At 41.3% G+C, this 288358-nt stretch overlaps 2 protein-coding genes across 3 annotated transcripts; both read right to left on the minus strand.

Annotated features, from left to right (window-relative positions):
* Positions 1-49269: 49269 nt before the first annotated feature.
* On the minus strand, positions 49270-49638 carry PRR15 (proline rich 15; the record flags this gene model as incomplete). Its single annotated transcript, XM_082329450.1, has 1 exon — positions 49270-49638. One exon carries the CDS (start codon positions 49636-49638, stop codon positions 49270-49272), a length of 369 nt encoding a protein of 122 aa, XP_082185576.1.
* An 8130-nt stretch (positions 49639-57768) lies between these two features.
* CHN2 (chimerin 2) lies at positions 57769-224691 on the minus strand. 2 transcript variants are annotated; one of them, XR_014229081.1, is made up of 14 exons: positions 224538-224691; positions 156661-156699; positions 149275-149330; positions 133564-133595; positions 130337-130450; positions 128029-128314; positions 84148-84225; positions 77667-77751; positions 75065-75238; positions 73179-73256; positions 66093-66230; positions 64296-64401; positions 60660-60884; positions 57769-58616 (listed from the first exon to the last, which is right to left on the minus strand). XR_014229081.1 is itself a non-coding variant. In XM_082320653.1 (13 exons), exons 1-13 carry the CDS (start codon positions 224584-224586, stop codon positions 60713-60715), a joined length of 1407 nt encoding a protein of 468 aa, XP_082176779.1. In that variant the 5' UTR covers positions 224587-224691; the 3' UTR covers positions 59066-60712. The 2 variants fall into 2 exon arrangements, 1 of the variants encoding a protein (XP_082176779.1); XM_082320653.1 differs by lacking the exon at positions 57769-58616 and having other exon boundaries at positions 59066-60884.
* Between the last annotated feature and the right edge of the window lie 63667 nt (positions 224692-288358).

Raw genomic sequence — 288358 nt, forward strand, 5'->3', positions numbered from 1 at the left:
TTAATATCCAGTGAAACACTCTTAAGCAGCATTTGCCTACACAGGGTCTGTGGGATTGTCTCACAGCACGTAACAGTATCCTGCATTTAAGCCAAGGAACATAAGTTCTCCCCAGTTTGGACTATTTCCACCAGGCCTGATCCAGCTAAGGGTTGCTTCCCCTTTCTGCCTGAAAAAACAGCATGACTTTGTTCTGTCAGGAGCCTGATAACGCTGGAACAAACGGGCCAGGGCTGACCTAGTGCAGATTACAGGAATTTGAAGACGCCTTGCTTCCATGTGTGCCGTGGGCAGACCTCTCTGCTGGGTTCCCTATGGTGCTGAGGCTAGAAATTAAAGTGCTATGTCTTGACAAACCTCCCTTCAGAGGCAAAGCTGCACAGATGACTTCATGTCCCTATACATGACTATTTCAGGGTGTAGCTTCCTCTGCTCTGTGGAGATCTGCCAGACAAGACTAATTGCTGTAAGGGAGCAGAACAAGAAAACTTGTCATCCTCTTTTAAATATGGAGTAAGAGAAAAGAACAACACCTAAGAAGAAGAAATATATTATGCCAACAACAACGCTAACCTGAAGCTAAACAGTCCAAGGACAAAGGTAAGTTAGAAGGAATTAGGACCTGCACAAAGACATAACTTTGCAAAGGAAACAATTTATACAAAGAATTTCCTTTAAATATATCGTATCATCCACACACAGACAGAAATGGCCTATTTCACTGCCAGATATATAAACAATGGTAAATTCGATATACAGTCATTAGCAAAGTTAATCATTGGCCTATGCTAAATAAAGTGCAGCTCAGTGGAAGTTCAAGGTCACTGCCACATTCTGAAGATGACTGTTTTATACTCCTCAAGAGTTTCACTGTGAACAGCACTTGAGCTCTCTTCCTAGAGGCAATCTGATGTTTGAAGTTAACACTTGCAAGTTTTGTAGTTTCTGCAGAGAAATAAATTGTATGTTTTCACATAATTATTAATACTATATTTCTTTATGGTTATTAATATATTTATTTACTATCATTCATATAATATAGATATATTTGAGAAGTATAACTGTACAGAGAATGGTTTCCACCAAAGAAATTCCTGAAGTTGTTTAATAAATTCCCCTAACAGAAGAAAGTTTTGCTTTCCAATTAAGTAGCTAGCATCAAAATAGAAAACCCAAACAAGGTAGTATTCAGCATCTTGCTTTTTACACTTGCTATACACAGCTCAACAAATGTCTGTTTTCAAATGCCAATCAAGTGAAAAGAATTTGCAAACGTGGGTATAAGAAGACTACAGGACTTTCAAAATCCATGTCTCAAATAATTCTAAAATTTTCACTTTCAACCACATGATGTTTCATCAGAGATCCTATTTTAAACATTTGCAGCTTTCCATCTTGGAAATATAAATTTATAGAAACCTATATGCATGCCACGTCAGGCTGCTATCTACTAGCTTAAGAAACACAGTCTAATACTGGCAACGCAGGGAAAATAAATCTGGCAACCTAACATGAGCCATTCTTCCCTAAAATACAGTACCGGTATCATGCCCCAGCACGGGCTGTGGTCACTGTATGCTGTAAGGAGAATTGTCTTTCATAAGGGATATAAAATGTGATGGTCTGGTCACCTGCAGGAATCAGGTGCCAGGGAAATCCTCACCTCAAATAAAGAAAGGGAAGCTTTGATCCTGGTTTTCAGAGAAGTTGCGATTACTTAATATTCCTTCCAAATCTACTTCCAATGGTAAAAATGCTAGCCCTGATGTCCTGACAAATTAAACTACAACTTCTGAACATGCTTATACATTCTTACTTTCATGCTTTTATCTGTCAACCCTGTTGAAACTGCTTCTCCATTTTAATGACATAGTTGGTAACCTCATCTTAGATGGTCTTCACAGCAGAGTAAGGCTTCCATACTTTCAAGTAAAAGGTATATAAAAACCTATGTTATTAAGGAAGCCTCACTACACTACCATAATGTTGCATTTTTAGTATTTAACTAATTCAGTGCTCTGAAATAAATGAAGTGCGAAGTGCTCTTATTGCCCCTTAAGTGTCATAGCTGATATAAAACTTCCTATGTGCATAGAAGTGTATATATGTTTTCTTGTACAGAAAATTGTTAGCTGTTTTTAAAGGCAATGGACAAAATATCTAGCTCCAAACTTATATCCATTTACTCGGGACAATGATTTCATTTTGTACAAAGAGCAACAAATCATGAAATCATTTGAAACTCTTAATTCCCTAAAAAAATCCCTGACAAAAGATGTTTTGATTTGTAGGCCTGGGTCTGAATTGCTAGTAAAACAAAATTCTCAGAAGAAACAATATGAGTTTGGTTAAACTGAAGATTCAGCCCTTTGATTTATTAAAGTATTTCAGTTGCAATTCTTTGTGAAAGTCATTATATTCAGAGAGGACAATGTGATTGATACCTACCTGTACACACAGAATAAGCAACAAACACTAGGAATCCAAAAATAGTCACCTAACTTTGCTGCCTGATGAAGGAGGAAAGTAATTCTAGGGATTAGAGTATGGCAATTAGAAAAATTGCAATAGAAAATTTTTTTGAAGTTGTGTCTATCACAGACACAAAGGAGCAAAGTGGTTTTCTACAATTCTCCTTCTTTGAACAAGTAGATCAGAATCAGCTGCCAGAATCAGCTCCCAAGAATACTTCCAGTGCAGCCAGTATCTGCTACCATCAGACAAAGCAGGGGAAAGATGAGGACTCACTCGTTTTCACCAACTCTGCTGTCAAGTTTTATGCTGGTTTTGGACTCCACTTTTCACTTTTACCAGTCTGGACTTGACCCTTCTCTTTCTTTACTTCTCTCTGTGAAAATTTCTCTCCTTTTGTGGTGGTTTAGCAGTCTCTCCATTCCCCCTCTCCACAATCTTCTTTGTCTTTGCTCTTTTCACCATTCACTTCACCTGTTGCCTGCTGCTGACGCAAGGCAAGACAAACGGGGACAATTCATTGAAAAGGTAGAGTCGACAGCCCTGGGGAAAGAAACACTGCACGTGGTGCAAAAGTAAATAACTCTGCATGATGATACCAGAGGTTCAGCACAGGTTGCTAGTACTGAGAAAAACAAAGAAAACGCAGAACTAGGCTGATTTAGATCTGAAAAAAAGGAAATATGATTCTAGGAAGTACCAGGAGATATATCCTGACTAGACCTGGTAAGTATTAGTGCCAATGTACAAAGCCTTACATGACGGACTGGCTACAAGACTGAAATTTTGAAGAAAAACAACCAGGTAGAACAGTCAGGGCAGAGGAAAGCAGCAAAGCAACCACAGTATATGCATTCTGCAGCTATACCAGCCTTTGCAGCTCTTGGTACAGCTCATTCAGAGCAAGCCCAGGTATCCCCACACGGCACTGCAGCATTTATCCTACTACTAAGTCAATGTAAACTCATGATCACTTGATCCAAGAATATTTTGTACAATCCGCTTTTGCATAATTTCCTTGCTACTTAGTCATTTCAAGGCTAAAAAAGGCTTTCATTCGGCATTAAATGCCCTGTTAGGCCCCACATCTGTCACTCACACAGTACACTACGACGATAGTCTCCACTCCCTCTGCCAATTTACTAATTTAGGGACTAATCCATCTCTTATTATTTTTTATGCGAAATTTTCCTTTGTTTTCAGAAGTAAGGTGAGTTCTTCAGGGTTTAATTCTGAAAATACTCAAGCAAATACAAGCTGCAGCAGCACAAGTAACATCACTAACGTGTGTTAAGCTGGTTGCACTCACACAACTGATCAACTGAAGCAACTTTCTGTCCAAATCCTAGGCAGAATTTGACAGATATTTTTGCAGTGATTCACGCATTCCCAAGAGGAGCAAACATTCCCTCTGAAAATAAGTTACTAAAAAATTGTGCTGTATTCCCGATATCTAAGCCTGGCTTCCCTGTTCTGCTATTTTCTTTATGTGTCTGCTGAACTAACACAGCAGATGATAGATTCTGTACAGATACAGCATTATTTCTTTTCTTCTGAATATACAACAAAAGTGTATATTCATTGACTTGGATAAAAGCCCAAAACTTGCCAGGACTATTTTATATGCAGCCAGCAGTGTTGGTGCGTGTACATTTTTCACTGCATAAAATTATGCCTGTTAGGAAAGCAATAACATAATACCTTTCAAACAAGAGGAAACAAAGGAGGAACAAAAGATCCCAAGACCTCCCTTGTGATCCGGTACCATATTCTGCTCTCCTCTTTTTTCCTTTTTTGTTACTTATAATGAAGAGAGTAAAACACGATATAGTAACTAGACAAAGTTAAATGGTACAGCAGTCATTTACGGATTTGTGTATAATTCGTGAAAGGGGCCAACACAAAGGGGTTACTATCTCTAAACTCATTAATTCACTTCGTTCATCTAGAAGGAAGCATTTTACCCCTATCTTATGAATCAGGGAGAAGCACTGTAATTTTTAGCCATTGCTAAAGGCTATCAAGGCAGACATTGCAACTGCCAAAAGTGTAAATGAAGGATACAGCATATCCATTACATAGAAGCTGCAGAGCAGACACAGGAGGTAGTTTTCTTAGACATTTCTAAGAGTGGTGTCAAGATTGAGCAAGTGCTTTCATGCTGAATTTTCTGTTCTTATGTTTAGTGAACTTTATCTTGTAGGGACCTTCAGTCCAGTTTTCCTCTGCTATTCACTTGGTGTTATCACTTACACTGCAGCTATAGCATAGCTGGTTTGTTGCTCTCCTCTGCCTGAGCTGGCTACAAAATGATACCATTCTCATCACAGAGGGTTATGTATCTATTCATAATGTGGTAAAAGACAACACAGGGTCAATGCAAAGAATAATCAGGCTCCCCATGCATGATCTTATTTGACAGAGAGAGGTATTTCTGATAGTCTAAAGAAAATCTATTTCAGCTGTTGTCTGAATTACCAAGGCATGAAAACACGCTTTCACAAAAATTCTTTAGTTGTTTGACATACTTTCAAAGCAATCCAAAAGCAGCTTTACAGCTGTCATGTATGTAATACTAAATGAGTCCACTCGACGATACTTAGAAGTCAAATTAAGGTGGGCATATTCAAAAGAATACAATTTTGTCTAAAAATACACTCTTTTTCTCTCCAATTTGGAAGCCTAAGGACATTTTTTCTTTTTGCAAGTATAGCACTGTTTACATCACTGTTTGTGCTGGCTATGAAGCCACTGGACAACCCTGATGCAAGACGACCACAGATGAAAAAGCACCTGTGAAGTCCCACTGAGGTTTTGCTACTATAGGCCAATTTTCAGAAAGCTTCAGTCTTTCAAAGAGAGTAACTACTTTGTGTAAGAGAACAGACTAATTGAGAAAGACCTATAAGAACAGTGGTAAAGGCATTCCAGAAAGCTACACCTCAAAACTGCACAGCAGACACTAGTAACTCAGTGTAAGGTCAGTACTGAAAACTTTTATCTAAAAGAATTTACTGGATATTACAGTTGATTATTATGTTTATTTAGATACTAATTTTACATATACTCCCAAGAAGCTAGGAATCTTTATTCTGGCACAACAGAGCCTAGTATCATTTTCCCAAAGCAATCACCTGCTTCAACTTTTCATGTGTGATCTCATTTATTAGACCTTAAAATGAACGGCACAAAATACCCACATAATAGTGCGGCAGATGCTCACACACATCCAGGATCAGTAACTTCAGGAAGTCAAGGGTAAGAGAGTTGAAACTGAGCTAGTCCAGTCTCACCTGCTTTTGATAACTGAAGTTGTCCCAGTCACTGAGCACAGAAAAGAAAAGCTTCCACAGAAGCAGATGCTTCTGAAAAATCATGTAATTCTTATAGGTGAGGTATGACTAACAAACATACAAAGAAATTTGACGCCAATCTTTTCACTGCCCTGCCTCTCTTTGGAGCTAGAATATTTTAAATATTAATATTAAACTATTTAATATTTAATATGAGTTAATATTTATTTTAGATATACTATAAAATAGTAAATCATGTTATTCAACTTTGAAGCTTTTAACATCTATCTCTTAAAATGTGCAAATATTTTTCTATTTGTTATGACTAAGATATTGTTTTCACTTCAAGGTCTTCTTTTCAGAGGACAATGAATTTCCCAAACTACTGACCTCCTCAACCAAAAAAAAAATTCTTTTTAAGTATAAAGGGCATCTATTAGCATCTATGCTACATTCTGTTAAGACATTCAACAAGCACTGCTGATTTTTATGGTATGATTACTGAGATGCAACACTGCTATGTTTTGATTTACTGTTTAAAAACAAATACCTAAATACTTTCTGCAAATTCATATTTAGTAGTCATTATGTACACAATCCTAGCATGGCCCTTCCTGATGTACTGCAGTAACAGAAATTGAGGTGCTACAGGATCTTTATTTATATTTCCTTTTGGGGGAGCCGATGGAGAGAGACAGACAGACAGACAAAAATGAAGGAGTTGCTTTGTATTATACAATATGATTTGATAAATACAGTCATATGTTGCTCTTGCCAGTACAGTACAATGACAGAATCAGAATCCCAAGTGCATCTCTATCATTTTCAGGAACAGATCCAAACTAGCAATGACTTGAACATTGCAACTAATGAATTAAGCTTTGCATCTGCCCCTAAGCAATCAAATTCTGTATACAAAGCTGATCAAACTCTTTATACACTCCTGCCTTCATAGAATGTATATCCTTGCTTTTTTTAAAAAAAAACAAGTTTCTTACTTATATTGCAAGGTGGTACAGGCACCTGCACTTTTGTGCAATTCTGTATGCCACTTAGCCTACTGGAGCCTCAATCTTAATAAGATGTTGTAGATAATACTTAAAAATGTTTAAAAGCAAGGTCACTGTAACATCAAGAGGGGCTGCATGTTGGTTGCTAAGCCCCGCTCCTTTCCAGGATCTTCTACAGGAGAAGAACCAACTCCCAAATAATTTCTTTCTGGTTATGAGTCTAACCCACATTTTGTCGTCATCATCATCTACAGCAAAACATCCAAAGCATTCTATCAGTGAAACAAAACACTTCCTTACACAATCCTTTTTAAGGGTCCCACACTGAGATTCTTGTACGTTACCTTGTACATGGAAGCTGGTAACTGAGGGCAAAGCAGACTCAATCTTTCCACCTCATGTTGGGCAATGTCCCTTACCCGCCGCGGGTGGCAGCCGTGCCTGCGCCGCCTGCGCATCCCAGCCGGGACACTGTTTTGGGTCACAGGTCCACGCACTGAACGGGAACCGTCCTCAGGCACACACACCTAACAAGTGTCCCAGCTCGGAATGAAGTTGTATTCGTTTCATTCATCATCTTCCCTGTGGCTTGTCTTTCAGTACAAAGCATGTGAACTGAAGGCTTTTTAACAATGATTATACAAACACATGTTGTTAAATGAACAGGAGTTTGTGCTGGATATACGGACAGAGAAACTGAAAATACTGATTGTATCACGAAGCAGTTCAACAATGCTATTTGTGCAGCATGCACGATAACAGGTATCACTGTTATCACAATTTCAGCAATATTTCACTGTCTGAATCAGCAGAAGCACTTGCAAATTTTAGCCCATAAATCCAGACCGGCCCAAGACCATTCTGTGTTGAAATCATCAACTTTTATCTCATCTCTCAGTGTCTTCTCTCTCCTGTATCAGAGTTATTTTGCTACCTTTCAGAAATCTCGCTTAGCAATATTCCGCTTTCAGTAACAAACGAAAAGTTGGCCTAATGCGTCCTTCCTGTTCCTAGAGCTCCTGAACTTCTTGGGACGCCGCAAACACACCCTGCCTGCCCTCCTCCCCGCAGGGGCAGAGGCGCGGGCTGTGACACAACCTACCGCCGCTACGCCTTCGCCAACGCCAAGCCTATCCTAAGAATAATAACAAAAAACCCTCTTGCTACCCTCTACCAACACGTTCCCTGTCGCTCTGTATTAGCACAAACAGGCTGAAGCGACAAGATTTTAGTCGTGTTTTACCCACGTTAATTATTATTAAGTAATAAACCTTTAAAGCTTCTAGCACCTCTCCAGCACTCCCTCTGCAATAGGTACATAAGCATTCAATAGACGGTAGCTTTGACTGCTACTCAGCCTCCCTTTTCTCATCTGCACCTATTCCAGCGCATCTGTTTCAAGGGCAAAAACTAGGAAAAAACTTCTTCCCATCCACCGCCGCCTGGAAAGAGCCCGTTTTCCTTTACTTGGAAAAAACAGGAGAGCAGCACCACGCAAACCCTGTGCCTAACAGGCAGCCACGCTTCCCCCACCGCTGTGAGTAGCCGCATCCCAGAGGCTGGGGTACCCCCGTCACCCCCTGTCCCCCCTGCCCGCCGGCCGGGCCCTGCCGAGGGGTGCCCGACCCCCCGCGGGGAGCGGCGCGGGGGAGCGCCGGTTACCGGTTACCGGCCGCCTCAGCAAGTTTGTCCGCGGAGTTGTCTCGGCCCCCGCGGGGCGGGGGGGAAGCTCCGGCCTTCGGGCCGCCTCGCCCACCGCGGCCCCCGGCCCCAGCGGCCAGGGGAGGCGGCCACGGAGGGGCAAGCACCTCCCGCCGCGCCTCCGGCTGACGGGGGCTGCGAGGCGGGTCGGAGGCCCCGGGCACCCCCCAACCCCAGCAGCCGCAGCGCCGCGCCCGCTCCGCGCCCACCTGCTCGGCGGCCGGTGCCGGTGTCGGTGCCGTTGGGGCCGGGGCGGCGCGGCGCGCTCCTCCCCGGGCAGAGGGCGCCAGGTACGGCGGCCGCCCGCCTCCCCTCAGGGGAGGTGGGAGTTGGCTGGGAGGCGGGGGAAGGAGCGGGATGGGGATCTTAAGACCATGAGAGGAAAAAAGCCGGTTCCGGTCCTCAGAGGGGAATAAAAATTGCTGTTTTGTTTTTTTTTTTTTTAAAGTAGCAATTTGATATACTCCGCCCCCAGCGGGAGACGAACTGGAGGGGGAGCGCGGGGAGCAGGTGAGCGCCAGCCGCCTCCGGCCCGCTCTGGCGCCAGCGGCCCCGCCGCGCTGGGTGCCGGTGCCGCCGCCGCCGCCCCACGCCGGCCCCGGGCGGCAGCGCGGCCCCCGGCCCCGGGCCTGGCGCCTGCCCACGCAGGGCCGTTCCTCAGGGAGGAGGCACGGCGCGGGCGTCCACCCGCGGGCCCCGTTTTCCATCCCCACCCTTGAAGCACCTGAGGGTGAAGTCCGGCTGCAGCCCGGCGCACCAGCCCAGGAGCGGATGCCCTGGCGGAGCTGGTTGTTTTTTAAAGCCCATGTGGAAGCCGAAATGCTGCCCCGTGGCACGGAGAAGGGACTCCGCTACCCCGTCCCCCTGCCAAAAGCCGTCCACCTGCCGAACCGCTTCTGCCCAGCAGCCTCGTCAGGGCCTGCACTTGGAGCTGGCTGGGTGCCCTCGTTTTTTGTGCCCCAGATTGTGCGCTGGAAGCATCTGCAAAAAAAAAAAAACAAAAAACCACCTTGTTTTCTTCTGGATTTTTTTTCAAGACAGTTTGCAGATGGAAACATTACGGCCTCGCCCTAGCGAGCCTTCCTTGTTTCTGTCAGGGCGAGGGAGTTGCTGCCGAGCGGCCTCCCAGGCAGCTGGGGGAATGGGGTGCCCCCATTTTGTCACGCAGCGGACGCTGCCGGAATGAGGATGCTTCTGAATAACTTACATCATAGTGCGGGTGCTTGCGTGCCCGGTGGCCTTCGGGTGGTGCTTTCAGGTGGCTGAGAGGCAGGCCCATCTTCTCTGGATTTCTCTGGAAAACCTGTTTTGTTGTAGAAATGTCAAATCAGGTTTTTCATTGCTCTGCTTGATTATAAAGCGGTCTGGGGGAATCAGTGTCGCTTGGATCCAGATGATGGCAATATCAGCCTCTGAGACTGGTGGAAAGTCACCGACGGGCTGTGGCACCTCTGCTCCTCAGGGCAGGGGCACAAAAATCCATGCTGTAGATCTCTCTGTCCTGTCTGGCTAGGGGTGTGAGTCTGATTTATTATTCTGAAAATACCCTCCTGATTGCTTGTCAGACTAAATAATTCTCAGTCCTAAGTATCTGCCCCAGTTGCTTCCACAGCGGTCAGGGAGCTCTAAACCCACTGCCAGCTGGTCACTAGTTTGAACTTCAAAGCACAAAACAAAGCCAAGAGTGCCATAGGTAGTGCCCCAGAAAAATAAAAATGTAAGCATTTACATTATATATAATGCCACACTTGAAAATAGCTGTCATTATTCATGCAAATTAATCTCAGCTGAGATTTGATTTCAGATTGCTAATGCTGAAATGGACTTTGCCCACCTTTTGGTTTAGATCAAAAAGGAACTTAAGAGGAACAAGCTGCAAGAGTACAGGAGAAAATTGGTTTTGTCCTTTTCCTATGACTTCTCCTTCACTTTCTTTCTTTCACTTCCCAACGAGGTCCACATAATGACAGCAGAATTTGTCCAGTGCAGCAGAAAGCATTTCCACCTATGCAGCGGGACTGACCTGGTATGAAGTTTATGTGCTGGTCTAGTCTGAAACAATCAACTTCACTTGCAGTACGTAGTTTGCATACATTTAATACACTGAAGTACGTAATACTTGCCTCTTGGCTAGTGGCAGCTGGTTACAGAAACCTGTTGCTCATTAGATTTTATTAAGAGTCCTACGGGGCTACATGCCTAGGAATTATAAAAATCTCCTCTTTCTGTTTTGTATCTGAGAGGCATAGGTGAAAAGGAAAGGAGTGCTCTCTTTCCAATGGTGAATTGGAATGACGGCACTTCTGGAGCGCACGGTGGTAGTGGAAGAGGCCAAAGACTTCTGTACAAACTGCAAGGAGCTTTGTGAAGGCTGGTGCACTGAACCCCCCCATTTTTTCTGGTTCCTCACATGAAATCCTCCTCCTCCTGCTCACAGCTGAATCCAAGATCACAGAAAGGGCAATGCAGCAGGGACAAAACTGACCCCAAATTATTATATAGGATGTGCCTTTCCTGAGTTTTATTATCTACCAATTTAAAATTATTTGAAGTGTTTCAAATATAGAAAACTTGCCTCAAACAAGTTTGTAGCTAACGCTGATATATTTTACAAAACATAGCCATAAATACAAGTTTATTTTCCATACATTCCATCTGCATAACTATTAAAAATTGTGTTGTATACTGAAATTATATTTTTACTCTTGACAAATACATTTTAACATGTATCAAATAATATATCCGTTCCTTCAGAAAAGGAGAACCTCTGCATGTGTCCTAGACTCAGGCTACTGGTGCGAGATTCTCTGTGGTTCCTTGGTACCATGCTGCAAGCAACTGCAAGGCTTATTTTGGGTTTCGTCACAGGTTGGGAACGTGTCTCTCGGGTCGGCCTGGGGAGTATTTTCTGAGCGGCTGTGCTGAGCAACGTAACAGCCCCAGTCTGTCAACTTTTTATTCCAGCACAGACAGCTGCTATACCTGGTATTTTTCTCCTACATTTCCTTCCCTTGCTGTATCTTGCACAGCTGAACCCCAGCTCATACCTTCAGCCTTGACAGCCTAAATGAGAAATTTTGCACCCTTCCATTTCTGGTCCTAGCCCTTCGGTGGAAAGCCAAATTCGTTATGAGCCTATAATTTCTAAGAGATAACAAATGTGTAGTCTAACAAGACTACGAATGAATGGCAGGATAAACTTAACCTAAAACAGGAGGCAGCAGAATCTCTGTCCTCTATACCGAGAAGCCATGACCATTAAAGATAGGAGAGATGCAAATGGCCTGTGCTGACCTGCCATAGTATGCGGTGGGTGAGTGATGCTTTGTAGCAAGAGAAATTTCATTTTGATTCATCTGTTTTTGCTACAAACAAATGAAAAGAAAATTAAAGCAAATTTAAAAATGCATATTGCTTAATTGAAGATTCCTCTCATTCATAACTTGTTCAATACTGGATGATAATTATTCTTAGCAAATGTATCATTGACCATTTCTTTAAAAATATCTTTCTACACTAAGAGCATATTTATGACACTGTCATCTTCAAGACTCCCCAAAATCCCCCACAAGAAAATGAAAAATACCTGAAATAAATGAAACCATTTAAGAGGAGATAAAGAGTGTCCCAAACAGAGAAAGAAGAACCAGATCTCTTATTTGGTGTATTTTTACTGATTTTGAGTAGAACAATCTGGGATGCTTCACTGGTATGCGTCAACATAAATACTTGTCCAAAAAAGTACTTCTCATAAGTACGTATACTTTTTTCCCCTCCAGACAATATAAGAAAAAACTGAGAATCTTCATTCCCTTACAACATCTGTACCTTTGTATTTTGAATAAGAAGCACATGTAAAGCTTTCTAGTCACCACCGAACATAAATAAAAAAAATTATTTAAAGTAAAAAAAAAGTCTTTAAACTTTGGGCAAGGCTAAATACCTCTGTCAGAAAATATGGATTGGTTTGTATTTGTCATTATTTATACATACATTTTTCAGACATAACAAAAATACCTATAGGTCAAAGCATTTGTGCATAATGTAGAAAGTAGTTTTTGCATAAAAATGCATGAAACTTAAAAGCTTAAGAGCAGAAATAAAAAAAGTTTCTTGCTTTTAACATGCCATTTGATTACACTTCTGAATAGCTTTCAACACTTGAAAATTCTGTTACAATAGTCTCAGCCATTGCGTTTGATGACTCTGTTAGCTCTAATTCCACAGTTAACAGACATGCCCATGTATGAACAGAGATATTCCCATATATTTGTCTCCAAATACTGATCTTTTCCGTGTTATCTGTACAAATTCTGTCCTTTCCATGGAGTGTTAATAATAACTCGAAACTTTAATTTTGCTCTAATACATTTTAGTAAGAAATTCCTAAAAGTGATCGAGTTGCTTGTTACAGAACAACGCAGTGATGTTTACAAATGCAGTTTAGACTGCAATATAGAGGGAAGCTGTAGGCAAATAATTAGTAGAGATGATTTCCCTAGAGGGGGATATTAGTGTTTACTTTTTTTCCGTGTTTTTAATCCAAATCCTAAACCCTTACTCCTGATCGTGTTGAGCAAGCTGTTTGCTGAGTTCCTTGGAAACGATGTCTAAGTATGTTCAGGCTCATAGTAAATAATTAGTACCTAATGTCAATCCTTCCACTAATTGTATTTCTTCTGCTTATTTCTGTTTGTGCTGTGGGATGTCTTAAAAAGTGTCTCTTGGTAAAAAAGCTTTGGATTTTCTTCAGTGCTTGGTTCTGCCATTCATTTTCTGCATGACCTCTGTGAAAGCACTTAATCGCTCTTAATAGCATGAGTGGAACAAGAATGCATTCATTAATATTTGTGAGGCTGCCAGATACTATGCTGTTGCAGGCATTTACAGTACCTTAAAAAAATTATAATTGCACTATCCAGCTGGTTAATGTTTATCCAGTTACTGAACAGCTAAACAAAAAGCAAAGAGGCAGACTTACTGTTTGCTCTCCATCGGTATTGAATTTGAAAGGAATTTTTCCATGTTAAAGCTGTAGAATTAGGCAGTAGATGAAATACCATTAGCAGGCCTCTGTAGAGAATAATGAGCTGAAAGCATGCCCAGTGCTAGTCTGCAATTAGGGTGAAAAGTGAAATACAGCAAGAATCAGAATACCATTTTCCAATCTCACTTTTCAGAGTGTAACCTTTTCATCCCCACCAGGGGGAGTGTACTTGAAGATAATAATTAGTAGGCACAAATAGTGTGTTTGAACAGGATGGTTTCCTTTGCCACTTTCTTGAAATAGAAAGGTACTTTGTGATCTTTGCGAGCAATTTTTTCTCCCCTGGAAATTCCCTTTGCTTCAGCTATTGCATTATGGCAAAGAAGCCGCATGAGTGTTTTTCTACATCCTGGGCTTTGAACATATTTTGAACACTGCTTTTTTTAAGCATTGATGTCAAGTACAAGATTTGGCTCAAAGTTTACCTAGAACAGGATGCTAAACAGCAAATGAAAGTCTCCTACATAATGGCATACACAGTTATTAACACTGCACGTGCAGGTTAGGTATTAGTGTAATTATTACTCAAAGAGAGGTGCAAGTCTATATCTGTTCATCTTGGGTACAAGTGCCCAGGTAGTCCCTACTGCTCCTGATGGTAACTGAGACATAACTGACTATTCTCAGCAAATTATCGTACTTCCCTTATACTCTGCCTCTGGACTGCTCCTCTTCTCAGTCTAGTTCACCACCAGTCAAACCTGAAATGCCGTTCAACTCTGCAGTCCTTAAAATCAGGCTGGCATAGAGGGACTAGGCTATGTTATTTGATAGCAGGAGATGGGCAGGCAGCAGGTCTCATGATTTGTTTGCATAAGCAAATTTGCAGCTTTATCATGTGGATATATTATTGTAAATCCTTCAGATTTTCTTTGAAATAATAATTTGGTCCTTTGTGTCTAAAGAAAGATACCACCTCATTTGAAACCAAGATTTAAACATACTGTTAGTAAATGCCTATTCGGCTTTTCAGCACTTGACAATAAAATCTGACATATTTTACAGTCTGCTGCATATGAAAAATATTCATGTAAGTCCTGTTGGAAGAACTGGAGTCACACATATTCTTTCCAAGTGGTGGTATCAACATTTTAATAGATGTTTAAAGGTACTTTTCTCTTTGAAAGATAGTTGATATGTGTCCTAGCCCATGAGAGCACTTAAAGTACTTTAGACTCATTGTAGGGATCTGAAGAAGGGAGTGCCCTGTGCTGCGCTATATGCAGATAGGAGTTGCAATCAAATTGTTAAAGGGGAGAGATTACACTTGAAGGACTATCATCAAATTCGCTGTCAATATTCTCAGCAGCAGTTACTGATACTGCCACTGTCTGGTTTTGCCCAAAGTAACATTGTTATTTTCAGTCATTCAATGAGAGAAAATTCAATAATAATTTATTATCATGGACTACTTCTAAGCAGAGAATTTCTTCTCAGTACATATGAAGCAAATGATGCAGGTTATGGTGTGACATTCAGGTGCTATTACTAGCCACAATAAGGCAGGGCTGAAAAAGATTATAATGGATAATTTCAGGAGGAGTGGCTGGAAACGAGTATCACTGAGAGTAGAACACACATCTTGTAAGTGGAAAAACAGTAGTCACAAACTGCGAGCAAGAGGGAATTTTACAGCTGGGAATACAGCGCTGGGAAGCTGTTGCCACTGGCCTGGGCAGCTCATCGGAAAGGCACTGCCTCCGCAGAAGGGAGTGTGTCGCAGTGGCGAGGAGAGCAGGAGAAACAAGCCTGGTGAGCACCAGGGAGCAGAAATGCTGCTGGATTGGAGTCTCAAACAGATAGGACATCTCTAGATATTCTGGGGGGGAACTCGAGTGGTTTCCCTTGTGTTTATGTGGTTGCTGAAGGCACCCGGCTGGCGGCAGCTATTGGGAAGAAGATTGTTGGGAAAGGGAGGCAATCAGATAGGCAGATGGAGGGGAAAGACTAGCTTCTGTTTGTGATATTCATTGCTTAGTCTCCTTGCTCTGTAGTTGTATCCCTTTCAGACTGGACTTAAAAAGCACAGAGCTAGCAGAAAAATAGAAATGAGGAAATACAGCAAATATCTATGACCAAAAGTATTTCTCTCTCCCACACCAATCTTGAGCTCACTCGTGCTGTAGAAAGGGCAGGCAGCACAGAGAGCAGTATAGAACAGTGCACTGCATGTTTTTTTCCATAAAACCATTTAGAAAGTCTTCAGAAAAGGTGTTCAAGGCCTCAAATGTGTGGCAGGAGCAGTGTAAATTTTACTGAAATTTTTAATTCACTACATTTTTTTGCAAAATAAAGCTTGACGACATATTGGCAATAAGCATCAAAAGGAGAGGACTGGGTTCTCCTCTTCATTCTCTTTCTCTTGTAATCTTTTTTTTCTTCCCTTTCTCTTTTTTCTCTTTTTTTTTAATCTTTTTTTTTTTTTTTTCTATTTATGGCAAACTGACACGATAATTTCTGGGAGTTGGTGGTGTTCCCATAGAAACAGCCTTGATTTGATGATATCACTGCAGGTTGCTGCTGTTATTCTGCTATGTTCTAATTAAAATAAAATCTTCCTAGATAAATTGCATTTAAATCTTCAGATATTTTTCTAGGTAATTGGACTGGTATAATCTCCATTTTTCTTTTGACCATGTCTGTGTGGGGGCCAAAAGACGTATGATGATCAAGACACCATTCTTTTCAAAGCAATCGTTTTGTCTCATTTCTCCAGTGTTCATAAAACCCAAATGGGCTTTTATAGCTAATAATAGGAGTTATAAGTGGCTTTAAGTGATTTGTGGAATAGGAGCTGTAACTATTACATGCCACTGAGGAGCTGCTTCTTTTACGCAACGTTTAATACTTTGCAATAACAACTGTTTTTGTTTCAGGATCTCAATGCACTTTCTGTTATTATGATTTAAAGTGCTAATGAATTCTGCATTAAAAGCCAGATGTTGAAGTATCTGGGATAAAACTCTCCAGAGAAGGAGTTCAGTTGCCTTGCAGTAACTGTCCTGGAAGTGTTGTAAAAGGCATGGTATGTCAAAAACACTCCTTTTCATCTTCTTATTTGCATCCACTTCCCCTGTAGGGCATAGAAATGGTTTAATTGCCAACTCATCTTTTCTAGATACTGAGATGAAAATAAAATTGTGGGTTTTTTCTAGTCGTGAAGTGAATGATGTTAGAGGATGGAAGGGCAAGCAGAATGTGGTTACTGAAGCGGCAGGATTGCTGTGAGTTTGTGCGAGTTTGAGAGAGACCCAGTGCAATTATTGATGCAGACAAAGATGCCTCACCTTCTTTGGCAAGCGAAAACTGCTGCTGTGAGATTTGCTACCATCCTGTTTGAGGAGACAAAACACAAAGAAAATAACCCAGCTCTCATTCTCTGATTTCTCCACCTGTGGCAACCAAACCCACATAATCACAAGCATTAGTACTTTTTAGTAAAAGGCAACATGATTAACACTGCAACTTTCATCTCTTCCTAGGAAAAACAGGATTAATAAGTCTTTTGCAGAGGAGATGGTAATTTATAAAAATGTGGAAGTCCTACAGGTGGAAAATCTAAGAACATAATTTGGGGTAAGATCTTTTTTTTCCACTTTCTCTATTATAAACTTGCCATCAAATTCCCTTTCATTTAGTGCTATTATTGTACTTTGCCGTTTGTTTTTGATCATATATTTATCAAGTCACTATGTTCATCCTCAGATAAACTCTCATAAATAAAGAGAATTTACCTGAACATGAGGTAAAATGGGCCAAAGCTGAACACAGTCTTAGAAACTAGTGGGAGATGAAATGTATCAAGGCAGAGATCACCTTTTTATTCTGAGGCTGGAGTGTGCTGTTTATCGTAGGTTCAGAGAAGGCTGTCTGAGGCTCCTAGATTCTGCAACAGTGAAAAAATATAAGAATATTTGTCCCCTTAGACAGTATTGCAGTATCCAGAACTGCCCAGTCAGCTCATCTCATAAGCATGGCGTGCACTCCAGCTCAAAATCTAAATGAATAAATAAACAGAACAAGCCCAGATGAAGTAATTTCTAATAGAGTTTCCAAGGTTAGCGAAGACCCACTGTGCAGAGGAGCAGCTCAGCACTAATCAGGCTGATGACTGTGGCGTTCAGCACGAGAGGGCTGCAGAACGGGAAAGTCTTGCCCTGAAGCCGCCCAGGTAGCCCGCAGTTCCCTTTCCCTCTAGAAAACTCTGCAGCAGGGCGGGTGCCAAACTCCGCAGGTGCTCTGCAGCGACAAACCTCGTGCCGCACATTTCATCAGCTGAATTAGTCTCGATACAAAGGGCAGAATGACCCCGCCGAAAACGAGCCGCCGGCGCCTTGCTAGCAATCAGCCAACACCTCTGGGTTGTACTGGGCTGCCAAGTCTGTCCCAGCCAACTAGAAAGTCACTAACAAAACACACTTTAAATGTTTCCAGGCAACAAGGTCACCATGTCTTCACTGGTTATGCCATTCACTTTTTACCCAGCAGGCAGCTACTTTGTCTTAACAGCTAATTTCTGCCTTTTCTTTGCCTTCTAATACTCTCCAGCATATTGAATACCACCCTCTTCTCCTGTTGGGGGCCAGTTTCGAAGTCCCAGCTAAAAAAGGAGGGATTTTGATGCAGAATTTGCTGAAATCAGAGGTTTTACACTAAGTGGCTTCTACCACAGCTATTGTTTTTAATGATGTAGTTAGTGATCTGTTTTTCACAGATCTTTTTCTCTACTCATCTTTGAGGCCATCTATGTCCCTTTCATCCTGATTTATGACAGATTGCCCCTTTATTTCACTTCTGTCTAAGATTTCCAAGTTTTTAATTTGTTAGTTGAAGCAAAGACAGAAAAAAAATCCTTTTGGTTTGACTAGAAAACTTTACTTTTTTAGTTTACAGTTCATAAATATCCTGTGAATTAAACAAAAGTCTTTTCCTTTTTGGAGGATGGTACATTTCGTTGTGAGTTCTGATAAAAGTATGTACAGTTTGGAATATAAATCAGATTTATTAGGCAAAAGTGTTGTGCTTACACCAGATTCAGCTTAAGGCATCTTAGCAGCATCAGCAAAAATGAATTTTGCTGCCTGGAGCAGAGGTCTGGGTTCTTCCTACCGCAGGAAAGGAGGAAGGGAGGGAGGGGAAGGACAGAGCTATGATGAAGAACTGAGAGGACAATTCAGGAGAGCCAGACTTGCTGCAGCCAGAGGAAGGGGTGAGGACGACAACTGCTTATTCTGAAGTGGCTCATCCCCTGTCCTAAGCAAAGCCCTGACGGGGTTTTCAGGCTCCGGCTTTGACAATGCTGCCCATGTAGCTCTCATTGCCTCTGCTGCTTATAGTTGACCTATGTACATATCCAGCTTTCACTTAGGGTACAGGAAGATGATGTTCAGATCCTTTCCTTGCCTGATTTGGAGAAACAGATTATAATTTAGGTCTGATATTTTTAGGAGAGTACCTTGGTCATTGACTCAGAGAGCGTTTGAACATCTGCTCTTGAAACTGTCCACTTATGTTTAACTCCGCTCATCAGAGCTGGCCCTGGAAGTCAGAGACGAACGCCCTGCAGAGCGCCGTTGCTCGTTCTCTGGCCCAAAGAACATCTGAAGTGTATGAACAAATCCTGCAGGAAAGACTGAGAAAACAGTCCTGTTGCCATGTCTCTGGCACTAAACCTGGATGTGGTTCTTGGTTCCCAAAGCATGGAATGGTTCTTGATTCTCACCAAAATTCCCATTTTTCCGTTCTGTTTTTCACCCCATTCAGCACACAACTGAAATTCATATTTAGTTTTACATTATTTTAACTACAATATACTTTCACATCATCGGCTCCCACCCTTATTGTAGCAGTTCTCTTCTTATACGTCACAGTACTGCAAGGTTCAGGTGTTGTACAAATTTGAACTGAACTACAAAAGACAGAAGAAAGTTATTTTCTCTCTGTTTCTGAATCAAATTCTGTTTTCTTTTCCTAGTTTTTAAAGTTCTGCATGTTTTTATGGAACTCTGCCACTCTGATCCAGTGTGTTTCTGCAACCTTAGGGCTCACACACATGATTAAGGTAGGAGAGCTTAAGAAGTTACTGCACATCAGCTAAGCCATGGCAACTGTCCTGTGTTCAGGCTTAGCCCACAGAGAATGCGATGTAACAATGTGACTTATCTTGAGCCTCTTTCATGATGGACTTATCTCTCCTCTGTACTTTCCCCCTATCCTGTAAGTAATTAAATCACCTCCTGCTATACATTTAACCTTCAAAATCTTTGCTTTTTTACTTCACTTTAATTGGCTGCTGCTGCAGATATTCCTTATCACACTTTGCTCTTACGTGGAAGTCTGTACTAAACATTACAGGCTGGTTAGAGGAAGGTTTTCAGTACAGAAGAAAGAACGAACAAGGGTAAATGCAAGCAAGTCTGTACACAAAGGCAGCCAATCCCTTTATAAATGAATGCCTGCTGTGTAACAGACTTCTCATCTTACCTGACTGCTGATGCACGAGACTCCAAAGGTCTGACCAAAAATGATGGATGAAGAGGAAACTATAATGGATGCACCCAAGAGCATGAGGCCACCCAACAGATGCGAGACAGGGTATGTGGCTACTGCTTGGGGGTGACCTTGATGCCGTCCTTCTTTGGTTATGGGGCAACTCTCAGAGACTCTGTCAGGGCTGCAGGTCACGCATCAGGTGCATTTGTATTGCAAATGCTAGAGATGCAGACTGCAGCGAGGCATAGGTTAATGCAATGCAAAAAGGGCCTGGAAAACAGCAAGTCTAATTATTACAGTTGTGCAATTGAAGTAAAGGAAGAGGAGAGTGTGAGTGCTAAGGGCTCAGATACAAGACAAATGAGCAGAATGTCTGTAGTCCATCCAGGGATTAAGAATGGTCTACCAAAGATACCTGTGGTAGTGCATCTGCAGACCAGGACAAGTCCAGCTACAATATTAAAAGAAACATAGCCTGACCTGAGTACCCATCATTGCTGAGGCCTGGAGCTTTGTGTGCTTCCTACAGATCCCATCTGTGCTCATTCACAGAGGGGCTGGGTTAAGTATGTAACCATTTAGAAAGGGCATGATAAAAGATAATACCCAACAATATGCTACAAGATATAAGGAACTGAATAAATGTATACAAAAGAGACTTGCAGCTTGAGGGTTATGGGATTCAGGTAGCTGGACAACTGACCACTGCTTGATTGGCAGTAAACCATTGCTGTTTGTTGTCCTGTCTTAATAAAGTAAGGCTAGTGATAAATCTGGTGTCAAGTTGAGCTCTGTGGCTGAGCAAGGCTGTGAGTGAATTTGGTTCCTGGAAGAAACAGGATTTGAAATCAATTTAGGAGCAGCCAGTTGTGGCTTAGCACCTGCGCCCTGGAGAGCCAGGAGCAGGAGTGAGGCGTACCTTGGGAGAGCAGCCAGTGCAGGGGGGGCCTGTGGGAGCAATTCAGGAATTGAGAGCACTTTGTTCTCATGGCATGAAACACAACAAGTCTGAAACAAATGAACAGAACTGTTTTTGAACAAATGTCTTCTTATCCACGTTTTCAGCCTTTGAGGCCTTGGCTTACTCTGCTAACATACAGAGGTGGAACTAAAGCAATCCCGATATCCAAGTCTCACTAGAGTCCAAGCTCAACCTTCTTTCCAAAAATGAGCAAAATATGGACCAAATGTGGATCGGATTTTTGCATCTCAAGGTCTTCCCTGTAGTTAATAACTCTAGGAATATTCTTCCCTCATCGTTTGTGTAATGAAATGCAGCAGTTATTTAGTAGCCTACTGTGAAATGAAGAACGAGACCACCTGTCAAAGGCTGGTGGAGCTGGGTGCGGCAAAATTGTCCTGCCAAGTCACCAGGAGGCTGCCACATGTTCAGAAGAGATTAGTGCAATCATGGGACACCTAGAAAATCTGCCCTGAACGTCTGCAGTCAGGTGATTACATTCTATAAGAGTTTTTATCTCTTTGACAGATTGTTCATTGCAGCATTGGGTCTGTGAAAGGAAGACAGTTGGCCAACTTCACCATTTCATTACTTTAATGAAATTGTATAAACAGTTTATAATCAAGGGAGTTGCACAGATTAAATGGAAACAACCAAACATTGCCTTAGACCCATGAACAGATCTTTATATTCTGAGACAGTTGCCAAAATTGTGACTATCATCTTCATCATACTCTCCTACACAGAGAAATAAAATCTGTGCTAAACATGTTAAATTTCCATTAATGTATATGAATATGTAAAAAGAAAAAGAGTTTGGTTTGACATAAACGTGATTGTCCTTACTGCAGCAAAGTATACACACACCCAAACACGGGAGGATGCTGGTAAAGAAAGCTGATCCTCATTTTCTGCTTCAGTCTCTCAACATGGCTTAAGCTGACAAAAGGATTAATAACCTTGTCACATCACAGAGGTTAGAAGTCACAAACTGACACTGCTCCTATTGCAATAACTGTAGAAATGAGAATAAAGGCAGAGAGACTGAGAGACCATTTTGATAGTGTTGTTCATAGCTATTTATTTATTAAACCAGTAGAAGTTTAAACACACCAGTTCATTGTTCACCCCCACGGCCAAATTTCATCTGCTTGAGGTAGCCAGAGTTGGCTGAACCGAAGTGCAAACCCCCTCTGGTATGTGATACAGATCCCATCTGTGCTGATTCACAGAGGCGTTTTACAGCTGACAGCTACGATGCTGTAACTCTTCAGCTCAAACTGCAGCAGCACATAGATCCTTGAGGTTTGTTTCCCCCAAGGTCCCTGGTTCATTCCTCAATGTATCAGCCAAGGCAGCAGTGTGCACACGAGCTTCCATTGCAAAAAAGAAATTGGATGTGAGACCTTGATATGATTGAGAAGATAGCCTAGTAAATATAATTAGACAACACCACGTCCTAGGCAGCCAGCATCAGCAGCTTTTGATGTATAAGTTGTCCATGTAGTGGACTGGGGCATTAACTTTGAACGGTAGCTTCGCCAAGTAAAGCTTTACGCTAATCAAGGAGTTGCAATTGTGTGATCAATTTGGAGGCATAATTATTGCAAGGTGCACAAATCAGGCAGTTTAGTCCACCAACGGCTACATGAGTAGAGGACAGATAATACACTGATATTGAGGTGCTTTGCATCTTTATTCTCTACTGCTGCCCAGTTGACCTCTAGTTTTTGTATTGTTTAAGCTATATCAACTTAAAACCACATACAATTAACATGCTAACCATCATCCTGCTAAAATAAGGCTGATCTGGTCCCTTGAATTTAGAATTTATTTCCAAACGGTGTTCATTTGCACCAAGGCCACTGTCATAATCCAATATAATCCTCACCAGTTTGTATACACACAAGAGTGCTGGGGCCTTACATCTCCCACACTCTTTAGGACTGCATCCTGCCCACAACACAACAAATTTCAACTACACCCTGTTCCTTTAAGCAACAGGAAGCAGGAAAATCTAGGTCTGGCATTCCTCCCAGGTCTTAAACAAACACATACCCAGCTACACGGTTTTATGAACATATTCCAACTATGAGTAACGTTTGTATAACTACAAGCATGATAAAGCATTGGGTATTTCAGTTTTGTCACAGTATCTTCAGGACATGAGCTGTACATGCCGTAACAGGGCGACTGTAACACCTGTAGTGGCCACATCCTGAGCACAGTCTTCTCTGATACCTGTGGAGTGACTGGGGCTGGAGCTTGCTTTCAGGTTTGACTTCCAATGTAATTGCCAGAAGTTGGACTTAAGCATGCAATCTGTCTTGTAAGATAAAGTTATTTTACAAAGCAACAATCTTTATCTAAAATTTCCTTTGGGTCTAGCTCTTGAGAGGCTCTTGGTCCTTGCTGCTGAACAGGAAGCCTGTTGGTATCAGTGGTTTGGAGAATGGTCTTTGCTGAAACACAAGCCAAGGTTCCCAAGCCAAAGTTGTCTGTGTTGGATCACTGGCTCAAAACAGGGTACAGTATGCTTACAGGAGGCTCTTTATTCCAGAGAATAAGGGAAAAGTCGTCTTGTGTATGTGTGTGCTTTTCCGTCTTTGGAGCTGATTGCACTAGGTGATGCACGTGGTTGGTCACATCACAATGAATTACCAACACGAACATTTCATGATGGTAAGGTTCATGGATCACTGGAGACATAAAAGACTTTCTTTGTTTAAGTGCCCAGAAAGAAGTTGCTCTTTGGCATTTTTATTTTTCGTTGAATAAATAATCTGAAACTAGAGACTTGTCCCCCACCTGGTGAGTGACATTTTAAAAAACTGGGATAAACAGGAGAGGATTAATGATTGTGTAAGCATCGCATTTCACAAAGGGCAGGATCCCAAATGTCCTTACTTTTGTTAGGTGGCAGATCACAGCCTGCAGAGGTTCTGGATGAAATTACTTCTCATGAAGTCCAGGAACATGGGAGGGACACGCCACAGGCCCGGAGCTGGCCGCCTCTGAGGGTGGATTCTGTAGCTGCACCTAAACACAAATTTCCTGAACACCATGTTTTTCTTCTGCATAGTTGGCTTTTATGAGCAGTAAATAATATGAGACCAGAGAAGACCACCTGATTGCAGAGCCTTCCAATGATACTGTGGAACATAGAGTCAAAATGGTCTGAAAATACTATTTAAAGATGACTTTGCTTTAAAGAAATTGCCAGTTGTAATCCCAAGCATTAAGATAATCTAAAAATTATGTGAAGGTACGTCAGTTTTGCAGAATAATCAATGATGCTTTGACTTCTGTCATAGAATATTGAAAATATTTTTAAAATGGCAAGCAAGTAAGAATGGATAAAGTAATTGCAGGGTCATATTGAGTGGATTAAACACACTGATCACTCTGTAGATGTAGCTAGCATGTGAAGTTCCTGTTCTTCAAGCACTTTCAAGTTGACAGTTTCCTTTTTTCTGAATCAAGAACTTTTAAGTGATGGCTTTTGGTAAGCTTGGTGTGGTAAATGGAAACAAACCAGATGACTACCCTACCACAGAATTACAGAATGGTTGAGGTTGGAAGGTACTTCTGGAAGTCATCTGGTCCAACTCTCCCTGCTCAAGCAGGGTCACCTACAGCGAGTTGCCCAGGACGATGTTCAGATGGCTTTTGAAGTCTCCAAGGAGGGAGATTCCACAACCTCGCTAGGCAACCTGTGCCAGTGCTCAGTCACCTTCACAGTGAAGGTCGGACTATCTGATTTTAAAGGTCCCTTCCAACACAAACCATTCTTTGATTCTATGGAAGTGTTCAAAGTCAGGTTCGACAGGGCTTTGAGCAACCTGATCTAGTGAAAGTTGTCCCTGCCCACGGCAGGCGGGTTGAACTACATGATCTTTAAAGGTCCCTTCCAACCCAATCCATTCTACGATACTATGAAAAGTGTTTCCTGATGTTCAGATGGAGCCTCCTGTGTTTTAGTTTGTGCCCATTGACCCTGGTCCTGTCACTGGGCACCACTGAAAAGAGCTCCATCTTCTTTATACCCTCCATTCAGATATTTGTACACACTGGTGAGAAACCCCCCCTGAGGCTTCTCTTCTCCAGGCTGAACAGTCCCAGCCTTTCCTCATCTGTGAGATGCTCCAGCCCCAGATGCTGTTGGACTCTTGCTGCAGGGGCACACTGCTGGCTCATGTCCAACCGGTTGTCCAGGACCCCCCATGAGTAATCCTGTTTCCACTGCAATCATACGGCTTACAAGTAACATATTTATGAGTCCAGAAAAATTGTGACTAAATAATAGCACACTAATTTTTAAGAGACTTAGGTACTTGAAACCCAGCCAGCTAAAGAAGTAGATGTGTTAATGCAATCATTTCTATTGAGTTTTCTAAATGGTGATAAGTCAGAGTTGTACAGTCCAGGTGGTTCTTGTCTTCATAATAACCAATGTCAATAGTTCAAATAATAATCTACCTACTTAGGGCTGTTTCTTTTACAGCAGAGCATGGTAGCGAAAGCTATGTCATCTACATTTCAAATGGTTTACCTCCTTGATTAATGCCCCGTAAAATAAAAAAAATAGTTTGATTGCATGATCCTTAATATTTGCTTTGCGTGTGTTATTACGGCGATATTTTGATCTGTGCCATCATTTCTAAGCATTACTATACACACTGCTTTTACCTGCAAGAGCTGAAAAATGGCATTAATTCTCTTTTACCACTGGGTGGCGATCTCTTAAAAATTATGAACACTAAAAGTATCTTGCCCGATCTTTTAATTTCGGTATAACTAAAGGAAAACTCAGAGGTGAGACTTTAATACTTCTGAATAGCAGTGGTAAAGTCAGTCTAAAGGAAAACAATATCCAAAAGTCTGCTTTCTAAGCATAAGACATCCCAGCAGATCCAGCTACGCTGAAAACAATACCATCATTTTATAATGTCACCTGTGCCAAAGTATTCAAATGCTGCAGGGTTTATTATGACTTCTCAGAAGACGCAAAGGACTTTCTACACAGCCAGATGTACCGTACAGCTTTGGAGAAATGTTTTAGGTGTAAATCCTCTCTGACTGACGTGCGTTTTGAAGTTAATTGTAGTTGGTTTTCAGTCACTGGCTGGGCTTTTGTTGATCCGGATACATTTACACATAAGCAAAACTTTTCTGCTTGCACCCTGAAGGGACTTTGTCATGTCAGCAAGTCCCAAATGTGTATCTATTTAGTATAAGAATTAATAAGGATTTAGACACACCTAAATGAAGTTAAGCTCTCTGGGAGTGCAATGTCACATTAGCTAATCTATCTTTGAATTTGTCTTTCCTTTGATAGAGTTTTGCAAATTTTATAAAACTGAGAGTGACCGTTCCCTCACAAAACAGTGCTGCTTCCTAACGTCAAAGCCCTTCTGATTTTTACCATACTTTCAGCACGTGTAATGCTGCTGTGCTTATTATTTACCATCCTTCTCTACATTCAACAGTCAGAGTGGAGTAGCTGCTTAAAATACATCTCTTCTCATTCTTTGATTATTGCCCAGGTTAGGAAGCCACCAGGAAGGCTTTACCTTCACCGATGGCATACCCCGTGCAGTTCTGCAGATACACTCATTCCTTTATCATGCCCTCAGATATGAAAGTGGAGGAGGCAATGTGAGCAACAAGACAGACAAAAATAGAGAAACTTTTTTGAGAAACCTAGCAATTAAGGTTTTCAATACACTGAGTGTATGTATTGTCCACAAACAGAATTTCTAAATGGGTTTATCACGTAGCCTTAAAATGCCACTGTGTGCATAGAAGCATTGCTGAATACTCCAAGTTCTCTTAACTAGTTGAACTAGCAAGTTTTTCAAATGAGAGTTAGGTATAGGTTAGATACAAAACTAGCAGCCAATCTTGCGTCCCTAGACAAGAAATCTCCCAGGTTTGAGAAGGTTTATAAAAGTGATTTCTCATAGATGTGTGCGTTTTATTGTACTGGCTCTATTTGAAAAGGTATGTGTAGTTTAAGGATAATTCTGATTAATGTTGAAATATGATTGAAGTCTTTTATATATAGCTATACTTCTGTTAAAGTTTTTAACGACTGTTTAAAAACTCCAGCGATAACAAGCTCCGCATTTGGCCTGGATGGCACCGCAGTCCTGCAGCAAAAAATTTAGATTTAATATAAGGTGACCACTACCTTTTCCCAGCCCAATCAGGAGCCACAAGACATGCCCATTTACTTTTGACTACAATTAAATACAGAGATATGGTTTTCAGTGAATAAGATAAATAAGTCGAGCCTGAACTCTGCCAACCGCAAACAAAAGCACATGAGCAAAGGTTGGCACCACACCCGGCTACCCTTAGCTCTTTTATTTTCATTTAGTCAGCTTAGTTCCAGCTGAACAGCTTGTGATACGCCTCCTTGCAGTCACAGAACATGCCGGAGAGGTCAACAGGACCAAATGGACAAGGGTCTTCGGATCTCCACAATCTTTCATCTGTTGCTTATCCTAATGAGATAAGAAAATAAGTGCCATAATTTTTGGAGTTCATAAGACAGTGTTCAAAGTATGAAACAATAAAAAAGCAATATCATAGAAGGAAAGAAAAAAGCCCTTAGCTTAGCTACAAGACTGGAGGAGTGCGGCTCCTCTACCGGAGAACCGTTTCCAGAATATTTGTCCATGTGTAACATGTTATTACGACAGTAGCTCCTCCTGCCATGCATCTCACAGACTTGCCTCTTCCTTGCTGGCTTTTGGATTTCATCAGGAAATTTAACCCTCTGGATGCCGCAGAAATGCATAATCATCCTTCTGAGCAATCACTTGGCTTGCGGCCAAGACATTCTTGCCTTCACTAAGCAAAATGGAAAGGAATTATGACCACAATAATTCAGCTTACTAATTGCTATTTAATTGCCGTTCAGCATTTCCAACGCATTAACTAGCAGTGACGGTGTTGTTACATAAACACTTGAAAGCACCAGCCGACTCTTTAGGACGCAGGGGAGGGCATAGCATGTCTGAGTGTGCACGTGTGGGGGGGTGTTCACGTGCATGTTTGGAGGCACTAGACATGAAAAGGCTTCTCCTCCCCGCTCTGCACGATACACGGCCATGAAGCATATGGATGTCTCCACCAAAGGAATAGCCACCAAGCCTGAGTGATTCTTTCCTACAGACTGAACGTCCCCAGAGGATGTATATGCATTCCGATACCAGCTGTACAAGAGCTCTCTGACAATGGGCCTCCATTTTTCAAGTGAAACTCCTGGTCTTTCGCTTCCTCCCCCATCCAGAAAAACACCCCTCTCAAAATGTTGTGCTTCATTAGAAATCCAGTCTGAAAATGCAGGATGAAAAAAAAAAATGGAAACAAAGGCAGAGAAGAATCATTTCCTCTTCTTCTGTAGATGGGGAGAAGAAGGAAGACGGGTAATAAATTCAAACCTAAAGAGATTCAATATTTTTAGGAATAGCTGTCAACAAAACCCAGTTCCTTTCAAATCTGGGAGAATGCTCAATTTTCCGTGAAAAAATCCTTCCCATCACTGTACCACTGCCTGCCTTGTTCAGGGCTGCTGTGTGCCAGGCTGTCCACATGCACAGGACAGACCTGGAGCAGGTATAATCTCAGGATGGGTTAAAGACACTTGCAAAGGCCATGCCATGGGAAAGCATTGGATGTGCTAGGTTGGGGGCAAGCTGGTGTGAGCCCTCACTGTGTACAAAGCCCCTCTGCCCCCATCCCCTTGCATCCCTGTCAATGCACAGGGAACAGCGCACACAGAGAGAGCTGGGGGGCAGCAATGGGACTAGGACTATAGGGCACCCTGCAGCGTACATCCAAAGCCTAGATACGGTCAGTCTGATGCAATGGCTTCCCATGAGCAAAGTGCGGTTGTGGTTATGGTGAGCTGAGACGTAGCTGCTGGGCTGCATTTCAAATGTTTGCAGAGCAGTACAAATCCTGAAAGTGTTCTCAGCTTTGTGCACATCAGGAGCATGGACCTGCATTTCCCGTGCACCCCACTCTTTATCGCTGTATCTGCCATTGTCAGGTTAACAGCTAATTATGTGAATTTTATTTTATTGTCCTCTGGGGGTCTAATAAAAAGAGGGAACACAGATCCAGAAATCCCATCAGTATTGTCCCATCAGCAACAGTCGAGGTGCCTTCCCTATGAACTGTGAGCACATTCCTCATCCCTTTCCTTCTGCACTCCTCCATCACCATTGGTGGCACAAGGCGTGAGCCACCAGCACGTGGGCACCACAGAGAACTTAAGAAGGGCACTCGCTCTGTAAGCACACCACCAACAGATGTCTCAATGGGGTGTAAATGACATTTTGGTTAAGATAGTGCTAAGGACTATGTAGATTCAAATCCATTTTCTTCCACAAGCTTCCTGTCTGATTCTGGTCAAATTAATCTGCAAAATAGGGCATAAAATAATTTCTTTTAGAACCCCGTTGGGGCAGAGACTTTGTCTCTGAGACATAGCTGTGTAGTATTAACTACAAAGAAATGTGGATTTTATTGAGAGTCTCTTGACATGCTTGTAGCATATAATGAAATAATAATGTAGTAGTCGTGGGAAATTCTTTTAGTAACCCATAGATTATCTGGCTTGAGGGATTATTTTGGTTATTGAATCTGACTTACTTCATATATACCATGAATTAGGAGGTTTTCATGAACAATTTCTTGCTTGAACTAGAGCCTCTTTTCTATAAATAATTCTATTACTAGCTTAAAATTGCAACGATTTCATAAAAAACTACATCTTATTTATAGTCTGGGTTTGCTGCCGTCCTGTCCCAGATCTTGTTATATCTTTGTCTGCTAGATCAAGGAGCCTGAGATCAAAGTTTTGTCATGCTGTGGCTCCTTTGTTAAGCTAAATAGATTGAACTCCTCTTGTCTTACACTATGAGGTATATTTTCCAGTGCTTTAATCATTCTTGTATGATCAGTCTTCTCTCTAATCATTCCCAGATAAAGGAACTAGATGTTCTTTTAGAAGTGGCTACACCAGTGGAATGATGGAGGCAATATGCCTTCCCCACTCATTCTCACCATTCTCCTGCTCACACATCAAGGTTTATAGTAGATATTTTGGCCACTGGAAACTCGCAAAGAGGGCTTGCCCTTCATGGTCTGGTTGCACTACGAGCTCTGTAAGAATTAATTTTTGTTTGTACACATTGTTTGATGTGACCAGAAGATCCAGATTGGTCTCTATCCATGATACGTCTTCTTCGTTTTTTACCCACTACCTCCAGTCTTTGTGTCAGCTAAAGCTTTCAGTAATCATTAAGACTAGGAATTATTTTTTCTTCCATGTCACTGATGAAAAATGTTAAATGACATGAAAATAAGAGCCAATTCATGTGAGATTTTACTGGCAACACAACCATGCTAATTTCCCACTAACAGTGAGATTTTGGACATGTCAAGTTGTAACTATTAAAAATACGTACCTTTTTTTTTGTATTCTTTTGTCTCTTAATAAAAAACTAATGTCTTTCCATGAATATTTCTGTGCGTAATAGTTTCTGTACCTTATAGGCTGTACTTTATAGTGAAGGTATTTAAGGATCAAATATTCTTTTTCCTGCAATTTCTCCATCCAGTGTTTAAAACCAAAATCTAAACGCCTTTGGAAGGAAGAGGCTACTCCCAGTCTCCCATCTCCATCATCCTGTATAGAGACAGAGGGGAGTGAGGCAGGGGTATAGCTCAGCAAGCACCAGGACAGTGCCCAAATCTTTCTGTCTAGAAGGGAGCTAGACCAACTCCACATCAGCAATAGCAAGAGCAGCTGGGAGCAGGCTCTTCTGGCAGAGGTTGTGCTCCCAAAGGAGCGCCCATCCGCACCTAGATCTCCCTGCTTCAGGGACGTGCTCTTCTGCAGTCTCCCTCCCCCTTGGCAGTTTTGGTTTGCTCTTGGACTGTCACTAGTACTGCAACCAACTCCTCTCCCTCATTTTTTGAAGTCTTATTTGAAGACACTGGTATTTTGGTATTCGGACAGGACACAGGTTTACCCAGACAATTTTTAACCCGCTCTCCTTTTCCTACAAAAAAGTGAGAAGTCTGTGAAACCTCTTTACAAGTAAGTAGTGAGAGCCTCTCATCATCTCGCTGTCAGGAGACCCAGTCACATTAGGTGAACAAATGAACCTCCTGCTGAACTGAATGGGTGGCCAGCAAATGCCAGTTCTTGCTCCATGATCTAAAACTTCTCAGCCAAAGCCTTTCGCTGCTATTTAATCATTGAATTTTTATTGCTAATCCCTAATCTGAGTTGGCAGATTTACTGCTCCAAGGCTGTGCTTGCTGCTGACAGCTGTGAATGTGGATATTTGCTGTCTCCTCGGATTTGTGCAGCTCTGGGGTGGGCACTGTGTTGCCCGCTGTGTAAAGGAAATGTCCAGGGACTGCTGCAAGGGGCTGAGCTGAGGCATTCCCTCATGTTGATTCACGCCTGTTTTAGGGCTCTCTAGCTGCAGACCAAACTATCTGAACAGTATTTTTGCTTGGTTAGGAAATGATTGGCTTCAGCTCAGGCTGGAAAAGGTAAACGTTTGTGGGCACACTGTGAGAAGTGCTGGGAGAGTAAAGCACACACGCTAGCATGAAATTTAGAATCCTCCCACACTGGTTTGCTCTGGACCCTGGAAACACCTGCACTCACCAGTTCTTACAGAGCTTTTATCTGCTGCTTCTTTATCAGAGCTAGTCATTCCTTTTAACATGCACTTTGCAAAAGTCATTTATGGCTTCAGCTTCCCCAGGGCCAGATGGCTGCACTCCTCAGAGGCATTCTGGAAAGGGCCAAGCTTTGGCATCTACAACCCCTTACAAATCTTATTGCTGAGAAAGATCCTAGATCATCCCCAGTAAGAGGCTTTTCTTTATATTTCTCAACCTTCCCGTAGTGCATGCCAGGAATTGTGAAGGTGGTTACGGTCTTTGCTGGTGTCAAAATTATCCTAGGTCCATACAGGGATTGCAATCATTCACCATGTTTCCCAGCACCAAACAAATGTTTTCAGCAAAATCAGCTTAGTATAAATTTCTTTCCCCGGTGGGACTGCTCCTCCTGTGTCCATAAAGCAGCCAACAGAGACAGACAGCCATTATTTCTCCCTTTACAACCAAGTGCTTGGAAGGCTGGAAGGAATCCGAAGAGGTCCCTGGCTCCAGCCTCCTGCCCCACGGCAGTGTCAGCTATATTTCAGAGAGGCCCTTATCTTGAAGCCATGTATGGCAAAGGCAAGCCTTCCAAGCTTTGCTTTTTCAAATGTCAAATCTAAAGCTCCCTTTTTGTAGTCGAGACCTATCACTCCATGCATTAGCTACCAAGGACACAGGAAGCAGATTATTCTTTTTTGCAGCAATTTTATAGGTGTTTCGAGACCATTATGTTTCCTGCTCTTTCTTTTCCTTTCTAGATTAAAAAACTCTAATTTCTTTGGTCTGTCCTCATATATCATGCTTTCTAGGCTTCTGCTCATGCATATTAAGCACCTCCTGTAGACTCTCTTTACTTAATCTCCCTCCTTCTTAATGCCTGAAGGATTCAAACCTGGATGCATGCTGCAATTGCAGTCTCATCAGTGCAGAACAGACTTGAAGTATTGCTTCCCAGGCCACGTTACTCGATTCAACGCCTTTTCTGCAACAGTTTCATGGCATTGTTGGTGGGTAAAAAATGAGACACAGGGTTTAAGGGATTCCACGTATTAACATGGCATTCCTGGTCACAGGGGTCAGAACGCAACTTCAGGAAGAAAAGGACTCGGAGGCCCGGACACATAAGACATAATCATTAATTTTCTATGGGTTTTTTTGTTGTTGTTTTGCTTACAAAGAGACTTCCTGCTGTTTCTGCAATAAACTGGAGAACAGTACATCAAATGCATTGTCAGTAAAATTATAGGGATCTTATGCTCATTAAGGATATAGACTCTTTGGTAAATTACTGTCATTCTTCACTTTCATTGAGTTACTTCTGCGAAGCAGTTCATCCAGACTGCAGCAATTCTTGCTGTCCTAGTCGTTCTGCTACCACAGCCTGTCATTTGTATGCAGTCCTTGCACTACTTTCCTGGTAAGTTCCATACTAAAGCAAAGTTCTTCCTAACAGCAATATTTCCATGCTTCTGAATGGTGATTTCTCTCTAAACCAAGGACTATCGTCCTGCCTGTCTTCCTTCAGTTCCTTAAAATCAGCAGGCTGCTTTGTCTGAGGTCAGCTGGAGGGGCTAGGAACCTAGGAAGGAAATTTCAGGAATGGCTAGGGGAATTAAACACTCATTTTCCCACTAGAAGGCAGCAGAAGTTGCGTGTCTAAAACCTATTAAAATTTTCAAAAAATTATATAAGAATTCTGTAAAGCTCAATTTGAAGGACCCCTTGGCCTCTGGATTATGTGAAACATTTTAAGCTAAGTGGTCAGTTGTTATTTATGAAAGATTTGTAATCCTAAAGGGTGCTGTTTGTTCCCTGAAAATACCGTGATATTCATTTCTGAACGTTTTGCCTACTCGCCTGAGTAATTCCACGTTTCATTTTACGGAGAGCATAAAGCAGTCACACCATGAAAGGAAAAGGATTTTAAAGAAGGACAGGCTCACACTTTGTTGTGTCTCGCTCTGAGTGTGCCTTTTTTCTGTTGCTTTCCTTCATTGAAAATGTTCTTCGTTTAAAGAATAAATAATAGAAGACATTGAAACATATCTTGATACTTTGTGGAAAATATTCCACAGAAAACACCAAGGCATTTAAACAGATATATGAACATGAGTTAATCACTAGCTAATGCAAGAAGCAGTGATTCATGATTTGGGTACTCAACTTGAAAAGTAATTTAAAGGGACTGAATTTTCAAGGAGGAGCTCAGCTTTTCCTGAAAACCAGAACTGCCAAAAGAGAGGCAGAATTTAGCATTTTAGCTAGCCCTGCCAGCTCTGTGCCTGGCAATGTTAAGTTCCAGGATTGTTTTCAGCTGCCTTTTAATTTCCCTTGGAAATATCCCATCCATTTACTAGGAAGCCACGTTTCCCACCCACTTTGCAAAACTTGGCAGATCACAAGTGATGTTATGTGACTGACCGGGACTAGCCTTACCTCCGTGCTCTTCTCCAGCTTTCTCTCCTTGCCCTTCCTTTACATTCACTGTTTACATTCACAAGCCATTTCACAGGGACACAGACGGCTTCCACTGAAAGTTGGGTCATGGGATATTTTGTTTGCTTTTGTGGGCTTTTTGTTTAAAGTGGAGTGATTCATTGTCTCCAACCCCAAAGCCTGTTTGCTAAAACGTCTCCAGTTACTGATCCTCTAGGTGAACCAAAACATCCATTTTCCAGTAGCTCATAGCAAAGGGCAGCAGCAGACGCCAGCTTTGCTCCACCTCAATTGCCAGCCTCCAGCTTCCCCAAAACGCCATACTCTCTCTCCCCTTTCAAAAAGGGAATGTAAGTTGATCAGTGAATAATGGCTTTGCTATTGCAAGTATGTAAACTTAACTTACAGGGAGTATTCTGGAGAAAGATGTGATTTCTGCACTGCCGTGAGTCACGAGTTCATTGGAAATTCCATGGTAGAAGTGGAGTTTGCCAACAGGAACAGGACTGTAAAGAGTGAAGTTCAGGTGAACTCAACCACAGCTACAAAAAAGTGTCCTTTCCAACAACATACAATATTCTACTGGACCATCAGATATCCCTTTAGTAAATATTTGGTCTTTTCTTAATTCAAAGTGCAACGTATTAAAATAACGTGAAAATTTAACACAGCGGAGACATGCATATAAGAGAAAGCTGTCTTCACAAAATTCACTTTTTTGGTGCCTTTTGCCAGGGGAAATTTCTTAAACCATGTGAATTTTCTGCAGTGAAGTCTTCTCATTCTAAAAAAGAGGTTACTCTAGCATCTGCCTACTTCATAGCCCTTAGCTAATTCACGTTTGTAAAGCACTTTGAGTTCCTCAGGTAATGAATGGTACTACATGAATGGGAAAATGTGGTTGATGTCTATTAAAGATAAACCACTGTTTAGTCTGAATCTCTCTATAATCATGGGAAAAAAAAATCATTTTCTCAGCCCTAACACATGGGTTCAGAATATTAATTCATTCAGGTTTGCAATATTTTGTAAACTCTTAGTTCTTTGAAGTCATGTTTTCTTTTCAGAGATTCATCTAAAACTGTAAACTCTAAGGCATCTCAGACCCGCAGTTTAGGCGTATCCTAATTTTTAAGATGGCGTATATTAATTTATTATTAAACCAGACCGATTGGCAGCAAGACCTTGATCTCAAAGCAACCGTTTGACTTTAACAGAGAAATAACCTTTTAAACTATCGTAAGTTCTGGCGCCAAGATTCTGCTGTGACCTGTGTTATGAAAATAATATAATCTGCAGCAATATAACAGTACTGAGTTACTACCGATAGTCTCACAGAGCATAGATAATGAGCACATCATGCCATTTTATAATAGCTCCCTGCAATATCTTTGCAAGAGAATGATAGATTGCTTGTATACTTTTTATGGGACTCTCATAAGAGAGCGCATATCTTCCAGCACTATCTGATGCATAAACTTCATTTCAGTGTATTTGCCTGTCAAACAATCCGATTTATGGTGCCCAAGTGCAGTCATACTGGATCCGAGCAAAGGTCCATCCAGGTCAGTAGCCGGGCTCCGCTGGCAGTCAGTAGCAGATGTTTAGGGAGAGAGTGTCAGAATAAAGCCAGTGCACAGTTACACTTCCTGCAGTACATCCTCACAGACCCTAACAGTCTACTTGGGAACTACCTGAGACAGGGCTTTAATCCATATCTTTGTATTTAATAGGTTTTGATGGATTTTTTTCATCTGCAAATTTATTTATTTCGCTTTTTTCAACCTACTTGTACTTTTTGTCTCCCCATGGCAAGGAGTTCCAGAGCTTAATTCATTGGCTGTGAAGAATACTTCATGACTGCTTTAAATGAGCTTTCTCAAGCTTTTGCATAGAGGGAGAAAATTGTGGTGTCCTGCTCACCTTTCTTTGCTGTTCGTGATTTTGTATAGCTGTGTTATGTCTTTTCTCTACTGCACTTTTTTCCAAGCAAATCTGTCTCAACTCATCTTGAACAAAAACCTTTGTGAACCTATGATCATCTTTTTACCTTTCTCTATACCTTTCCTAGCCCAACCGTATTCTCCCTGAAATAAGGACCAGAACTGCCTTCAACAGTCAAACTGTGGTCACATCATGAGCTTGCAGTTTTCAGTTTTGCTCTCTGTTCCTTTACTGATAAATCTTAAGGGTTTATTTACCTTTCTGGGCTACCACAGAGCACTGAGCTGGCATTTTTGCTGGAATAGCCAACACAAGTTTCAAGCTCTCTTTACCAAATAGTAACAACTTCTGGAGAGTTTACCATTGTAGGTGTATAGTAAGGATTGTTTGACTCTTCTGAATAATCAATAGCCTTGTCACCTCGCCTCAGCTGCCTTTTCACCGTGAGCCACTTCCTGCATTTGGAAAATTGACCATTTATTACCCTTTGGGTGGTTTTTTTTTTTTCTTTTAAACTATTATTGATTCATTCCGTTCGGATCTGGTTGCTGTGGAAGACAAAACTTTTTAATCCCATGCCCTTTATACATTCACAGCCTCAGTCTTCACACTCAGAATTAAAATGAAATGTCTTTCTTTAAACATAACAGCTCTGGATCCTACAATCAAATACGTATCATTTTCAAATATACACGGTAGTTGCTGCACACTCAGTTTAAAGCATTGGTTTGGCCGTATAGTCCTATGGTCCAGTGATGCCATAGTCTGAAAAACACAATAAAGCTCTCAGTGTATATACCAGTAATTATTTGTTTTCCAGAAGTAGCAGGAAATCTAGATTTTTCTGCATATAAAACTTGGGAGAACAAAAGCAGAAAAACCTCAGAGTTGTTCTACTGTGGCTGAGGCCAGCAGGAACTGTTGGTATACTTCACTGAATATCAGATATCAACAGTACAATAAGAAAGCTTTTCTGTCCTTAGCAGCTTTTCTCAATTGGGAAATTAAATGTCCTTTCATCTCCCAGCCACAGATCAGGATCAACTTTAGTACATTACTACTTAAAATGCCAATACAGGATTTGTTCACAGGCATTGAGTCATGCTCATAATGCAAATAACAATAAAAGACAGAATGAGTGTCAACCCTGCCCCCAGTTCATTATTGGGCTGTTTTCTCTGACCGTACCAAATCAGACTGCTTGCCCATCAAAGAGCATAAAACATGCATAAAGATTTACATCCAAACCTGTTCTATAATGGATGCCACTTCTGAAGACATACCGTCATGCCTTGTTCCTTTCTGGCGGGTTACCCTGCTGCATCTGTAACCTACACAGAGCACACCATGCCTACTCCTCAGCTGCTGCTCTTCCTAATCCTTCAACCTTTCAGCCCTGGCACAATTTACATTTCAAACCCAACAGCATTTGCAGCACTCATGGCAAATGCACGAAGAATGAACTGTATTCCTCATGCTCTGGATGGGGGAGAGAAGGACTTTTCCCTGCAGATTTCTGGCTCCCCCTTGCAGGTGCCTTCTGGGACATTTTCAGAAGCAGACGGTCCATCGGGTATTGGTCGTGTGCAGGATGCCATCGCTTGCTGTGGAGCTGGCAGGGTGGGACACATTCATTTATCAGGTTTTCTAAGCCAGCAAAAAGCAGAGCTACTTAGCACATGGAAGAGTCAACTCCTCTCACATATGAAGATGGGAAATTAAAAAGCCTTATGTAGAAAATTCAGAATTTGGAGAGCGAGAGAGTGAAGGACCTTTCCCCTACGCCTCAGCAGCCACATACAGCTGAGCAGAAGACAGCAGCAACCACACGATGCGAATGAAGTTACTCGGCAAGGCGACAGAGCAGAGATTAAAAACTATTTTGGTGCCCACTGAGATCGCTCCGGGCCCAAGACAAAACAAGGCTGATATATTGAGCTGGATCCTACGTGCTATTTCTTAAAGCTCTCCCTTTGCTACTTTTGGCAGAGTGAACCGTTTGTCCCTTGTAATGCCTCGAGCACCCAGACATCCTTTTGCACACGTGTTAAGAATCTCAGGTTAACTCTCCCTCCCCAAGGAATCCAATAAAATCATAGGCCCAGCTTACTCCTGATTTACTTATACACAGTACTCTTAAATTTAAGCTAAATTAAGCTATTCCTACAGTGTATTATTAGTTGTGGATAGGAGACAGCTTTAGAAAACCTGTGAAAGCTGTGTCCTTAGCCAGGTCATCAATGTCAAGAGGAAGGCCTGCAAACACAAAAATTAACATTTATACCTCTGTTCCTAATGAATAAAGCTTTAGGATATTTATGTTTAAGGTAATTAAAAGCCTGATTAAAACCTCTTGGAATCCCATGGTTGTATTTTCCCTTGAAGTAGCAATCTGCAGTTTCAGCATGCCTCTCAGTACCTCAGAGGGCAAAGTGAGCGTTAAGACTGAGGCATCAAAGAGCAAAAGCTTTAAGTGTTATGGAAAGCTTAAATCCTCCAAACAGGTTCAGCGCCCAGCAAATAAAGCTTGTAAACGGCATGTTTTCAAACTGGTAAGAGGGTGAGAAAAAACTTGTGTGAGCAGTAGACTGAGCCTGGGATTCACAATTCATACAGGTTAAAATCTCAGTAGTTACTGAAAGTTGGTTGGCTGACCTCCTTGCCTGAAGTTGGTCATGCACCTTGCAACAGCCCCTGCTCCAGAGGAATTTGTAGTTCTCTTTAACAAAAAACTTGGAATTTTTTTTCTTTTTTTAAACAGATCCTGAAGTACCTATGACAAAATAAGTATTTTTAGTAATTTCTTCCTGGGGCTTATTACAGTGGTGTAAAAAGACAGCCAGTCGCTATGAGACTGAGGCTGTTGCTGGAGAACATAAATTATAAGGAGCTACTATGTGCCAGCTCAAGAAATAATCAATGATGTTAAGCAACTTTATGTATACACGAAAGGGACTATGCAATGGTCAGCCTTACACAGCTGGAGTTGTACAGGTAAAACTCTCACTCTTCTCGCAGATTAAACTTTTACCAGGACCCTCTAGATCATCTTAATGTTACACCATAACTGATATAAAAAAAACTTCCCCTGGTAGGCAAGTTTAAAATCTGGAGAGTTACTAGAAAGAGTATGGGAGTGTAAAAGCTGTCATCTACTGCAAAAGGAAAACCCCTGGAGCTGACAGACGTGGGAGTCTCCGTTGGGAAGGAGGCTGAGGATGCGAGTTCCTCCCAAAGGATGTGGGTGAAAAGCTTTTCACATCAGCCTCTCCCTACAGCAGGAAGGACATTGTCTATTGCTGTGTAATTGTGAATATTTTATTGTTTGAACATTGGACAGTTTAACTGCTATAAACACCACAGTGTCATGTCACCCTGCATGTGCCTGGAGCTGGTTTGTTTGGGTTTTTTTTTCAAATGTTGACTATGACAAGACATTTTAAAGATAATTCATGTTCTAGTGCAGGCACAGGAATTCCTGCCAAGTACTTGTTCACCCCTAGGAGCAGAAAGCTATCCCTTCTGCTCATGCAGCTCTCATGCAGAGGAATTCAAAAGCATTCAGCAAATATTATCTGCCTAGAAATTAGTACATGATGTGCAAAAGTACAGCCACATTTAGATAAAATACAGCAAAGATATAGCTTGTCGTAGCAATTGCAAAAGGCGCCTGCTAGGTTTGAACCACAGAGAAATCAGCACTGACAAATGCAGACCTTACCGTACTTTTGTGTAAAGAGTCCTTGCTCTGGTGTAAATAAAATGCATGACTTTTGGCCTGCTAGCACAGTCCAGATTCACTAAGGAGCTTTGGTTTTTGGACTCGGTTCCAGGCTGGAACTCCTCAAAGCTCAGGTGCTGGGCTCAGGTGGAAATCCTGGGGACAGGCACCATTTTTTCATGTTCTCTCTTTCTGCTGGGACATGCTTTCATAAAGGCACACTCCAGAGGCCAGAATCCCCTCCTGAGCACAGGTGTCAGCACCATTGCTTCCACAGAAATGCACAGGGCTTGCTTTTATTTTTTCATAACAAGAGACAGATTTTTACCAGGTGAGACCAAACGTCCACCTAGTACAGTACCCTCTGACAGTAACTGATAGCAAATATTTCCTTTCCTCATCTCCTGAACAAGACTAACATGGGATATTTCCTCTGCTATGCTCTCCCACTTCTGACAAGAGATCAAGGCTTTCTGGTCGAGAAATTCCCATCGGGGGGGTATAACCCCATCTTTGTGTTAATAGCTCTCCATGGACTTTTCTCACTGGAATCTGCCTAATAGTTTTTGAGCCCCATCAACAGCACTGAGATACCTAGCCTGACATTTAAAGCACTTATTTACCAAGGAAGGTGGCTACCTCAATTGTGTTTCCCTCATGCCTGAGGGGACTCAAACCTACCTCTGTCAGGAGAGCTACCTGAGGCTGCAAATCTTCCCAGTCTGTTGGATGGGCAGGTTTCTTTAACTATCTGATAGAGCAAAGCATCGTCATCCTCAGGCATATTTTTAATAGCCTCTGGGCAGATTCAGAGTGAAGATTAACAGCACAGAGTAACAGAGCAGCTGTCCAAAGCAGAGAGCAATTAGTTGGCCTAATGAGCAAACACCACAAGCAAGACTGATCAAAATGGCACAGTGATGATACATTGCCATCAGCACAGAAGCGAACTGTCAATGTGCCTTTCTTAAACCAATTATATGAGTGAAAAGTCTGCATGTTTCCTACGCGTTGGGATCTGATCCATTAGCAAGGACAACGAGTCTCAGGCTTGAGGTCCCTCAGAGCATGCACCACTTCCTACTGGAGGCACTGGGAGGGCACCTAGATCAGTCCCCTGTAGTCAGCTGCATCTTCAGATAAGATCCTGCAACTCTGCTTCACAAGAATTTCATGGGTGTGTTTGTGAACAGATACGGACCTTAGACAGAGGGATCCCCCCCAAAAAACTTAGCTTTATTTTATCATGTAAAAATGGCTCTTCTCCAAGCTCTTTCTTTAGTCAAGCCTTCAGTGAACCACAGCCCTTCTCAAATCTGTCAAACATATCCAAATGATATTACCACGCTACTTAAAGGCAGATGAAAGCAGGTGGAAGAGCTGTCACAGCAATAGGCAACAGCAACACAGCTCCCGCAAGCCAAAGCACAAGCAGCTTTGATTTGGCAAAGAAGAGTAAGTAAGACGGGCTCCTGCAGGATCCCTGGGGCATTAACTCCTCCAGTAGTAGCTTTTACTTTCTGTTTTGCTGGTTGAGCAAGCCCTGTTTCCTCTCAAGGGACTACCAAGGTGCTCTAGGAGAGGCGTGGTGGACTCAGAGCCTTCTCAGGTACAGTGCCGCTGAGGAGTCACGCGGGGCGTGCAGGGACACTCCAGCCGATGCTACAATCCCCAAGCAAGACAGGAAGGACAACATTTTCAAAATGCTCCCTGCGAGTAGTAGCCTAGGTTGATTTGCACAGGTCCACGCCTAAATGCAAATCCTTCACACATACTGGCAGGTGGCATCTTAGGCGCAGATAGCAAAGGCTGGGTGTCAAGCACATCCTGAAGATATCCCGTTTGCTAGTGCACACTGCGCGTTCGCATGCATAAGTGCCTGATCTCAAGAAGCCAAATTTGTACTGCCATTTTTGCCTCTCCCCAAATAGCAGACGCTTCTTGGTATCGCTTCTAGAAACAGCTATAGAGCATGCAAATGCCCGAAGGGACCAGCAAAGCCTTGGCAAGTGACCTTTCCTCAGCCTTGGGAACAAGCTGTGGATCTTTACGGTGACCGTTCAGATCCGAAAGGGAGTTAAAATTCTATTGCTGGTTACTGCTCCGGATTGCAGGGTTTGGAAAGGTGTCGTATGACTGCTGCTTGACATGGGCATTTGTTGAAGCAAACATTTAAAAAACGAGCTTGAATAGCTCTTAATTAAATGGGTTTGTATTGTGCTGGGTGAGGGTGTGCCCCATCCTGGCTGGCACAGGTAAAGGCCAAAGCAGTAACTAACACCGAAACGCGGGGAGGGACGGGGGGCTCCACACACCTCAGGATTTAAAACTATCTTCAACCTTTGGTCTTGTTCTCAACACAGACAAAAAGCATGAGAGAAGATTTCATTGGGGTTTATAAAGAAGCTGTTTAGGAGTAAAAGCTGATCTACAGGCAGAGGACAAAAGAACAATGGCTCTGCCGAAACGCTACACTGAGAGGTTCTGTAAGGAATAATTTCGAGTCAAGACTGGAAAAGATCAAATAGCAGCTGAAAAGCAGGAATATACCAGGAAGGAGGGGAGAAAGGAGCTATACTGCTTCAGCACAAACAACTGAAAATACAGAATAAAAAATACATGTGTTATTAGGCAGCTCTTTTGCATTGTGAACTCTATTTGCCTTGGTAAATAAACCAGAAATTTACCTTTTTAACTTCCTCATCCTAGTACAATTTTGATAGTTTTGTGTAACTAACTACACTCCCTCTTCTAAGAGGTTTTACTGAAGCTTAGATCCACAAAGGTACTGAGACGCCATTGAAGCAAGTGGAATCAGACACCTCAATGCTTTTGTCAGTAAGACCCTTTGGCCACATGGGAAATCTGCAGCTGCACGAGGGGAGATGATACATACTCACACAACTACACTAGTTTGAATACACATCTTCGGTTGTAACTAAGTTGTTTTTCCTGTGTGTACCAGTGGGATGCCACTGCCATGAATACAACTGCAATTCCACTTCTGCCTGTCTCTGTGGTTCTCGTTAAAGTTGCAGCCGTAGCTTACAATGCACAGCATCAGTAACTGTCCTGGAGGTAGCTGTGCAATGACATCTAAGTTTAATGGTGTTGAAACTCCCACATTTCCAAAGGTTCCTCTCAGGGATCTAAAACTTTAGAAAGCCTATTTGAACCTCTTGCCACCACTTATTACAGCGTGGTTTTCTAAGGCAGTTTTGGCATAGCCTGATTTCTGGTCTCAAGACTAGATGAGTCATTCCATTCAGGTACTTACTTACGAGCTTTAATTTAGCCCTATATCTTGAATTTCCTTTCTTTAAAGTAGGGATGATGCATGCTTTTTTTCAGGAAGATGAAAGGATCAGTCTTCAGTGGTAAGCTCACTTCTCCAGAGTGCTCCACAACTGCAGGGTATTGTTATTAATTTGAGTTTAAGTGTAGGCATAGGAATATCTTCAAATTTTGTGGAAACATTTTGCAAGCCCAGCCAAATTTCTGTTCCAGCACAAAAAAGAGAAAACCAATAAATAAAACTGGAGAGGTAATATACAGTGAATAAGATTACTCATTAAAAAGATAACTGTATGGTAAAAAAAAATAAAAACATATGAATGAAGGAAGAACAGCTGTCTGTAACAACAACAGATAATATTTTAAGTGCTTCAACTGATCATTTAAAATGGGACCTCAGCTTTCCAAAGCTGCTTTCAATCATGGTCAGCAACGTTTGCTGTTCTAATGTGATTCCTCACTTTCTCACCATTTTCCAATTCAGAAGCAATTCAGCAGATGTTAATTAACACCTGTGATAGCTAATGTATTACCTAGAGCTGTTTTCGTATCTACTGTTAGCCAGTTGAGAACTGAGCCAGGAACAAACTGTAGTTTCCTGGGCTTGCAGGAAGAATTAAACCACCTTTACATGCCCAGTTTAACATCTAGTCGGTTTATCTCTTCCTCAAGAGAAAGCCATTGCAACATGCTGTCCTTGTATATGCTGTATGTCTGCCTATTTCATAGATTCTACTTCTCCAGCTGCTTTAGGGTCCAGCAAGGAGGCTGCTACAGCACTGGTATGCCAAGAAAATAACTCAAAAAATACAGAAGCCAGAAAACATGATTTTTCTCCTCCTCCTTGCAAAGGTCTGAGCTACAGCATTTCTAGGAATTCCTGTTGGCAGGATTTCTCTTTTAAGTTTACGCCATGTTCCTAGTCCTGAACCCAATGATGTTAAACAGCACAGGTAAACCAACTCTGATTTTTGGAAACTTCTGTCACTGAGAGTGCATGCCAAGATAAACACAACCAAGGATGTGCAGACTATGAGGCTCCTTCTTTTTCTCAGGTAGTCGTATTTCCAGAATAAAGACTAAGGCTCAGTTCTGCTGCTGTTCATAAACTGAGAGGGAATGTGCCCAGAAGCACATGCAGAAATGGATCTATTTTAACTTTTCCTTTTCCCTTGGCCACTGAAGTGCTGCCCACCCGCCTGTCACTGAGCAGTTCTTGTGGGATCAGTGGACAGTTTATCTGCTCAAACATTTACAACCTGAGGATGAAACGAAGACCTGGAAAGCAAAATGGACTGCAGTCAGCAGTGGCGGGGGAAAAAAGAAAGCGAGCCACCAAGGTTCAAGGATGCACAGTACCTCTAATTTTTCATTTCAACAGACATACATAGGTATTGTTCTTATTTTCAGTAACGCAGAGGATCGTGCTTTTTACCTCCTCGGTGTAAAAGGAACTACCATGATAAACGGTAACTTTGGATCAGGGGAAGGACCTGAGGCGTTGAAACAGGCAGCAGAAGATTCATGGCACATAAAGGCTCGCGTCTCAGAATCAAGCCTACTTCACACATCCCAAAACATCCGATACCCTGGTAACTAGTAATACCCTGAAAAAAACATTCTAACTCATTTTTACTCACATGAAACATGACGTCTAGATCAGATGAGGATTACTCACCAGAGCAAATTTTTCATTTAAAATCATGCCTTACAGCTATCATGGAAAGCTGTTTGCTATCCCCCAAACACATATTATCTGATGTTATATTGCTTTATGTAGATAAAATGGGCACTAAATCAAATTCGTAAGCTGCAGCTGCTAATCAATATGCTTTAGTTGAAGACTACATCCAAATATTGTTTCTTAGAGCTATTTGTGAATTTCAGATGTGTCATTAAGGATAAAACAGATAAAGAGAAACTACTTCACTACTTCTGGTGTCTATAAAATTGAGCAACTTCATCCCTTTTGTTTTATTCTGAAATGAAAAATCACAGCCAGCAGGTCTCTCATCTTATTTACAATAAATTAGTGATGAAGGGGAAAGGGTTGTTTTTCAAAATGGTGTAATTATACGGTCTCAAATATCATTCTATAACCAACCGTCTCTCACCCCAGCTTTTAAAAGACACCTTAGAAAATACCAGGTTTGGGTTTCTTTCTCTTGCCCTACCAGATAGGATCCCAAAAGGCAGCAAAATGAGCTTCCAGTTTGTACCTGCACTTGAAACAGCTTTTCTTCCAATTGGATATCAGATATTTGAATGAGCTAAATTAAACATGGGCTTTAATGTGAAGCATCCAGCTGGGAGTTCTGTCCTTCCGATTTTAGCCCTCGTATGAGGTTATCTTGTTAATGGACAAGAAATTTTATATTTCAAATAGAAAATTATCATTGGGTGCACTACAGTGAAGACAGAACTTAAAAACAAAACAAAACCAAAAAACAGTGAAGACCCCTTTCCTCCCCAATACAGTAAAGTCCCCTCTCCATTCTTTCAGTTCAGTTTAAGTCATACCCTGACATAACATCTGAGGTTAAAAGTCTTGAGGCTTTCAAGGCATTTATTCCAGTGTTTCCAATTTAGGATCATTTTCTGCAGGTGCTCCCTATAATCTTTGTTGAGGTCCAGACTGACCAGCCTACAATAGCAGGGAATGATTCACCAGGCAGCTACTCAGAGATTTATTTTTAGTTTTGGCAAGAGTGGGAATAAGCAGGCATATACTTTGCAAGTTTATTCGAAAAGTTCACTCTATTTACTAAATATTTATTTTTTGTCCCAAACCTGCAATCCTTAGTAGTATCTGGAATAATATTAAGAAAATTGCCCTGCAACTGATGTAGCTGAGGTTGAACCTCATCTGCTTATTTCCATTTATTTTGTCAATATGTCACTGTTTGCTTCTAAAAACAAACAGCAACTACTTTCTCAGCTGCCCTATTTCCTAAACTTACTTTCTGATGCATGACCTTTATAAAGGAGATGAGGAAAATACCTATATTAAGAATGCCGACAGCCTTTTAATAATTCAATGCACAGAAATACACTATTGTTATAACTGAGCAAGTATCCTCCAATACAAAAGAAAGCTTGAACTTTCTCCAATTCAACAGTTAAAAAAAAAAAAAAATTCAGATGCTCCATAAAACACTGTCTTTTTCTGTATCAGCTTAATTCATTTACATGTGTATAGATTGCTTAAAGCTTTATCTTACGCTCAGACTGAGAAACAAGAGGACTATTTATGTGCAACAAGTTGGCTATGGCCAACGGGGCTTCTCACTCCTGGCTGTGGTACGCAGGTGAGCAATAACCCGAAGATATTGCTGCGTGGCCCTTGCACAGAGGGCGGGGAAAGCGAGACGAGGCAGTCGGCCCGTTTTCTCATGGATCTAGTTTTTCAGTGGCTGCTATCAAATTCATTGAAGCAAGGATTTGACTGAGCAGGAAGATAGAATTACGTCTCCTTCCCACAGCTCAAGGTCAGGATGACGATGGAGGATGGCTGTGAGCGAGTCATTTTATGTGCATTTATTGACTTTGTATTCTGACCAAATTTCCAAGCTGAAAGTACCGTACACAAGGATTAAGACATGGCTAATATTTAGTCACATATTAACCAGTATTGATATCGAATCTTAACAGCAGCCATCTGAACAGCATACCGGACTTCTTCTTAAATAAAACCTGAATTGGTAGATATCTTGTGCCTAGGTAAAGACTTGCAACTAATAAACCTGAGACATTTCCAAGGATCAAATAGAGGTTCACTGTAGAAAGAGGTAGCTCAGAGGTACAGAAGAGAGGAAACTGTATTTTCACAGCAGTGTAAGGATTAAAAATGCAGAAAAGCATCTGCATGAAATGTAGAAAAGACTAGTCTGCATACTCAGGCCTCTGGATAGTTCTGAGGATCTGACCCTCACAGCTCACGCTAAACCAGACGTACGAGTGAGAAATGCACCAGAGCAGTATCTGCTTACTTGTTCTTCCATTTTGGGGACACACATACAAAAAAAGGTTCTTTGGGCCCTAGAATATACAAATACAGGCAGAACTTTTTTTGCCTGTAATAAATACAGACATGTTGCCTTCCAAAGGTAGTATGACAACCCTGGCAGCAAAGCCACCCCTTTCTGCCTCCTTTCCCCTGCCCTGGGCTAACTGTAGCTGAACTACGGTTCTTCTTCATCCCTCTTTCTGTTCCCAGCTTTTAAACTTCCTTCCTTCTCTCTCACACCACTTCGTCTGAGGCTGGGTTTGCTCCAATTTCTTCTCAACAGAAGGATTTCAGATGTCCCTCGACTGAAGAGGCTCCACATAAGAAAAGCATCTCCAAGGAGAAACTTTTAAGAGCTCCCCCCACAACCCCCCAGCTCTTTGCCTGGTCAGCAGGTAGTCCAGAACATAAAAAGGCAGTCCAAAACCAGTACCTTGTCATTTTACTAAATGAAATAAAAAAAGCATATGTCTGCACATTGGGTGGAAAAAAAACTTTTATGGAAACAGGTTTGATGCTACAGTCCCTTTGTCCTCGGGTTTCAGAGTCTGAAGGAGTAGCTGAATGAAGCACCAGTAAGTACCTAAGCCAGCCAGGTTGTCTGAGTTTATCGCACAGGAGCTTTCAAAGTTCATTATCTATTTTTACACACATTGAACCATGGGGCCCTTGCCCAGCATCTACTGCATCATTTCAGTGATCGTCAGTGACTGGTTTAATCCATATTTTCACCTCAGCTCTCAGCTCGTTTCTTTTCGGGTCACGTTTTATTTTTAATTGACCTTAAATCATTAGTTACAACCAAACAAAATCATAACTGGATAATACTTGACTGCTAGGAAGTAATTTTCAGTCCCTGCCACTATTTAATATCTCACACTCAGAAAAAGTCTAAAACCATTTTAACAATATAAAGTATGTTGCGAATGCATTTAAAATAAATAGATCGGTTGTTGCTACATCACCTACTATCAAGAAATGTGTAATCGCCCAGTGTTTTCAGCTGAGTTTGCTCTGTAAGGCACACCACCAGTACAAATCTGGCTTATAGTTTACTTGTCCAAAAATCCAGGAGCTGTTAGAAGGAGCAGACAGTTGCCTGAGTTAAAGCACATTATCTTGCTATCAAAAGAAATCCTGGGAATCTTGCTTCACAAGCCTCGGACATGGTAAACAGTAAAGAACATTTCCAGTGGTGCCCAAGCCAATTTCCCCATTAGGAGTACAACCCTGCCTGTGCTCTCCAGGGCTGGTCTCGTCTCCCAAGAAGAGTATTTACATTTTATCACGCAATTTCTTCATCAAAGCTTCATTATGCCAGTTATCACCAATTATGCAAAAAATCATGTGTTCCCTGGGTAAACAGCGTGAATTGCTAGATAACAACCAGCCTCCCTCTATAACAAAACTATGGGGACCAGCCTCTGAAACACCTGCTTATCATTACACAGTACGAAGAGGGAGAAAACCAGCCTGGTCCTGCCTTTTGCATATTTAAATGCAACGCAATGTGGGGTATGGGCGAATGCAAGTGCCTGCCCCTCACGATACCTCTCTTTTGACCCCCACAGGGAAGGGAAGGATGGGTTCACGGCATGCCTGCTAACGGCAGGGCAGGAGCACATACGGCACCGCCGGAGGTCCTCGGCCCTGAAATTAGACAAGAGCATTTCGTTCCCCCCTTCCTTTGGTAAGGCAGCACGTGAGACGAGAGCAGCAAAGCGCCTCCTCGGCCAGGGAGCCGGGAGGAGCTGGGTCACAGGCCTGAGAAGTCAGCACGTTGGCTCCTGGCAAGGGCTGAGGGAAGGTACAGAGAGCCCAGCGTCAGCCCCGGGATAGCACCTTTGAGTCCGCTCACCACAGTACAGGGAGTGGGGTGTTTATTGGTGTTATTTTGTTAAGACAATCACATCGTCCCGTCATCCGGGGGTTTGGTCTTGGCGGTGTTCATGTAACCCAGCACGGGACTCACTCGTCTGGCGGAGGCGCCAGGCTCCCCGCGGTGTCCAGTCAGGTCTGGGGAGGCCGCTGTCACGCACCTCCATGTTGCCCACTGGGCCAAGCAAGGCCAACCCTGGCTGTGGGACACCCACACGCTCCGGCCACCTGTCCTTGCCGGTGCTCTGGCCACCCGTCCAAGTGGCAGCTCCTCACAGGGCCACGGCTCCGGGGGCGAGGCCCTCCTGGGCTACTGGCCCCCTTGGGCGGCACAGCCGGGGGCACCGCCGCCGTCGAAGACCTCGGGGCCGTCGGCCAGCAGCGAGGTGCGCACCTTCCTCCTCTCCTTGAAGCGGCCCGAGTGGGAGACGCGGAGGCTCCGGCGGTTGCCGCCGCCCGCCCCCGCGGCCTCGCCGCTGCCGAAGGGGGACGGCTGCTCCTCCGGGCCGCCGGGGCTGGGGGGGGCGGCGGGGGCCTCGCTGGCGGCGGCGGGGGGCGGCGGGGCGGCCGCTGCTTCCTTGGGCTTCTTCTTGCTGGTCAGCGACTTCCACCAGGGCCCCGCCGAGCTGCCCTTCACGCCGGCGCGGGGGGCGGCGGTGGCCGCGGCGCTGTCCGCCATCTCGGGCTCCTGCGGGGGCGAAGAGAGCGAGGGCGGGCTGGCAGCCGGGCACGCCGCCACCCCGCCCGCCGGGGCGCCTCCGCCGCTCGGGGACCCCTTTCCCCCAGCACCGCGGAGGCGGGCAGCCCCCCGAGGCGGGCAGCGCTTCTGGGGGAGGTCTGCGCTTCCCGCCGGGCGCTGCCGAGCCGGGAGGGACGGCTCTCGCACGGGCGGGCGGGGGGGCGCGGGGGCAGGATTTCGCGCTTTGCCCCTGGCCGAGCCCCGGTGACAGGCTCTGGAGCGGCACCCCGCCTTCCCCCGGGCGGCCGGCTGAGTTAAAGGGAAACACAGCCCCGGAGCTGAGCCGCCGGGCCCGCTCCCGGCACTCGCCACCCCCCCGGCCCCAGAAGTGGTCCCTGAGGCCCGGCACCGTGGGGCTGCTGCCGCCCCGCGGCCCGGGGCCGGGATCCGGCGCACTGGGGGCTGCTGCCGCGGGGCGCCGCGCCCTCCCCGCCGGCTCCCGGCGCAACAGGTACGGGGGCGACACTGACCTGCGGGTCCCGCCCGCGGCGGGAGCGCGCTCCTTCTCCCCCGGGGAAGCGCGGCCGCTCCTCCCTCCGCACGCCCCTACGGCTCCATCGCGGCGGCAGGGAAGGAGGGACGAGGCCGCCGGGCGGCGGGGAGCGGCGGCTGTGCGGCGCGGCGGGGCGGCAGGTGGCGGCCAGCCCCGCGGCTCGCCCCCGTGGGCGGGGCGGCGGCCCGGCCGGCCCCGGGGCCGGGGCGGCTCCGCTCACCTGCCCGGCTCCCGCCGCCCGGGGCGGGGCAGCGGCCGCGGCCGGCGGCCCGGTGGGGGGGGCCGGCCCCGGGGTGCGGGGGAAGGTCGGTGTCCCCCTGAAGGGGCACCCGGCGGGGAAGGGACAGGGAGGAGGAGGAAGAGGAGGAGGAGGAGGAGGAGGAGGAGGAGGAGGGAGCCTCACTGCAGGTGAGGCGGCACGGTAAGGGCATAATGAAATCCAGGGCTACCAGCGGTGGATGCGGTGTTGGCGTGCATGGCTGAAACCGCAACGCGTTTCGTTTGTGCACACGATAGGTGTGCGCAGGCGACTATTTTGTAGCCTTGAAGAAAATAGAATTGTCTTTAATTGCCCATCTTTAAAAAATGAATGTAGCTGACATGCTGAGAGAGACAGTGCCGTCTATATAAATATATATACATAATATATATATAAAGTATAAATATTAGTTTATACTTGAACTGGCTTAGAATTGGGACTTTGAATTTCTGTGTGATGATATACAGCCATACAAATGCCTTTACTTTTTTTTATTCATCCAGAAAGGGGAAAAAAAAAAAAAAAGATTTGCTTGTGCTACACCATGTGTTAAAAATGGTGATTTGTTGTTTGGAGAACTACGCCATGTAATATTGATTTGATTCTTAACGCCCCTTCGATCAGCTACACATTCAGTTACTCAAGGATGCCTGTGATCATACGGAGGAGTCCGTGAAAGCAGTGGTATTTCAGCTTCATCTTCTTTTGCAGATCAACCTCTGCTGCTCGCAGCTTCCCTGAATAGCCCATGAAGACACGTGGAAATTGGTGAATGCAGGTTACTGAGGGAGAGGAGCCTGGGGTGTGCGCTTACATTGCTCTGTAGATTGCTCTCTCCAAACCCAAAGGGTTTTGGACAGGGAAGCCTGCATGCACACACACTTGAAAGCACTCTAAGCTGTCTATCATACTAACTGATGTCAGCAGCAAAAAACCTCTCCTATGGAATAAACCAGTAACTTCCAGGGAGAAAAGATGGCCTTTACATTCCCTCCTGACAAGGAAGCAGCAGCTACCATTTTCTAAGATGCATAGCACCAGGGCGTTGGGCTCTGCTGGGCCAAGGGTAGCAACAGATACAAGGTCAAGTTTCTCCCAGTGACTATAACTTAATGCTATGCTACTCATTTGTATCTATGGTGAAGGAGAACACCAGCATCTCTCCTCATCTTGTGTCCCAGGAAAGCACCTGGGAAAAAGGGAGTTTATGGAAAAATCAGGGTAAATATTATTATTAAAAGTCCTTTTCACAAAACATTGCTGGTTGACATTTATAGCTTCCATTCTGGTTATAGGCTTATATAAAACATTTACCACCGTATTACTTGTTTATATTATTTTGATTACCATAGGCCTGACCTCTTAGCTCACATAATGCCAAACGTATATCAAATCAGAGTGTTTTTTTCCGTTTAGCCTGTTTCAAAGAATCTTACAATGCAAGAGATTTGTTCTTTTTGACACTGCACTGAAAGCAAGGTCTACTGAAAAGAGACAGGCAGGTTGGAAAGCTTTGTAAGAAACAGTGCACGTGGGAGGGTGCTGCCTGCATCTGTGTGTGGCTGCACAGGAGAACAGCAAAACCTGCTCTGCATTCGGAAGTCACTGCTACGAATCAGTCACAACATGCTGTTCCCCAAGATTGTCACTAAGGTTAATGTTTCTGTAAAAACAACTCTGACAGTGAAAATGTTATGTTCTGCCCCTTTCTTACTGCAACAGTACTTGTTGCATGCCTTCTGTATGCATGTATTTACAGCATATTGATATAAAAGGGAAAGTAAAATAACCCATTGATTCTTTCAATGCATGGAAGTTAACTACTATATTCATTTAATACAGCTGCTGCAGTTATATTATGTCCTTTCTTTGCAGGAGGAGAGGATAAAAATTAATGGGGTTTTGTAGTCCCAACTAGGGTGGATGCGCAGGATTCTAGCAGGCACCCCAGTACACTGCAAAATAAAACTGTATGTCCTTTTCTCCTACATGGTAACATGCTCCTTTTGTGTAGGATTGGACCATATTGACATAGGTTCTCTTCATAATTCTGTGGGCTCTCCAAAATTCAGAAATACCGTGGTATTTTCAAGTTTTAGATTCCCAAAGACTAACTTTAATGCCAGCTCTCAAACTAACTTTAATGACAACACCTAAACTGTTACTGCAGTGAAAAGAAAAGAAAAAAAAAAAAAAAGGTGTTTGTTGCACTTCCCACCATCCTTTTTCCAAACTTTGCAGATGCTGCTGTGTTCAGGTTGAAACTGGGCTCTGCAAACCTTAGATTACCAAACGACACTCTTACCTAATTGTGTTGAGGGGACCCATTCTACTCACAGTAGAAGAAAGGCACCGTCCACTGCAGACATCAGCCTTCCTGACACTGTGGACTACCCAGTGTCCAGCTGCGCTCTGGAACCTTTCGGTTTCCAAAAAATAACAGCAGCTTTAACCCTGATATTCAATGCAGTTATAATTATACCAAGGGAATTCAGCGACGCCTTCAGAAACATAAAGGGCACTAGTGAATACTGATATCAGATCTCTTATTTGCCCTGAAGCCCCACACCATCTGGCAAATACACTGGACTTTTGAAACCTGGGGTTCTCAAATGCTAACCTTAGGGCCAAGGACATGTTTGAGCCTACTGCAGAAAAAAACATACGGCACTGGCACCTATAAACAGCGGACCTCTTCTTGGGTCCATGTTTCCAGCAATATTCAACAGCGTGCTTGATTCTTCAAGTTTTGATTCTTGAACTCTAACCCTGACCTGACATACAACTGAGCAATTGGCCCTTAGAAAGAAAATTTGCGACAGTGATACCTGCTGGCACAAGCAGGCCATTTAGCATTAAAATCAGTTCTTGAAACTCCTAGATCTCAAAGCCTAAATGTCACTTTAATTTTAACCAGGGGACCCCTGTGTAGAGGAAAAGACCACACAAAGAATGGGCTCCCATCCACATCGGGCTGTCTACTCTGACAAAGGCAGCAGTAACCTCAGCCCTTTAAGCTTTAGATTTCCAAGTGCTAGCAGCATCTCAAACCTTAGCCTTTGCCGTATCTACAGGAAGGACTCCAACCCTTTTGTAAAGGGGAAGAACATTTTCCCTGTTGATGCCAGTCTGCTGCTTAAGGCTGTGGGACTGCAGCATCCATACCCAGGCTATGCCTGTCCTGCCAAAAAAAATAGAGCCAGGCAGTGGGTTTGAACCCCGCACCTGGTGAATTGGCCCTCTTCTTAGTGGTGCCTCCCTGGTGTGGTTTTGGCCTATGTCATTTATAACCCACTCTTCAGGCATGGTTTGGAGGCAGTAAGAATGAGGAATTATTCCCCCTAGGCAGAATGGACAAAACTACACCAGTTTGTCTCCCTCCATAGTCCTCCAGCTTTATTGCAACAGGTTTTGCACCCTCAAACACTTCAGTACACAACCACTCCTCATGTTACAGTCTAGGACATGCATTGCACCATCTCAGCCTCAGGGTATGAAAATACCAGTTTGATGGGCTGCAGCACAGCCCTTCCATTATTACAGGCGCTAAATCACAATTTTTGATTCAGTGCCTCTAGAAAACAATGTACTCTGAAAGGCCACAGGTGGCACCATGGACCCCTGGGGGGACCTCAGTTAAGTACAATGTAATGTGGACAGGGCAAGTCGGCGCTGTTCAGCATGGGAGAGGTCCTTGACCCCATTTTATTGAGTGACACAGATGTAGTCTTTCCTAATCTGACTTCCAGCACTAGTGCAGACAATATCCTCGCTTACCTGGGCCCTAACAGTAGCTCTACGAAGGGAACTAGGCCTGTAGTGGAACGTAAGGCGGTAGCATGTGTTAGTGCTAGTGCTCATCCTCACTGAATGGGAAGTTCAGCTTTGTTAATAAATCTGTCTCAGAACAGCAGAACACAACAGATTCTGAAAGTTTCCCTTAACAATACCTACACCTATAATGAAGCCCAAAACTTCATCAAAACAGACCATAAACACAGCTCCTCAAACCTTCAGTTCCTGACCAGCCACCAGCCCTTTCTTGTATCCTATGAATTCATCCCCACACCAGGAGCAGACAGAGGAGTGTAGGCCCCTAACAACACCAGCCCTTTTCTTATGTCGGTATATCCAGCAGCAAACTCAGTCTGCTTCTTTGAATCCCAAATTCTAAGCCTCATCTTCTCTTTCACCCTTATAGTGTCTGGAGATAAAACTAAGGTCATGTTCCTATAGCAGAACATACAAATAAAGATATTTGTGACTGTTGACATCAGTACCCTTCCTAGCTCTGCAGGCTTTGCAAAAAAGCAGTTCATCCAATATCCACATTCCTAAGCAGAGAACCCACACACCGAATAGAAAGACAGAATTGATCATTATTGATACCAGCATGCTGCAGTTCTTGCAACTTCAGTAACAACTCAGTTCTTTAGGCTTTAGTTTTCCAAAGTCTATCCCTATTCCTACCTTAATTATAACTGTAAGACTCATGTCTACAACAACAAAAAAAGCCACCGTAAATAACTGTCCCTTATTGACATCAGCCCTATTCCTAATACTGAGGGCTGTGCAGCATCCAGTAACAATACAGGTTCCTCAATATTTGGATTCCTAATCTAACCCTGACTGTTACCTTGTTATGAACACCTATGGACCTGAGTCTCCTAATGTTCTTGGGCAGCAGCATGTGGTAAATAACTGGATCTTCATGCACATTGGTCATACCCATACCTGCCCTAGAGTAGAACAGAAAACAAGGTAGCTTTCAGTATTGCCAGCAGCAATTTGTGTTCTTCAAGGTCTGCAGTTCCAAACCCTACAGCTGACCCTACTCCTCATTCTAACCTTCATCTTAGTAGTAACAAATGGCTCATACTTTAGAGAAAAGAGAGAATACTTTGACCCCCACCTTGTCAGGCCCTGCAGAACCCTGCAACGAAGGCAGCTTCCAGTGGTAAGCTTGGTTCCTCACATCCCTAAGTCTACCGTAAACTGAACCCTGACAGTTCCTCTACCTAAAACCCGCTGCTCATTTCTATTGTAGCTTATAAGGCACTGACTCCAACTGACACCAGCTTTCTTCCTAACTGCAGTCCTTACAACATCCTGCAATAATCCAGGTCCTTCAGGCTTTGAACTCCCAGTCCTGGCTCTAGCTGTAGCATCAGCATAATTATATCCCGAATACCATGCCTTCAGAGAAGGATAATGTAAAGTATGGCCCCCATGTAAGAACCATTGATGTCCTCAGCCTGCAAGCCCTAGAGCATTCAGCAATAATCACAGTTCCCTAAGGTTCAGATTTCTGAATCTTAACCATGATCTTTAATCAAGGAATTAATCTCTACAGCTAAAGAACATAAAACGTATTGATGCTCTCACTCTTATCTTCATGAGCCCTATAGTCTCTTCATTCCCTTTAGATAGCTGTAGGGGATATAGCAATGTAGTTCTGCTTTGAAGATCCAGTTAGATGGCATTCTTCTCCTTGTAAAAGTGTTTTGAATTACCTGCCTACTCCGAGTTTTCATCAGTTCCTGGTTATTGGCAAGGGGGTTTGTTGGCACTCGAATCTTCTTCCTCCCTTTTCTGTAGACCTTCAGCCTGTACTTGTCAATGAAGAAATAAGAAGGTGGCCAGACAGGCTCCTGCGGCTTGTGCCCTTTGAGCAAGGTTTGGGGAGAGTGCAGCATCGAGGGAAGATGTTGTAGCCTCTCCAGCTGCTGCCACTTTGGGGAGCTTCAACAGCTGGAGAAGTGCCCGCTTGTGGACCCTTCTGTGAGCCTTCCTCCCATCCCCATCTCCTTTTCTGTCCTCTCCAGCCCCTTCTCAGGCAGCAGGGCAGTACCTACCCAGCCGCTAGCAGGATCAGGGGAGCAGGCTGCCATTGCCATGTCTGTACTGTGTTGGGGGGAAAGTGACACTGGCAGCAGCTGAAGGTACAGCAGAAGAGGCTGTCGGCTGTCTTCATCTCCAGGTGGGAGGGACGGGGAGAGAACAGCAGATTGCCCAGCTGCGTTAGGGAAACGCTCTCCCTCTGGACATGTGAGTCCAGGGGGGCCCTAAGCAAACACAGTTCATCATCTCGCAGTGTTTCATTTATACAGGTCTGCACTGTGCAGTGTTTGAGCTTACCGTAAAAGAGAAGACACAGTTGCTCCACGTGCTCTACAAACTGCTCTCAGTACCTACCTTCACTTTCACCTCCTTGCAACCTGACCTTAAGCCTTCCTTCAGCCCAGCTATTTAATACCTCCCGGCACATCTCCGAGACCTTATTAACACCAGTTTTGCCCAATACTACACCCGCAATCCCTAAATTTGACAGCAACGCACAGCTCAGGCCTTTCAAGAACCTTGTTTCAGGGGAGATCCCAAACCCGCTATATTCCTTCCCAAAGTCTCAGGCCAAGTACCCATGCTGCTCTGGCTCCTTCATTAAGCTCAAATGTTGTGTGAGCTTTGAGACTGTTAAGCGTATAGGCAAGTGTAGTCTTACCTCTTGCTTAGAAATAAAATGAATGTGGTACCAATTGACCCAGCTTTGTGCTCTGTTAGACCCATTCTGTAGCTTAAACTGACATCAGCTCGCAGAGCGGTGAGTGGAGAGCAAAGCTGTGTTTCCTTTGTAACTTAATTTTAAAAAGTTTTCCCGAGGAAACAATATCTGCGCTTATGCTCTTTGTTTCTCTTCTTTTTTTTTTTCCAAATATTTCTCCTTCCTCAGTAACTTCTACATCCTTTGTCCAATTCCAATGGTATTTGACAGTGGGAGAGAGATAACTAAGTTTCACAACCACTGGTCTCTGGGTAGAGGAGCCTCAAATCGGTGTCTCAGTTGAGGAAACCCTTCAAGGGTTCCCTGTTCGATCTTGCCTGCCAGCTGCCTTTTCAGTACACATGTGCTTTGGGGTCGGACACAGCACATGCTGCCTCCTCTCCAGCGCGGTGTTCTCAGGAAACGATTCCTTCGCTCGGTTGCCCCGGCAGGCTCGAAATATTTAAACCTGACAGCAATGAGTCAAATACTTCGCAAAGACAGAGGTATAAAGACGAAATTTCAGCTGTGCCACAGCACTTTGGAAAGTTCCTACCTTACAAACCATTAATTTCATGTAATGCTTTACTAGTCGTGGCTAAGACACTTCTGCCTTATGGGAGGCAAGTCGTCTCACGCCGGTAGCGCCAAGGACCAGCTGTACGGGGGTACAGAGTTGCAGCCATCATACCAGAAGATGGGGCTAGCTGAATGGCAGATGGGAAGCACGGGTGGATGCTGGCAGCAGGGGACTCCTGCTGCGCCCGCAGCACTCCACCAAAGGCCTTCTCCAGTAGCTGGAGGGGAACAAGGTTCCTGCCCAACATCCAGCTGCACACAGGCTCCAGTGCAGTCAGACACAGGTAGCTCACCTGCCTCCAGAGGAGCAGAGATGCATTCCACTCGAGATGAAACGACCCAGCAGGGAAGTTAAAACAGCTCAAACACAGGCCCCTGGAGCATCTTTCGAATGACTCTTACTACCCCCTAGTAGCACCTCACGTGAGATACGTCATCACACTCTGCTGAATGCTTTGAAGCAAAGGGAAGATCCAGTCAGACACATTTTTTCTGTGTACTGGAGTATAGGCTTGCCTTGCAGAGCCACATGCTTTGTCTTCTGCTTTAGCAGTCAGTTTTGCAGAGAAAAGTCTGCTGGCTGTTTATGTCCTTGAATGGCGAATTTGGAACCGAGACGATCAGATCTCTGAGGTGCTGCTCAGCCCCAGGTGCAGCGGTGATGGCCACAGTAAGTCTGACGTAAGAGATGAAGTGTGTGCAGCACTAGGGAAGCGTGGAGGGGACAGGGTCCTTTTACCTCCACGCTCAGTATGCCCCTGAGGATGCTGGCCATCGGTCAGCCGAGACAAACATGGACAATTCATTAAATATTTGTGTTTTAAGATGCAGAATCATACTCTTCCCTCCGTCCAACAGATTAGAAACTTCTGCCCTCCAAAGACACCATGCATGGGTATTTCTAAACACGCCGCTTTGTACTGTCATTGAATCCTTAGGATGGGGCATGTGTTGAAGACCCCAGACTGTGAGACATGTCAAAGCTACCAGTTTGCTCATGGTAGAGGGAAAGGGAGAAGCAGAAGTAGAATGGCTTGTTTGTCTTCCTGCAAAAATAAAAAATGGTACTAAAATACTGTTCTTGCCTTAAAAAAAATAACTCATTACTGAACTGACCAGAAAAAATAAAGGAAATCATTGTTAGTCAAATGTCTGCATTCAAGGGAGCGGAAAGTGCTCTGATGGCATTGATTCTTGGAAATTGATTGGATTGATATTGCGATTCATTACTTGCTTGAAGTTTTACACAGAGGTGGTTCAGGGTGGTCGCAGAAAATAAATGTGTGCATAGGCTTGGCTGTGGTAGTATGGGCATCCAAGTGCCAATCTGAAACTGCTGACGTTCAGTAAAACTGTTCTAAGTTTTCCAAGTAGGAAAGTTTCCAGCAATGTCAGGATGGTAATTAGCAATTGATTTTCATTTGGCAGCTTGCCATGTGATCAGAGTGGCAGACACCAGAACTCTTTAACACATTTAATGGGATTTTTCCTTCCATTTACACTATCATAAATTACAAAGCATATTTCACTTCACAAAATAAAACCATTTCCAGATCATTTTTATGACAGTATTAAGTAGTACATAACCTACAACAAATAGTCCTGTACAAGGCAGGAGGATCTATGGAAGTATTGGGAACTCAGACTATTTAGCATTTGCTCTGCAATCTGGGTTAATCTATCTAGCCCTTAGTTATTTCTCTAGAAGATGACAAATTTACAGTCATACCCTCCACCTCCCTTCATTATCATAGTTACACATATTTTTCAATTTGAATAGAAACATGTGCTCCCTGAAATAATTCAGGAAACTGCATCACTGAGTTACCAAGTATATGATACAAACGATTGAGATGAGGGATTACTATAATTTTCTTGTATTGAAAATTGAGTTTGGTAGTAAAGTATGTTGATTTTCTATGCTTGCAGAAACATCTCATGCTGAGAAACAGTTTTAACATTAGGAATAAGTTGCAGTTAGACTATGAACTCTGTAGGTCAATGTTTGTGAGGGGAGAAAAATATTAAAATTTGGTAATAATTAAATTTACCAACTCCCACATTTCCTACACATTCTTTCTCTTTTTTTTTAAACAAACCATCAGGAAACACATTCAAGATAAATACCTACATTTTTAGCAGATTTACTGTACGTTTATAAATACAGAAACATGACAAAACATAACTCGATTTTTACAGAAAAACCAAATCCTTCATAATTAACCCAAAAAAGTGCTAACTTTTCAACAAGGCCAGAAAATATCCAGTGTCCCAGCATCACTTACTTAACTTACGTAATACTGTAGTCCAAGAAAAACCTGGCATATGAAACCGATACTACCACCAGGACTTTTGAAAAATTCTCAATACCATATTTTACATGGGAGTAAAAACAAAAAGCAGGGAAAATACTATATGTTTTGGGAAATATCAAATGGCTAAAAGTGTAGAATCTTAGGATGCTAGTGCCTAAATGCAAAGAAACCTAAGGAAAGCTGGAATACACACAAGAAAAGAATTCTCCTTTAAAACACTTGCAATGAAAGAGGTATGTCAGATAATACTGCATTAGTGGTAATTGTTTTCAATATATCATAGCAAAAATGCAGGAAAGAATTACATGGAAAATAATCAATGCACCGCATTGATTTATAGCTTGCTAAAATAAAATGCCATTCTTTCAGCTAGGTAAAGTAAAAATATCTTTATAATATAGGTTCTGTTTCACAATTGACATATATAATTATGTCTCATGGAGAGGGAAATGTATAGGCGTATACAAGAAACACTGATTAAGTACCTTTTTGCTTCTCTAGCCATATTAAAATATGTTTTGTGTTTCTTAATAAGTTAACAATAAAATTGTTTGCAACTTCTCAAAACAAATATACATCTCAGGCAAGGCAAAAGATACAAGGTAAGAGGATTTTTTCTGACCTTTTTTTTCCCTTCTACAAAGAAGCATATGTCTATGAGACATAGGCTTTCCCTAAACATTTTGGCATCCATCTGCAACTTTGCAGAAATTGAAGTGCAGTCAAGGAACTTTTCCTTTATGTTTAAAAAAATTTAAAGAAATGTTGTTTTACCTTCAAACTAATTATTTTAAAACAAATGGCTTTGAAGATATGCCTCTCTCTGTCTAAAAGAGAACATCTTCATTTTCTATTAAAATCTGCACAATTAACTTCTGGTACCGCATGTCATTCAGCGTAGCAAGGGTACTGTCCTCTGGAGGTCTCATTAAAGTAGGCCCAAACACTATTCCCAGGTTTTCAGCATTCATAAAATTCTCCTTTTCATGCAAGGTAACCCTAAAATAGAAAAAAAAAGGCAAGAAAAAAAAAGTAAGTAGTTGTTTACTTCCCAGAAGAAAAGAATATATGCATCTTAAACTGTAGTCCCACTTCACATGAAGCATTGGTAGATAATGACATTTTTCAGTAACAATTTTTACTTTCACTCAATATAGTAACTGTTTCCACAGCAAGTACAATGCAACTACGGTGGGGCTGTGGTTTCCAGTGCCTTTACACACCCCTCATGCGACTCTTAAGTGATTTTTCCATGTGGCTATTCATTAGGGTATAAGAATTAGTGACAACTGCTTTTCTGAAAGGCATAATAATGATTTAAATGACGATGTATGGAGCAGTCCTCTACTCTACAGTAACTACAGCTCTCTGGCATGTTATACTTGGTGTGCATCACACCGGAGGTGTGGATGTGCTTCCCGAATATGAACCCAGATTTTCTTTTGATTATCAGTGACCCCCATGCTTCCAGCCTGCAGGAACCCACATGTTCACACCTTTCTGCCTTGCTGGCTGCCTCAGGCCAACCAACAGCTGAGTGACTCTGGTTACTCATTATACTTTAGGAGCGTGCTGAATCCTGGTGCAGTCCAGAGAGGTGGCTTGCTAAAGTCAGACTGCTACAAATGCCATCTATCCTCGACAGAGAACAGGGGCATGTCTAGGAAGGAACCTGGGCTGTTTTGTTCCCTGAGGCAGCTCATATCATGTAAATACAAAAAAAGGTAGGCTACATTTGGCTGGAACAAACACAGGCTGCCAAGGATGCAGAGAAGTCATCCCTTAGGCTTGCTGGAAAAGGCAAGGTGGGCTCAGGGTTTCCCTCCAGGTAACACAGCTGGATCACATCAGTGTTGTGCCAGCAAGCCTTTGGCATTTGAGTTCGGTCCTGAGAGTGCTCTTGCACTGCAGCGTAGAGACAGCCGTGGTCCCTTAATCAGCCACGGTCCCTCATGGAGCAGACACTTGCTGTTACTAAGCAGGGTACAGGTGAAGTTTCACATCTCCTCCACACACAAGTCCTCTGCCAGGGTGGAGCACATCTGGTTTTGGAACCAGCTCTGCTGGCAACAGCTGAGACTGCCCCTGGCCATGGCGATTCCCAGCTGGGCAGCAGTGGATTCACTCATGCCATCAGCAGAGCACAAAGAACCTGAAAGCAGACGTAATCTGGTCTTCCGTTGTTTGCAAGGTCCTTATATGACTAGGTTTTTCTTCTACTATTGGCTCTCTGCAAAGAGTGTCTCTGACACAGAAAAACACTGTTCCTCTTTGCTTTCAGGACAGAAGTCCGTTAGTGCCCCTACTCACAGATACATCCTCATCTTCTAGCACAGGTAAGTTAGCTGTGCTTTGCAAGGAGAAAAGACGAACCAAGGCTGCCTAGCCCAAGCCACCTCTGTGCGAGTGTACGCGTAACACTGCTTTCCATCTGCGGCCGTATGCAGCAGAGATGTTGAACAGCTATGCAATACCACGTACATCTTACTAGCACCTCTGCGCAGGACTGTGGGGCTTCTTGCATGACCTGGGGTGAACACAGAAGATTCAGCTGCACAGCTTCACTGCAACGTCAGCATGGATGGAGTTGTATATATTTCGCCACAGGGGGGACTGCTCATGCTATTGTATTTCCTCCAATTTTGAGCAAAAAGTTATCAGAAAGAATGTTCCATTTCAGTGAAGGAAACAATTAATTAATTGACTGACAAGCTTATTTTTCATTGTTGATATTGTCCTCTGCTGGATTTTCCTGACTACACTAGGTTATTCTTTCAATGAAGGAGGAAGAAAGACAATAAAGACAATAAACGGATTCAGGGAAGGTAGCTCTGATTTTTCAAAAGCAATACAAAACTTACTCAACTTTGAGCTCAATTTAGTGTCCCTTCCATTTGGTAAAGAAATACGAAGTGCTTTACACAGCAACTCAGTGCAGTTTCTTTTCTGTTGAGAAAGAGCGCTGGTGTAGAGGCTGTGATCCTGTAGTGATCCTGCAGTCTATACATAAACAGACTCCCTGACACCAGCGCGTGTTTGCTCTGTGCAGGAAGAGCCCTATAGGGCTGGAGCTGGGACTCTATGTTTAATCTACAGAACGGCATAGTCTGACCCTAAAGAATCCTTCCCTCTTTCGCATTCAGATCTCTCTGACAGATTCTCCATAGGAACTCACATGCACTTGATTTCCATGCAGACGCTGAAAGCTACAATTTAGGAAAGGAGAGGAAATTCATTGCGTGACTTGCAGGTATTTGAGAGAGAAAGCTTAATCAGCTGTTTGGACTACATCAGTAGTTCAGCTCAACAGCTGAACCAAAGCCTGTACTGCAGTTCATGAAAAAGAAGGAAGGCAAGTCAGTACTTGGCTATTAAAAATTTGCTGCCGGGACATGAAAGTACTGATTCTGTATACAGGTTGCTTGTCTACAGCCTCCACAGGCCTTCTTAAAAGCCAACATGGTTCATCCTGAGTTGTCTGTGCATATGTGCTGACAAGAGTGGGTATTTGCACATCTCATTTCTGCAGAGTCCAAAGAAGCTCCTGCATGCCCAGGTAATGTCTCATCAAAAGCTAAAATACTCAGTTGTAATGACCTGAGCCGATTTAAAATGAGGAGAAGTCTCTGCATAATGAGAACCTGATTGAGCATGAAATGCACTTCACACAAGCTCTCTGATGCAATTTTATGTGAGTTGAGATCTTTTTCTTTTCATGTTGGCATTAATATTGCAGAATAGTGCAGATCAAACCCAGAAAATACTCCAAATTTGCAACCGTGCTGCAAGTAGTGGGACAACTAAGAAGAGATCAAAAATGAAATTTAGGGACTTTTGAAAATTTTGTATGTTTTATGACTAAAGAAGCTTAGGAAAGCAAATGAGGCAGAGTGTGTTTAAAACCAAAAGAGATAGGAAATAACTGGTGAGGGCCTGTATTGCTTTTACTAGTCGTATAAAAATAGGCCCTGCTTGATTCTTGGCTTAACTGTGATGTGAGCAAACAACTCGTAAGAGACAGTTCTTTCCTTTTAGGGTTATCGTTCAGGAAGACAAATCAGGAGGTAAAGGGAGGCAGAAGCAAAGCATGATCAAGTGACTTGCTGCAGCACATCTAGCACATCTCTGAAGTACCTACCATTCTGGTATTTTTCAGATATCTGCCTCAGAGAAACATGGCAAATCTCAATTAACTCTTCATAGGCTTGCAATGATCTGCCAGCAAAAGGATCTGTGCTATATATGTGCATAGCTTATATGCATTTATACAAACATAACTTGCCTGTAACATTATTGTTTAAATGGCAGTGCCCTAATGGAAGCTTTATTGGTACTTTCAGTAATATCTGTCTTTCAAAGCAGAAAATTATTAAGCTCTTCAAGAATTATCCTACATGCCAATTAACTCACTTTTTGAGATGAATCATTAGGTATCTAAGTGTCTCATAGTGAGCAGCAGGGAGTAACATCAACACTTCATGTATTGCTTCTAGTCGTTCATCAGGATTGGAGATTTCTGTAAAAACACCAAACAGGATTAATGTTAATAGGGCTTTCCATTTGTAAACACGAATAATTCAGGAAGCTAAGTTATTATTATGGAGTCATTTACAAGCCATTGACTGTGCTTGGAGGGGTAAATATTAAACTCATAAACATGGAGCTTATCAGCAACTTCTGCATTCTCAACAAAAAAAGGCTTTACAAAGAAATCAGCAACAAAGACCACCCAATAGCCGTCTCTATGGTCTGTAGCTCTATCTACAGGCCTGTATAAGTACAGTATCTGAGCTTCACTAAGTGCTTCCTAATATTCTGCCTGGAACTGACTCTTTAAAATCTTACATAAGATTACTTCCATTAGCCTTCAACACCAGATGGGAGTGTGGATATATGCTTTAGAGACTGTGCTTGAATATATGTTCAGCTAGAGATTGAAATGACATGCAATTACATAAACAAAGAATTCTGAACATCTTTAAATATGTAGGTATCAGTGATCAGAGAGCATCAGTGCTCATTTGGCAATCTCTCTAAAAATCTGAGCAGGATTTACATGTATTTTACATGAAAAGTATGGATTCCTAAGCTGTGAACTGAGTCAGAGTTATATTTGCTGCATGGCTTTCCATACAAATGGCACCAGGAGCTTGAAATTTTAGATGATTAAGAATCTTTATGTCCTGCTTTTAAGAGATTGGTGTATTGACGCGATAGGAACTGCTTCCTCTGGGCATGTTCTTCATAGGACTAGTGACGAGCAATAATAATTTCTCTGCCAAGGAGGAAGAGGAGAGTGCAGGAGAGAGGTATCTGGGATTGCAGGGGGAGTGTGAGGTGGGGTAAGCCAGAGGGGAAGGGAAGGCAGCACAGTGATGCAGATAGACCACTCTTCCTGCTGCTTATCCATGTACTGGGTGCCATTTCAAAATTACTAAGGATACTTTTAAAAGAAGAAAGCATGCTACTTCTTAGACACCTCAGGTCTTTGACATTTTTTGCTAACAATACGATTTTGATGCAATCCACCTGGTAAGTTTTCATGAGTGACTATCATTATGTGGAAGGCTGTGCCCCGGAGAGCAGAATTTGAGGGAAATCTCAGTGCTCTCTGCCAACAGTATGGCAATGAACACTGTTCTCCTCCTCCCTCTCTGGTAGCGTGCACCCACAACCTGCTGGCTCTGGGCAGAGGGTAACTGCACATGCCTCCCATCTGGACATGGTTAGATACGGTAGGATCTAATGAACAGTGGATGCACCTGAACTGTGGGGCAGGTGTGGTTTGTGGCGTGCCTCGTTGCTCTGATCCCTGACTGACTGAAGGAGGGGATGTGCTTGTCAGCGGTACAGATTTGTTGCCAAAGGAGGCCATGACACAGAAGATGGGGAAAATGGTGGGGAAATGGGAAGCACCCTCGAGGCTCACACTGTTCACTCATCCCTGACCCGTCACAGATCACCCGGTCTTGCATGCGTCTGCGGCCGTGACACCAGCCCTGGGATGGTGTACCTGCATGATGTCCCACCTGCAATAACATTCAGGCAAAAATTTCATGTGAAAGAAGGACGTGGCAGAGAAGTAATGAACAGAACAATGCCCTTGCTTCCAATTTGTTGTCTGTCTTTTCTTTTTCTTTAATGTGGACAGCTTTATGGATGGGAAATGTAATTAAAGATTGGTACAAATTACTATGCAGTACTTACTTGCTGCCTCTATGAACTTGGAATAGGTGTCGTAGGTGATCACAGGAATTGGTAAGTCTCTGAAGTATAGCTTCAGTGCTCCGGCAATGATGTTTATGTCTGGATAAATACTGGCAGAAATATCAGCCTTGTCACCATCTAGAAGGGGAGAAAGAAATCTTTTTGAAACCAGGCTAATTTTGACTAAAGCAAGGCTAGGCTTCTAATTCAGATTTATTGTGTCCAACTTGACAAGAAAAAACAACCTGAAAGCATTTGGAAGGCTTAAATGAGAATATATTGCTTTCAACTTTACAGTATATGAATGAGGAATTGTAGTTTCTTTATCTTTTAGTACACAATTTATTTGCTTACATCGTTTGGAGAGGCTGGTGATTACATCAACAACATCTGCTGTGTACCATCTCACATGTAATGTTTTAATGTTGGATAAAAAATCATGTTAATATATTTATTGAATTTGTCCCATTTATTCACTGAAAATAAGCTATTAATAACTTGTTCTGATGTTGTATTTTGTATCCGCAGATCAATGCACAGGAGTATGAACCATTCTCTCCATTTTCACTTGGGGAAATAGAGGCACAGAGAAATAACATGAATTTCCAACGTCCCTCAGGAGACCAGTAAGAAAAATCAGAGTAAACATCCAAATCTTGTAAGGCCTGCACCAATCTATCTATACTGATTAGCTAGTAAGAAAGCTGCCTTGTTTTCTGGATGTCCTCTAATGTCTTCGTATTTGATTTATTTATTTATAGCAAAGATTTGAATTTAAATAGACATGCTATGGCATTTAGCTATACAATTTATTCTGAAACGTGGATCGCAATTTGTTAAATGAATATGGATACTTGTAATGGATGAACAGCTAAATAGATGAATTATGCAACTGAAATGACATACATTTTGTCTGCCACACATTACAACACAGTTTTAGTCAGAACTCCATTATGGAGCACACTTAATCACATGAGCTTAACATTTACAAGTGTTGGTGGTAAGCCTTTGACCAATGCATGGCTTGCAACAAGTGAAATTACAAGAACTAGCAGCGAGGCTGGATCACCATTATTTTTCAAGTTCAAATGACTACATCTGTTCTGTACTACTCAGTACCTGCATACCCACATTTTCTTCCAGACTGAGAAATTCTGCTGTCCTCCCCTCCTGGGGCCTGTCCTTGGCGGTCTTCCAGTAGAAAGACGAGGTAGGACACTGGTCAAGCAGGGGCTGAGGCTGTCTGGATTTTATCCCCAGCTTCACCTCAGGCTTCTTTGAGATCAATTATACCCCGTAGTCCTTATTCACCACCTTTCAAGTGAGGATAATAGTGCTTCCCTCGCAGGAGGTGGTGAAGTTTAGGACCATACGGTGAGTGGGGCGATGTGAGGTTATGTGAGGCTTGCTTCAACAATGGAGAGGAGTTTGCTTGTATCTGCCAGGAGGTGCAAGCACAAGCTTAGGCTGTTACCATCGAGGCGCTGACATGCTGTAAAGCCATCGCCTTGCTTGTCTCAATAACTAGTGCTTGTAGACATGCCCTGATACAGACAGATGAGTGGGTGTGCTTGATACACGGCGTCTAAGATGGTGATAAAGGCTTTCACAGCAGAGTAAAAGAGTTTATATTGATTGTAGACATTTTATACAAACCTATGGTATTAATCTTGAAGGGATACGTCCTGTCCAACGTATGCACATAATTCTCATTAAGACTAATAGCGCTACATGTTCTCATCAAGAGGAGATTATATGCTTAAGTGTTTAAAACAAGCAGCCTTTCTTGATGCAGCTGAGCAGTCTGAATACATCCATCAGCATTTAATTTAATACAGCATCAATAAGCCCTAGGAGGATGTTTACACTGCCCCAATCTTTTGTTTAATCCACACGTTCCAGGCACGGTAGCATTAGTCTTGTAAAGCTTTGTGTGGAGAGCTCTATTTAATTGACGGACACTGAGCACTCAAAATGCTCCACTGAAAACAGATACCTCCAAGGAGCCAGCAGCTGCATCCGAACAGATAGAGCAAAGCAGAAGGTTGCATCTATTATCCAGGTCACCAATACACTAAATGGAAGTGTTATTTATTTAGTACTTTTACAAAGCAGCCCAGCAAGCTTTCCTTAAAGGGGCACTTCAGCTAGAAGTACTTCAAACTACAACGCACTTCAAACATACCTCTTATTTACATATTCGCTTACTGTAGGAAAAATGCATTAATTCCCGAGTCAAAGATTTTTCTCTTCAGAGACAAATGTACATCCGTTGGAAATGCACTGAAGATTACTTTAAAGTGAGCGTAACAATACATCTGTTTTACCTACACATTTCTGCAGTGGGTATGTAGGAGAAAGTGGATTTTTTTTTTCCTTTGGTAGATTTTGGATTGTCCTTTTTTTTTTTTTTCCTTTCAGTTTCAGCAATTGAAGGCCCTTGACAGGCTGCACTTATTTCTTATCCCCACCAAATTCCTAGATTTGTGTTTTTATTTAAACACACTTAAAATTCAAAGCACTAAGAAAGAAAAGTTAATTATTTGCTGGTAAAGTCATGACACATATTTCACAGAGGATCCTCTGCAGTGGCATACTGTATGAACTACATCTATTTTATATGGTACCTTCTGCATTACCACAATCATTTTTTTCACTCTTCAATACAGTAACTCTCCTCAGACTGTAATTAGTATTTACAGTATCATTGCAGTGGCCATATGTTAATACAATCTTTTTTTTTAAATTTTGGATTACAAACATATAGTTCATTTCAGCTTTACAAACCTAATCCTACCCAAACCCGTCCCTTCTCTTTCCTTGTTACTTTGACTCTCAACATATTTTGTTGCATTATGTTGAAGTTTGGACATCTCAAGACACAGAAAGTCTTTATTCTGTTCCTTAAAGGTTTCAGCTGACTTTGGATGCCATAGAAATATATCAATAGTTTATTAGAGAATGAAATGGAGTAAGTATTACATTCTTAAAGCCTCAGCTATGCCCTCTGAATACTGAATTACATTTCTACTTAAGTTCCTTTTTCCTTAACGCTTTGTTTTCATTGCACAACCTTTGCCATGCTAACGTGCTTCTTTTTGTGGTTTTTCTTGCATTTGGCACTTGACAGGTTTTCAGCTACACTGGCAAAAGAGTGAGTATGAGTTAGGATGCCTCTAAGTACTCATGTAATATTTAACAGCATAATATTTTTAGCAAGTGTATTGTACCAGTCAGTCATACAAACAAGTGGGGGGACAGAATGCACTGGTGACAATGGCAGCTCTGTGGATAAAGCGCACAATGAGGGTTTTCTGGATGCCACAACGCCACAGCTCAACAACGCTGACAGAGAGCAACTGTCATTCTACAGCACCAACATTCACCAGATTAAATAAATCCACATTATTCCCCTCCTTCTCATTACAAAAATCACTAAAATGGAACATTGTCAGTGCCTCCGAGAGCCTAACGCTAATTTACAGTAGGGGTATTTACACTGCTTTGGCTTTGGAAGGGAGTCTTAGTTTAAATCAGATGAGGACCAACTTCTCCTTGGTTTAAAACCAACTATCACAGCTTCATTGGGCCCAAATAATATTATGTGGGATGCCATTCTCTTCCCGAGATGTTAACTTTCAAACCAGCCTTTGCTTTTCTGTTCTCGCTATAGTTCAGCGGAAGCAACAAGCGAGCGTCCCTTTGGCAAAGCAGAATTGGTCAGAGGGAAGGCTGCCTTCTCGTCATTGTGCCCCTTCAGCTGCACATGAGATCAGCAGGAGAGGTACCCGACGGCCGAGTCAGCCCCTGCGCCTCATCCCTGTATCATGCTGTCTTCTGGCTCCTGGGGCTTGACGAAGAGCTTGGGAAACCAGAAAGCTTGATGGCATTATTTGAAGGATGCGTCCTGGGCATTAAACGGGAGGACTCCTTGCGTGTTTGTTTTCAACCCCATTTATTAAAAGCTGTATTTCCAGACATGCAAAAGCGTACTGGCATTCTAGCCAGGTGCCTCGGGACTGACTCAGAAACGACAGGCAGGGAGGGACCTCTGTAATGCCGGAGCGCAGTGCTCTGCCACTGCAGGCACCACGCCATATAACCCTTCCCGTAAACCCCTCAACTTCCATTTTAAAACTAGTTAAGGTTTTTATCCCTGCTCTTATTAGAAGGTTGTTTCAGAGCCTTGCTTTCAGGTGGTTAAAAATGGTCTTTAAATTGTCAAACTAAATTTATTCCTGGCCAGTGTATATCCTCTAGTATTGTGCCAGGACTATCCATTAGATTCAACAGTTCTCTTCTCTGGTTCATGCCCCTGCTCTCACCTTCTCCTTTGACAACTAACTATCCTAAGCTCTTTTAAAACACATTTACCTTCTGCTATGCAGTGTGCTCCAGAGATGTCTGAGATAGTGACATGGCTACAGATATGGCTGCTTCCGCTGCAACACCTGTCTATTAACCAGAACTGATCAGGAATTTTCCATTTTGTATTTCAGACACGAATTTTCCTTTTTTTTTTTTTTTTTTAACTTTTGCAAAAAATATGTTAATTTCCTGTAGTGAATGTGAAAACAACAGTTCTGTAAAACTCCCACAAACTTCACTTTCTGGGCAGAAAATGAAATTTGAACAAAAACCTTCCAGGCGTCGCTGGAGGTGAGACCTGCCACCTGGCTCTCAGCTCCCTTCTCTCCCAGCTCTGTCACCTGGGACAGGGATCTGGGATATTCCACATCCTTGGGAAAGTCCAATCCCTGCTGCTCTGGCTTCTAGGGCTAAGGAGGGGTAACAGAGCAGCAGAAAAGCAATGCTCGTACCTGTGGGGCTGGGATGCAGAAGAGAGGGTGGGGTCCCTGTCTCTGTAAACTTGGATCTGACAGGGAAGCAAGCCCTGAGCTGTCAGGTTGGAAGCGTCTTGCCAATTCAACCTTCTGCCAGCTGACAACCACCTTCTATCTGCACAGCCCACAAGTCAGAACAAAAAAATCTATTTTGGTTTTCTTTAAATGCCTTCCTGCAAAAAAACCACACCCCGCACCTGCTTTTCCATCTCAGTTCAGGGAGAAAACATTTTCAGAACTGTAAAGTGAAGTTCTCAGCTTCTGGTCTCAGCAATACTCTAGTCATGCAATTCTCATGACAAGGTTTTGTTCACCATTCCACTGCTTTTAGCATTATTCATGGCAATGCTCTCTCTTTCCTTTCTTATCCCTTTTCCCTCATGAGATTGTTAAAAGAAGTCAAAGACATAGCTTTTTATCAATTTATGTCCAGTGGTTTTCCCCACAGCCTGTGTATACAAACTCGGTTCTTGCTTTCTCAGCTTCCATGTTTATCCATGGTTTTTACCTTTGGAAATCCTATACTGCTAGTGACATTACTCTTCCTGTTTCTAGGTGCTGCCTTCTTTGCCAGTAAATCACACTTTCTTCCTTGCTGTGAGTCTAATTCCAGTGTGTATTGCCACCAGATTATGCCATGAGTATAGGCAATAATAAAAGATACACTGCCTGTAAAACTGAACTGGCTCCAATGGTTCGAAGCATTTGCAAAGAAACTACAGCTGCAGCAGTATTCAAGTCATGCTCAGACATAAATTTCCATCTGCTTTCTTCAAACGCTTCCCTCTTCAACCTGTGATTCCCCTTCTGGGTTTCATTCAGGTTGGTACAGGAAAATTAACACACAGAACAAAAGGATTTGCCAGGCCAGATGTACGTGCAGGAAGCAGAGTGGGACCTACGGGGACTGTGACTCTCTCAGTGCACTGCTTCATGTGGCACTCCTGCAACATGTGTTATGTTATGTGCAACGATAGCAGTCATACCACTGTGCATCTCTTTCACCCAAATCATGGCTGACCTATGTGTGTATATGCATACGTTCACAACTGCAGTATCCAACACATTTTAAATGATGTATTATTTTTAAAAGGATATTTTGGTATAGCAAGAAACCAGTCACTTTGGAAATTCCTAGTTGGACTTTCTTGCCAGTGAGGTCTGTGTGACAAACTATCTCCAAACAAAAAAGTATTCAGGCACAGTAAGTGTAAGATGTGCCACCCATAGACCTTGCTGGCCCTGCCCAGCCTCCCCTGGCGCTCCCAGACCTCCTGCCCATGGGCCCCCAGGGTCTCCAGCTGGGTCATGGCCATGCCTGTGCCTGGCCATGCACCCTTCTGGTCAGTACCCCGACCCACAGGCTTACTTCCCAGTTTGACCTGAACCTGCCTCGTCCCCATGTGCTTGCGATCACTGGGCTGTGTCTGACCCTATTCCCTAACATGGCAGAGGTAGTACCTGAAAAAATCAAGTAGGAAAGAAAACACTATTTATGGGAAAGGAGAAGAATATTTATGTAACTTCTTAAATGTACTTGAAAATGTGTTTTCTGTTGATGAAGGCCCTACTCTGCACCCACTAACATATATACTTAAAATTAGTCCTGTGAGCAAAGACTGTGTGCACAACCAGAACCAAGGTAATCAGCTAAATCAATTCAGAAGGGCTACAAGGATGGTAATCATGATTAACTGGCAGTGTTTTAATTATCAGTTTTTCAATATGCTGTACAACCAATCTCCACAATGCTCCTCTCATCTGTTGTGCAGATGCAATCACGTGCACAGTGGTGCGGTGCTTTCTACAAGGCTACGTGCAGAGTGACTTCCCAGTTGGAGTTCCTGGTTCTTAAACTTATAAATAGATTATTGTATTGTAAAGCACTGAGTCCACTAAAGAGAGGACTAAGAGCTTTCCCCTGGTACTATCTAGGCTCGTACTTGAACTAGGAGCCTAGGCTGTGCTGCTTGATTGAGTAATCATCCAGTTCCCTGAGCACTTAGCCTTCTGCCTGCCATTACTTACTGCTTAACTATTCCTTCCAACTATGAAATATGATTTCTTCTTATGAAAAGCACTACAGATTAATTTAAGAACTCAGAAAAGACAAGTTGCTTTCTGTACTTCTGCTTATATGCCAGTTTCATTACCACAGTACCTATATAAACACAAGAAGAACTGAAAAGTCCTAGAACTGAAACCTTAGATTAAAATTGTACAAGATTAAAAAATGGAATACCTCGATCAAAGGCCATTTTCACATCTTCAATGTGCTCAGTGAAGCCTGAGACTCTATAGAGGCCCTCGGACTTTAAACCTGAAACAAGAAGTTCTTAGTTAACTTTGCTTCAGTAACCAACAAATACTCAGGCTTAAAAACAATAAAGCAAGAACAACAGATCTAGTAAGCGTAGCAAAATATTAATTGTAATGTGAAACTCCAGAGCATTTAAGGAAGGATCAACGTAATTTTAAGTTGTTTTTTAAAGGATTAAAGAATTCTAGAATTTATACTTTCTGATTTTGTTAGGTACACGGTTGATTATGTTAGAGGAAGATATTGCAATTTGCTAATGGTGGGACATGCGATGTTATCATGATTTATTCATTTTATGTGGGAGATTTTCCTGGATTTGGCTATAATTAATAAAACTTTAGAGGTCTCCTTTCCTTTTACCCGTTGCTTAATCATAAAAAGCAATGCAAGTAAGAGGCTGCCTTTCCCTACGAGCACATTTGTTCCCAGTTTTGCTCTCAGCTTTTACCTATACACAGCTGATAGATGTGATGGATACTGTTCTTCTCCACATCAGTACATCCCTTCTACAGTTCTTTCACCACAAGAGACCTGCTCACTTGCACAATTCTCCCCTCAGTGCTCCACACCAACACGAAATGCAGGACAGCCCAGCAGAGCAGGCAGAGCTAGCCAAGCAGAGTTACGCACACATTGTTACTTATTTTTATCCCAGAGCTCCTTATTGTGACTATGCACAGTGCTAACCTACTTATAAGATCCAATACACTGTTTTCTTAAGAACGAAATCAGTATCTTACACAATTCTACAGCAATTAAAGAAAGAAATTTAAAGCTGTTGAAAAAACAGAGAGCAGGCAGCAGATTTTTTTCTTAATCAATAAATGTACAAGTAAGTGATTAGATCTCAAATGCAACGTAGCTTCCTGCTATATCATTGGAGTAAAGCTCTTCTGTCTTAGTCCAAGCTATTCTTTCTATTTGTCCCTGCAATGATGATATAATCCTGGTAGAGCTTTACGGAGCAGTGCAGGGAATTTACTGGTAAATCTTTGATTCATTTCAGTAGATGATACGTGGCTTTGAAATCCCTATGGCTAGTGTCTGTGTGTTGCCATGCAGATTACTGTGATGCCGTGAATTCAACATTATAAGATTCCTGTGCTGAAGCTATGACTAACAGGGAAATTTGGCTTATTAGGCAACATGACATACACTTTTGCTATCCAAAGCAAAAACACGTGATCATTACTGTGTTGTGTTGGAGGGGATATGGTACTTCTGCAATCTGGCATGCTTCTGCGTAGCAAAAACCTGTCACAAGCTGGAGCTTTGGCTGTGACATGCCACCTGAGCCACGGCATCCATCAGTCAGCAGCTGAGCAGCATGCGAAACCCCGCGCAGTTTGTGACACACCACAACGCCACAGCCTGTGACCTCACTTGTCTGAGTCACTTCCAGTCACTTCTGTTCTCTTGCCCATAGTGTCTGGGAAGGTTATTAATAATGGATTTGATTTAAACTGATTACTCTGAAATTGGAAGTGTCCCTAGGTATGTTAAAAGAAAATAATGAAAAAAGACACATAAACATGAACTTAAAGTTCACTTTAAAGTTCACCCCTTTCAGAAGTGTAACGTAATACATGTTTTGACATGTTTTCAGAAAGCATTTCAGGAAATTGCATTATGAAATGTCATGATTTAATTTTTCTAGCTAATGAAAAGCAATGTATCACCTACACTGAAAAAACCCTTCTCTCATCCTGTCTTCAGTGTGCATGAGCATACTACTCTGTCCTAGCTTAGCACGTAATTCAAGTTGTCTTTATTTAATTGTGTCTGCCGCTTTCCCGAAGCACACAAACCTCTTGCTTCGATCTCTCGAATGCATGAATCCACAACCATCGGCCTCTGGGTATTGTGGGCTTTCACTAGTGTGGTGAGATCGCAGCAGTAGACTCGCTTTATCCTCTTGAGGTCTGGTTGGCAGTCGTTGGGCACGTATTTGGAGCACTGTTTATGTACGTTCAACCCACAGTCTGTAAACAAAGTTAGCCAGGTTAATTAATTAATACTAACGCTGACAGGTCTTGTCTAACAATTTATTTCCTTGGGCCATATCAAGCAAGGGGCATAACTTCCCCATCAGTCAGCAAAGCTAGAATGAATAAGATGGACATGAGAAAGATGAGCATGGAAATCTCCCATAAAAAACTTATGGTGGGCAAAGTGAACTCCAATATAGTTGTTAAAAAAGCTATATAAGCCCTGAATGTCCTTCACACACCTCTGAGCTGGAGGTGACCGCTGGTGCGGTCTGGGTCAGTTCACTGCCAGACACGTAGCTCTAGGTGTTGCGTTTGAAAGGACGTGGGACTTAACTTCTGAGTATTTTAGTTTAGCCTTTTATAAAATTGCACAGTAATGACTGTCTGCTGCTGTCCAGCTTGTGGCTTAGTGCTGCTAATGGGCCAAGGACCCAAGATTCACCTGAGCACCCAAACTGGGACAGTGCTTTGAGCTAGTGTGCTTCCCTTCCCCTTCCACATTCCTGCAGTGTCGCATTTTGGCTCGCTCTGCCGCATCAGCAGCTTCCCCATCTTGTCTCATCACTTCACTAGTGACTGAAGTGTCCCCTGTGTTTAGTCTGTAGGTCAGTTTAGGCATATAAAAAAAGACATGATGTAAAGAAGTGATTCATTTTACAAATGGTTCTTGGTGTCTTACTCCAGAGTCAAATCCTACTCTTGGTTTCTATTAACTTAAACATCACTGCTTGATCTCCACAAATTGAATTTTTCTAATAGAATCAAATATTCAGCCAAATGAATTTATAAGCCTCAGTAAAGCAAACACCACGATCATGTGTTACACTATCTCACATAACCCTGAGTCCTGTTTTAATGCCCTCCCAGTCATGCCCATCACTGACAGTACCTTTTGGGCTAACTTAACATGTCTAGTATCATCACTAATAAGTTACTTACTGTTTTTTCATGTTGATTTACTGCCCGAGCTATTAAAAATGTAAACATGTCTCTATTACTTGCAGCACATTTCAGTATTATTCTCTATAAAATATTAATCAAGCAAAATCATATCATCACTACAAACACACCTATACACTTAAAAGAATTGGTGGTTTTTGTGTGTTTCTCCATACAGTTATTACTGCATAATACATTATTGTTCTGTGAAATCTAAACAAATGTGAGCAGCTGCAGTTAGGATCCTCCCTGTATTGTTTTCAGTGCTGTTCTCCAAGCATGTGAAGTTAAATCCAAACGCATCTGTCTGCTTAGAGTTAAATGTTGGTAATTTAATGAGGGAGAGTATTATGTTTCATACTAAGTAAATAAGCCTTTTCGTAAGTTTAATATTTTATGTATGTGAAAAAATACAGCTCTATGCATTAGCGAGGTCAGGTTTTGCACACTTGTGTTTAAGATCAAATAGCTTGAAAAGCAAACTACTATTCATTTTCCTCTTTTTTTAATGTCCTTCTCATATTCTTTGTGTTACCATTATTCATCTACAGGCAGACAAGATGTAGCAGTAACTAAGACTGCACTTATTAAAACTTTGCATTTGTGAAAGGTATTTTGACCCTTCAAACTGCTGTCTAAATTTTAGGTAACAACCACCTCCTCTACCCATGCAAGGCAGATGTTGGGGGCAGATGTGTTCAGTGTCAGTCTGAGACCAGGAACGCTCGGAGATCAGGGCAGGGAGAGGTAAGACAGAAGCATATTCAGCTGAGACATGGAAGGGATTGAAGGTCTGTAGACAGAAGGTATGAAACCCCATTTGCAATGCACCAAATACCATTTCACTTGCTGAATCCAAAAGCTCACGATGATTATTGCATTTTTGCAAGATGGATTATTTTTCACAAAAGAACAGACAAATTTAAAGTAATTAAAATGCTATTAAAATGCTGATACAATTATAGAGGCACCAGAAAACTAATCCTTCTGCAAACATGAAGGTTGTATTTTTTGCTTTCTCTTGAGGTGGGCCACTTGAGGCTTGCAGCAATGCATGGTATTCTTATAGGAAACAGGTAACAGTCTTTTTGCAGACAAGGGCACTTCTCAGCCATTGCTGGCAAAAAGATGTTATGAAGCCTAGTTGCTGGCTGGCTCTGCCGTTTCCAAAGTTTGTGTCTTAAGACGTAAAAACATTCAGGGATAACTTAATGACATCATAAAGAAGAGTTCTTAATATATACACCAAGGCACATGCATAACCAAGGTACTACTGAAAGGATGTCACCCTCAGCAACCAAGGGCTGGTGGCTTCATTTTTAAACCAGCTAATGGGGAAAATGACAGCACTTGCGCAGGAGGATTTCTTGCCTTGTTCTGTAAAGTAATCCTTACTGCCTCTCCTGCAGGGAGTGCAGGCTGGGGGTGGGAGGGACACCTGAGCATTTCAAAAGAAAGACAGAAAATGTTGAAGGGCTACCTGAACACCTCACTCCCTGAGCGATGAGACCCCACATGAAGTTGGCGCAGTATTCACACCAGTGCGGACCTCGAAATGTATGGACCTGTAATACAAATGGGGGAAAAAAAAAAAAGAAATGGGGTCATTGGGAGGCAGATGGTCTGACAGATGGAACAACTGAAATGGATAAACAACAGAAGACTCAGTAGGAGTAAATCTTTAGCACACAGTGCCCACATCTTTCCAAAGTCTAGATGAAATAAACCATGGGAACAAAAATTTGCTTTGATCTTGAGGTTTATCTTTCAATAGGCTTAACATAACAGAGAACTGGGCTGTATACGGCACTGAAAACAAATCGGTTTTGCTAGATGATGTTTTAGCTATAGCGGAGGGCAGGAAACCAGGCTCACTAGTCAAAGGAGAAAAAAGTAAAACTTATAATCCAAGGAATTGTAGTCAGTGCTTTTATTTGACTAGTTCAAACAAAACAGGAATGATTCAAATGCTCTTCAACAGCTCACTTGAAAGTAGGGGAAATGCAGTGACAGAAAGTCCCTTAGAATGCACCACGTTTTGGTTCCCCATAAACCTGTGTGACTACAGATCTGGTGCAAGACCCACGTTACAAGAGCAAACTTCATTTTGCTACAGTCCACACATGAGGAAGGAGGAATAAAACGACCTGCGCACTGACAGAGCCCATGGCTCCCCTACCAGGTTTTGCACAGCACTGCTGCTTCCTCCACTGCTTTTCCAAAGCCTACAGCAGAAGACCTTTTTATTTAAGATGTATGTTCTGGTAAAGTAAGCATTTCATTTTCATTGAAAAGAAGAGTAAATAGTGAGGTCTGCGCCTGTGTGAATGGACATGGTATGAGCTAGTTCTGGCCAGAGACTTAATTGAGCTTAACAAAACATAAATCATGCACACTCCGGCTGCTAATGCTTCCTTTTCCTTCACTCTGCTCTTGTTTACCCATCGGGTGGATGGCTGAAAGGCCACTTCCACCCCCTGGGATGGGGAAAGCTGCTCTTTACTTTTCATAGAGTTAAAAAATGGTCATTGCCCTTTTCAAATAAACTTGGTGAAGTTTTAAGCCGAGCATTTGGATTGCTAATGTTTTCGCCCCATTTGTCTGCAGGATCACACCTAAACAAGCCTGTACTCTTGAGTCCATTCCCCAGGAAGATGAAGTATTGTGATTTTAATACAGACCTCTCTTTCTGATTTAGTGATAAAAATGTGAGCCTGACCACAAATGGCTCCTGACCAACTACTCACAGTCAATAATTGCATGAATAAGCTTAAAGCAATAGTAATTCTTCCTCCCTTTTGATCGTAAAAGGTCAAAACTGGAATGTCTGACTGGTCATACTTATTTTTTGAAATGGTATTTTACCTCAGAAAAATGTGTATCTATCTCTGGGAAACAACACTTTGCAATAAAGTTTGAGATAGATAGATAGATAGATAGCTTGATAGATATAGACACATACTTTTTCATTTCATCTTATTTTGCAGGGTGGGTAGCATGAATTTCAGACATGGCTTTTAGTGGGGGTAAATGGCCGTACCTAACATCAGCTGAGTTTCAGGCATACACTCTATGTGACCTTCAGTGGATACAAAACTACAGATACAACTAATTATGCCTGCATCTTTACCATTTTTAGACTGATAACCACATAATTAGTAGGTCTGCACCTGCATTTAATTGTGGGTGAAAATTATCTGCTGTGGGAAGATAGCTAACTATGTCTTCTGCTTTGCAGTGGCTTACAAAAGCAAATCTCATGAGAAGTGGCTGTAAAAGCTCATTCAGGATTTTTAAAACCGCACCATTTCACATTTAAAGTCCATCACAGTTGCTAGGATATTTGAGGCCTACTTGCTCACTTTACATAAAGCTTATTTCAGCTGACCTCGCTGTGGCATATTTAGAAAATAGCTGATTATTCCTCAATCTCTCTGTCATTAATGGGAAAGTCATCAATGCTGACTGAGGGCTCCATCTGAGAAGTGCTGACTGCGCACCCTTCCCTTGTTCCCTTCAGCTTGGTGGCCCTCAAAGGTTTAGCTCTCTGTATTCATTCACTTCAGTTTTTCACGGATCTGTATTTTAGCTCAAATGGCAAGTTCCCAGCTGAAATGCCCCGTGAAAAGCTTGGTGGTTTCTGGTCAAGTTGAAACAGGGAAATATTCACTATGTCTAACCAAAAAAGGGAGATCTTCAAAAGTTTCTAGATGAAGGTGCAAAAAAAAATCTCTTAAGATACAGTTTTGAACAAAGTCTCTTATGGCTTGCCATTAATTTTAAAGAAATAATGAAGGAAGTCTGTTCTTATGAACACAACACTTAAATGCAGCCTGAAGCTTGCATGCAACACTTTTGAATGGTAAATGGGAATTTCGCCTGCGAGATTGGTCTCATCTCTATTTTCAACAAGGAGAGGTAACAGCAGGTCTTAGGTTTTTGAGATGGGATTTTAGGTTTTGCCCCATCCTTTGTAACCACATCATTACAAATGGACTGGACTTAGATTTTTTGGAAACATGATCAAGATCCGTTCATTACTGGTCCCTATCCTATCCTGCAGTCTCAGGAGACCTCTCTGTGTACACACAGCATAGGCTCAGGCTGCTTGGGCTACAGTTGACACATAATTCCAAATGTTAAAAAGAATTTACAGGGAAGTATTTCTTCATATAAGACAAAAACATGACCTTTCAGACTATACACTGTATTTCTCTTGTTTAGTCTTTCATCTTCTTTCCACAATGTCTAACTCCTAACTTCTTCACTCTGTTTCCTTTCCAGTTCTTTCAATGAAAAGTTGTTTCTTACATTCATCCTCTCTTCTCTGCTGGACAGTCTTCTCATCCAATACTACACTGCATGTCTCTTATTGCCTATCTGTGCTCTCACCTTCACCCTTCGGCCCTCTGGTGCCCTTGCTTCCAAACGGCAGAATTCCCGCCGCAGATGCTATCTCATTCAGTTTTAGTCTGTGTCTGAGCCGTCTTCATAGAGGGAGAAACTAAGACCAAAGTTAAGGAGTGCCAATACAGTGGCAAAACAAAATAATCCCTTATATATTGCAGAAACAAACTAAAAAATTGCCTTGAGTTGAAATGCATGCTTTTTATTGGCATTATATAGTGCGGTTTCTGAGACAATTTTGTTGTTGATGCGACTGGGTTTGAAGACTTTTCTATTTGCCTCCAAAGAAATTAAGTTTTTTCAGACTTTTCCCTGAATACATGCACATTTGTACTCTCCTGTGGACTCCTGCTGAACCTGAGCTGTTTGCAGGGAAGAAAAGCTGACTCTGCTGTTATTTTTGTTTAAATACATACACATAATCTTCATGATGTCTGCAAAAAATGCCTCCCCCAAACCCCTTGTCTCCCAGAAGCAGTGTTTATCTGCAGTGATTAACACAAGGGGAAATTTATCCCAGACCCTCCTTTCTCCCAGCAGATCTTCTGACTTGTCCGAAATCAGCTGCCTTTACTCCACCAGCCCACCTGCAAACGGGATATGCCCACGCTATAGTGACAAACAGGTACAATATTGTGGTAAATGCACATTATTCAGCTGTATTTGCTCACTTAAAGCAGCACAGAGGCCCTCTCATTAATTCCCAGCCTAGAACAAAACGCGTGGAGCATCCCCAAACTCCACGCTGCCGCTCTCGGCCGTGAGGTTGACCTCACCACAAGCTGGGACCCCACTGAAGTTGGCAGGTAAAGCACATCCCAAAGAGCCTCCTGGATCCTAACTGTAATGAGATGCAAGAGGACTTTGCGATCCAGTTAGGCTGACGCCCACATAGTTACAGAAATACCTCTGTGTTTTTCCAAACAGGGCTTCAGAGATTTATTCTCTTTCCTGAATTACGGTATGTCTACACTGGCTTATGCAAAGTTGTCCCGCCAGACAGACGCCAGCTCCAAACCTAAATCCGTGTGACTGCGTTGTGTGCTCAGGATGAACCCAGCTTAACAAATGAGGCTGGATACTAAATCTTTTTTTGTTCATTTGCCTTGAGTGCCTCAAAATTTGGAAGAGAGGCTGAATAAGAAAGCACGGATGCTCAGAAGGGCATAACCTGGTGCCCTCACACTCCAAACTCCAACACTCCTTTTTAATTTTTGTATTAGCTTGGAAAGGATGGAGGGAGAGCCGTCCTTGCTCTGAATTTGTGCCTTGAGTCTATTTCTTCCTTTTGTTCCTTCTCTCTTCCAGTAGGTAAGATCTTCGGTGTGAGATCTATAAAAATCTCATCAGCTTCACTAAAAATGTGCCCTTCATTTTTAAGATGCTTCATGGCTAAAGGACAAGAGCTAAAGAGCGTCCCTTTGTTCATGAAGAAACGCCTATGACAAGATTATGAGGGACACTGTGACACATAACCTTTGTCCCTATGAACTGAGATGAATGATACAATACACGTCAGTACTAACCTAAAAATGGGCAAGACAACTCTTTGAATGTCTGCAAAATACCGTTCTCCTTCAGATACATCCCATATCATCGTAGCCTGAGTGCTGTCAAAAGCCATTAAGAATTTTGCCCCGAGACCCATAAAGCCATTCTTTCTCTTTTAAATAATTTTTTAACCCTTTTATGTAATGAATATAGAATATATTAAAGATATTGGACTTAAATTTAGCCATCTTCTAAGTACTCTAAGCATTCTATCCACATTTTTTGTTCAACAACTAGACATGTTCTAATATATTCCTTTGGAAAACTAACTGTATTTGCATAGTGAACATATTTGTTCATTAAGTAAATGTAACACTTTTGACTGGACTTTCTGGACAATTTTTTTTAAAACGTTTCTTCCCTAACTTTTTTATTGCCTTTACTAGGATAAAACAATAATTTTCTGCTGTCAAGCCTTTGAGTACATATATATTTTAATCATGTGATTTTCCAGTTAAACTATGACTCTTTTGAAACAGAAAGGAACAGAGACTGTACAACAGCTAGATTGTGCAAACGCAAAGTTAACTGGGCACATATCCAATTATAAATCAAAGCCAAAACAAGGGGAATTTTGAAGAGGAAAGAATGCATGGGTCAAAGTGGAAAAAAGTCTCAGTCATGAGAAAATATTTTCTAGTTAAACTAAAATAGTTTTGATATTAAAATGATAATGAGGGCAAAACCCAGAAAGAATGAAAGCTGGTTTAATCAAGCAAGAAAACACAGAGTATTTCCCTTATTTCCTTCAGTGCTGATCAGTGAGATAAATATTGACTTTTCTGTAGACTGGGTCAGGGAGGGGGAATGAGAAAAGGGATGCTATTATTTGCTTTGCTCACTAATATTAAATTATTGATTTACCAACTACAGCAGAAGCACTGCAGAGGAGAGCAATGTCTGCACGGCACAATATGTAGAAAAATAAGAAGTGAAGCTTTTTTGCTAAATCAGGAAATTGGTGAAATCATATTAATCAGTGCTTCTCCTTTTTTTGACAGGCCCGAGATGAATATCAGAAAATTCTCTTTCTGCAAATGAGTTGAACTATTCTGACAGTGACCCAGATCAGCATCCTCAAGGAGCATTAAGTAAAACGAGGTTTCAAAGCTGAGATGCATTCCTTTCTTGTCTTGTTACTGCCTCTTATTCTCTCTGTATCCATTCTGATAAGCATCAAACCGCAATTTGACAGCATTAGATACGGTAACTGGCTGGCGTACTCCGAAACCAGCACAGTCCTTTTGGCAAACCATTTTAGTACAAGCTGCCTGGAAGGTCCATTTCCAAAGCTGAGTCACTTCCCTGCTGCAGCATGCCAGACAGAGCACTTGGGGAAAAAAGCCCCAAGAATTTGATTTTGTATGTGTAAGACAGCAAAAAGATGATCCATTTAGACATCCCTGTGTTTGTCTAGCTATTTGGTTTAGTTTGACAAGCAAACACAAGCTCAGACCCTTATAGCTCAGTGGGACTCTGAGAGCATTTCCTTCGCATATGGTGGTGGAACAAAAGCTAGGAGACAATACCACCGCTGTGCTCTGCTTTATTGCTAGGGAGCACCTGAGCTCCCTCAACTTCTTCTGAAAACAGAAATCGTCCAAAATATTTGCTGGTAAAATGATACTGGCTTCTGATAATAGCTAGATTTTGAAAAGGGGCCTTTTTCTCATTTAAATATGGATACACTTTAAGATAAAGACAGTCAATATGAAGTACTTTCTTTCTGAACAAAAAAGAAAACTGAATCTGGGCAAAAAGAGCTAAAATGCCAGTCAAGTAGTGTAGTGAGTAGCAAAACCGTTATTTGGATTAAGTGCCTATGTAAAAGCACATTAAGAATGCAGTCAAGGGAACTTGAAGTAGAAAGAAAAATACTTTTTTCAACACTTTGCTCAGAGCTAGTATAGATGGGTGCGTGAAAACCCCATCACAGCAATAAATAAAATGTGAGGCATCTAGACAGAAGTTTTTAGCTGAAAATAATAGGAAGTTGTGCTTACCTTAAAATTGTGTGCTTTTTCATAGTTGAAGTGGTTGTCGTTTTGAGTTAAGGCTGCTCTTCTGACCAAGGAGGTGATCTGTGAATAGGCAAAGAGTTTCAGAGGTTGCCACAAAAGTGCCCCCTTGACTCCCACCTTCACCCCCAGGGCCACGGCCAGGAGCTCTTGGCGCTTCCTTCCTCGCTTCGACTTGTGAACGACGGCACAGTTTTTCTCATTTTCCAGCCACAGATCCTCTGAGAACATAGCGCTGGGATCCCAAATCTTTTCCCTGTCTTCCTCGGCGCCCGGGAGCCTGACTGTAGTCAGTACGGTACAGTTTGTCCAACTGCTTCTGATGTTAGACAGCAGATTTGAAGCAGCTGCAGCCCATTCTGCCGAGACCTCTGGCATGTGACTTGAATGGGCCGTCTTGTGGGACGGAAGGAGCTTCTGCATCTGAATAAGTAACGGCCTGTGCCGTGCGATTTCTTAAAGCAGATGTGTGCCTCGAACAATAGCCCGAATTCATACACTGAGCAACCTCCCCCCCCCGCTGCCTCCCCGAGCGGTGGTATCCAGCTAGGTGCTGCCGAAATACCGACCACGGGGGACGGTGTTACAGCTTCACGCCCAAACGCATTTCCAGGGACAGATCACTTCAACTCCGCAGCATGTTAAAAATGAACAAACAAACAAAAAGCCCCGGGAAAGCCCACACAACTGAATCCGATGCTGCATCCAATTACACTCAGACTCAGAGACTTATCAGCCAGCAGTCTGCATGCCAGCAGATTAAGCCCTTAAAACCATGATGATTGTTTAATCTTACAGGGCTAAAAAATATTTTTTTCCCCCCATATCCTGTGCAAGGGGAAAAATCCAGCAGCACTCTGAGCATTAATAGCACTTTTATGCCATGTTTTAAACCAGAGCATTTTGCCAGTGTGCGCTTGGTAGCATGGAGCTAGCTCGCTGTCAGGGAAAGTTGAAAGCCCAGCTGGGAGGATGCAGGTAGGAAACCCCTGAGCCCTGTGCAGTGCTCGAGTGAAGGCAGGGGAGCTTCACGTGGATGTAGGAAGCCCATGCGCACAGCCCTGTTTGCAGAATAGGGTCTGTAAGGCAGCAAGAGCAATCGTCCTTCACTCTGCTTACACACATCTATAGATTTGGGGGAGGGAAGTGACTTCTAGTTAAAGCCCAGGGACAGGAGGGGTCTGGACCCTGACCAGTCTGCGCTACAGCTTGCGGTGTTACTTTCGGCACCTGATTCACTTCTTTACAGGCAGGTATTTCCCCGTCCCAGGACACAGGAGATGTGTGACACTAAGCATCCCCTGGGAAGCACGTTCAGTACCCCTTCCCCACCAGCTTCCCTCCCTCCAGCTCCCCTCTCCTGCTCCCTTATCGAGTATGCCCATTCTCCACCCATAAGAGGAGGATAGGAGTTACCTGCTCAGCAAAGCACTGTGAGATTTAATTCTCCAAGGTGTGTCTAATGCTCGAGATGCTGCGACAGAGCAAACTGGGAGGTTACCAGCACTACTGGGAAAACTGCCTCTTTGAACTGGAGACGCTAAAGACCACATCAGCCTTTTACAGTCTGCCCCACTTCAACTTACCCAGAAAACACATGAAATTAAAGTATTTAATTCACTTATGTTAACTTGTAAAGTTGAACTTGCCTCTATTTTTTCAGACTGCTTTTACCTCAGGCTGAAAAGTCAGAAGGTTCATCTAATTCACTTGCTAAAGCCCTTACCATATAGACTGCCTGCTCTTAGTAAAAGCGATGCTATCCTGATTTGAAAGCCCATGGGGACAGATGGTCAGCCGTCAGTAACATCAGGCCATGCAATTTCAGATAGTGCCCTGTGCCCTACTTAAGGTTTTCAAGAAGTTGTGCAACCTGAAAATCAGCTTCTCAGTTATAAAACGATGTACTTACTTCTACGTATAGCATACTTAATTCCTTTCTCTTCCAGGTAACTCACAGCACCTCTTTTTACATGCTGCCATAATTCAAAGCTTCTGCTCTCTGGTAGGGAGGACTTCCACACAAACCCATTGCCTAAAGGAAGTCCCTGCTGCTCTTCCATATGTCCTCCCGCTAGTGAGTCCCAATTTCTGCTAGCTCAGGACCTTTATCTGCTTTCCAGCAGATAAAGACAGACTATAGCTCCCCAGCTCTCTCTCAATGTATTTCAAGAGATGAGAAACACTGGCTTTAGGGACATCTCTGACTGCATCATCGGCAATGGCTTCAGCCTGGGCCATCACGAAGGAAACTTTGGAGCAGCCTGAAGTTCTCATCAAACTCCAGGTTCTTTCCTCAATACCATTTTAAATGTATTTACATTTATCCAGAACAAAACCCCGAAACTAGCTCTGAGCTGTTAGACACCTCTGAAGCTACAGCATCTAAATCCCCACATATACATAAGCTACCTTCTCTCTGACTTCCAGCATAACAGATCGAAAGTCAGAGAGGTGGGTTTCCTAATAATGCTCTAATATTTGTATTTATGTCACTAGACTGATAAAAATCCCATTATATAACCAATATTTTTTACATAACATGGTAGATTTGATACTCAAGCTACAGGCTTATGATGATGCATCTTGGAATTTCTATTTATTAAACTATTTTTGGAATATCAGAGTGTCATCGTAGGATCAGACATACAGTACTATATTTAATGGAAACTCTGAGTGTTTGCACAGAAGCATTAAACGTAATAGACTTGGAGGAGGACAACTGAGCCAAACCAGTTCAGATGACTAAGGCAGATCAGTATTTACTGTTTATCATATATGAAATTTTATTTATCCCCTAGGTTGCTTTTTCTGCCTTGCTTGGGCCCTGTTTAGACAGTTGTTTAATGGGATCCTTGCAAACACAGGATGTGTACAGAAGGCCAACAGCAAGTGCGTCCTCTTAAGAAGCTTAACCATACAAAGCCCTACCAGGTTTGGTGGCTAAAATGGTGCTGTAAAACTTGAGATGAGCTGGACCACATATGTAACCTCTTCCCACTCTAAATATAATGCAAACAGCAGCAATGACAAATTCTCAGCAGCAACCAGTTCCAATGTACTGATACCCTAGGCCAACCCCAGTGGTGTCTTTTATCCATTTTCTTTTTCTTAATACAAAATTTACTGCACGTGGTGTCAACTCATTTAAAGAGCATCTCTTGATCAAGTTAGCAAGTCAGCCTGCAGCTAAGGAGGAGAACGCCAGTGGCTAAAAATATCATTGCTGGTTGTCACCAAACATCTAAGCTAGTGAAGGCTGAAAGGCAAATACGGGTTGCCTGTGTTTTCAGACCAACGGATTTCTGCATAACATATGATTTTAGTTTACTAGTCTCTCTGTAAAGCACATGTACTGTATAGCAAATTGGGCATTTACAGCAAAATAAATGTCACCGAACCAGAATAATAAAATTAAAAAAGGGGGGGGAGAGGGCGGACTCAGCTGTTGCGCCATTTCCAGCATGCCTTCGAGCTGAACCACACCATTGTCTCTCCCCTCAAACACTGGCATCTTGTTTGCTAACAAAGGCCTTGGGGGTAGGAAAGAACAAATTGCAGTATGAAAAGCTTTCAGTTTTGTACATGTGGCACGATTTCTGTTGTAGTCGTGTGGCCGCGCTGAGGACTCGCTGGTAGCAAGCGGTGCGGAAACTTCGCGCCAGCTCCAGTGTGGCGGGAAGAGACGCTGCGGGAGCGATGGCTCCTCTCCCCCTGCTGCTGCCATGCCCATGCAGGCTGGCAGGGACAGGGTATTGAGTGGCAGGTCCTTGGCTCACCACTCTACCTGCCAAAGGGCACAACTATGGCGGGCAGAGGAGCGGCACGGGCATGTCTCCTTGGACGACACCACAAGCGAAAGCGAGATTGCTCCGTGATGAGGAATTGTGACAAACCCATGACTGATCTCTAACTAAACACACTTAACACCGCACACAGATACAGTCATAGGTCAAAGAGAGGCCTGTTCCCTCGCAGGCACGGCACACTCGGTAATCTCCCAGACAGATTACGTTTGCTCAATTGCAAACACGCCGTGGAGATGACACACAGCGCAGGAATCTCGCAGCTATTGGGTTTTTCTCCCGTGGAGCCCTTCCCACGATGCGCTCAAGAGACAGCACCAAAGAAGCTGGCTCTTAGCAAAACACAGGGCGTGGAGGGGAAACGGTGGCAGAGGCTAGTCAGCCAAAGGCCTTCGCCATACCACAACGCCGCCAGCCTGTGCCATGGCACCGGGAGCTGCCCTTAAAAGGCTTCTGTGCTGCTGAAACAGCGGGAGGAAACAAGCTCCAAGCAGAAAACGTACTGAACACGAAGCAGAGCACAATGCCTGCAGAGTGGGGCTTGCCAACCCGATCTTGCAAGACCCGCTTTCCTAAGAAACCCTCCCTCTGGCGGGAAGGCTCTCGACATCCATGAGGTGAATAGAGACCGCAGAGGTGAGCCAGGCCGGGAGGCTCCACAAGACAAAGCTCGGGGTTAGGAAAGGAGTCTGACGGCACAGAAACCGGGCTGCTGCTGTTCTCTGGTTTATATTTGAGGGGAACACAACCTACTTGCTCCCAGGGCAATCAAAAATACACTAAAATAATTAGCATTAATTGGCTGCCACCCTCCTCTGTTCAGCAGAGCTCCCACTGCAATCGCTGAGAGCTTCCCCCGAACGCAGGTCCGTCTGGACTCCTCAAGGGTGCCGTCCTGCCCACTGAAAACCCAACAGTCTCTCATTTCCAGCACAAGACTGCCTTTCAGGTGAGCTGGAGCTAAACTGAACATCATCATTAAAAAAAAAAAAAAAAAAGAAAAGCACCGGAGGTTTTTTTAAAGGATTAAGATATATCTATAGTTTTGCTTTTTACTCCTCAGTTTCAGCTTGCTTTTTTTTTTTAATAACAACCAGTCTCTCTGCAAATCACGAGTCTGAGGAGCTGTCAACAATATGCTGGAAGTGTTTATGGCAGCAGATTTATCTACACTGGGCTCCTATTCTGGAGAGCCTGGGTGCACTTCCATCACCACTAATCCCACCTATCTTTTGTGGATAACCCACTTTAGAGCAAAAGGAACTGCTCATTTAGGAGGACACCTGCAGCAAATGCTCTGAAGTTAAAACTATTACAATTTTAATCTTTACACCTCTCCTAAACTAATGTGGTTGATTGTTTATCAGCATCGCAGTGACCAGTTGCCATTTATATGCACTTCTTTCTGACAGGGTATTTGATCCCTTCCCCCGCAGATAAAAGATATAATTTACCTACAGCAAATGGAAATATAATCTCCCTTAAACTTCAGATCCCCTTTCTAAATCCTTCTCAAACAGATTTTTCTGTACACACCGTGATTATTTTTCTCAAAACAATGTAGTGAACCAAACAATACAACAGCCAAAGGTGAAATGCTGCAGAATCAGGAAGGCACTAGCAAGACTATTATTAAAAATAATAGTTGCTGTAAGCCTCTTACAGAGTATTAATATAATAAACTATTGTCTATTTTGAACAACAACTGGAGGTTACATCAAGCGGTATGCAATTACATAGTCATCTCCAATTAAAAAAATAATGGGCAGACTAAAACCTTTTATGTTGTCAGGCAATTGTATCACTTAATGCATTAAGCTGCGTATTTCATGTCCGCTGTTGTATTTAATATGTCTGAAACAGTATTTTGACTTTGCGTTTTTGTAAACTGTAGTAAACATGCATTGTATTACAAATACATTGTCAGTATCAAGGAAGAAATAGTCCAGAAATAAGGAAAGGATCTAGGTACAGGATGAGCTAATTCAGCGATTCCCTGGAATAACCTTGTAGAGATTAACAGCAGGTCTATCCTATTTATTGCCTTGACTTCCTTTCCTCCCACTCTCTCCTTTATCCTTCCCAATCTATCTCCATACTTGTCAAGGTTATTAATGACGTTTTCCTGGCCAAGTTCATCAGCCTCTCCTCTGTGCTTAATATTCATGACCCAAACGGCAGCAGAGGGATGGAAGAGCAGGGGTGTGAGGGCTAAGCAGGGCAGATGAGAGCAGAACCGGACACCGCTGCCATTGCTGCCACCGTGGAGGAAGAGGAGCACCAGGTCCGCCATGGTGGGGCTGGCAGAAGCCACTTCATCTGCAAGCAGGGCTTTCTCAGGGAAACTGCACTGAATTTATTTCTGAATTACTTCTTGTTCTCTGTGTGGCTACAACACGTGTTTGACTGAATTTGACTGACTGCAATGTACGTGAATGAGTACTGTTATCTCACCTATAAATTAAAGTGTATCTAGGATAACATCTGGTCTGTAGTCAAACCAAAATTCAAACATAGTATTTATCCCAATATTTGTAAAAAATCTGCAGTGATCCCATTATTCTGTCAATGATGTTGTTTCTGTTGACAACAAAACTAACAAAGGATTTTTCTAACAAATAGACATTTAAGGATAGAATGGATGGATGGATGGATGGATGGATGGATGTCTAATCTAAAACTAAAACTAATCAGGTGTCTAATCTAAAACCGTAATCTGGTCTCTCTTTATAACCAAAGGAGAAAAACAGAAACCTCCAGACAGTGATTCATCCTATTCTACGACAGACCAACTTTAAAACGGGTCTTTGCAGCTCATTTATGGATCATATAAGGAAATTAGATGACTCAGGTAGAAACAGACAGCTTGCTTTAAGATACTCAAAAATAGGTAAGATGATTCTCTCTCTGAACTCTTTTCTATTTTTCTATTATCTATTCAATTTAGAATAAATTAAATAAGGAATCATTTATTTTATCAGCCTCAACCATATCTATAAGTAATCACAGAACAGTAACTGTACTTTGTTTTGGTTATCAGTACTGCCCATACTTTAGACCTGTCTAAGACTCATGCTCTGGCAACACCGATTACCCAAGTTTACTGTATCATCTGTTACACAGCTGCATGTACCTTTATAGGTTTATCTGGGCTCATTGGCTGAACTTGGTCAAGAAGTATAACTACAGAAGAATCAGTTTGTAATTAATACAAATTTTGGATGCTGACTATATAGGTAGCCAGTATTTTGACATTTCACCCACAGAGGAAATAGCCTAGCAACATAATGAACTTAATATGATACACAATGGCCTCTCTGAATTAAGAGGGAAGTGACTCATGCTCTCTGCAAGATACGGGACTATTAGTCAAGAGACAGATTTAAAAAAACATCCTAAATATTATCGTTTTTATCCAGACCCCCAGTGGATGCTGGCTCAGCACCACGTAAGCTCTATAAGTATATGACCCGTTCATCTTTTTACGTTTTTGCTATGAAGCTCTTGTTTTCTGAAGAAACAGCACTTTGTTTAGGAAAGCCAGCTTGCCATTGATTAAAACCGTCACTGCCCTGCAAGGAGACTGCAGAGCTTGAACTAGAGCCAAACCTGCTGAGCTACCACAATGAAGTGGAGAAGTTAACACGCTTACTTCCCGGTCTGGGGAGAGAGAGAGGAAGGCAGGAACGTCCCCTCTGAGAACAGTGATGCATGTAAGCACGGCGCAGTGCCCTTGAAGGGATGGGAAAGGAGCTAGAGGCACCATAAGCACAGCAGTCCTGCCCTCGGGGCCCGTTCGGCTTGCTCGTGTGGGGTTGTCATTAACCATAACTGCTTGTGCATTGAAGGAGCTGGTTGGGTGCCACACTCAATCACAGGGTTAAATTGAGTACCATGCTTTGTGAGACTGCATTAAGTCTGTTTAATGTCAGGACATCAAATGAATGAGCTTGATAATAAATCCCAGTGCTATACAGCCACTGTGTTGTATAGCTGGTGGGCGTAAGGCCTGGATGTTTGACCGTGCGCCTCATCACACCCCCAAACACATACATAGGACAGTACACAAACACCCACCTCCACACTTTTGGGATAATTCTCATTTCTGTGTCTCAAACACCATTATGCCCTACAGGCAGGTGTTATCTCAAAGCAACACACTAACCAGCTATCTATCTGCTCCGTACACAGTAAAACTTAACACAACAAAAGTAAATACAATACAAAAAACACAATACAGAAAGTTCTTCTGTTTCTCACTTTGAGTTCTGATACTATATGCTGGTGGGAGTAAACTTCTCTCGGAGTGAGACCAACTCAGCCTTGCAGCATACGCTCTAGGCAGTCAGAGCTTCTGTTCAAATAGAGAACGAAAAATCCGCCCCTCCCGGGATTATGACAAAACGTGGAGGAAAACAGGCTTCAGGAAAGTTTCCCAGAAACCACAGAGTCAGACAGCAATGGCATTTATGTTCGGAGCCGCTAACCGCTCAGCAGAGCCAGCTGATCTCTGGAGGGGCTGTAAAGCCATGCCGAGAAAGCTGCCAGAATCTAAACTATGCTGTGGCAGTCTTGGGAACCAACAGCAGCGCTGTAAGTTTTGCCCAGGCTCAAGACAGCTTAAAACAAGAGACTTTAATGTGGGTTAAAGAAGAGATTTATGCAAGTGAAAGAGAACAAATAATTTGTGAACCCGTGATTCATGAACCAGTGATCATCTTGTCTAAAAAACTGGCAATCTATAAAATTGTTCCTGGACAGCAACAATTCAGGAGTGGATTCTCAATGGTGTGATGCTCTGTTCGTTTAGCGCCCACAGGGAGATGGGGGTGGTAAGCAGTTTGCAAGGAGGACAGCGCTAATATCAGCATCAAGCAGCAAACAGGATTTTTCTCTGGTTTTGGCAGTTTCTGGGTTCTGTGAAGGAACTCCAAAGCTTCAGTCTCAAATTTATAAACGGCATGACCGAGTTACACTGCTGCTCAGCAGTCACACCACCTTCAGGTAAACTACACAATACAAGGACCTAGAAATGTAGTCATGTGTTTTCCATCATTAGTAATATTTCTGTCCCCTTTTACTGCAGCATCTTGTGACTTCTTCCTGTAAAAATGGATAAACTAGGTAGACAATCTAAGGTGAAAGGAATTATTCGTGCCATTTCAGACAAAAAGTAGGCAATTAGCAAATAAGTACATAACATGTTTTCAAGTTGAAAGAATACTTTTTAACAGGCCTGAGCCATTGCACTTTACAAAAAAAAAAAAGACAAATGCTACTTTTATAAAAATGCTGTGCTTTATGACTGTGAACTTCTATTTCAGTATCCTTTATGAATCACAAGGCAAAAAAAAAGAGGGCAATATGGAACCATTTTCCACATGCATAAGTGGAACTGTGGCATGGAGGGGATCACTGGGTTTGGTGCTGGGCCAGCCATGGCTGTCTTACGACTCGTCTGAGCTCAGCTGTATATCCATGAATGCCTCCATGTCCCACGAGGTGTTCCCCTGAGGTGAGAGCATACGGTGTTTACAGCTTGCCTGTTTGTGAAATACGTGCTTCTGTCCCATCAAGCTTCAAGGAATGTCACCCTGTTCATGACAGACAGGGTCAAATCCTGGACTGTCACGCCAAAAGAAGTGGTAAAGCTGTATGACCCCTGCTGTATCTCTGACTAATGGCTCCAAAATGTGTGTTTGCTTAGAAACAGAGTAGGAACCCATGCAGACAAAAGTGATGTGGGGTTAAAGAAAAGATAGGAGGCTCTGCACTCAGCAGAGCTTATTTATTTCATTATATGCATGAACTTCACCCCATATATTACGTTCCCTCTTGGTATATGATAAAGGTTCCTATAGCTTAAACCTGCATCAGCTTCTGTTCTCCTTATGGACACAGCACAGAAGGAGAATAGTTGGGACAGGACTAGCACCACTTATTGAAAAGTAGAAAGCTGCCTGCAGGAATGGGCAATTTCATCCTGTAGAGTGTGTACCTTCCTTGAGTTCCTTCCAGCTCACCCTGCAGAAAAAGCAGCTCAACGCATAACCAACTACTTCTTCTCCTGAATGCAGCTTCTGAGCAGCACTCGGCCCTCGCTCAGCTTCCCTTTTCCCACAAAGAAGCAAGGGAACTACTGTGTGCTGCAGATATTACACATGAAAAGCATGGTTCATTGCACTTTTATAAGGGCGTGTTATGGGATACGCAAACCATTTGAGATCGCACACTTTGAACTTGTATAAAGTAGCAGAATGTATCCAAGTTGTGCTATTTTCCCTTCGAAAGAATTGTTTTGTGTCACGTTCGCTTTGCCCGCTGCTTGAAGCTGGTTTTGTTACTCCTTTACTCCATGGGTAAGTAGCAGTGTGGCCTCCCTTGAGAACACATACGCATTCCCATGGCCATTAGAGAAAAACTCAGACAAAGACTGACCCCACTTCTCTGCTAGCGAATGGACACATAAAGGCTGTATAATCCTAGTTTTATTTTTCCGTACAGCATGGCATCAGGTGTCACTTGACCCTGATATCCTTATAACTCCCTGCGACCTGCAGCCCACCGCCCTCTGGTATGAAGCAGTGGCTTTTGTTCCTGATGGCACGCCACGCACAGCTGCCTCCGCCATTGTGCAGAGGGGGACAGATGGCTGTGCTCAGCACAAAAAAAGAGATTAAAAAAAGAACTGGGGGAATGACATCACTACCCAGCCTGGGATTTAATTCAGGGGACCCGCAGGGCTACCACCAGCATGAACTCAAACTGCAGTTGACTCTGCCCACGGAAAGGAAAAAGCCTGTATTTTGCAGAATGAAAGATGTTTCTTTTAAAATATGTAGTTGCCATCACTCTAATATTTATATTCTTTTACAGCTGTTCAGCTAATCTGGATAGATACCATCCTATCAGCAGCAGTACTTTTAAAGTACTCAAAAAGCAAGACTGATACTGTACCCTACCTTTATCCCTGCCCATAGTTCAACTGCAGTAACTTGGTTTACAGCTTATTTATTTTGTTTCGCTTGTGATGAGGCGTTCATAAGAAATGGTTGGGGAAACACAAAACAGAATAAATGAGTCTCACTATTAGGACCAATCCTGCTAAGACATTTTGTAGGTAAAGGATTTCATCCATATCTCATAGTCCCACTTAAGTCAATGGAACTACATAGCACAAAACTTCAGTTCTGGAAGTAGTTAGCTTTGTAGCCACCTTTCTGCGTTGAATTAAGCTCCAGATCTATGAAATCATGCTGAACTCCCCCCTTTCTGATAACTGGACACCAAAGGATGGCAGGCATTGCGGTACTCCAGGACTAAATCTCTGGGGAACTATAAATACCTTCAATGGAATGTGTATACAGTGATCTTGTCCAGCTGAAGTATTTTCTGCAGTTTACCTAGCTAGTATTTATCTGAATTTATATATTATCTTAAGTATGTCACCTGATTACTGTTTGGGACAGGGCAATTTGGCCTCTGTATACATGTGGTACTTGGTGCCATCATGTTTTTCTGCAGAGCAGAGATTTTTGCTTTGTGACAGATGGTGTTCCTAGCAAAACCATACAAAAATCATGAAATGAAAGTTCCAAAAAGGAAGTACTAGTATTCAAAGTGTTAACCTCCTCGAAAAAGGTTAGCGGTATACACAAGGCGCAGTATACATAGTAAGTGTCACGGATATATATTATGTCATCAGCAATCAGAGCAGGATTTCTGAATTCTGCTTGTTGTAACACTGTTGACCACACAGACTAGGCTAAACTAACCGATCTTTCTGTGCCTCTGTTTTTCCAGCTGTAAAAGTGACATAATACAAGCCTGCCTATGATCCTGGGGCTTCTGTAAGATGTCATTCATACTCATGAGCCTCTGTTAGGGTATACAGGGCATAGCATAACAGAAGTACAATTTTATAACGAATACTAATATTTTGGTAAAATTTGTAAAATTCAGCAAACTTTTTTTTTTATTTTTTTTTTTTTTTAAATAAAACTCAAACAGGCACATGCTGATGTTCCTTTTAATCCACTGTGTTTAGTGGATTGTTACATTTAAGTGACGCTACTGCTTTTAGGAATGTCTCATTGAAGACACTCATCAACATGGCCGCATAGCTACTACCATCCTCTTTATGTTACTAGCCATTGCCGAAAGGACCAGAAATGATTCTTCTAAACTGTTTTACTTCACCCTTCCTGTTAAACAACCGACAGGCACTAGACGTGCAGGAATGCTGCCATGTGAAGACAAAACCATTCCACAAAGAATAAAAAGCTCCTTCAAGGTGGGTTTTTTTCCCTGAAAGGAAAAAAGGAAGGTATTGAGCACCTTCAGCCTTCTCAGAGACAACTGGGAGTACAACATGCAGGCATTACTGAGATCAAGAAAGCCCCCAGCATCTTCTGTCACTGAAGCAATTTCTTCTTTCCTTGAGTGACTGGGAACAGCAGAGACTGTGGAGCTCCTCCACACAGCCCGAGCAGGGGCTGGGACCCATCACCCAACAGTGTCCCACCGCAGCTCCTGCCCCAACCTCAGCAGCTGAACCAGGCTCAGACCCGAGGATGGTTTTACTCCTAAACGCAGATCAGTGTCCGTGGGAGATGTCACTGTCTATTTGCAGTTTTGCCTGAAGAACCAAGCTGAGCCTTTTTCTTCTTGCATCTAACCACACAGAGTAAGGTTCAAATTATCCCCTCAGGCACAGCTGTATGAACCAGCTCTATCTGGGAGACTTCTGGAGCAAACCCATGGCTTTCAGTGGATTTGCACAGCTGTGGCCAGCAGACAGAAGCACAGAAAACCATGATGCTGATGAGACAAGAGATGTAACAGCTCCCATCAAATGTTCTCTTGAGTTTTACTGTCTCAGCAATGCTGACAGCAGCATCAGCATATACTAGAAGGGCTTGAAGCAACAATGTACTGCACATCTTCCACTGCCACTAATTCAGACCTGAAGGCATTCAGCACACGATAGAGTTAGACCAGAGGTTATGATAAAAAAGAGGGAGGACTCATTTGCTTCATAAACTACCATCATTTTTTACTTTGCTAATCCAAAGAGTAGAACAGCCTATCAGTCGGTATGTTTGAACTTGGGGGGCGGATTTTTCAGGGAAACATTTTTTGTTGCAGAATATGTAACTCATCAGACCAGGAACTTTGCACAGAGAAGTTCTGACCAAGACCCAAATTCCATTTTTTTTTTAAACTGTGGAAACATTTAAGTTTGAAATATTTTAAAAAGTAATTTTCTGTTTCCAGTTTGAAACACTTTGTTAAAAGCAGTTAATAAAACATTAAAAATAGCTGGAACAGTTTCAATCAATTGAACTCAGATCTTTTTCTGCCTTTTATCCTGCTTCCTCAGTGCTCGGTCGTGAAAAGCTGAGTGTTTTATCGCAATTCAGAACACAGTAAAAACAAAAGTGCAAAAATTGCCCATTACTGTTATAACCCTCCACTATGGTGCTTTGATAAAACGTTACTTTCAAAGGTGATCCTCTACCGACAACTGCCAAGCAAAGTTGTATTCCCCTGTACAAACCCAATACAGAGACACAGGGGCTTTGCATTCGCTTTCTTTCTGTTAATCAGTTGTTTCCCAGGGCTCTTTTAATCTGCAGTGACAGCCTCAGTCCCACCGAGAATGCCTTTTCTGCTACTAAAACAAAAGGCACATCTCTAAATGCTTTATAATTTCAAGCAGAAAAGAATCTTATTCTCCTGGTTGAAGAAAGCAATAACAAAAGACTCATGTCTTAACAGGCTGATGTGAATCACGGCCATCTTCTGCTTTCATTTTTGCTCTCTCGGGACTTCAACTGAAAGACAGACTTAATCTAGCCAGCACGGGAAGAAGGAGCCACAACCACAGCCATGCCCTTGCAAAGGCCGATCAACGAGAAGCGCCCCTGAAGGAATGCCTTAGAAAGACTCTCAGCTGTTTGTAAAGTATCGCACTTCAGCCCCGGTGGAGGGGACAGACATACTTAATATAGTAGGCATTAATGAAGGATTTACTCAGCCAGGAGCAGACAATGCAGCATTTTAAACCTCATGTTTACACAAACTAGTCAAAGACTTGCCAGAGCACAAGACAACTAAAATCAGACTTCACCGCACTGAAAGAAAACCATAGCTCCACGCATGTCTTTTTGGGTGGTATGTTTTCACACCACACTAATTGCCTCCATTTATATTAAGTTAATTTTCAAATTAGACAAAACTTTGATTTTTTTTTTTTTAATTGCAACATTAAGAATAACAGCTCTTCGGCTCTACGTTTTGAAAAACAGGCCAAGCACTGCATTGCCTATTCAGACAAAGTAAGTTAATTTATCACTTAAATGCATTTTCACTTCATTCTAAAACCATCTAATTTGCTTTAAGAAGTTTAACAAGTTGGTTTACTATTGCTGGAATACAGGGAGATTTCATTAAATGACCTGCCATCTTCTATCAGAATCATCATGATTACATCCTGCCCTTGTTTTATTTTTAATTTGTAGCATTTTTTTTGCAACTTGCCAACATGGGTTCTTAGTAATTTAACAGAAGTACAAGACTAGCATGGAAAGCAAGCCAGTCGCTTCCATTTGCCTCGTGCTCCGCATTTCATTCGCACCCCAGTTTCACAGCCTTCAGTGCTGCATGGCACTTGCAGGGCACCAGACCTGGAGACTTTCCTGATATGTAGGATGAGATCTTCCCAGCTGAAGACTTTTTGCTTTCTTACTAATCTTCTTCATTAACTTCAGCAGTGGCAAAATGTTGCAAAGACAAAGGCTGTCTCCACAGGCAGCAGTTCACAAATCGCCTCAAGCTTTATAGGTCAAACCTCAACATCCTAAATTTTTTTTGCAAACTAACAGGCAAAATGTGCCTTACAACACATGTACCACTTGCTCTGTAACACACGAGCCACTGAAGAGGCTGCTGCTCTAACACCACTTTCTAGCTTGGTTTTTAGGAACCAGCAGCTGGTAGCAGCAATGGGACAGATTGTGGTGGCAACAAATGTGTCTAAAAGAAACCCCAGCAATCCCCAGGTAGATACAGGTTGGAAAAAAGCACCCTTACTAGATACTACTGCCTATACATGCCAAAGAGCAGCAGAGGGTGTAGCAATACCCCCAGCTGCACGCTCTAGTAACACACGCCAGGCAAACACCCAGACTTGAAGGAGCAGCTGTAATCCCCAACAGACTTTTAGGTTGCTTCATCACATCATCCAGATTCAGCTCCAGGTTATGTAGAACTTGACTGTGCCGCTGACTTCCACATGGCTGCCTCTATCCACGCAATGCAAACCAACTGGGTGTTGGCGAGATAAAGCCCTACGCCTCTGTACCGCCACAGCTGCATGGACTCTGCAGGGCAGGGGCACCAGGGAACATCTGTCCCAGGGAACCCCGGGACAAAGAACCAACACCTGGAAACGAACAAGTGGTGGTTCTCAGCTAACAACAAAGCCACTAAAAAAGTAATTATAGCTGTTCCCCCAGCTGTTTACACTGACAGTCTGACCAACGATGGTCTCAGCGGTGAGAAAAACATACATGTTTACTGAGAAGGGGAAGAGTTAGGAACCATCCACGTACCAGCTCTCTACACCCACCCCATAAGGGCCAGGTACCAGGTTTTGGCACATTGTGTGCAAAGGAAAGGCAGAGGGGAGGCATCACCTCTTAAAAACCATAGCAGGTGCTTAGCGCCAAATGAGATCAGGAGGGCCTTGGAGATCAATCAGGGATAAGGAGATTAGCTCCTTGGTTTCACACAGACCAGTCTCATGGGAAGTTCATGCTACAGGTGAAAAAGAATGGTGGAAATTGTGGCAGATTTTTCCCTACCAGAAAAACATCAGCTGGGCAATCAGAAAGCTCTCCTGAGCAGCCAGAGTAATATGTCTAAAGCACTCCTCCTCCAAAAGCAGAATGTCAAAGACAACTTACAACTGCAGTACTTTTATTTCTTATTTTTGAATGATAAAAAAGTTCCACCTGAAAGGAAGAAGAATTCAGTGAATCACCAGCTGAGACTCTTCCATAGATCGGCACCAGCTCTAAGCAGGGATCTCTGACATCTCATAACGACAGACTTTTACCCTGTATATTTTTCACCTTCTGCTTCCTGCCCTTGTGTAATTGGCCTGTCTCACATTAGAAGTGGGCGATCCATTCTAGTGAACGCATCTGGGCCACTATTTTCAATGCAGTTTTACGTACGCTATCCATACTATCAATATTCCTGTCATTTCCTGCTCATATTCAGCTGAGATGACTCTGGTCCCATAACCACATGAAGCACCAAATGAGAAAAATACTTACTGAGCTAATTCATTTTTATTCTCTAAGATGTCTGGAATCACTAATACACATTAACTTATTGCCTAGAGAAACTTTTTTTTTTTTTTTTTTTTTTTTTAAAATGAAATGTCCTCTACGGTTAACTGTATAGTAATTCACGTAGTGTTAGGATTCAAGGGCTTTTTAAATGGCAGGGTCACAGAGTAAGAAGAATTTTCCTTTGTTTGGTAAATCTGTACAGTCTCACTATTTATTGTTAACAGGAAATGTCATCATATTTATCATCAGCAAATCTTCTAAAGTCTGCAAAGTATCAACTAGTTGCACGGCTAATTTATAAAACTCATTACTGTTCTAAATTGTTACTATGTGCTACAGAATCCCTAATGAAGAGTATTGACTTTGACAGCTAATTTCCCTGTGTTCATACTTGGGTGCAACTCCAATTGACCGAACGGACTCTTTATTTTTCAGTAGTGTTTATTATTTGCATTGCAGTAGTGCACAGGAGCTTGAACCTTCTACCAGGTCAAGCCAACAGCGATGCTGTACAAACACGGAGTAGGAGACCGTTCCCTGCCCTGAAGAGCTTACAGTCTAGAAAGCTGCCCCACCTTCATAATAAGGACTTTTTTTTTCGCACAAGGAAAAGTATGAAATGGAACATAACCACAACAGACAAAGACATTCATTTTTAAGCTTATGAAGAAGAATTTGCAAATATTGGAGCAAGTACCCAACAGTAGATTACCAGAGTTTTTTAAAAGTGCGCTATATATAATACCACAGTTAGTAAAGCTCCAGTCTCTCCTTTGGTTAAGTGCTGAATCAGTGATTAACACGCAAATGAAGAGGAGGACCGAAGTTGAAATCCCCTTCCAGTTCACAGGTTTTTCTCCTTGCTGTCCCTGTTTTGCCCAGAATAACCAGATCCCTTATTCCTTCAGAGAATAAATTGGCACAAGTTCAAGAAAGAAATGTGCACAACAAAGGCCAGACAATTTATTCAACATTTATAAAAATCTAGAGCTCTCCTTGAATATTATCATGGCACGCAGATTATTTTACAACCTGATACTCCATTTTGTAATTCCTAACAAACTAATCTGCCTGAGAACCAACCCTTGCTATTGCAAAAGTCTGCAGTCCACAACACATACACAACTAAAATAGTTAGAACATCTACTGAAAAATTACAAGTATTCTAGTTCAAAATGAGCCTCTCTTAGACTTTCCATTAAAATACATCTTTAAAATAACTTCCTAAGTTTATAAATAGACTGCAAACTAAATCCAAGAAATACCAAAGTTAAGAAGTATCTGAAGAATTCCAGCACTGCCCTTCTGGGCACAACACGAATCTACCTACTTACAGACAACATATTTTGTCTAATTTCACATATATATGTATATATTCATAGAGTCTGTCAGTCCCTGGACATAATAGGAAAGAGGCAAATATTAAGATAAAGGTGTTGTGGATTAACATGATGATTTATCAAAGAATGTGAGTGGACTAGACTTGGCTGAAAAGCAAGGGGTTTGTTCTGTGTGAAATTTCTTGGCTTTTTTCCAAAATTTTAAACCCCGGGGCAGTGGTGGGCATTTGGTGAAAGGAGTGTTCTGGCAAAAATTACACTGTTTCAGGTCTGCCATGTCTGGGGAAGATCTGCCAGACAGATAAGGGACTGTGTTTTGGGTTCTCAGCTTAATGGCAGACTGCCTAAGGCCCAGGAATCATTAACTTCCAACATAATTAGCCAATCTATCAGGCAGATTACACCAAGGCTGAGGACACTCAAAGAAATCCAAGGAAGTGCTGAAGTGTGAGTGCTGAGGACGGAGGTGTGATGCGTGAATACATATGGTCACTTGGACTCAGTAAAATATTATTTTCCTTTTAATGAAACATTTCAGGCTCAAACGTACATATTCTGACAAATAAAAAACTAGGGTGTTGCTGGAAAACTTCCAAATATCTCTAACCTGGACTCCTGCCGAAGGAGATAGGCTGTGCTTACTGGAAGAACCAGGACTAATTTAATGAGCAATGGGTCTACTTTTTCAGCAATGAAGATAAAAATAAATATTGAGCAGCTGCCTACTTCACTGTGCAGCAGCCACAGGCTTTAATCCTTTGGATAGACCATAAATCTGCACGGAAACTAAAGAACAGTGGGAGTATTTCATATTTATGAATCTATTATACTCACGTGATATAACATTACACTATTTGTCTTTAGTACATCTGCATATGTATATATCTTTTGATATGCTATGCACATACTATATATATGCATATAATATGCATATCAATATAAAAGCATCTCTATATCTAAATTTAATTAGCTGGCCATATTTGAAAAATGTATTACAGGCAAAAGAAAGAGTTGGCATGTCAAGTGGAGCCATGTGCATTAAACACCACTCTCACGTACCCAAAGTCTGTCTCTAGACCAGACATAATTGTGGTAAATTGTGTACAGGTACAATATAACTATGAGGACGTTTCATCAGAAATATGCAAATATTTAGACCTTTGGAATCACTTTTTTCGGATATACAGTCCCACATGACTGCATTTTATAGTAGTGGATATATAGGGAAAAAGTACAGCAGTTAGAAAGATTGAACACATTTTTTTCATATGGATCTAAGTCCATAGCCAAGTCAAAGTAGGAAAGCTTTTATTCTAAGCAAAAAGTGCCACTTGTCCTTCTTCCTGCATGCCTTTCAAACGTTATTGTTGAAAAAAAGATTGTGCTAGGAAGTGTACTATTAAAATAGCTTTCTATCTTGAGCAGCTGTGTACATTTACTGTCAGCAAGTGTGTTCAGTAAATAAGAACCCGAGCTGTCTACCGAAGGAAGATAAATCATCTTTCTCTAAAATGATACCAGCAATTAGCAGAATTTATTAGAGCTAGCATCCTTTCTCAGCCGTCAGGGAAGAGTAGTGCCTTACATCATCTAAAATGCCAATGAGAATGTGATTTTTTTTCTCTCATGTAGACTTTGCAATAGACTTCCTTGCTTTACCACCTTTACCAGCTTCCTTGGTGGAGACGGGATGCTCAGAGCACGCAGCATCTGTGCTGAGCTCCCTGCGATTCACTTCTCCCCAGTGGTTCTCCATCAGCACCAGGAACTTTGCTTCTCCCGTTTCCTTCTACAATACAAATTTGGCAGGCTATGCAAACATCCACTTAGCCGAGTTTCTGAGACGGCTAGATTTTGGAGGGTGAACTGGAAGAAGAAGAACCAGGCAAGATTGAACTGTGAACCTCTTGGTTTTGTTTTTTTTTTCTCTTAAAGTATCATTCCAGCTGCAGGTCATGCTTAGATTCTGCTGTGGATCACCTACCACGTTACTAGTTTTTGTAAAACAAGAGCTGTCACAGCCAGGCATGCAAGATAAATTGTTACAAGTACCAGATAAATAAGTACAGCCCAGAGAGATTCATTTTAGGCTACTTCAGGCAAACCCCTATTGATTGAGCTTCTAGGAAAAGTAACTTGCTTCCTTATTTGTCTGTAAAGTGCTTAGTACACATCGGTGCTTTTGTAGAAAATAGATCTTAATAAGAAGAGAAAATATTAATAGCAACCCTCAGGATATCTGTGAGACGAGCAGATACTTGCTTCTGGGTGACGGAAAGCAAGTGACAACTGAGGGAGTGAGCGCGGTCTAGGGAGAAAGCCTCCAACGCATTTTCTGAAAAAGCTGTCTGATTCATTTGCCTTTCTTTTTATTACAATATTGTGACTAAAAATTTTGCTTATAACAACCACAAAGCTGGCAGACTGCTGCCTTATCCTTAGTGGTGAGAAATCCTCGATTCAGCCACATTATGCTCTTAAAAAAATCAAACACGCCCTGTGTCATTTGTTTTATTTGTTTCTTCCCATGACTTTATGGAACAAACCGGTGGCTATTTTTCCATCACGCTGACTTGCACTCAGCAAACAGCTGATTACTCCCTGTCTTGCATGTAAATCTTTGAAGTGCAAAGAAAAGAAAAGAACATGCTTATTTACTTCTAAAGTGAAATCCCAGCATCCAGCAGAATTTTAAAACTGATTTTTCTAGGGCAATACTTCTTTCATCCTCCCAACACTAAATATTAAAGAAGAGAGATCTATCTTAATTCAAGCTGAGCTCTGACCCTTGAAGTCTTATGACGCCGGCTGTGTTTACATGAGCACAGACTATTTTTCTCCAAGCCAGTTCATATCATGCACATTCCTCTCAAACTCTCTTCTCAATCCTGAATGTTAATGTCCCTCCCTCGCCCCCTGGCTCGCCAGGGAATCGGGAAGCTGTGCAGTCTGGATGCTGCACAACAATTTTCATCAAAAGGCTTATATTATTCCCATTTCATTGACAAGAGGCTGACTCGTTATATTAATCTTTTCTCCTTTTTGGCACCTAATTGGAGTCACAGCTTGCATTATTTTAATAACATTTAATAGGGTGTATTATTTTCTATATTCAGATAACAGATCCCATTAATTTCACCTGCATTTATTCAATACTTCTGCAGAATCTAATTTGTGCACTCAGTAGCAGAAGTAGCCTCATTAGCCTCTGAACATGTTTGAGCTACTTGCCAACATGAAATGAGGGCTCTGGGCAGGGATGTAATCCAGCCCATTGTGCAACTTTCAACCAGTTTCATCACTGCAGTAGACTTTTTTTTTTTTTTTCTTCCTTTTCATCACATGCCTTTCACTTCCATAAATAGCAAGGCAAAGCTGCTCGCCCACAGCCACCCACTCACCCCCAGCCACGACTTAACAGTCATCAAGAAGTGGTAACAGTAGAAACTGTAGTCAGCTATAGCTGTGGCATTCAGGGGAAGGCAAGATTTGGAAATTCTTCTTGTTTTTAAACCACTTGAATCCAACCCATGGATAACAGCATGTTTAAGTATGCAACCATGCTTCTTTAGCTGAGCAGAGTTTCTCCAGTGCACTGAGCGAGGTAGGAGCCCCACAGGAAAGAAATGGGATCCTGTAACTAAAAACAGTACCATCATGTAAACGTACAGCTGGGGTTGTACTGGTGACCCTCCGTTTGCCATTCCCTAACTTCCAAATGCTTAAGTTTGTGCCTTCAAAGCTCTTTTAATGTTGACTCTTTTCCCTCATTTCTTTGGACTCCTGCAGCAATGTGAACCCCTTTCCCAAACTAAAAATATGAACTGGGGAACCTCAGTGACCCCAGCATGGTTAATCACCTAGACTGGACCAAAGCTTAAAAACCCCAGGACAGACATCTATAGCACAAGCCAGCACGACTGTCAGCAAGGAGCAGGTGGTGACTTTGAGGATGGGGCAGTCATGGGAAGAGCTTGAGACATTAATGGATCTTCACAATTGTTTGCTGACAGCAGGGCAACGATGAGATCTGACACAGAATTTTTAAGCCCTATAAGGGAGAGGGTCATGGGGTACAACATCACCCCATCAGGCATCAGCCTGAGCCTTGCCTCTTCTACCTCCAGCTCCTTCAGGCTGCCTCCATTAAAGTGAGTCATTTGTTTGGAGCTGACCCTCCTCCACAAGGAGCTGGCATTTTTCAACAGAAAAAAAGCTGCGTAGAAAAATTCCCAATGAACTCAATTAGCTGGAATCTTCTATGTGCTGTCAAAACCTTGTACTTCCCCTCAGCCTCATCCAAGCAGTTTTCTGCAGTCAGAGAAGAAAAACCAGCTCGACACATCATGTGGAAACCTCCCAGCCAAATGGCTGACGCTGAGAAGAAGCATTTTTTTGGGGCCTTTTTCAAATGGAGAAAATCAGGCGTTTATCCCTCTGCACAACCAAGACAGTAACTTGCTGGGAACAGTCTCATTAAAGCAACGAAGGAAACTCAATCTCTCTTAGAATCGGAGCAGTCAGAAAAAACAGAGAACATGTTTTAGTTGCCAACTTGGAGATTTAAACCAAACCAAACTAGAGGAGACTGCCTGATGCATGTTTTTGTGAGATAATTTTTTAGTATTGCTGAGCACACATAACTCCGAGCACAGTCAGGGGAACTGCATGTTGCAAACCAGTTCAAAACAGATTGTCCTAAATGATAAGAGTGTCTACTCAGGTACAAAGACAAGACCCACTTTGGAGGCTGTTCTTGCCATCGCAGCGAGGACACAATATGTGCTCCTCAGCCAGGGACCTAACTGCATCGCAGAAGGGCGATGCCCCTTGCCCACTGTGCAGCACCCCAAGTTTTGAGGGGTGGAGGTAAAAACGGGCAGTTTCTCAGGGATGTCTGCTAGAGGAGGACAAGATAATAGATTCCCTCCATTTTATCCTCCGCAGGTAGAGAGAAGGGCACTTTGCCACTTCCAAAGCTGCTATTCCCAGGTGCTAAAGATAGCAACAATTGCTCTCCTCCCTTCAGTCCACCTGAGAAGGGAGGAGAAGGCTGGGAGCCACATGCTACTCAATGAAGAACAGCTACAGTGAGACCTCTTTTTTCTCCATCCCATACAAAAACCACCAGCTACTTTCTGGAGAGGCAGGAGTCACCCACCTCACAGTTTCAAATGATCAAGTCTCAGACACTGTCATTGAGGTGCTCAACCCACCCACAGCCACATCTTCTCCCAGCAGCCATTAAGAAGTGGAAATTGCAGTCAGCTACAGCTGTGGCATTCAGGGAAAGGCAAAATTTGTTGTTGCTTTTTTTTTTTTAAAGTCACCTGAAGCCAATATGTGGGATATAATAAGTTGGCAAGTTGCAAGGTACCTGGCTAGCTCTCTGTAAAACACCCAGGAGCAGTCTGCATGGCACTGGTAGAAACCAGTGGAGCCCCTGCAGCCAGGTGTTTTGCAGAAGAGGAAATAAAAAAGAAGACGTGGATCTTGTCATTGTTTTTACAGGGAGATAAGAAAAGTCTGAAAACTGTACCTACGGAGCTTAAAAAAAATATTATTAAAAATAAAAGGTAATATTGGTCTCAAATTAGCCTGGTTGCCTACAGAAACATGATTGCAGTGTGTATTAATCTGTCTCGCCACTTGCCCTGACTATCTTTTGAACCAGCTGGCTAATTCTAGCTGAAGTTGATGGAGTAACAGACATGTGAGTTTCCTGAAATTTGGTAGCTGGACTGAGGTGAGAGATGCAGCCTGCAGTCTGAGCTCCCGCACTATCCCCTGGCTGGGCTGGCAGCCCGATGCGGAGCTTCACTGCCTGCCGCCTCCTTTGCAGGTACTGAGAAGGAAAAGTCGAGGGGAGAAGAGCGTAAGAGGAATGGGGGCGAGGGAGGGATGTGTGAAAGGTCTGGAGGGATGGCTGGGCCTACTGAAGTGGGATTAAAGTGTGCAGAAAGATAGAGCACAAATCCATAGGGAACCAGGCATCACAGATTCCAGTGTTCACAGCAAACCCCCCTATATAACTGGCTCCAAGTGTTTTCTGTCAACCAGAAATATCTGGAATTGCAAAGATTTATTCTTTCATGTATTTATAGATTTTAGCGCTTAAAATTTCAAGGCATTGCATATCTTTGCTATGGGACTCCCTTTAACCCCTTTGCTGCTGGTCCTTCTTGCATCTTCTGTGCTGCGGCAGAACGTGACTGTTTTCCTTTGCTGTGCCGATGCTCCATAGGTAGAAACCAGGGTATCTGTGTTGGAGTTTCTGAAGCATAAAGTGGGAAAAAGCCAAAAGAAAGACTTTTTCTTGTCCTGGGAAGGCAAGAGGGAAAATAATGAGGAAAAATACAGGTGGCGTAGGGTGGTTTTCAGGATGATAGCTTAAATAAAAGAAAAAAAAAAAAATGATAGAAAACCACAGGGCGAGGTGGAGATGTTCCAGCGCATCAGATTGGAGATGAGTCTGTTGGTTTCTCAAGTGATATTTTTACTGACAAGATCCCTCTTTTAAATTCTTAGAGTGTTAAGGCAAAATCCCTACTGGGACATGCTTTTGAGAGACAATAATTTTATTTAGCAATTGAATTTGCAACCTTTGCTGCACTTTCTCACAGAAGACTGGGGCAAAAGTTGTCTTCAATGTAATTTTCTCCAAGATTTCTCAGAGCAACATTTGAGAACTTTGCAAGCAGAATCCCAGTGTAGGACCCTGCCTGTGAGACCTGAAATGTTGGGACTCAACATGTTTGGTTGCTGCCAGTGAATGAGGAGGGCTAAGGAGAAACACAAAGCACCCTGTGTTCCCAGCCATGCCAATCTTTTTGGCTCCCAGACAACAGGTGCATTCATTTTTTTTCACGGAGCAGCTTGGAATTTCCTTTTTCCCTCTGGATCCCTGCTGTCACCAGTCCCCCTCCTCTCCCTTCCACGCTCCCCTTCCAAAAAAGCTACAAATAGAAGAGCGTGGAGGCAGCTGGGCATGCCACCTCATGAGCCTCAGCTTCAGGGAAGGAGAACCAGTAACGTACGGGGGAAAACAGCCTTTCTTATACCCTCCTTGGGCATCCTTCTCTCCAGATTCTCAGGAAAGCCCCCATTTCCACTTTGACATCTGAAAGAAGGTAGCAAAGGCTGACCCACGAGGATTGAGCAACCTTGTAGAGACTGTCTGTCCTGATGTTGCTCTGATTAATCCTGCTATGGCCAACACAGTGTGATGTCCATAGTTCCCTTTGCTAATAAGGGAAAAGCTAAGACTGCAACACACCTAATGTAAAATATTAAAATACTCCCCAAGGAGGGCTTTGCACAACCAGTCTGGATGACCTTGCTGGGGAAGTTAAAAAAGGGCAATGATGACAGTGCCAATGATTTTTTTTCCTGAGTATCTGCATACATGAATACACATTAAAAAAAAAAAAAAAGGTGTTTTTTCTAGGAAAAGGAGAAATGTTATGGACATAGAATTCCTTAAAAATTATTGTAAGAAGATTTTATATATATATTTACCATGACCATAAAAACAATGCTTCCAATTCTGCAATGCCTATTTTGGCAGGCAGAAGATCTTACACCAGCTTCAAGCTGATGCAAGCTGTTGGGAGTACCAGATCCAATAGTTTCTTAATCCGGAGCTTCTTTTGTTTCATGTAATTTTCACATTCACATAGTAGCAATATTCAATATTCATATAACAGTTATGTTATACATTTGAAGCCAAAAAGAATTAGTTTTATTTCTTCATAACCTTGTTCCTTCAAATGATGGTAAGCACAGCATTTATTACCATTCTCAGATATGTTAAAAGGGCTCTTCCTGAAAATGAATACTGTAGCTTAGTATTACGTATTAGATGGATCCAACCTTTTATTATATATATTATGTATATATCTGTAAGATATGGCCATTTTGTTCTGAATTTGGAAGACTTCTTTCCACTTGTTGCTGTGCCTTCAATGTCGCCTACGACTAAAGACAGATAAGAAGGCAATTTCTGTAAATCCCTCAATAATTCACAACTTTGATCATTGACAGTTTGTTTAGAAATGTGTCTATGTTGTTTAAATGAAAAGAGAAGTCAACAGAACTAAGATCTGCTAATGGACAGATCTTTATTTCATATTTTTGATGTTTACTTCTTCCCTCATTGCTTCTCTGGAAGTGATGTCACTTGTCAGAAGAAATTATTAATGCTCTGTTCCTTAGTAGCAGCAATAGAAAGTCACATGTCTTATCATGTGCTTCTCTTTGCAATAGAATCTGGATAAACCTCAAGCCCCATTCTTGCCAAAATTATTTGTCATTTCATCCTCTGTGAGAGACTCCTGTTGCAGCATAGGAACTGAGGCCAACCTCCTGCCCTTCAGGGTGGTATCCAAACAGTGGGAAAGATTTGCAAATACCCAATAGGAAGAGATATAAATAATAGCTGGTGCCACACCTCCTTCCCTCTCTAGGATTAGGATAGACACCACAACACAGCTATGGTTTTTATCACGTTTGGTCATCCCATGGACAAGCAAAGGATGGGACAGTAGGACAGAGCTCGGTGTTGCCTCTTTCCAAGGTCCAGGCACTTGAATTTCTTCTTCTATCAGCAATGGCCTGTTGCTGCAGTTTTCCCTCCGCTGAAGGGTGGCAATGGCAGTAACTCAACGTCTCTTACACTGGGGCAAATTGGTGATGACTCTTTGTAGCAGTTAATATATGGGGCTTTCTAAACACCTGTTGGTTGCATATTCCTGTTGCTCACCAGCTCAGAAGTGCAGACAGCCTAGTTACAAGTCACTGCCTCTCCTGTCCCTCTTGCCCGGTGGAAGAGGCTGAAGCATAGCCAGAGGTGACTGCAGTATTGGAAGACTTTTAAATTTTATTGCTGCTCCCTTTGAACAGAGCAGCAGAACCTCTCCTGAAGTGACAGCACAGCACCTGCATTTTTAGAAAGTCAGTGACACAGATTTAAAATAGAGACAAAATTGATTACTGAGGTGGGACATATACTTTCTTATATAGACCACATGGTCAAATTCAGCAATACTTCCTTGTTTTGAAGTGTCTGCTTCAGAAGACGTGGACTCTAACCACATTAATGTTTTAATTTTTTTTAGAGGCTGTATTTTAAAACCTCTCTCCTCAGTTTCTGGCTTGGACAGTCTCCTTTGCCAGAAAAAGTTCCCTGGACTCCTTTATTACACCACCAAAAGTTCTCAAGCTTGATTTTGAGAGAAAAAGTAAAGCCCTGTAAAAGCAAAAAAATTAGACTGAATGGAAGGGCCCAAAGCTAAGGAAGGTAAAGCTTGAAGCACCATTACCAGAGATATACCCATGAGGGGTTAGCAAAGTCATAGATGAGAAAGCTGTAAAGCGTTTAACTAGGAAAAGGACACACTACTTAGTAACTCCCTCCTAAGCACACACTGTGAAATCTTACTCAGAGTCGCAAAGCTGAGGTAGTGGGACCTATTGAACCGAGGGATGAACTAAGAGCCAAAAGCTGCTGTGTTCAAACTTGGGCTTTGCCCCTGTCTCACTGTCCACAGTCAATTCACCTAATGGCTCCCCAGGTGCCTGTGTTGCTATGTTTAGATGCAAATCATATGCTTATCTACTCATCTGAGTGAAAATTCATTAAAGGTAGGGGAATTTGAAAATTCAACCTTTGGAGACTAAATCTGATGAAATTTCTAGCACTATCTTCTCTGCATTTGTTTAATATTAGCTATATAGATGTATTAAAAATTCTGCAATTTTTAGATCCTATACTCTCAACTATCAAGACATCTATAGAAGTGTGGTTAAGGCAACATGTTTTGTTTCTGATATTGTGCTACAGAAGAATGTTCAAGGAAAAAGGCTGATGATTGAGAAGAATAAACAGATTTTTTATGGTTTTTATGCCGTTTCTGCTATTGTTTCTGTCTCTTCTGGCTCTGTAGTTTCTTCACAATAGCTGTCTTTTCTGCATTTGCCACTGAGATCAACGGAGATGTTAATTAAAAGAAAAGCTGCTGGAGGTTGTACTTTTCTGTTTGGGATGTATCCCAGGCCCTGGCTGCAACACCTCACTGGCCTTCCCTACAATGCCAAACTAGGTCTACTCTTGTCTTGTCATGGACACACGCCCAGGTACAACCCTGACCTTCAGTGACAGTTCCACCAGCACAAATGTGCCTCCTTAACATCCCCCCACCAGACCCCCTCCTTTAAAAAAGTGACTTCTGAGGGTAGTTAGGTATACAAAATACATTATCCATTAATATTACTATTCCAAATAAACCATCGTGAGAACATATTTACAAAACAGCCCTAATTACCACAGCCACCCCACTGACACATCATTCTCAAACGAGACAGATCTGCATTTCTGTCCTAAATTCACTGTTTGTGCATCTTTGCCTTCCCATTTGTGAATCGAAGGAAGAAAGCATCTGCATGTAAAGCCATGTGTGCAACACACTGTGTGTGCAACGGAAGCCGAGGTAAGGACCCAGCAGAAGCCAGGAGAAAGGACTTCACCATCTGCTGAGACACAAACGTTGACTCAACTGGGTACAGCATTTAACCCTACAGTGGTGAACAGCAGAAGAATATCCAGTGTTTTTCGTTGATAAATGCTGAACGCACCAACACAGCAGGTTTTCACTAAACCAGGCAACATGACCACTAATGGACCAACTGCTCTGTGTAAAAATGGTGAAGCAGACAACCAGCTCGACATGGATTCACGTTCAACAGAGTATGTGCCACTAATGGAAGGAAAACTGAGAAGGACAAAGAGCAATGACATACTTTCCGGGAGCAAAAAAGGCATCCTCTGATGCTCTGCATGACAACTATTTTCATTAGCTTCAGTGAAAGCAAGCCAAAAAAAAAAAGGCATCCCACTGAAAATAAAACAGACAGTTTGAGGCTCATTATTGTGCATTTTGCCCACACCTATGTGTGGGCTGAGAATCCTTTCTGCTAGGTTTCTTGCTTTTTAAATATATCACAAACACACGCACAGACGAATCATGAGGCATAGACTTGTCAGGCGGCAGACTAATGTCAGCACTTCAGCCTCCTGGCTGTCAGGTCTGATTCCAAATAACCTTTTGTCTTCTTGTTCCAGCTACTAAATTACAGATCAAGTGAAAAATGTAATTATATCCCAAAAGGCCATAGATAGCATCTTAAAATACACTGAACTGTGAACAGAACAACAATAATAAAAAGATAAACTAGGATTACCTGTGATGCATAGCTAATCCAAAATGCTCCATGGTCCCACATGGGTTGTTATAGAACTGTTTCCTATTTGCTGGTTTCTGTTTTGCAGGGACAAGTACCACCCCCCCCACTCCCCCATTTTTAGTATAATTTTGATATTTGAAGTCTTGTGAAAAATACACCTCCCCTGTTGCAATAAATACTCTCTTATACTGTCACTGAATTCTATTGTATCCGTTTGTTTTTCTAAAGATAATGCAGAACTTGAGCACTTCTGGTTTTTAAAGTACTATGAAGATAGGAATATCAAGACTTATTTTCTATGCACAAATTTAGCTGCTAAATTTTTACAGAAAGAAAAATATCAAAAGCCTATAGGAATATATTCTTTTCTCAATTACTTCTGAGTATGTTATGTTGGATGGGAAGTGCTATCAAATACTGAATTAACTTGTTTATTCATCTGATTATTGGAATATTAAATATTCAAATACTTTTCCTGGATTCTTGCACACGTCTATAAAAATATAACTATTCAAAATACTAAATTATTATTAGCAACACCTGGCAAGATAAAAATAGGTGGTGGTGTTAGAGTGCAAACCTCCACAACTGTTAACCCAATCTACATACAATCAGAAAGGCTGCTGATGGCTGAAATTTTTAATCTCCGCTTTCTTGTTAATGTCATGATTCTTGCCTTTATTCAAGAATTTGAACTCATGTTTTAAAAGGAAAATAGACAGGCAATAAAATGGGAAAGCATTAATATTTTAGTCACTGTCCCTTTATTTGCCATCTCCTACTTCAAACATGATTTGCAAAAGAATCAAATTCACCATTCCCATCTGTTTACACCAAAGAGGGTTCTTCTGAGTTAGAGAAGAGACAAATATTTATTACTCCATAGATAGCTCAGGCACTAGCTGATACAGTACTCCATTCCCAAGTCCAATTTTGAGTTTTGCTGCAAGTGAGATGTTCTGCTTGTGTAGTAGAAAGTCTAGATACTAAATTGAACTAAATGGACTGATTTATTCCCATTACAAAATTCTACTTAAAAGACACTGAGCAGATAGATGTCTGAACTCCATCCATGTTCTAATGCGCAGTGCTTTAATCTCCCCATTACTGTCATCCAGTAAGATGTATGTACCAAGATCTCCAGGTAACCTGGTCAGAGCACTAGCCCACGCGCTCTGTGAGCTGCGCTTGAGCGGATGTATTGAACAAGCCGCCTGAAACGGCTGTACGAGCTGCCTACGTGTTACCTGTTCAGTAGGCTGGCTCACCACAGCCCCAAGGCACTGGACTCTGTGGTGTATATCACAACATACTTGTCCATATTTCTAGTTCTGGGTAGCTCTAATGGGACACCTACGTGCCTCGACCCATGGCTACATAGGCTCGCTCTCATTTCAACTGGGGCAGTACCGTGCCTACGTTGTAGAGCATATACTGTGATCTGCAAAGGATGAAAATGCTACATGTACCCTAACTACCTACTTTTTTTTTTTTTATTTGCAACATAAAATTTGATGAGGAATAGGACAAGGGAAATTACAGAAGGTTTTGTATTTTCTCGCGAAATTCAATGTCTACAGCTGGACAACGCAGAGCTTGTACACTGCTCACATGTGGAGAATGAAACTTCAGCCACTGAATTGAGGGTTTATTGAAAAACCACACATGGAAAAATTCCCTACAAAGCATCATGTGGAAGTTATACAAATCTTGCATTGCACGCAACATCTCATAAGAAGCAAGTTATATCAAACGATGACTTGACTTTTCTGAACTGGGATTCTGCCAGCCCACAAAGAAACCACAATCCAGCCTTTTCCCTTAATTCCTGGTACTTTGAGGTCTACAAGAAACCAAATGATGTGAACAATGTCCTTGAAAATACACTCTCTTTAGTCCAGTCTCTGCCAGTATACTTCATTTTCAGCCATACTGGAAGTGCCTTAAGCTTTGTCTGCAAATTCACTTGGCCTGACATTCAGCAATTCATTATAGACCAGATGGATTTAGGAAACTGCACTGACTGGATTAATCAAATTAAAGGGCGGGGAAGAGAGAAATAAAAGGAAATGATTTTTTCCTCTACTTCCTAAAATATATAAATAAATAGAATTAATTTATTTGAAAGAGTTGCCCAGGTGTCTTTCTGCATATTTATACTGTAAAACACAGCCTTGTGAATGCAGCCCACCAGTGGCCAGGAATCCAACCAGTATGTGCAAGGAGGCAGACTTGATCCACTGTCCGAATTACACACTGGTCTACTAGTATTTTCCTGAGAGCTGGGAAAATAACAGACATAAAAAACCTTACAGAACATGGGCATCAAAAGATACTACTGAAAATGAAAAATAGGTATAAATTCACCTCTGTGGTATGAACCTGATCAGATTCTCCTGATGCCAGAGCACAGATGTCCTGGACACATTTTTGATGTCCTAAGGCAAGCTGTAAGATGTTCAGCTTTTGCCCCACCACATCCCCTGGCATCAGATAATGCAATAGCTACAGCCTGCTTCTTGTGTGTGAGGATAGGATGAAAAAGGGAAGGAGAATGGGACTTTCTTCTCCCTTTGAAGAAGACAGGCATGTCTGGGGCACAGCCAGTGTCAGGCAAGGAAAGGATGTGTCCCCATAATCCTGTTCTCATAGCAAGGTTTGTTTTCCACAGCCTTCAGCACTGGCATAATGAGCACACCCCAATTCAGACCCACACATTTAGCTCCCTTTTTATACAGCCCACTTTGCTTGTAAGAGCTCACACTGAACAGCTGTTATCAGTTCTGTTGACTCAGAGGTCCATATATGAGTTACAGAGAGCAGACTGATGGATAAGGGGATTCATCTCAGAAATCCGGCTGGTGATGGATGTGGGTCAGCGACCTACAACTCCCTTCCAGGGAGAGCTGCAATGACCTGAGCAACGAGCACTATGGATATCTCCTGCACTAGGGAAGTTTATCTTCATAGTATCTGCAGTTAGTCCAAAGTATCTGTCATCTGTCTTCTTAAAATATCCATAGGAAGAATTAAGAATTTTTAGAGCAGACATACTAAACATGGTATTTTTTTGATAGAGGCTAAGTGCTCTGTCCTAGTGATGGCTGTAGAGCTGCATTTTCTCAAGGATGCAGTGTGTGAAAAAGCATTTCTGTAAACTAAGTGTATTTATTCTTTCATCGATGGAGAAGCAGCAGCATATGGAAAACTGCAGCCTGGCTGACTTAGCAGGTGTCACGCAGACACAGAATAAAGGCATATTTTCTGCCTTTGAGTATTTTGCCCAAACCACTGGACGTTATTACCTTAAAATACCAGCTCTGAAATCAAAAGCTGTGCTTTGCATTCACATAAGGAGAAACATTAGCTTTCCTTCATTTGACTTTTAAAATGAATTACATAGTCCTACATTCAGCCTTTCAGCCAAGTGAAAGAAGTCATGCTATGTCTTTGCATATTAACCCCCCTCTTTATTTACACAATTCCTCTGACCTTCTGTAGGACCACTGCCCTGTACCACAGTGCATTTAATAATCTGTATATTAATACAGAAGTGACTTTGAAGCTAAAGAATAACTTTAAGACTGAAGTAAGCAATGGTGTCTTTGTGTCAAGTTTTTTAAGAACAAGATGAATGCTTGTTGTTCAAAAAAGGCATCAGGTGGTCATGTTCCCATGAAACTACACTCATTGCACAAGCACGAATGGGTGTCAGAAGCGTAACATGCCCTAATACAGTCCCTGGAAACTCTTAAGTAAATATGCCACCTAGTGTTTAATTGGAACAATTTCATTCATAAATCATCTCGATCGATTCCTCCCAAGCTGTTTCCTGCAAGTCTAGGTGGTATAGAGTCTGGCAGAGGTACCTGGAGACGCCTTCTCCACTCCACTCCCTCTTTCCCCCCAAAAACTCACCCTACAGCTTTCTCACTGAAGAAGTATCTTCCTCCTCAAGGACTGTTTAGCTCCTGATGGGACTCTGCCAAATGGCCAAGCTATACTCCCAGCCCATCTTTCTCATTTGAGGAGCCCACACCTCAAACTGCCGCGAGCAATCCAGAAGGCACTGAGAACTGACCCTGGGGGGGTCACCCCCACTGTAAAGATCCCGAACAATCGCGACAGACTTCAGAAAAGCTGCCTTGTACCACCAGCCAAATGACACCTGGTCCAGCACATGGGCACAGAATGAAGGAAACAGGGCTTTCCACATCTCCCTGCCTGCATCATTTTGAGAAGCAGAAGCACTATTCCCAGCTTACAGCTTGCCAAAAGGGGACAATGAATTACCACAGTAATAGGTATTGTTTAGATGGATGGATGAACCAACAGAAAATCAAGGAAACAGGCTTTCAAAGTGTAACAACAACTATTTCTTTTGACAAGCACTGGAGACATAATTTCTCCTGAGACTATGTCAATGTTCTCCTTCCTCGCCCCTAGCCCCTGCTTAATAGTGGCACACCTGGCTTAAATGCAAGCAACCCTCTCACTCTGGACAGAAGAGATATTCCAGGTACGTACGTGGCTTGGCCCCTTTTCATGTGCTTAAAACATGCCAAATTGTCTTCTTACATTTTCTAATGGAGATTCTCTTGACGTTTCTGTCATGGACACTCATGTTTCCAGGGATTAAATTCCTATACTGAGTCACATCATAGCGCAAAGCACGCTGAGTTTTCGGTAATGTCCTGTTTGCACTTTTTCCAGATCAATAAAAATCTTAAATGAAACTCCCGTCCCCGCAGTATTTCATCAGCTACCTTTCCCCAGCTTATCAAACTGCTGCCTATCTTTATTCTTTGCTTGAAATTCCTCTACCTATTTTTGGCCCATGTGACCGCGTTCATGCGCCAACCAGTTTGAATTAATGTCAAGAGTATGATTTCATGAGACATTGTACTACTTTGCTAAAAATCCAATTATTCTGCATCTGCTGCATTCTTTTCATTCAGTACTTTTGTAAATCTATCAAAAAGGCAATCAAGTCTAACTGGCAGTATTCATTCTATATAACCCATGCTGACGACCGTGCGCAGTCCCACTGTTCTCCAGGGCTGAGAATACATTACAAGAAAGAGCCCATTGTTACAATTTGTACTTTTCACACCACAGCGTCCTCTTTTCCAAATATTAGCAGTTTAAAAAAGCACTGGTTCCTGATCTTTGTAGCCAAGCCTCCGCTGAGAATGCTGTCAACAGCATGTGCTTCACTGTGGCCGTTGCTAGTTGTCATCCTGCCCAGGCTGCTGTCTTCTCCTGCGTGGCAGCTCCAGCGAGCTCTGCTAGCCCTGCGGCTGAGACTGCAGCCGACTGATAGCTGCTGACCCAGCCCACAGGTGGCCAGGGAGATCCCCACACCTGGATTCCCAGTATCCCAGTGGCAGCGTGAGGGTACAGGCTGCTGAGCTAGCTCTCCATGGCAAGAGCCCACATCAAACAGAGGACATTTGCTTAGGCTCTGCACCTGACTTCTCTCGAGTGCCCACATGCCTCAGGGGTGAGACCTGCTGCACCCCAAGTACGGAAGAAGATGCTCAGTGGATATGACATACACGTTTTACTCTCAGAAAGGATAATATCTAGAGCGTGATGGGACAAGTGCCAGTCAGCATGTAGGGACACAGAAAGCTGGCCAAGATGTTCCTTGGCAGAAGGTCTGCACAGTGCGCAGGATATAGAAGAGGAAGAACTTAGCATATCTTGGCTAGCATTAAGCATTTCATGGAAGCCTTGGACATTAGGATTGTAGCTGCACTTGATTTATCACTAGTGAAGTGACGATTCAGAACTGAATCATGGAATCATAGAATGGTTTGAGTGGGAAGGGACCTTAAAGATCATCTAGTTCCAACTCCCCTGCCATGGGCAGGGGCACCTTCCACTAGATCAGATTGCTCAAAGCCTCATCCAACCCGGCCTTGAGCACTTTCAGGGAGGGGGCATCCACAGCTTCTCTGGGCAACCTGTTCCAGTGCCTCACCACCCTCACCGTAAAGAATTTCTTCCTAATATCCAATCTAAATCTACCCTCTTTCAGTTTTAAACCATTATATCTCATGCTATGACTACACTCCCTGAAAAAAGAGTTCCTTCCCATCTTTCCTGTAGGCCCCCTTGAAGTACTGGAAGGTTGCTATAAGGTCTCACTAGAGCCTTCTCTTCTCTAGGCTGGAAGGTACTCCCCTCCCATGGGGAAGAATCAAATAACTGCTCCTTAGCTACAGTTGGTAAGATGTCTTTATCTAGACAGGATGAATCAGAGCCTAAATAATATTTTTTCAGGCACAGAAAACCACAGAGAAATAGGACTGGAAGGTACTTTAGGAGGTTCTTCTCCTGCCTGCCTCAGGTATCAGTGCTACCTGTGCCATTTCTCCCAGATGTTTTCTAATGTGTTTCTATGCCTTATGATGAGGGAGATTTTGTCATCCCCTCAGGTACTCCATCCCAGTGTTTCACTGTTCTTTCTTTTTTTTTTTCTCCCTTAATAGCTAACCTGCAATGTTTGTCACTGTACTTCAGGCCTATCATCTCTTGTCATGTTCAGCATAAGCACAGAGGATAGGTTATTTTTTTCCTTATAATTAGCCAAGCAAATGTACGACCTAAACAAGCACATCACTAAACCCACTTATTTTCTAAACAAAATATAAAGGATAAATATTAGTCACTATTTAAACACTTTCCTTTTGACACTAATTCAAGTCCTCCACTAACAGAAATGAGCATCTCTCTTATTCTTAAGAAGTTGAACACTTGTCTTCCAAGATCAAAACATGGCAGTTTAGAGGTGTTTGTAAAAGCTTAGTGCCTATTCCTACACAGCGTCTCAAGATTCATGCGAGATAATCAACTATAGATTTTTACTTAAAAAATGGCTTTTCATTTTCCAGTGACTAGACAAATGAAATGTTTATGCTGAAGGCTCCATCCCAATCCCTATGGAAGTTTGTTTATACTAATTTAATACCATCAAACTATGCAAAGAGTATAAAAGCCAAGACAAGAAAACCTCATATATGGCTTTCATTTTTAATACATCAAACTAAGCATGGGTTTTATGCAACAAACATTTAGCATTATTAGAATTATTAATATGCTTATAACAGAAAAATACCCAAGAGGAAATGATTAATTTATGCATTCAGCAGAGCCTAGCTGCAGATGCAGTACTATACTTGAAGAGCCAAGGAGCGTTTACTTTAGGACTACTATAAGCACTTCTGGTGTATCTAATAATTTTTAGTACTAATCTGACATTCTCATTTGAGAAAATTTCAATCTACAGTTGTGGTATTCGGGTATGAAGTTTTTGCACCGCTTCCATTTGGCTACCTTTCTAAAACACTGGATTGGGAAACACTTTGGTGGTAGCAACTTCATGTTCACCTTTGCTCCATATGCTTAGCAGTGCCCTGAACAAGCTCTCTTCAGGCATAATCACATCACTTTTTCTGCTTAAGGCAAAAGTCATGAATCCTAAGCTGACGGTAATAACATAACATAAACCAGGAACCTGGAGAGATGTTAACAGCTCAGGGAAGCAATGTAAGCAAATACTTTGCAATGGAACCACTCTTTCTCTCGATTCCCTCAATTTCTGTTACTGTTAAAATGAGTCCAAATTATTCCTCTCAAAAATCCTTGCCTAATCAGGCAAAACATTAGGTATTAGTTAGGAATGCCACGGTCAACTACAAAGCAGCATCCCTTTTCCTGTGCATAAACATAGAAAGCCAGAGGGAAGGAATTGAAAAAGATACTTTCCATGATTTTACTTTGGTGGCTTTCTTATTTTTATTTCTTATATATTGCCTATTTCATATTTATGATGCTTTAAACAAAAAAGAAGTTGTAAAGAGACAGCTGGAAAATACAAAAGAATGCCAACATTTAAAGGCAAAAGAAAATGATCAGCCAGCTATACTTTCAGTAAGATGGTATTTGTTACTCAAAATATAAAACCGCAACTAAAATACATATACTGGCAGATCTGCTGTATTCATATAAACTCTTTCTCACTGTGGTATAATACCAAAGAATATTCTGGATAAAATAAGTACTGAATTGCTAACAGTTATTTAAAGAAGACAGTTGGGTATGTAGTTAAGTACTCATGCCAGGGCATGCTACAATTAAGTACATACATGTGGTAACCTGTGTGTAGAATACCACTCTTGCAGGACAAGCCTGACTGACTGATGAAAGGAATTAACTACTCCCAAAGTCATTTTGATGTATAAGTTTGTTGCTTCTAGCAGCAAAAATGCCACACGTCCTTTATCACTGCATGTATTACTGCAATCTGCAGATAAAGGCCACCTTCGTGTACAGGCTTTATGTGGCTTCTTACCAGTGTGGTGTCTGAGCATCTTCCAGGGAAAATCAGCCGGGGAGGAGTCCCTTGTGAATACTGTGGATAAGCATATGGCAGTGAAACTGTAACCCCTAATAAAAGACGGTGGTGGGTTGTTGATGTCCCTGTAGAACAAATTTTAATCTGTTTTGAAAAAACAAATTTTAATTTGTTCTGACCAAGCATGTTGCAGAAACCAGGGAGTTGAAGACAATGTAAAACACACCGGGTCAAATTATCAGTGTGGTTCCAGCCCAGAGGACTGCTGGAACAGATATTTCTGCTCACTATCCTCTTCACCCCATGATCTGCTGCCAGGACAGCACAGTACCCTGCAGCCCTCGTGTGGAAGGAAATACTCAACATCTGGACAGACCTCCCAGCAGAGAGTTAAACAGTAGCTAGCAACCTGTAATAGGATAATTAGAGGTTTAGAGGAGCTGCAGAATGGGAAGAATAATGAATAAATGAAAGACTGAAAAGATTTCTTTATCGTTGGCTAACAGCAGTACCTGTAGAAAATTCAATGAAGGGACAAAAATGGAGTGGTAAGATGAGGCTAAAAGGCCTTCAGAAAGGGACGTGGTGTGAATAACAATGTAGAAGTGTAAATACTTACAAAAGTTGAACCAAACCAGAGGTTCTCTTAAAAGTGGCTGTCTCCTGTGCAGTTTTGACGTAAGGAAAACTGCAGTGCCCCTAAAAAATTTAGTTCTATAACCAGATTACATCTCCAATTAAGTGATGTTAGGAAACAGTTTTTCCTGGAAGTCTTGCATTTTCTTCTGGGGAAACTGTGTGTGAGCAGCATGACTAATGAAGACAGTAATACCAACTCCTACTTCCAGCAAAGTTATTCTTCCTTTTCTGTCACCTTTGCCTTAATAGGAATAGCTTTCTTATCTGTCTATTTTTTGTGTGGGATTTTCTGCCAAGGAAATCTACAATCTTCCAGACTCCGTAATATGCTTACCATTTCAGTTCTTAAGTTCTAGCTGCAGTATTAACTATGGGCTCTGTCATTTGCACTTAAATGCCCGGTAATGAGTTCCAGCAAAACAGATAGAGAGGTTACCATGTCAAGCAGCAATACACAGGTTTCTGCACTGTCCTGCTGCTAAGTGAAGACTCCACACACAGCTCGTTCTTGGTTTAGTTCAAATGCTTCACTATTCTTTACAGACCATCATCGTTACATGCCTCTTGCTGCTCCTGGTGTGTACAGCCAGAGAGCAGAAAAAACCCTCCATCCCAGGCTACAAGTAAACTCATATTTCATGTACAACTGGTATGTTTGAACTGACTGAGCCAGATCCTACTTGGAGAGAAGTAGATGGGAGCTTTGCCAGGATTCGAGTAAGCAGAGGCCTGGCACTGACAAAACCTTCCTTAATCTTTACTGCATTTACCAACAGTTTGTCCTCTGTCAGATAGGTTAAGATCATTCTTTTTGCAAATACTTTAAGCTCAACTGCTGCCAAATGTTTTCTTGAACTCCAGCCTGCCATCTTCATCGCATCTCCCATGCTAACATGAATACTTGAGAAGCTATAAGGCAACGACTACCAAGGAACTGCTCCTGCATAAGGCCAGCACAGCAAAAAACCAAGGGGCCAGCACAGCAAAAAACCAAGGGGCCGGCATAGCAAAAGAACAAGGGGCCAGCATAGCAAAAAAACGTGTGGGGCACAGCCTTTGCCTGACACAGGGCACTGTGTCACAGCATCCAGCTCCCACCCAAGGCACGGGGTGGCTGTGGTAGTGCACAGGGCAGGTCACAGGAGTGGGAATGAAAGTGCAAGCGCAAGGAACCAGGACGCTTTCTCATCAGCAGCCATAACAGCTTTTACCTCCTTAGAGCATTCACGTAACTCCAGCTTGCATTTACTTCCAACATTTCAATTCTTTGAACTTATTTTCCCAAATTACACTTGCCAATGTTGGATTAAAAAGGAAGAATTTTTTCTCCTAGCCTGGGACACAAGGACCACTGACGCAGAAAAGGCAGCAATTGCAGGATAACATGATATGTGATAGCGATAAACGTTTCAGAACTACATATTTTACTGACAGACTACTGCAATTTTCTCTCTCCTACATGTGAAGATTAATTTCTTACAGCAAGTTACATTTCTCCTACATTCACGAGTAATGTGAATTACTCATAATTAATTATGGTATGTACCAGTACCAGGTACTTATCTGCCCTACATCATCCAGTATACGTTCACTTGCCCCAAGTACAGCATTCCATAAGCAGAGCAAACACAAAGCAGGTGATCACAACTTGCCCAAGCTTAAATCACAACCCTAAACAGACAACATACAATCTTCAAATGTTCTTTGCACAAAAAACTATTTCTCCGTCCAAAATCCTTTTTGAAGCTGGATCCCATTAAAACGACACTTTCCTACACTGCTAAGAAAGTATTTGCAGCATGCTGTTCTCCCACAACACTTCATTCCTAAAAATCACTGTGACTCCTTTCAAATTAAACATCTGTTAAACTATTAGGACTAAAATTTGGAATCTGTGTCTACAAATCTAGCACCTCTTTAAAGCTAGACAGAAATAACTTTTGGATGAAATGTCGGCATTAAGTATCTTAAAGCATAAACATTTTCTTAGGCCTGTTACAAAAAACATTGCATAAAAAGGCATGAACAACAACAGCTTAATCCAGCCCATGCATCATACCCACCTTCTGGAATGGGCATGACTCCACTAATTACAACCTCGGAAGAAATTATCATTATGGGAACAGACAGGTACCCCAGGCAGTACTGAGACATTTCATCCGAATGCATGCTCCTCCCGCCAGCCCGTGCCTTGGTGGCCGCCTTCCATCGACCTACCCCACGGGGACCAGCGGCGCTGGAGTGACTGAGACGTTGAATAATCTCTGCTGTCACCGTGGGATGCGACCGAATGAGCCGACTCCCCGGATGGTGTTAACAAACCCGCTAAGGGACAGTGCCTTCAGCTGCACTTTCACACTCTGGAATTGGTTTCAGTATAAAACAAAATCTCACTTGTAAAAAACCTAATCTCTAAGAGGAGTACTGATGCTTAACCTTAGAGCACTGAATTCTCACGTTCCTCTTGAAAAATAATGGAGGTTTCTGTCCTGCATGTATGGCTTTCCCCTGCACTCCATCATTTCTGAAAAATTCAAAACACTCCAGGCAGCACTTTGAAATAAACCAGCTCAATTACAAAAAAAAAAGACATTTTACCTGTTCAATTGGCCAGAGAAAACACACCTTACAAAAAACGCAATGATTTTTCACACATGCAGCAAAGAACAGTGAATATTCATTCACTTATTTCTAGGGGTCTGAAATTTATAGGAGTAATTGAAGTGAGTGAAGGTTTTGATTTGTGGGCAGACCATGCCCTTTGTCTAAAACGCTGTACAACACATGACAGCCTCAAGCAAAACATCTGATATAACTCCCATTGAACTACCATTTCCCCATATTATTTTTATATTTTAGAGGACTTCTAAAGTTTACATAAAAAGGAACATGAAATTCCCTTTATCCTCCTCTGTCCCTAAATGCTGTTACTGACAAATGCTCGGTATTTGCCTACTTTATTCCAAAGTCCAGTCCATACTTTATCTGAGATTACTGTGAGGAAGAAATGGGAATGATGACCCCCGAGTCTTTGTCTGCTACCCAAACCTCTCATGAACTACTCCCAGGAACATATGAAGCAAAAGCAACCATGGTAGGCTTCACCATATAGACCTCCGTGAATTTCTTCCAGCTGCTAATAATTTCGCTGAAGTAACCTTTTTTTCACACGGATTTCCGCAAGATGATTGAAAACTACTGGTACCAGTAGAGAAGCCCACTGGGAGTCCTAATCATCAACAGCGAGGCCTCAGCTGCTACAGTAGGTCTTCAGCCTGTGAGCAGATCACCTTGCCTATTTAGCCCCGCTCCTCCTGTAGCTGTGATTGCTCCTACTCCTCCTGGCAAGAAAAATATGTTAGAAACAGCTGCTATTCCTCCTTCTGCTGCTTCCCCTCAGTGGGGGGAAGGCAGAGAGAGTTGCCAACAAAGTAATGGCTTAGCTGAAGGCAGCTATTTTTACATGACAGCGCAGCCACGCAGCCCAGTCTTGCAGGCTGCTATTGCCTGCAAGTACGGAAATTTAGATGAGCACTAATCCCTGTAAGGTAAGGACCCGTGATACTGCCTTTTGCATTGTGAACCACCTCTGAGGTAAATAATACTTCACTCACTTTCATTTCATTCAGCTGCAACACAAAAGAAGGCCTCGTCAGTCTCTTTTCCCAAGTAACAAGTGATAGGATGAGATGAAATGTCCTCAAGTTGCACCAGTGGAGGTTTAGATTGGATATTAGGAAAAATTTCTTCACCGAAAGGGTTATCAAGCACTGGAACAGGCTGCCCAGGGAAATGGTTGAGTCCCCATCCCTGGAGGTATTTAAAAGATGTGTAGACATGGTGCTTAGGGACATTAGTGGTGGACTTGGCAGTGCTAGGTTTACAGTTGGACTCAATGATCTTAAAGGTCTTTTCCAACCTAAATGATTCTATGATTCTATGATTCTAATCCAATCACTAATGAGGTCCAGAGGTATATTTTCACTATGAACAACAAGTGACATCAAGACCAAACATTTTCAAGCACAGGTACCTGCAACTAAGGATGCAGCTCTACAGTCACTTTAAGCCCATATCATCATTATTTGAGCTGTCATCAGAAGAAAGTCTTGCCCTCTACTTTATGCTGTGTTTCCACTCATATGAGGTGGATCAAGTAGCAGATCTGGCTGAAAATTCATGTCATTCTTCTGGCTGAGATAGTTTTAACCTGGAGCACTTTTTTAGTGTCACCGACTGTATAGCTGCATAAGACCGTACATCAGCAAAAAGGAGGCCGCGAGGGAGAGAGGGCAGGGGTCCTTTCAGCAACAGTTTGCCTTCTGTTGGTCTAAAAGAGTTTTTTTACAGTCCTCACTCAAAACTGCCCAGCCTGAAAAATGACATCCAACACAATCTGTTAGGAAATACATGGTACTAAAACAAACCCCTCTGAAGTCTTTGAGAACACTTTCAGAGATACAAAAGACCATTGCTCCTCAACTGCAAGAACTGTAAGTAAAACTGAACACAATTTTGAAATAGTGTTTTTCCTTGTACAAAAAAAAAAATCTCCTGATTTCCTAGAGAATGTAGCATGATTTTCAACTGTCGTGATTGCTTTATTACACTACAGTCATGTAATAATATTTACAGTCATCCCAATGATGGTCCAGTATTTTCTCGATATAAAAGAAACTTTTCCAGAACATCCTCTGGAGTCACACTGCACTATGTTTATTTCTTATTGTGCCTCAAATGAAGTCTAAATTCACTTTCTTGTGCCTGTTAGAGCATTTAAAATCAACCAGTGTCCAATCACAGGAATCAACTGAACAAACATGAAACCTGTCTCAATGGCATCCACTCCTCTTGCATATTACAATACCATCCAATTGAACCAAAACTAGTGTCATCAGTGGCTTCATTTAGAAATAAAACTTGAATGGAGGACTTGTTGCTGTGCCATTCTCCAAAGGACTTCCCTGCAGCAGTATGCCTTGCCTAAAAGATGTCATTGCTAATGGAAGTAATTTGTTGTAGAGGATGAATAGGTTTACATGTCAGGTCAGTTACTCAAGCAATTATTATTACTGAGAAATCCAAACTAGTATAATCAGCTAATGCAGATATGTGAATCCAACAGATAATTATGCTAGAAATGTCCTAGAGTGATTAGGATACATGCAAAAAAGCTGATCTCTTTTCATGCTCAATATTACTGTATGACAGCAAATTCACTCGCTGCTTCCCAAATACAAACCAGCTCTAGTTCCCAACTAGCTAGCCAGCACACTGAACGCTAAAATCATCAATCACACTGCAGGACTAAGCTTACAAATGTCAGTAAGTTAATTCAGCATAAACACTGGACTGAAAAAAAAAAAAGTTTTGTTTGACAGTTCTTACTGCCTTACCACCTGGGAAATGAAAATATACTCATGTCACTGCTTACAAGACTGTTTCTCATATGTAAAAGAATTTCTAATTTTACATCTTCAGATGGCTGCTAACTGCACAAAATTCTCAATTTATCATCATGTAAGTAAGTCCTAGTTCATACAATGCTATGGGACACGGGTGCCTGAGAGAAAGAGATCAAGGAAAGCCCACTTCAAATGAGAAGAGCAAAAGGGAGGCAAACGCACAATGTATCAATTTCAGACCCACGAGAAGAAAAGGAAGAAAACACACAGTATCCCAATTTGAGACCCATCCACCAAAGACTTGGCAGAAAAGAGGAGCTTTGGACTGTGAATGGAAAGATAACAAACTTGAGCTGTGGTGAAGGGTCAGCGGGAACCAGTTTCATAAGCCTACTGTGTGCATGGACAAAGAAACATAACTTGTGAACAATTTTAGATGCAGTTCCTAAGTTAGATGGTATATATATATGTATATTTACACAGTGAAAGCATTTGCATTTGGTACTTATTAGAAAGCTTTCATCATAAGCTCCAGTCATATATTTGTTTGGAGCCAAGATCACATTAATAGGATATAAACTTTTCAGTGGGATAGTAATACTTAATGAAGTACAGAAAAATAGAAACAGGTCTTTAAACAAAATGCTTTTTTCTCTCAGATTTGATAGAAAGACTGGTATTAATTGCCAAAATTTTAAACTGAATACTTACCTTTTCAACCGGGGTATTTTCTTCACTCGTTACACTTGCTTTTCTTGATTCATTTTTTGTTCTGCTCAGCCTCCGGGAGACTTTTTCTCTAAGCAAAGTGGCATATCCAATGTGTTCATAGATGGGGTTTGTTGTCATTTTGGAAATATACTCAGAAGCCTTTGTTTCTATATACAATGTTATCAAGCCATCTGTAACCAGATCATGGATCGATTCGAATCTTTTCTCCCCGACAAAGTGCTTCCCATCATAGAACAACCTGTAGTTTAAGGTCTGATTACCAAATCTGCAAATACGAGAAAAAAAGGGGAGAGAGAAGAAAGAGAGAGGGGGAAGAGTGAGAGGGAGAATTCATACTAGCAAAACACTCAGGACATAATTTCGCTGACGAGTCTATATGTCTGGATTACATATGGAATATGCACAGGGCTGCAAGTGGATATCTGTGGAGAGACCACCTCAAGTTCAAACCCAAACCTGACTGCATCACATGGATGGGGCTACAGAACTGAGGCCAAATCTCCGCAACAAGCTACGTGACCCAGACATATGTGGTTTAAATCTAAATCATAAAGGGACTACTGCAGCGATCAGAAAGGCATGTTTGCATTGACAAGACATTACACCGGGATGCATAATTGTGTTAATTGTGTTGCGGGCATCCCGCAACGTTTTTGAGGTGCAGAAAGCGGATGCTTAATTTACAGTCAGTGAAGAGAGAGAGGCATCTCTAGCAAGTAATTAAAATCCTAAGAGTCTCAATCACCCTCTGGCAGGAATCCAGGGAGATCGAGCTCCTAATTCAGGGGCCCAATTAAACATCCAAAGTTCTGTGGGATGACTCTGGCCCTACTTATGGCAGGTGTAATCTATGGGGCTTTTTTAAAGTGTTTTAAAAAGCAAAGTGCTGTAGTAGCACATTTGGTTTATAACACTGAGTTTGGAATCCCATTCTTGATTAAAGGACTCAAAGATATGACATTGGGTTAAATGGTCCTTATATTGCATTAAATGTGCATGTCTCTGCATACTTTATTGGGCATTCAAATCAAACTGTTTAAGCCTCTTACTTTTTTGCCCACATTTTTTGTATGAATTCCCAATTTATAATCAAATTCAGTTTTTGATTCTACAAATAATGATCCAGATGGATTTAGAAATCATGCTGTTGTGTCAAAACAACAGGCACTTTGCCATAATCCCCATCCTTTAATAGTTCTTTTTATTCTGTATTTTGAAATCTCTCTCCAAAACCCTAAAAAATTACATTTGTTCTTTTTCAGCTGACGAAAGTTGCTTTTAATTTACACCACTTTTTAGTTGGCATGACTCACCAGCTTTTCCAGCTCTACCATCTGCACATCAATATGAATTCTGAGGATGATTTCAGCACCGTATCACAGCTACTTGGGGTAAATCCTTAAAGGATTTTTCCTTCTGGCTTACCAGCAGAAGAGCAGAAATGCAGACTTTTATTTTGTGTATATCTCACAGAAGTAATAATGCTATAAAAAATGGGAAACATTGCCCAGGAGCTTGTTTTGTCAAAACCCAATAGAATATCTTGTCCTCTTGCCATTAACCCACAGCAGGTTTAAGACTGTTGTGTGGGCAGGTTTTGAACGGCACAGCTAAGCCAGGAGTGGCCATATTTTCAAGGAAAGGCACCTGTGAGGGGCAGTGAGGTTGTAGCTTGGGCTCCCACTGGCTTTTTCATTCAGCTGAATAGCAGACTCTTACTTCTTTGAGCAGCAGCATCCCATGCTATGCTTCACACTGTATTTCTACAGCAAACTTGAATTCCAGTTAGGGAAGAACACTGAAGTCCACTGTGCTGCCTTTGACAGCTGGTCAGCCACTGGACTTCACGACTTTCCAGGTTTATCCAGGGTTATTATCACTGACGTTTGCTGATGTTTGTGTACAACACATGACAGAGCTCAGAGGACAACCTGCCTGTGTCTTCTGCCAGGACACTCTGGTGTTCTGTACTCACTCACACCTCTTACACAGTTTTCAAGGAGAAGCTCCATCTTTACAACACTCAACTCTAGGGAGCAAAAATTTTGAAAGCAGGCACACTCTGCTTCTGAAAAGGAACTTCCTAGCCAAGTGCTGAGGGAGTGACTGAACTGCTGCAGTACTGCGGTGGTCAAACTGCTGACAAGAGGGTGTAAATATCCCACTGACACCATGAAGTGTATTAAGTAACGGCGGACACAGACTTCACTCAAAAGGGATGGATATAATTCCCTCCATTAAACACATTTACATTTGAACTATAAGCCTCTATTAAAACAGCATTTACCTGAGAGCAAGAGTATAGCAGCCGGGTTGCCGCTGGCTTTCTCTAAGAATATATGCTCCTTCTACACCAGCAAGTATTTCATCTGCTTGCTCCCGAGAAATGATCCCATGAAACCTAAGGGAAGACATTTCAGTGACTTACAGAACAATCCAACCAGAAACACCTCCTCCTCCACCCCAGAAACCATTTGAAAACTTCTGCACTGCAGAGCATTGTGGTCTAAGCCACCAGGACAGCATCCAAGCATCTAAAAGTGGCAGCACAGTCATCCAGCCTGGGCAAGTCCAGCACGGAGGCAAAACAAAAATTACACTGTATATGCAGTTTCAGTCAGTATAGCACTCAACTGCGCCCAAAGATTTTTTTTCTGTAAACGCCCCATCTTTTCACAACTTTTCCACCACTCTATGCCTCACTTCCTTGTTTCCTTTCTAGCGGTCTTATGACAAAATTGAAAACTAGGCACAAAGGCATTATTTTTTTTTTTTTAATGGAAATGACTTAAAATTAAAATGAGAGGTCATTCTTATTATCAGGTTGCTTAATTTTTATATTCCTCAAATTTGTAAGGGAAATTGAGACAAAAAATGGCAACAATTATTCAAAATCCTATTCTGCATATATTAAAGAAGAAGATAATACAGAGTAGCCTTGAGAAAAATACTGTTTTCTTCATTTCAATGAGTTCCTCATTCAGTGTTGGAAAAAAGCAATACTTCTCTGATTCTTTTGTCATTGCTATTTTAAGAAAGAAAGAGGCTCTAGGATGCACAGTTAACCTTACGATAATCAATATTTAGCAGTGATCTTTCCATAAGTACAAATGCAGTCTTTACAGCAGTTTGAGTCTTAACTCCTGCGCACATTTTGCTAGCTGATAAGTCTCCGAGGGTCTCCTCAGAGGTTTTGAAAGTTTCTGGTTTTGCTGCTGTCTGAAAAAAGGCATTAAAATGTATTGGCCTTCAGCATTTTCTCTTTTCTGACAATACATATGAAGTGGCACATTTCTAACACTGCCTCTGGCTCGGTAGTGAAAGAAAAACACATTGGCTGTAAATACAACTGTTGTTCCGTTCTCTTCACATTGTCTTTTCACAACTAATATACGTTGGAAATATTAGGTTTAGGTGATCTTTCCAGAGTGACTTTCTATTTAAAATGATGTAAACTGATTCATACTTTCTGTCTGTACTGGTGGGGGACACACTCATTTACTGCCACATGCAAACTGAAACGAGCATCCCCTAGATGACATAATTTAAGCATGTCTTTACCAGTAAACTCATGGCAATTCATAACTCTAGTTAAAAATAACGAGCATAAGCTATTCACCACCAGAAGCTCATTATAAAATATAGCAGGCTTTAGGTTAGATATTAGGAAAAAAGCCCTCCTGGTGATCAGTTTAAGAAATCACTGGGACAGTATACTTGGGGCACCTGTGAAATCTCTTTAACCATGGGTGGTAAGCACTGGGTAATCCAAGCTTTCTCACGGATATTTTTGGTACATTTTTATAAGGGCATAAAACCAGCTTGTACACGGTACAAGATCCCCTGAACTCAGACGCCTGCCTCTGACAGCAGCCAACAAAAAATGCTCACAGAAAGAGTATAGGAAGCAGTGACATATTTCTTTCACTTCACATCCCTGTCCATCCATCACTGGTTTAGCCAGAAATTGTGTCTGATCAGCTGTGACCTTACCCTTCATGAATTGAGAATCTCACTTGTAAACCCGTTAATATCTTTATGCTTTTGGCCTCCACAGCACCCCATGGCAATGAACTTGAGAGGGACACTGTGCATGTCCCTCTCTTGGACACCCACTGAGCAAGACCTGTTCATTTTCCTCCTGTGGTAGGAGCTGCATCCCTTTACTCCATCGTTGTTGTGCTCTGCTGTACCTTTCATTTCTTCTCTAACCTTTCTAAAAAGGAGGGAGGAGGAAGGGGCAGAGAGGGACCAGAACTACGTGCACTATTTAAAACGCAGCGACATCATAGATTTATATAGTAATATAATTATGTTTTTTTCTGTTTCTTTCCCTAGAAATTCCTGATTCTCTTTCCAAGCACTGCTGAGCACTGAGTCAATTGCTTTTATAGGACTGTTGCAGTGGTTCTGAAATCTTTCTGAATGACAACAACTAATGTGATCTTGCCTGGGCAGGTTCACCGAGGTGACTTCTTACAGCTCCTGCCAGCCCTGCTGCTCCACAAACCCAGAGCATGTCAACAGCCAGGCAAGATCCTGGATAAGAGATTGCGGTAATGGTTTTACAAGTCCTGCTGTAGGAAGCGTGATGGGTTACTCAGCTAGGCACCGTCTGCAGCTCTGTTGTACTCTAGTGGCTAGATCTGAATTCCCTGTTGTCAAAGATAATATTTAAAAAATGAAACTTCAGTAACTGAGGCAAAGCTACTGGCTCTTGAGGTTTCTGATGGCAGAAAAGGATCATTAAACACAGATGATGTGTCTGGGATGGAAGAAAAAACAGAACGTGGGACCTAAGTAATTTAGCTAGCGATAAGGGCTAGGGCCTCAGCAGATTACCCTAGTAAAGGCCAAATGCCAGATCTGGGTGGTTGCTGCAGTGGCTGTGCCCTTCAACTTCACCTGCCCAATTCTCCACGCCAATGCAGAATCCAGCCCCTTTCAAGCTATTTATTGGCAAGAAGACTGCTGAGCACAAAGGAATTATACTCTAGTGGTCCGTTATTTTCCTCACAACAAAACTACACCTCTTCTTTGGGTATTTCGGACCTCGTAACTTTAGCAGGGAGAACAGCATTTACACCTGCAGTAGTATACATGCATACTTCCACAACCACATAGGGTGGTGAAAGTATAGGAACATATAGAAACAGGCAGTGAGAGAGGCAAGCTGCTTCTCTCCTCCCCAGCCCACTGTAGGACCACTGGGAGGTTAAAGCAACATCCAAAATAAAAGGAAGAAATACTCCAGACAATAGTTTTTTCCCAAACTGTCCTGAGAAAAACAAAATAAACATGCAGGCTCAAATAGCAGCACAGTCCATGGATTGTGAGCAGCAGTACTGGACTGCAACATAGCTAAATTATTTGGCTTTCAATATATTTAGCTTATTGAAGTGAAAGGTAAAATAAAATATATTATCAGACCTCCACTGTGTCTTTTTTTCTTTAGTTCTAGAACAGCAACTTTTGGATACACCCAACAGATATTTCAAAGAGGAAAATACTTACTCTCTTCCATAATACTTTGGTCTGTTCTCCACCTAAATTTTGAAAGAAAGGAAAAAAAATATTAAAAACTTCCTCAATTTAAAATAAACTACAATAAAATAAATTATACTTGATTATTAATGAGGACTACTGCACCCATCTAAGTGACGAAATTCTGCAGATTCAAAACTGTGACTGGAACAAGACTACACAGAAGAACAGAAAAATGAAAACGGAAGAGGTGGTTTTATTGATGGATTTCTGGGAAGAATAACAGATATTAATGGTGAAAAAAATAGACATATTTGTATTAAAAATACATATAATTGTATAAAATCTGATCACATGGATAAAGAATAGTTTACTGCAGTTTTGCCAATCTAATATTTATACTATAAAATAAGACTATTTTTGTTATACATCCTTTAGCTCCTTAAAAACATTTTTTGCCTATATACAGCAGCTAACCAAAGATAAAAAAATGTAACATTCTTGGGAGAAACAAGGTTTCTGGATTTAGATCTAGTCTTAAATTCCTTGAAGTCTCAAGAACTTGCGGGCCTGATCCAAAGTACACTGAAAGCTGCTGGCAGGACTCCCAATTACGTTAAAGAGCTTTGAACCCAGTTTTAGGAAAGCCGTGTTCTTATCCAGAAACGTGGGCTGCGCCTGACACTTTGACTCGTTTCTCAGACCCCAAACTTGTGGCAAGTTCACCAAAATTTTGCTGCCCAGCCCCTGCTTTCAGCTTTCCTCAGGCCGCGTCCCCAGTGCCGGCAGGGGGCACGGCTGCCCAGCCTTTCACAGCGGGGCTGGGGCTGAGCTACCTCGGCAGGCAGGCAGCCTTGCTCCATCCTTACATCCCGGACTATCACACATTCATTTTCAGATTTTAAGACGTATTCATGTATATGCACCCATTTAAGTGTCTCCCTCTCCAGTTATGGCACTTATCAATAGCGTCATCTTACCGGGCTGCAACTTCAGCCAGCACTTTCATGCATAAGCATGACAGAACTTAATCCAAGATATACATAAAGTCTCCTGATTATTAAAAAAAAACAACCCTGAGTGAGCGCATAGCTGAGTAAAGCTGTCCGTATCAATGGAATTACTGCATCATACATAGCGACACACACATAGAAAAATTGTGGTTTCAAGACTGTTTCATCCTTTAGGATAAAGCCAATGAATTTTCACCATTTTCTCTGGAAACAAGGACCCTTGTTCTTGTTTTGATTATATCTCATTATTTCACTCATAAAAACTTTACATTGATGAAGGTTTTTAATTTCTGAATAGCACATGCATAAACGTGACATTTTTGATTCAATAATCTACACACCACGCACTAAACCGAAGCAGCTTTCTCCCCTGCAGTCACGAAGGCTACAATACAGTGCAAGATGAAGGAAAGTCTGTACAAGATAATGAGAATCTTCAATGGAAGACCTACGGGAGTTCAATCAAGTTCTCACTGCGCTTCTTTCCCAGCTCGGCATTTCTTTTCCAGCACGGCACTAACAATAGCAGTATCATACCCTTGAAACTCCTGCCTAGGAATAATACCTTCATGCAAACATTTCTGAGCTCTGAGGGGCAGGAATAAGAGGAAAAAGCAAATGCAGAAGTGAAGAGAGAGCAAAATTAAAGGAATTGCCAAGTGCAGGTGCTGTGTTTCTATGTGCATATACGACAACTCAGAGAAGAAAGTGCATGAATTCAATTTTTTTTAACTTTATATTTTTATAAGTAAAAAAAAAAAATAAAGAAAAAGCCATATTACCTCAGAAAGGAGGTTGTTCATATGTTCATCTTTAGTAGCGCTACATGACTTTATTACCTTGGAACTGTGCTGCCTTCCTGTCATCCTTATAGACCTTAATGACCCCCCCCCCAAGCATATATTTAGCTGGGAACTTAACTAAAAAATAGGTATCGGAAGCTGGCTGAGGTGAGACCACCGCATGCAATCTTCTCTTTTATGGAAACAAAGGCTGCTCAGTACATGAAAATGGTGACAAGGAACAGACAGATCCCACAGAAAGCCAAATAAAACCTTTACACCACAGAAGGTAAAGCATGACTTTCATCCAGGATTCAGAATCTTCTTCTTTTTAAAAATATAGATTTGCCTTGATTGTATGTACACACGGAATAAAACCCAACACCTTCAATCTACCTCAGAAAGATAAGAGTTCACAGTACTAGCATTCACCCTCAAAATTATCTGTAAGCACAAGATCCCCCACAAATACATATATATATATATAAATAACTATATATATAAAGTACAAAAGCAATATGGAAATAACTCCTTGAGCAAATGGAGGCACATTTTGTATCCCTCTCACAACATCATTTATGGAAAAATACAAATTTATCTGTGAAATTTTTCTCATTTAATTAGCAACTGACTGAACTGCCCTTGACACGGTGGTTTCCATTTTTCCTGCTGTTCATAAGCTAAAAGATTTGTTCTTTTGAGAATCCACACAAAGCCCATCAACTCCGATATTCTTCCCCCTCATCCATTAAACGGAAACCTTCACTCCAACATCTTTTAGCACCCACGTGTCTAAAATCGTCACAACTTCAGCACTTGGCTTTAGGCAAGAAAGATACTGTTGTATTCCCTGAAATGAAGCTCCAGATCTGCCAAACCATCCAGGTGCCCCAGAATCTAAAAATCCTCTCCTGTGCTCACCGCAACCGTTAGCCTGAAATAATCATTTCACTGCTAACCAACTTCACCGCTAGGAACAAACACAAGGAAGCAAAGTTACAGCAAGATAAAAGATCAAAATAACATCAGGGTCTCTAGATCAAAACCAGAATGTGGGACTGAACTTGGAAATAAACCAAAAGCCTGCACAATTGATGGAGCAGGGGCTTAAAAAGTATCAAAGGACCCAGTAGGTCATTTCTTGCCAAGCGCAGACTCTGTATAAACTTCAAGGGAAACTCTATATACCCCAGAAGGCAAAGGGGACTGAAATTCAGTTGGGGTTAGCTTTCCTTCTCCTGCTATAAATGGGCTTGCACACACAAAGTCAGGCAGATCCACCTAAGAGAATTCATAGTGGTGGAAAGAACAGAAAATCCGCAGGTAGAAAAGTGACTGTTTCCCGGTGGTTGGAGCCCAGAATAATCAGCCTTATTCTGAGGACACATACACTTAAGTTTTTTCAGAGACGATGGCTATGAAGAACACTTTCATCACTCACATATATAGCCCTCACAATTTCCTTTTTGAAACATGGGCCACCTTTCCCAGGTGACCAGTTTGTTTTATCCATCACTCTGGCTCATCTCCTTAGACACTGAGCAAGGGGAGAGATCAGAGGGTTTGAATCATTTAGGACTCTTATGCTAATAGACAAAAATGAAGTACAAAACAGGAAAATTACATAAGGCAAATAACAGGTCTTTACTACTGAAAATATATTTTGCCTTAAAGAGCTCCACAGCTTGCTTTTACTACTCCCATACAGAGAATAAATTAAATTGTTTCTCTGTCTCCACTAAAAGTAAGTGGCAGGTTTCAATTCAAATATGAGATGGTAATTTTCTGGCTTAGAAAAAGGTATTATTGCCGATCTCAAACCAAAAATGTTGTTGCAGACCAGGCATTTCTGGCCATTGTTCCAGAAACCATGGGGAAAATGCTGAAAATTACTAGTGAAATTCATAGTTGTATAAATTATGAACTAGCAGTGAATGCCAAAATTGTTTAAAACTAAAATCGAGTTGATCAGGGAATAAGATGTATGGTGAAACAGTTTAAATCACTACTAATCCAGTACTCTTACAAAGCCAGCAACATTCAATGACATCTAATCTTGAAGCATGCTCAAAGAGAAATGAAGCCCAACACAGCTCTCCTGACACTCTCCAAAGGCCTTTGGAAGCTCATGTTTGAGAGACTCTGCATACTCCAGCCTTGACTCCCAGCCTGCCAAACCTGATCGCCTCTCCCCACCCCCCAAAAAAAAACCCCTGACTTGTATACTTAGTCTAGTTTTACAAGTTTTTTTACTATGTTACAGCATATTCTTCAAGGTGTGGAGTTAGTTGTACTGGGGTTTGAAGTCAACACTGAGAAGGAAATAAGCCTTCTTCAAAAAAATACACGAGCTATCTAAGCTAATTCAATATATTACGCTTACATAATTTTGAAGTTTACTGAATTTTAATGCCCTGGGATTTGTGGCTCCCCTTTTGGCCACGATGGTTTAGCCCTGGCATGACATACTCCTGCTAATGTACAGATTATTGTATTAAAATCCTACACCACTCTGCAAGATAACTCATCACAAAACTACTGGGAATCATGCAGGCAGGAGGTGAGCATCCCCTAATGTGATAGATTTTCATTGCAAGCATTGACATCCAAGCCACACAGCACTAAAGATTTGAAGATACCCTGAAGAATTCTTTCTGCATAAGTTCTACCACAGAAATAAGATAACCCTAATTTTAGAAAAATTTAATTTCTCTTCAGCACAAGACATATTTCCTTATCCTGTGGCCAAAGCTGAAACCTAGAAATGTTGGAATGAAAATTTAGAAATCCCTCTATGACAGCAATCTGTCTGTAATTCAGAAGGGCCCGCACAGCATAATGTTGTATACCTACCTATTTCAACCACTGCCTTAATACATCCATGAAGAGAATATATAAGGGGAAGGGAAACAATAAGATGGGTAGCTGCACCTGGCTCTCTGTTCTTCTCTCCAGTACACAGAAAGAGCAGAGAAACAAGATCCAAGCGTTAATAACGTCAGTGTGTTCACTCAGAGCAGGCAGTGAGGCGTTTTCCCAAAGGAAGTTTAATCTGATACATTTTCTGTTTGGAACAATCGTAATTATTTTTCAGTAATTCTAGTTGACTAGCTATAAATACATTTTTCAGCTCAGTTTGACATAAAGAGAAATAGAAGAGTTGGAAGAGAAGCTTTCAAGACAAGCCCAGTAAAAACCGACTGTACAGAAAAGGAGTTTATTGTCTGAATTGTGCAGCTTTTGGCAGAATTGTCATAAGCCAACTGCAAACTTTAGCCTTACAATCAACAACCAAAAAGGATTAAGGAAGACTGTAAGCCCCCATTAAATGGAATGAAGTAAAGAACTATGTTGTATTTCATTACTTCTATAATATAATTTTTTTGTCTCCAAATTTTTCTTCAAGAAATTTCTACTTAGACCAATTAGCATGTCTAAGTTTCCTTCCAAAAAGGACAAATTATTTCACATCAATGACTCTTAAGCAATTTAAATTGGGAGAACATTCTTTTTGAAGGGAAATAGTTATCTACTTTTTACTACCTTTTTACCACTTTCTTACTATTACCTTATCAGGCTCTCTGGCACCAATGTTTTCAAAGAGAAGCAACTCTTCATTCTGTGAAAAGTATCATATCATAAAGCCTGATGCTAATTTTGTTAGAAGGAGTAGCAGCAATGTAACATCTGTAATCCCGGGGCCAAGGGCAGGCCAATTATAGACACTCACTATGTACATACATAATGAAAAGATGGTCTTCTCCCCTAAGATTTTCAGTCAATGGCATTCAGCATGACTGATGGGACAGGCTCCATATGACAAGCCTATCCAGCCCACGTAACTTCAAGAGTATGTTCAGGTACTTTGGCTGTGTGATGAGGAAGGAGCAAAGACATTCCTCAGAAAGAAACTGGCAATGCACAAGCCCCCAGAACCTGCGCTGCCCATGTTTCCGAGGCTCTCCAGAAAGCTGACGTGAATAGTTTTGGAAGGCTGCATCTCCTTTTGTCGTTCAGTCATAGAGCCACAGGGATGCCAGCGTTACAGCCACTCGATGGATACACATTCAACCACATGATTGTGAGGGACTACAGTGCCTCCAGGACAAGAGAGTAGCTGGGAGCAAGATGTCAGAACCATTTGAAATACCAGACGGGCAATGACTAGACAGGTCTCCGCGGAAAAGGATTCTGGCATAGTTACAGATCATAAAATGAACATGAATCGCTGATGCTGCCTGTTGCAAAAACTGCCAAAGCCAGAATGACATACTGGGATACAAAACCAGAGTGCAGCCAACAAGACACCTTAAAGTAATCGTCTCCTTGCAATGGCCACAGACATGTACAAAAAAGGCCGCTTTCAAGAGGAAATGGAAGAATTTGTTCTCTGTGTGCTTACTAGACATGACAAGAAGTAATAGGCTTAAACTGCAAAAAAGAAGATAGAGCTTAGATCTAAGGAAAGTGTTAAAAATAATTAAACAATAAATAAATAAGCAGAGGCGGTCATGAAATCTTCAATCTTGAAAGGTTTTAAGAAGAGGGTACGCAAAGATCTCATCTTGACTCAGGGATGACGACCTCTTGAGTTTCTTCCATCCCTGAGATACCATGGTCCAGCCTATTCCTCATCTCTGGCTGGACTGCTCTCAGGAGATAGGGATTAGCAGGGAGGAGACTGAATAGGTTACATAAATCACATGTAAAACCACAATAATACCATGCCTCTGCCCACCTCTGGGAGGCTCTCAGGAGAGAAGGCAGCAAGGAGATGGCAGTGGACTGAGTTAACTGTTCCAGAGGAGAAATCCAAACCTTCAAGTGATAAACGGGCCACCGCTTACCTAACTAACAAAAATCAGTTTAAATTTATCAGCATAGCAAAGCACCAAATTGTGTTTGATATCTTCTAACAAAACATTCTGCAGTAAAATTTACAACGCTGGGGAGAAGATAGGAGTGGAGCTCTTCACTACTAGGAAGAATATAAAATGAAAGACAGAAGTGAAGAACACAAAGAATGCTTTTATTAACTGCTGCTCAAAGCTGGACAACTGCTCTGATGGCATGCTGTAACCTACGGAAAAGGTAAGATACATAAGGACCTTTTTGCAGAAGGATAACACATCGCAAAGAAACGCAGGAAGCTCAGCAGCTCCGACTGTTACTGTGGCACTTACTGCAGGCCGATTTCCACTCTATCAAGGTTATTTCTATCATTTTTAAAGACGAAGAATTTAAAAATAATTGGGTTGGTTTGCTTGCTTACTTGCTTATACCAAACTTTCAAAAGAGCTGCTCTAAGGCATCCTTTATGAGGGTATTTTTAACTTGGATTTGTTTCCTATCTATGACCTTGAGCAAACTGTCCAGCAGCCAATAATCAATATACCAGACAAAACACTATAAACTCCAGAAGGTAACAAAAATCTCCCCCAACACAGAACATCTGCTATTGCTACTAAACCAGAATATATTTCTGTATATATTCAGCTCTAACAGAAAAGAGCAAGACTGAACAAGAAAAGAAAACCCAAATGTTTTCTGACCCAGTAAAGAAAATAATGTGCTCCTGAACATGAGCTAAAATAAATTGAAATAAATCTTAATCAAGAAGACTGCTGCTAAATAGTCAGGGGAGACAGGGTCAAGTTCAAAGAACTTCAACAGCAAAAGCAGGAGTCATCTATTTTGTTATGCAGCTTCCATTCACACAGTAAGGGCATCGTTAAATGTAAGAAGTAGTATCAATGTTACCTTGAATGCAAGATGAAGAATTTGAATATACTATTTAAACTATGCTCCCTTTTTTCAAGAATGATGTGTTGAGCCATTTAAATGGGAGGAAAAATATCCCCAGTAGCAGCAGATAAATGCAGTAAGCCATATCAAGGCTCCAAATGCTGCTTGCAATTCTGTAACCAGTGAGAAGCACTAAGACATTCCTACAACACATGCCACAACAGTCCACAGAACATCTGCAGAAACCTATTGGTGTTACGTCACCTACCCTAATGTGTCCCCAAGAGCCATGTTTCTTAATCAGCTCACTGCTACTATTTGATGTAAACACGTAGCCCTTCAGCAAGGTGCCTAGTGAATGCGCTTGTGAAGTGCCAAGTGAACGTTTATAACCAATCTGCTGGAAACTGGTTATAAACTCCAAGTACGGGCTGGAGGTGTGGAAATAAAATCGGGAAATAACTCATCAGAACTGAGAGTGGATGGGGTAGGTGGAAAGTGAAGAGGAGGGGGCCTTAGACAAGCCCCTGCATAGCATCATGGGGTGTGAGACGCGCTGCCGCTTCATTACACTGGGAGAACATCTGTGCATGGTGACAGGGGAAGGATAAAAGCAAAAATCTAAGGAGAAATAACAATATTCATTCAGTTAATCTCCTGTCATTGATTTTTTGAATACTTCTGCTCTGTACTTGGGAACAGCAGACATTTCTCTTAAGTCAGGCTATCTGCAAAGTCTGAATAGGAATAAGGGAGCTTAGACAGTGCTAGCTGCTCTTCCCGAGTCTGGAAAAGGTGGAGATCCTATTAGCTCCTCTGCAAAATACTAAGTAGGAGAATATCTCCCAAATGATGAACAATCTAGTGACTTACAGATGCTTTCATTTCAACAAAGCTGAATATTTTGAGACCTATTTATAAGATATACTATTCATAAAGGCATCACACACACACTCTCTTACTTATTTGTACAGGGTAGTTGACGTGTTAGTACATATTAGTTAGTCATTATGGTATTTCAAACAGATATGCAAATATTTTGGAAACAAAGGATAAGTAGAAATCTACATTGCAAACCTTCCGAATTTTCATTTTGAATGCTGAAATTCAGGAGTCCTTGTTTGAAAACAATACAAACTCCACCATGTTCATGCCCACTTCTCTTCGGTGTTCCAAAAAGACCTGTGTAACTGGCTGATGTGTTCATTCTGTGTGCAGCTGTACTCAAACATGCACAGGAAGACAGGAAGCAAGACAGACAGATGTGTAAAGTTTCTATGTTTATTCATACTAAGAAATACAAATTCATCAACTGCTCGATACTCCATGTTCTCATCTTAAATCTTGAAAAAAGACACCAGACACCTCACAATCTATCAGTCAGAGAGCGGAATCAGTGAGACCCCCTTCTACATATTATTTTAACCAGACACAAGGAATACTGGCCTAAACTGGAACAGATATGCAAATCTATACAAGCACATGGCATTTTCACCGACACATAGACTTATTGATCAACTTTATCAAAGTTGCAATATGAAAAAGGCTTTCATTTATTTTGGTTTGAAAACTACTTACATTTGACATCATGTCAAAATAAAAAGAACTAGATGAAAAGACTGATAGGTAATAAGGATAAAAGGAAATAAAAAATCAGGAAAATAGCAAAATCATAAACATACACACACACATCACACACTTCCAAGGGAAAACAGGGAGGAGGGTGAAACTTCCCAAAGAAGCTTTCAACCAAGACCAGAGGGATAATTAGCAAGTTCATCAGTCCAGAAAGACAGCTACATAGAGTTTGTGCTCATTAGTCGGAAGTTGCCATCTTGTCTTCCAAAAAGATGGATTTAACTATTCCATTTCGCAGTGATCAATAAACGCACCAACTGGTTCATACCGTATTCCTCTGATGAAGATGAACACCAGCCTAATTTGCAAATCATAACCTAGAACATTAGTAAATCAAACTTGATGAAACTCAAGTGGAACAGACAAACCTCTCCTAGTTTTGTTTAGCTGTAACTACGTAAATGAAGTATTTACTATCATGTCTGCAGAGTAATTAGAAAGCTTTCTCCTCCGTTCAGTAGTCAATGGACTGTTAAAATGAAGATGATGTGGCTTCATCTGAGTGCCCCACCAGCCTACTACTGCAGCGGGGTGAGACTTCATGGACTCTAGGAGAGATCAGATTTCCTGTCAGCCCTTAAAGTGCCTTGGAAAAAAACACTGGCAACTTTCTCTGGTGTGATGAATACAAGGGAATTTTGGGCAAGCAATATTCCAGCCTCCCTTGTTTCTTTCATCCACTGCTGCAAATCACAGGCGTTGCCACACACATGTGGGACAAAATTCGCTATGGAGATACCACAGAAAAATGACATTGGGTGTAAAGCCACATTTTAAACCTAACAGGAAAACCTGCATGTGGCCAGTTTAGAGGGGTGCTGGATACAACACATTTTGACATTCCACGGGTCCTCTGCACCAACTGAACCAGAGACCCTTCCTGGCCTTCAACTGTTTTCAGCCCCATCCAGAGCAGCCATGCTTTCTACCTTTACTACAGATTTCAGCTGAAGAACTTTCCTCCTTTTGTCAATGTCTAGTCAAAATTGCTCTTCAGCTTCATTTACAACCCACAGACTACTGCTGTGTCTTCCTTGTTTCTTTTTGTTTCTATCATAAAGACAGGATTATAAAACCACAATTACAGCAGCAGCAATATTATAAGAATTTGAAGATACGGGCTCCATTAAGTCTTACATGTACAAACATTTTCATTAATGAAAATAGGTTTCAGAACAATTTGCTCATTTTCACTTAATTGCTGGCTAATGGGGTCTCTTGGTGTGTCACTGTGTGTGTTCTGAGGCTTCTTTCTAAGGGAAAGATAATATAATATTCTGCATTATCTTAGATAACCTCTCAGGACTGACAGTAAGAGACACCTTCTCATGGTAGTGTCTGATTTTTTGCAGTAGAGTGATTTGAACAAATGCCATGAAAATTCCCATTTACTCCCATTATTTACCACCAGTTTTATGGCCAATTTCAATGCCTATTACAGCTCTCTAGTACTTTACCACAGCACAGACATCGTTCTTAGAAAGATGAGGGCAGAGGGAAAGAGGAAATATTCAGCTTGTAATGGTCACTAAGTGAGCAGAACAAGGGGATTCATGGAAGACTTACTGCAATGATTAAATACTTATTATCCAGTCAGATATACTCTGCAAACATCTTGCTAAGGCTTAACTTTAACAACCTTGCTCAAGTTTACCTAATCACAAGCTTTTTCTTATGTACAAATATAAAACATTTTCGTACCTGAAAGAAGGATGGACAAAAGTAACTAGCATTTTTAAAGCACTTTTCAATATTGCTATTGTTTAAATGATACTCTACTAATTGTATTGTTCTTAGTTTAAATCCTATGCTTCAGAAGAAACTTTGAGGATAACTGAGTAAAGAATAATTTGCAGTGGTTCAGTTTTGGACATGTGCAATGATCCTGTATATTCTCTGCTAGTAATGTACAAGATGGCAATATCATATAAACCTGCTAGTGACCATTTCAACAGTTATGCTCTATGAAATGGCACTATCTACATACTTGTTTTGATAAATCTGGGTAATCGATACCCAGAGGGTCAAAACAGTTCCTGACCCACCGATGGTTAGAGTGAAAGACTCTCAGTGGTACAGTCTGAATATGCCATCATTATTTTAGTCTCTAACAATCACTTAAGCAAAAAGAAAAAGGGATTTTTTTTTCTCAGAGAAAAGTCTCCCTTTTGTAATCATATTTGCTTTTAATCAAGAAACCATAATTTTGATGCTTTAAAGGCAGAGACAATAATTTCTACTGCTTCTGACACAACTTATTTGGAATTCAGAATGACGAGGAAGGCAATTAACTGACATTTTTCTACATAATAATATAAGTTAGGGCTCTAAGGCTTTGTCTACACCCGGGAAATTTAGACGAGTTTCTTACTGTTGCTGACACTGGCTTGGCCAAGGCACTGTTAGGAATATGCAAGGTCTAATACAGACAAACTCAGCAGCCTCAAAAATTGCTGTCAGCAATTCAGGCTTTTCTGGAACAGAACAGGAATAGCATTCACAGGTATGAGTATCACTACACAAGTAATCTAAAAACTCATGGGTAAGACTCACTCCCTCTTCAAAGGAGATTTATAACAAGCCTATTGCCTAACCAAAAATATTCCCAAATAATGTCACCATCCTTCCTTAATTCTTTTACTTTTTTAAAGCCTCTATTTCTTTAAAAGATATTTAACTTTGAATAGTCTACTACTGAAACATTTCTTAAAATTAAGAATTCTTTAAAATGTTACTTTTGAATAAAACCAGGAAGTTGAATACTTAAATTATGTTCTGAGAATGTAATTTTTTTATCAGCATTTCTGTAGAATAAACCCTAAAAGATGCTTTATAATATGACGTCCTCACAACACGAATCTGATTCTTTGGTGCCTATCATCACACTTGCACAATATTTAAAAGCTACTCCTCCACCTGAATGGCGCTTTTAAATGAAACTCTTTCTATTTAAAAAATAAATCATTAAAACATTGCTGGAAGGAATATGGTTACAAATGAGGATATTGGCAGAAATCCAATGTTATTGGGAAGGTAGGATATTCACACTAGTCCTGCTGCCAGTGGTGATTAATTAAAAGCCGTTAGATACCTGAAGCCCTAACGGTTCATTCAATATGATTCCCATTGCAGGAATGACCTGCTTTCGCTGACAAGATATTTATGCAGGCAAAAAAAAAGAAAAGGAAAATCACGATAGCAAAGCTCAAAGACAAAAAGATATAAATGTTCATGTTTTATTTACAGTCCCAGCTTTTAGTCTGGTGGTTTGTGTACCAGGAGAGGTGATTTCTGTCTCCACAGTATAGTTAATCAAGAAATTTACACAAATCAGATGGCAGAACTGCAAAGATCTGAGGCTAAAACCCCTGTGACTATGGAGTAACAGAGAGGTAATGGAAGAGTAAATGAATGCGGAGAATGTGGAAGATGGCAATCGAAAAGATGGAGGAATGATGAAAATGCAAAGTGGTGAGAGCAAAAAAAAAGCACTGCAAACCTTCACAAGTTTATCTGTTGGTGTTACAGATTTTGTTTGCAGCAGATGCTTCAATTTCCTTGCGAACAGTGCAGAATTTGGCAATTATGAATGAAAGACATCTTCCCATAAGCATGAAGGATTTGAAATTATTTGCAATTTTTACATTTGTCTGAAGCAGTTTAAATCCTAAATTATACAAGAGAACATCCTCAACAAAGTCCCGTTCCTATGATATGCACACAGAGAGATAAATCTTTCCCCTGTCAGTCACACATCCTGCTGACACCTGCTCTCCAGATGTTGGATGAGCATCATGTTGCATACTAAATAACTATCATCTTGCCTATTAATGTATTTTCACATACATAACACAAAATCAGATTCTGAGAGCTTTCTATGTAACTGACGGAAATTTAGGATTAATAAGACATCATCTTTAGCGAGGCAAGCCTATACAATCATCAGATTACACTGAAGTCAAACCAGAATCAAGAAAAACAACCCCAAAACACCCACCTTACAGTCTATGTGCTAAGGAAAAGCTAATAGGTGCCATAGCATCATAGTGCTGAATTTTCTCTCTAAAATAATCTGTGATGCTCTATAAAACCATTATGTAGTTCTACTTCATATAAAACTGATAATATGAACCACAAGGAGCAATCTAGGTATCAGGACACCCCACCCGCCCCCACCTCCCCAACTGTATGTAAAAATAAAGCACATCATCAGTGTTGTAGTGGTTTTTGGCTCTTGGGTCAGAGAATCTGTGTTTGAAGCAATCAGGGTGTGAACACATACAGTTGAGCTACACAAAGATTCAAAATCCAAGTAACAAGAAGTCAACCAAAGATTACATTTGTGGGAATGTATACTGCTTTATATACCTACCCCTGAATAAAGTCTCCTATTTTCAGCTGTTTAACTAAATATTAAAAAAACCAAACCAAGTCAAAATAGGACTCTCTTCAGCCACTAAAAATGGTTCATCAGTCAGAACCAGAGCCAGATTATGTGAATCAGACATTTTTTATCTATTTTGTTATGTACTGCTTTGCCAGTTATGTATTAATTTGGTTAATATGACACGATCTTAGCTTCTTTCTGCAAATCTTTGGAAGTGACTTGAATAGGCACTAAATATGCATGGTCTTTAAACATCAGGCAAAGGGAGCAAAGGATAACTTCAGCTGTACAGAACATGTTCTTGAGTCTACGGAAATAAGTTCAATACAGCACACTGGTAAACAGCTGCACATTTACTCCACTTACATGTGTAGACAATCTTGTTTCTAGAACAAGAATACAATTGCTAGTCCACTTTAAAAGCACATTTTACCTTGATTCAAATTTTCATTCATGGAGGCAAGCTAAAAAACGCTTTAATTTGAGTTAGCATAATAAATTTTGGATTAAATTTATGCAGACTAAGTCACTTGTATCCCCACAAAGATGAGTTCAAACTGTAGACAAGGGTTCCTAAGCATTCAATGCTTATGAATCAGATTTTCTCAAGACAAGTTCTTCCTCAAAGTACTTCCAGTATGAAATAGATAAATAAAATATTAGATAAACTACTACCTCACACAGAGTGAGAAACTCCTCTAAGGCCGCACTGGAAGTAAATAAATTGTATACCTTAACTATTTTCAACTATACCACTACTAGTTTAATACCTGTTACGTGATATTCATTTAGTAAAAACCTCAATGTCCTCTCCTTTAGAGAATACCAGCCACAGAGACCTACCTGTCATTTGTTTTGCATGAGAATTTCGGAGAGGAAGGTCTTGTTAAAACCCTTCAGCACACGTGCACTGAAGTCCCACAGGGCTACAGCACGCTCCTTCTCCCTGAGCCTTGTCTTTGATGGGGAGAAAGGATGACACGAGGGTTTGCCCACTCTGGTGTTTTGCTTGCCCTTCTTAGCATCCCGTGTACATGTCTTGGGACCATCCCGAACTGACAGGGCTTGAAGAATTCCAGTCTGAGGCCAAGACCCTGCTCTCCCTGCCCTGAAACAACTGGTAGATGGCACTTGAGAGAAAAATGCAATGGCTTTTAGCTAAGATGCTGGGTGGACTCAGGAAAACTGGATGCAATTCCTGGCTTTGCAATGGATCATCTTCACGACCCTGGGTCTTGGTGCCTTGGTACAAAACCTCCTGCCCCAAAAACTGTTTTGAGACTGTATCTGTTAATATTTGACCGACGCTGTGCTAGGGCTCTACTTCAATGGGTACACAGCGTGGGAAGCAGGTCAGAGCTCAGATGATGTTTGAGAGTAGAGCTATATATCATGCTGATGAGCCGCAGTTTCTATCTTCTTTCACATCATCTTTTATACCTCGGGCAATCACTTCATGCATTTAGTATTTCTATTACTAGTATTACATGTCTATTTGCACAAAATTTGTCCCTGACATTATAGAAGATAAAGCTATCACGGTTTTATTGATTGAGCAGAGATATCTACATATGTTTTCCATTACTATTATGCCATGCAGGTTGAGGAACTGACATATTTAACTACGTAGAAATGGAGAAATACAGAAAAAGAGAACAGGGAGACAAGATGACTCGGCCAAACCTGCAGCCCTACAGATTTCTAAATATCCTATTATCTTTAAAGTTTCTGTGACAGAACCAAGCTCTCTGGCTATCACTTCAGTATTTTAACTTGAACATAATCCTTGGCAGAATGCATTCAACAAACTGGAGCTACATGTATCATGTTGACACATATCACACAGACATTAATACACAAATGCAGGAAGAAAATACACTTTCATTTTGACAAGGAAACACAAAATTTTAGGTAGTATACAGAAAAGCACACTAAGCAATGATTAATGAGCATTTGTCTAATAAAGGGGCTTCTAGTAGTAGAATGAGGCCTCCATGCCTAATTAGCAAATATTAATCTGCTTTAATAATCAACCTTAAGAACAATTATTATGTAAAATAATGGCTTAGAAAAATTAAAGTGAATGCTACCCACAGACTGTACAAAGATTTTTTGGTAATCATATGCTGCTGACAATTCGTCAGATTTAACAAGGTAGAGTAAAAGCAGAACTGACCTCCCGAGGACAGATGATTCTCTTGGGACGTGGTGCCTCTTGTTGCAATTGATACACTGTCAAACACAAAAATGTACAGATCGTTAGAAGACGGCAACATGCACAAACTTTTATTCAGATGAGTCTTTTTAGCCAGAGGCTGCAGAGAAAAATGCAAATGTAAAAAAAAAAGACAGCAAATGGAGGTATTTCAGTGTATCTAAGTCATTTATATGAAAATCAGCTGTTGACCCGCAAACTAACTAAAGTGATCATTGGTTTAACTTTTAGAAGTATTATCTCATTTTGTACTTGTTATTACATTTCTATACCAGGGAAGACTAGCTAGAAAGATTTATTAGGTGTATCTCAGGATAAAATCTCACTTTTGCATATACCATGCTCTAACAACTCAAGCACAGATTGCTTACCAGTGTTTTTTCGGATAGGCCAAGAAAAAGTTCAGCACGTTCGAAAGGGTTCACCACAATCTCATAATTTATTTCAAGATTTGCTGGCAATTACTGACGAGCAAGCAAACATTCCTTTCAGAGCAATTACGCCCGATTCAAATGGCCCTGGATCAATTTTGCGAATCTTCTGAGGGCTGGAGGAGAGAGACCTGAGGCTACGGGTAGTCGCTGAACCCTGGCCCCCGGCCTCTTCACCGCATGTATTTAATGAGATCCTCTCCTTCCTTTCCACTCCAGAGTCGTGAGAAGAAGCTGACATGCAATGACAGTAATCAATTCCAGTGCAGACAGACTGTCTCTCCATAACTCCAGTAAAAATCCCAGAGGTTTGGATTGCCTCCCTTGAGAAAGGCCTTCTGTATGCTGACCTTCTTGTATTTGGAAAGATCGTGTCGTGTCTATGAATTTTTTTTAAAAGGCTGAGTTTCTAGGACAGGGCTCTTCATAATGCTTGTGAAGCTCAGAATTATGCCCCGAAAGGTGGTAGATTATGGGAGGAATATAAATGCCTGTAGGTTAGACAAACACAGAAGCCCTGTTGCAGAAAGTGAATTGAAATGGTAGGTGCTACTCTTCAGCACCTTCTCCCACCTTCTGCACCTTCTCTTTTAAATGGGGTTAGGAGCCATGAAATCTGAGAAGTGGGTAAGTCCTCGGCTTGCACCCAAGTTTGTCACACAGGGGATGTGAAAGCTTTGGGGGCTTCTGTTCTCTGCTAATGTCAAAGTGGAAAAAAACATAACCTCTCCTTTTCCCAACCCAACCTTCATTCCTGGTTCCTCAGAGGGGCACAGAAAGAAAGTTCATGATTTCTTATATTCCCTATCAGTTTTAATGCATATGGATGTGATCCAACTCTGAATTTGTACTAAGGCTTTGGATTTAACCTGCATCATTCAGCACTGCCAGATCTCCCACTACTTTTGCACAAGATTCATGATAACTTGTGGTCTTTCTTACCTCTTGCAACTGTGTGACTAAGATTCAAAGCCTTCCTTTTACTTTTTTGTGATCAAATGGCTTGTGTATCCAAAAAAATTGCCAAGCAAAGCATGAAAATTTTGCTTCAAAAATCACAGACTGTTTTTTAAAACTCTGATTATTCTGGAGCCCAATATAATGATTTTAGAGTCCACTTCCGGATGTCTGAAATCAGCATAACCACTGATTCAGCAAGTTACTGATGTTTAATACTAAACATATCCAAGAGGAAAATAGTAACTTTTTTCTTCCCCCATACATTTCCAGTAGAGAGAAGGAACTCTTAAGTATTCAAAATATTGCAAGAATGTGATTGCTTCCCATTTCAAGTTAAAGATCTATTTCCCCAATTGATTCTTTTCCATTTTAATTGAAAAATCATACTTGATAAAAATCCTATTTTTCAATAATCAAACCTGTTAAATCTTAACTGACATAGCAAATTAAGCCAGTGGAGCTGTTTCTAAGATAACCTTGATAGCTGTGGTGCAAAACAAGTTGGTCTGAAGAACACACAGGAAGCCTATCTTGTGATGTGCTGCATTTTTAAGAACTGAGAAAAGCAAAGAGCTCTCTGAAATGACCAAAAGGATCTCTGAGGCTGATAGCACTGAAGAAGCAAGGGTGGGGAGAAGAGTCAGCATTTCACAAAACAAAGGAAGTAATGACTAACAGGAGAGGGCAGATATATGAAAGACTTGAAAGCAAACACAAAAAAATGGACGCTGATAGGATGCAGTGGGATGAATCAGTGCAGGGATTCATGATGAATGCAAGGAAGACAAATCATCTTAACAACTGTATTTTGAATAGACTGTAAAAGGTTGCTGTCATTCTCAGCGAGGCACGGGTAATTAATCTGCACAATAATCTGAACTGAGAAAGACATCCGATTTAGAAATACATCAGAGGAAAATGTAGTAAGATTATTACTATACAAATAATTAAATAATAATAATAATAATAATAATAATAATAATAAATTATATGCTGCCTTAAATGTGCAGGATGAGAAATTGGCCCCAAGTAACAAGCATGACTGAGATCATGAATGGTGGTAATCACAGAAAACATCATGAATGGGAAATGGTTTCCTGGGAAAGATAAAGAATTCAGATTTGGCCATATTAGCTTTAAATTGAAAGACATTAAACTGACAGAAAGACAATCCAGTGGAACTACTGGGGAGAGAGGCAGAATCATTAGATGGAGGGAGAGAAGACAGATTGGGAACAGAAAGAAAGGACTGAGAACCACCAGTGGCATCGTCGTAAGGGACGCCAAGCGGTTCAATGGGAGGCAAACAACAGGGAAGAGACAGAGGCATACAGCTGCCAAGGATACCCAGACACACAGCAAGGCAAGGGTGGAAGTGCAGTTAAGTGAAAAACTAGGAAAAGGCAGTAGCTCACAGACTACGGTACTAAGGAGCAAAGCAAGTGTGATCCCAAAAGATGTGTTCTTCTCTAGAAAGGTTCTCTCCTGTTTCTGCTTCAAATGATTGCTATATGAAAGCCTGCTAATGGGCTATGAATACAAGTGCAATATTATGGCTAAGGTGACTTGAGAAAAATGTGCCCTACAGCTAAGTTCCAATGAGCGCAGACACCTCATTAAGTGACCTCATTTTCAGAAGTGCTGAACATCCTGCAGCTCTGCCCAATTTCATTATATACTTTTTCCGAAGTGCTGGGCACTCACACTCTGGCTGACATTGCTGAGACCCCAGCAGAGTCCAGGGGATGACCAGAAGTTCAGAAAGCACATGCCCCTCACTTACTTGCTCGAATGACAAACAAGCCTTGCCTTTCTGCCTCATTTTCCTCCCTCCACCTCAGAAAATCTTAAAACAGAATCCAATGTATAAGGATATGGTTGACTGAAATAATAGAAAAACACAATTATTTAATACAGTGGTAAGCAGTGATTGACATCTGACCCAGTCTATTCCAGCATTTAGAACCGACAGGCAGGTTAGAGACAAATCCACTGTGATCATAAAAAAGATGACACTTGAACATAATGATGCATTATTATTTTAGCCCTGAGAAAATTAACCATATAAAAAGTCAACTGCATGCAAAAAGAAAATGTATTATTACTGCTTAGAGAACAGCATCAGGCTGGGAGTAGCTTTTTGTTCAGCATCAGATGCAAATGAAATGCACAGTGAAAATACACACTAAATAGTAGACCAAAATGCAGCACTGCAATAGAAAAATGCAGTAGCTTTTAATTGGCCCTTGAACATCTTTATCAGTTTCATAATTCAGACAGTTTGCCAGCATTCATAGTATCATAATCAGCTGGGAACTTATAAAGTTAACAAAAGTTTAATTTATTATTGAATTTCTAGGGGAACATTTCTTTGAGATGTAAAGTAACTAGTTAGAATATATATCTCTCTTTTGTTCCTGCTAGAGGAGGAGTCTTGGCTCCTGGGATGAATAAGGGAAATTCTACAATATGTTTTAGAAAGAACCGTCTAATTCTGAAATCTGATCTAAGAAACAAAGGGATGACATGCAAAAATCAACACTTATTCCTTTTCTGCCAGGGAAGAAGGACTGTCACCAATTTCTTCATACTCTTTTCATTCTGCAGTGTGTCAGGAACTCAAGCTTTCTCCTTTAACTCACCTATGACTAGTGTTCAGTGACACTCCAGCAGAGAGGAAAAATTCCTCTCATTGCTTTTATAAAGCAGCAAAGAAACGTACTGCCTTCTCTCTGAGAATGTTTCACCGAGTTCCTTAGTTTTACCTCCTCAGCCTCATCTCAGTCAGGCATTTATCCATGTTCTGAGCTTGAACAATATGAGCTGTCCTGTTTCTGTGGGATTACTCACATGCTTAATTAGGAACCTTAAGTGCCTGGCTGAAATAAAGCCTTAATTTCTAGCAAAACTGAGTCTCAGACACTGCGCTTATTATTTGATGAAGGGCAGAAGGCAGGGAAACCTTGTGAGGAGCTGAAGCATGGCATCAGCTGACGCTCTGCGCCTTGCCACAGTGCTTCACACCAGCGTTCTGATCTTAAATAATGCAAACAAACATTGAAATGGCATTGACATTAGACCTGCTTAGCACATGCCAATCTCAACAGTGGTAAAAGGAGAAAAAGAGTGGTTTTACATCTCTTCAAAACTCAAGCACGTGCGTGCTGTAGCTGGAAGTCAAAAATGACTACGCTGTTTCAGCAGTCAAACAAACTGCCTACTCGTCACACGAAGCAGGTAAGATCGTCGGTTCTGCTCTAAGAGGGCAGTGCAGCACTGCAGCAGATTACCCACAAAGGTGGCAGAGGCTCCATCCCTGAAGGTTTTCAGGACTCGGCTAGATAAAGCCATGGCTGTTCTGCTCTAGAGCAGACAATAGTTGTGCTTCGAGTGGGAAACCGGACCAGCTCACCCCAGAAGTCCCTGCCAACCCACATGTCTGTGATTCGTATCTTCCTTTCTTTCCTACCGCAGTGATGGTAAAAGGCAAAATGCCATTTCATATAATATTCCTAACATACAGCAGACTACAAAAAGAAATCTGTTATTGGATATTTATTTGCTGATCTGTTACTCAGGTATAAATGCAATCAAATCCACCGCCGAGAGACTGCTGACTGCTAGTAACTTTCCAGATTTTTTCCCCCAAGTCCCTTCCTGGTAGTACAAAATTATTCTTGCCATTTCTTTTATACTCTGTGTCCTAGGGCTATCAGGAAAAGTCTGAAAAACCTTTTAATCTGTGAAACCTATGTACCTTCTAATAATTCTTCATAAGCAAGTGAGGATCTTCTGCATTATAAGTGTCCATCTTTTCCAAATACAGCTGAAACAACCCTGTACATTATGCCAAAGAGTAAGGCTTAGATGCTGAAAGCTGTTCCACTTTGACTGGCATGTGCCCATGGATATGTGCAATACTGTTTATTTGAATACTCTGCCTGCATAAACAGGAAAATCTGCCTTTGCTGAGAAGCTAGAATGATTGAAGCCTTGATCATGATGTCAATAAAAGGCAACATAGTGCACCTAAATTTATCCAGGACTTAAAAAAAGAAATCAAAACTGTATGCAAAGTATCTTAGCAGTATGTTAGCAAATTTTAAAGGTTACTAGCTAAAACGCACTGAAAATAATTGTTAAATAGCCAATAAACACAAACTGCTAAGAGTGAAATACATAAAGTTAAAACTGTGATGAGACAGGACAGTAGATTGCATCATAGACTAATGCTATCGTTGGACAGAACCTCTAGAATTAATTTACCAGATTGGGATTTTTCTAGCAGAGTAAAGAAGCATACATTAGCTAACATTGCAATGAAAAACGTATGTCTGTGGCTAAGCAGTCTCAGCAGTAAATCTCTGTAACCTTAAACTATTTTCTGCATTTTGGAGCTGTGTAACTTTTTCCAAGGTCATTCATGCATGGGGTTCAGACGCTGAGGCCATGACTTTGTCATTACCACAATATTGGCATCCTACATCTATCTGAGTAGGAAATTATATATTCGTATTCTATTAGTTCATTTTGTGTTGGTTTTTTTTTTTTTTATTTTTAAAAAGTTTCCTTGGACTATGTGTAAACTATCAGGCAAAAGTAACCAAACTTTTTCACTGCATGCAGTGGTCTGTCTGCTGCACTACTGGGGCAACTAAGAGAAGGTAAGTAAAGGCATGTGCTTATTCCCTGACTTTTTAATGAAAACTTCCTGCAAAAAAGGAAACATCTGTCATTTCAAATCCTGGTCTCATCAGAGTCAACGGGAGCTTTTCCATTGATTTTGAGTAAGCCAGGTTCCTCTTCTAAAAAAACCTGCTCAAGTGTCTGCTTCTTTCCAAGTACCCAGCAAAATACTCTGGAATGGTCCAACTCAAATCAATACACTCTTGCTGACTTTTAAGGAGATTTTTCTTATACGTTCAAAGTGCTGCAACAACAACAACAAAAGTCTCTAGAAAACAGTGTTCTGAGAAGCAATTTTTGTAATTTAATGGCATACTCAAATTTTGGTTGAAAAAATCCCAGTCCATTCTGAGGCAGAATGTCATTCTCAGGTAACACAGAGGTGATGTCTTTGAAGTCAGCAAGGTAGTTTAACATGCATATGAGTGAAGTCAACAAGTTTATTCCAGTCTTTAACATTATACACGTACATGCATGTAACTGTTGTGATCCTTGTCTTTTTGTAGTTCCATTTTGGTAATGGCACTGTACTGAATTTGAGGTTGCCACAATAAAAGAGACGACTTTTGCTTAGGATAGTTCTGTATCTGAACACAGCAAAAAAAAAAACAAATCTCCGCACCTAAAGCTACAGTTTCATTAAAGTTCTAGTAAGGGTTTAAAATAAAAAGATCAAATTTAAAGGCCATCTTTAATAAGGGTTTTAAAAGCCAATATTTTGTCTTAGATCTGTGCTACTTTATTAGAAAATACATTTGGAACAAAACAAAAAGAGCATAAAATATGCACTTCCGCACTGCACTCTATGTAAATGATTTTTCTAAAGGCAGACAGGAAGGTTCAAAGAACTGATAATGGTGTCTCCAACTTCTAAACCACCACTTCAAAAATCAGCTTCTATTGCTAAGGACGAAAATATTATTATCTTAAAGGGATTTGGTGACCCATATAAAAAGACAAGTATACTCAAGCCTGACCTTTAGTAAATACATGAAGCATTAACCTCTACCTCTGGAATCCTTCCTGAAAATCTCAGCAGAGAAACCATGAAACCCAGGATTTGCACACTGGTAAGGCAATGCAGAGAGTCTGGCACTCATAACCCTGCTGCACTTGTTCCATGGAGAACCAGAAAAGTTCAGGTTTCGCTGCTGTCCCATACAGTAATTTCTATAAGCATCTACTACATTTGTGTCTTTTTTCTAAACAAAGACCTAAGAGTGACACCCTGGTAAGGTACTAAGATTATTCAAATTTCTGGTGTACTCACAGTATGATTTCCATATTGGAGGCTGGTATTCTTCAGCATCTAAAATAGAAGTAAAAAGAGAGAAAGAAATCAGTCAACTGGCCACTGGGTCAAACTGTCAGCATGCATTTTTCTGCTGAGAGACCTCAGCTTGTCAGCAAAATTCACATTTCTTTCCCAAGAGAGATGCTACTTCATTTACAGTACAGTTTCCTAGGTGCAAGAAGAATATAAATTTCAACTGCTTGTGGAACCAATGTGCTTTTTCCAAATTATTCAAATGTAACAGGAATTAATTTCTTACCAATTTGCATATAGTTTCCCGACTCACCAGTATTTTTAAAATAATTAACTAGACTGGTAACTACATTCTTTATTTACTTCACTTGGCATGATAAACAGACAAATCACTACTGGTTTTCAATCAGGCTTCTAACCGCACTATTAAGATTTTAGAATGAACAGCAATGAATAATACACGCCTTAGCTAAAAAGATGCACAGCTCAGGCTGGACTCTGATGCACAGACCCGACAGTTCCAACGACAAGATTCAGTTACGCTTCTTGAACCCACTAGAATATGTAATTGGCATATTTTCCATAAACTGCATCAGCAAAAATAATAATTAAAAGGTAGAAGAAGGAAAGGCTGCAAAATCTGCAACTGGAAACAGACAATTATTGCCCTTATCGACTGAAGAGCTGGTATCTTCTCTTAGTGCAAGAGTTATACAATGCTGCTGGGTGAATTTTTGGCAGAGGGAGCAGAGCTTCTGTGTTTAAAAGTATAAGTTTGTAGAGCCTGAGCTAAAACCCCCCCTGTTTTAAGAGTAAAAGGCTCCCCGGGCTGGGAGGCAGACTGGTGCGACTGGAGGGCACAGCAAGTGTACGGTCCTGCTCCACAGGGAGGTTTCCAGCTCTCTGCAAGGAAGGCTGTTGCTTCAACCTCCAGAAATCCCAGCAGAGGCCAAGCTTGAGCGGTAGGAGTTAAATAAGTTACCAGCCACAAAGGGTGGGGTACCTGGTACTAGTTTGGCTCTAAACTGCCATGTTGCCAAACACTTTGAAGAGTCATTTACAGGGGGTATGTCATTAACCTCCTAATACTGTGCAAGTTAATGAAGGTGTTTGGCATTTACTAAACGTCTACTTAAGTTATGCTAATGAAATTCAATTATAGTTGCATAGCGCATGCTCCCTGTCTATTTATATACACACAACCACTTTAACTATATCCCTGCAAAAGTTTGTTTACTAGGAATGTTAATCATTAACTACCATCTGCCACTTTTAACTCTGTTGTTTCAAAAAAGGATAAATCTAGCAATGATCACAGTTACTGCGTGGAATAATACCCTGCAACAATTTGCAGATATATTCATCGGGAAACCCATTCAATTCCAGTTTCAACTGTATCCACTTCACAACTTTGGCAAAATTTAAAACACTCCCAGACTGACAGAGTTATACCATGCTGTGGCAATCCAAGAGTAATTAGCTTGCAAGTTCATTATACAGGAGGATTATTTTAAATTATATGAAGCTATTCATGAGACCAGTGAAATTTATTCATGCAAGAGCTGACTAATTTTTTCTCCTCTCACATTATAATGGTAATATAGTACTCTTTTTTTTCCTATACATCTGTTGCTCCACATATAGTTTACCGTAACACCGTAATATTGCATATTAAATTCCTGTCATACTTCTGCACTACTGCAAGAGAATTTCTGAATTTGCTTCTTCACTTAATATATTTTTCCAATAGGAGAAACATTGAGATAATGCAAATATCTGATTATCTATACTTGTGACTTCAGAAAAGGAAATAATAGTGGGAGAAACAAAGAAAAACCAACGAGTATCAGTTGTTGCTTTAGTCTTCCAAATTAATTAGAAAGAGCACGGTAAACTGAACAGTGAAAGCTGATCTACAAGTGGCCATAAAGTGCTTCATTAGCTTGAGACAGACTGATGGTGTGGAAACACTGCAGCCTAGGTAGAGAACAATCACCCAGGAGATAGTCATAAAACAAAACTCCCGATGATTACGTTAGATTTGCCATGGTTATGAATCTGTCAGCCCAGGAAAGAACGGACAGAACCATTCCTCAATAGCTAAAATAATTCTAAAGGGCAGCACACTCGGAGGAAAACCACAGGTCACCAGCTCCACATTCACCCTTATGAGGCACTGCAACATCCTCTGTGATCCCTTCAGCTGATAACACATCCCTAAATCACAGGGAACAAAACTCCACATAGGTGATAGTATTAATACTGTTTATTGTCAGGCTATCATGCATGACATTTGATGGCATCAGTTTGTAGGGAAATAATTAGTTTAAACACAACCTGGAGACAGAGGTCATGCTTAAAGGTCACGGAGATATTTAATGGTGCCCAGATATAGACCTCTTGCTCCCTTCGTGGAAGGAGGCCACTGGGCCCCTGTCTAGACGTGGGCCATGTACAGCTGAAGATGCCATTCTACACAGCTGTCAGCGTGGAAATTAGCCTTAGGACAGCAATTACCACATCTGAGTCACTGGAGAAATATGTCGACTCTCCTCCTTGTATGATACAGTATCATGACTCCCATCCTGGATGACTAGATTAGACTAAACTTCAGCCCTTCATAAATCAGGGGTCAAACGAGACAAATCCTACCTGAGCAGGCTGGATTATTACTATTTGCCCTTTTTTGAGATTGCTCTTCTGCTTCTTCTTTTATTAGTCCTCTTTTGTTATAAAGTAGCTCTACTCATGAAATCATGCTCCACTCTCAATCACTAGACTTTACACAGCAGGTTTGCAGAAGTTGCCAGTAATAGTTTGGGTGGTTGGCTCAGTTACTACGTGACACCTCAACTCCAACAGCTTCTGCCTTCACTTCTGGTAATGGTCTCAGCAAGGACCACAGATCTCAGTTTTGAGCCACATAGCAAAAATCAATCAATAAATCAATCACTCAATCAGACTGGGCACAAATGACAAGCGTCCTGCATCGAGCTCTCATTAAATGATATTCCTAATATGAACTTTGATGATAATGCCTATCACAAGTCTGATTGGCAGCATGGGAAAAAGGATTCACTGATGTATTCTTAGGTGATAAGACAGGATCTCTCCTACTGCTGTTTTCTTGAAGGGTTCACACTTTCAACAGTGACTTCTTGTCTAAATTCAGAAACTGAGCTAGCTAAGGTTGAAAGCAGTTGTCACAGGAGAAACTCGGGGCAGAAGATGAGTATCAGTTCTGAAAAACTCAACAAAATGTCACAGGACCAGCTATGATAGACATGTCTGAATCTAGAGAGACTCACTGTAAAAGAATTACAGAATGCCCAGTTTAGGCCTTTTTTATTATTTCAAGTCTTACCAATACTGTATCAGAAATGACCTTAGCAAAACCAGAAAAGCTAAGGAGTATAGAAAGCTAAGAAAGAGCTAAGAGCTAAGAAAAACCAGAACTGGCAAAAAAGCATGAAAGACTTCCACGAATAATATTACAGGCAATACTGTTAACTAAAAGCTTTGAAACATACCAGTTGAGAAGGTTAATGTTTATTAGACCTAAAAAAGTAACTAGAAGTTAGTTGTATGCTAAACAGAAAGGCAAAAGGAATGGCAAATGCTGACTCTTGGGAAATATTACAGCTACCAGAAGGTTTCTCACTGCATGCCTAATTGACATGAAAAGACACTGCAGAAAATTGTGAAACCAGAAATGATACTGTGGATTTGAGAAGTGGGAGTAAGGAAACGCAGGTTAGTTCTTCACTTAATTTACTTTACTCTTCACAGAGTAGAGAGGATGAAAAGCATCTTAGGAATAAAATATTTTCATGAAGCTGATAGAGCACTGTAAAGTTGAATAAGTGTAAAAAGACTACAGTAAAGGGAGTACTGAAAAGTTGGCAAAGCTTTAAGCAGACAGATAAAAAATAAAACTACGTAAGATTTTTTTTTTTTTTTAAAGAAACGTGAAGACAGAAGACTATTCCTGTAAATGATGGGTGGTAAATGTTCATACATTACTCAGAGCCATTCTTAAGCAATTTCTGAGAAATGGGCTTATATTAATTATATAGTTAGTAAAGTTACCCATGGACTTCAAACCTTGTTCTTCGCCATGCCTGGCTCTCTACCAAAGGTGACACCTTTCTGGATGTAGTTGTGAAAGACACTGGAATGGCTGAATTGCTTTTTACTACTTCCTTGTACTTTGTGAAGATGATGATGTAATGCCAACGCTTGTAGTTTTGTGCTACCAGCACTGGGACTGACCTAGCTAAAGCAGGTCTAATAAGATACAGATTAAGCTAAAACTTTGATTCTTCTCACTGCCAAGACTGATAATGCACTGGAAAGAGGAAACTCTATTTTACAGGAAAGATCACAAATTATGTCACATGAATCAAATATTTCTGACTTATAAGTGCCATTTCTAATTATAAGGGGAACAGCAACAAATATCTATACAGTAGCTATATGCCATGCCCAATTCTAGATATTCTAAAAAGTATTAATGACTCCTATGGTAGTAAAGAGGTATGCAGACTAGTAGCAGGACAGCAACCAAAGAGGGACCAGCATTCTTTCCTAATTTCTTCATAGCCACTATGAAAGAGGAGAAAAGATTTTTTTTTTTGCCTTTGTCCTTACTAAAGGATTATAAAACATATTCTGCAGTTCACCTTGGAAGAACTGCCTCAGCCTGGATTTTCTGCCACCATTGTCCAAAGTTCAGACTTCCTTTCCAGTAACAACTAATTTTAAAACTATGACCTGCATGTGCAAGAAAAGACACTTGTGTGTGAGGAAGAGCCAAGTTGGAAGCCACTGGCTTACTGGCAGTGTGCAGATAAATGATTCACCGGATGAACAAGTCTAGTTACTAATTTTTTCATCTTGTATTGTTATTTTCAGGACCAAGACTAGTAATTATTAGTATTTTAATGCCTTTTGTATATTTCCTTTAAAAAGATTTTTCACGGATTTACCATATACACTTTCATATTTATAGCTTTGCTTCCAAGACATTAAGTTAGCGTATATCATTAAATACATTTTTCTTATTTTTATGTATGTAATTATATATATGATAATAACATATAATTGTTGAGTAAAAGGCTATGTGAAAGATGAACAGTGTTTGTACTCTTTAGGCACATATATTTTTCTTATATTGTTCTTCATACAGCCAGAATTATATTATACAATTGACTATAATGGGGAGGGACATCACAGAATCACAGAATGGTTGAGGTTGGAAGGCACCTCTGGAGGTCATCTGGTCCATTCCCCCTGCTCAAGCAGGGCCACCTACAGCCAGTTGTCCAGGACCATGTCCAGATGGCTTTTGAATATCTTCAAGGATGGAGACTCCATAACCTCCCTGGGCAACCTGTGCCAGTGCTCAGTCACCCTCACAGTGAAAAAGTGTTTCCTGATGTTCAGACAGAGCCTCCTATGTGTCATTTTTGTGGCCATTGCCATTGGTCCTGTCACTGGGCACCACTGAAAAGAGCCTGGCTCCATCCTCTTTGCACCCACCCTTCAGATATTTATACACTTTGATGAGATCTCCCTGAGCCTTCTCTTCTCCAGGCTGAACAGTTCCAGCTCTCTCAGCCTTTCCTCATAGGAGAGGTGCTCCACTGCCTGCATCCCCTTAGTGGCCCTTTGTAGGACTCTCTCCAGCATGTCCATGTCTCTCTTGTACTGAGGAGCCCAGCACCCGACACAGTACCCCAGGTGTGGCCTCACCAGCGCTGAGCAGAGGGGAAGGATCACCTCCCTCGACCTGTTGGCAATACTCCTCCTAATGCAGCCCAGGATACCATCAGCCTTCCTCAAGGGAAAGGCACATTGCTGGCTCATTTTCAACTTGGTGTCCACCAGGACCCGCAGGTCCTTTTCTGCCAAGCTGCTTTCCTCAGCATACATTGGCGGATGGAGATTAAAGTGAAAGAGTAATAAGAGGGCTTCTTTGATAAGGTCAGTTCTTTTTCAACACATAAAACATCACTGCATTATTTAATTTCCATTCTGTGCTTAAAACTTATCAATTACAGAAGCTCATTTTCATCTTATCTGAATCCCTAATGGCTAATCTTGTGGATGGTGAAGGGCTATTTTCATTTATTTTGCCCTCTCACCAATTAATATATATGCATACATGACTATCTCACATTGCAGTCATTTTGCAAACTATTTTAAATAGGCACTTTTTTCTATGTTTGATTGTCATTTGGCATACGCCTTTGGGTGTTATGATTACTTCTATTACATCCAGTAACTGTCCTTGCAGGCACGTCTGACTACACTTTGAGAAAGAACATTCTTATTTTTTAAGTTGCAAATAATCATACTGTCAAATGAGCACCTCTCTAACTCCTGAAAAGTCACTTTTCCTTTGAAGAGCAAAATTAATTCTCTTGCAGTTAATAATTAGCGATGTAGCTGTTGAAATATTTCAGCGTGTCAAAAGCTCTGTTTAATGTTTCATTCAGAACGCACAATTGCCCATGGAGAAGCCAGTAGTTGCCAGCTTTACCGCTGAACATTCTTGTCATCGGTACATGGAGAGCTAAAATATGGAACGAGACTCCAGCTTTTGTTTTAATGAGACACTTTGACTTTCAGCATAAGGCACAGAAACAGAAATGATCAAATTGTTTATTTACAACATAGTTTATAATTGGTGTATTAATTCAGATGATGGGTGCTTCCCACTGCGCTATTCTCTTTCTAAAAAAAAATCAGCAATAGTGTGTAATTTAAAATGTCAAAAAAATGCTCACAAAAGGGGTGGAGTTCTCTCTTGCACAGCAATTAGACTGAAACAGTAAGCTTTTAGTAAGCCAAATATAAATTTAGAGCTATTTGATATCTTTTGCTTTTGCCTACCATAAACTTGCTATTAGAAGCCACTGCTGTAAAGGTAGCTCATTTAGTCCGTTCTATGAATCAGGGTCTTTCCAAATTGTGCTCTCTCCTCCATTTGCTTCAGATTTCGAAACAGTATCTTTCCACTAACAGACAGGTGGTCAGTGCATGGATAATTTTGTTTAATGAACACGTCTGCTTTACTAAAATGCAGATGAAGGATCATGCAAGTAGGTAAATTTAATAATTTAGAAGAGTTATCAAGTATCAAATAAAATACAACTGCGAAATAAGTGAATTATTAGGGACCTATTCCAAGAGATCACAGGAGATTTGAATTATGTGACTCCACAGCTAACCTTGTAGAACAAAAGCTTAAGGAGCCATGTTCTACAGTTGGTGAGGGGTGTTCAGCCAGCTATGACCATCCAATTGGAGCAATACCCCATTTGATTAAAAAAATCTGCCTTTCTATTCTGCACGGATTTAAAGAGAATTAAAGGCGATGAAAATATCATGCAAAATTTGGAAATGGAGAGAAGGAATACGCAGGGTTCTCAACAGCAATACGAGAAGTGTAAAAGGGAAGGGTATTTGTACAACTCTAGTTTTAGAAGTCTCTTTAGGAGACCAGTCTTTCTTAGGGCTACTGCATGGGGCCCAAGAAATAGAATTAAACAGGCTCTTCCAAAGACCAAATCCAAGAACCCGACAGGGATCTAAGTAAGCTGATGCAAATATTCCCAATGCTTTAAATATTTCATGGGAAATCTGTAAGATTTAAGAGTGCAGAGGGGTATTCACGCTGCCTCATCTTTGGCAGGTAGGTCCTTTTTGACGCTGAATCACACTGAATCTATTTGACCTTGGAAGGCATTTAAGAGCCTCTGTAATTTAGGTGCTTTGAACCATTTTGTTCACAAAGCAACAATGAAGAATTTCCTCATGCAAGTCACTAAAGGTTTGTGTCTAAAAACTAGAAAGGTAGACAAAGAAAAAAAAAATCACAAAATACCTCCTTCATGCTTGATTGCCAAAAATCTGTTTGAGTTAATGGCTGCCATTAAATTTAATCTGATCATTAAAAATTACACCCCAATACTTGTTACCATTCTCTATTTTAGCATTAATGCCAGTGTAATTAAAATGTAACATGGTTATTTTCACATTTTCATGTTTTTAATCTATAAACCGGAGGTATCAAGACATTAAAATGGCACAATCAGGGCTCTGCCTGACTGAGAGACTTGACATTTCTTTGGTAGGAATAAACACATGACACAAGTTAAATCACATCATATTAGCAGACCTCCTATCTTACACAGATACACTTTATCTTCTAACTAATGACCAGTTAGTTCCTGGCTAAAAATCAAGACCACATAATCAATTTGCATATATAAGAATAGCTCCACTGAAGGAATTTTATCACTGTGCAGAATGTGGCAGTGCATTTCCAGTCATTTACTTATTGCATCCTAAAAAAAAACCCACCCAACCCTCCATCCAGTGATCCCTGGACACAGCAAAGCAGTTCAGGCATTGTATGAAAAAGCACGTGACTGAAATAACCGCAATAATGCCGAAAAATGGCATTAAAAGGGTCACTGTGAAGTATTTCAATTAGAGCATTTATGTTGAAGTAGTGTCAGCACATTCCCCGTTCCAGAAATGCACTCATACATTGACATGATGCCCATTTATCTGGCTTGTCAAGGGAGCCAGCACATTCCCTGAAAACTTATTAACCTTTAGCAAAATCCAAATCATTGCTTTTGGTAACTCTGTTATTTTTGATGTGTTATTTTATCATCTCTCTAACCAATGGCACAGGAGTTTGCTTTTGACTGTTCAAGGGTGTGAGGTGATCCTAGTCCTGCAGTTGCCTGTAGAGGCTGTTCAACAGCTTTTCAGGGATCATCTTGGTCTTCCCCATCTAGCCCTGCATTTGCCCTTCTCCGGATAGAGAAATGTAAGTATTTTTAAAGGTTAAAACTGCAGACTCAGGATCAAGTGGAAACCTAGTAACTCATATCACTCAGGAAAGCCATGTGATTCAGAGAATTTACGTTGGTAACTTACAAAAATCACAAAATTAGTTGTACTCAGCACAGGGGCTATTTATATGCTAGGGACTTTACTGAACTCTGCAGCCTAAACACAATTTCAAGGCTTGGGCATCCGAGATGAGAACTACTCTGCCACGCAGAGCAAGCATAATGACCCGCAGAAGAATAAAAGGTTAGCAAATGATTAGACCTTTCTTTGGCTTCCTTTACAGGTCCTGTAGTATTTGCTGCAATATTTGCTTCTATACATTAAAGCATGAAAAACAGGAAAAACACCACCCACCTGCAAAGCATATTAATCATTCCCACAGCTCTCTGATAAAACTAAATAATCAGGGCTCCTAGGATAAGAGGCAATACCGTACCTGTGTACTTTCTCCGTTACAAAAACACAGTACTTTTATTTTAATTACAGTCTTTTGGTGGACTTTTAATTACAGTCTTTGCTGCATGTAAGACTGTCAATTACATTCAAGGCCAACTGAATTATTATTTTATGCAAAGTTAGTTTCTGGATCTTCAACTTATCTTTTTTTTTAAAAAATAGTTTGATTAATCAACATCAGATATTAGCAAGGCACCCATCTTCATATACATTGTACAAATGGACAAACACTTCACAGTCTCTTCTATTATATCGCCACCCACCATTTAACTGCTCTCCTAGTACTGCTGTTCCTACAGTTATTAATTTGGATCTAAATTATAGAGAAATGTTTATCTTCTTAAAATTAGGTTCCATAACAATAAGTTTATGCTGACAAGATTGTTATGTCTTAGAAAGGTCTATGTAACTAACTACACTTTCCTCCCTGCAATCTTAGCAATAAAGGAGTTACTACCAATATTTAAAATTGCTAGAAAACTCTCATGGACTATTTCCTCTCAGAAGAATATGGTTTATGTATTGTTTCCTTACTCAGGAGGAATTTTAATTGCCTTCTGGAAGTCTGTAATTCTTCCAGGAGCTTTTTACTACAGCCTGGCACTTCTACAGTTGATAATGAGTTCTTACAGTATCATATTGTTGCAAAATACCTTGTATGAAACACTATAAAATTTAAAAGATGCTTAGGTGTTCCACAAGTTTTATCAAACTAACCAACAGGGCTGTGCAAAATATCCCGATGCCTGGGCATGGGTGACAATTTTGCTTTGCAGCTTTGCAAGTTGCAATGTTGACTGCATATTCCCTAGAGAAACACTGTGGTTAATGGCATGTCATATGAGGCAAACCTCATGTCTCTGTAACATTTTAATTGTCAAATTAAAACACATCCAAACCAGTGCTCATAGGACAGATGTATAAGTGCCTCCAGTGGCATTGAGTGGGAGGACAGAATTTAGGCACCCGTGATATATAAAGGAAAATGTGACTGCAGCCTGGCTAATACCCCGATTTCCTACTTTGCAGATTTTAAAGATGCATATAACACAAGAATACTGTATTTAAGTGTCTTAGAACACATGAAGCTTCTTTATATGTGACAAGTAAAACAAATACAGTGAAAGCAGTAATTCCCACTGTAAAAGCAGACTTTCCTTCTGTATAATCAGAGACTGGCTGGTTATTTTTACACAAATAAATTACAAAGGAAGTAGAAAGCACAATTTTCCTCAATAACTTTTCTGGAATTGTTTTTCACTCTTGTAGAAATCACAAAGAAAATTTGTTTCTTACCTCACTATACCCCACTTATCTAGCAGATACACTCAGAAGACAGTCAAGCCAGTTCTTAAAAGCTCATCCATCAGATCTTTGATCAGAAAATCAGTACAGTAAGAAAAAAACATCCTCTTCCTTTGAGCTATTTTTAAAGATACGCACAGGTGCCACAATTTTGAACAAACCCTCTAATTCATTCCACTAAAACACTTTGTGTAAGGTCAATTAATTATGAATGAGGCTATGGTTTCGGCACAATAATATTTACTATATTTCATGGCACAGGCACAGTGAAAAGAAGCAATATTCATCAAAAGCTTAGCAAATATATTTGCTATAAGCTTCCAGCAGTTAAATAATAACCAATATTCAATACATATCAGTAAGCAAGTACACTTGCTATTGAGATTTCTACTCTGAATGATAAAGTTTAGACATCAAATATCCTGATTTTTTTCTGTGGGCAAAAATCAGCAGTTGATCTTTACGACCCAGCACAGGCTCCCTTTTAAACAGCAAATGAGTAGGAATTTCAATAGCTATGGACACAAAAAAGATGCTTTCCATCAATTGCTTCCCAGTAATGAAACCAAGGAGAGCTTTATTCCTCTGATAATGTACCAGTCTTCATCCAACAAGATGAGGTCCATGTTCAAGTATTTTTTGACTCTCACTGAACAAACATGTATCTACACGCTCAGAGACTCAAAACTGTCAGCATAGTTAGACTAATGTTACTCCGGAGCACAGAAAGGGGAAAACAAAACAAATTCAAGCCTTTCCTTTGGGAAGATTTGGCAAATCTCCAAAGCAATATGATGCAATTTTTTTTAAGCTAAGAGGAAGAGTTGGTGCTGAGCAAGAACTGCAAGTTGTAGTAGCAACCACCGCTCTGCAGTTCTGCTCCCATCTTGGGAGACAGGAAAGATGGGTAAAAAGATGAGCTAATGCTCTCATCTCCAACGCCACTCAAGCTAGGATGGATATTTCATCTTTTAAATACACCAATCCCTGTGGAATGCTTTTTTTTTAAAAGATTTTCCTGCTTTTCCTATATGTTTGTTATATCATACAGGAAAGCTTGTCAGAGCTTGTCAGATCATCCTACTAGCTAAACCTCCCAAAATATAGATTTTCTTGGAAATCCAGAGGCTGAGGTTGCTGTTTGTCTGCAGGTTTATTGGCAACACCAAAGGTTTGTAACTAATCACTGAGACAGTGTGCCACCCCAAATGAAGCCATGAGCCACCCCAAATGAAGCTAAATTTTTGCCAAGTTTTTGCTTCATTTCATCAACATTATTTGATGCTCACAGAGAAACAGTGAGCAATTATGTCAGCTTCATGTACCAGGAACTATAAAAATATTCTACAATTATAAAATATACATTTATTTTAAACTTTTACTTCTTGTGCTTGTTATTTTCAAGGATAGTTAAAGGTAAACCAGGCTGAGAGAGTAAACACGCCTGCTTATGACAGCAGAAAATACACCTGAATATTAAAAAGAAACACATCTCAAATGGCAAGCACAGTGAGACTTAAATCCAATTTGTAAGATAAAAGCTAACCAGACCACTTACTATTGCCACCTGATAGCATTCAATATTGCTTGAAATTCATTAATATGCTAGGTAATGTAAGTACAGTGCGTGTATACAAAATTAATTCTATTAATTTCTACATTAGAAAAATCTACTGAAAGAGGAGGAGAATAATTATAAGGCAATCTTACCCATCTGTGGAAAAGGCATAGCAAAACGAATCTAAACCTCAGAAGAATAATTATCCCATGAGACTCCCACCTCCTGGGAGTGCCCATTATTGTGTTAGGAGAACATAAAACTGACAGCTATTCAGAAAGACCTCCAGAGCAATTTCGGCTCAGCTCTACTGCTTATCTTACCTTGTCATCTTTTTAGAATATCTACAAGCTTCCAGCTAACTTACCAATATCATATTTTATTTTTACAAGCGAGCAATAAATGCTGCTTTTACAGCGTATACTTTGTCTAACAGACCAAATGTTGGAAAAATGCTTATGCATCTTAAATAAAAGGCTATTCAAATTTAAATGGTTTTATAGAGTAATAATATTTCATTTAGATCTGCCTACTAACTGCTGATTACTTAGTCAGATTAGGTGGAACTCCAAATGAGACAGAAGCGAAGCATTTTATTATCATTAAATATTCCCATTATGGCAGCATTTGGAACCCAAAATCAGGTTTGATGTTATGTCCAACTGTTAACAAGTACAGTTTAAAAATAAAACACAGCAGTTGCTGACCTAAAAGTGCTTGTGATTATAGTGTGCGGCAAGGATCCAACAGATAAAAGGAAAAGGGATGGAAAAGCAAAGGGTAACAGGAGGACTATCCGTGTCAAAGTCCTAAGTACCAGTCACAGCATCCTCCCCTAACTATTAAGAGAGCAGTTTCATCTGAACGCCATGCAAAGATAGCTGGAGAACAGAAGATGATGCTAAAAAAAAAAAAAAATTAAGAACCATGGAGCATCACAGAAAGACACTAGGGATAACTTCAGCTGATTTATTATTACATTAGGAAGCTTTGCTTATAAATGTTAAGAAAAATGGTGGAGATTTAGTTCCTTCTGAGAACATGAGAAAAAACAACCTCAGTACATTTACGTTACATTTTTATTGAAGTGACACATCACATAAATAATAAAATTATTCTGGATCAAGGTTTTGTAATAACTTACTTCTACTGAAGGCTGAATTATTCAAAAGCAAACTGCAGCTCACCCTGAGCATATCCTTCCCTGCTTAAGCTGCACGAGAGAACAGCACCTGACTTCACAGTATTTTCAAAGACATGCCTATACCCTATTGCTCGGCAGTTTGATTTCAGTGCATCATTTTATCTGATGCCAGTCAATTTACTTACACCGCTGCTGTGCAAAGTCTGGTCCAGAGTCCCCAAATGGTGACCATTTTCAGTAGAGAAATGCTTCTTTTCTGAAACTAATTTATTGTCTAGAAGAACCACATTTCCTCCCAGCTTCTCACTCATTAGGGTCCAAAACTCAGTCCCCACCGGAGTGAGCAGGCCAGATTTGAGAGCAGTCATGTATATCTGATGAGGTCCACAAGGCACATGATCAGTGCCATTAGACAGTGAAATTCAGGAGAACGCCAAGTTCTGCCACAGACAATTTACAATGACATAACCGTTGGCTAAAAGGAGCCGTGAAATGCGAGCTTCCATCTAACGAGCCAGTGGTCGTGCGCAAAAGCACTAACGAAAAATCAACATGAGGTGGTGCTTCATGATCATTAGCTGCGACTCACACCTCCCCAAGAAATGTATTGCAGGCACTTTTAATATAGCAGGAGAGCCTTACACAAATGCTAATCTCAAAACACTCACTTGAAAATGCTCCAATGGTTTTATAACAATGGAAGAGATGACTGATCAGGTGCCAAAGTGGTTTGATGCCAGCTCTGAAGAAAGCCTTTGCAGCTCCTATGATTTCTCTTAAAAGAGATTCAACTTTAAGTTGCAATGTCCTTCAAAGTACAGGTGTCTTTTTGCACCAGTTCCAACTGGGATTTCAGAGCTGTGCCCTGACTGCAGAAGCGTTAGCCTAGCAGGCACGCTACTTCTTGCATATCCTAGACTGGTGCACTACATTCCTGCACCACTTGTTCTGCATCTAAATCACCATCTTTATTGTCTTCTGTACAATAGCTGATGAATACTTGCATGGTTTACTTAGAGGGGGTGCTGCAAAATATGTATTAGCTTTAAATTTATCAAAAAATGAATGTAAGTGGGAATAAAGGAGCGTAACCAGTACTAAAGGCACACCATGTAGAAGGTAAAAAATGAATGCAATCTACAACTGAGTAAGATCCCCATGACATTCCAACTCAGTAAAAATTCTGATATTGGAGAGCGCCAAACTTTGACTTACAAAACTTACGCTTGCTCCATTGATTTCAGCAGAGTGGGAGCGATTTATCTCAGCCAGAGCTGCCTAGAATTATATACAAGCATTGTGAGCTCAGAAATCCCAGTGGCCATGGTGTTAACAGCAGACAGTTCTCACGCTCCTCTCAGTAAGCTCAGTACCAATGACTGCAATGTACTCTACTAACACTGAAGTATCAAGAACTTAAGTTTATCAATTATAATAATTTTATTCATGCACTATATAAGAGTAGCCAGAGCCAGGCACTCTCTGATTTATCCCTTACAGTCCAGAACTCTTGACACTGAAAGGGCACTTGATTTTTGCACCCACGTTCAGATCTAGACAAGTATTTTCCTATGGCAAAATTTATATGAACTGCTAAAGTAGTAAAGGTTAAAATGACCTACAGAACTACAGAAGTACTGGATGAACACAGATTCTGCTGATCACTGAAATAAATATCTAACCTGACGAAATAAAGATTATTAAAAACCTCTTTAAAAGCTAAACTGAAAACTACCAAAATCCCAGGCTAGAAGCAGTATCAGACATTTTTTAATTCAAACCCTGTTTAAATCCAATTCCTTCATCCATAAATATTGTGAAGATAACCTTATTTCAGAACAGAAACCTGTATCTTTACCTATAACAAAAGCAAAACACAGCAGCCCTGATCAAAGACCAGCACTACACAATCAAATTTTAAATGGATGAGTTCCAGTGGCTATATCCTAAATTAGCTAAAAAAGCTCAACAAGGTCCATTTTTTTTCTGAATATGCTCATATACATTTTCCAGCATATATAGACGTAGATATCTCTACATTATATACTTACTAAGGTTCAGTCTTTATTTTTACAAGTGTGGTCTGTGTATTCCATCTCATGCACACACTACAACTCTTTCGATCACTTCAGGTTTCAGTGGATTTTTCATAAAAGAGTATATGGAATGATTGGTATGTTTTCTTCCTTCTTTGCACTGACTTCCAAAATAAATTCTGTGGGTTTACCGATTTTTTTATTCAGAGTTTCACAGGTCCAGCTAGAGAAAAGACAAACCAGTGACACAGCTCAGGGATGTATCAGGAAGGAACACACCAATATTTAAGAATGACAAAGGATGGGTTTGCAATTAAAGGACAGTACTGACACTTCAGATATTAATTTCTAACTCTTCCAAATACTCCCTGTGTTACTGTCCATCCCTATATGAGAAAGAAAAACAGCACAGTCTTTCTCCCAGCCTCTCTGAGCTTTCCTGGGGATGGAAGCACCTTGCCTTGAGCCTTGTGTAGCAGCAGAGTCCCAGTTCAAATCTGGCCTTTAGACATCATGGTAAAATGAGCCACAAATACGTCTGCTACCTCAAACAGCAGAGCACATTTCAAAAACAAGCAGCTCTCTACACTGACACAAAGCAGGAGCAGGGTAGAGAGGGAGACAGAAGTAAGCAAATCCAATCTTCAGTGCCAAGTTCAGCGGAGTAAATATTTCTAATCCGACAAAAATAGCCCTGTAGTGCTGCAGTGCTCCACCTGGGGCACAGAAATCAATGGTAGCTGTTGAGAGCATTGTTGAAGAGGGGTATGAGGAAGAAAACTGCTGTTGCATTGTAGGTTGAAATGAGTCTCAGGAGCTTTCCTTCAACATTTCCAAACGGAGATCTCTGTAGCAGGCAGCGGGAATTGAATTCCCTCCCTCCCTCCACTCTGATTTCAGCTACAACCCCTCCGATTCCATGGCAGAGGAAGTAAGATGATGTAGGGTGTGGATGTGGAAGGAAATCAAGAAGGAACTTGAGTGGCTGTGCTTGCACCTGGTGGCACATCCCAAAAAGTGATGGCTGCACACCTGCCCAAAGCAGCACAGGAGGCTGAGCAGGAGAGAAGGAAAGCAGATAAGAAAACACCCTGCCTTGATTCCCTGCCCTCACCATGGCCCCTGCGAGAAGGGCTGCTCATCCGTGCAGGATGGCAGCACACCAGCAGAGCACAACCCCAGCAGCGGCAGCACGGTGCAGAAGAATTTGCTGGATCACACCTGCATCTACCAGCTACTGTCTAACCGAGTGCTTTAATGTGGTTTCTGCTCTCTCACGCTACTTGTTCTGGACAAAAAGAGCAGGTCAGGTCAGACAAACCTGCTGCTGGATGGTTATCTTAGCAGCTGTTTATTTCTTATTTTATTTTTAGTACTGCAATGGGGCCTCAGCGGGCACCACTGCCTCTCAGGCTCATCCCATAAGTGCTTCTGCAGGCTGGACTAGTCCCATCTCACCACCCTGCTTCTGATGGCCTTCAGTTCTGACCGCTGAGGTGATATTTTCAGGCGGCATCTTCACTACATCAAATGGTTATTATCACTCTGAGCACTCTTTTCATTAGCCAAACATTTCTCTACACTCTTTTAAGCTGAAACCACCACTTCTACTTAATGGAATAGCAATTAACTTGAAATACTTGGCTTTTTACTGCAATGCATCACTCTTTCACAGTCTGATATGCTAATAAAAATTGTATGCTAACATAATGTATAAAATATCATCTCTGATTTTAAACTAAACCAAAATTTATTGGCTCCAACAGTGCAATACTGATATACCTAATGAATATTAATGTATCAACTTAGGTAGCAGAGTGTTATGCCATCGGGGAACTAAATCAGAGCGGAGCAGACCATACAATGCACGGGAGAAAGTCTCAGTTTTTCTGTTTCAAGAGAATTTCAATTCTGCTCAAACCTGAATGCAGCTCAAAATTAAACTTGAAATAATAAGGTTTTTTTTTGCCATGTGGCAGCTCTCATACTCCATAAAATATTCCTTCAACACCCCCCGCTCCCCGCCCACCCCCGGTAAACAAATTAATTGGCAATCTCACAAACAGAAGTCCCAAGTTCTTTTACTTCTTCTAAGGCATCATTAGCAATTATAGGATGCTGGCAGGACAAATTATGCTCTCAGTTCTATCTCTACAACCCACCTCTCTCCTGCTTATGCTCTTAATCCTTACCCAGCTCCACTGAAAATGCAAATCTTTACAATTATGACTGTAGGGATAATGGTACAACATTACTGCAGTAAAAATGCCCATTTACCTCAATGGTGCTTAAACTCTAAGCCTTGCACTGGCATGGATAAACATAAATTAACTGCAATGTTTAAACATTTAAGCTACTATTGAGCAACCACCACCCAAAAACAAGCCAGCAAACAGCACTGCTAGACTCCATAGAGAGCTACACCCATCCATTTCATCTGAAAAAGGAAGCTGATGCAATGCAAGATGACATGAGAAAGTGATGATTGATTTAGTTCCTCATGAATAACAAAGTACTCCCTAACTCCATGAAGGAGCAGATAAGTGCAGAAAGAAACTGAAGTACTGAGACGAAAGTTACCAGCAAACAACAACAAAAAAATCCAAGTATGGTGAGACACATAAAAAAACAAATCTCAAATAGCTGTACAGTTCAGGTGTCTCTTCTGATTTCAAGTTGTGTACTTTTTTTTTCCTGTTCAAATTGGACAAGGACACATCTACCCTACCCACTTCTAAAAGTTATTGTTATATATCCAATTCCAGCTCTATTCATTATTCATTTACTGATTTGGAATTTCATCTTGCAAACAAGCTGTTATTGAAAATCTTTCAAGAAGTGTCTCTTGTGACCTTCGAGATGTCTTCTTAAAAGGAACATAATTCTGAAATACAATTGTGCAGCAGACCTTGCACACTGATGTCTCACTGAGTAAACTGAATTAAGGTCAAAGTCAACTGCTCTTTTGTTACTCGCTGGTACTAGAAACTAACCGAGGAACAAGCCATTTCAGCTTGAATAAGAAATATAGTTAATGAAATAGTGGACATTTGCGCTGCCATTAATGCATTAAAAAACAAACAAACAGATGCACCGAAAGTTTGACTTGAAAAAGCTTTCACAACATTGGCTTTTTTATCCATCCTATTTACAAATTATAGTTACCAATAAAATGTACTAGAAAACACATTCACTTGAACTAAATATATATAAGAGAAAGTTAAAAGTATCAAGGTATGAAAGTCATAATAACAAAAAAGTGGCAATACCAAGGGAAGACCAAATGCCCGTCTGGCCCAACACATCATTTCCAACAATGGCCAACAACATTGGCTCAGGGGAAGAGTTTGAGAGCAGGACAACCAAGGTGAAGGAGATTCTTACCCACATGATACCATCAGAGCTACATCATACCCACCCACTCTGGAGTGCTTTGGACATAAACAATCCTGCGGCACACATCAGTACCCACATGGAATAACCACGGGAAAAGTTTTATGTATGCATTGCTTTTTCTTAACTTTAAAATACAGACTGTAGCCAGCTGCCATTATTTGGTCTCTGAAGTAAAAAATATGCAAACTGTAGACAGGTTCACTTCCTATATTTCAATTTTATGACACTTTAACTGCACTGAATTCAAAAGCAGTAACACTGTAGTATAACTGTAAAAGTATTATGTTGAACCAGAGCAATTCTTCTGAACAACATGGCCATTTACACCAGTATCCTAATATAATACATATTTATAATGGAGGGCCTGGTGAGATAAATTAGTCATACTGTAAATAGCCATCAGGGATATGGAAAGTAATAGTTTCTCATGACCTGCTACATGTGTACAAAAGCAGGTGACTGAAATGATGTAAATATTAAGATGCTATCTTTAACAGGCACTCCTCTGCCCTGGAGGGAGAGCGACGGGAACACCGTCTGTGCACTTCCAGCTTCCCTGTGCTTTAATGAACACCCAAGCTGCAGACACACATCCTCTCCAAGAAGCAGTTCTGCTGGTTAAAAAGGCAACAGAGAAGGAGTATAAACACATTGCTCGGTCACTAGGGGTTAACATCAGGAAGGTCAAAGGCCAGCTACAGCTGAATTAGCCAGCTATGCAAAGGGAAACAAGAAGGGCTTCTGCAAGCAATGCCAGCAGCAAAAGGAAGTTCAGGGAAAATGTAGGTCCAGAGATGAATGGGGCAGACAACCTACTGACAGACAAAATGGAAAAGCTTGCTTCCAAACCTCTGCACGTACCTCTACAGTTTGGGAAAGGGACGGGCAGCTGTTAGCGGGGAAGTAACTGGTTAGGGACTCATCAGCAAAACTAGATGTATTTATTCAAATACCTGGGGCTGGATGGGATTCATCCAAGGTTGCCAAAAGAGTTGGCTAATCTGACTGTGTGGCCATTATGTATGAAAAAATGCACACAACTAGGGTAGGTCCCCAGCAGCCAGAAAAATGCTGATATTATGCTTATTTTAAGAAAGGCAAGAAGGAGGACCAAGAGAACAACAGGCCGGTCAGCCTCGCTTTAGTCCCTGGACACGGCAGTGAACGTGTTCCTTGGAGTCCGCTTCCAGGCACACGAAGGATAAGAAGGCAATCAAAAACAGTCAACACAGGCAGACGATGCTTGATTGAGCTGACTGCTTTCTGTAACAAAATGACCTGCTATATGTATGAGGAGAGAAAGGTGGATGCAACATACCTTGACTTATTAAGGTTTTTGACACTGTGACCCACCCATGCTCACTTGGGAGTTGAGGAAGTAAGGGCTAGAAGAACAGACTCTTAGGTCAGTTGAAAATTGGTGGCTGGATTGCCAGTCCTGAAGGGTGATAATCAATGGCTTTACAACTGCTTCGCAGCTGGTAATGAGCAGAGTACCTCAACATCAATAGCGGGCTGATATTGTTCAGTATCTTTATCAGCTACTTGAGCGATAAGACAGATCCCTCAGCAACTTTGCGGACAACAGTAAATTACTGTTTAGCTTAATCTCTCCCTGGGAGATTCAGTTCAGAAGGACCTTGACAAACTGAGGACTGGGACAACAGAAACTTCATCATGTTCAACAAGAGGTGCAAAGCTTGGTGTCTGAGGCAGACTAACTCCATACATCACTGAAGGCTGGGAACTGATCGGTTGTGTAGCAGCCTTGCTGAAATGACCTGGGGGTCATGGTGCACTCCAAACTGAATATGAATGAACTGCATTGCTTTCTTCACGAATAATACAAACACCATACAGAAGGCACATTACCCACAATGAGAGGTTAAGGGAGCTGGACTTTGTTAGCGTGGCAAAGAGGAGGCCAAGAGGCAATCTAATAGCAGCCTACAATTGCTTAAAGAGCAGCTGGAGTGGTGACAGACCCAAACCCTCCTTGGTAGCAGCAGACAATGCAACAAGTGGCAACCATCACAAACTACAGCTTGGATAGTTCAGATTGGACAAACATGATTAAACAAAATTCTGGGCAGCAGTGGAACAGGCTGCCCAGAGAGATGGTGCAATATCTATTCTTGGAGGTTTTCAACACTAGGCTGGATAAAGCCATGGTTCACCAGGTATAGTGCTGGAAATTGTTTTGATTCAAGACCTCCAAAGGCCCCTTCCAACAAACTTTTCTACGATTCAATGAAAAGATTACTGCCCAGCTCCCTTGCACAGCCCTCCTGCCAGATGTTTCAGCTCCCAAAAGTGCAGCAGGTAGGGTTAAAGAAAGCCTTGTTTTTTAGGCTGCATAAATTAACCAAGCTTGTTTTGGATGGAACAAGGTCAGGAAACATCTTAAACAAGCATATCTGTGGGAAGATCTGAGAAAATACTTACTTCCAGCAAGACAGCCACGATAAGCAATTGAGGATGGGCTGGAAAAAAAGCTGCAACATGTTTCAGTGTTGGCAATAGCTGCTATGTAAGTAGCTGCACGCTTCTTAGCTTCTGCCAGGATCGCTCTCTGAGCACACCAAGAACTCTATACCTTCCTCACCTCCCAGCAGTGGCTCTACAAACAGCTACAAGAAGTTTCATGTCTTGTCCTCTTCCTTCCTGATTTCCAACTCAACAGGCAGGTCCAGCTCACTGACACGCAGCACATTTCTCAACAGAGAAACTCATCAGATCCAGAGTTCAAAATTTATCACGCTACATCCAAGCAGAAATGCCAACCATGCTGAACACAGTCTTAACATCTCAGCCAAAAATCTCCAGTAAAAGCAGTTTAGAAGCTGATCATCAAGATCCAATGCACATGGGTATACAGAGTGCAAAGCTAATAAAATGGTGTCATGATGGTGGATGAAGAGGTAAGAACGGCCTAAACTCTAGCTAATAGCTTCTGATGGTGTGGCGCTGGCAGAGATAATCCAGTGGCTAAAAGCCTGTCAAAAGCCACAAAGAATAAGTCAGATGCATTGCTTGGTATATTCTTTCCAAAGAAGATAAAATCAACATTACTTCTTCTGCCTGGATCTGCCAAAGAAATGATGGGTCAGCCTGGCATGTAACTTATACTTATTTCAAACAGGTTAATCTGATTCAGTCTCTACCACACTTAAGACATACCTGCGCATTGGCACATCTGGACACAAACCCACTAGTTACTGGTAAGCTGCTGAGACAAACTGGTTTGGTCCTTCTGTCAGGCCTCAGACTGTCCAAAGACTAAGCCTGGACAGAGGGGGCATAATGAAATGTTTCTAGGGATTAGTTTCAACTTAGCCATCTAGAAGTTGTGCATCTAGTCTCAGCTAGTCATTTAGGCTACTTCAATTATCAGTCTAGAGGGATGCTTCCAGGTGTGTTTGAGTCCTGTGTAAGATGGATGGAATAAATCCCCTCTTCTGCTCCCTTCCCCTCCCACCAAGGCAGCTACATCTCTCCACTCCTACCATAGGGAAGAAGGCATTTCAGAACAGTATGACAAGTGGTGCATCACAGGGTAGGTTTTGAGAGGATTTTTATCTCTACCCCTACAGCACAAAATCTGCTATGTGACTGTGTGCTGGAAGAGTGTCCGTGCACAAGGAGATGCACAACACATGTATGCATATGCACAACTTTATCTACATAGCTCAGAGCGAGGTTGCACTTCCAATTGTATAAAACTGAAATCCTATTGCCCACATGAATTAAGAGAATGTTGATACAGAAAAGATCTCATGGGATCAATTTCAGTCCCTGGATGAATACACACACATCAAACTGATTTCCGGGGATTGCAAAACTTGCCCCTCAAGAGTTTTAATTTATGTGAAATCACCACAGGAAAATTAATTTCCAATCCACAATATAAAATTTTGCTACATGTTTTGCTGTTGCTACATAGTCAAAGTTCCTATTAACATTAGGACCTCTACAAAACGTGCCAAAGGAATTTAATGTACCTAATGTAAAGAAAACCCCCAAAAGCCTCCTGCAACTCAGCCCCACTGTCTCTGTGTCATAAATTAGATGTTGGCTGTTGTGTAGCTCTGCCCAAAAATTATCTGTATCTGTACTTATTTCAACTAAGAATTCTTTCGACCATTTTAAAAACAAAGGTAGGAAATGGGAACAGAATTGTAAATAATTAAAATGATTTCTTTTGACAGAGAGACAGGAAATCACTGTTTTAGTTTCTAAATCCTGAGTTTAAGAAGCTCCCTTCATGAGGAACATTTGCTCATTTTTAGTGGGCACATGCTTCAACAAAGAAAACTGAAAAGGGTGACACTAAATGACAATTAGCAACACCAATTTTGATATCAGAACATGTTTTTTCCTCAAATGAACTGAAGAGTGACAATAACAAAGTTTTACTCTTTCCTCTCCTGTGACACCCATTTACTGAAGATGTTCTCCTCTCCATTCCCAGGTCTGCAGAAGGTCAAGGCTGCCCTCACAAAGGTGGCTCTAGAGAACGGGAACTGTCACACGACCCATTAGATCCCATAAGAGCATTATCAAGCATTGGCCTTTCCCCAGACTGGATACTTGAGGCTGGATTTGTGGCACAGCTTTCATTATATTTTCCAAGAGGAACGCTTCAGTGAAATAAAATTCACCAGCCTGTAGCTTATTCCACTCCTCCAGGGAGGAAAACAAAAGGAAATGCATAACTCTCCTGAAAAGCCATTCAGTGCTCAAAGCCCCACTAATGACAGGGAAGGAAACAGAAGATTATTCTCATTCCTGACCCAAACTCAGCTTTAAATGGTTAGGATGGCAAAAGTAAGAACAATGACATGCTGCTTCACTTGGCACTTAACACAGTACAATGTCTGGAGTAAGAAGGAAATAGAGAAAAGAAAATACTAGAGCACTGTACCTGATCTTGAATCAAATCTCATGTATTACTGACAGCCCTCTTCTTTCAGACCCATCTAGTGTTTCTTGCTATGTCCTTTCTATTAAATAGAACAGTCTTTTAGCCCTTTTTGTAGAGATCAGTGTGCAAGGGGTAGAGGTCAAGAGGCAGAGTAGATGTCATTAAAAGACTAACAAGGTACATGGTCCAGAATGTGTAAGACCATGAATTGCTCCCGCGACTGATCATTTTCAGATCTGAGTACGGTTAAAATTGAGGGTACTTAGCACTTACCAGAACTGAAGCTGCATACAAAAATATAGTACTGCTTTTAATTATAGCACTCAGATCCTTCTGGGGAGGGTCCTAATGACCAGGTACTGTGTATGCCAAGCTATGTCCCCCTCCCAGCAGGCATCAGCTGTACTCCCTCAATTGACCTCTCCTTGCAGCTCCTTTTAAAGAAGGGAAAAGGCCATACAGCTAAGCAAAAAACCCCCTACCAATAACAAAAAGTTAAATTGTATTTTAAAACCCACTCTGACCTCTGCACTGCTACTGAAGAGCCTTGCTCACTCCTAAAAATAGTACAGTAGATTTTATCAATTTATACCTTGAAGTCCCGTAATATTTTCTGAAAGTCTCCTTCAGAAGAAAATGAACTCAGAATAAATAGTGACATTTTAAAAAGTTCTTGCAGTTGTTCTAACAATCATCAGTATTAATTCTGTAATCATCTAACCCTAAAATACCTTTTGAAATGTTTTTGTCTAATGCTTTTGAAAAGCCCATCTCCCTCCTGCTTCCCCTTCTCCAATCCTGAGACACTCCTAAAGCCTCAAACTTTTAGAAAAACGGCACCACACACTTTGCTCTGCATCCACAAGGCCACTGCCATTCATTCAATTTAAGAAAAGCAAGTAATTATCATGAATTGCAAATAAAACAGTATTTTACCCTTCCTCTGTTGGCTCTTCAGCACTGTTTGCCTACCAGTGCTTTGAGTATCATGTGTATACTAATTAGTAATGGTGCTCTACAAATAAAAGTGCTGTGAGATGATAAGAGGTTTAAAAGACAAACAGAAATTGTTACACTGAAGTAAGTTTGTGACTAATTCTCACCATGAGCTTAACGATTGAAGTACTTCAGCACCAAAATAGGTCAGCGTGTGAAACAGGCACCTTAACTGTACTTACATACAGGCGTCTTGTGAATTAACCGCTGTATTAGTGTCTTCAGCCAAAGTGATCTGGTCATTTTATTAAGTTTCACAGGACATCAAGCCTCAAACTGTATAATGTCCTATATATCGCACCCTTGTTGTTCCTAATGATTTATGAAAATGCACCTTTTTGAAGAGCATTCAGTGTTGAGTGGAAGAAATCAAGGGACAGTGACTGCATCATCTCCCTCACTCATTCATCCTTTCTCACATTAAATCAAGTACCTTATTTCTACTTTGACTTTATCTGGTTTCTGCTTCTGACTATTACTCATTTTCAACGAAATTAAAAAAAGCCTTTAGCACTCCCTATCTCCTCTTTGTGGAGGAATTTGTATGCTGTAATCAAGCTCTCCCTCAAACTCCTTTTTGATAAAATGAGCCTGATGAACTTTTACGTTTATTGTGTAAGACGCATTCATTATTCAGGCCCCGTATCATTCTGGTGTCTGTCTCCTTTGCTGTTACCTTTTACAACCTCCTTTTCGAAGGAGATGAGGAGGACTGACTCAGTACTCTAGTACCAGTTCCACCAGTCACACGCATACTGTAAGTCATCGGTCGGCTCCTGATGGTTACTGCCCTACTTACGTGTTCTCAGAGTTTATGAGCTCATTTTGTCAAAGCCTCTCTTGAGTTGCATTTTCACTATCACCCTTTAAAAAAATACCAGTTACTGCTTGCTGGGACACTGTAACCCCATTCTGACACAGTCAATCAGAGATCACCCTTTAAAGTAGAAACTTCTTTAGGGTTTTTTTTTTGGATTGGCTCAGCTTGTCCAGATGAGCACACTGTTCCATACGACTGCCCTGTCTTCCTCATTATGTACATCGACTAAAGACATCAGCAGCAATTTTGTGTACTTCAAGATTATTGATCAAAGCTTCACTCCTCTACAACCCAAACAGCCATAAACCCAGTTCAGTCTTTATTCCTCACAAGTACTTTGTGGTAAATGTCGTATTACTTTTCAAACCTATTCGGATCACAGCACTATAATCTGTTTCGTATTTAAATTACATTGAAAAAAATCTGCAGGAAATTAGCAAAACAGCAAAACTAGGGCCAATGTCCCATTTCATTCCAGCTCTTTTCATCACTCAGGCTATTTGAAAAGCCACAAAAAAAATGCAGAGCTCATCGACACTCACCAAGTGACTCAACTGTCATAGAGTATAAAGCAAAACCAGGGAGAAAGAGAAATGCAACTGTAGTGCACTGAAACAACAGCAAATACTGCCAGTGCCATATCTTTCATGATAGATTTACTGTGAAGTGCTACTGCAGCTAAAAGCACATTGTGTGGGAAGGTTCTCCAGATTCATCTTAGTACTCTGTCACCTTGCCAATGAGCATTTTGCAGATCTTTATGGTCACAAAACCACAAGAGTGCACGACTCATATTATCCAACACAGGCATATTAAAAGAACTTTTCTAATCCATTATGTAGTGAAGGAAACAAGTTACCAAAGAAGTGGTAAAACTTAAACACCCATCAAAAAATTGATAGAAAGGATAACTCTTTACTTTCCCCCTAAGTTGGTGAGAGTTAATCAGGAGTTAGCCAAGGGCCCCTCTGCACCTTAAAGACTAGAGATTTTTATAAGCCACTGAGATCCTACAGTCCAACAGATACAAAGTATGGTTTCAAGCTGCAAAATTTCAGCCTGAATTTAGACTCTGAACATCTCAATTTTTTTTTCCCAACTAAATAGTGTCTTAATAGTGTCTTAATAGTGTCCTTACATTTTATCAGCTGCATTTTCAAGAACGTAGGTAAAATTTGTGACTTACCAATGCAAGAAAGGCTACAGGATGGATTTAAGAGTTTGTTAAATTTAAGAGCAATGCATAATGCCTCCAGCTCAGCTGGCAGTTAAGGGAGCATGAGGGGAGGAGGAAATATTATTGGGGGGAGAGCACAGGAGATTGCTTTGAGGCAAGGGAGCAGTGAAGACCATGGGAACTGCAGCTGCAGATATTGGGGTGAAGCACATGGTGAGGAGGTGAAGTCATGCAGCGCAGTGGGTATGTTACAAGCCCATAGGAAACCAGGTTTCATTGCAGTTCAGCTCACGGAACAACTTGTTCTTGATCATGACGATTGCCCAATTGAGGAAGTATTATATCCACCCTCTCTGGTGCCAGGCCTCACTGGCATAACTGTACATCTAGCCAAAGACCTCATTCATTGTCCTTTTATTCCTGCAATTGTGAATCATCTCCGCCTTTGCATATTCATGCCTAAGCCTGCAATTAACCTGCCAGCCATGTTACTCATGGTTAGAAATTGCTAGGTTCCTTTCTTATTACTTATTTATTTTTGTGGGGGCAATGAAGATATGGTAAACACGTATAAATTTAAATGGTAGTCTATGCACTCTCTAGCCTACGCCTGATTGTTAAGAGCAAGTGACTCTTATCACACCCAGATACAAAGTCAACATCCTATAACAGAACAGCCTATCTGAGTCAGATACTGAAAGACATTTAAGAACTAATTAAAACTTGGAACCAAATAAAAGGAAAAGCAACATGCAAATCTTTCACCAAAATCTTGTGTTGTAAAGAATGAGTGTTTACTTAGCAAAATACATGTAAATACTTGTGTTCGGGTATAAAGTATTAAAAATTAGGTCTTCTCCAAGGTCTGTCTTCCTATCAGCATCGGCACAACACTAACTGTTCATACTTCCCAAATACTAAGGGCTTAGCACTGTAAATTTGAGGTTAGCTAGGACTTTGGCCCTGTTTTCAAAAGAGACTCTGAGTCCTAACTTTTCAGCTTTAGAAACTTCCAACCAGGTGCTCTCTCAGTACCAAGCTGCTCACCTAAAATTAGAATACACTACTTGTCAGTTGTTATTGAAGGCTTTATGTCAAACTTTCATCTCCTTTTTGTCAAGGGAAAATCTCCATCTACATTCAGTGCTTAGCACTGAAGTTCTTCATTGCCTGCTGATGACCCTAAAAGTTCAATTGCTTAGTAATTCGAAATACCCATGCAACAGAATCACTGCAGACTCGCCAACTGCCTCACCTTGGGTGCTCCACACCATCAAAGTATACTCAGTTACAGTCTTCAAAATGTATTCTGTATTTGGCTTTGGTTCTTTTCAACCTTGTATTTCAGGCATTATTGGGGACACTCTCCACCATTCAAGTCTCTTGAAGAGAGGTGATTTGAAAGTTACAGGTAAGGTATCAACATTCTCTTACACCATCAATGAACATTTTGACTACAGCCATAACTACATTCTCATAAATGTGATTACTACACAGGGTTGAAAGAACTTGAATGGCTGTGTTATATGCAGACTAACATCAAGATGTTACAGACTGAAAACGAAGAGCGGCTTCAAACAACCACACTGCCGGAGGCAAAAAAGGCAGAGGGAGGCTCCTCTTATACCTAAGAAGCTTTGAAGCTAGCAGCATTAGAGGCAGGTCTAGACTAGCATCAAGCCCATAAAGTAAACAAAAAACATGTAGGTAAAATTTGGGACTATCAGCCTTTACAGTGTCTCTTAAAACAATTATTTCATTGTTGATATGCTCCACTGCTTCCAGAATCAAGCTTCCTATTAAAAATCCTCATGTGTACCATAAACAAAAAACATAGGAAGCATGATATAAGAAACGCAATTAATAGCGTTGGGTTGGTTATTCCACAACACTTTACACTTCTGATCTCTCAAAGTCATATAGTCATGTCTTGCTTCCTTATAACAGACATTAGAGAACAAATTGTAGACTTAAATGTAAATGATAGTTGCACAGGGACACGGAACTAGAAGTCAATCTATTATAAAAAGTGTTCTCCTGACTGCATTGCAAGTAGGGTGGGAAACAAAAACTTCACTCCTGCAGTAACACCATATGAAGGGGTAAACCAGAATTTGTGTGACCCAGTTTTGGCAAATTATTATAATATAGATTACCCAGATTTTAAATTTTAAACCAAGAATGAAGCATTTATTTCCACTTCTCGTGTCCAATAAAGAAAATTACTTAATAGCAGCTGGGGATTTGTCATGGTCTTGGCACATTGTGCAAGAGACCCATGGCAGTTATACTCTTATGGCTTCACATACCCCAAAATAGTAAGCAAGTCCATCAGCAAATCATCCTTGAACACAGGATGAGGCTGTGCCAAACTGTTCTGAGTTGGGTTATTGAATCTGGAATGCTTGATCAAACTGGGAGTGGTGCTGAGGCATCTGCCCAGAGATAGGCAACCACTGATTTCTTTCTGCCCAATTTTTAAGTACAGCAGTATACATTGAAGTATGTTTCTAGCAACATGTACAGTATAATATATGTAATGGATTCTGAATTCTTACTAAAAAAAGTTCTAAACTGTCATTTTAAGCTTGCATTAGCAGCCCCTCCCTGCTGAAAATTTTGTTAATATTGAAGTTGATTATACCAGCCTCATTCCTTAAGACATTTGTCTGAACTTATGGAATAAACACATGTAACATAAAAATCACTTTCCACAGCATGCAAATGTGTGTTACTGCATAAAACATTCAGGTCTTATTTCATTAAAAGAAAGATAGAGTCTTTAACACACCCAGTTCTAAGAGGTCCTAAAAGACAATTAATCTTCAGAAAGGACCTTTCTATTTTGAGATGTAAACCTCCTTGTCTCTTAAACTCTCTCTGCTCTGTACCTTTTACCATTTCCCAGTGTCACCTACCACCCTATTAATTAAGTTCAAAAAGCTGGAGGCACTTTCTGGTTTTGCCCCTGTCCAAGCAGTGTTCATGCAGTGCTACTTCTTCACAATGTCTCTAGGTTCATCTCCTTTCCAAAACAAGATAAAAATTGTTCTTTACATCCCACCAGCGCTATTGCTGATCTATTCAACAACTGTAGGTCTACCTAAACCATACGAGGGAAGGCTGCTTCAGCATAAAGATTTCTGGAGTGCCCTGGGGTCTCCAATGCTCTAACAACCTCTGGATGGACAATTATAACAACTTATATTGGCCTTCTGTCCTCTAACAGCATTTAAACTTGCTGTTGGATAAATGTTCTCAGAAATCACTGTATTTTTTTTATACATGAAGTTACCTAATTACATCAAGCCCAACTAACAATTTTCCCAAGACTAAATTTGCCAAAAAATGATAAGGCCAAAACCTAAATACCATCCATGTGGACTAGACAGCTTGCCTAAGCCAGCAGATCTCCAGCCTCATTCTAATTCTGAGGACGCCAGTGATGACTGCAGCTTTCCACAGACCTTCAGCGTCTTCTGTCAGTAGAGATCCAATTCAATGTTTTATGTACTTTGTTTGCAATGAGATCTGCGCAGAATGGCTCTTGATGTGTATTCCTTGCACTCCCAAACCTCCTACTGCCATCCACAGTAACTCCTGGAGTACAGGCAACATAGGAGCCATGTCTAAATAGCATCTTAACACACAAAAATCATGTTTCCCGTGGGGGAATAATGCACAGCTTTTGCATGTGAGCAGAAATCTCAACCTATTCTTTAGTTTCAGTTGCATTCTTGAAAAACCTGAAGCATTTGGTAAATAATCTCTTTCCTCAGCAGAAAAATTATGACTGACTGAAGCCACACTGCACAGTTCACACCCAGGTGGTTTTGCTGAGCAGAGAGCAAATGGAAGCAAGAAATTGCATAAAAAGGGTAATCTTTAAAGATGGCGTTTTAACGTCCTGAAGTCTGACGATCGCTTCTGCCAACAAAAGTATACTGTACTACATAGGCTAAGAATGAATAAAGCTTTCTGAAGTGGTAAATGGTGGTTTGTGTAGTGATTACCACACGAGGTTCCCAATCCCAGCTCGAACATTATGGGCAGTATGGCAATAAAACATCAGACTATAAGAAACGGCTAGTCAAAACCTTTGCCAGTCCCAGAAAAAAGACGCGCATGTTAAAATATTTTTAAGCAAAGCTAAAATACCACGCCTTCCAAGTTCTGTTTTTTTCTGCGAGACACTTAATCATTACCTGTTTAAAAAACAGGATGCAAACAAAGCTCGTAAGGGGAGCGAAAGCGTGCGGGGCTGCACATGATCATTTCCTGTCGGGCTTCACTTCTGTGACCCACGCAAAGCAAGAATCACAAGTAGGAAATGCTAAGAAGTGTTCCACTACGCAGGATTCAAAGCAGATGTTTAATAATAAATACCAAAGCCAATGTGTTTATCTTGGACTGCAATATTTTGTAAGTTGCCCTCAATATTATTAAAAATTTATGCTTTTCTACTCCCTGAGATTTCTAGTTTTATATGATTTGTATACTTGTTGAAGTCTTTCTAAAAATTATGAATTTGGAACATTTGACTCCTCTGGAGGTAAAAAAGATTTTCATCTGATAATTAAGTTTCAGTAAACTGAATATGTCTCTGAAGATTCTTTTCATTATGGAGGATTTTCCCTTTAGAATTCAATCTGTAATTCGCATTGTACAATTAGTACTATATATACTGTTACTACTATTATATATTCTCCTACTAAACAAGTAGGAGACATATACATGGGGCACACATCCTAATCCATGCTTTCAAATTTGTTTTGAAAACTTTCCTTTTTTATCAGGAAAGAAAGAGCAAACATCTCGGGAAGTGCCAAGGTACTCCATGTAGCTTCCTCCTCTTAGATAAGGTGCTTTCTTCTTCTTTTTTTTTTTGTTAGTTCCATCTGTGTTACAAGAAACTTCACTGCGTAAACCAAAACACCAGTATTTTGTCATCAACAGTCTTGCAAAACAAAGATGACTAATGCATCAAAGGCATAGTTCCCCAGCCATTCCCTTCACTGCTGTCAGCTGCTACCTTCAAAATCTCTGACTTAACTCTACTGGTGGTGTATGGATCAATGCACTAAAGAAATCTACAGTGGTATGTCAGCATCCAAGCACCTATTCTGACTCAATCTGTTACCACTCTCGTACTGCTACTTCAAACCCAATCCTTAGATTTTATACATATACAGTCTAATGCTGCAACAGCTGCTCATGTGAACAACGCCATTAGTGGGTTTGCATATTACAAACACTGTTTTTCCAGAATAACTTCTCTCATCTTCCGGATAGCGAACAATGAACTCCATCTCACATTAGAGAGTATTCACCTTCATTCATTAACTTTCATTATTTATGAGAGCAGGGCCACTCTGCAACTACCTCTTGCAGCGTGTTCCCTAAAAATTCAGAATTGGGCCCTAGGAAACACATAAAACTTTCAGCTAAAGCACTTGCAGATTTTAAAGGAAAACTAAAATGTATCCATGCATTATCCATGTATGACATCCATGCATGTATCCATGGATAAGCATATTAAGTATTTAATAGATCTTGCCTTACTCTTGCCTATTACTTATATTTAGATCTTGCCTTACTCTTTTTCCCTTTTCTATACTCTCTCTATTGGCTTTTTCTTCTACAAATAGTTATATCCATTCACAAGTAAATTTTTTCATTTTGATTTTTCTACTCCCTGAGATTTCTAGTTTTATATGATTTGTATACTTGTTGAAGTCTTTCTAAAAATTATGAATTTGGAACATTTGACTCCTAAGGAGGTAAAAAAAGATTTTCATCTGATAATTAAGTTTCAGTAAACTGAATATGTTTCTGAAGATTCTTTTCATTATGGAGGATTTTCCCTTTAGAATTCAATCTGTAATTCGCATTGTACAATTAGTACTATATATATTGTTACTACTATTATATATGTATATATACATGCATGGATATGTTACTACTATTATATATTCTCCTACTAAACAAGTAGGAGACATATACATGGGGCACACATCCTAATCCATGCTTTGGATAATACTTAATATGCTTATCTTAGTAAGATAATAATATTGCTTATTTATTAAGTAAGGCAAGAAGGGAATTTGAACACTTGAGTAGTAGCAGAAAGGAGTAAATGAAATTAAAGAAGAAAGCTATAATTTCAGTCGTCAGAAGCTGGTATGTACTTTCCAAGCATCCCAAGCCCATGCTGGCTTTTCCTGTTTGTTTGGGGGCTTGGATAAGCATATTAAGTATCCATGTATGACATCCATGCATGTATCCATGCATGTATCCATGCTTTCCATGCTTGGAAAGTACATACCAGCTTCTGACGACTGAAATTATAGCTTTCTTCTTTAATTTCATTTACTCCTTTCTGCTACTACTCAAGTGTTCAAAATTCCCTTCTTGCCTTACTCTTTTTCCCTTTTCTATACTCTCTCTATTGGCTTTTTCTTCTACAAATAGTTATATCCATTCACAAGTAAATTTTTTCATTTTCCTAATATTCAAACTCCATGTGTTCATCTTGCACTTTTTCATACCCCTAGGTCTGTATCAGCCTTTCCCTTTAAATTCCCCTTAAAGCTGGTGAGCATATTGGCTCAATGCTGCTGCTGGAAAGAAGCTAAGAGAAATTAAGGAGCAAAATTACCTAAGTTTGAGCATTCCTAAAAATGCTGTGCTTGTTAAGATCTAAGTAATGCAAAGGTAAATGCAAAAGTCCCTTATTTACATAAACAGCAGGAAGAATGTATGAGCATTAACATGCAAAACATCTATCCATGAACTGCAATAGCTTACAATATTGCTTATCAACTGAAATTACAATCAGAAGAATGAAAAAGATTTGGGACATGAAGACAGACTTCAAAAAACTCAGTAAATTCCACTTGGAAAGTGGGCCATAGTCCTGTAACTTTTCTGCATCCTCAGTATTTCTTCTACTCACTTAATTACATTCCAAACTCCAAATTTTGGCTAACACATTTGCATATGCTTTGTACTTCAAAGGCTGACTTGCTTATTAGCGTAGCCTAGTTCCTGTTACTTGTATAAATAACTAGGAACAGGAATCACATTGATCTAGCTGCACTTGATTTCCATTCTCTGTATCGGGAATTCTTCAGATTCAAGCTCCCATGGAATCTTTTAGTCGGTTTGGTATAATCAATTATTGATTATGTGCTTCTACAGGGAAAAATAAAGTTTTTCACTAATAGAAGAAAATAATTTTGTTAGGTAAGTTACAAATGTCTGCAGGCTCAGTGGTAGTAAAATGTTGATATCAAAACAAATAAACTAAGATACAAAGTGCTAAATACAAAGTGTTAAATACAAAGATTAGGAGAAGACAGAATTTGACCTGACTTTCAAATACTTTGGAAGATTTCATAGACATAGAATTTTACCTAAAAACAGTTCAATTTTGACAGAGTCAATTTTACACATCTGAAAAAGTATTAGAAAGTTTACTTCATTTAGCAAGATTTTTTTTGCAAGTATAATAAAGCTATTAAAATATAATCTATGGTACACAGGTCAGGTAAAGTGCATATACAGGCTTGCTCAGTTCTAACTCACGGCAATACTTAGGGCCCCAAGGCTAAACTTCATGCGAGTATTATGGCCACTAAGAAGCTGCTGAATCAGACCTGTTAAAATGTCCTTTAACAAATCACAGCAAGGATTTTATCAGGATTTTTCCTTGTCAATCCATTCAGTCTATAGCCACTCCTTCCCCTCCTCGGCAAGGATTCATCTGAGAAATTAAAGTTATGTTTTTTCCTGAAAGAGCATGTACTAAACGCTTTCTGATGGCATCGCCACTTCCTGCCATTGACCATAACAGCTCTTTAAAAGGGAGATTTACCGCTCTCCTGCAGGATGATCAGAACACCTCATGCTGGCAAGCACGACAGAAAAGGAACCAGAACATGTTCTTCTGGGGGGCACAGGACGAAATTCATTTTCTGGGGTTTCAGATTTTTCCCTATGACATGCATTTACATACATTTCGGGAGTCCTTCTAGAACCTCTCTGGAACTGTCACCCAGTCAAGGCTTACTCAGAGCCATCATTTGATGACAGTTCATTGACACTGCCCTTCTTTAGCAGGAGAGCACTAAGGATGGTGGACAGATGTGCCAGGGCCTGTGCCATCTACAAGGGCCCAGTACTTCTCAGCATCCCAGTTTCCTCAGTCTACTCTGACCAGCTGTGGCCCCAGAAAGTCCATTTGGATGAGCTTGATCCACCCAACAAATCAGGACATGTTCTCCTCAGTAATGTACCCAACAAAGTCCGGGCAAAGCTGAGTGTTTTGCAAAGTGTGCTTTCAACTTTCTTCTAGCCAGAAAACTATGTGCAATTATTCATTAATTTTAATACCATAGAACCTAGTTTGTATAAACCATATATCCCATGTCAAAACAAGAACAAAGAGGAAGTTCCAGTTTCTTCATAGCTTCTACTGAGCGTGCAGTCACCACCAGCATCGTTATGGAAATGAATAACGCATCCTTTTGGAAATGCATTGACAAGCATCTCTTTGAACTGAACTCCAAACTCAAGACGACTAATGGCAATATGCCTAACATGTTTGTGTGCTAAGCCAGTAAACGAGCCTGTCATCCTTGCATTTTCTTCTGTGCCATAGTCCCCTGTGCCCTGGCTTAAAAGTGATTTATTACGAATCAACTGAGAAGACATAGCAAGGAGGAAAAAGGAATAAACTTGAAGCGTTCAGAAATTAGCACATACATTGCTCGAATGGCACTACCTTTTCTGCTAATCCTGCTGTAGGTTTTAACAGGAAAAAAGCCTTGTCTGACATATGCTCATTATTAAAAAAAAAACAACTTCAACCTCTTTGCTTTTTGAGGTGCAATGCAACATCGTATCATTCCTCAGCATTTTTGAGCCCTGGTTTAATTTGCCAAGTTTTTTATCCTTACATGAATCTTTATATGTCAAATATTGCCTTCACCATATGTATGTTCTTGGTGCTTTAAGAGGAGAAATGATCTATATATGGGGAAAATGATAGGTGAAGGACAACAAATGACTGAAGACCCAAATACAAGAACTAGCAGAAGCACTAATGGATACAATTTCTTTTTTTTTTTTTTTTTTTTTTTTTGGCTTTTGTGATATATCAATTACATTAAATGAGATTTTTTCCAAAATATTTTTTTTCTATAGGAGGGCAAAGCTGCTTTTAGAAAACAAAAGTGTGCAGTTCTTCACTTGATATTACTTATTCTGGAAACTGGCAAAAATATACCGAGGGGATGGACTGTTTGTTCCTTGGCTGGTTTGCTGCTAACAGCAACATATGCAAACAGACCACAAACTCAAATCACTCTTAAGATACATGAATTCTTGTCATATTAATATTTCCTACATTATAATTTAGTCATCACTGCCTGTTAGTCAACTTCTAATTTATTAAGTACATGTTTACAAAAAGATTCATTCCATGGAAAATTCCCATCAAAAAGTTAATCTGTCAAAATGAGTAACGTAGAAATAGCTGATATAGCTATCACATACTCATCAGAAATATCAGGGGGAAGATTGCATTCAGCTGCATTTTGAAGAGAAATGCACTATAGATTTTACTACTACGCCGCCAAATGCTCAGATTTCTTTTAATGGAGTTAAGTGGAATAAATTTTTCAAAATATAGTTCTATATATGCTGAACCAAGCATTCCAGAAAACACTGCATTTTCTAAAAAGTTAGAGTTAGCTTTTTTCCCTCAAATAAACAATCCACAAGTCAGAAAGGGCTTTTTAAAATATATTTCATAAATAATAAACAGAACATTATATATGTAAACAGAGTTTTTAGTTCACAGGCTACCTTTTCAACCCCTTTGTCTTGGGAAGCCCTGTTTATACACCTGAATTAACAAAACTGAATTTGGATTTTTAATTCCTCCTGCAGTTCCAACACTCATTTCCTTCAAAAAGTGATCACAACATTTATGTCCCTCAGTAACTCATAATGTGGGTGTATCGGTACAGATCTCACAGATTTTGCAGGTCAGTTAAAATGCTGTACTAGCAAAGGCTTGGGTAGCCTTCACTGAAATATACGTGAAAAATAGTACTGTTTAAATTGTTAATTTGTATTGATGTTGAAATGACACTGGGCACATAAGAGAAATTTTTTGAGGTCAGACCCTGTTGTCAGCACCCAGCCTGGACACAAGGTTGGGTACTGCCTGTTCCAAGTAGCTGGCTCCTCCACCACCACGTGGTCTTGCTGCGCGCCAAGACCCTGGCAATCCTTCCAGTCCCTGCTTCCCTTTGTCACAGAGGTTTTGGCTAAATATACACGCAGACATTTATCCACCCTTCAAACACTTCCTCTTCAGATCAGCGCTTCACTGCGCACAAGGAAATGTTCCCAGTCACATCCTGCCCCTCTGGGAACCTGACTAGCCTTTACTACTCCAAGCCTCTTCCAACCTAAAAAGAGATGATAGGAGCAACTTCACTTTCTGTAATTAGCCATTTCCCTAAGATTTAAGCTATAGCCTAGCTTATTTCTTAAAACCAAACGTAAAATTAGAATAAGAAAGACTCAGTCTGAGACTACAGTCTACCTACATAACCCAAGTACTACACTTGCTTGATCTATGTTTAGCTCTGCCAGCCTTTCACGTTAAACACATTTTCCACCACAAGTGTGTTCTTACGAACCCTTCTGAAACTTCCTTTATGTAATCCGTGAAGCATGACTTCTACAGCCCCACTTGCTCCTGATCTATGGACCACAGTTCATTTATCCTGCTGCAGGCGAGGCTTTTATCTCCAAGCTCCTGCTCCTTGCTCTCTTCTGGGCTTCTTCCATAGGAGGCTGACACCATTACACACTCAGCACCTTCCTATGAACCTTTCCTTAGAGGTTCTCTGTATTCCTAGTAGATGCCTGTTGTTTCTCTGAATGACAACAAATTGCCTTCTTCATGCAGGCCTGGACCTTCTTATGCTGGATAAATCCCACATTTGTCACCTGTTGGGAAGGGCAGCTTAAAGCAAGGCCAGCCAGGCTTTAACACTACTGCAGAAAGCATCAGGTCTGAACGTGGGTCCACAAGCCCAGCTGGGATCCCGACACTCAGAAACGGGGTTACAAGGGATGTCGTAACTCCAGAAAAGCACTGCAACTTGCAGCTGGAAACTCTGCTTCAAGACTGGAAGGCAGGAAAGAGTCCAAAGCAGGAAGGTTTGGGAACTGCTGACATAAAAGATGCATCAGCTTGAACAGGCACTAATAAAAGAAGGTCATGAAAACTGCAAATATCATCTTAGCATTTGTCAGATACTTCTCTACAGTTCTGTTTCAAAAAGTGACACATCAGACATGAAAGAGACTGGCTCGCATTACAGAATACACTGCATCATGCTAAAATAACCTCAGCACAGTCAGAAAATTTCTTTGCGGAGAAATGACCCAATTATAGGAAAGAAATTTAAACACCGGCTTTCCCTCCTAAGCCACTTAGTTTGTGAGAAGAAGAGCAAATGCCGATTATACTTATATATCTCAAAAACAAGTTCATAGATAAATTCAAAGACATACAAATTTCACACCCCAGCAAACATTCAACAACTGAAATGGTGTCAACGAAATGACTTCTTATTCTCTTTACTTTCAATTTTTGAATGTTAGGGTACATGCAATGTTTGGAAGATACAGCTGCATATTAGGCTTATCTACACAAAAGTGTAGTCCTCTTAACTTGAGCCCTAGCTCTTTGGCGAGATTGGACGAATAGTTTAGAAATGAGACCTGGCACTCCATGGCAGTACTCTCTGTTTGCACAAAAGTGGGCAGAACTCAGGCACCTCTTGAACATACCTTGTCCAGATGAAACTCAACTGGGCCCAACAGTGGTCCCATGCAATTCTCCATAGGTAAGGAACTAAACTCTTCCAAAGAGAACTCCTTCCCATCCTATATCCTGCTGCATCATCCCAGCCCCACAATAATCTCACAGAGTGGGACTGGCATAGACTGTGATTCAAAGCACTCGAAAAAAGGTCACTTTTCAATCACTCACTGCCCAATGCCATCCGGGGCCTCCCGGCTGCAGGTGCAAGGCCATTTCACACAAATGAATCCACAGTCTGCAAGAACCTTGGAGGATTCACATCTTCCTAAGGGCAAGCTATGCTGAACTGCTCTGAAGGCGTTTGGTCTTACTACTTTTAAATCATGGGAAAACTTGGCCATTTATGGTGGTTCTAAAATGAAATTGGTTTTTAATACTAGAATAATTGCTTGCCAGCTAACAGGATATATCTCATTGCGCAATGTTAAGTTTGGATACTATTTTCTGATGTTTCCATTCAATCCTCAAGCTCAGACCTGTTAAAGGCATAGATGCTTTTGGGATTGTTGCTCGTCCCCTACACCATTTCTACTGAAGATTCAGTCAATGACTCTAAGCCAGAGACCTCAGCAGAAAAGACCCTGGCTGGGATTCAGCTATGGATGGTTTCTGGAGTGGAAAAGAAAGCATTTTGGAAACACACAAATACTTAATCATACAAAACGCATATATTGGCATAGTAGTGCCAAGAAGTAGATTTAATCCTGAAGCCCTTAAGATGCCAGAGCTCAATGATGCTGAATGCTATGGTCCCAATTAGTAAAAATACTTATGCACAAGCTTTGTATTAACTATCAGTGTAATCCACTGAAGTTTATGACAAGCATGTTGCCTCAAACAAGCAAAACTTGTGTTGAATACAATAGGAGTTCTGTCTGTGTAAGGTGGAGGAAAGGCTACCTCGAACAAAAATCCAGTATGTGAGGGTAATACTGGGGCTGAATGACTAATCTCTCTTATTCACATAAACCTTATTTTCCTGTTCAGAAAATTCTGTCCCACCTTTTAAGGTGTTTTTAGTCTGGTAGATATAATAAAGTTAATACTCCATCCATAAGGTTTCAGGAGATGGGATGTAGAGCATTTAATTCTATTACAGTTTTATCAAAAGAAGCTCCTTTCATTCAGCTAAGGATCAGAAAGAAAGCACTTCTAATCCAATGAGTCTTCTAATTTTAGTAATGGAGACCTAATTTAATTTTAGACATGTAGATAAAAGGATACTAAAAAATGAGACATATCAATGAAGGTGTTGTTACAAGTACTCTCAACAACTGTCTGTTTTTGCTTATCTGTCTTAAAGCCCTGTGTGAAAATGTCTTCACTGAAACTGGTTCCTTCAAGAGCAAACAAATCATGTAAAAATACAACAAAGCCCACAGAGACATACTAATGATCCACGCTCACAATTTCAAAGAATGTCAGGAGCAATTACCTCATTTATACTAAATCTTTAAAAGTGACTACTTTCAAAACAAAGCAAGAGGAAAACCATAGTGCTGTCTATGGGATGAAATCCAGTGTCCATTTTCCTTTTCTACATGTCCTACTTGCAAGACGCCATCTCCACCTGCCACCGCCGTCGCAAGTTAACAGAATTTTTGATGCAAATTTGCTTTCCACACGCACACACCGAAGAAAAATCTTACCAGCAGCTTGGAAGACACCGTCAGACACAGAATGGCAGCACTAGAGCTATCCGTGATGGTGACCCAGCATCCCAGCTCTCACACTTGCTGTTCATCGCACCAGGCCTGTGTGAGTTGCTGCTTGAGGTGCCAAAGCCCTAGTGCTGTGACACTGCTGAAGCTACAAGCACACAGCACTTCACTGAAGTTGCACAATTGCTTTTCTAACCTAATGGTTGGGGTGACCAGAGGGATTGTGGTTCAAAGAAGGTGTTCCCATCCCTCCAAATGCTCCTGGGCTTGTCACCCTGATGTGAGAGCACATGGGCATGATGACAGGCAGAGGGGGGAATAGTCCCAAGCCGCTAGTAATACTAGTAATACATCACTCTGGTTGCTACACCACTTGTATTCATCAAACGTGTAAATGTGCTAAGAACGTACTAATTACTGCCTTCCCAAGATAATTTTTCCTGTTAATATCTCCAGTTTGCACAGTGGTTACTAGTAGCAGCAGCTGCCAAAACAGCAGCAGCAGTAACAGGCATCGGTGGTTTACCTGTTAATTTTTAGGCTACTTATACCTGTTTTCTGCATTTATCTGAAAACTTCTACTATTTCACTGTCAAATGCTGCCTATTTGGTACATCCGAAATATCGTAACAAATGACTTACATTTTGCATTTAGACATTCTGTATCATAAAGATCACCCACAGCACCCAGCCTACTTCTAAGTATGGTCAGGCCAGTAACTTGTCAACAGGAATTCTCTTTCTATGATTAAAATCAAGAAATTATTTTTTATCAGAGCAGATAACACAGAATTGAGTCTATTTTCTAGTACAGCATTGATCAAAGATAAAGCCAAGAGCAGGAAAACAGAAACTTGTCGCCCAAATAAAACAACATGCTACTAACACAAATAGTTATTTGAGAATGTTCATGTACTTCAGATATACGTATTCATATATATTACTTCAGAGCACTCGTATAAAGTAACAAATTTGCTCTTAGAAGTCATACAGCAGTATACAATCCAAGTCTGTAATGTGTACTGCAGAGCAGACCCGAGCACGAATCAAAATTGTTGTTTCAGAAGTGTTTGGATTCTTTTGACAATCAGTAAGAAGGAAACAAGCAACTGGTGATACAATTAATTGTTCATATGCCAGATTTTAATTTTGATACCCTGATGTAAAATCATCTACTTTCAGTATTTTCACAATTTGCAGAAAAGAAAAATGGACTTTCAGCTTTCACTTAACTGCTGCGATTGAATGATTTTACCCCGTTTTGCAAGCCTCCATTTACTCAAGCTTACTCCCTACAGTCAATGGTGACTAATAAGGAAGGACTAATGAGCTTAATTCCCTCTTTCTTTTATGCTTTTAAACAAACAAAAGCCCATGCTTTCTTCCTTCTTTTCAACAGCAGAAAAGGAGGGGAGCACTGGCAGCCCAGGACCAGGGTAAGGACAGATGAGAGAGTGGCAGATGGAAACGTAATCCCTAGCAACCTTCTCCCACCCCAGCCCCCTTCCCCTCCCCATTCCCCATCTCTCTCCTATTAAGACCTGCTGAAGCTGACAACCTGCCTCCACCATCTCCTCCCCTCCCATCCACAAAGGCCAGGCAAGTCCTGGACCTCAAGAGAGGACAGCGGAGGCAGAGGGACTACGTAGCTGAGAACTGCGATTTCAAAGAGAAGGGAGAGAGGAGAAAAGGTACCCTGGCAAGAGGGATAAAGTGAAGAGACGAGCAGGAAAGGGAGGCAAGGATGAATGCTTATTAATTTCTGAGTAGGTCAGGAGACTAGCGATGAGCTTTCTGGCAGAATAGGGGAGCAAAAATGCACTTAACAGTGAAGCTGGTCAAATTCTTTGGGAGGCTGGAAGCAACTTTGGATAGAGTTGAGAAACAAATGTTTTGGACCAGGTGATAAAGGGTAAATGGCAGGAAAATGATCTCCAGCTCTACCAATGACACCTTTTATTTCAAAACACAGACTAATACCTATTATGCTTAATACCTTTTCATAAGACTGTAAGAAAGTTGTCAGGATACTGAAACATACAGCTTTGGGGAGGAAGGGGGATAATTTTTGAAACTTCACCCCAAGCAAACATCTCTTCAAACAGCGCTAATTTACATAGACATTTGTTAATGTACATAAGGAATAATAGGAGGGAATAGCCAGAAAGCAAGTCCACTCCCACTCTGTGGGCCACGGCTTCACTCCGCTTGCGTCTGTCAATACACCGGGCCTCATTTTCATCTAAAATTGGTGTCATGCTGCAAAACGTAGCCATTCACTTTGAGAACTGCAATTATTGCTGTGCTCACATGCAGCAAAGCACCATCTGGCCTGTTCACAATGCAGGCACAATGCAGGAAGAGTGAGAGCTGATGTAAATGGTCTTGCAGTAATACTGAATTCCTCCATAAAAAGCAAGTACACTTGGATTTCAATAATTGCTTACAGAATCAAGCACTCTTAGATTTAAATGAATACTCAGAAATTTTTGAATGAACCTTACTATCACCTTCTGTTACATATCAGTCAATATTTCAGGGACCTGAAGAATCACTGAATATTAGAGTTTGCATCTATCTGGATGCATTTTCAAAATTTCTGGAGGAATACATGACTGGCATTCCCCTAGGCATACTCACATTACAAATGTATATTCCTGTTTTTCAGTCAAAGCAACCTATGGATTATTCAAACACATAAGGAAATAATACCAATCCATGCAATCCTTCCAGTAAAAAACTACACAACTACAAAGTGCTTACCATTTTTTACAACTATTAGCATTTAAATATACATGATCCAATGCTCAAGCTACTATTTCAGCTATGCCTCCATGAACAGCAATAATAACATTTAAAATTAATAGCCCACTACAGTCACAGAATGCATTACTGAGCATATACTGAATTAAGCTGGTCACACAGATGGCAGTTCCTCCTCTGTCCTTCCCTCCCCTCCACTTTGGAAATACATGAGATCACTAGTGATGTGATAACACAGGCAAAGGTACACTGAGAAGCACTAGTTTGGATACAGACTTTGGTGAGTTTTACACCAGAGTTTAGGTGCGGATCAAGCAACTGCTTTGGCAGCAAGAGCAAGCCAAGGTGCTAGCAAAGGCGGTAACTCCGAAAAACAGCTGCCACCACATTAGCAGAAATCTCACAGAATTATTTGCTCCAAAGATGTCGTCACCTCTTGCATTGAAATCTGGTAAAAAATTGCTGGTCTTGGCAAAGCCTGATGCCTTCCCAACAAGAATGAAGAGAGAGATACTCCATGGATTTTGGATTTGTCCCAGATCAAAATGCAGAAGTACTTGGGAACGAGGTTTCAGTTTGGGGCCCAAACTGATTAGAATGCTTAGGAGAAAGCAAGTGGCAATTCACTTACCAAGCTGCCACATTTTAACATTTTGTTATAAAGAATTAAACTTGCAAATTTCAGCATAACTTTCCTGTACATGTGAAAAACAACCATAGAAAGAGTGCTTCATCTAAGAAAATTTGTGTTCAAACTCGGATTCAGCTCACTTACCCCGAGCCATCTGACGCTGTTACAAAATCATTGAACACAGCTCTTGAAGAAATGAATACCGTTTTTTACCGAGTGATGAACCCTCACAACAAATACCAGGGAACATGGATGAGACCCCAGCTGTTAAATAGCCGGGCTTGAGGCTCAAGGGGAGAGGAAAAAGAAGAGAGGGACCCCGGGAGTTCTGGCTGTGCCAGCCTTTCTTTGTCCATAGAGAAAACCCAGTTAATGACTATTAAATCACAATACATGCCAAGGTACTCCAAAAGATCTCGTTTGATAGAGGAAAGAAACCAGCACTAAACAGAAAAAGTACAACAAGGAACAGACTGGGGAAATGAATAGGAAATTTAAAAAGATAGCATATTATTTGTTTCCAGAAGCACAGCGTAAGATGTTGGATATAGCAGGCATGTCCACCATTGTTCAGATGATGTCTTTGTTATGAAAGTAATTTAAGTTTTTGTGTAGAATACAATATACAACCAGGATAGACAAATGAACTTCACATCATCCAACTGCAACTGGCAGTAATATAAAAATTAAGCTTGTACAGATTATTTCCAAATGAAGGAAAATACTTCGACAAATAATTACACACATTAGAATGCATCTATTAAGTTTATAAAGAGACACTGAGGTCTAGTAAAGTTATTTCCAGGAGTCAAGCACCTAACAATAACAAAACTATTAAAAAATGTTAAGAAAATAGTACTTCTGGAACAATGGCAATACGTCTGCTAAATGTTGGTGCGTAGTAGTAACAGGGTAGAGCTGCCCACGTTTTAGCAGCAAGAAGGCAGCCAGTGCATGCAGCCTGAAGGATGATTTACAAGTGTGCTCTGTTATGGCCATAAAAGGAGGAGAGAAAATCTGATGGTCAGAAATAGAACCACTATAAATTAACTAGCAGAAGAAGAAATGCTAGAGAAGCACACAATAAATGAAATGGTTAGTAAAAAGATGGGCAAGTAAAAACAAGGCCAAAGAACAGAATATCAAATTAAGATGCAGGGATACCATGCAAAAATGCTCTGTAAAAGATGGTGTCAGGCATGAACTGACTGCTGAGATCAAGGAAACCTCAAATTACTGTCCTAGGGCGAACCGACTCTCTGTGAAGGAAGGATCAAGTTATTTCATCTTGCTATCCTGGCCTGCAAATTAAAGGCAATGATACCTACCCACCTCTTGGACAGAGCAACGGAGAATCAATCCATGTCCTGACAGCGCTTTGAACACCGTGTGTGAAATCCTGGCTCTGCTGAAGCCAGTGGGACTTTTAATGCCAACTTCAACAGTGCCAGGATTTTATCTACAATTTGCTATAAAAATGTTGTCTATTATTATTTAAAAGGACTTTGAAGCCTTTATACTTAGTCTCAGTTACTTCCCAAAACAACTTTGCTCAGTCCGTAAGTCAGGAAACAAGCAGGGATGTGGAAATCCCACTCCATTCTTCCTGCCTTGCCTATCACTGCCGCAAGCAAAGAATCAGGATTTGACCTGAACTGGCAGTTTTGCTTTCTGTGTTAACAGAGAAGCACCCAGTTCATTGTTATGCAGCTAAGATGGATCTTTATGTCAGCACTAATAGAAAAATGCAAAGAATTATCCATGAAAAATGCACATAGAACTTGAAGGATTTCAGACGTAAAAAGTTGGCATTTCTATATTGCAACTTTTCCTAGAAGAGCTATTCTTCAATATCTGCCACAGAGAACTCATTAAAGACACATAAAGGAGAGGGAATTAAAAAAAAATACAAGATCACCAAGAAATATTTCACGCTATCGTTATCCCTTTTATTAGACACTTCAAAATGCAAAAGAAACTGTCAATATTAACATTATGAATCCAAAACCAAACATTCAGAAAAGCTGAAATTACAGACAAAACGCAAAGCAGTTTCCTGTATTAAACAATGCCGAAAAATAACACTATGCTGGCACTATTACCGGGAGATAACTTCATGCCAACATCGTGGCTTCTCCATATGTCGGTTAAGAAGACAGAAGTTGTTAGTGAAAACTTCCAGAGTACTTTACAGAAACTAGGGGGAGAAAAAAAGGAAGGAAAATTCCTAACTAATATATGGCAAATTCTTTTCAGAATAAATAATACCTCTCTGGAATACATTACATCATGCTTTGAGTGTATTTGCAAAGTATTAAGAGTTCAGAAATGTATGCAAAAAGAGTAACTGGGAGCTTCAGTGCCCGTGTTTATCATTCAAATGTATGTTACAAGCAAGAAGTATAGGCTGTAAAAGCACAGCTTTGCTGCGGGGGAAGAAGGCGTCAGCCCATTCCTTAGCATCAGCCACAAGGTTCTGGTTTCACATGTCTCCGTTATGATCAAATGGTTATGCAATCCCCTCCCACCATGATATCAAAACACTATCTGCTATATTTCAATTTTTACAAATCTATGTTCTGTTATTTCAAGACGCTGGAGGTAAAAGCATGTCTAGACAGAAAAATGTGGTAGATTCTACCTCCACCATTTAAGTCAATTTATTCTCAAGTCTTAAAATGTCGCTACCGTGTGACGGGCTTTGATGATAATCACCGCTGCTCACGAAACATCCGGAGTGAGAAGTGCCAAGTCAGAAGCCAGTCTGTGCTTTGGTTTGAAGGTGACAATAATGTCATCCTCTGGATTTGCACCGACCTGATCTCCCAGCACAGTGTGCAGAGTCCACGTCTTGTCTGTAGTGGCAGTTTTTAGAGAAAGCCATAAACCAGCACACTAGGTGGTTCGTTTCATGACTCATTTTACACCAGAGGTGGCAATGACTTCAGCACCCTTGGGGTGCTTGCAGCCCGCTCACCTACAAACTCCAATGCAGCAGCAGATGCTTCCTAACTTCCTCCGTTGACCTGTTGACCTTGCTCTGTGCTGCAAGGCTGTGGCAGCAGTTAACCCCCAAATTCTTCTTCTCGTGTAATCAAGGCAGTGAAGTGCCTTAATTTCCTGACTGATTAAATGCCTTCCATGAACATAAGGTATCAGCACCATCAATCAAACCAGCTGGTAGTGCCTGACCTGGCCCCAAAACTGGCACTCTCTTGGAAATGAATGGATGGTTTTAGCAACTGATCACTGTACTAAATAGATATACTTTAAATTATAGATACTTTCATTTAGATCTATCTAAAATATAGATACTTTATTATTGCTAGGGTAAGTCTCAAGATGAAAGGGAAAAATTCTGGCTTGAAGTCACAGGAAGCTGAAGTTTCTTGGTGTTTTAATTAATCACAAAGTTTATTAATACTGATATTGTTTCATCCACAGACATACTTCAAATTCTAATGCATACATTTTTCCCCTTTTTTTTGAACATATGTAAGTAATCAGACCGAAAGGGATCACATTCAGTCACTCATACAGACACCATAAACCAGCTTTCACATCTCTAGAAAGTTGAGTTTCAACTTAGTATCAGTTCCAAAATGACAGTACCTGCTTTTCTCACAGGCAAATGAGGCTTACTGTAACTTGTCGCCCCATTACCACTCAATTTAACAAAGAGTGAAAGATCTCAAAGACATGAAGTTCCCGTAGATTTAGTGAAATGCCATGCCTGGACAGAGGCTCAGCAGAAGACAGGGAGAACTCGTCTTTTAAAGCTTTAACGCCACTGGTGGCGTTAGAGGGGAAAACCCCAACAGAAGCATCACTCTGCAGACAGACAGACACCCCTTCTGCTCACCTGATGGGTATGCACACGTTTCCTGACCAGTAAGTGCATGTATAACTACAGACTCTCAAAAGGAACCAAGAAGCCCATAATAGAGAGGGTACTGCAACAGGGAGCTTGCAGATTTGGGAGGAGGTGGAAGAAACCAGGGAGGGCTGCAGGGAGCTGGATAGAGGGCAAAATATGAGCTCGTGTGAGGGGGAGGCAGATAGGGACAGCGCCCAGAGCATGAGAGCTGGGGTCTCACATAGGATGTAACTGGGATCTGGTGTCATGGCAGTGGGTAGTTTTGAGGACTTGGAATAAAGAGGGTTAAGATGCTCGTCTGTTCACAGAATTCCTTATTTTAGTCCCAATCCCCCAAGTTGTCCACCAGAAATTCCCCAGAAATTGCTGTTAGGACTAAGCGGTTTCAATCCAAATCAAAGCCTATGCCTGTGTTATCCCAGACAGTAAATAAAGACTGTAAGAGTAGCTGGATGAAACACACAATTGGAACAGCTAACGGAAACAAAATAATCACAGGCTTTATCCTCATGATCAAGAATATCACATAACATTTAGCTGACCAATTGAGACATGCTGTCACTTCATTTTGATGATGCAATCAGCTCTACACAGCTGATGCATGTACTATGTGGGGACCTGCTGATAAAAGTCATGTTCTGCAAAGGCAGAAATGTCTATCCATATGGAGCTCATTGCACGAACCAGCCTCTCTTTACTCTCCTGGTTGGATTTCTCACTTATCCTCATTATCCGTTATTGAGCATTTGCAGGGATCTAATATTCTGAACCATGGAGCCAATTCCACTTTTACCGCTCTCCAAAGCATTTCTACTCTTCCATGAAGAGGTTCCAGAGATTTAAGTATAAGGGAGCATTTACTCCCTGTTAAAAAGATTTAAAAGTTTGTTTTTCAAACTATTTTTCCAAAAAGTTTAAATTGACATCGGTGTCATCTCTGAAATTCCCTATATGGCTATTTGATGTCTCATTAGTTGTTTCCCAAGATTCAATGGAACCAAAGCATTTCATGTAAATAAAGATTTTATGATCCTTATTTTATTATTGTGTCACTTAAGATCATCATGCATCTGAAAACTTAAACTTATCAAGTTACTGACAGATTAAAAAAAATGTTTGTAGAATGTGTTTGAGTTTAGTTTCCTAAAACAACATGACTCCGATAATTTCTCTGCTTTTAAAGTTATCTTTGTTTTGGCTGTAAAGTATTTCATATATGAAAGAAATTATTCATGCAGCATTTGAAAGCTGCAGTTTAAAAATTCTCATGGTAAAATACCTCCCTTGTAGATGTTATTTATCTAGAGCTGCTCAAGAGGACAGTTTAGGTTAAAAAAAGAAAGCAAAACAATCAGAAATCCAAGGATTAATAATTAACCAGTTGCTAGTAACAGCTTTATTGAATTGGAAAGACAAACTGTCAGCTGCACAGAAATTCACAATGTTTTTATAACCCAGGTAGTATGAAATATTGAACCTGAAAATTGGCACTATTTGTCCAGGCAGAAAAGTTTTCTTGGCACTAGCCCAAGTTAATACAATAGGTCACAGAACATCGCTGTTTCCAGTCCACTGTTTCAAAGGAACAGGGAAAAAAGTGATAGAAAAAAGACTGCATCCTTAGAAGAAAAAAATCAAGTCTTTTCATATAGACAGCAAAACAGGACTCATTATGAGTACACTTCTCCCCCTTCTTCCCTTTTTCTGTTAATCTTTTGGTGTTACAGGGGTTTTGCTGTCTCTGTTTAATAAGCACATTTCATCTAAACAGTTTTCTTGAGTTCCAACTCACACATCTAATAAAACACACTGTGTTTCAGAGATGTGCCAATATTCTAAGCACAAACTGTATGTTATATTTTATTTTTTCAAAAGTAATGCTTCATAATATGGTTGACAATTATATTTTAATATTGATGTCAACAGCAGCCCATGAAAATGTGCACCTAGACTCTCAACTTTGGAATTTCATGGCTTCTCATCACTTGGTAATACACTCTCCTTAGCACCATTTTTCCTTTGTTTGTAATACAGAATATTGTCCTTTTTTCTCAGAAAGCTCCCAGTATGGTCAGCTGTGCTAAAATTCAAAAAAACACCCAAAGATGCTCTATCAAAACCTAAGAATGCCTCAGATACTAACGAATTAGCAAAATCCATGTACAATTAATACAATTAATATTGCTTCCTACGTGAAAGGCATGGAACAATGCAGGCACCAAAAGGTTTTACAGTTATGAATGAGAACACATGCACGAAGGAGGGCAAGAGGAGGAACCGAAGGGAAAGGCATGGGCACTTTGGAAAGCATCTGAATAGCAATGGTGTAAGAGGTGATCGACACGCCATATACCTTTGAAGAGAAGGAAAAATTCAGGTTTTGGGTGACAGATCTGGAATAAGGAGCGGAGAACCTTGCTAAGCAAATGCTAGAATGAGATTTCTGCTTTTCACTGTCAGCCCTGTTTCTCAAACGGCGCCGGATGCCAGCTCACAGAAGGACGAGACGAGTGCCAGAGCCGCGCACGGCGGCAGCAAGAGCAGGGACCGGGAGCAGGCAGCAGGCTGGGACACCCCCTCTCTCTGGCAGCAGCAAGCTGTTCAGTCTGTTCAAGCTGCCTCCTGGATCTTCCAGGCTTAATAAACCCTCCCTCAGCTTTCCTACACATCTTCTCTAGCGCTGGGGATTACCATGAGCAAAGTGAAAATGGTGAGGAAGGGTGCAGGGCTTGCTAAGGCGGAGGGGAGCTGCACAAAGCAGGGCAGATGCACTCAGGAGGAACGTGCTCCCCAGGGAGATGCCTCAGGAAAAGGAGAGGTGGGAACACATCATCCCCATCGGACGAAAGCCTCTGGCGTGGTGCCCCTGCTGCTTCTGGAATAGACCTCCCTAGCCATTAACAGGAACACATTTCAGTATAAGCTTTTCCTTACTCAATTAATATAGAGCCCCTCATTTTAAAATCGTATTAAAAACATTAATAAACTATAAATAAACAACCTGAAACCAAGCGAGGACTTTGGCACACGTTCATGTCATGCACAAACCGAAATCAAGTGTGACCAGCCAAGAAGGGGTGCTTCTCAGAGAGGGGTATTTCCAGGCTGTTCGGTCTCTGCATCTTACTCATGCAGCTGAAATATTCTCTTGCAAGCTCTAAAAATAAATTCACTTTCAGATAAACCTCAATGTTGTAAAATTCAAACACACAGCGAAAGGTTCAGAAAGACAGCATGGAAAATATTATATTATCATAAAGAGAGCTCATGTTTGAAGTTTAAAGAAAAAAATTCAGAGAGCACATGCTTCTTGCCTGGAATGGGTCAGATCAAGATTAACAGCTGGGTAGGGTAATATGACAGCTTTTGAATACATGTATATGTATATTGACTCTACTATTAAATTTAAACAAACTGCATCATTTTGGTTTAAAGAAAGATGTCTGCTCACTGTTTTGTCTTTTCTGAAATTGTTTTACCTTCTTCTATTACAATATTTAAAAATTACTAATCCAGCTCAGTTTTTCTTCCCTTTGAGCAGCAGAGTGTCAGTGATGTCTTATGATGCAATCCAATTACTCTTACATTTTCTGACTCTCTAAAAAGCTTTTTTATTAAAACAATACCACAGCTAAGTGACAAGACTTTACTAAGCTTGTTTAGGCAACATCAGTCCACACTTATTAAGGCCCTTCATTAACACTTACTGACTCCTCAGCTGGATCTATCACAGTCAGCTGCAACAAAGACATGCAATTTTAGGGGAGTGCTCCAGATTCTTCCAGGAATAAAGTTAGCCTACGCTGGCTCCAAAAAATATGTCTAACTGTACAAGTTGCCTTGCTAAACCATCTCGATCCAAATTCCAAACCGCAGTAGCTCAAAACTGAGACCTCACTTCCCAGACTCCTTGGGTGCAAAAGCAGCTTGGCTGGCCCTCAAGCAGCCACAGGTGCCAAAGACAGCAGCGCTACATCTAAAGGGACAGTTTCTGCTAGTTTAGAGCCTGATAAAAACAAACAAAAATCAGCTTCGACTGCCTAGATTCTACATTTAGAATTATTCTTCCTGTCAAGAACAATTATCTGTTCCCTATCTACAATGAACAGACACACGTGCTTACACATTCACACATAGTTTTTACAGTTTGGACATTTTTAATGGGTTTGTAACTGTAGGTAGTGTTGATACACATACTAGGAAATTTTGACAGGACTGATAAAACCTTTGAAATCTGATTTTTTAAGTCACCCTGGAGGATACATTAAATCTCGTTAAAAGGAAGCTAGCTAAACGGGGAAGCTAAGAGAGTTAAACCTTCCCAGGCAGTACGGTAAGCAGAGATACCACACTGGAGGCTGAGAGCAAATACATGCCACATAGCAACAAAAGATTTGAGAAAGTGGAAAAAGCAGGCAGCGTAGCTGAACAGGAGGGTATGAGAGGTTATCAGAAGCAAGAAAACATCCTTCTGAAAGCTGGAGTTGTGTCCAAATCAAGGAAGTAGAAAGACTCATAAGCTATTGCAGGTTAAATAAATAAATAAATAAATAAATAAATAAGCAAAACCAAAGCAAACTCAAACTACAATAAGGCAAGCCAAAAGACAGCCTGAGAAATGACTAGCAGAAGACATAAAAATTAACAGCAACCCCTTTTTCATGTCCGAATGCAAAGCCTGCCAGTCTGACCAATAGATGATTGAGGCACAAAAGCAGCAGTTACAGGCCATAGCAGAAAATAATAAAGTATCTTGAGTTCTGCATATGGAGAACATAGAGCTTGGAGAAGCCGCCGCATCAGAACATTTATTTACAAGGGACTGGTTGGATCATCCATTTCAAAGGGAGGTTTCAGTGGAAGAAGCTACAGAACAAACATATGAACGCTAACAATTTGTGCAGATCAGATGATATTTTTGAAAGAGTTCTCAAGGAACTCATGGATGAAACAGTAGTATGACTAACTGTCTCTTTTAAAACTGGCTCAGTATCAGAGGACTGCAACATGGCTAACATCATGCCAATTTTAGAAAGGGACCCAAGGGAAAGCCAAAAAATTCCAGGTATCCTGACATCTGCACTGGGCAAACTCATAGAAATTACTAGAAAGAACAATACTAGCAGACACATGATAGTATGTTATATTACGCAAGTCAACACAGCGCTCCTAAAAGCTTGAAAATACCACAAATGAAAAAGAAAAGCAAATATTAAGGAACAGAGAACAAAATGAGAACACCCTAATTCCAGTGCAATAAATATAAGATGCATCCATCCCTTGATGACTGTTTTCATTTCTGGTCCATTTTTATAAGATTACATTAGGACTGGAAAAAAGTAGTAGAAGACGATGTGGATGACCAAAGATATGCAGGCTATTCCATACAAGGATTGGCCAAGTACCCTGTGACTCTTCAGGCTGGAAAAGAATTGACTGTGTCACTACGATAATCGGCTCTATGCCTCTTAAGCTTTCACACATGTATAAAAAAATTTTTCACTGTTTCTTCCAATAAAAGAGGTAGGGTGTATGAAATGAAATTAGCCAATGGCAAGTTCAAAAGCAAGTGAAAAAGGTATCTTTTTGCGTAACACATTTGAACTCCAGAGTTTTTTGACACAGGATGTTCCAAGTTTACATGGGTCCACAGAACAACTAACTAAATTCATGAAATGAAATATAAGAATAAAGTATAGCTATTAAACTTAAGAATCCAGCTCTTTGTCTCAGGAATTTCCCAAGCCACAGATTTCTGGATGCCAACAGAATATTCTGCAGAAGTTTACTCTGCGCGTTCATCCTATTCTTACACTCTCTCCTCAGCATTTGCTGGTGGCCGCAGGTGGGAAGAAGACACATGGCTGTAGCTGAGCTTGCGGCCAACGCTGTACAGCTCTTCCTCCGCAAACGTGCTCTAGCCACTGTTCTGGGTGCTGTGCTTTAGCCAGCTGCCCAGCACGGGCAAATACGTTGCAAGTGACTGAGAACAAGGAAAATATAATGGCCACAAAGTCATCTTACAGGAATATTGTTTGTTCCCCTTCATACCTTTTCAGCTCACCTACCCTCTGCTGCATTTATTCTACTATTTCCAAAGGCAGGGAAAGGAGGACCAGCATGAGCGAGGCATTTTGAAACAGTGATGCTAAGGGTTAGAGGTAGTACCCTTGTAAGGCTGATTATTTGTTTTCATCTTACTAAGGCTGTCCAAAGAAAAATTATCCCTGACATTATGAACCCAAGAGGACAACTCCTTAGTAGCACTTCTGTTTTGATTCCCATTTGCACTGATGGGAACATTAGACTGCTCTGACAGGTCAGCTAGTCCTAGAACTTAACTTCTCTTACAAAACTTAAAGCCAGACTCCCCAATGGTGCAACTCGGCTGAATTTTGCCACAGTTGGGTTCCTTAGGATCACAGATTATAAAGACTGGTGTGTTTTCTGGGAAGAAGGGCTGTTTTGGGAGGAGCAGTGGGAATGAGATGAAGACAGACTGGCCTAAGATTTGGTTTGGTTTCAAGTAATAACCTCGCCACAAAACTTTTTTTTTCTCAGTATTTCAGAAAGCTGGTCCAGGCCTCAAGGTGCGTTTCTCATTCTTTCTTAGGGCTCCCTCAAATGAGAGCTGGCATCTCCCATTACATGGACTGCAGGCTCCAATAAATCACAGGATACAGTAAACTGAGCTGACTACCGAATCTTACCCATAAGATCGTATTTCTTTAACTTTGTCACAGCCTGGCAGGTAATCAGAAAGAAAATGCCCTTGCTCATGTGCTTATGGGAGCCTTAGATATACAAAATATCCTGAAGTCATTCCTGCTTGACATCACACAATCAGACCCAGTATCTGCAAGCAAGATAAACGTATTAATGGTGGGAAAAAATTTGTTAAAAATAAAATATGCAAATGCTTTCAGGCTTGCATGTCGTTGATACTTTGGAAAGGTTTTGTGCGCCCACGATGTTTTTCCTTTCAAGGGTCTAGGGGACACGTCCAAATCGTTACCTCAGCAGCTGCTATTCCAAATGGCGCTCAAGCGTCCCAGAAATGAACAGCATCAACTTCTTTAAGTACATAGCAGTGAATAAATATGTTCTCAAATGTTTACTAGGGAACAGTCTGATCATCAAGGACAGGGAAAGCCAGTATCAGACTAAGTAACTGTCAGAACATAAATCCAGGATAACACTGTTCCCATCACTGACATTACTTGCAGTTACTTAACTGGTTTAAGCATAAGTCTTCCTAACCCCAAGCCTAAGCGTAGCAAAGCTTTACATTTGGAGGGAGACAGTACATATGAGAAAGGAGGGAAAAAGAAAAAGAAACCTATCTAAATTTTACTGAGCCAAAGCCTGTCCTAAACTGATTTTATAAAGAGAACCAAAAATGTATAAGATAAATATGTGACACACTATTATATAAAACAAAAGTAAGGCAAACTATAACAAGAGGGAAAAAAACTCCTAAAGACATCCCTTATATGGGCCAAAGCTCCCAACGAGGTCCAAGGAGGGACCTCCGTTCATTCTCTAATGAATTGAGAATGTTTCCTGAAAAATCTTCTATTTTTACTCCACGTTAATTTTAATTTTAGTCCCTGGTAGTAGCTGAGTGGTTCCATTTTTCTGCTTAACTTCTTCCCAGTTATGAAACAGGTGCTGTGAAGAGTAGTTAAGTATTTACAGAATGATGAAAAAAGATTCTTTTAAAAAAACTCTGCTATTATTAAGCTCTTTATTATATATTACAGTATATCCAGTATTTTTGAAGTTAACATCCTTCTTGCAAACCCTAGACAGTGATGGAGTTTCTTTCTATAAAACACGTCCCTTTCTGACGAATTTGTGTACACTTTTGTTTCCTAGACACTCTGGATGCTTTCAATCAATACAGACTGCCAGGAGTCAGTGTGCAGTTTTCTAAAGCTGCTTAAGAGGTGAAGCTGAAAGCCTTTTCCTGTAAAGTAAAAGTAAATTACACTACTCAATTACACTTACAATCATTTTATATTGAGTTTTTTCTTCTTTAATTTTTGAGAAGTCTGTTTTGATAAGCTTGTTACGCATATTGATAAGACGGATCAATTATTTTAAAAAATCAACCTGAACCAGACTCTCCCTCATTTTCACCATTTAGGCTACAGTACTTGCCAATAACTGTGAATAATATAAATTTTAAATTACACTCTTCAGTGAATATGTTTATTACTGTCACATCTGAGCAAGAGGAAGCAATTGCAATACCAAGTGATGACACATACTCATCAAACCAAAAGAGATCAAAGGATCTGAAACAAATACAAGACAGAAAAGGTTTTCACGAGCCAAAGCCCTCTGCAGCAATTCTTTGAAGACAATGTGCCTCCTCCTTCTTAGTTAACAGAATTAAAGAAGAAACAGTTCGTAGGGGGGTGGGGGGGCAAATTCCTGCTATTTTCCTAAACATTCTCATTCCTGTTATTTTCTTAAACATACACACACATTGTGATACATGTAATTAATAATAGTGTGCCAATTCTTCACTGTTTTGACTGTCGTTTACACCCACTATCCTCATGCTTCTAGCATTCTTCAACCTACAAGATTTTTGGGCCCCAAACCGTCATTTATTCTATATTTATACAGCTACCAACCGTGTAGTTGTACAGCCCTGTGGCCTTTTCACGTAATCTCTACATAAATCTATGTCAGCATAAATGAAACAACAGTAATTATAATATCCTGTTCAACAACATTCAGCAAAGTAGACCTCCAATCCTGACTGCACCTCTTACATGCATGACATGAACACTTCTTATAATGACCTGTTCTGTTTAGCAAAGTTTTACTCTGAAATGAATCCTCTTTATCTTCACGTCGTTTTATCCTTTCATAGTTTAACCATCATGTGATCAGCTCCTGTGCTAAACAACACAAAACTAAATAAAAGAAGAAAAAAACCTTGAAAATGGCAGGTTCAGGTTTAAGTTTCTGATGTCAAGAATGCATTATGTCTCTGAAAAAAGACAGCAGTGAGCTTTCAAGAATACATCGAGCAGAAAGGAAAAAGAAAGAAAAGAGAAGCTTAGCATTACTCGACAAATGAGTATAATTAATGCTGTATTTCTACACCTTTCAAGTCAATGATCTACATTGCTGTAACTTAACTGAACCGTGTTCAGGAATAGCTGTTCCAGAATAACTATTCCATAATATTTCCATGTTTGAACATTTTTTTTAATTACAGCTCTTAAGACCTTTTTTGAAATAATTTTTATGTGCAAACAAGCCCATATATAGCCTGCACACATCTGCCAAATTTTGTAGTTCTAGAAGAAATCACACAGTGTGTGTTGATTTCTTAAGTTGTCAGTGCTTAAAGACTTATTGTTACATTAATCATTAAAAGTAATAACTCTTTGGTTTTGCCCTGAAACTTCCATTTTTTCAGGTTTATTTTTAAAATCAATGGTATAAGGCAATTTAATGGATTTGGGAGGAGAATTTCTTGTTTTTTCTTTCTTGGAGCTTAGTGAATGAACTAATCCATCACTTCTGAAAGGAAATAAACAACCGTTTAGCAATGCGCAATAGCACTACCCAGCAACGCTACCCAATAGCATGCCCAGAAAACCTCTTCATTTTATGTTCACTTGTTCACTATGATACTTTTTCAAATTGCAAGAGAAATCACCCAAACTGCAATATGGAAAGCCACCACAGCAGTCACTCCAGGTGCTGCCTTGATGGAAATGCAGCTCTCGGAGAGTTCCATAAAAATCCGAAACCTCCTAGCCTAGAAATCGTGTTGTACCATGTGTGTACCTAAAATGCTATTGTAGCATGGGATGCTTCTTCACTTTGACAGTCACCTGTTGGTTCAATCAGAGGAAACAAGGTTATTACCTAATTTTTCATGGCCAGAGACTGATGCTTTCAGCTATGCCTTAGAGCTCCCCGGCTCGTGCACTCACTCAGAAACACCAGGTAAGGCCTGAACCCAACATTCAACATTTTCTAACAGAGCATCAATGCACCTAAGGCTTTTCTCTCTCACCCGCTGGGACGTAGTCATTTACCACCAAAATGACCAGAGGTTCTACATTAAAAATCTATAAAATTCTACCTCTGTTAAATACCATGGTCTGATACAGCAACCCGCTTTGCAAAGAGTTCAGGATCCTTTATTCTTCTCTCTATACAACCTAAATAAAAACATCTCTTTTTCTTGTCTACATAATTTCATAAATTCTCACCAATCTGACACCTACTTACTGCCTTCCTCCAGTTCATCCATTTTATTTCTCAGTGGTTTACCAATTTAATGCCGTTTTTAGTGTCATAATGGAAGAGAAGAAAAAAGCATGCCTGTCAATCACTATTTCCATAGCTTTAATTTGTCTCCCAGCCTCAAGCGCTCACTCAGGAGCACTGAAGTTTCATCCATGGCAGCCACTCCTATTGAAGTAATCATTTACTGTTATTCTCTAAACTTAATCAGAATTTCCAACGTTCACCGATATGTTAGACGCAAATGAGCATGAGGAAGCTTAGAATTGAAATTTGTCTTTCCATTTTTGTTAAGACATCAAAGGGTTCAATATTCTTTCAGTAAACAAGTTCATCAACACAAAACAACCTAACTCCACGCTTCAGATTGCAAAATAAAACAAATACAGAGCTATCACAGCATGATGCTAAAAGCTGTCCATCATCTTTGTTTGCCTGGCAGGAGATCAGGAGTTGTGGAGAGTATGCTCTCTCAGGAAGCAGGTATTTATACAAATTATGTATAATTTAAGTCTTGTACATAATCCTTGGAAATTCATCACCAATGAATTGACATGTTATATATATATATATATATATATATATGATGTAAATGCACTGAATATTAAATGTTATGTACCAGTACTTGGAGGAGGGGAGGTTTACCATGTAGTCTATAATAATTTGCCCCATCATAACAGCAGATGCTGCTTTAATGGAAACTGCACTAAAATACTCTGATAAGCAACTACCCAGTCCTGCAAGCTGCTGATTTACTACCTCAATGCAGTGGGAACAGAAGGTACCAAGCAGCTTGAAGGGTCAGGACTTAATACCCTGTGCTCATAAAGGGTTTTTCATTTAAAAAACAAAATCTTTTACAAAGAATTAATTCAGCTTTAAGATACTTCTGTGCACTACAGAAATTTGATTGCAACATTCAGGTTTTTTGCAAAGCCCTAAATCCCAAGATTTGAGGAACCTTATATGAAACTTTGAGGAACCTTATATGAAACTTTGAGGAACCAACTTTGAGGAACCTTGTATGAAAAACTCTGCTCTAGCTTTGAAAAGTTTATTAATTGCTAGCCTTAATATTGGAATCAAAAAGAATGAAATGTGATCCAGCTACAGCTGGATCTGGGTCATACATTCATAAAGCAAAGGAGAAGAAGGAAAAAGCTTTTCAATCAAAGGAAGAAAGAGGGATTGAGGCAAATCTGTATACTGTTGTATACAGCACACTATTAATAAGATTTTCCTACCAGGTCTCCTTGCAACATAGGTGTGGGTTTTGGTTTTGTTTTTAACCTGCAACAAAGAATGTCAACATCCCATATTTCAAACCCACCCCAAATTTTTCCTCTCCTTTAGGAGCTCTTGGCTGTAGAAAGCAGGACCTAGAAGTCATGGTGTGCTGACTCAGCGGTAACTCTACCAGCTATATACATAACAACAGCAACGATGGGTCAGATCGGTAGATTATCTCCCACAGTGACTATCAGTGGATACCTAAAGAAGTATAAAAGGATACAGCAGGCATACAGCGTACAGTTTCCCAGCCTACATACAGCTCAGGGACTTTAGACAGAGGTAATATCATTGTGTTTAACAGCCATGGGTGGATCTTTCTCCTGTAAAGTTATCTAAATGTGCTAACAGCCCACATCAGCCACTAGCATCCCTAATTTTCCATGCCAAAGAGGTCCACAGTTTATATATGCCTCTGTGCTAGGAGTACCTAACCCTGAACTCCTAACCAGGATAGGATATGGTTCACTATTAAGCTACACATGTTCACACACAATATAACTGCTTCAAAATGGGAGATACAAGGGCTGGCACTGTCTGCAGGGCCACAGCACTGTATCATATGCAGAAATAGTACAGTGCGACATGCACACAAAGGCAGGGTTCAGCCACACAAAAAACCATACAACTGCCTTTAACAGCAACCACATAGATGCCCTGGAAAAGCTGAAAATGGAGGTTCTGTCCGGGTCTCTCATGATCCTCCCAGTCTCTCCTCTCTCCTTTGGGGCACTCTGGTCTTGTTTATTGGGGATTAATGTGGAATCAGGGCAGCTTCACGCAGTAGAAAAATACTACAACAGATACGCCATGTCTTTTGATGGCAAACTTAATGCTGAAAGAGCTGTCGGACTTCTTTTGCTTTTGAACACAGCACAGGCCCTCTGGCACACTGCACGTTGCTGGAGCAGAAGAACCACCTTCTCCCAGGAACTTCTGCCTGCCTTTGCAGTGGCTGTGCCCAGTATGCCTGTACATGATGTGTGCTTGCCATTTTTCTTCCTTGCTATAACACGAAGCCAAACATTTAACCAATTGATCTGTCAAGATAAGACAAACTTTTAGCAATTAAACATCTGCTCAACAAGCTGAATCTAATTTACAAACTGAGGTCTCCATCTCTTCTAACATCCAATTTTCTTCTTTGATGAAATAAGAAGCGTAACACCTCAAATGCACTTCATAACATGTTGGGTTTTTAAAAGCTACGAGCAATGTTTGAACAGCCAACAAGAAGGTGAGAAGGAAGAAGAGGAATAGCTACATGACAAGCTTGTAAGGAGAAACTGAGAAATGTGACTTGACACACAGGTCGCAGCAGGTGACACGTGATTTACTGATGATAAGGGCCCACCGAGTACTTTCTACACTGTCAGTAATAATACCATACTGGAGATACCTTGTCTCTGGGGAATTGGACTGCTTGGTAAAGACATCCTCAGAACAGATGTCTTATTTACTGAACTAATTCTTTTGTGATGACCTTGATCAATAATACCAGAAGCAAGGCGAGTGACACCTGCACATCCTTCTGAATTTTAAAAACCCTTTAACCTCTCCCTACCTTACCAAACGCATCAGCCCGTGCTGTCAAGTTTCAACCTATTAATCAGCAAACTTTAAAGCACCTTAATGGTACAAGGACACTATTGCGACATCAGTTTTCTTCTACCAGGGATACACTCGCTCTCCAGCCCCAGGATTTGGATTATTGCTGAGTAAAACAGGATGATGAAACTATTATTGCTGAATTGTGCATGATTCATAGTTTGTAATAACCACCTCCAAATATAAAATTCAAATTTACATTCTCACAATCAAAGGTCAGAAAAAGACAGCAAGAATGGGTCATTATTCATAGCAGTTAAAACTATACATTTACACTAGCTACTGTGTATAATTCTTAGATGAACTGTGACTACACCTGTAAAGAATGTGATATATACAGAATTACCAATTTATAGCTTCTTGTATAAATCCTGCTACATTTCCCTGCAACAAAAGCTTTTTCATGCAGTATTAATGTGCCATTCCTTAACACACAGTTCTCCAAATATTTAATCTCCTAAGTATCTCCTCCTTTTGTAGAAGAGAAGAACAAGCGACAACAGACTGGCTCCCCAGCATGGGAACACCTTCTGCCAGCACTCAGTGTTGCAAGCAAGGCAAATCCAGCCACTGCTGCCCTTTAGCAAAAGGTATGCTTTTATTGTATATAAACAAAGAGGCTTTTAAAAAATATATATTTCTTTGTCTAAAACACAGGGTTTAAGACTTACCTATGCACTATGACAGCCAAATTATTATCACTTGAAACATGTAATACATTATGGGCACAGGCATACAGGAGGACTGTATATAATCCTCACTAATGTAAAATATTTCTGCCTACAATCGCTCAGCATTTGGCATATCTAAGCCTCCTTAGAACTATCAAACAGAAGGCAAAAACTAGTCAATTGAACTGGTATCCAAAAAGGTCATCATCATGACAGCATGAAAGACTGTTCGTCTGATCCTCCACATATGTCTCTGAGACAAGCAGATCTGTAAGAAGAATAAGACTTTTACTTTACCGAGTACCAATATAAGCTAAATTGTGAAGCAGACATGCATTGTACCAGTTTCCAGGCTATTTTATTCTCAGTAATCACAGCCTACACATTCAGTAACTAACTGTTGGACCAGTAACTACATCAGAATGGAGTACCTTGGCATTTTTCCCTTTTGAATTTTTATTATTTTTAATAAGAATGGTGAGTTCTATATAATCATCAAATACAAAAGACTTCAGCTTTAATTTAGAGCAAGAACACCCTGACCAGCAGAAGCCTGGCATGAGGAACAGAAATAAAAAGAACTCTTATTGCCCTTTTAAAAAATCAAAAGTAGCACCTTATCAGCATAATGGCAGCATTATTTAAATAGCTTTCATGTGCCATTTTCACGACACTATTTCTATTAAATCATTGAGAATAAACACCTATTTTCATTTACTAATCTTTTTTCCCAATTAGAATCTCTCTGAATCTGTGTACAATACTAATTTCATTTCTTCTCACTTGCTTGCATCTTAATTAAAATCAGCCTATGTTGACTTTCATTTTTACAATATATCTGCCTATTTCACATCACAGCACCTTCATGACCCCCAGAGAGTCATGAGCCTTTAATATTTTATTTTGACCTTGTTAAGTTACTGGAACCATCAAAGATTTTTCTTCTTCCCTCAGTAAGTGTTTTTTTATCCTTCCTGAAACGCAGAGTATGTGTGAAAACATGTAATTGAGAACTACGCTGCCTTTAAACAACATATCTCTGATCATTTATTTAAAAAAGAAACAATTTTTTGCCTTTCAATTTATTACAAGAATTAGTTTACGAACAATAAACTTCATTATTAAATAAATGGGGATCAATAATTAAATGATACTTAAAGGCCTTTTCCCCTGAGCTTCAGGACAGAAAAACAGTTTTCGATTTTCTATTAAAAAGAAATGCATCAATAATTGGCGATTTAAAAAGAATTTACAGCGGTCATCTTCTACATAGGTATCTGAGTTTACAAAAGCAGGGAGTTTGTGGGGAGAAGCAGTATCTTTTATTAGAGCAGCGGACATACCTGGAAAGTAAAAATACCCCGTCAAGACACACAAGCCCTGCTCCAGGCCTGTAGCAGAAAGGTTGCCTACGTGTTTCAACTCCATCATTTGGCCTAATAACAGGTATTACTGGAAACGCGCACAGCACGTGAAGAAGCATCAATTCAGATGGGAAGCAGAAAGGTGCAGAGCTACCCCTTCAGCCTAACACCTGCAAATTTATCTTTGGAGCTCACAGAAAACACAAAATACTGGGTACACTGGTGCATACATTTACGTGTATGCCTTGGGTCTTCATCCAAGTTCTCCCAGTATTACCAGTCTCACAGCACAGGCTCAGACTCAGGTAAAGGTTTTGGCACAGTCTGAGTCCTGCTGGAGGAGAAACCCTGATTACATGCTATCGTTAGCAGACTCTTATTTACATCTACCTTCAGCATGGACCCTTACATGATAGATAGCCCAAGCTATCTAACCTATCCACCCGTTACAGGGAGGCTATCTGGCAGAAGACTTTTCAAGCAGAGCTCAAAGCCTTAAAGGCAGCTGGGATTTACAGCCACTTCGTGCTAGCTTTGGAAGGCACAACTGCACAGAGGCTGAGACATCCGACACCCAGGAATACCGCGCCATGGAGCCTAGCTGGGAAGCATGCTGGATTTTTTGCTCCTTAGACAAGTAGAGCAGACACAGCCACAAAGGTCTCTTCACTCAGGATTGTATTTACATTCCAGCAAGCAGAGCCTCAAGTTCGCCAGTCGTGTACAATCAGTATTTGGCTACTGGGTGGAGGAAACTGGAGGCAGCTGGTGACAAAGTGGGAGAGGTAAATTGTTTGCCAGGAAAAAGCTGAAAAGTTTCAACAACGACAACAAAAACGTTTAAAAAAAGAAAGATCAGAATGGGTGAGAATAAGGGTCAATAGTAAAATGGGGAGCGGCAAGGAAATATGTCTATTTTAAGGAGAAAGCAGCATGAAGGAAAGCATAGAAATGTGTACAGTCCTCTTTGGAGGACAGGAGAGAAAGAAAAGATGCTGCTTCTGGTTGAATCAGCACTTCATCTAGGGAGAAGAATAAAATTTAGGGGCTTGCAAGGAATACAGCTAATAGATCACCTGGGCATATGCTATAGAGGAGATTACAGGAAAGTAAAGTGGAATTCCCAGTGGAAGTAATTATAATTTCAGCGCTTCATATGCTGTGCAGATTTACCCAAGGTCCAAAGAAGAATGCTTATTTAGCTGCTTATCATGCCCACCTTCTTCCCTCAGCACAGTATACCCCTTTCTCCCCCGGCCACCTTCAAACACGACTGCTGGTAGTCAAAGAGCAGCTTAAGTTCTGCCACCAAAAGCAGAAAGCTATATATGAAGAAATACAATACAAATACCCACAGCTCTCCTGTAGATTTTGTTACCAGTGAGTGCTAGCTTACCGGAAAAATTCCTTCATGGGCTCCTATCAGATAGGGCCCATAACAAGCACCTAATATTATTGAACCTGTCATTAGCAGCCTCACAGTGGCTGTGGAGACCAGTACACAGACACGAGCTCTGAGGGGGGGACAGGTTCTCTAGCTGTGAAAGCAAAGGAGCAACAGATTCCTAAGTACAAATACTTGCTTTACCATTAGTTGATAGCTGAAGTCAGAGCTCTCCATGCACATTAGTCCCCCATCTGTACAACAGCTACAGCTAACCACCCTGCCATGTCACTGTGCAGGTAGTGCTTATAAACCACCGCCCCGGGACAGAACCGAGTTCTGGTCTTCAATGTAGATACAAGTTCAAGTGAAGACTATAAATCCTACTTGCATGTTTACAGAAACATAAGTGGGCAGGGAGAATATCTATACCATAAAATTCTTGGGCAGCTTCCTCACATTAAATACATTTGAACTGTTTAATATTTTTTCTCATTGATACGAATTGGCAGGAATTGAAAGAGAAATGTTACAGTGCAAATGGTCACTTGCAGTAACACATTCTCAGGCTTCAGCAGTCAGCATTCACGAGCAGACTTTCCCCACCCCGGACCTAATGTGACTACTTTGTTCCTACAACACATCTGTGCTCATCTGTATAATGGATACATGATTTTACAAAAGAGGAGTAGAGGTAGACACTAAGGAAGGAGAACTATCTGTATTTTAAGAAAGGAGGGTAAGAGGTGGAAGGAATCATCCCTTTAAAAAAGTGAATGAAAATTCACATCTGCTATTCAAACCCTAATTTCCACTATTATCACAAAACAACAGCAAACCCCAACAGTGGTCTCAAACCTGAATTATTTATATGGTCTCAAGATGAACAGTTTTATTTCTCCTCAGAATGTTTGTATATAAGCATATTTTTTTAAAAACCTAAAAATAAAAGACATGTTTTGCTGAAGCTAAAAATGCGTTTGCAAATATGGTAATTGTTCCTAGATTATTTCAAGATCTTAAAGGATTATAGGAGCAACGTTTTAATTTGAGAAGTTCCCTATGAAATGGATAAACACTAAACTGCTCTTAAAGATGGGCAAAAGATCCAGCAACACATTACACAGCTTGATCAAGGCCAAGCATCGTGTCGATGGTAGAGCTGAGTCCTGCAGCATGGTATTCTGCTATCAACCACAAACTTCACTTCCCTATTCCATTAGTAAAATGTATTGTGATACAACAGCCTTCCCTCTTCTGCAGAACAGAAATAATTATACTATTTGGAAGTCTTCACACTGGTAAGTTAAACATACATATGAATTCTACCAAATTAAATTTAAAAGCAGGACTGTTTGGTTAGATTATGTAAACAATATGCTCTAAGACTTGCTGAGTTCTGAGAACTGAAACCACAGACAGGCAAAATACAGCTGCACGCAGTCAGATATGGTGTGTCTGCTAATATTGGAAACTTTATCGTGCTGCAGCAAATTTAACTTCTGATTAGTATGTGCACAGAAGAAACATAGACTGAATGCACCAGAACAAAAACAAAAATCATTCCAAGGTTGTAAGTTATGAAAGCCAAGGGCACTCACTTATTTTATGAAGCAGTTGACAATATTTATTAGTTGTACTGTTGTGGCATCTAAGAGCCCCAAGCATGGGCCAAGGCTCAGCTGTGCTCATCCTTGCAAAAATACAAAACAAAAGATAAACCATAAACTGCTGCAGGCTGTAGCTAAGGGCTTCATACAAAGCTGTCAAGTGCCAAAACCCCTGACTTTTAAGAATGTGCATCTAAAGCCCAGAGCTCAGTTCCTCAGCTAGATGCTAAGTTTGGCACCAGATTCACCTGCTGAGCAGGAGGCCACCTGGAGTTAGCTGATATCAACTGCTCGGACCAAGGATGTGCCTGAACTCCCACTCTTCCCTGCACTTCAGGCATTTGAACCAAGACTGCAAGGGAGACACATTTGCCAGTTTGGGAGTCAGACCCTGGAGCCCATATTCAGTAAAGCCAGAGGGGATGCAGAAGTATGCACTCAGCATCCTTTCTCAGAAGCTGGAACAGAATGCAAGAAAGACCCTCAGACTTGTGGAGCAAGGAAGCTACGCACACAGGGGACATGCTTCTGCAGCTTAATGGTCAGAACACCAAGGAAGAGAGTCCCAGGTTCCAGCCCGGGCTTTTAGGGTTGTTCCTGGTTTTATCACATAACTTAGATGTAAAAATACACAAATGATCCATAAAATAAAAATCACATTGCCCAAACAAGTACCTTAACTAACAAGCTATTGAGTTGGGATGACTCTTGCTTGTTTCCATTCTAGTCTTGCGACTCTTGTATCGTGAACGTGAACACAAAGCAGAATTTCTCATGCCTACTTCTTTCAGGTACCTTCTAATTAAGGCAATCAGCGCTTGCAATGTTTGTGTTTTTTATTAAAAGAGTTGGAATAAATATTTATTTTTAGGAGCCAGTTCTTTCTTTCAATCCGGCTGTAAGTGTCGCACGCTGGAACAGTGACATAGAATAAGCTGTGTAAGCCACATACACCATCTTTAAAAAAAAACATAGCTGCTCATTGCCTTTTAAATGCATTTATATTTTCCTACAGTTGTACTGATAGTCAAAGGCGCTTGTCTGCTTTTCACAGCACATATTGCTATGTTTAAGAAGCACTCTTACAAATTCTCAATCTGGCACCTCACATAAAACACTGAGTCACAAGTCCCTTGAACCCCAAAGTTGTTCATCCTTCTATTTACTCCTTCAGCCCACTAAAATGCCAGGATATTACTCTCTGCCAATTTCTCATAACTTAAATATTAAAATAACTGCTCAGTGAGCTGAGAAGCAGGCGGTAGTACTATTACAGCGCTGCTTTCAATTTCAGGCTGCCTCGCTCAGAAATGCACCGTAACTTTTCTGCCTTCCTGCAGGCAGCCAGCCCTCCCCGTCGGCGGGGCGGCAAGCCGCACCGCACCGCCTCCCCCCCCAGCACCCCCAAAACCCACAGCAAGCACAAGCTCCTCACACCCGCCCACGGCCCCCACGGCCGAAACCCTGGGGCGGTTTTTCACCTGGAGCATTTTTTTATCCGGATGGGGAATTTAACCGTTCCCAGTATTGTACAGGTACTCAAAACGCCCTGGGTGCCACGACGTCCACCGAGGGGCACGTCTGGCAGCACCCCACCGGCGGGGCACCCCCGCCCGGCCCCCGCAGCACGCCGCGCCGAGGGGCGACGCGGGGCCGGTCCTGCCCCGCGGGGAGCGCGGCAGAGGACGCCCGTCAGCAAGGCGAGGTGGTATCGGAAGACCCCCGGCCACCCAAACCCCGAGGCGGGGGCTGCCGGTAACCTGCCGGCCGCGGAGGCGCGGGGGGCGGCGGGCGCGCCCCTTGCCGAGCCGGCAGGGACGCCGCTCCCCCGGCGAGGGAGCCGGCCGCGGGGCACCCCTCGCCCCCGCCCCACACAAAGGCGCGGCGGGGAGGCGAGTCGGGCCCCGCCGCGCCTCCCCGCTGCCGGCTCCCCCCTGGGCACCGCCTGAGGGACCGCCGGCCCCGGTGGGGGCACCGCCGCCCCCCGGGGGAGAGCCCGCGCCGGGCGCGGGGACCACCGCGGCGGCTGCCGGCGGGGCCAGGGACCCCGGGGCGGGCGGGACGGCGAGGCGCTCTGCAGACAGGTAGCTCCCTGCTAAAATGGAGGGAGGGGAGAAACGCGGCGCTCGCCGGAGAAACTTACCGGAGGAAACCGACGAGCCGGACAAACTGGAGTTACTGGATGCGGCCATGGTCCCTCCTCCTCGCCCCTTAGCTGCGAGCCCCGCGTCGGCCCCCGCTGCTGTCCGGCCGCCGCTGCCGCCAGCCCATCGCAAAGTGCCGGAGCCGCGCCGCGCCGAGCCGCCGCCGCAGCCCGCGCTCGGCTCCCCGCGCCGCCGGGGAGCGGGTGGCGGCGGCGCCCCGCCGAGCCGCTGCCGGCCGCTCTCCGGGGCTGGGCGAAACCGCTCGGCAGGTCAGGGAAGAGGCCCCGCGGCCCTTCCAGTGCCTCTCTCCGCCTGGGGAGCAGGGCTTACCTTGTGACGGGGACGGGAGAGCCGCCCTGCCAGCGCCTTCCCTCGCCTCCTCCCTTCCCTTCCCTTCCCGTCCCTTCCCTTCCCTTCCCCGCCTCCTCGCGGGCAGCGCTGACAGCCCGCCGGGGGGACCCGCCGCCGCCGCCCGCCGCAGCTCCCCTCACGCACACAAAGGAAGCGGCGGCGCTGCCGGCCGGGCTGCCGGCCCCGGCTGAGCGGGCAGGGTGGGTCCCGCGCGGGCCAGCCCCGGCGGCGCGGCAGCCCCGCCGAGCGGCGGCCAAGCCCCTTTCCGGCCGCCGCCGCCTGGCACGGGGCTGGCGGCGAGCGCGGCTCCTGCCATGGCCCGGCGCCCGTCCCGCCTCCCCCGGCGGGGCGGCAGCGCCTGTTGAGCGCCTCGGCCCGGCGCCCCCCTCGGCGGTGCCGCAGCGCGGGCTCCGCGCTCGCCTGGGCTCCCGCGGGCGCCGCGCCCCGCCGCCCCCCGGCCCTGCCGGCCCTCGGCCCCCCCCCGGGCCGCCGGAGACCCCCGCTGCCGCGCAGCCACGGCTGGAGCGGGGCTGCGCACCTGGGGCAGGGCTTCCCAGCGCCAACGCCGGGCTCTCCTGTCAGGTGCGCGGCGGAGGCCGCGGGCGCTTCGGGGCCGCAGCCCGGCCACGGTTGGGGCCTGCCCCCCCACCCCCCGCAGCGGTCCCGGTCCCGGTCCCGGCGGCTCTGGGGGGACCCGGGGGCACCAGCCTGGGCCGCTGCCCTCTGTCTTAATGGGCGAGTGGGAAAGAGGAAGAGCCAAGAAAGCATCACTTAGAGGCTTCCTCCTGTTGACTGCCCTTCGTGTTTCCTCCGCAGTGCTTTATCGCCAGCCAAAGCTTCCATCTCATTTTATAAAATGAGGGTGAGAAGGCTGCAGGATGGCGGTCAGCTGCCATACGGTTGTCAAAAGCCGAGTGGCGTGGCAAAGTCTTGCTGGCGCAGGATCTGTAAGAAGCCTACAACCCATTTGCCTTGATGATGATTTATGAAAGCCTTCCTTATTTCATAACAGAGTCTGTAACACAAAGTTACTTCGGGACGAGCGAGGAAGCGCATTAAAGTTTCTTTGGCAAACTAAGCCTTACCCACCCAGCTACCCAGCGTCTCAAACGAGCGTGCAAACCTCCTGCCGTCGGTAACCCGCACCGGGCCGCTTCCCCAGAGCCAAAACACAACGCGGGCTGCCCAGAGCCTGCAGCCAGTTCCCATTTTTGACTCGGGAAAAGAGGTACCGCGACCCCCTCTAGCGGCAGCGACACCCGTAGCGGCGATCCCGCCGCCGCGGCTCCCGCGCCCCCGGGGGACTCCGGCCAGCACCTCCGGGGGCTTTCCACGTCTCATTTTGGAATGACGGCTTGCTCCATACGGGAAGGAACGAGCTTTAAACCAAGCTTTAGGTTGTAAATCGGCACGTGACAGACGCGGGACAGGCGTGTCGCTGCTTTTCGGCCCTTGGCCAAATATTTCGTGTGACGCATTTTAAAGATTGAATGCTGAGAGCAAAATGAGAAAGGTAGAACGTTATTTTGTCTTTTGGATTAGGTCATAAAACGAGGCTGATGCCTGGGATGTAGGAAAATACTGTAGTAGTATGGCAAACGTCAAGACTGTACTAGTAAATTGTCCACTGGCAGAGTACGTAATGTTTCAAAGTGGGTATTTGCTTGCCTCCTACATGTTTGCTTTTTCTGCTCCTCCTGCTATATCTTTCTAATATTTGCCTCCTTGTCGTCTGTTATGTTTTCATTTTTCCCTCCATAATCTAGCACTGTCTTGCCCTCATGTCTCTCCGGCAACTGTCGGAAACATGTCTCATATGATCGGTGAAATGCAGTGGTGTTAACAACCCTGGCAGAATCTTCAGGGAAAGAGGTAAATAACCTAAAAGAGAGAAGAATCCCTCACTCTCCTGTGACTTTGCAGACGGAAAAGAATTTTCATCATTAATTCTCAATTATCTTTGCAGCTATAATCTGGATAAAGCAAGAGAGGAACTTCTTCAGAGAATGACTACTCCAGGTATTCCAATAATTGCAAATTAAGTATTTTCTGTCCAAAGTCAGTGAGTCTGAACATGTCTGGTTATGAACATGTATACCTTTGAAGGACAGGCAACTGCTGATAATCTTTGTGATAATAGCAGGTATGAGGTTGTGTAATCTCAATTTCCACCACATTGAAAAGGTAAATTAATAAAGTTAAGTGAAATGTACTGTAGATTAAAAGAAAACTCTTTCACATTTCACGACAGGATGGCTTTTTTCTTGTTAGCAGCAAAGAACATAAAAGCCATGAAATTAGAGGGGAAATTACTAGATCAAAGGGGAAGCAAATTTAAAAGAAACAAAAGTACCCTTTTTATGTGTAAAAAGTGCAAAGTGAAGACAATGCAATCACATCTCAGTTCTATTTTATAAAAACTGTGAACAGGTTCTGTCCTAGTCTTATTTGTGCAAAGCCCGGATTTAACCATCACTAACAGTGGAAATACTCGGATAACAAGAATAAACTTTAAATTGTAAACTAGATACTCTCTTTGATGTAGACTATTCCTGGGCTTTCCACAAGTGCATGCTTCATATAAGCCTGATAAAAATCTTCCACTTTACACTCCCTGTGGAACTAAACGTAGTGCCTGCTTGCATGATATCTGCACTTTTATGAGAAGTCCAAGCTTCCAAAAGTTTTGAGGAACTCGGAAAAATCACATTTCCCTATGTATGACCTTAGAAACCCCCCATGGATGGACACTGCTGTTGATATTAACAGTGACTTGCAAAGGAAAAGTACCAAACTGTATGCTTTGTATTACGCATGAGAAAGATCTGAAAGCTTTTCTGGTTTTCATTCCTGGGGAAGATTCCTTGAAGATTTCCTTGCTTCTAGATTGGTTCAATGCATTTTTTACTGGCAGAGTTTCAATGTTTGGGGTTTTGGGTGGGTTTTTTCCCTTTTTTTTGTTCATGATTAGGGAGTTTGTCAAAGAACAAAGATTTAACAAACCAGTCCTCAGTCTATACCTAAATTCCAAAGAAGTGACTGCCTCCCTCATGCTAAAGCCCATCTGGCAACACGATATTTGAAATAACATTAAACTCACTGCAGAAGAGGCCATTGTATTCCAAAAGCTAATAGGTGTGGGAAGCCCAAAGTAATAGTTGGAAGATTAAAGGAACCGAAAAGCGTTGCTGCTTGTTTCTGAAGAATCTATGAAAATACCCAAAAAGTTTCTCCAAACTTTCGGTGTATTAAGTTACTTCTGTACCATAATTTTCCACTCTCATACTTCTGCATCCTATTCCTATTCAAGCTAGAGCTTACACATATTTTGTTCTCCAGTAACCAAAAATGAGTAAATAACATGGAATTACATCAAATAATAAGTCTCACAGCCCAAGACTTATTGAACCCAACAGAAAACTAAGTGAAATTACATTTGGAAGTAACTCTCTTTCACAGTGTAACTCTGAACCTGTTGATGTGTAGGTACATGCACAATTTCATTGTCACATGAACTCTGGTAGAACGATGTATTTTGGTAAAATTATAGGTGTGAGCAGGATGAGGACCTGCATTTGGAGAGCCATTGGTGCAAAGCATAGTGACTTTGACAGCTAAGGACATGTCTATGCTGCTTTTGTGCTATGGAGTGGCTTCTGGAGTGGCCTTGGTTCCCCAGCCAACTGGTATGTACTGGTTTATGTCCTTATTTCAAAATGAAGGCTCTGCGGAGCAGGCAGGCCACCTGCCTGCTGCACAGTCATTAGTATCATAGCTAACTTGTAATGACTTTGTGAAGGCAAGGCAAATCCTCGCTGATAAATAGGTTTTATATTCCCATGCAATAAAAGCAAGCAGAAAGTCACCCTTCCCCCGGATAGCAGGATGAAAACCTAGAAATAACAAATAAAGGAAAGTGGGCAGAACTGTGCTGCTTTCCTTCAAGAAGCCAGATTTTTCCCTTTTGACCAAGTTGCTTATTGCATATCTAAGTACCCATACATACTTAACATCCCGGTTTCCTCTCATTCAAGTTTAGACATAGTAGGCACTTTCACTGTGGAGGCAAAAAGACCTCTGCTTAGAACTTCTTTCATTTTACTGACTTGGCAGAATGCTTCCTGCTGCAGAAAAAGAGATATGAAATACAAGTATAGATGAAAAAAAAAAGGTAGGTCACCATATAGGGTCTGTACCGACATGAATCTCTGCATCAGCCTGGCTTACTCAGTCTGAAAGAAATTCATCTAAGGCAGACCATCATTTATATCACTATCTTCTACCTGTTTAAGTCTCCATTATACAGGAGCCATTTTATAAGAGCCTTCCTAAAAGACTCTCACCCGAAATCAGTGTGCCTTGAGTCTCCTCAGCTGTAAGCCCTCCCCATCCAATACTACAGCCAAGCTTCATGTGGACTCCTAGCAGCCAAGCCTCTGTAGATGGCTGCAGTACAATCCTTAAGGCCCTTCTGGTTTTGCTGTCATGGCATCTCAGATTATGTTTATGGCATCTGGCATAATCTGCTACATCTGACTGCTGGGTTAATACAGCAGAGGAGCAGTGGCTTACTCTGCGCCATAAACCTGGCGGGGAGGACAGGAGTTTGAAACCTAGTTAACTAATTTATTTCAGGACAAAATTTGGCGTTTATTATTTCAGTGTGAGTGTAGATAGCTTGGCAAAAATGCTGGGGTTTAATTAATTATGCAAATTAGAGGAAAGTAAAGATTTTGGCCCACTGCTTTGATTATGTAATAGGTATAGAAATATAAATGTTCTGCACAAGACAGCAAGACATATGACACAAAGATTTAGAGTTGTCAAAGAGCTAAAATGCTAATCCTTCCTTTGATGTTTGTATTGCTTAGCTGGAAAGGGAGGAAATGCATTATTCATTCTTTGCTGTTATGAAAGGGAAAGGCCTTTATAAGCAATATATAATCCATATTTATATACTCTCCACAGTACTTGGAAATTTTACTCAATATAAGCACAAGCCATAATAAGAAAAATAAACCAAAATATCAATAAATAGCAGATGCACACTGTATTTGGGTATTGAATAAATTATGTGAGTCATAATGGTTGCAACAGCAGGTGGTGGTGTAGTTCAAGACTCTCTGTGATTTCTCACTTTTTTCCTCATACTCCAAAGAGGAAGGCTTGAGACCCCTAAGACCTGGTGCAATTTTTAGCTCTGCACCTTTAATTGGTGAACAAACTAGAGGCATCTATTGGATTTTATTAACTCTGAAAAAGATGTACAGCAAATAGGCTGGTCGTCACTTGTGAGTGCTAAACCTGCTGCTATGACTAATTTATGAACGTTCATCCTATTTGTCCTTTCATCTTTCTTCCTGTCTCATACATCCTATTTTAATTAAATCTGAGATTGAGAGTTCACTGGGGCAGAGAATTTCCTTGTTATGTTGTTTTCAAAGTTTTTTACACAGTGGAGCTCTAATCTGTAATTGGAAGCTGATAAAGATTTTGAAATTACTAGAGTCAACTATGTAACTGCCATTAGACCTGATCTGAAAAAAAACCTGTGCAGAAAAATTTCTGGTGAAATTGAACTTCAGTGTGTTTTTCCTTTCTTAATAATAAGCAGCAAGTTTCAAACCCTTTGCCTTGGAGAACAGAATTTAAAAGTCCAAACTACTTGCAGTATAGTTCTCCTTTACATCGTGATCAAGCTCGCTCTTTGGAACATGACAGCATTTCGTTTCAATTTTTCCAGGGATGGAACCCAAGACTACTAAATATTTAAGCAGGTATCTAATTTCTTAATGAACCATAAACACTCGCAATTTTGAAATAGATGGAGAGGTGGAAAAACAAGAACAGAAACAATTTTGAAGAACTTAACAAGAATAAGTCTCTTTTTCTGAATATTCTGGTTCTCATGTTACTACATACTAACAAACTCTACATGAAATATGGGCCAACTGATACTAAACTGAGATTTTCTTACCAAATTGTTCCAAGTGGATCATATTTAAAATGAAACTCCATGACATACACTGCATAGCTTTTATTAACCTTTGGCCTTTTATCTAGACTGACACTTAAATAAATTCTTTTCCTCATAGTTCAACATTTCCTCTTTCTTGAACCTATAGTAAAGTCATCATGTTGAATTCACAGCTTCGCAATTACCATGACAATGCAGTGATATCAAAGCCTCAGCCTTACTCTTTCATTAAGATGGAAGAAAGAGCGGGGCTCAGAGCAGAGCTGCTTTAACTCTTCTGTCATTTTTTTCCTTGTATATGGATTGTGTGCAAACCTATGAAGATTTAATTAATTTATTTATTTGCTGTTCCAGCATCCTCACTGCATTTCTTTGTACTGACAAATTTTGGCTAATGGATTTGTTTGACAACTGTTCAATGCAAAAACATATTCAGATACTCAAAATTCACGAATAGTGGTGAGGCTGCATGATTTGCTATCTAAGTCAGTCATGTGTTATGAGCCTTTAGAAACTAAATCGGCAGTTGTCCAAAATAAATTTTATTTCAGCTACAGAACTGAAAATTGTATTCATCCGACTTGCAAAAACAATGCTTTGCTCATTTATTTGTCAAAAGTAAATTAGTCAAAATATCTATTTAGAAGTTATTTCCTTCAGATGTTCATGAATTATTTATCTAAATATTTCCCCTGTTTACCTGTGAGACCAGATTCTCTTAATTAGATACAAATATTTTAAGTGATAGAGGGGCAGCTACTAGAGGAGAATTCCCATCTTAATGTGTTTTTTTGTTTATAAATGTTTTCTGCCCCTTTATAAAATGATGTCTGAATGTAATTTTGTGTACTTTGCAACTTACTAATATAGGCTGGGGTAGCCTCAAGCTTGGCCCTTTTATTCTTAAATATGTTCAGATATGGATGCTCCGTATTACATATATAAACAGAAATCCTACAGGCTATAATGGGTTTGCAGTTGGTTTATTTTTTCTTCGTTTATAGAATCAGAGGTCAAATGTAGAGATTTTGGATGTTTCATTGGACCAACATACCATTCAACTATGTAATGTGATGTCCTAAACACCTACTGATATTAAGCATCCTAGACTCCAGACAAAGGCATTTCTCTTCTCTATGGTTTTACCTAAGAGATAATCAATATATGGCTCCACATTTGTCCCTTAATGCTTGGGCTGAAACCTTGCCTCTGCTGAAGGCAGTAGTAGTTTTCCTCACTGACTTCAAAGAGGCCAGTGTTTCACCCTTCCTTTCCCTGCTGGATACTGCTTTTCCCTTTAAGCTACCATGTATCATAAAAAATGATGTGCTTTGGAAACTATAATACACCTCAGTAAAATTTGTAATGCCACAAGGCAATGTCAATATATTTTTTTAGGTAGTAGTGGGAGGAGGAAATAAACCAGGAGAGACAAATGTTCCTACTCACAAAGCTCAGAGTTTTTGTTGTATTTATAAAAGAAAATACACCCTTTCAAGTAATAAAACCCCCATACACTTGCTTAGTACCATTCCACCAAGGGCAGCCATCAGGTAAGCTCAGGTTTACTGACAAATCTATTCTTATCATTTCTCAGTTGCAAAGGACGTTAGAAATGGGATTTTGAGCTCCAATGGGTTTGTGAGAAAGGCGCCAATATCAAAGAAGTTCTGCAGATCTTAGGTATTGAAGAATGATCCTGGGGAATCCTAGATTTTAGTAAGTTCAACTTTTTTCTAAGATATGACATGATGGATTATCTTGCTTATTGTGTTGAGTTTTCCCAAGCATTTATATTCTGCCTGACATCCTTTGCTGTTGTTTTAAGCATCCAGTCCAAAATATATAAGGGATGATATGATGGAGTTCTCCCCAAAAAATTAAAAATAAAACTGCCTGTATCCTGCAACCAATTCTTGTCCAAATTCCCAGGAAAAAAAGATAAGCTTTGTCTCACATTCAGAACTGGATAAAGTTATCTTGTATGCAGACAATAAAGAGTACAGATCTATAGAGACACCAGGCAGTAAGAAGAGTAGCTCTTCAAATTTGGGCTGTTGGCCCCTTTTCATTTCCTAAGATCAGATCCATTTTAAGTATGTGACAGCCCTGACCCTGAAGAGAAGGCCAGGTCTTGGTCCCAGTGCAGTTAAAACCAAACCTTCATCAAATTCACTATCATCAAAGCCTCCCCCTGTGAAACTCCCAGTAATGCTTTGATGAAATCTGCATTTCTAAACCTGTTATTTGTGATTTTGGGGGGCATATTTGGCCTGCAAAGATAAAAGCACATCTGAGGAACATTTTAATGAAAATGTAGTAAAGAATATATCTATACCATAGGCAGTCTATACCATAAATAGAACTTTGCTAAGTAACTATCTAAGACTGACAATGGAAAAAGCTGACAAAGTGAACCAAGGCGAAGTGAAGTCTCCAGTTTAAAATCAGCATCAGAGGTAAACAACAATGCCAGGAAGGGAACGAATGTCTCCTGATAGTCAAACCAGGAGCCTATCTGTAATGCTTGTCATAGCTCTTCTCTGGTTTGTTTCTGGTTGGGTTGGTTTGTTGTTTTTTTTTTAAGGAAAAAAGAATGCTTGATTAAGCTAATTCGTTGGCTTACTCCATTTGGTGCATAATTAACTCAATATTGAATACTCATTTTGCATGTTATATAAAATCAGCTTAAGTGGGCAGGAAAACGTTCAGAGTACAAATGAGCTTTCATCAGTGACTGAAGATCCTATTGTCTATGATTCAAAAGGAAAGTAAACAGAGGTGCCCATGCCCAACCTGCCTTTCATTCCACAGATATAAAAAGAAAACAAAACATCGGAAGTCCTGGTCTCATTATTATGCTGACATTTTGAAACATGCAAAAACATCTAGTGAAATGCAAATTCTAGGGAATTTTATCAGAGGAGAGTGCGTCAAATGATATGATTCTAAAATTGCACATTAAAATAAAAATAAAATCAGATTAAAGTTATGTAAAAGAGCCATAAATAAGTATCTCTGTGTAAATAACATCAATACATCATGAGCTCAGCTGGACGGAATGGGGGCTGTAAATGTGTTGAGGATGATTTGGTTCAAGATTGCAAGTTCTTGGCTACAAAGAACATACAGTGCAGGATTTCAAGGCCTGGGCAGTTCCCCAGGGAATGCCATGAAAGGAAAGTTGGATGTCATTCAGTTAAACTCCTGCTGTGAACACCAATAGAGATGACCTTTTCAGGCTCTGCAGAGGTCCCATTTAGTGATGCAGGTTTTGCCCAAGAGCATTAGGAGCACTGTGCTCTCAAAAAGTTCAGAAAATGAAGGGAAAGAGCTCCACCACAGAAACAGCAAAGTATTTGTATATCTTCAGAAGGAAATGCCTCAGAAGAAGGAAGAATTAGGTGGAATGACTTGCTAATGACCAACAACTTATATCAAAGTTCGTCCTGAAAAGAAAATGGAAATGAGCAGTACAAATGTTAAGGATGAAGTCAAAGCACATCCCTTTTCGGGAGTGCTGCTGGGCAGCTGAGGAAACTTGCCCATGACTAACCAAGATTAACCCTCCACACTCACCAAAGTTAGTAGAATTAAGGCAAAATGTGGCACAGGGCAAATAAGGTTGTTCACCAGCCTTTATTGGTCCTGTCAGCTACCCCTGACAGCACGTTAGGCACTAAGATTCAAAAAATACATGAATTAAGCAAAATTTATCTTCTTTTATCCCTAGTTGGGAGGAGCAGCCAGTGGGAAGGGCAGCAGAATTTCAGACAGCCCTGTGCCATGGATCAGCCTGGTTGGAAAGAGGCGATGACTGAGAAGGATGTACTTGTGTGAGTCTGTGAAACACCATCCATATACATGTCTGTGAGTGTGTGTGTACATACCACTGCTCACATACATATAGCCTTGGGAAAGCCAGAAACATTTCATGACTGGCTGGATATGAAGCCCTTTTTCTCTCTCCACTGGTATAGAAAAAGAAATAATTTCTCTGGTCATTAGAAAGCTGCAGATAATTTTCTTAAAACATTTTGCCACATCTGGGGGCCTATTTTCCTCTCCATAGGCTGCTTAACTCTTATTAATATCAATGGGGGTTATGCACACATGTGGAGAATAAATTAGATTCTTCATTGTTTCCTTCTGATAAAATTAAATGTTCTTTCCACATGTTAAAATTAGCTCACATACTGTTGTTCTCATGGTATTGAAAATAGAGAACATTAGCCACTAAATGAATCTTAAATTATTTTGCCTCTTAATAAAAGACCTTATCCGACTTCTTTTAGAATCAGAAACTAGTTGTCAAAAGCTTCAGTCAGAACTTGAGTGGAGCGTTGGTTTTGGTTTTGTGACTATTGATTTCATCCTTAGGCTGGATGGAAAACCTTTTCTCCCAGTATGGTGCATTATACAGGCTAGATCTGCGAGTAGCAGTTGCTTCACACTAATAAATGGCTAAACTCTTATCCAGTCAAATTTTATCAATCAATTCTTATTTCCTTTTTTCTTATTTACAAGCATGGGAAGACAAATGTTTCTGTCACAGCCTGTATCAGGACTGTCTTAACTCATTTTCCTCTGATGCCTGTAAGTGAAAAATACTAAATGAATTTTCACTGACACGAATTTGAGTTGCGATTTAATACCATCATTATACAGGGAGTCATTATTGTGCATGATTTGGTACATGTAAAATGCTGGGATGGATTCTATACTCTTTGAAGTGCTTTTTGTAGGGCAAATGCTTATATTTATAGCAGACCTATTAATATTTATCCTTGACATTGCATCAAAGAAATAGCTACAGAGGTTATTCCGTAGCCCTTTTGACATTTTTAGAATATGGAATGCTGAACATTAGCATTCAACTCAGTCGTAAGCGCAGTTCCCTGAGGGATGATGACATCAAACAAATTGGACCATCTTAGAAACTGCATCCCCTATGGATCACTCAGTAGCAGAGAATGATTAAGCGTTATCACTTCCTAGGACAGAACTGGAGATGCATCTGCATCTGCAAATGGAAGAGGAGTAGTGTGTTGGTAACATCTGCCTAACTGTCCCAGAAGTGGTGCAAGATGGGTGAATGTGTACAACTTGAGAGACTGGGGGATTCTGTAATATTAGAAACCTCTTGTTGTAGATAACACTCTTGGAAAATAATTTGACAGAACCCTACTGAATAAAACCTGTGTGACCTCCACATTAAGCTACAGTTAAGAAAAGTGAAGAAGCCAAAAGAACTTGTACCTATGCCATAGATGGAATCAAGAAATGGGAGTCAGTGAAATTACTTGACCCAGGAATCAAGCCAGTATTATCAGAGAAAAACTGATAATCAAACTATCAGAGAAGAAATGGTATAATAAGTAATAGATTTACCAAAATCCAGAATCAGCATTTTTTTTTACTATTATTTCTTTTAGTGTTTAGTAAAATGAACAGCAGTTTTTCACTGCAATTCATGAACTATTTAGACTTTGATTTTTTTCTCAAAGCTATAGTTAGCTGTCCTAAGCTATAGGAATTTGGGTTTTGTTCTGAACTCAGTATGCCTCAGAATGTCTTTATGACCTTGAAACAAGATACAGTCTTTTTGATACCTAGTTGTACTTTTCAGATTTACTTTCAGTTTTTCTCTCTAATTTCAATAGTGTATCTCAAGACATGTTGGAAAGTCAAAACTATAGTTTGTGGCTAAACAGATATGAAGAGTAGTGATATTTATTTTTGCTCCTTGATTAGACTTCTGAATGTCTTTCAGGCTCAACTGGAGTTCGACACACATTCTACGTCCTTGGGCGCTCTTGTTTGAGAGATTCCGACTGAGAAGACTTGCTATGAACCATTCAAGTCACCCCGTAGTGGGTGGGATCCACAATATCAGGACACCTACATTTAGGCACCTAGAGGTTTTAGTGACTTAGGTCCCATTATAGTCAATCAAGATATTGTCAGTATCATCAACAGGTCTTAAAGAGCCACCCAGCTGCCCAGGTAATAGGTACTTATTTTAGAGAGAGAAGCTGATTCTGCTCTGCTGGAACTGAATCCCATCGAGAACTGAGTCCTACCCAGAGTTTCCAAAAAATCTGATGTTCTTCTAAATCTTCCATCTTATTAAACTCCAGCTTTTTAGCCCAGAGAGATAAGATCTGGTTTACTGCTTTTCGTCCACTTGGTTTACAAGGATTAGAATGTGGGATTTGTTTTATTAGGCCAATCTATTCTCTTTACTAATCCTGCATTTTGTTTCAGGCAATTGTTCTGATATGGTCTTAGTATCACAGAGGTAAAATATGTTCTGTGCAGTCTTATTTCCTCTATTTGAGCCCTTTCCATGCTTGAGAATAATCCTAATCTATTAAAATCTGTTTATGTAGGGATTTGTGCCACGTACAGTGAAACAGGATCCTGCAGTGGCTGAGATCTTTGGACTTAGGAAGCAGAACCGTCTTGGCCAGTTCATGCTGTTACGATTCAGACATTGCTAAGGACTTTCTCAGGTATTCTCCAGGTCTTGTGAAGCTCCCTGGGTCAAAGAGTTCTCAGGCCTGGGTGTGGTGAGAGAAGGTATTTTCTTTTCTCCACTTTAATTTGAAGTCCTGAGTCAAGAAGGTCAATTGGCTGTGTGTGTTGGTAGTGGCCACTAAGAGTGAAGTATTTCAGTGGTTCCTGAAGGGATCAAGAGCTGTTGTCAGATAAAATGGAAGAGTAAATGATGCTGAAGTATTACACTCTAACATTACTCTCTTAACTTTGTTATGGCTAATAAAATTCTAATTTGCAAGTCTTCGTTCACTACAGTTGATATGTATGTGGGTAATATGTATGGAGTTCCTCTGGTTAAAGCTGTTCAAAGGAGAGGCCTGCAAGCCAAATATATTATGCAGGAGAGAATTAGCTTTTTTTTTGTTCTTGAATTGGTGTTAATCTATACTCGCTTTATGTCCACCAGGTATGCTTGGGTTTACATGCAAAACTTGAATTTGAACTTTGTTCTCGCAAAAACCAATGTATTACTGTAAGGGCAGCTGAAACATGTTCAGAGATAATATTGGCCTTCTGATTATTGAACATACATTGAAGCATGAGGTTTCCACAATCTGAATGTATTAATTACTATCAATCAGCAGTACTATGAACTTCTCTACTTGTTATACCATAGCAAAACATGTTCTACATCAAATACTCTCAGTATTAGAGGAAAGTTTTCAAAACAAGTGTCAGTGCAGTGCCTTGAACTTCTTGATGTTTTTAGTGTTCATTAAAATGTGTAAAAAGCATTTTCAATAAAATAAAATATGGCTTCTTGCTCTGACTGTGTTTGCAGATGGTATAATGCAGTTACAAATTATTTCTGCAGATGGATTTTAATACACTTTATCTATCCTACCTTATGACTAAATTGTCCTCATTCTGCAGACTCAAACCAGAGCTTATGTAAGCTGTAGTGCAGCTGTAAACAGCCCCTATCACTGCTGCCTTTTAGTCACATGTCTTAACCACAAAATCCTTCCTTAATTATAGTAGTATTTCTGCAGGGACAAACATGTGTGATGAAATGTCATACTCTGCTTTTTCCCAAAGGAAATAAATTGGTTTCGAGTGCAGTATCAAGCTCCATGGCTGTGAATTTAGCTATACAGAAATCTAGTTTCTGTAAGCTGAATTCTTTGTATTATTTAGGCCTGTGGATGGAAGTGAACAGAATAGCATTTATGTCAGAGCTACGAACTGATGGCAGTGCAGCATGCCTACCCATTTTTCACTGTGCCACGTCCACTCTGAACAGAAGTTTCATTTCAGAAGTTCATAGTCTGTCATTCACATGGAAAACCAAGGACTTCTCTGAGCTTATTATTTGTAGGTGAAAGATACAGAAAATCTGAAGTTCCTTAAACCAGCTTCTTGCAAGACCTCTGCTTTTCATTATTTCCTGAGAAACAACTTTGACATAAATAAGAAGTGTCTTGGCTTGCCCTTATCTTGAGATATGCTGTGAAGTTAGAACAGTTTTGGATGCCAAATTCTTACCCTCTTCACCTTTGCAGAAGTGCTTATGAGACATGTCACTCAGGGTTGTCTTTCCATCTACCCTATACAGTCACATAAAAACAACAGTGAAAATAACTGTCTTTAAGTGTAAAGTTTTGGGAATACAAAGACTTGTGCAGTAACTTTGGACAGACTATGGTGGCCCCACTCCCTTAATAGTATTTTGTTTTTTGCTCATCCAAAAGACCTATGCTAGAGGAATTTTATCATTTTCCTAAACTGCAGCTTGCTGCCTACCAAAGCTTCAGAGTATTTACGTCTCTTAATGGCAATATGAAAATCTGAATATCAACAGTTTAGTCATCTTGGTGCACCTTATCAAAAAACTTGGCTGCTTTTGCTGAAATAGGGTGAAATTTCTGATGACTTAAAGCGACACTGCCAAAACCAAAAATTGCCTTAACTGGAAGTGATGACAAATCACAATGAAGGATTTTAGATGCACCTTCCTTTACACCTGAACCTGTTTGACCTGATAAACAACTCTAGGCTGCAACAACGTCTTACCTGTGTGGAAGAGGAATGGCGAGAAGGGGATGACATTAGTTTGGGGACTGACCCTTCTGCCTCATACAAAACCTTAAATGAGGTTAACAGGGGAGGATAGAAATATTCATTGCCAAAAAGGAGGTTGAGACTGCGTTGTCGCCAGCCATGCTGACCGATGCATTCCTCTGTGAGCATCTCAGAGCTGACAAGGGGAAAGCTTACCTACCAGCACCTCTTGCAGGAGTAGCAGAATTTTGTTTAGCAGTTGTGTTTAAAATTAAAGGAAGTGTTTTGTTCCAGTGACCTGGAGTCAGTCAGAGTATAAAATCTGCATGCTTTCTTTTTGTGCCAAGGTAGGAGAACCAACAATTAGGAAAGGAAGTTATGTTCCCTCACACCTTTCCTGCCTGTTTTCTGAAAGCAGATCTTCCACCCTGCTGGATGCAGCCTGCCAGCTTTTATGTTTGTTGGTTTCCCCTAACCCATGTTAGAGTTGGTTTTGGTGTCCTCTCCATGCTGTTACTCCTTTCACACGGTTTCCTGTGACTTGCTCCTACTATGTTGTGGAACCACTGATTGAACCAGACTGGCACATCGTGGTGTGCTGTGGTAGCACTTCCAAGAGCCTTGATGGCACCTCCCACAGATAGCCTGCTGAGGGTTATTTTCCTCATACTTGTGCTTCTCAGAAATCCGTGTCAGCTGCCGAGAGAGGAAGAAATGCGGTCCCTGCGAGTGCAAGGGTTGTGTCCGGTCTCCTCTGACGTGGTGGTGTTTGCTGCCAAACTCTGCTCCAGGGGCGCAGTGCTGCGACCTCACGGTCGGGTGTAAAGCCGTAATGTAAACTGCGTAAATCTCTGCCGTGCTTGTCGCTGTCTCTCCCTTCTCTGGCGGAATTAATGTGCTTACCAGATGGTTAAAACACAAGCAACACACAAACACCATGCTGTCAAAATATCTAGCCGAAATATTAGACACACATTTTACCCATGTTAGAAAGCTTGTCTTTAGGTGGACTGCTGAACCAAGGGCTCCCATTTTGATGTGAATTCCACTTGTTTCCCTAAGTTTGCATCAGGGACTTAACTTCATAAAAAGTTAACATCTTCAGCAGAAACATCTTGCAGCATCCTTTCTTCCTAAGTCAAAAGGCTGCAGCAGTGTCAAATGGATTAAAAGGAAGGAGCTCTATAACTTGTGTTGACCCAACAAGGTACTGCACCTAATTTCTGGTTTGGTGCATTCATTCGCTCCTCAGTGTGCTCCTGTGTTTTCAGCGAGTCCTTCCACAGGTGTGGATGTGAAAGTCCCACCTGTGACCTCCCAGCCATCCCAGCAGCCAAAAGGCAAATGCCATGAAACAAAACCATCCCAGGCTTTTCAGAGTGCCGTGCCCAGGACAACACAGAGTGATGACTGAAACACTGCAAGGTGACTGTATTGCCACACACAAGATTAAATCAAGAATATTCAAGAAGTGACTCACTGGTGTTCTATATCGGAAGTGGCCCTGGGCAGCCCTGGTTGTCTAGTCATTAATCTGTGTTTTCAAAACTGAGCCTTCCTGCTAACTGTTTCCTTCTTTAAATCCATTGAAAAACTCCCAGTGACAAGCAGTCTGCTCCTGAAGGTTGATTGGTTTTGTATGAATGGAACTAATGTGCTTCTCATACTGCTGCAAAAAGCACAGTTTAGCGTTATTTTCTGATCCATCTCCTTTACTTGCAGAAGACTACAAGTAGCATGGCCTTGCTGCACAGCTAGGCAAGGGGCATTTAAACAGCCCCCTGCTCACCTGCTTTTCATCAGGTATCACTGTGCTGAACTGGAGAGGAATTTAAAAAACGCTTAGAAGAACAAAAATAAGCACTGGACCCACATACACATGGTCTAAAAGTAAGCCTTTGGGAAACTCATACAGGAAGAATGACTGAGGGTTGGCAACTGTCCTGCCAGAGTGACTAACGCCCTAACTGAAATCAGCATGATAAATGAATTTTAGCATTGCTGGTGTAAGAAAGCCACGTTGCCAGTTTGGTCTTTCTGAGAGACGAATCAAAGTGGAAAGCAATAGCCAGATCCTGATGCGTAGCCGAGCAATGCAGCACGCTGCTCTCAGTGTGTGCTCGAGCCGATGGGAAGCGCAGCTTTCCCAGACCTCTGCTCCTGTCCTGCACACCCGGCTGCAATGAGCTCAGGGAGGGAGAGCTGTACGTCTGCCTCCGGGGTGTGGATCGCTTCCACTAATCCGGACGCAGGAGCAAACTGCAGCTTTTTCTTAGATTGTAGCGATGTTGCAGTTCAACTGCTTTTTTCCTGCAATGTTTTTCTTTAAGGCTAAAAATGGAAAGGCAGATCAAGGGAACAGTTTAAACTCATCCTCTTCTTATGGTTGAGAAATATCTGTAGGTGTAACCACCAACTGACTTATGCTACAGCCTTTACAGTCCAAATGAATACTGCAATAGGTTATGAAACACAAAACAGCTCTGTTCCAACATCAGTGCTGAACCCAAATTAATCCACTGATTAACCAAGGCTTCTGTCTAACCTGTCTAGGCCTATAGCATAATCTGTAAAGAACAACATGAGATAAACAGCTTTGCTTGTAATACAGTTCAGCCTTCATATGAATGAGGCTCCATCTACAATATTTTGTAGAATTGTGAAGATTTTCAGTAAACTAGAGTTGTAGATGAGTGAAGAAGTTCTTCTATTTGTTTTCCTTGGGACATCTCTTTGCTCCATGGAGTTAAGAGAGGAAACCTTAACTTTTGTTTTCTCACTTAAATACTTGATTGTAAACTATTTTAGAGCATGGAGCATTCAGTGCTGCCTGTTGTAGCCCTTTCGTATGGGCAGGAAAATCAGAATGGATCTCTCCTGGGGAACAAGTGATACTGGTTTCAGTCTCTGAAAGTACAAAAATCAATAAAATCTGGCAGTTTCTTCTGCTGACTTGGAATTTTAACTAATGAGTCATTTAAACAGCACCAGCAACTGTGTGACTCCAACTCCTTCTTTAGATTGTTTCTCTTTATTCAGGTCCAAAACAGTTGAGGCTGAATGGATTATCCTGTGTCCAAAACCACCGAGTGACCTTGCTCACCAAGTAATTCTTTCAGATTGCCATTTCAGCAATAACAAATGCCTTGCTCTTCTCGTGTTCCCCAGGACTCAGACAATCTCCAGAAGACTATCAGTTATTCACAGAGCCATATTAATACTGTTTTCAGGCTGTTCTCAGGCTGTTCTGTGTAAACACCTTCCTTCCCATCCTCTCCAACCTCACACAATTTTCTCGGCCCTTTGAATTAGCACACATATGTCTGTTTTCTCTTAGTCACAGAAGCTGGTCTTTGTTCCAGCCCTCCTGTAGCATGTTTTCTGGTCTCTGTTATAAATGCAATTAAAGCCTTGAATGGACATGTTAGGGTGTGGGTGCAAACTTGTGATGTTGGTTAGCTGGTTTATTTTGCAGTGTTTTAGCTCAAACAGCTGTACTTCACCACAGACCCTGTCTTCAAATGAACAGCAGGTTTTATTTTTTATTGCCAGCTTTGCGCACATGTTATTGTGGAACTGCATCCATCTGTGGACTACCTTTTCCTGAATCTTGAGCTGTGAAAATGTTGGACCTTCTACAGGGCCTGGTATCCTATTGCAGTATTGTACTGTTTAAATCCTTGTAAAAATGCAAATGAACTTAGGAAAAAGCCTTCCTTCTTTTCCTCTGCAAAATCTAATGTCAGAAGGCCTCGAGGAAGTTTTATTATCTATTCTTTATTGGAATAACATCTTAAGCCAAGCTCCACAAAATATGTGTTTTCTTTCATTTGCTAGAAGTTCTTGAACAGTCAGAAAAACTGTTTCAGATTTAGATGAAACTGTTTAGACTTTTTTTTTTTCCTTTGATAATGCCAAAATGATGGAGCTTATTTTGCTGTACTAGGTGAATATTTATTTGAAACCAACATACATTTGAAAAATGTTTTGGTGTTACCAAGTCCATGGGGCTTTTCCTGGGAGATTTTTTTTTCTAGCTGAAGTATTCCTTCATTATTCTTCCCATAGTCTCAAGGTCCTGAGCAGAGGTTTGTAGGGCATTGCATGCACAGAAGAAAAGACCTCTGACCTGAATAGCTTGAAGCCTTCCTATTTTTTGCTGCTTTTTTTTCTTCTCATTTCCCATTGTTTGGGAAACAATTGTAACATCAACATGTAAAACCTTTTAGAAGTGCTGTTTTTAGAATTCAGAATTAGCTTGTAATATCATGGAAAAGCAGCTTTAGATCTGTATCTGAGAGCTGAACGATCCCAAAGTGCAAGAGGTTCAGGACGTAAATGCAAACTCTGTAGCTGGGGCCTTTCTGAAGTTGCAATGTACTGTTAGAAATGTGTTTTTGCCTGTTAGAAATGTGTTTATGAAAGCTTTCCGCTTCTCCTTCAGTGATGCCAGGAGGGCACGTTATCTGCTTCCTGCCGTAAGTCATCAGAAACTTTCTTTTCCTCTGCTCTATTACGTGAAAGTGAGAACAACTTAAAGAAGTGAAAGCAATTTGTTCTGCAGGAGATATTAGATAAAGGGTGCCTAGAGGATTCTTCATACTATGTTAAGATGGGGATAAAATGAAATGACATGATAGACCATTAAGCAAAGCAAAGTAAGCACAGCAGCAAATTCCTTTCTTGTCTCAAATCTGTGCTACATATTCCTACCTTGGATGATGAAATGACAGTGTCTAAAGCAACAGCTCTGCTGGTTTTGCTGAGCTGGCGTGGGACCTTAGAAGTCGGCAGTGGTCTGTGTTCAGAGATCCAAGGATTGCAAGCCATCAAGAGGAGATGCAGGGCAGCTGCTCTTGCTTGCCCCTTCTTTTGAAAATGGCGACACAGTGAAAACAACTTTATAGACAACTTGCCTAGCCTTCACTAGGGATCTGGATGCCCCTGTCACTGCCAATTTCTGAAGCTGCAAGCATTAAGATTCAAAGCAAGAGATTAAATGAGACTGCAATGATATAGCCTAATGTACTGCTCATATGGCAACAGCAGAGTTCATTAACTGTGCTGGTGCTTGAAATATTACTGAACTGTTAAGCAATTCATTTTTAAAGGAATTCTTAGAAACATGAGACCTCTGCTCTGAAAACTTTCTGAAAATTTGGAAGACAAAATCATGAGAGTTACAATTTGTTTTAACTAGAGGTTTTCGTTTTCATCCTCCCTCATAAGTTAAAAAGTGCTTACCTTTTCTAAATTACTACTAAATATCTAGCAAAAGCCAGGATCCTATAAAACTAGTTCAAGTGAAATGCCTCATGCCAGAAGTAATAAGATCATTAGTAAGCTAAATTACCTTCCCCCTTCACCGCTCCCCCCATTTTACGTGTTCTGTTTTAAGGGAGAATTGCCTCCATTCCCCTTCCAGACCTTGACTCACATGTGATCAGTTGGAGCTGAACTGGGTAAGGAGGATAACTGCAGTGGCCCAGTGATGTGCTTGAGGGACAGGACCTTTCCTGGATCACGCTTTCCCCGGGGGAGGTTTCGGTTGGATCCAAAGGGCTCACTGTGCAACTCTTGAGCTGCACACTGGGCTGGGCATCCGCTGGACTGGAGCAGGAACGAAAGCCTTCGTGGCACTTACCCTAAATTAAGATGCTGATGGTGTGGCTTTTCCCCTATTCTCCATTTCTTTACAGTCTGTAAAGAAAGGATCAGCTTCTGTGGATGCCCAAATGGTAATATTTGCTCAGGCAATAGGATGTGCGATGTTGGTCTATCCCCTTCTTATTCTTCTCCTTCCATTCATCATGGGTAAGAAATCTCTGTCCATCAGTTTATGCCTTGTAATGACAGACTCACTAAACTGAATGGCCTGTGTCTGCCTGTTGGCATCCTGTACATCTGAACAACTGCCCATTACTGTCCACTGAAACCAGGGCTTTTCCTCACCCAGCCACTTTTTTGTGGTGTGAAGAAGTCTGAATCAGCACTGTCAACTCAGTTAGCAGAATAAATCAGAACAAGTCTTGAGGTGAACAATGTTGTGTACAGAGACGTGCTTTGAATTGTAAATGTACTGAATTTTCAGTGTATGAGTAAAATAGATGATGCCTTGAAAGCTTTATCACAATAGTGTGCGTTAACTAACACGGACTTTTTCACAAACATTTTGAGCATATACTCCACTCCTTTTAAACACTTGTTTTAATTTCCTCTTGCTCTTTGGAAAGGAAATTAAGTTTGGTTGGTCCCCTCCAAGGAATAAATGAGAAAAGTTATTCCAGTTTCCCTAAACTGAGCAAGACTTGAAACAGCAATCTCTTCTGAGTACCCTCTGCCAAGACCGGGTTATCATGTGAGAGGCTGGCAGAGATAAACCCTACGAAACAAAACAACCCACCCCCAAACTTCAGCATGGCAGTTCTTTCACTGTTCACAATAGGAAGATGACATTTCAGAAGAAAAGCACTATACCTTGGACACTAGCTATCAAACTAGCGCACAGAATAGCTCGGAGTTAACATCTGTGTAATGGAGGCCAGATAATAGCAGCGATTCCTCTGGAGAGGCTTGCTTGCACCTCGTGTTCTTTCTCTCCTACCCATCATATTCTCACTGGCTGTGTGTTGGCTCCAAACTGCTGCAGACTGATTTAAGAGGCCCAGAATGATCCCAGATCAGCTCGTGTGCGTTCATCAAACTTCGATGACCTGTCTCAGAGGGCTTTTTTTTCTAAAAAACAGATGACAGCAGGAACAAAAAGGTTATGAGAACCTTACATTCCTTTGTACTAATTTCCCTCTGCTAATTATCTATTCTCAGTGCTATTCTCTTCCCTGCAACTCATCTTACAAACATCCTTTAGAAATTTCTGTCTTCTGTTTCTTCTTTCATCCATCCGCTTAATATTCTTTAGCTGGGAATTATCCCACCATAGTCGCCTCGTGCCTTCCAGGTCTTATCTATCTTTTCTCCAAAAAATGATGGGTGATTGATCCTGTTTTTTAAAGAAAGAGTCATTTTAACTTTCTAAAGCAGGTTTTCACGGCACACTGTATCCTGTTACATTCTGCTAGGGTAGTGGGGTGATTCACTTAATGATGTGTGATTACAGTTTTTCCCTCCTCCTGAGTACTGAAGTAGAATATTTCATCTCAGAAAGCCAGCCTTTTCCAAACTCATAGCAAAATAGATCCCTTATGAGAAACATATAATGTGTGCAGTCTCCAAGGTTAAAAAGGAAAATAATGAAAAATAACCAGCTAGTGCAGTTTTATCACATTCATCCCCAAGGATCCTGATATTCTGCACCAAGTTGGAGAAAAGACCCCGGCATGACTGACTCTTAGGCAGGTACTGTGAAGTCTTGGAGGGCATTTAGTAGGGAGAAGTCACCAAAATGAGAAGCCCTTAGCTTCTTGAAGGAGACTGACTCTGTGTTAGGCCTGCCATGGACTAATTTCAGAAGTTTGCTCATCTGTATGAGTCACTACCACATGGAGGCAAAAGCATTTGACAACAAACTGGTATCTTTAGGTTAGAAGACAGCAAAGCTGCATGTCCCCACAGGGATGGAACAGACTCCTCTGAGTCTCACGTACCACAGGCGCCTCCAATTTTACCCCCATATTTGGCATTACGCATCTCCGTGCTGCGTTGCTCTGTCAGCCTTCGTTATTCTGCCTAATTAGGTCAGCAAGAAGGAATCTAGAACTGTTTTGCATTTTGCTTGTGCGTGTTGGAACAGGAAAGACTGCATATCAGTAAGTTCATGAGGGAAGGTAAAATGGAAGCAGCTCTATTTCTTAATAAAATAGGTATTTTGATACCACCTACAGGGTTTTTTCCTACGAGGATTTCGGCTTCCTATCCAGCATGGCCTGCAGGGGGCATCAAAAGAATTCAATGGACACTGAACATCGTTTTCTGACTGTAACTCCTTACCAATACAGACCCTTAAATGAAGTATTTTACCATTAAATTAAAAAAGCTGAAGAATACACTTTATTAAAAGAGAGGATGACATTTCCCTGCATCTTTTAGAGTTCTTCTGACTGCTTGATAGAATTTTTAATAGTCAGACCAGTTGTTCTCTGGGTACCCAGCCCACTGTGCTGGAAGACAGGGATGGGGAGCAGAATGAAGCCCCTATAATCCAAGGGGAAATGGCTAGTGACCTGCTACATCACTTAGACACACACACAGGTCTATGGGGCCGGATGGGATCCACCCAAGGGTACTAAGGGACCTGGCAGAAGTGCTCACCAAGACACTTTCCATCATTTATCAGCAGTCCTGGCTAACCAGGGAGGTCCCAGTTGACTGGAGGTTAGCAAATGTGGCACCCATCTACAAGAAGGGCTGGAAGGAGGATCTGGGGAACTACAGGCCTGTCAGTCTGACCTCGGTGCCACGGAAGGTCATGGAGCAGATCATCCTGAGTGCCATCACGCGGCACATACAGGACACCCAGGGGATCAGGCCCAGCCAGCATGGGTTTATGAAAGGCAGGTCCTGCTTGACTAACCTCATCTCCTTCTATGACAAGGTGACCCGCTTAGTGGGTGAGGGAAAGGCTGTGGGTGTTGTCTGCCTGGACTTTAGTAAAGCCTTTGACACCATTTCCCACAGCATTCTCCTGGAGAAACTGGCTGCTTATGGCTTGGATGGGTGTATGCTTTGCTGGGTAAAAATCTGGATGGATGGTTGGGCCCAAAGAATTGTGGTGCATATAGTTGTGGTGCATGGAGTAAACCCAGTTGGCGGCCAGTCACAAGTGGTGTTCCCCAGGGCTCAGTACTGGGGCCAGTTCTGTTCAATATCTTTGTCAATGATCTGGACAAGGGCATCAAGTGCACCCTCAGTAAGTTTGCAGATGACACCAAGTCAGGCAGGAGTGTTGATCTCCTGAAGGGTGGAAAGGCTCTCCAGAGGGATCTGGACAGGCTGGATCGATGGGCCAAGGCCAACTGTATGAGGTTCCACAAGGCTCAGTGCCGGGTCCTGCACTTTGGTCACAACAACCCCATGCAACGCTACAGGCTTGGGGAAGAGTGGCTGGAGACCTGCCTGGCAGAAAAGGACCTGGGGGTGCTGGTCAACAGCTGGCTGAATATGAGCCAGCAGTGTGCTCAGGTGGCTGAGAAGGCCAATAGCATCCTGGCTTGTATCAGAAATAGTGTGGCCAGCAGGACTAGGGAAGTGATCGTCCCCCTGTACTCGGCACTGGTGAGGATGCACCTCAAATACTGTGTTCAGTTTTGGCCCCTTCTCTCCAAGAAGGACATTGAGGTGCTGGAGTGTGTCCAAAGAAGGGCAACAAAGCTGGTGAAGGGTCTAGAGCACAAGTCTTAAGAGGAGCAGCTGAGGGAACTGGGCTTGTTTAGCCTGGAGAAGAGGAGGCTGAGGGGAGACCGTATCGATCTCTACAACTGCCTGAAAGGACGTTGTAGCGAGGTGGGCGTCGGTCTCATCTCCCAAGTAACAAGCGATAGGATGAGAGGAAATGGCCTCAAGTTGTGCTGGGGAGGTTTAGGTTGGATATTAGGAAAAACTTCTTCACCGAAAGGGTTATCAAACATTGGAACAGGCTGCCTGGGGAAGTGGTTGAGTCTCCATCCCTGGAGGTATGTAAAAGATGTGTAGACGTCATGCTTAGGGACATGGTTTAGTGGTGGACTTGGTAGTGCTAGGTTAACAGTTGGACTTGATGATCTTAAAGTTCTTTTCTAACCTAAACAATTCTACGATTCTATGATTATAAGAAAGAGTGGATTTTAAAACACATTCATCCTCCGAAGTCTTGCTATCAGAAGAGACTTTGAGAGAAGGCCATGGGAAAGGGAACTTCTAAATACTTCAGTCACCCTTGACAATACTATTTAGAAGCTTTTAAAAGTTTCTGGGAAATAAGGCAGACTATTTCAGAAATTCCTGTTTTCTTTATGTTGAAATAGGCTGCCTTCAAGTATTAGAGAGCATTATTATCTGGGCACATTCCTAGTTGAGGATTTTTGTTGCATTTATAACGGAGAAAACAGCACTGTTGGTAGCATCCACGTTTCTTTGCTGTACTGTGAGTGCAAGTATAGTGAATTGACTAGGAACTATTGAAGAAAAGTTAGCCTACACTTTCTTCTGAATCTTCACTGTTAGTACTGCCCCATACTCCCTATAACTTCTGGCCTCGCTGTTTTGTATTGGAATTTCCTGAGTGGACTTTTTCTTCTCATTGTATTGTGTCCCTGAATCCTGATGGTCCCAATAGATAGGCTATTGAAGCATATCTTATATATTCACAATGCTTTTAAATATTTTCTCTGTACTTTTCTGTAGCCTGTTAAACTTTCCTAGCTCTGCAATACCTATTTTTTTTTGCCTACCTCCAACATAAATCACAGTTACATTTTGGCCTCAAATAGATGTCCCTGCAATATGCTTCTGCCTGCCTTCCGGTGTGCTGCTTGCTTATTTGTTGTTTGATACAGGTTGTTTCCTAGTATATCATTTTCAGGAAAGGATGATGTTATTGATGACTTACACTTACCTAGAGTATACTGTAGCATTTTCTTTGCAATGAACTCTCTAATGCCTGTTTCTCTGTTACTTTTACACCTTGAAAAAATGTTTTCATCAGCATTATCTCCTCTTTGTGTTTTCTTTGCTGCACATGGGCAATCATAATCACCTGGGTTTCATATCCCTTGTTGAGGTCTTTTGAAAATTAAATTTCTCTTCTGATACAGCTGGTATTGGGTGCATTTTGGAACAGGTACCATTGTACAGGAGACTAACTAAAGCTGAAAGAAATTCAGACATCTTATTTTGTCTGGTTGTTCTTCTAGCAAAATAGATTATGGCTTGTTCAGCCTCTTTTTGATTTCCTTGTCATGATGACGTGCCATGAAAGCAAACAGTTGCTAATCTGAGTGAGAGTTGTGATAAAAATACCCCAAAGAAGACTGAGCTAGGGTTACATAGGCAGCCTTAGTCTGAAACTTTCTAGCTTTTGAGCCCTTCACTTGACAAAAACATTCTTTTAAAAGGCAGCTTTTTTTTTTTTTTTTTTCCAGTGAGGCATAGTTTCTTCTGACACTTCTTTCCAGTCCCAAGTCTGACCTTCTGCTCTTTCTCCTCCCATCTGTTTCTGTGCCAGGCCTGTCTCTTCCCTGGCTTTGTATCTTCCTCCCCATTTTTCCAGCTTTCAGTATAATTTGTCTTACCCAGCCAGTCCTTCCAGGCCTGCCATCTGAAATTTTCCCCTGAGTGCTCTCAGTCTCATGTCAGCATGCTCTGGGCTCCTCAGCTGCTCTCACACTCTTTGTTCTGCCACCTCCAGCTTCCCCCAAAGCATCGTTCATTGTCTGGTCTTTTCCCCTTCCCACTTGCTACCTCCCTCTCAAGCTCTCCCTCCTGCAGTTTCTTTTCCAGTTTTAGTGTTCTCCATCACAAGACACTTCCATATCCAGCCTTAGCAGGGAGAAAGACTGCTTCAACCATCCTCATCTCAACCACCTGTGTATTCTCTTTTTCCCTTCCCCATCCACCATTCCATCTTCTCCCAGCCTCACTCCTTTCCACATTGGCTTCATCTCTTCTGACACATTGTGGACAGAGTAACCACTCTGCCAAAGTATTTGTGTCAAAGTCCAGAAACACAGAACCTGTTTAAAAGGAAAATTACCGGGGTGCTTTAAGATGACTCTTGGAAATGATCGAACAAATAGAGCTGAAAAGATTCTCCCTTAAATTGTCTTGGGTCAGAACCCTGGCATGGAAAATTTCAATTAACATGGTTGAAATGGGGCAACTGAAAACAGGTCTTATAATGGGAAGGGTCCAGCACTTATAATAGAGAACATACTGGGAAAATACAGTAGCTGCTCTGTCTCTTGTGCACATTTTCCATGGCCATATTCATTTTATAACACTGGTATTATAGTTATTTCTAACATGTGTCACTGAAATTAGTGGCACATGTAGGGGGAAATAGGGAAGCATCTAGCTTTTGGGGATGGCAGGAAAAATATACTATATTGTTCTGTAAAGGTATTTTTATAGAAAAATGCCTTTATTAAAAAAGAGTCAGGCAGGGCTGACAAAAAAATCTGTTAGCAGTGAATAAACAAGTTTCCTTGCACATCGAGGTTTTCCATGCTTTCCATTGATAATCTTGTAAGTGCAAACACTGAATACGTATTTCCTCCTTCATACCTGAAAGTAAATGGCCTGTACTTGCCAACTACCCTATAGCAATAGGCTCTTAAGGCACAAAGAAACCTTTGGAGACAGAGAGCTTTCTGAACCACGTGCACAGGGAAAATGGCATCTGCATATATGCTTTTGCATCTATGAAAGCACACATCTATTTATAACCATCTAAGCATTTTTTTGAGCACCTCTCTGGCTAAATGAGCAACTTCACTTTAACATACATTTTTTTTCTTACTAGAGAAATTATATATTAAAAAAAAAAAAGTCCATCCTGAGCTATGCAAATCTGCAGCCTCTGGAAGACTCTTCGTTCCCGGAGCGTGGTGAGTGTAACGGCCGAGGGAGCAGACAGTTAATTCACAGGTGATCCAAAGCAGTTTGGGTTTTTCTTTCTGTTTTTTTAAAAAGGGTTGACAAAATGAAATATGAGTTCCCTTCTTCTTGGGCTTGTGTAGAATGCCCAATGAGAAAAAAAGTAAGTGTCTCTTGAATTTAGTGGCCCTAAGTATAATTTATTTGTTAATTTCAAGAAGCAACATGATGTTATTTTCCTAGTTGGTAAAAGGAAAAATGAGCAAAACCCTACAAGTAGGGTTAGTGCTGAAGAGCTAGGAGCAGGCTTTTCTTTTTCATGTATCCTAGATTTTCTTTTATGGTTAGGTTGGGGCTAGCTTTAGTTATGCTAATGCAACAGGATGCGTAGTAAATGATGATGATGTGTGAAGGGTTTGGTACAGGTAAATGCTGCTTCCTTGGTTATATTATTTCTCTTTTGTAAACACTTGCCCACTGGACTCCCAGAAGCTGGTACTGCTAACATCTCCTGGGCAACTTCTAAAATCTTTTCACTTCATATTTTTCTCCTTTACATTTTAAAGAAATTTATGTAAAAAGGGGCTACGAAGAAGTTACTGCTTTTAGTGATAATCGCTGGTGTTAAGAAATCTCTCTGGGGCACCAAATTGTCTGTAATACCTGTAATATAAATTATTAACTGAAAGAAAATCAGAAATAGAAAACTTAAGGGAAAAATAATGGTGGATAGTTAAATAATGATTCAAAATGGTAAAAAAAAAATCACTTGCCTCATAATTCATCCTCATAATACCTGGTTCCCACAAAGAAGACAGGAAAAAAAATTTAATTTTTCCTAAGATTTGTGTGGTTTATGTCTTTAAGCTCTTCTCTACCACCTTGGTGTAAATGCTTCCTTTTTTCTTAAAAAAACAAGTCTCCACTAGCTCACTTGCAAGCATCTGCCTTGATCTTTTTGTTTAAATAAACACACTGTGTAAAAAGTCCACTTGTGGACTTGAAGCCTGGATTTTTACAGGCCTGTTTGAATGGCTCTCAGAACAAGACTACGATTTCAGTGTGTTAACGGTTTCTTCAGAATGGATGGCCTGTTATCAACTAGCAAGATCTTTTTTGGTTTTTTTTTTCATTCCTAGTTGAAGCAGATAGTCACCTGTTGTTTTGAGGCTTTACTGGTGTTTTGAGGAAGAAAATCTTCTAGTGGATGGATTAAATTTCCTGTATTAGATATATTTACTTTTCTCTAGATCTATTGTCTCCTTGCATCCCTGAGCAGCGAGACATGATCCTAGGGGAGGCTGAATGCTGAAGGAAATGGGTCAGAAGTGTTGGGCTGCACGGGGACAGTTTGGAGCCCCCAGCACACCATATGTTCAGGTAGGTTTACATTGTGGCTGTTCTCCTCCATTAACAATTGTTTTAGTTGCTTAATTAACAGACGTCTTGATTTTAATGCATCTTTTCTTAAGAGTCCAGAAGATGCTTTTAGCTATTAGTTTCCACCCTTGGATTTTGTTGCAGATTCCAGCTGACCTTCTGTGTGGCTATTCACTGTGGGCACGTCACTCCTCTCCTCTTGCATGACATATGAAGAGAAGCTAATTCAAAGCGTTCATTGTTTATGGCTGGGTTTTTTAGTTCTTTTAGCTTCAGGGGTTTAGAGCTGGAGAACAGCTAATCAAATGCTAGTGCAGAAAACTGATTTCAGCTGTCTCTTTATAGGTTTCACATTTTTTTCAGGCATCTTCCCCCCTCCCTAATACAGTCCCCTTCCCTAGAACTGAGAGGAAAGCAAGGGCAAGTTTAAAATTTCCAGAAAGGCATGTCTAGCTACAGGAAATTAAGGGCTGGTGGGCCATTTTTAGCTTTATGCCCTCCATTCCTTCACTTAAATACTCAGTCGTTGCTGATGGTTGCCTCCAGGACTAACAAACTTTTCTCACTCATAACCCCAGGACTGTTCTCTCCTATTTTAAACATGTTTACTGCCTACTTGTAACCAGGGAGGTACATATAGCACTTCAGAGAGAAAACAGCCCTCTTTATGGCCAGGGCTTAAGCCTAAGCCAGATACACTTCCCTCTCTTTCTCTTCTTGAAAGGAGAGACCTGTTTCCTTCAACAATACTGTTTATAGCTTCACCAGATGAAAACTGTCATATCCCATTTCCACTGAGACTGAGTGATATCTATTGGCTAGCTACAGAATTAAGAAAACAGAACTTAGTTCAACTTCAATGCTTGCATAGACACCATGCAAATTTCTTTCAAATGAGCCAGGAAATTCTAAATATCATCTTGTTGCGAAAAAATTGCTGTCTCCAAAGGTCAATTTAGAAATGTTGTGACCTGTGATGTCCTTTACTATTGGCTGCATTTCCCAGAAGCAATGTGAATTCTGGATGAGATGCCTGCTCAGGCTGGAGTTATATATTCAACACCAAGTAAAGAGACAGTTGTATCTTTTGAAGTGCCATAAACCTAGCAAAATGAGTTTTCTAATGATAAGACTACCAATCCAAACAATCATGTCCTCATGTCCTGCAAAGTCTATATGGAACCCTACTGTGTATTTCAAGTAAATGTACCTTCAAATGTGTTGCTTGAATTGGGTGAACATTTCCTATATAAGCCTGGTTCATATTTTTATTTATAGTCCAGTACATTTACCCATTTTTTCCAGTGATTTCTGTGCTACCAGAAAAATTATTTCTATGTTACTGGAGAAATTACTTTGGATAACACTGCCCCCAGTCCCTGGAAACTATCTTACTTTATAATTACTTGGGAGCTCAAGAAATAAATCTTCATTGCCTTATACCCAGTGACAGAGACCATTGAGCAGAATGATGAAAGGGAAGATTTAGGATCTTCCTATGGTAAAGAGGGGTAGGAAAAATTTTCTGTTGTAAATCCTGTATTCCTTCTCTTAGGTGAATATGAAGCATTTGAAATGCAATGTAATTCTCTGCATCAGAGTCCTCTTAAAGTTTCTATTGGCGTATTTCAAGTTTTGTCACCGGATTAGCAAAAGCTCACCTGACAAAAGGGTGGATGTAAATTCTCTATATACCTCACAGGGGGAGTAGTCACATCATACATCTTTCTTATTTATAAACATTCCTCCCCAGTTCCTTCGGAAAATTAGTTCAGAGAAGCAGTCTATCAGTGGATGCTACCGTTACTTTTAAAGTGTATGAGATAAATTATTAACCAAGTTCCCCAAACTTATTATAGATAAATCTTAGATAAAGCTTTGCTTTACTGTTTCATTACTCACTGGATTTATACTTTAAGATTAGAGACCTGCCTGGAATAGACTTTTTCATTTTAACTCCTTCATGGGATGCAATATTACAGTAAGTCCATGAAACTGTCATTGGAGCTTTTACAGTATTATCAGATTTTCATTGGGTTCCCATTTTGACAGAAGAGGCAACAGCTCCTGCTGTTAGACAAGCTTGGATCCTGAAACTTGGATTTCTAAAGCTAGGTTCCCAACTGTATTTGGAAATTAGTAAATAGCCCTGTAACCAAGTCCTGGAGTTCATCTGGAAGCATGCTAGAAAGTGCTGCTAGACATTATCTTTGGAAATAATTTCCTCTAAACAATTTTTTCTACCAGTTGAAAGGTTTTTATTTTCCATCATTCAGTCCATAGGGAAGGTGTATTCTTTAAGACTTCTGCTGGTCTTCCTTTCTCTGATTAGAGAAACTCTATGATGTGACTATATGCAAGGGTGGCCTGGAGGTGCACAGGTGTTTTATCTAACTGTTCAACCTTAAAAATGCTGACAGAAATCTAGGTGAAAAGGTGAAGGCTAGCTTTTTTGTGGCCTTCGCCCCATGAACCACCAGATTTCGCACCCTGAGCATCGCCTTGGCTTACATTGCAGGGCTGGCCAGAAGTTAATGTCTCCTGCTGAAGCTCCTTAAGGAGCTTCAGGCAAAAGCTGAGACACATCTAACCATGGTCTGGTATCACCGCTGCCTCAACAGACCCATGGAAAAACACATTCTTCATTTGCCAGGGCTGCTGCTTTGTCTGTTTTATCAACTTGCACTCAATTCACTTTGACATTGTATTATGCTCCTGCACCAAATTGGCCTTATCCTTGGTTCAAGGCATCACAGGAAACTCTGAAAAGAATCTGAGTCCTTTCTAAAGACTTATCAGTTCTTTATTGATGAATTTAAAGATGACTTTGGAATTAAGTAGAATCAAGAATCAGTCTCCATAGGGGTCTCTGGCAGATGGCTACGTTCCTCTGAATTCAACTGCACCTGTGAAGTTTTCTTGATTTGATTTCTAAGAAGTCCTGTACCAAATTGCTTACAAGCAAAACATTGTGTTATTTCTGTGGAATATTACCCGTATCTCAGATATGGAAAGAAAACAAAAGATGTTTACTTTTTCCAGGTTGGTGTTACATGAGCAAGCTGCTCTTGTAGAAGCACTTTTCAGTGCCAGTTTTGCATGGATAAATGGAATAACTAGATTCCTATGACTTTATTTCAACTTACTTGTCTAGTACAGGTAAATATCAGGTCCCTACTAAAAAAAGGACCAAACAATCCAACACAGCCCTTCATGAAAGACACCTGTAATATATCTGGCTATTTATAAAGAAACACAAATAATGGAAGAATTGTTCACTGGAGAAATTTAGTTCCTACAAGACCTATTTTTTCTTCTTTTTCTTCTTGGTATCTAAAGGAAACCTCCACTTACACTGAAAGCATATAACACTTCAATCTACCCAAAAGGTGTAAATTTAAAAAAAAAAAAACATTAAATGTCCTTTGCTGACGCTTCATTACATATTTTCACTAAACATACTGAAGATGCATTTTATTTTTACAGTAACTTCATAAGAGAAAGTAGGCCTACCACATTTCAATTAGATTTGCCTAAAAAGGGAGGCAAAGAAGAGAGAGTAATAAGTGCTCTTTAATGTCTTCATAAATGACTTGGATGCAGGACTTGAAGGATTACTATCTAAGTTTGCCGATGACACAAAATTGGAAGGAGCCATTGGCAGTCTCGAGGGCAGAGAGACCCTGCAGAAAGGTCTAGACAAATTAGAGAGCTGGGCAATCACCAACTGTATGAAGTTTAACAAGGGCAAGTGCCGGATTTTGCACCTGGGACATGGCAACCCTGGATGTACATACAGACTGGGGAACGAGAGGCTGGAGAGCAGCCCCACGGAGAGGAATCTTGGGGTTCTAGTCGAACATGAGCCAACAGTGTGCCCTGGCAGCCAAGAGGGCCAAGCGTGTCCTGGGGTGCATCAAGCACTGCATTGCTAGCCGGGAGAGGGAGGTGATTGTCCTGCTCTACTCTGCACTGGTGCGGCCTCATCTTGGGTGCAGTGTGCCGTTTTGGGTGCCACAGTACAAAAAGGATACAAAGCTACTAGACAGTGTCCAGACAAGAGCCACGAAGATGGTGAAGGGTTTAGAGGGGAAGCCGTACGAGAAGCAGCTGAAGTCACTTGGTCTGTTCAGCCTGGAGAAGAGGAGACTGAGGGGAGACCTCATTGCAGTCTACAGCTTCCTCACAAGGGGAAGAGGAGGGGCAGGTGCTGATCTCTTCTCCCTGGCGACCAATGATAGGACCTGAGGGAACAGCAGGAAGCTATGCCAGGGGAGGTTTAGGTTGGACATTAGGAAAAGGTTCTTCACCCAGAGGGTGGTGGAGCACTGGAACAAGCTCCCCGGGGAGGTAGTCACGGTGCCAAGATTGACAATATTCAAGAAGCATTTGGACAACGCCCTCAGACATATGGTGTGAATTTTGGGGTTGTCCTATGCAGGGACAGGAGTTGGACTCAATGATCTTTGTGGGTCCCTTCCAACTCAGGACATTCTATGATTCTATGATAAGTATAGGAAATAATCGAATAAAAGATAATGGCAAATAATTTTCCTTGGTAAAAAAACTGGTACAGAGACAAAACTGGATTTCCTGGTATCCCAAGTTAAACCTCAAACAAACCACAGCTGGGTGGATGAGAAGCTCGCCACTTGTCTATTTGAGCCAACCGGGTTATTAGTGAATGGATTCCACAGGCTGTGTATTTGAGGGCATGTGGTCAGTCCTGTGTGCTTTTCACTTAGAGGACAATGCTTAAATAATAAAAATCCATTAAAAATAACAGTAAAAAAATGCTTTAGGGTATTCCATAGTAGAAAACACTACTTTCCTGAATTAATTACAGTCTCATGTGAAGTGCTATATGAGAGCACAGAATTATGGGTTCATCTTGTTTATTTAAAGTATAGGGTTTTGTCAGGGTAAAGTCTAATTGTGTGGAGATGAGAAGGAAGAATCAATGTTTGCTTTCGTTTGTTAACTTTCGATACTGTTGTCAGACAACTCAAGATAATATGCAGGGCCCTAAGAGTCAATCTTTTTGCTTCTCTGCACCATACTGTTATTGTTACTGTAAGCTTTTTTTGTAGAGATGAATATCTTTGCACATGTAAAGATATTAGCGAGCTGGAGAAAATTCAGCCATCAGTAATAGCATAGCTCTGGGAAATGTTCATGAATTAACCAGCTGAGGGAGCACAAGCCATCGGCTTTTCAGTAGCAGCACGATGGATTTTAGGGGACTTCTAGAAGAAGCAATATGGTAGTTATTGTGTCTGCTTCACTTAACTTTCCAGTGAAACATCTGAGGGACTTTTTTTCATGCAGGATAGTTTGGGTCAGAATTGATTTGACAGTGGTGATTTTTAAAGGATAGGGCTGATCTGCTCCTTTATTTAACATTCTTGTCTAGAATATATGTTTTTTTTTAATTGAAATGTCTTCCCAGTCAGCACTGTTTGATTTTAAAGGTCTGAAGTGAAATTTTGGACCACCTGAAATTAATGGCAAAGTATAATTTATGGGATTAGAGCCAAGAGTTCATTCCTGGTCTAAATACAGAGTTGTATTACCATGTGAATATAAGAACAGTTGTATCATATCAGACCTACAGCCTGCTCAGCCCATAATCCTGCCTGTGGCAGCCAATCAATAGCAACACCTGCAAAAGAAAATAACAGTAGGACAAGCAATCTGGGGCCCAGAGAATTCTTTAATTGATTGGAGTATTTAATACTGATTTGACAACATAATTAAGCAGCTAAGCCAACAGAAGAGTGTTGGTCCATCTTTCTGTGTGCATTAGCCAAGTATTGCTTTTCTGTAGGACAGAAGCAAGCCGAGATCTTCTCTTCGGCTTTAAACTGCTGTGCGTCCATGCAAGGATGTGCTGTGCTGTAACTGAAGCAGTACAGGTTCCTATGTAGAAAAGCCCTTTGAACTCGCTTTGCAGACCATGACTAGGTAGATAGGCAGTACTGAGAAAGGCGGCGACAGTAACCGCTAACACATGTGAAACTCTGGTTGAAGGATATTGTTTTCATTAAAGTTTTGTTCTCTGCAGCTACTCTGACTCTGAAGTGTCAGATTCCAGTTTGATTTCTTCATTAGGAAAGCCGCTGCTTCAGTAGTAACAAACAACAGAAAAAACACAAAAAAACTGACAATGGTTGGTTTTGTTTAAAACCGTTAGCATGGGTTAGACAGTGTCTAACACTAACGCCTGGGATGGGTTCCTTTCATTATGCTTTGCATCTCTGGAAAATAGGTCAGCCTGTTTTCACAGAAATTGGTTAATTCATACAACATAGGCCAGAAAAGACATAAAAACTAGTAATGCTTCTTTTCAAAAAGAAGTAAAATGCAGGCTCTACTCTTTGTAAAGAAGCTAAGGTATGATATCATTCTGCTTATCTATCACCATAGCCCATCATTTTACATTGACTTAGTGTAAAATTGGTCTCCCATTTCCTGAAACAGAAACCTGGTCTCATGTTCCTGTAAAGCACTGTCCACCTCCGGATCAAAATATGATGCCTTCATATTTTTTCTTCATAGGAAATATTATAGGATACCTGGATTTTTATGGTATTGAATTTATATGGCTTTCTTTAGATTTATGAGAGTAAATAAGCCCCAGTTCACTGTTCTTTGCCTTTCCCTTAAGGAAATCATGCTTAAACTTATTTTTTTGTTTGTGCTTCAGGAAATTTCTTCTCTTCCTGCCTTGGGCAAAAGTGGAGTTATGGTAATGAAAATATGCACATAATATTAAAGGGGAAAATCTTTGTCCAAAAGGAAATGATAAGGAATGCTTTAAGGGCAGATTAATTTTGTTTTAACTTCTAAAACTTTACTCCACAGTCTCTGCTTGTGAGAACTAAACTCCTTTTGATAAAAACAATGCTTTCCTTAGGTCTTGTATAATTAGTCTGGGAAATGAGATAGGTGGATTTTGAGGTGATGGTGGAATGTGAAGATTAAATTTTGAAATTTGACCAGCAGTGTTTGGAAGACAAAGAGATGGCTGAACAGCAGGGACGTCTGCAGCTGCCAGTGCAGCTAGGCTGCATTTTTCTGCCAGAATAAGACTCTTCACCACTGCCCCCAATTTTCTAGCATCAAGAACGATGAAACAGTTTGAGATCAGATCTTTGCTTGCAAGGAAAGTCAAAGGCATACTTTGCTGATGCTCTAAGAATTTTCTAAATTTGATGATGGGATTAGCATGACTTAGGACTTGTGTGCTGACATGAGCAGAGATAGAGGCAAGGGAAGATAACATTTATATATGTCCTGGTTTCAGCTGGGTTAGAGTTAATTTTCCTCCTAGTAGCTGGTATAGTGCTGTGTTTTGGATTTAGTATGAGAATAATGTTGACAACACACTGATGTTTTAGTTGTTGGTAAGTAGTGCTTACACTAAGTCAAGGACTTTTCAGCTTCTCATGCTCTACCAACTGCAAAGGATGGAGATGCAGAAGAAGCTGGGAGGGGCACAGCCAGGACAGCTGACCCAAACTGGCTAAAGGGATATTCCATACCATATGATGTCATGCTCAGCATATAAACTGGGGGAAAGCTGGCCGGGGGGCTGTTGCTTGGAGCACGCTGGGCATTGGTTGGTGGCGAGCAATTGTTTTTCATTTACATCACTTTTCTTTCTTGGGTTTTATTTCTCTCTCTTTTTATTTTCCTTTTCATTAAAATTTTTTATTATTATTGTTATTATTATTATTATTATCATTTATTTATATATAATAGTATATGTTTATATTTATAAATAATAATAATGATGGTGATGATAATGATAATAATAATAATAATTGCAATTATTTATCTGTTCTTATCTCAACCCACAAGTGTTCTCACTTTTACTCTTCCGATTCTCTCCCCCATCCCACTGGGGTGGGGGGAGTGAGCGAGCAGCTGTGCGGTGCTTTGTTGCTGGCTGGGGTTAAACCATGACAATGTACCACATACATTTTGAAGCATTTATCTTTTTCAGTCTTGACCAGAATCACTGCATTCCTGACAGATTCAGCTTGTGCCAGCTGCTTCTCATTCAGCATTTGATTTCCTGAAGATGCTGTAGTGAAGTCACTAGATGAAATAGGAAATTTATAATAGAGACAAGTAAGTCTCACTCAATTATTTGGTGGGTCATTGATTCTGGTTATAACTGAGCTTAACAGCAAAACTTTCCTATCAGGTAGCCCAAAGGGTAAGGTAGGGGGGAAATAGTGGACCCCTCCCATTTTCTGCCCATGTAAGACTCTGAAATGAGATACACAGAAGACGTGCACACCCTACTCTCATAGGACTCTGGTCCATGGACTCTGTTGGCCCATTGGCCTTGGGTCTGAAGCAAATAGGAGCAATCAGTCTCCTAAATGACAGCAACGTAGGACACCACATTGGAAGGTGAATGTCATTAAACAGGCCAGTCCAGTCTAGAAAGTGTTGCTGACATAGTTACGCCATGAACGCACATCTGTACACACTAGAAATTTCACAGGGGCTTGAGCCCATCTAAGGATGCCAAAAAGAGCTATCCAGCCCAGTCAAGTCCAGTCCTGCCCTGATCTTTCCCCCCGCTCATGCATCTCCTGACTGGGTGAATAGGGGAATGAGCATGAGTATTTCCCCAAGAGAGTGGTGGGCACCCTTGGCTGCAGAGAAGGAGGAGATCACAAGTGTAAGCCTCTCACTGCAGCGTACAGTGTGTCACCCCCAAAACACCCTTGCAGCATAGTGACCTCCATGCCAGCCCAGAAGGAAGCAAAGTCCCAAGCGAGCTCCCATGTCAGCGTGGTCCTGCTGGTGGCTGCATCCCTTTTCCCCTCCATCCAAGGCTGCTCGCTGGAGGCAGGCTCCCAGGGCTGGGAGCAGCAAAATGCTACCATGGCTAACGTGCTTCTGGGACCTGTTCCAGTGCAGCATAGGTATGTTAGCGCCATCAGAGCTTGCTTAGGGGTCTTTAACAAGGTAACTAGTATTTATGACTAGAAGGTTTTTAATCATGTACTGAGCCTTACCTAAGGAGAAGAATAACTTGCCAGATTCTTACATTTGCAGGCTACAGATTTCAAAGCCATTTCTCCTCATCCTCTCAGTTCATGGAAAAGAGTCTTTTCTTTCTTCCTTCCCTCTTTTAGAGGGTAGAGATTGGTTGGAAGGCAAGTTTTCTTCTGTGCCATTTCCCTGATCTGCTTTACTGTGTGTTCAAGCAGACGCCAGACCTGGCTCAAAGGAAATGGTGGAGGAGGAGAGCAAGGCCAATTTGTGAGCAGTTTGCATGTAGAGTGGCTCAGCTGTATCATAAAACTCCACCTTGGGCTCACTGGGATGAATAGGGCAGTTCACTGGTCCTAGTGCTACTGTTCCAGGTGCTTTGCACCTGTTATTCTGCTCAGACACTGGCCTTTTTCTTCGCAGCCATAACCATATAGACATTGGTTAAATAGATCTAATATTGTGTGCAGTGAACTAGGAGCTCAAAAACAAAGATGGTATGTCATGCCTCTGTGTTCCTGGATAATGACATAAAATCATTCAGGAAAAAATACTTTTAAAGGATCAGATTTCTATGTGGTTGGACTGCTCAATTTCCATTGTAAGTAATGAGATTTTGTTATTCAAAACCTCCAGATGATTCGACAGTTTTGCCTACAGAATCTTGAATCCCTTTGGTTATGATATTAAGTATAATTTTTGCTCATTAGGAATTGATTAGGTGAATCCTGTGAAGAAATAGAAAATAGAAAGACCAGCAATCTATAGTCACCATATAAAAGCTGAATTTAAAAATATTGCTAGGCAGTCTAACAGAGAAATCCTCCAGCCCTAACACACAACAGACCATGTAATCTCATTTTAAATCTCATTGAATCAATCACCCTAGTGCTCCCTCCAGTCTTAAGCTGGGAAATCTGCACCTACTATCAGGTACTATATTCATACATATAAGCCTAGCTCCCAGGTTATGATCAGCTTCAAAGGAGCTGCTTATGGAGGTGGGTGGTATGAGCTTTACCTTTTCTTTGTTTCTCTATTCTCTTCTTTGCAGTTAAGTAGAGTTGTTTCTCCTACTTTGATAAAAGCCATTTTGCAAATGACTTTCTAATAGCTTTAAAACTCTAGTAACTGTCAAGAAAATTCAGATGTCACCAAACTGATTATCTGTTTTGTTGCCTAATATAAAATGTGTTCTAACACGTTCAGTTTTTTGTTAGAGTTACCAAAAGCAAACAAAAATTATCTTTGAGAAGTAAAATATTCTTTCCCCGGGAACCAGTTTCAGATCTTGCATGCCCGTCTGAAAGATGATGGCTGCAGAGTCCCCTCCTCAACGGGCTCATGGGGCAAGAGGCGGGGGGGCACATCCAGCAGCCGGCTGAGCAGGCCCTTAAATATATCCAGCAGAAGAAACGGAGAGGTGCCACTAAAGTACATGCTGAAGGACCTGATGTTGGCCTTCTGCAATTAAAACCAGCTGAGTGGCTGGGGGTCAGAAAGGGGCACAGGGGAGGTCAGGAGCTGTCTGGCAAAGGTGTTCCTTGCAGCGGCACCGAGAGGGGAGAGGCAACCAAAGGGAAAGGAAGAGCTGGCCGCAGCGTTTGCTTTGGCTTAATTTCAAACAGAGCACCTTCAGACTCTGTTTATACAATCCTGTCTTTCATGAGCTGTTTTAATTTCTTTAACTAAGGGTCTGCAAGCCCTGAAGGTTTGACTTATCCCATGGAAATCAGAAGAAATGCAGTCTAGAGAGCTGATGCGGACTCAACCGCACACTTTCTAAGTTTCACATTCAGAAGTAGCAGCTCCGTTTTAAGGCACAGCTGAGCAGGGACTGCAAGGAAGCATCGCACTCTCTGATGGGTACCCGGTTGTAGCTGCCAAGAGGGTTATGGCACAGTCATTTTCTATGCACAAAGTAATACACTCCCAGTAAGTTACAGCAAGTTCTATTTTAATAATCTTGTCATTTGTATGTCTAATGTGTAACTTTGCTTTTCGATAAGTATTTGCACATCATGTGTATAAGTATTGCCCATCCCTTGTAATGAGGCTACTACATGTTTAATAAGCAGAAATATGTCCCTCATTAACATTTGCAAAAAAAGGAATAAGCTAAAAGACAAACGTTATACTTTAAAAAAAAAAAAGGTGAAGCGCTATTAGAAGTCTTCCAAGAGGTCTGGCAGCACAGTACTCATTTTGGAGAGGAACACTTAGCTAGTTTGATAAGGCTGGAGCCTGAAACATATCCAGCATGGTGAAAAGTTTCGAATGGCATGAGTGCTGAGAGCTGGACACTTGCCTCCGAGTCTTGGAAACTTCATGTTTGACCTGCACCAAAACATGAAGGCTCTGCTCAGATTAAGGCTTGAGAAAACCAGGTGCTTGCTACCAAAAGTACCTTCTCCTGGCCCAGTGGCATGATGCACGCCACCTCAGCAGCCGGGGCAGGGCATGCTCCCACTGCACAGCTGCCCCTGGAGCAGCCTGTCCGTAGCACTGGGACAGCTGTCCCAGGGACAATAAGATGTTGATATAACTCTGCCACTCAGTTAGAAGGTGAACAAAACAGCCCAGCTAGCTAGCCACAGGCTAGAGGTTTCTGCCAGCTTGTATTGCCGTGTCTTGTTCAGCTTTGGAGGGATCGTTTGCATAAGGCACACATTTTGCTGATATGGCTGCATCTGTGCAAATACCCCGCTGCTGTAACGTCCCCATGTTTCAAAATCTGTAAAATCTCTCAGTTAGGCAAGGCATAGATTCACCTGACCTAAATTCCCTCTTAGTCCCAGTGCCAGCTGTTTCCAATTACCTCAATGCCATTAAAGACTTGCAATAAGGCCATAGGGCCCCGTGTGCTAGTGTCCCCGCCGTAAAGTAGGCAAAGCTGCGTGTTTCATCTCATAAGGATGCTATGAAGACAAATTCCTTAAAGACAATGCAGTATTCAGACACTGTAGGGAAAAGGTCAGATAAATACCTGTATACCTACATCCACATTTAGGTAACTTGTCACTTCTGCAAAGATGATGTCTAACACTTGTTCACGTCCAGTGATGAGATATTTATATGGCTGAAGACAAAGTTTGGCTCCTGTTTGGGGGCTAAACTTGGGGATATCCTAACTCTGAAAGTGTGACAGCGGACGTTCTCCAAAAGCCTACAGTTATGGCTCTTTGTATCTTTACTTACAAGAAGCCGATTCCAAACTTTCCCAATAAAGGACTTTACCTTTTCCAACAAATCTTGCCTTTCGTTGTTTCAGACTAACACTGTTGGAAAGTTGCCATATAGTCACTCAGAATGTTCCAGAGCCTGGACTGAATTTGGATCAGTAAATTTAAGGCCAACGAAAGCAAAGCAATGTGGCAAAACTCACACAAATGCCTGCTTATGTAGGGCCTGATACTGTTCTCAACACCTCTGAAATAAAATGTTGTAATCTACTTCTGTGCTCCATCATGGGATAGTGTTTGAATCCAAACAAAGAAAAAACATTAATCTGAAACCAGAAGTTAAGATGCCCCAGGAACACCAAAGCCTGTATTTATTCTCCAGCCCAACAACTTCTTTACCAAAACAGGGTAGACAAGGATCTTAGGGTAAGATCCTAAAAGGTGGTAGAGATTTCGAGAAGAACAGTATGTCATAATATGACTAGGAAGACCTGGTCTTGTTGGGTTCTGAATACCATAAAGGGACTGAGATTTTAGAATAGAATAGAACAGAACAGAATAGAATAGCATAGTTCAGTTGGAAGGGACCTACAACGATCATCTAGTCCAACTGCCTGACCAGTTCAGGGCTGACCAAAAGTTAAAGCATGTTGTTAAGGGCATTGTCTGAATGCCTCTTAAACACTGATGGGCTTGGGGCATCGACCACCACTCTAGGAAGCCTGTTCCAGTGTTTGGCCACCCTCTCAGTAAAGAAATGCTTCCTCATGTCCAATGTAAACCTCCCTTGGCGCAGCTTTGAGCCATTCCCATGCATCCTGTCACTGGATACCAGGGAGAAGAGATCAGCACCTCCCTCTCCACTCCCCTCCTCAGGAAGCTGTAGAGAGCAATGAGGTCGCCCCTCAGCCTCTTTTTCTCCTAACTAGACAAATCCAAAGTCCTCAGCCACTCCTCACAGGACATGCCTTCCAGCCCTTTCACCAGCTTTGTTGCCCTCCTCTGGATGCATTCAAGGACCTTCACATCCTTCCTAATTTGTGAGGCCCAGAAATGTACACAGTACTCCAGGTGAGGCCGCACCAGCGCTGAATACAGCAGGATAATCACCTCTTTGGACCGGCTGGTTACGCTGTGTTTGATGCGCCCCAGGATGCGGTTTGCCCTCTTGGCTGCCAGGGCACACTGCTGACTCGTACTGAGCCTGCTGTCGACCAGCAGCCCTGGGTCCCTATCTGCGGGGCTGCTCTTGCTTTAACTTAATGTCACAACACTGAAAATAAATGTTTTGAATAACAAGGTGTCAAGTAGAAAGAAAAGAAATGTTTGAAGGTGGCTTTCATAACCTTGTAATATGAAAATTATTGGACTACAAAGCTGATTTACACTATCATCTGTTCCATTAATCTTTGTCTCAGTAAAAATGACATAATGCGTGAACCTTTAAATATAAGTAAGAATTTTTGTCTCTGATTTAGTATATTCAAGATATTCTTTCACATATTATGTCGGTGTGAGTAATAAAAGCTATCACGGTATGTTAGAAAAGGAGAATTCAGGCCAGAATTTCAGTGGCTATGAAGGTATCATTGATCTATTTTTTTTTCTGAGCCTGCTGTTGCTGGCTGCCATCTTAAGTGAACTAACTTGTGACAGAAATGTCATAGAGCAATACAAGATGTTCCAGACCAATTCTAAACCCAACTCAGTGCTTTCTCATACGACCACAAGCTCTGGTGTTTAGAAATGGAAGGCCTGCTGTGGGAGCCAAGGTGAAAAGCTGAACCATTTTAGAAGAGATTTAATGTATCTGATAAGACCTCCACTAAAAGAGTGGAAAAAATTGCACTATCGCTCAGCTTAAATTTCAGATAATCACAAAGACTAAATTTAAACAAGGTGAGAGACCTCACAGAAATACATGCCAGGCCATTTTATAAGACAAGTTCAAACTTAAGGAGCGCTTCATTTTTATGGTAGAACCTTGAGGCAAATGATAATTCAGCACTTATTGGTTGCTGTTAAAGAAAATAAATTGCATTACAGTTACTTTGAATGAGAAATTTGGTGATAATTAGCCAACACCCAATGTAGTTGAACTATTCTTATAGTACAATGCATGGATACCACAGTGACTTAAAAAAGAATAGCTGAAACTACCTCTAAACTTATTTTTCAACCTGTAAAGTAGTTGAAAAAGCTGCATTTTTGCTTTCTACTTGCACTGTGCCTTGCATAATGGGATCTGTCTCCCAATGAGTATTTTTAACTGCAATGATAACACAAGTAAGGATAGTCCACTTTCAGCCCTTCAGGGACTTGTTATTCATATGCATATATAAACCTTCTCTTAGCCCTCTTGTTATGGGTGGAAACAAAGCAGAGATCCCTTGAAAAACATTAGGCCTCAAGTCTTTTGAACTAAAATCCAAACTGGAAAGCTTCTCTGGGAACACCTTGAACCAGGCATGAATTCAAGGGTTATTGAATGGAGGCTAAAAAATGTCATGAAGTCCTAAAGATCTAAATATTTAAAATTGAATTGTACCCAGAAACTAAACAGAATCTAGTGTTAAGGGAGGAAAAAGGAAAGAGAAACCTCATTACTCATGGGACAGCAGAATATTTCAGTTCAGACTGAGTTTTCTCTGTCGAGTGCAGACCTCATTCCCCTATAGAAAATGAAAGACAAAAAGGAGTGTTTAATGACTGTGAGTAAATGCAAGTACTTACAAATATTAACAGACCTGTTTTACACTGTACGAATAGTCCTAAATTAGCTTCCACAGAGAACAGATAAACTTTGACTCCTCTCTATACTAGAGCTAGGCTGTAAATTTGAAACTGCTTAAATAAAAAAGTAATACAATTCCTTCCAGGTGTGAGGGAGCACTTTGTATAATAATATGAAAGAGTTGTCTTCTCTCACTGTGGGTTTGATATAAGAAAGGTAATCACTCATTTAATATTAATACCTGGAATGAGATTCAAATTTAAATTGCATCAGAAAATGACCTAGAAAACAAATTCAAGCAGAAGAATATTTTGATTATAGGGTTTGTGTTTTAAATACAGACATCCATCTTGGTTTACAGTGATTGTTTCTCCAGATATCATCAGGCTGGCTATATAATAATACAAACGATCTTCCTTCCCTCTCTAAGAATGTTACAGAATATATTAACTTCTATAATTTCTTTTATTGCCAGGCAAGCTCCCAGTATAATTCAAACAAATGACCTTGCTACACCACCCAGTTTGTGTACAAGTGAAAAAACATAGTTTAATGTAAATAAATGTCTTGTTCTTATACCAGCACTAGGAAATAGCCTAAATGCAGCTAGTGTAAAATTTAGTTTATCCTTGCCATCTATTCATCCATTTCACTGTATGTTGATCCAAGTGTAGGAGCAGCTCCACTCATTTCAAAGAGGCTACTCATACACATAACATTTGGCTTATGGACTCATTTAGGTTAAAGCTTAGACTATAAGTCAGCTTTACTAAGGGCATTTTGAAACATTAATGAGCTTCTCGATAGCTCTTGTATTCAAGCCCAATCACGTTTTATACTAGAGCATTGTCTCTAGCTGGAGAGGAATTCCTTTGCATGCAGATCAGAAACAGAACAGCTTAATTGCATGGTCGTGGTCTCACCTCTCCTCCACTTCATTTTTTGTCAAGGCACTTCCCCTTATGGTAGGGGTTATTTGAGGATTGGAGTGGACTCGCTCACAAATGCTATGAACAAGCTTAAATGATGAGGTTTATGGTCTGATCTTGGTGCCTGAAGTCAAACTGTTGAAAATTGCTGCTCAGTTTTTTTGGCATTTGGATATGAAATTAGAAGCTGAAATGATGTATCTGATTACACTCCTCATAACTGGTGTAATCCCTTCAAGAGCCAGGATCATTCTGAATTCTCACAATAATGAGCCAAAATATTTTATAAGAGTATGTCATAACTGGATGTTTGGGCCCCATGTAAATACTCTTTTAAGAGACTTCTTTGCTTGACACTGATATTACAGGTATCATTTGTTGATTACTGGTATATTTAAGTCTGTCAGAAGATGTTTATACTCTCTATGGATTATCTAAAAAGGGGAAAACAAATTCTTAGAAGATTCTTAGTTGCACGTGCTGCATCTGGGAGATCAGATATTTGACATGACTAATAGCATTTTGTAAATGACTGATTGAAGATGCAAATGCACCTCAAACTCTGTATGTTTTGCTACAAAGAGGTATTTAAAAGACTAAAATTTAAATTTAAAGCTCAAGCGGTTCATCTCTTTTGTATAAAATACATTTTTGTGTCCCATCATACAGTCCAGAAGCAAAGCCTTATATCTGACCTTGTGAACGTGGAGTTCAACTGACCAGGAATATGCTAAAATACTGCTGGGAGTGGGTTTGATACAATTAGCTTCAATTCATTGCCTGGCATGCATAAAATGTAAATTTAAGTAGCTACTCATTCCCTTTCTCACAGAGGGGGAGCAAAGACAGACAATGTGTGACACCTTTGCTTCCCTGCAGCATTTTCTCTTGGGAGAAAGCGGGATTGCAGCTGTGGAATCTGAAGCGTGACTGGTTTGAAAAGAAAATCTTCTTCCACCTTCTCTTCTATTAGAAAATGCATCACCCTCCAGATCACGGGAGGTGCTTGTGTTACTTTGCTGCTGTTTTCCCTCTTCTGTCAGAAATATGATGAAATGCATCAAATGATTTAGGACTTTGAAGTGCCAAAGAAGATTCCAAAAATCAGGAGAGGCTTTTCTTTATTTATGTGGTAATTTTCATAATATGCCATTGACTCTGCATCGTGATGTTGGAAATAGGTGCTGACTGTGCTGTTTGGGGTACTTTTTATTCTGTTTACAGCAACTTTCCCATTGAATTTCCCTTACAACAGGAGTCTGAAGTCTGGAGTGATTTCGTGAACTTTTCATTGCTCCCAGAACTGAAAAAATTCACCCATGTGAGAAACTGCACTTTCCACAACGGGACTGTAGTTGCATAGTTTTTAACTGAAAATATGATGAAGACAATAAAGCCTTGTTAGCTGCATTAACGCATACAAGAGCTTTTAACCACCTAGTCTCTGGTCTTGTTTCTGTGCAGAAATAGTTTCCTCGCTGCTTATACGCTGCCTATATCCCTTCTCCTGGCCATCCACAAATCATTGATCCAGACACTGGGAAGCTCCTACCAAAGGTTACTGGTGTATTACGAGGAATGCATCAAAGATAACGTGTTGGTTTTGCTTGATCTGGTAACCTGCTCTCTTTGTAATTAGGAAATACAATAAACTACTTGGTAGTATATTAATCTTTCTGGAAATTTTCCTGAAAGAAATAATCCCCCTCAAATCAGTAGATGGAAGTTGCAGCCCTGAGGTTTTTGAGTGAAATATCTGGAAAATGAGTTTATAGCTCTTAGGAGGAAAAGGGGGAATAAAACAACTCCACCAAATATCTGAACTCTGACCAGACTCTGTTGTAGTCAAGCGACCACTAATGCACCTAAAAATACAGCTGGATTTATAATACAGCTCGCTGTAACTCACTGTGTGGGATATGCGAAGGAATGTCCTGTAATAACTGCCGTGATGGGTCCTGGGGCCCTCTGCTCTTTTATCAGGGCACAAGCAGTTGCGGATGAAGTACATGCCTGGCACTTTTGTATTTGGTACTTGAAAATACATCAGAAAATGCCCACAGCATTCTCTGCCAGAAACGCTGCTTGTAGCACCACTCTACTTGCAAGCAATGATGTTTTTCTTTGGAGGATCTAATGTAAACAGAGCAGCTTAAGTGAAAGCCTAAGTGCTCCCTCCTGCCCCCCCAAAAAAAAGCTGTAGTGATGTCCTTGGCCCAGTGAAATGGGGGCAGAGAGGAGGCAGCAAAGCAGCCAGGCTGCAAGGGGCAGCTCTGCTGAATTCAGCCCCCTGAACCATCAGTGCTGGTGTGAGGGGTGCAGCAGGACCCACATCGCACTAGGGCAACATAAACACACAACTGGGCTGCACTCTTCGAATGCAGGACCAAATCCATCCCCTTAGTTCGTGTGTCTGAGGGGCCTGCCCTAGGAAAGTGGTTGTTCTCCGCTCCTCATTCAGTGATGAGGAGGACCCAGAAGGTGATCTGGGTCTAGGATGAGTGTGTCCCTAGCATAGACCTCACAAGCAATCATCTGAATTTATGCATTTGGGCCGAGAGAGGTTACTCATCATCCTGAAAGGCAGTCCATAGTCCTTGAATACATTGGTCGTTGTCCTGTTTTTAAAAGTTGCAGAATTACAATCATATAAAAAAACAGTAGTATTTTATGTAATCACCAGGCTAAGCAGTCACTCTCCAAGACTAACCTGGCTAACACGGCTTTACCGGAGTTTTTGTTTTGCAAAGAATGTTCTTCCAGCAGCTGCTCCAGCTGACCGTCTCATTGCAAAGCTATTACAGTTTGCCATTGGCAGTGTGGGTACCCTGAAGAGTTTCTGGCTTCCCTTAATTGAACAGAAGAAACTAATTTAAATTTTAAAAAATATAATTAGTTTGACTTCCTCTACCAGGAATTCTGTAATTGATACTATGAATAAATTATGGAATGCAATTGTGAGGGTTCTTAATTACAAAGCTTCTTAGCTGCACAACTTCTGTGCTGATGAGTGATATGTGTTTTGTCCTCCAAAATGGAGCATAATCCTTGCCATAGAATATATCTTTCATGCCGCAAGCTGGAAGTGAGGGACCGAACCGAGCGCACAAATCCTGACTGAATACTTGCTGAGGCAGGTATCGCTCAGCTTATCTGTGCAGAGTGCAAATACAAAGTGAAGCAACTGGTCCAGGCTAGTCCAAAAGCCAGAAGGGGTTTTAACTTAGTGATTACAATTAGCTTAAGCCCTGTGCAATATCCTTTATTTTCCATGTGTCTGAATTAATTTTCAACCTTTGTCATGCTTTCCAGCTGCTGCATGTGGGTTTCTTTCTCTCCGAGCACATTATTCACCAAGAAGTAATTCAGCCACTTCTCTCTCCTTTCCCTCATCTATGAACCAAATTTTGCTTTCAAGCATTTCATTAAGCACAAATGACATCACATACTTCTCCAAACTTGCAGAGAAAACTTTAGAATATGGCTGCATTTAATAGTTATTTGGAGTAAAAAATAAATAAGAAGAAATAAATCTCTTTAATGGAATGTAGTCTTATTTACTAAAAACGTCTTTGATCTGAATAACAATATAGACCTTTAAACATCTCATTTAGCTAAAAATCAGTGAAATCTCATGCGTTAGCTGCCTCTAGGGAATGTATAATGGTTGTGTTTTCCCATTTCTCACTAAGACGAAGCTATCCTTTCACAGACTTCACTTCCCATGCAGCAGACTTTATTTTTTAATCCCATGTAAAATTACCTCTTTATGTACTTCCTAGACTCAATAGCTAGCATTGACATTATTGAATTAAAGAGGCCAGAAGCTATTGAATATCCCTGCGGCAAGGCATCCTAGCTCATCTTGTATTCCAATACCTATTATCTCTTCCTCCCCAAAAGCGGGTGGCTGCCCCCAAACTACCCTCTTAGTCGGTGCCAAGAAGGCAATGCAGATCAGGCAGTTCCTCCCGCAGGGCTGGCCCTGGTGCCGGGGTCTGCTGCTCAGCACAGGCAAAAGTCCTGCCTGGGCTGGAGCTGTACAGATGAATGCAAGGGCAGTGCTGGAAATCGTGCCCTTGCCCTTGGTTCATAACAGGGATGTAGCTATTGAATGTGAAGTTGAGAAGGAAAGAGTGCGGAAGGGAAGGAAGGAAGGAAGAAACGAAGGATGGAAGGCAGGAAGGAAGGAAGGAAGGAAGGAAGGAAGAGGAGGGAAGGAGGGAGGGAGGGAGAAATAAAAAAAAATACTTGTTTTCCAGCCTCAGTCACATCTCAGTGTTGGTTGTAATTAATGTTATTCACTCTTCTGAATGCTCTGGAGTTAGTGATTTTGGCCCTTACTGCAGTTTTTATTTGCTACAACCATCAGCAATCTGTGTTCTAGCCATCTGTCTGCCCAAAATTCAACATGAAGCCTCCTGCAGCTTCTGAAGTTTGTTGACTTCACCATTTCCAAGGCCTGTGAGCCTCAGTGCTCGCCCCTTTCCCCTGACCTGGCCAGGTGATGCTAGAAATCACCAATAGACCCAGTGGCTGGGTACTCACTGCTTCATGCTGCTCTAAAGCACCAAAAAGCAGCCAGAGCTAGAAAACCCATCCCAACACTTTGCAGGAGAAAATGTTTTCTCATGGTACGTATCTTCAAACAACTATTGCATGAAAATTTTTTTCTTTGACTTTTAAAATTTAGATTATATGTATAAATTCTTTCATTTTAAAAACACAAGGAAGTCCTTTTATTTGAAAGTGGTATTAAACTGCAGTTGAGATTGTGTATAAATCAGTCATTTAAGATAATTATCACAAGAATAAGCATTATATCCTCAGGAAATCCAGACTATGATTAAACTTCAAGGAAAGTGAAACAGATATAGAAGTACACAGTTGAACAACTTTTGCATTGCCGTGGAGCACATAGGAGAGAAACGCCTTCAATGCTTTCAATACTCCAGTTGGGATTCAAGCTCCATGTTGCCCTGATCATAGCAGAATATTCACTGTGTGGCAGCAAAACCAGGTGGAATTAATATGAAAGCTGCTTTTATGGCTAGTGGGAAGAAGTTGGTTTTGAAAATTAGATGCAAGAGGTCTTGTTGGTGGAGGATTATCCATACATGTATCTCTTTACTATATAAGAATGCAATAGCATTACTGAGCTAAAGAATTCCTGGGAAAACCTTTTTGGCTATAGATCTTATTTTAAGAGGACTACTGGAATTACTGGGAGGAACTGAAGGGAACAGAGGGAAGGTGATTGTTTCCAAATGGTCACTTACTCTTCATCACGCACCGTTCACACTGGAACACGGAGCGGATAATTTCCATCAGTTTATCTATTTGATAAATTACAGTTATGAGGGAGCTGCTGCATTAGGGGGACTTTTGGCTGCAAAGTCTTGCAAAACAGATGACTTAAATCAGAATTGGTCCTCTGGAGGGATCAAAAACCTGGTGAACTCCTTGGTGCTTCATCCCCTCAAATCATGTTAGATTCCAGCATGTTTCAGAAGGGGTTTTGATTAATTCGTATTATTTCACTGAAGATAAAGCGTGCAAAATCTTATGAAAACATTTTCACTGCTTGGACATAGGACAGGGATTTTTTTCCTTGGGATGTTTTTCTGTGCTATGGTTTGGAGGTTAGGCTGTGTTTTTTCTCTGTTACTTGAATGTAGGATTATATCAAGCTGCCTTTAAAGTAGAAAGAATTTGGTAGCTTTCTCTCTTGCAGCTGTTTAAGAATTTCATTGCACTGTTTACAGATTTTTATCAAGCTTTACCAGAAGATGTTTTATACTGCCACTTTCAAGGAAATATTATACCAACAGGTTTAGGCAGTGATTAAAATAAGGCACATGAGCAAATTGGCCATCTTTCAAGGCTCTCCCACATCTTTGGCTGCATTGTTCATACTGAAATCAGAAAAAGTCCTCGGGAATTAATTCATATACATTTAATCTTCTCACATTAAAGTGTTTGGCTGCTGTTATTTTAATTGGAAAAAAAAGGTGAATGGTACACTGTATTCTTCAAATCCCTGTGACTGGCTGAAAAAGAGGTTTCATAAAACAACAGTAACATAGCAAACTCTCTTGTTATCCACGCACCCATGATTGTACTATGCCACCGGTATATGAGAAATGTACAAAAGTCAGGTACTATGTGGCCTGCCGGTGTGAATTGTGTGACTCTTCTGCTTATCTCCCAAAGACTGGTGATACATCACTTTTCACTCTTGTGTTAGTTGGCAAGGGATAATTGTGCATGTTGTGGCAGTTATTCGGGAAAGGCTGGATATAATTGTTATTGGCACTTCATTCTATGGCCTTTGTGTTCCAGATTGAGTTATTCAGTTGGGACATTAGATGACTGTTGAAAGCTTTTGTCATAGTTGGATATTATCCACCCATCGCTGAAAGCCGTTTTGCAGAGTTTGAGAAGCGTGCAAGTGAGTGGCCTGTAAAGATAAGTGAGAAAATAAAGAAAAGCAAGGCCTATCAGCAGTCCATTAACTCTGATTTTGTGAAAATGCAGCTTCCCCACAAAGTTGCATTAGGAGGAGGCAGATAGACATGTCAGGGTCAAAGGTAGTAATAACCAGATGTCTCAGACCTCTTGTTGCTTCCTTTTCCCCCTCTTCCCTGCCCTCAGAGCACAATGCACAGTGCTGCTGGAAAGGGGATTCCTCTTTACAAAGCCTGTCATTTCTCAAGAAAAATGGGTTGGATTTCTCCAAAGGCAGGTAGATGATAGCTTTACCCTTCCCCCAGAGATGCTTCCTGGTACAGCACACTCTTGTGCTGCGTGGCCTCCAAGAATGTAACTAAATACATGTCCTTCTCCACTTCTACTATTTGCCTTTGCCCATTTTCAGCTAAAAAGATAGTGAGAGGAATGTCCCCAAGAATAAGGTGGGCACAAGGGAGCTGTGTCCTGGAGCCCTGCCTGCAGTCTCCCTGCTTCCCGTCCCATCGGTAGGATAAAACAGAAGGAACTGATTATAGGAGAATTCCACAGCAAAGCACTTGCAGTCATTAAATGCAAAGATCTGCCTTGCATAGTCATAGAATCATAGAATCATAGAATCATAGAATCATAGAATCGTTTAGGTTGGAAAATAACTTTAAGATCATCAAGTCCAACTGTTAACCTAGCACTGCCAAGTCCACCACTAAACCATGTCCCTAAGCACCACATCTACCCGTCTTTTAAATACCTCCAGGGATGGAGACTCAACCACTTCCCCAGGTAGCCTGTTCCAGTGCTTGATAACCCTTTCGGTGAAGAAGTTTTTCCTAATATCCAACCTAAACCTCCCCAGCACAACTTGAGGCAGTCTCCTCTTGTCCTCTTGCGATAGCTTGCTACTTGGCAGAAGAGACCAACACCCACCTCGCTACAACCTCCTTTCAGGTAGTTGTAGAGAACGATAAGGTCTCCTCTGAGCCCCCTTTTCTCCAGGCTAAACAAGCCCAGTTCCCTCAGCTGCTCCTCACAGGACTTGTGCTCTAGACCCTTCACCAGCTTTGTTGCCCTTCTCTGGACACACTCCAGCACCTCAATGTCCTTCTTGAAGTGAGGGGGCCAAAACTGAACACAGTATTTGATGTGAAGCCTCACCAGTGCCGAGTACAGGGGGACGATCACTTCCCTGGTCCTGCTGGTCATGCTATTCCTGACTCAAGCCCGGATGCTATTGGCCTTCTTGGCCACCTGAGCACACTGCTGGCTCATGTTCAGCCAGCTGTCAACCAACACCCCCAGGTCCTTTTCTGCCAGGCAGGTCTCCAGCCACTCTCGCCCAAGCCTGTAGCGTTGCATGGGGTTGTTGTGACCCAAGTGCAGGACCTGGCACTGAGCCTTGTGGAACCTCATACAGTTGGCCTTGGCCCAACGATCCATCCTGTCCAGGTCCCTCTGTAGGGCCTTCCTGCCCTCCAGCAGATCAACACTCCTGCCCAACATGGTGTCATCTGCAAACTTACTGAGGGTGCACTTGATCCCCTCGTCCACATCATTGATAAAGATACTAAACACAAATGGCCCCAACACTGAGCCCTGGGGAACACCACTTGTGACTGGCCGCCAACTGGATATAACTCCATTCACCACAATTCTTTGGGCCCAACCATCCATCCAGATTTTTACCCAGCAAAGCATACACCCATCCAAGCCATAAGCAGCCAGTTTCTCCAGGAGAATGCTGTGGGAAACGGTGTCAAAGGCTTTACTAAAGTCCAGGCAGACAACACCCACAGCCTTTCCCTCATCCACTAAGCGGGTCACCTTGTCATAGAAGGCGATGAGGTTAGTCAAGCAGGACCTGCCTTTCGTAAACCCATGCTGACTGGGCCTGATCCCCTGGGTGTCCTGTACGTGCTGCGTGATGGTTATGGCTCCATGACCTTCCGTGGCACCGAGGTCAGACTGACAGGCCTGTAGTTCCCCAGATCCTCCTTCCAGCCCTTCTTGTAGATGGGTGCCACATTTGCTAACCTCCAGTCAACTGGGACCTCCCTGGTTAGCCAGGACTGCTGACAAATGATGGAGAGTGGCTTGGCAAGCTCCTCCGCCAGGTCCCTCAGTATCCTCGGGTGAATCCCATCCGGCCCCATAGACCTGTGTGTGTGTCTAAGTGATGTAGCAGGTCACTAGCCATTTCCCCTTGGATTATGGGGGCTTCATTCTGCTCCCCGTCCCTGTCTTCCAGCACAGTGGGCTGGGTACCCAGAGAACAGCTGGTCTGACTATTAAAGACTGAGGCAAAGAAGGCATTAAGTACCTTTGCCTTTTCCTCATCCTTTGTCACTATGTTTTCCCCCACATCCAATGAAGGATGGAGATTCTCCTTACCCCTCCTTTTGTTGCCAATGTATTTAAAGAACCATCTTCCATTGTCTGTTATGGCAGTAGCCAGATTAAGTTCCAGTTGGGCTTTCTCCCTTCTAATTATCTCCCTGCATAACCTCACAACATCCTTGTAATCCTGATTTACCTGCCCCTTCGTCCAAAGGTCAGAAACTCTCTTTTTTTTCCTGAGCTCCAGCCAAAGCTCTCTGTTCAGCCAGGCCGGTCTTCTTCCCCAGCGGCTCATCTTTTGGCACATACGAACAGCCTGCTCCTGCATCTTTAAGATTTCCTTCTTGAAGAACGTCCAGCCTCCCTGGACTCCTTTGCCCTTCAGGACTGCTTCCCAAGGGACTCTGTCAACCAGTCTCCTAAACAGGCCAAAGTCTGCCCTCCAGAAGTCCAAGGTAGCAGCAATTTTGCTGACCCCCCTCTACTTTTCCAGGAATTGAAAACTCCATCATTTGTGATCGCTATGCCCAAGACGGCCTCCAACCATCACATCACTCACAAGTCCTTCTCTGTTCACAAACAGGTCCAGCGGGGCCTCTTGCCTAGTTGGCTCCCTCACTAGCTGTGTCATGTTCCTCCTTGCCTAATTAAATAAGTAGTGGAGAGTGTGTGGCAGTTTTGTATAGTTGTGGGTGTTGGTCACAGTGCAAATGAAGCATTGGTAATATTTGTCCAGGACTAGGCCAACTTTTCAGCACAAAAGGTATTTGGTAATTAATTCCTAAGGATGTTAACTGAGTTGCAATTGTATTTGACTCCTTTCACAGCTAGATAAGGCAACGGTTCTCACACAACCTCATTACGCATTATTCTTCTTGTAGCAAAATTGGCTTAAGGTACTCCTGCTCCCTTGTCACATCAGGCGTGCCTTCTCTGCTGTGCAAATGTGACTACTTTGTCAGCTAGGCTGGGCACCGGATCGGGGAACGGCATGAGAAAAAAACAGCAAAGTAAGAAAATGTCTATTTTGCTGTCAGCCCCAGAAAAAAACCAATAATTCTGCATGTCAAGCCACTGAGGAAGCAAAAAGTGGCAGGCGGTGGAGAAAGGCAGAGGGATATCACAGCCGGGTACAAACCTGAGGATTTCCATGTCACCACACACTTCACAGCCTCAGAGCTTCTGAACTACGTATCAGAACAAGTATTATGTCCTTGGGACTTTTGATAAGCATACAGTTAGTATCATATTGCTAGCTTTATACACCTTCCATAACACATATATAAAAGTAGAGATAACAGACATGGTATCTGGGAAACGCCGTGTTTAATCTGTTTTCTTCATCACTTCCTCCCTTGCCACCCACTTTCAAAAGATGTTTTCAGTTTTGAAGTCCCAAGCAGTGCCATGCATTGTATGTATGTATATGGTTTGTGTACATTTTCCGTGGATGTGACCATGCTGCTGGGCGTTCTGCCAAATCCTGGGTGTTCAATGCCTCCATGACAGATGCGGAAATCCCGGACCATGCTTGAGCGTGAGCGGGAGCCCACTGTTCAGCCCAGCCTCTTGCTGCGCGTACAGGCAGGCAGAGTTGGGGTCTAGCAGGCAGAGTCGGGGTCTAGCGAGGTCTTGGGTGCCTCCAGGGACATTTGTTGCAGGAGAACAGGATTTGTATCATTCTCATTGACCCAGATATTTAAATTCTGCCAAAATCTCAGTAAAGGCAGAATCTAGCTATTTTGGAGCTTTCCAAGTGCATTATCTCTTAGTCTTGTTCACTATAAATTCTGTTAAAATGGAAGGACAGAATGGGGGATGGTGGCTGAAAACAAGAATAGGGGTAAAATTCAGGCCCTGCTCCATGGAGTGCTTATCAGTCATGGCAAATGTGTGCTCTGTGCTAAAGGAGGCAAAGGAATGAAGGAGAAAAAAATTGTAAGTGATCACACAAGGTATGGCACATGTTACAGTTTAGCTATCCTAGAAAGATTAAGATTCAATAGAAAATATTCCCTTTATTGTGTTTTGAAAGCATTAGCAATATGCTAATGTCTCCCATAGGGAATCTGAGGACTTTGTCATCTTCAAGTAACATTTTTATCTGTTTCAAATAACTTTTTTATCTGTAACATGCCCCATGGCAGCGAGAATTTGACTTGTCAAAAGTCATGGGCAGTCAGAAGCAATTAATGGTTGCAGATCACTTGATTTTCAGACCCATGCTTCCTCTAGCAGGCTTTCTTCCTTGGTGTTTGTGAATGTTACAAATAGAGTTTTTTAATATTTTGTTTTGCTTTTTTCCTGAAATTGCATTTCTGGTCCTCTTTTACGAGGTGTTTTATTATAGGCTTTCTTTGTGAATCCTCTCCATCACCCAAACTGTATTTGATGTGGCTGTGGATATTGGATGCCCTTGATATCCTATCCAACTGTGGCTACTTCAGAGGATCCTCTTGTCATCAGACAAACTCTTCTAGCTACACAAACTAGATTATAAGGAGCAGAAAGAAATGTTTAGACTAGCACGGAGAATGATGCTTGCTCTGATCAGAGTGAGAAATTGCCCTGAAACTATAGGAATTTCCTGTTGCTAAAATATTGTGTAGGTCCTAAAAACTTTGCAGGCAGTTGTTTCTCCTCTGGGCAGCTAGAAAGGTCAACGTGCCTTGGGGTAGGACGTAGGATTGCAGTGTTTAAGAGTTCATCTAGTCAGGAAATTATGGCTGTAAAGTTACACAGCCCTGTCACTTATCATTACACAGCTCATTAAACCTCAGCTAATTGCAGCTTCACCCTAGTATCCAGGTCCTAACGTTTCTGTGCCTAATTAGCACACTGAAATCCTAAAATCCAAATTATTTTCCTTATTTTAGTCACTTCTTGTACAGAAAGCAATGGAATGCAGAGGTTAACTTGTTCTAAAAAATACAAAATTGACCCTGGTTATTCAATCTTTTAGTTCAGTTATTCAAGAGGTAAATACTTATTCCTAGAAGTGCCTGGAAATGCAGAGGAAATTATATTTTTTTAGTGCAGGATGCCAGTTTGTGCATGAAAATTGGGTTTTTTTCATTTATTGTTTATTGTATTTTTCTCTCTCCTTCTATTCCTTCCCATGAATAACTCTCTGAAAAATTATCTGTAACTTATCTATCACATTTTTGTCATCATATGATTTGCTGGGAAGAGACATGTCTCTTTGACAACCAAAGAAATATTTCATAAGCAAAATCACAAGAGAAAATATTCGAGTGGCTATTTGCTATAAATAACACACCCTTACATTTCATTAAAACATTCAAAGTATATTTTCACATCCAAAAAGTTCTGCTGCCAATGTCCAACTTTAAAAGCGTGCTGGAATACATCATATCTTGTATTTGAAATATATATAGCATCTGATTCTCAGATGCTTTTAACAAAACTGGGTATTTTCTATCTTGACAAATTAAAGCAAAAGTTATAACCTAGAATCATTCATAATTGCACACGAGTTTACCTCAGGAGCAATCCATGAGTCAGAGTTGTGATGGAGTGCTTTTCTTCTCCAGAATGGGCTTTTGAAGATGGAGATAACATGCATCAAGCTCAGTATTATCCTTGTTTGAACTATTGACTTTTATTTCGCAGTTAAAGAAACCAATAGCTTTCAGTCGTGCATATATGATAATGAGGCAAACATAGCTTTTTTTCTTATTCTCCCAAAACTGCCCATTTCAATTGACAGAAGTCTGTCTTTGTTTTAAAAAAAGACCTGGAATTAGTATATATATTTAGTATGCCAGTTTAAGAATTTTTGTAGCAGTGGGAATAATTCCACTATAATTTGAATTTAGATCACTGAAATAAATAAAAAATTCTTGCCTTTTTGCATGAAACTTCTGCTTTTTTAACATTTTCATCATCTTTATTCCACCTTGATATGCAATAATCAAAGTGTCTTTTCAAATTAACTCTTTTGGTAAATAAAGTCAATTTCTGGTTAAACCAGAAATTCAAGATATGTTCTCACTGTATGATTTTCTATGAGGAGCTGAAATTGTGAGTAAGCATGCTAACACATTAGCTATTACTTCTGGTTTTACTAGGTTTTGCTGTACTTGTTAACCTAGATTGATTCTGTTAATTATATTGCACTTACCTATGGGCTGTCTTTTCAGACACTGTATTTTTGAAAGTGATAAAGATCGATCCTGAAGGGGGATAACTCATAAAATTTAAAAAAAATAAATAGTTATTGCAGTTAATCTAAAAATCTACCAAACACATGAAGATTTCTCTAGGCTGTAATACAGCATGCATTTAATTTTCACAAAACTACCCTTTTATGTGTAGAAAGTGGCAATGAAGTTCTGCAAGATTGCCCATGAATCTTCTGATGCTAAATACTGATGCCTGGATAATAATTATTAATGGTTGCAAGAGGATCTCAGCACAGTTGTTCCTGTTCAGAAAGTCCGGAACCCTGATCCTGTCTCATGAGATCTCATAGAATCATAGAATTGTTGAGGTTGGAAAAGACCCTTAAGATCATCGAGTCCAACCGTTAACCTAGCACTGCCAAGTCCACCACTAAACCATGTCCCTAAGCACCACATCTACCCTTCTTTAAAATACCTCCAGGGATGGAGACTCAACCACTTCCCCAGGTAGCCTGTTCCAGTGCCTGACTACCCTTTCAGTGAAGAAGTTTTTCCTAATATCCAACCTAAACTTCCTCTGGCGCAGCTTGAGGCCATTTCCTCTCGTCCTATTGCTTGTTACTAGGAAGAAGAGACCAACCCCCGCCTCGCTACAACCTCCTTTCAGGCAGTTGTAGAGAACGATAAGGTCTCCCCTCAGCCCCCTTTTCTCCAGGCTAAACAAGCCCAGTTCCCTCAGCTGCTCCTCACAGGACTTGTGCTCTAGACCCTTCACCAGCTTTGTTGCCCTTCTCTGGACACGCTCCAGCACCTCAATGTCCTTCTTGTAGTGAGGGGCCCAAAACTGAACACAGTACTCAAGGTGCAGCCTCACCAGTGCCAAGTACAGGGGGACGATCACTTCCCTGGTCCTGCTGGCCACGCTATTCCTGATACAGGCCAGTATGCCATTGGCCCTCTTGGCCACCTGAGCACACTGCTGGCTCATGTTCAGCCAGCTGTCAACCAACACCCTCAGGTCCTTTTCTGCCAGGCAGCTCGCCAGCCACTCCTCCCCCAGCCTATAGCGTTGAATGGGGTTGTTGTGACCCAAGTGCAGGACCTGGCACTGAGCCTTGTTGAACCTCATACAGTTGGCCTCAGCCCATGGATCCAGCCTGTTCAGGTCCCTCTGTAGGGCCTTCCTGCCCTCCAGCAGATCAACACTTCCACCCAACTTGGTGTCATCTGCAAACTTACTGAGGGTACACTCAATGCCCTCATCCAGACCATCAATGAAGATGTTGAACAGGACCGGCCCCAACACTGAGCCCTGGGGAACACCACTTGTGACCACCCGCCAACTGGATTTGACTCCATTCACCACCACTCTCTGGGCTCGGCCGTCCACCCAGCTTTTAACCCAGCTCAGAGTGCACTTATCCAAGCCATGAGCAGCCAGCTTCTCCAGGAGAATGCTGTGGGAGACAGTGTCAAAGGCCTTACTTAAGTCCAAGTAGACAACATCCACAGCCTTTACCTCACCCACTAAGCGGGTCACCTTGTCATAGAAGGAGATCAGGTTAGTGAAGCAGGACCTCCCTTTCATAAACTTTCGTAAACATAATCTCCCACTGTACATTTTCCATATCAGAGCAAGTTTATAAATACTAACAGATTAGGTCTTGCAGAACTTGAGTGATATATGGAATATCTTCATTTTATAGATGAAAAAAACCAAGAGCCTGAGAGGTTATCATTGGGCAAATTACAGAGAAAAATGTCAAGGAGCTGGTGCTAAAGCTTATGTGGTGACCAGGCAGAATCATCTTGTGCCACTCTCGGTGTCACATTCTCAGCCTTTAGGGATCCAGAACAAAAGATGGTCTTGTAAAGTGTGATCCCAGATCTCCTCCTCGCTGATGTGAACAGTGCTTTTGTGACTGCTATTTTTAACTGCTAGTCACTTACCATTTGAGACCCATATATGAAATATTGCTATCTAGCCATCATCAGAACAAATGAGTCTTGTAGGTTACATCTGGAATAAATGAGGCAGTGTTCCAAGCTCCCTGGGAAAGCCTGCAAGGGCTTCGCGTGGCTGTTTGGTCGATAGCCGTCTTGGAGTCTTTTCCCCTTCCTCTGCTGATTGATGCTGAGGCACTCTGCCCCTGCATACCTCCACACAGAAATAGAAATGTTCAGCCCTGATTTTACACTTCATCACAGATCAGTTATTAATTTGCATTAATTTATCAAGTGCTGGAGGCCAAAAATCTTCCCTCAGACCTCTTTTTTTCTTTGTTGGTTAGTATGAAGGGGACAGGACAGTTGAACACTCCAGGTGGGATATTCTTCACGCAGCCTGTTTTATATACTAAAGCATGCCCATGCTATTACTCTTTTCAAAGGTGATACTGCTTGATCTTGCTGAAATGCCTCTGTTTGTTACTAACACTGCAGCTGTCAGACAATGTGAAGAGTTTGAAGGTGGTGGCTCTCCCATGGACAGGATTGTTTAACCCCTGAAGTCCCACTAGCCAGAGTGGCTGAGGGCCTGAGGGCAAGCTGGGGTTCCTCTGCCCTTTCAGGCATCACACTTTGCTTCGTGAAACTCTCTGCAGATGAAGGCAGCGCTGCTCAACATGGTGGTCTCCCAGGGCTTGGAAAGCCCTCAGCAAAGCCTGTGCCAGGCTCCCAGGGCTGCGCGTGCCACTCGTAGCCTCCAATAATTATAACGGAAGTGACAGCTCTGGAGCACAGTAACATTTACTTAAACGATGGACTTTCTTTACTTAAACTTTCCTGGACTTGAATCATGCAGGAATATTTGTCATCATTATTTCTGAATGAACTTGAAAATGTTAAGGCTGTTTCACGGTTACCTTGCTCATTAATTTCCGAAGGACAAAATCCATGATGTGCAACTGCCTGTGACTGTACACTTTATCCTGAACTCGTCCCGCTGCTCAGGAGCGGTACTGCATTGTCTCCGACTCATTGGAAAACAATTAGTGGAAATGTCTCTTTTCCTAACTAGGTCAGGCACTGACTTGTCTCATTTCAAATTTTGGATCTAATTTTATATTTACTTTAGCAATTAGGAACACACTGGTAAAAAAATTGTAGAACTTGACTTTGGAAAGCCAAAATAAATACAGACGTTGTTGCGGGCTTGAGTGTTTATTTTTGTTTAGGGAAACTGTGGACATGTAAGATTCAAAATTATATAAAGGCATTGCTAATTTATTTTCTATGTAGGACCTCCCTCCACAAAAGACTCAAACATATAAGCTCTTCCTGCCTCTTTGAAAGCAGATGATCACTCAGAAGAAAAGATTTTGAATGGAAAGATTCAAACACCTGATGTTGTTTTAAAAGCCCCACAAACAGATTTTTTCATCCATGAAAGAAACAGCAGAATTAACAAGCCTGGATTCCTATGGTGTTGTTTCCTATGACCCTTAACAGCCATAGCCGCAGCTCCTTTCTATTCCTCCTTGTTGCAATATCGTTAAATTACCTCTGCGTCTCCTAAACCCTCCTACAGTACTGTGGTCTTCCTCCTCTGCCTCCTAAATGACCCCAGACCGTAGCCTTGCTTGTGTTAGAGTATTACTTCAGGTTTCTTTCTGTTCTGTTTAGACACGGCTTTTCATGAATGTTGGGCTGAAGTCGGCCAGTGGGTTCCAAAGTGGTTGGGTAAGGTGGGGAGAGGCAGATGGACACCCCCCGCAGCAAGAGCCCCAGATCCTTCAGAAATCAGGCTGAAAATCAGACTGCTGCACTCCTCTGCAACTTGCACAAACTGGGTATTATTTGGTATTACTTGTCAAACTGAAACATGATCTATGTATAAATGCCTTTCTCTAAACACAAGCAGAAAATCAGCTCCTTTGATTTGACCACTTTTTTTTCCTGAAAGGAGGGAGAAAAAAGCCCACTGCTTATTTTACCTCTTCCTGTTTTCCCGCACTGGCCTATCTGTGATTGTTTAGATAAGGCACAGCGCAGACCGCTGTCAGGGCCTGGCATTTAAAAATTCAGAATTTTGGTCTGCTCTTTTCTGCTGGCTTACTGTGTGATCTCAAGGCAGTCATTTAGTTTCTCAACCTCTGTTTTCCCTTCTCGGCCAGACTGTGGCTTCTTTGCATGGGGGGCTGCAGCTCCACAGAGGGGGTGAGCCTGCGGGCGAGATGCCGGGGCTGCAGGAGGAGGAGGAGGGACAGTGGGAGACTGGGGTGAAGGTGTTGCCTTCTGGCAAGAGCAGACACTTAGACCAGCTCAGCTGCTCACGAGACCACACTGCTAAGAGTGTTTAAGAGTTTAACTGTTGATTTTAACTTTGGGGTAAATGTAGACTCACTCACAGTCCAGGCAGTGCTGGAGGAAGGCTGTTTTGCACAGCTCCTTTTAAAAATTCCCCTCCGCTGGCATGTGCAAATTTTCAGATACTAAATTTTCTGTGGGGAAAGTGGGAATTCAGTTTAATTGACCTTCATGTCACTTAAGTTACTATGACAGGTTTCAGGTTTTCCATGTAAAATGATCTCCAAATTTCTCCCATGAACTTCATCAGAGAAAACTTTTCCAGATGAAGTGCATCTTAACAACTAGATTTTAACATCGCTTTCAAAATTATAGTGAGCTTTAGCACAAAAGAGATGTGCATTTTTTAGCAGTGACTGTTGCGAAAATCAGAGAAGGAAGATGAAAAAAATACAAAGGAGCTTCCAGATCTGGGAGATTGTCTTTTCTCAGCATCCTATTTCTAGTCAAGTTCTCTGAGAGGGGTCAGAGAGAGCGGTGGGAACAGAGAGCTATGGCAACTATGGATATTTTGAAGATGAATTTCCAAAAGTTGAAGGTTATGATTTATCTCTGTTACTAAGAAACGTGACTATGAGGCTTCAACAGAACTTTTGGCGACCTTGAGATTGCAGTTATGTTTTATCTTCTCTTGCTATTAATGTTTTAGCTTCTTTTCAGAATATCAGAAATAACTTTCTATTTGAGATGGATAAACTTTTTTTTGTAACGTCTGTATTTGTTTGTGACTGCTGAATGCACACCTATCTTTTTTGATTTGTTTGACGTGGCTCAATGGCTTTGATGAACTCCCAGTCTGAAGCTTGTCTGAGGGTTTAACTGCAAAGGACTGATATTTTAAGCTGAAACTATTCTGGATAGAGCACATCTTTGCAATGTCTCTAGTACAAGAGAAAAATGTGATTAAAACTTGCCATTTTTCTGCTGCACAACTTTATTATGAACTTCAGTGATAAATTTTAAGTTCAAATGCTCCAACACTTGAGTTATGTGACCTGTCCCTCCACCTTTGAGTCTTAGGCTGAAAAAACACAAACTAATGGCAGTGATGTATCTGAATACTTTTATCTAAAGTACACATAACCTTAGATAGGTGAATATAAATTTGGTGTTGAAATAATTCCTGAGATATTTTCTCTTCTTAGGGAAGACCATTTTGTATAAATGAGAGAATGTAATATGATGTCCTTCGTCTGTCAAATGGTGTTTCATAGGTGTGTGTATACACATACACACACACAGATTTTTATACCCGTATTGTAGTTTAGTGCAGCTTTTAGAATCCGGTGTCTGATATGACTGCTCAAAATCTTGAGTTTTGCCTCCAGTAAACCCCCTGGAATATTGTGCAATACCATGGCTGGTTGAAAACTGAAAAAAAGAAAACTTGGGACCTTACCTAACTTCTCCCTTCTTAAAGCAAAGTACCTCAGCAAACCCAGTTGTATAGCATGCAATCTGGCAATAAATACGAGCGCTATACAGCTCTTGTAGAGGACCTGTACAAGTCTTGTTGTGTCTCTGTTAACCTTAGAGGGAGCCTGGATGAGCAGCATAGATTAGATATCAAACTTCTTGATTGCTTTTAGTCCTCTGGGAATACAAATTGAGTTTATGAGTCCAAATAAATAGAGTTATAGGTCCACATACCTGTGTGTAGGTGCTCTCCTGCTGTACTCATGCAGCCATTTCTGAGATAGCACTGTTTCAAGCATCAGATAGAGCCCTTGCTGTTTTCAGCTTGGTAAAAAAAAGAACCAAAGTTCACATTTACAGGGACTTGGGCTTCTGAAAGTGCTGTGTATGGTACTTGGGTCATTTTTACCCAGAATCCTTGTTCTGAAAAGTTATTGAATTTGTATTTCATAATGTCCATACCCTTCTCCTTCAGGTGTGCACAGCCTCTT

Source organism: Platalea leucorodia, assembly GCF_965183815.1.
Source record: "Platalea leucorodia genome assembly, chromosome: 1".
In the NCBI taxonomy this organism is placed as follows: Eukaryota; Metazoa; Chordata; class Aves; order Pelecaniformes; family Threskiornithidae; genus Platalea; species Platalea leucorodia.

Coding starts and splice junctions, on each gene's coding strand:
- CHN2 (XM_082320653.1), bottom strand. CDS start 224,586: ATGGCCGCATCCAGTAACTCCAGTTTGTCCGGCTCGTCGGTTTCCTCC. Junction 156,700..224,537: donor CGGCTCGTCGGTTTCCTCCG/GTAAGTTTCTCC, acceptor CTTCTATTTTAG/ATGCTGAAGAATACCAGCCT. Junction 149,331..156,660: donor TCCAATATGGAAATCATACT/GTGAGTACACCA, acceptor TGTGTTTGACAG/TGTATCAATTGCAACAAGAG.